At 46.9% G+C, this 288,358-nt stretch overlaps 1 protein-coding gene across 2 annotated transcripts; it reads left to right on the forward strand.

The window, feature by feature from the left end:
• Window positions 1-111,968: 111,968 nt before the first annotated feature.
• On the forward strand, window positions 111,969-232,195 carry LOC138246518 (proline-rich transmembrane protein 1-like). 2 transcript variants are annotated; one of them, XM_069201170.1, is made up of 2 exons: window positions 111,969-112,469; window positions 230,248-232,195. In XM_069201170.1, the coding sequence occupies exons 1-2, from the start codon at window positions 112,119-112,121 to the stop codon at window positions 230,452-230,454; spliced, it is 558 nt and encodes a 185-aa protein (XP_069057271.1). In that variant the 5' UTR covers window positions 111,969-112,118; the 3' UTR covers window positions 230,455-232,195. The 2 variants fall into 2 exon arrangements, with proteins under 2 accessions (XP_069057271.1, XP_069057269.1); XM_069201168.1 differs by lacking the exon at window positions 111,969-112,469 and adding an exon at window positions 133,120-133,486.
• Window positions 232,196-288,358: the final 56,163 nt, after the last annotated feature.

Below are 288,358 nucleotides of genomic sequence, written 5' to 3' on the forward strand. Positions count from 1 at the left end.
TGGTTGGGGTTGAATGTTTCAGTAGTTGGATTGGTCGTTCTGATGCAGGAGAAGTTGCAGGTACGGCAGGAGAAGGGTCCTTTAGTGTGCTTCGGGGATGCCCGGTAGCATTCAGTGGAGGGGCCGGGATTGAAGGCGCGGAGTTCGTTGATCGAGTAGCGGATGCGGGGGGCGCGAGGGCCAGGGGGTGTGGCGCTGGGCACCGTCCAGGCGCGGACGGGCGCAGACGGGCTTGCCTCTGGGCGCGGACGCGCAGCGCCAGCCATTAAGAAGGGAGGGGGGAGGGAGGAGCAGCTGGGAGGCGGGAGGAGGGAGGGAGCGGCAAATGGGGGCGCGAGGGGGGCGGGGCCGCAGGGAGGCAGCGGCAGGAAACGGGGAGCGCACAAGGGGCAAAAAACACTGAAAACGAGCAAAACTACAAGCAGTTACAATGAGAAAAATGCAATCAGAAATACAATAGTGGCACAATACACGATCGGGGAGACAGCAATCAGGGGGGCACAAAGGGGGCAGAAGCGCCGGCGGCGAGGCGCTGAAAAAACAAAAAAGCCAAAAAACACTTACAGGACGGCGGAAGCGGCACACGGGTCAAGTGAGCCCACTAGCCACCAGGGATGAGGCGCAGGAGGATGCCTGCGGGTGGAGGAGGGCCTCGAACACGCAAACGGCAGCGTGCTCGTGGGACAGAGGCAGAAGGCAGCAGGTTGGTGCTGCGGTCGTGGGGGGCGAGCTCAGGACCTGAAACAGGTCAGAGTTCGCTCACTCGCGACGCGCAGCGCCAGCCATTAAGAAGGGAGGGGGGAGGGAGGAGCAGCTGGGAGGCGGGAGGCGGGAGGGAGCGGCAAATGGGGGCGCGAGGGGGGCGGGGCCGCAGGGAGGCAGCGGCAGGGAACGGGGAGCGCACAAGGGGCAAAAAACACTGAAAACGAGCAAAACTACAAGCAGTTACAATGAGAAAAATACAATCAGAAATACAATAGTGGCACAATACACGATCGGGGAGACAGCAATCAGGGGGGCACAAAGGGGGCAGAAGCGCCGGCGGCGAGGCGCTGAAAAAACGAAAAAGCCAAAAAACACTTACAGGACGGCGGAAGCGGCACACGGGTCAAGTGAGCCCACTAGCCACCAGGGATGAGGCGCAGGAGGATGCCTGCGGGTGGAGGAGGGCCTCGAACACGCAAACGGCAGCGTGCTCGTGGGACAGAGGCAGAAGGCAGCAGGTTGGTGCTGCGGTCGTGGGGGGCGAGCTCAGGACCTGAAACAGGTCAGAGTTCGCTCACTCGCGACGCGCAGCGCCAGCCATTAAGAAGGGAGGGGGGAGGGAGGAGCAGCTGGGAGGCGGGAGGCGGGAGGGAGCGGCAAATGGGGGCGCGAGGGGGGCAGGGCCGCAGGGAGGCAGCGGCAGGGAACGGGGAGCGCACAAGGGGCAAAAAACACTGAAAACGAGCAAAACTACAAGCAGTTACAATGAGAAAAATACAATCAGAAATACAATAGTGGCACAATACACGATTGGGGAGACAGCAATCAGGGGGGCACAAAGGGGGCAGAAGCGCTGGCGGCGAGGCGCTGAAAAAACGAAAAAGCCAAAAAACACTTACAGGACGGCGGAAGCGGCACACGGGTCAAGTGAGCCCACTAGCCACCAGGGATGAGGCGCAGGAGGATGCCTGCGGGTGGAGGAGGGCCTCGAACACGCAAACGGAAGCATGCTCGTGGGACAGAGGCAGAAGGCAGCAGGTTGGTGCTGCGGTCGTGGGGGGCGAGCTCAGGACCTGAAACAGGTCAGAGTTCGCTCACTCGCGACGCGCAGCGCCAGCCATTAAGAAGGGAGGGGGAGGGAGGAGCAGCTGGGAGGCGGGAGGGAGCGGCAAATGGGGGCGCGAGGGGGGCGGGGCCGCAGGGAGGCAGCGGCAGGGAACGGGGAGCGCACAAGGGGCAAAAAACACTGAAAACGAGCAAAACTACAAGCAGTTACAATGAGAAAAATACAATCAGAAATACAATAGTGGCACAATACACGATCGGGGAGACAGCAATCAGGGGGGCACAAAGGGGGCAGAAGCGCCGGCGGCGAGGCGCTGAAAAAACGAAAAAGCCAAAAAACACTTACAGGACGGCGGAAGCGGCACACGGGTCAAGTGAGCCCACTAGCCACCAGGGATGAGGCGCAGGAGGATGCCTGCGGGTGGAGGAGGGCCTCGAACACGCAAACGGCAGCGTGCTCGTGGGACAGAGGCAGAAGGCAGCAGGTTGGTGCTGCGGTCGTGGGGGGCGAGCTCAGGACCTGAAACAGGTCAGAGTTCGCTCACTCGCGACGCGCAGCGCCAGCCATTAAGAAGGGAGGGGGGAGGGAGGAGCAGCTGGGAGGCAGGAGGCGGGAGGGAGCGGCAAATTGGGGCGCGAGGGGGGCGGGGCCGCAGGGAGGCAGCGGCAGGGAACGGGGAGCGCACAAGGGGCAAAAAACACTGAAAACGAGCAAAACTACAAGCAGTTACAATGAGAAAAATACAATCAGAAATACAATAGTGGCACAATACACGATCGGGGAGACAGCAATCAGGGGGGCACAAAGGGGGCAGAAGCGCCGGCGGCGAGGCGCTGAAAAAACGAAAAAGCCCAAAAACACTTACAGGACGGCGGAAGCGGCACACGGGTCAAGTGAGCCCACTAGCCACCAGGGATGAGGTGCAGGAGGATGCCTGCGGGTGGAGGAGGGCCTCGAACACGCAAACGGCAGCGTGCTCGTGGGACAGAGGCAGAAGGCAGCAGGTTGGTGCTGCGGTCGTGGGGGGCGAGCTCAGGACCTGAAACAGGTCAGAGTTCGCTCACTCGCGACGCGCAGCGCCAGCCATTAAGAAGGGAGGGGGAGGGAGGAGCAGCTGGGAGGCGGGAGGCGGGAGGGAGCGGCAAATGGGGGCGCGAGGGGGGCGGGGCCGCAGGGAGGCAGCGGCAGGGAACGGGGAGCGCACAAGGGGCAAAAAACACTGAAAACGAGCAAAACTACAAGCAGTTACAATGAGAAAAATACAATCAGAAATACAATAGTGGCACAATACACGATCGGGGAGACAGCAATCAGGGGGGCACAAAGGGGGCAGAAGCGCCGGCGGCGAGGCGCTGAAAAAACAAAAAAGCCAAAAAACACTTACAGGATGGCGGAAGCGGCACACGGGTCAAGTGAGCCCACTAGCCACCAGGGATGAGGCGCAGGAGGTTGCCTGCGGGTGGAGGAGGGCCTCGAACACGCAAACGGCAGCGTGCTCGTGGGACAGAGGCAGAAGGCAGCAGGTTGGTGCTGCGGTCGTGGGGGGCGAGCTCGGGATCTGAAACAGGTCAGAGTTCGCTCACTCGCGACGCGCAGCGCCAGCCATTAAGAAGGGAGGGGGGAGGGAGGAGCAGCTGGGAGTCGGGAGGCGGGAGGGAGCGGCAAATGGGGGCGCGAGGGGGGCGGGGCCGCAGGGAGGCAGCAGCAGGGAAAGGGGAGCGCACAAGGGGCAAAAAACACTGAAAACGAGCAAAACTACATGCAGTTACAATGAGAAAAATACAATCAGAAATACAATAGTGGCACAATACACGATCGGGGAGACAGCAATCAGGGGGGCACAAAGGGGGCAGAAGCGCCGGCGGCGAGGCGCTGAAAAAACGAAAAAGCCCAAAAACACTTACAGGACGGCGGAAGCGGCACACGGGTCAAGTGAGCCCACTAGCCACCAGGGATGAGGTGCAGGAGGATGCCTGCGGGTGGAGGAGGGCCTCGAACACGCAAACGGCAGCGTGCTCGTGGGACAGAGGCAGAAGGCAGCAGGTTGGTGCTGCGGTCGTGGGGGGCGAGCTCAGGACCTGAAACAGGTCAGAGTTCGCTCACTCGCGACGCGCAGCGCCAGCCATTAAGAAGGGAGGGGGAGGGAGGAGCAGCTGGGAGGCGGGAGGCGGGAGGGAGCGGCAAATGGGGGCGCGAGGGGGGCGGGGCCGCAGGGAGGCAGCGGCAGGGAACGGGGAGCGCACAAGGGGCAAAAAACACTGAAAACGAGCAAAACTACAAGCAGTTACAATGAGAAAAATACAATCAGAAATACAATAGTGGCACAATACACGATCGGGGAGACAGCAATCAGGGGGGCACAAAGGGGGCAGAAGCGCCGGCGGCGAGGCGCTGAAAAAACGAAAAAGCCAAAAAACACTTACAGGACGGCGGAAGCGGCACACGGGTCAAGTGAGCCCACTAGCCACCAGGGATGAGGCGCAGGAGGATGCCTGCGGGTGGAGGAGGGCCTCGAACACGCAAACGGCAGCGTGCTCGTGGGACAGAGGCAGAAGGCAGCAGGTTGGTGCTGCGGTCGTGGGGGGCGAGCTCAGGACCTGAAACAGGGATGAAGCCTGTCTGATCAGGGTGAATCAATTTTTCCATATGTGGCATCAACCTAGTTGCAAGGATACTACTCAATATTTTATAATCCATGTTCAGCATGGAGAGCGGGCGGTATGATCGCACGTCAGTGGGTGCGCGATTCGGCTTCGGTAGTGGGATTACTATGGCTTCACTCGTGGTTCTAGGTAGAGTGCCCCTCTCAAGGGCCTCCTTGTACATTTCACTGAGCTTTGGTGCTAGTATGTCGGCATATTCCTTATAAAATTCTGACGGAAGCCCATCTGCCACTGGGACCTTTCCTCTAGCCATTGCCTCCACTGCCACGTCACCTCCTGTGCTGTTATCTCTCCCCCTAGTGTTTGTTGTTCTTCTTCTCCCAGTGTTTTAGTCCAGATATTCTCCAGGCCTATCAATCGGTCTGGCTCCAGGGTGTAGTGGGGGAGGTGTATAGTTCTTTATAGTAGTCGGCAAAGCTGGAGTTAATCTCCTTCTGACCATATAGTCTCTCGCCTTCTTGGTTGGTTCACTATCTCAGTGACTGTTGTCTAGGTGGGGAAGCCAGCCAGGCCAGCAATGCTCCCGCCTTGTCCCCCTCCCTATGTTGCCTGTTGGTGTATTTTTTGTAATCAAACTTCCTGAGTCTTTCAAGGGTATTCGCTATTTCGTTTTTAGTGTTGGTTATGCTAGGAGCCAAGCTAGGGTTATCTGGTCTGTTACGTTCCATTAATCTTAGGGCTTTTTCTTGTTTTTCCAGTTCCCCTTCTATCAATTTCTTAACCCCGTATCTTCCTGCCATGCATTGACCCCTGATTGTAACCTTGAATGCCTCCCATTCTTGTTCCCGGGTGGGGGTCGAGTCTGCATTGTGTGTAAAGTACTCCTTAATTGCTTCTTGGATTGTGTGTTGGTATGCACTATCCCCCAATGCCTCTACATTTAATCGCCAGTCTGGTATGGGAGGGTGGTCTCTTCGCCAGTCTAGTGTAAGTAACAGTGGGTTGTGGTCTGATATTGTGCGGGTCAAGTATTCCGCTCTGCGTACTGTACAATTTATATCTGGGGAAGTCAGGATTGCATCTAGTCGGACATGTAAATCATGCTCTGGTGAATAGAAAGAATAATCCCTTTCCATCGGGTGGAGGTGTCTCCAGGAGTCTATCAGGCCCCAGTTCGACTGCCATCCTGCAAAGCCTCTGGCTGTCCCTGGAATAGGGGAGGTTTCTAGTGGCGGGAGTGATCTGTCTAGTGCTGTGTTTGCTATGCAATTGAAGTCACCTCCTATTAGTATTGTTTGGGTGAGGTAAGTTCCCCATTTTCTGGGACAACCCCTGTAAGAATGTGTTTTGATCCTGGTTTGGGGCATAGACACCCGCCAATGCTATGTCCCTTCCATCAAGACGCCCCCTCACCATCACAAAGCACCCATCTCCATCTATCTGCGCATCTATTTTTTGGAAGGGGGTACCTGGGCGTATCCAAATCAGGACCCCTCTTGCGTATGCTGAGTATTCTGTATCATATATTTGTCCTCTCAATCTTTTTGACAGTGCTATTACCTCCTTCCCTATCAGGTGAGTCTCCTGTAGAATCGCTATTTGTACTCCCCGCCGTTTAATCTGATTGTACACTTTATATCTTTTCCCTGGGCTGTTTAGACCCTTAACGTTCCAGGTAAGTATCTTGCAATTTAGTGATCTATCTGTGGTCATCTTTCATGTAGAGATCTGTGTCGCATTTACGCCTACCTCTCAGCTTCCTGAGTGACTGCGCCCAGGAGTCCTGTCTAATTTGCCTGATGTGTGAGTCTGTTCCCCCTGGTCTTTGCCCCATATTTTAACTTGTTAACTTATCTTTTAAACAAACCCCTAACCCCAGGACCGGTTTCCCAACTGTCCCCATCCAAACTTTCCCCAATTTAACAATCTTCGTGTGTGTGGGGGACTGGTCTAGTACCGTGTGCCAAGCCCGTAGGCCCCGTGCCAACGCATGTCTGTCTTGTTGTGTAGTAGAGCCCCCTGAGCTCCCAAGCCTCGTTTATTTTTATTGCTCTTTACTTGTGGGTTGATCGTTCGGTCATGAAGCCTTGCCGTTGCTTCATTTCCCTTTATTGTCTTTCTGGTCTGGGCTGACTTGTCCATATCACTTGTATCTAGTCTTCTGTTATTGCTTACCCTCTGTTCACTTATCGTCTGTTCTCCATGTGTTTTTTTTATCCAGTTAGCCTTCAGATGATCTTGTCCGATGATCTTGGGGTGACCCTAGGAGGGCCTTCAGTTGTGTCTTGCGAGGAGCAGGATATTTCATCTGGTCCCGAATCTTGTTCGTGCTCTGAGAAGGGTTCAGATCGTTGTAGGGATGCAGCCGCAGTCTCCCCAAGTCCCAGGGCCGCCACGGCTCTCACTGCGTCTTGTTTTTCTTTAAGTGTTTGTGACGGGGTGGGGCTATGTCCGTAGCGTATCTTTCTTTCTTTTGTGTTGGCCCTCGTCTGTGCCTGTTGTTTTCTGTTGTGCTGTGTTTCTCTGTTGGGCTTAAGTCCTCCATCCGTTCCTGCACTTGTTGTGGATTTGTAAAAAAAAGTGTGTTGTTATCTGTGAAAATCTTTAGTTTTGCTGGAAACATCATGGCGAATTTGATGCCTTTTTCTCTCAGGTGGCGTTTGACCTCCTGGAAGGTGGCTCTTAATCTTTGGGTGTCTCTGGTGAAGTCTGGAAAGATCATGTCCCCCTATGCTAATTTCTCCCTTTCGTCGTGCTTGCGATAGAATGAGATCTCGGTCTTTAAAATGCAGGAGTTTTGCTATTATCGGGCGCGGTCTGGCTCCTGGGGGAGGGGGTCTTGCTGGTACTCTGTGGGCTCTCTCAATTGCGAAATATTGCTATAGGCCCTCTGGTGCTATTTCTTTGCGTATCCATTGTTCCAGGTAGGATTCCATGTCTGGTGCATCCTGTTCTGATCTCTCCGGGACGCCCACCAGCCTTAGGTTGCTTCTTCGCTCCCTGTTTTCGGCATCCTCAGCCCGTGTTTCGAGTAGTTGTATCCTGGATGTTAGTAAGGACACTGTTTTAGTAAGAGTTTTGTTTTCAGGTGTAAGTTGTGCTATTGTCTTCTGGTTTACTGTCACTCTGTTGGCTAATTTTCTGTGGTCCTCTCTGAGGAGAGTTAGGTCAGAAGATAATGTGTCAATTTTGTTCTCTAGAGCTTCTCTGGATGCCTGGATCGCTTGTAACAGGGTGTCTAATGTAGTGCTCCCTTCTGTTTCTCTGTGTGTGTCTCCTCTTTTTGGGCCTGCCTCATCACCTGGGTTTTCTCTTTTTTTTGGCTTGCCCATGGTCATGGAGTTGTTTGTGTCTAGATAGTTGTTATCCTTGTTCTCCAGTTTTGTCTCCTCTTGTTGTTTTCCCTTCTTCTCTTTGCTGTTTTTTTATTACCTTCCTCCTTTTTCTCTCCTTCCCCAGAGTTTGGTACCCCCTGTTTTGTTATTTCCTGTTTGTTCTGCCCTTTGCTAGTCTTTTTTGCTTTTGCCGTCCCTTTGTATGTTGATCTTTCCTGTAGCTGTTTCATATTCGGTTTGCCCAAGGGTGCCCCCCTTCGACTCCTATTTGCTGATATTCACCCTTCTATTTCCTGCAGCGTTTCTGAGGGTCCGGTTCGGACGCTTTCCTTTACTCTTTACTCTTTCGGCTTTCGCTTGGCGCCTCGTGTCGTAGGCAACCGACCCCACGTCCTCAGAGGAGGAGCGCGATCAGCCGCCCCCCCGCGGCCGAGAGCGTCTCCTGGCCTCGGTATGTATTTCCTTTCAGGGATTTCAGTTTGTCTCCTCTCTCGGTTCTCGAGCGGATGGCTAGAACTATGTTATCGGATCTCACAGTGCCTCCCCTGTTGCGTTTCTGTCTCGGCACCCTTGCGCCCACGCCGCTTACTTGTTTTTCAGGTCCGGGGGGGTTGGTCCCGGTACTGAGCACCTGCTTCACTCCTCGGGCTTCCTTCCTGGCGGCTGGGCTTGTTTTCTCCTCCTCTCGTCGCTCGCATTCAGGGCACGTTAACTCATCCTCGTGGGGGCCGCCATTTTGTTTCTCTACTCCCGTTCAGCTTTGGGTTCTGGGATTCCTTCAAAAACGGCCGCAGCGCCTCAGACGTTCGCTTGTTCAGAGCTACGGAGGTTCCTCTCCATTTCCCCAATTTGTTTTGGGCGGTTTCGGAGCCCGGGGCATCAGGATTATTGTGCGTTGGTCGGTGGGTGCCGGAAGCTCCGCTTTATGCGTGCTGCTCCATCGGCCTCCAGCCACGCCCCCTCCCAGGTGACTCCGATGACGTGGACACCCTGAGTTGACCTCCCTGCACCCCCTCCGTCGATGCCTGCATAGAGGATCCATAGGCTGCCCCTGACCGCGACTGCCTGGTAACAAAGGAACCCGACGCCTGGACCAAGCACTGCACCAGCAGCCCCTAGGACTGGAGGAACCACCTACCAGTGCAGGAATGACCAGCAGGTGGCCCTCATCCTAGCCCAGTCGGTGGCTGGCCCGAGAAGCCCCCCTGTACCCTGCCAGCATCGCCAGAGTGACCCCCGGGTCCCTCCTTTGCTTTCAATAGCAAACCCGATGCCTACTTTGCACACTGCACCCGGCAGCCCCTATGCCGCTGAGGGTGTGTTTTCTGTGCTTGTGTCCCCCCCCCAGTGCTCTACAAAACCCCCCTGGTCTGTTTCCCGAGGACGCAGGTACTTACCTGCTAGCAGACTGGAACTGGAGCACCCCTGTTCTTCATAGGGGCCTATCTGTTTTGGGCCCTCCTTTGACCTCTCCGCCTGACCAGCCCTGTGTTGATAGTCCTGTGGCTTTGGGGTTGCCTTGAACCCCCAACAGTGGGCTGCCTATGCCCAGGAGACTGACTGTGTAAGTTCTTTACTTACCTGAGAAACTAACCAAAGCTTACCTCCCCCAGGAACTGTTGATTTTTGCACTGTGTCCACTTTTAAAATAGCGTACTGCCATTTATCCAAAACTGTGTGTACTACTGTTTTAAATCAAAGTTCTATACTTACCTGTGTGAAGTACCTTGCATTTTATGTACTTACCTAAAATCTTGAATCTTGTTGTTCTAAAATAAATTGAGAAAATATATTTTTCTATATAAAAAACCTATTGGCCTGGAGTTAAGTCCTTGAGTGTGTGTTACTCATTTATTGCCTGTGTGTGTACAACAAATGCTTAACACTATCATCTGATAAGCCTACTGCTCGACCACACTACCACATTATAGATCATTAGTATTATCTAATTTTGCCACTGTCAACCTCTAAGGGGAATCCTTGGACTCAGTGCACACTCTCACTTTGAAATAGTATATACAGAGCCAACTTCCTACAATGTATGTCTGTGCAAATGTACTGGTCACTTCAATCAAAAATGTGTTGTCTGTAATGGTAGTGTGTTACCACACCATGCATACTCCACTGCACTCTGCTCTGCACCACTCCAAACCACTGCACCCTACTCTGCATCACTCCACTTTACACCACTCCATTCCACTGCACTGTGGGTCACTGCACTCTTCTCCACTCTTCTCCATTCCACTCTATGCTACTTCACCTATGCCTCTCTACTCTACTCTGTACAACTCTACTCTATACCAATGCACTTTATGGCTCTCTGTACCACTGCACTCTGCACGCTATACCCCTCCAGTCTAGGCAACACCAATCTAGTCCGCACAACTCCACTCTATGCCACTCTGAAACACTGTACTGTACGCTACTGCACTCTATGCTAATACACTCTATGCTAGTGCACTTTACTATGTAACACTCAACTCTATGCCCCTGCACTCTACATCAATACACTGTATGTCGCTCCCATCTACTCTGCACCACTGCACTCTATGCCACAGCACTCTACACCACTTTACTCGATGCCATCACACTCTATGTCACTCTACGCAACTCCACTCTACCCTGCACCTCTCACTCTATGCCACTTCACACTACTCCAAAACAATCTACTTTACGCCACTGCACTCTGTGCCACTGCATTCTATGCCACTGCACCTGTACACTCTATGCCACTGCACTCTACTCTGAAACAATCTATTCAACACCACTGCACTCTATGTCACTCTGCCCCACTGCACTCTATTTCAATGCACTCTATGCCAATGCACTCTAAGCAACTTCACTATATGTCACTTCACTCTAACACTCTGCTCTGCAAAACTGCACTCTCCCCCACTGTACTCTAAACCACTCTACTCTGTACTACTGCATTCTATGCCAATACACTCTACACCAATGCACTCTATGCCACTCTACTCTGCATCAGTCCATTCAATGCCACTTCACTCTACAGCACTATACTCTACTCTGCACTGCACCACTCTACACTCCTCCACTCTGCGCCGCTATGCCACTACACTCTATGCCACGCAAGTCTACTTTGCACTCTATGCCACTGCACCACTCTACACTTCTGCACTCTCTGCCACTCTATTGTATACCACTCTACTCCACTGCACTCTATGCCACTCTACTCTGCCCCATGCCACTCTTTGCCACTGCACTCTATGCCAATGCACTCTAAACAACTGCGCTGAAGGCCACTGCCCTATACTCAGCACCACCATACTGTACACCACTGTTCCCTGTGCAGCTCTACACCACTGCACTGACACTCTACTCTGCAACATTATACTCTCCGCCACTGTACTCTACACCACTCTACTCTTTACTAATGCATTGTATGCCACTTTACTCTATGCCACTCTACTCTGAATCACTCCACTCTATGCCATTTTACTCTACAGAACTATACTCTACTCTGCACTGCACCACTCTACACTACTCCACTCTGCACCCCTCTACACCATTGCACTCTATGCCATGCGAGTCTACTTTGCACTCTATGCCACTGCACCACCCTGCACTACTGCACTTTCTGCCACTCTATTGTATGCCACTCTACTCCACTGCACGCTATGCCACTCTACTGTGCCCCATGGCACTCCATGCCACTGCACTCTATGCCAATGCACTATAAACAACTGCACTCTACGCCACTGCCCTCTACTCTGCATCGCTGTACTCTATGCCACTGCTTTCTGTGCCACTCTACTCCACTCTACACCACTGCACTGACACTCTACTCTGCAACATGGCAATCTCTGCCACTGTAGTCTACACCACTCTACTCTGTACTACTGCACTCTACACCACTGCACTCTATGCCACTCGAGAAACAGGGTGTACGATTGCCCAAATGTTCATTGAGCATTGATGGGGTACAAGTAGAAGTTATGGTGCATTCATGTGCATGGTACACCATAATGGGTAAAATATTGTTTGAGCAACTGTGGCTGGGAAGGAAGTTGGAGAACATTAACATAAGACCAGGTAGGTCTTCTGGGCATAAGATTTTGATAGTGGGTGTAATGCAAGCTGAGTTAGAATTTGCTGGTAGGAAGTGTGTTGGTGAAGTGTTCGTAGCTGAGAAAGGTGCTATGATCCTGGGGTGGCCACATATGTTTCAGCTTGGGATAAAAATAGACCCACATGCCAACCTGCCTGTGTATGCTGTAGAAGAGTAAAACACTTATAGTACAAGGGAGATGGTGCTTACTAATTAGAAAAATGAGTAATTTGGGGGATCAGTGCATTAAATGCTTTGAACACAGGATAGTCATGTACAAAAATGATGTGCCTCTAAGGCAGAAGTTGATAAATGTTCCATTGAACTACAGAATGAAACTGAGGAAAATATTGCAAAATGTATGTGAAAAAGACATTATTGAACCCATTGAAAGTCCAGACTACGTATCTCTGGTCATAATTTTGCTGAAATCCATTGGAGACTCAAGATTGTGTGTGGACTTATGATGTCTCAACTAAGCCATTTGGGTGGATGCTTTTCCTTGACCCGAAGAACTGGTGTTGTCTATTGGGGAGGCCAATGTATTCTCTACAATTGACTTGGCCAGCGCGTATCATCAAATAAAGGTAAACATTGTACAGCATTTTAACACCTGAAGGCATGTTCCACTATGAAAGAATGCCATTTGGTTTGCCAAGTTCACCTGCTGTGTTTCAAAGGGAGATGTCTAGCGTACTATTGGGAATAAGATGTGCAAAGATGTTTAAGGATGACATATTTGTATTTGGGAAGGATGAAAATGAGCACAATAGGATCTTGAAGGACGTTTTACATGCTGTATTGGAAAATTGCCTGACAGTGTAGGAACAGAAATGTGATTTTGGAAACGCAGGTGGAGTATTTGGGGCATGTTATATCTAAGGAAGGTATACGTCCCAAAATCATTCATGTTGAAGCCATTGTGAATGGCCCAGAGCCGAAGTGTAAGGAGCATTTGATGTCCTTTATGGGATTAACAGAGTTTTGTTTTCGTTTTGTGAAGAATTATGCCTCAAAGGTGAAGAATTTACAGGCATTATTAAAGAAAAATGCAACATTTTGTTGGAGGTGGGAACACAACGAGGACTTTGTAGCACTCACGAAAGAGATTGTGAATCCATCTTGTTTGAAGTCATTTGTAATGGTAGTAGATGATACCATATATATGGATGCCTGTAGTTACGGAATAGGAGCTTTTTTTTATCACAAAGGAAGAATGTAATTGAGTGGGTGGTTACACATGCGTCTCGTACCCTTACGCAAGTGGAAATAAATTATTCTGTGACAGAGAAAGAATTACTTGCTGCAACTTGGGCTGTAGAACATTTAAGAATGTATGTATGGGGAAGAAGATTTGAAATTTGTACAGACCATAAACCTTCAATAAAGATGTTAAAACCTGCAGGTGGACAAAATCTCACTCCACAGTTAGCACATTTGGCTTCAAAGTTGCACATGTACCATCATGACATAGACCATGGCTTCGGAAATAAAAATTGTGTTGCTGATGGGTTGTCACGGTTACTGATGGAAGCTTGTAACACACATGAAATGGATGAGAGTGAATGTGATGTATCGTATACGTATGAAGATATTGTGCATGGTGAGGGTAGAGATATGAAGAACAGTTTGGAGTTGTCAGAAGTGAAATGGATGGAGAAAATGGAAAAAGATGTGGTTGTAAAAGGATGGCCATCAGAATGGAAACTGCAAGGTGAATAAAGCACATTTTTGAAGGCAAAGGGAGAATTATCCATGCATTATGGTATTGTTCTGAGAGGATATAGGTTTGTACCTCCTAGTGGGATGCATGAAAGTATCATCAAGTTAGGACAGGAAGAAAATGGTGGGATGTCAAATACCAGGAGGAAAATCAAAGAGAGCTTTTGGTGGCCATCTCTGGATGGTATGGTGGATAGTTGGGTGAGGGAGTGTAGTGCATGCAAGGCAAGTGACAAGGTGATCAAACCTGTGGTGGTACCCTTGCAAATGGTAGAATTTCTGGATGGGCCATGGTGGAAGGTGGCGAATGATTTTATGGTACAATGTGCCACATTGCCGTCCAAGGAGGCACATAACATTGTTCTCATGGATTATTACACCAAGTGGCCAGAAGTACGTATGGTTAATGGTGTGACCATGCATGTGGTAATTGATTTTTTGAAGGTTGTTTTTTCCAGGGAATGTGTTCCAGAAACATTGGTGCCCGACAATGGGGTGCAACTTACATCAAGTAAGATGCAGTCATTTTTGGAAAAGTGTGGTGTCAGTCATGTAGGAGCATCATTATATCGTCCCGCAAGTAATGGCAAGTTTGAACGGGTCAATAGCGTAGTCAAAGATAGTAACGGGTAAAATACCTTTTAAATATAAAGGAAGCCTTCTTCAAAACCTGTACTGTGGTGGTTGAGCAATAAGAAGAAATAGAAAGGAAAGCCAGAAGTTGATCTCCAGATGAGGGGGGATGTGGAAAAGTATCAAATTCAAGTGAAGAACAGAGTTAATATGGGTAAAAAATGTGCCTAAAATTTTGGTTGGTCAGTATGTGAGAGTGAGAAAATTAGGTCTAGTAGAAAAAGGAGCACCTCTTTGGTCTGCTCCGTTAAGGATTGTGAAGGAGTTAGAAGGTGCAGTGAGACTTGAAGATGGTAGGGTACGGAATTTGTGCCATGTGAGTTTGTGCAAGGGCGTTACTGTACATAATGATCAAGAGTGCAATATGCAGGATGATGTAAGTGGATATTTGATGGGTGATGATGTGTGTCCAAGAGTTAAAACTAATTCCAGGGTAAGCGAGATGTGTGTGATCTATGTGGAGACAAATAATGGAGTTCAGAGTGATCCAGAAGTGCTGGTATGATGGAGTGTGAGAGAAAGGAAATTGACGGATGATCTTAAAGAGTTTATGATGGAGTAAAAGAAAAAAAATATTTGATGGAAACTTTGAGAAGTTTAGATGCTTCTTCTTGTTAATATTATATATAAGTTAGTCAGTATTTTGTTGTGTTATAAACTGTTTGGAGGGATGGTATGTGGGGCATTAGAATGTTGGGAATGGAAGGTTGGTGGGGACATAATCAAATATTGGAACAGAAACGTTGGAACTGGCAGTTTGCCGGTACCAGTGATTGTGTCCTGCTGACATTGCTCTCAATGTATGAAGAACCTGTAAATAAAGAAAATAAACATGGAACTTACTGGCACTTAGTACACTCCCGAGTGGTAACATTTTGTGGCCAAAATGGGTCTGGCATTTTAGTGCCATTTACCATCTGGAGGAAAAGGAGAATCTGTGGGAACTTCTGGAGGACAGACTACCCCACTCAGCCCTACAACAGCCCTACAACAACCATTTCTTGTATCATTTCCAGGAGTAGAGGTTGATATCCGGCAGTGAGCAAGTGGAAATGCCCCGGGCTTGATGGGTTACCGATGGACTTCAACGACTGCAATATCGAGTTGTGGGGACCTCTGATCACCAATGCCTTTAACCCCTCTTGGAACAATAATATATCTTGCTCCTGGCTCTTATCTACCATCAGACCCATCTTTAAAAAAATGGATTGCATGTTTCACAATGTTATCACCCTATCTGGTTCATCAACAGCTTGTTCAAACTAACTGACAGAGTGGTTTTAAACCGCCTCACAGCCTCGACCGATGAAAATAATATCCTATGGCTCTTCCAATTTGGCTTCCGTTCTGTGCTGGTGGAGCAGTGCTTGAGCTTGAATTTGATGACTGGCAGGTACAATATTAGTAAGCACAGCCCTCTGTATCTGGCCTTTCTAGACCTCTACACAGCCTTCAACTGTGTCAACAGAACCAAGCTATGGCTGATGTTATTGGATCTTGGGGTGGAGGTGGCTTTAATAAACTTTTTACATGTCCTTCATGAAAATCTTGCTGCAAAAGCATGTTTTGGTAAAAGTATGTTTTGGCCTGGCAGGTCAATTGTCAGATGTTTTTACCCTTGCCCGAGGGGGTGGCAAGGGTGCATTTTGGACCAGTTACTTTTCATTATTTACATCAATGGACTCCCGCCTCCCCCATGAATAAGGCCTCACTGATTAATCACTCATACATAGGTGCCAGCATTATTATATGACGATGATGCAGTTCCACTGGCATGAGCCCTGAATGTACTTCGGGTGTAAGTTGAGCGCTTTGTTTCTTTATGAGTAGCTTATATTTGGCAACAAACTATGGGAATTTGCACATTATGGCTTGTGAGCCATGCAAAAACACATAACAAGCTTGTAATAAAAGGTCAATCGCTCAGCAGCGTGAACAACTTCAGCTACCTTGGGTGTATTTTTAACTCTATGTGTACCTTGCAACCACAGCTCACAATTAAAACTCAGTAGTGGGCAGGACGCAGTACTTAACCTACTTTGGGCTAGCGGGAAAGGAACCATTCCTCCCCTTTTAAACATATATAATATTTGGTGCATCTCCGCTGCCCTGTTTGATGCTGGAGCCTGGAAGATTCATAACGTTTCTTCCCTCCACACCGAGGAAAATCAAAGTTGCAAGAGGTTATTTACCTCCCACCCTCTAGCTCAAATTTTAGCATGCAGTTAGAGCCAAACCAACAGTACATTTCAGATAAAGTAAATTTTTCCCCCTTGCAGTTGTGGGTCAGTGTATGGCTTAACTCTGATGCTAGTTTGTGCAGGGATGTCATCACTGATTGGCTTAGTTAGGACAGAGGCCTCTCAATTCTCCTGGTTAGATTACATCTCTAAAACATTATGCGCAATGGGATTGTCTGCCCTGTTCTCTGATGCTTCTAACATTAAAACGAATTATAAATCAAAGGTTAAGCTTTGTTTTTTTGGAGTTCTGCCAAATGCATAGGCTGTGTCATGAATTGAATAAAAGTTCTGTGAGGGAATACTATAGGTTCACAACGGCTGCTGGACCTGTACTGTAACTGACCGTAGGTCTCACACATTGCGAAATGTCTCTCCTCTTTTGTTTTAGGGCAGGAACAGTTTGGTGGCTTTTATGTTTTTGGGAGGACTGCAGTCCTAAGGGGGGGTTGTTCCGCATTGCCCATGTGATAGCTTGGCAGACCAAACCTTGATGCACATCATATATTTTGGTAAAATTTGTAACCCTCTCTTTCGCTGTTTCCTTAAATCCTTATTAATTTTTGTAGTGCTTCGGAAGTGTAGGGAAGCTTTATTTTATCTTCAGCCCTGTCGCCTGTTTTACAGTCAATTTGTTTCTCAAAGCAGCATTGAGGTGTAGAAAATCCTTGGATGGTTTGCTCCCTAGATGTGGGTTGTTCTTTTACATCACTATTAACAAACTGTTCTTTTTATAGTGACTGTAGGCTGCATCACTGCTACATATTGAGTAATAGTATTATTCTTGCAGCATAAAATGTTATTTTATTTCCAGCCATTTTTGGCTGGTTTTCACTGTACTGTTTTTTATTGTTTTGAGGTTGTTTTTGGGTTTTATTTAGATATTTTATTTGTGCTTGCATATCGTTTATTGTCAATTCTGGCCGAATAAAGTTATTACTGACTCACAATAAGATGGAAATCCCTTCAAGGAAAATAAATCCTGAGGCATCTCACATTACTAATTATATCGACTCCCAAAAGTATAATGAAACCCTAACCCCACCCCACAAAACAGTCCCAAGCAATCTCCCAGTTATGTGTAGTATGCATTCGCAGCCACTCTATAATTTAAGTTTTTGAATAGAGCATTTGTTACAATGTGTCATTTTTCTTTTTTCTTTCTTATTATGACTACTCCTGCTGGTCCACAACCACCACAAACCTAGCAGGAGATAGCAGCCGTGCTCTGACAGCAGGGGCTGGAGGCCTCCAGAGCCCAGTACCAATGGCTGGTGGACAAGAGGGCCCAGTACCACCAGTCAACTGCCTGCACCTCCAGGCTACACCAGTGCTGCCACCAGCATGGAGCTGCCTGTCCCCGTACCTCCATTGTGGCCCCCCCTTTCAGACCAGCTTCACTATCATCAAGTGCTTCATGAGCTGGCACACTTGGGCCATAGGATGGCATTCCTTGAGGCCCAGATGCAACACCTGTGGGCCCTCATCGAGAATGCACTATGATAGCCCTTTGATTAATTTTTTGTATTGATGGGAGGGAGTTTTCTTGTGGGTGGAAAGGGAAGGAATTTGGGCAGGGTATTTGTGGTTTTCGGACATTTGGACATTTATATTTATTTTGGACATTGGTAGGGGTGGGGGCGATGTGGGAGAGAGGTGGGCCTATTGTAGGTAGCAAAGGTGGGTTTAGTTTATTATGTATCAAAGGGAAAAATGTTTAAATCTACTTTATGTCTACATTTTTTTTGTATTTACTTTAACTTTGCACTAATGCCTTTTTGTGCAGCCTGTATTTTTAATCTACTTCTCAAAGTGTATGCCAGTTAGGAGGATATGCTGCCATTTCCTATATTGCCTACAGAAACCTAGATAAACGATTACTTATATAACCTGTAGTAGAAGTTAGTGCTTTACTGTTAGAAATAGGGACTTTGGTTGGCAGTCAGGTTACCCCCATCCAAGCAAGGACCCTCACTCTAGTCAGGGTAAAGGAGAATCACCCTTGGTTAACCCCTGCTCACCCCCTTCGTAGCTTGGCATGAGCAGACGGGCAGGCTTAACTTCAGAAGCAATGTGTAAAGTATTTGTACCAACACACACAGTATGAAAACACTACAAAATGACACAACGCAGGTTTAGAAAAATAGAAAATATTTATCTAAACAAATCAAGACCAAAATGACAAAAATTCAACATACACAAGTCAAATTATTAATTTTAAAAGCAAAAAGAGTCTTAAATTCTTTTGTAAACAGGTAGAACACTGTTTGCGTTGAAAAGTACTTGGGTAGTGTTAAAATAACACGCACCGGCGAGTGTACGTCAAAAAAGCTGGTGTGTTGATTTGTCACCCGCAAGCGAGATTGTGCGTTGTTTCTCCTTCTCCAGTCGTGTTGGTGTGTGTCGGTTTTCCTCTCCTCAGAAGAGCGATGCGTCGATCTGGGCAGCAGTCGGGTCCGGGCAGGAATTGGGTCATTTTTCTGCGCCAGCAAGGTTTGCGTTGAAAATCCTGCCACACGGCGTTAGCAAAACTGCGCTGTGTGGGTTGCAATGTTACCAGCCTCCTTAAGCGATGCAGCATGTAGTTTCTCCAGCCGCATGCGTCGATCTTCCAGCCACACTGCAGGTGGTGCATCAATTTCAGCCGATGAGCCAGCGGCGTGTCGTTTCTTCAGCCGCTCTCGGAGGTTGCGTCAGAAATTTCTCCGCACGGCAGTCTGTGCCTGGATTCTCAATCTTGGTCTGCCAGCTTCATCTGTCAAGGGCCCAGGAACTGGATAGGGCACCATTTGGCAGGGCAGGAGTCTCAGCAGAGAGTCCAGGTCCTGGCAGGGGAAGTCTTTGATGGCCCTGAGACTTCAACAACAGGAGGCAAGCTCAGGACAAGCCCTTGGAGATTTCTTCACAAGCAGGAATGCACAACAAAGTCCAGTCATTGTCCCCTTCACCAGGCAGAAGCTGCAACTGCAGGATAGCTCCACAAAGCACAGTCACAGGCAGGGCTGCTCTTCAACTCTTCTCCAGGCAGAGGTTCCTCTTGATGTCAAGAAGTGATCTAAAGTCTGTGGTTTTGGGTGCCCTTCTTAAACACATTTTGGCCTTTGAAGTAGGCTTACTTCAAAGGAAAGTCTCTTTTGTTTGTAAAATCCTGCCTTGCCCAGGCAAGGCCCCAGACACACACCAGGGGGTTGGAGACTGCATTCTGTGAGGGCAGGCACAGCCCTTTCAGGTGTGAGTGACCACTCCTCCCCTCCCTCTTAGCACAGATGATTCATCAGGATATTCAGGCTACACCCCAGCTCCCTTTGTGTCACTGTCTAGAGAAAGGTGCAAACAGCACAACTGTCAAACTGACCCAGACAGGGAATCCACAAACAGGCAGAGTCACAGAAAGGGTTAAGCAAGAAAATGCTCACTTTCTAAAAGTGGCATTATCAAACAAAAAATCTCAAAATCAACTTTACCAAAATATGTATTTTTAAATTGTGAGCTCAGAGCCCCAAACTCCACATGTCTATCCGCTCCCAAAGGGAATCTACACTTTAATCATATTGAAAGGCAGCCCCCATGTTAACCTATGAGAGGGATAGGCCTTGCAACAGTGAAAAACAAATTTGGCAGTATTTCACTGTTAGGACATATAAAACACATTAGTATATGTCCTACCTTAACCATACACAGCACCCCGCCCATGGGGCTATCTAGGGCCTACCTTAGGGGTGTCATATATGAAAGAAAGGGGAAGGTTTAGGCCTGGCAAGTGGGTACACTTGCCAAGTCGAATTGGCACTTTAAAGCTGTACCCACAGACACTGCAGTGGCATTCTGAGACATGCTTACATGGCTACTCATGTGGGTGGCACAACCAGTGCTGCAGACCCACTAGCAGCATTTGATTTACAGGCCCTGGGCACCTCTTGTACACTGTACTAGGGATGTACCAGTACATCAAATATGCCAGTCATGGAGATCCAATTACATATACATTTTGTATAGGAGCACTTGCACTTTAGCACTGGATAGCAGTGGTAAAGTGCCCACAGTAACAAAAACAGCAAAAACAGAGTCCAGCACACATCATCAACCTGGGAAACAGAGGCAAAAGGTTAGGGGAGACCATGCCAAGGATGCCAAGTCTAACAATGATCGATGAGCTTTATGGCCAAAAGTATTGTCTAACCCATACATGTATAGAGGATTTATGACCTGTTTGTGGCGGCTCTATCTAAAAATTAAAATTATGATGTTGAGGACATCCCAATTCTTACCATTCATGAGATACTTGTTTCCAAACGTCAGGACATTTTTTATAAAAAGGTATCTTCCCGACAGTTGGTTGTAACCAACAAAAAGAAATGGTATAACACCGAATATTCAGAGGCAAAACCGGTCCTAAAAACTTCTGTTATGAGCTGTTCACAGGTAGCGATAAGAGAAACTAGAATGAAGTATAAAAACACCCTTGCCCAGGTTAAGAGAACCTGGGAGGATACTATCTGGCAGGATCTGCTGGAGGCAATAAAGTCAAATGATAATGGGTCCTTTGGGAAGATTCTTTCCTGTGGTAATTTTGATAACGCGAGATCTTACCACTGCCATTTTCAACCAGAGAACTGGGTCAGTCATTTCACCAATTTGTATGCTCCACTCAGCGTTAAATTCAGTGCTGACAAGTATTCAACAGTGTTGATCCTAGCCAAACCTTCAGATAACAGTGTTATGGCAGGTATGGATGGTAAAAGGGACCTAATAGTTTTCTCCTTACAAGAAGCTAATATAGCCATAGCATTGTTTTAATCAGCCAAAGCCTCTGGCCCTGATAAAATTCCTGGAGATTTGTATAAATCTGAGCCACTGATTTGGGCCGGTTATATTAATATGATGCTTAATGCTACAGCCGCTGATGGCTCTATTCCTAACTCCTGGAGAGGGGCTAAAATAATTCCTGTTTATAAAAAGGGTGACCCAAGTATCCCCTAGAATTACAGGCTGGTCAAGTTTTTTACTAGGCTCTTCTCTACTGGAAGTATGTATTCCTTTATAGAAAGTTCATGTTATGGTGGCTTATATTTACTCTGGGCGAGTGTTTTAATGGGCCACACATCATTCATTACATGCATTTGTAGTTTATTGTGAAATGTGAGTGGTATGCAAGCTAGCCATGACTGATTTACTATGAGCAGCAATGGCATGATGGTAGCCACCTGTTGCAGCAAGCAAACCCTGAGATAATGGTGCCTTCCTTTGGCAATTGTGGACACCCATGACATGATGGTCTGCACTTGTGCCTCAATACTGACACAGACATTATGAGTAGAATTCTTTATGTACTGGTGATAGTTCTAGACAGACTATGGGTATCCATGGCATGTATATGCCTACCGTGAGCACAATGCTTCTTCTTGCATAATGACAGTATTTTATACATACTATTGACAACCATGGCATTATTGTTCCCACTTCTGTGTTCAGCTTGCAGTGGAATAAAGGTGGAAATATGTTTACATACTATGGGCCCATTGGTATAATGATAAAGAATCCAGAAATAATGATAATTAGTCACAATTTAAAAACATTACCACTTCTTTGAAGCCTCTGATTAGGATCATTGTAACCAGTTAGCATCCACCCATGCACTTATTCACTCATTCATTCATGAACTGCCTTAACCAACAATTCTTCTGTGCACTCACCCATACAACCATCCATCCCTGCACACATTCAAATAATAATTCTGCATGTTTTTGAGTCACTCATTTATTTATCAATGCACCCACTCATCCAGCTAAACCACACAATCACCCACTCATCAACACTCACAAAAACTTGCCAATCAATGAAGAAGCACTCCCATATATAATAAACGTAGACCTGTTCCCTTGTTTTTAAAGCCTGACTAATTCAAGCTTGTGTCACGTTAGTAGCACTGATCGTTGCTGGAAGTTCTTGATTCAGCTGTTTCCTTTCAGGTAAGAAGTCCCCATGAAGGTGTTAGATCTCTCAGCCCTTGCCATGGTTTTCACTGTCTGTTGGCTTCTGACCTCCTGTTTTTGATCCTGTGATGAATTTCGTGGACCCTGGGCACTTCACCACTGCTGACCAGTGCTAAAGTGCAATTGCTCTCTGTCTAAATGATATTGGTGATTGATTTATCCATGATTGGCATATTTGATTTACCAGTAAGTCCTTAGTATAGTGAACCTTGTGTGCCCAGGGCCTGTAAATCAAATGCTACCAGTGGGTCTGCAGCATTGATTGTGCCACTCACATGAGTAGCCCTGTAACCATGTCTCAATCCTTCCACTGCAGTGTGTGCGGTTTTAAACTGCCATGTTAACCTGGCAAGTGCACCCACTTGCCAGGCCCAAACCTTCCCTTTTACAACATTTAAGTCACCACTAAGGCCCAAGGCAGCCCCATGAGCAGGGTGAAGTGTATTTAAAAGGCAGGACACGTACTGGTGTGCTTTACATGTCCTGCTAGTGAAATACTGCTAAATTCATTTTTCACTATTGCAAGTCCTATCTCTCTCATAGGGTATCATGGGGATTGCCTCAAAATATCTTTTAAGTGTAATTTCCCATTGGGAGCATCTAGAGATGTGTAGTTTAGAGTCTCTGAACTCACAATTTAAAAATACTTATTTTAAATTGTAAACTTGAAAATGTTTAACCATTCTGTGCCTCTGCCTGTCTGTGGAATTCACATCTGGGTCAGGATAACAGTTCGCCTGTTTGTGAATTCACTGTTGACTGTCACACGAAGGGAGCTGGGGTGTGCCCTGCATATCCTGATGGGTCTTCCTGAGCTAGTGTGATGGGAGGAGCTGACACCTGCACCTAAACAGGGCTGTGCCTGTCCTTACACAAAGCAGTCCCCAGCCCCCTGGAGTTTGTCTGGGGACAGGGCAGGAAAAGCAGTACAAAGACTTTCCTTTGAAGTTTGCCTACTTCAAAGGCAGAAATGTGTATAAGTACAGGACCTCTGACCCCACAAAGTTAGAATCCTTCTGGACTGAGGACATTCTGCCAGGAGGAAGATCTGGCTGCTGTAGGACGGACTACCACTCTGCCTGTTGCTCTGCTATGCTGACCTGCTGCTTGCTGTGTTTGTCCTGGGAGTGAAAGGACTGGACTTTGCTTTCTACATCCTGCTTCCAAAGGTTCTCTAGGAGATTGGACTGAGCTTGCCTCCTGTTAAGAAGTCTCAGAGACATCAAAGACTTCATCTGCCAGTGTCTGGGCTCTTCTGCTGAAAGATCTGGCTTGCCAAGTGGTGCCTAATCCAGCTCCTGGGCCCTTTGGAGTGAGTTCTGGTGTAACCAAGAAGAAACAAGTACATAGACTCCAGAGCTACTTCGAACCCGGCACCAACCTTGAGCCACTGCCAGCACTGGAGCGGTGGCCTAAGCTGAGTGCAACAACTGACACCGCAGGCTCAATGCCACCACAGCACCTTTAAAGTCCTGCACAGTGTGAGTCCTGAATGTTGTGTCACCGACATCCGTGACACCCGACTCCCACTCTACCATAGCACCATAGCATAGCATAGTGTGATTGCAACACCACAAAGTCAATGCATCACATCTTGATCTGCTTGATTCATAAACCCCGCCTTGTCGTAAGCAACTGACACCTCACCACTGATGCTGTATCACCTCCCCTGCAACCGTAAGGAACCGACACCTCACCTCCCCTGCCTAGCATTAAGGAACCAATGTCTCACCTCCCCGGTAGCAGTAAGGAACCGATGCTACACCAGCTCCAGTGACGCCTCACCTCCCTGACTCCATGCAATGTTTTTGTTTCCCCAATTTCAAAGGTACTGTACCTGGGGGTCCATGTGACTCTGTGACCGGCCTGAAATTCCTCGGGGGTGGCGTCCGACTGTTGGAAATACGAGAGATCAAATGTATTAATAAATGAGTGGCATAGAAGTTAGCATATGGTGATTAATAACCTACATTTAAAGGATTTAAAGGCCTAACAGAGAAAATAACACAAGTTGTAAAATGTGCACGTTTTAATGTTGGAGAACCATGTGGCCACCACTCATATTAAACACTACGTTTTAACATGGGAGTTTTGCATTTATGTGAAATGAAGTGCTAATGTGAATTAACACTGAGGCGGTCATTCTGACCGCGGCGGGCGGCGGTTGCTGCCCGCCATGTGGTCACTGCCAAATGGCCGCTCCGCCAGCCTGTTGGCGGTGCTTCCGTGGTCCCCGGCCCTGGCGGTCATGGACCGCCAGGGTCGGAATGACCCCCTGAGTGTTTTTATTAGGATGTAGATTAAGAATTGAAAGTATGAAATGAATATTAAATTAATCATACATATTGATTACATTCATTTTATTGGTATAAGTTACATGTGTGCAGAAAAATAAATGCATGTTTAAAATTGCTGACATGTCATAAATAATGTTTGCAATTACATATTTTGCTTTGCATATTTGAATTGGTTGGTGAGCAATAGGTTTATTGATGTATTAATGTATATTAAGGCTTCTTAGATTGACTAGGCCTGAATGATTCATTTTGCAGCAGTAATGGAAAATCACTTGTTTATTTGTCCACTCTGACCTCAATTCTTTTCTTAGGCTGCTAATGTGATGTTGAATGTCCTACTGTATTGAAGGCAAGACACATGTTTTAGGATTTACAATGTTGTTTTATTTGGTCTATCTGTCAAATAAGGCAGGAAATTTGTTTTGTTTATTGTGTGTTGTGAGGGAAAATTCTCAAGTAACAAATAACTAGAGAATGTAATGTTTTGTCGGGAATGTGTGAAAACACACAGATGACAATGCATTTTTGCTCTTCGGAATAGTAACAAATTTGGTGGTATCATCTGCAGCCATTAGATGTTGAATATGACGTCTGAAGTGCACCCACCTGAAGGACCAATAAATGGATTGTGCCTATTTTAATCAGTCAGAAGATTTGAACTTAGGGTTAGTCTTCAGTTTGTCTCGTCCCCTGCTTTGATGCTGTTCAGAACTCTATCGGAGTCTGCTTACGTCTACTGTCACCCTACTATTCTTCATATTCCTAGACCAAATTTTCTCATCATAGCATTGTCTTCATTGAATTATTCTGTTATATGATTCAGTATTAACAAGGCCAACTAATTCTGAACTACTGATCTGTCCTATATGCAGCCTGTGTTCTGCAGTGTCCTGATGCTGTTGTCAACTGATGCCGGAAGAAGGTGACCGTTGATGAATCATCACTGTATGCTGTCCCATGAGGAAAGGTATAACTAAATGTGGTTTCTTATTTCCCTTCCAGTTTGGTACCTACACCAGTGCAATTTTTTATAGTGAGTTGCCCTAGTTTAGATATTTTCTGAATTATTTTTTACTTTCCTTTATTTTTGATTTTGCCTGCATGTGTTAGCCCGTTCCCACACATGCAAGTCCAAATTCACATTAGTGATAGGAATGGCCCAGCTTTGAAACCAGAAATCTGAAATTGATTATGGAAAACTGTATTTTGATGATTTACTGATGTCACCATCAACTGCTTTGAATTCTAACAATAGTGTGAATATTGTGTTGTTGCTAATCTATATCATTCTTTTGGAGTGTTTCGTAGGTTTTGTGCTGTTAAGGAGTAGGTTAAATCTTTTCAGATGTTTCGGACAGCCTATAGTTTTCGTGTATGTTTATAACTTAGTCTTCTGTACCATATATGTGACATTGATTTTGGGTTTGTAATAAAGCTTTGAAACTTTATTTGGTTTGGAGTTTGATTTAGTGTTAAAATGTTCATGGTGTCTAGAATTGTTTATATTATAATGTCATTGATTGGTGATTCAATGCTTCTGACTACTACACTCTTCGCCAAGTCCAAAGATTCAGTCGACCTCAATAGGTGAGAATAGTGATGATGTCTCACCTGCGTGCTGGGGGGAAACATTTTCCTAGGCCCATAGTTTTTGGTAGCAGAGTTATGGTTTTGTCTTGTGAGGGGGAGAGTCAGAATTTGCCCACATTGTGAGTTGTTTTTGGTGTAGTATAAGGGTTGGTGAAATTCCAGCGTTGTGTTACAAGTATGCAGTATGTGTTTTGAATAGGGTTTGCACTTGCAATGCTTTAGCAAATCGTGGTGAAGTATGATGTATGAAGTGAGTAGGTAGTTTGCATACTCCAAGGCTAATTAAGTAGAGAGTTTGTGTACTCCAAGTAAGAGAGTGGGGAGTTGGCGTACTCCAAGTGAATGCTGCCCTTTGTGCTCAAAAATTGCCCTTGTGCTTGTTGTTGTTAGCAGGTCATGCGAGGTCTAAGACTCTGGAGTATTGTGCAAGCGTATGGAAAAACATGTATAATGTATCGTCTGCAGCTCAGGTTTTGGTCGATTGAGAACTATCGACAGTACCGGTAGATTTTCTTTGAGTGCGTGTGCTGTTTTTTGGTATTAGGTGAATACTCTGTGCACATGGAGGATCCGTATCAATCGGAGTGAGGTTTGAGGGTCAAAACATACTTGCATTTGGGACAAAGCCATAGCCTGAAGAGTAGCTGTTTGTGCGAAAGGCCACAGTCTAAAGGTCTGTACAGCTTTCAAAGCATTTGAGCCCTACCTCTAGTGAGGAGACAGGCTTGGTTTTTGTGCTTGCAATATTTGCATTTAGGTTTGGTATGAAAGGCGTATGAGACTGCTCTGAAGTGAGTCGCAGTGGCTGAGCGAAGTGAGTGTGACGTAATTTAGCCGCGCTGGGATAGGTCTGTTGGTGAGAAAAGCCACACATGAATTGGTGGACAAGACTGTGCTGTTATAGGTTGAGAATGGCTCGTGAAAAGGATTGTGGGATTACAAGTTATTTCCTGTTTTCGTAGAAGTTTGTGTTTGTGAATTAGATCTGTTTAAAAATTAAGGCCCTCATTACAACTCTGGTGGTAAATCCTGCTTACTGCCGTGCTGAAGCCCGCCAACATACTGTTGTGGTGGTGGAATTCTGCTACAGATATTACGACCCACATTTCGGAATCCGCCACAATACAGACACCCACACAAGTCCGCCACACCAAAGGTCATTGATAAACTGTCGATAGCCAAACCTACACCGTCATGCCAACAAGAATACGCCCACACTATCACGACCCACGAATCAACGTGGCGGTCTTACAACCGCAGTAATCCACTGGCTGTACACACCGCCTCGCTCAAAATACACACAAATTTACAAAACACAACCACATTGGACAATTCAAAATACACACACCTGATACACATACACACACCACACCCACAACACTATAAAACACACACCCACATTACCCACAACTCCCTACAACGACATTTGTTCAAAAAGCAGAGAGAGAGAGAATAGCAAAGACAACACCAGCATCCAGAGGCACACAACACCATCACTCATACAACATCCACGCACCTCAAACCACACACCAACACAACACACACACAGCACACCAAACATCACCTCACACATCACCCACACCACACCATGGCACCTCAAGGACACCCCAGGTTTTATGAGGAGTCGCTCAGGGTCATGGTAGAGGAAATCATCTGGGTAGAGCCAAAGCTATTCGGATCACAGGTGCAGCAGACATCCATTGCTAGGAAGATGGAGCTATGGCGAAGAATCGTCGACAGGGCCAATGCAGTGGGACAGCATCCAAGAACATGGGATGACATTAGGAAGCAGTGGAACGATCTACCGGGGAAGGTGCGTTCCGTGGTATCCAGACACCAGATTGCTGTATAGAGGACTGGCGGTGAACCCCCACCTCCTCCCCCACAACTAACAACATGGGAGGAGCAAGTCTTGGCAATACTGCATCCTCAGGGCCTCGCAGGTGTAGTAGGAGGAATGGACTCGGGTAAGTCAAATCTTTACTATTATATCCCCCCACCCTACCTGCATACCATCACATACCCCCACCCACCCCCTCACCGCCATCACTCCAACACCTCACAGATGCCCCACTATCACAACCCACACATCCCAATACCAAGCCCTGCAAGCAACACCAAAGCATGGACACCCATTGGCAAAGCATGTCCAGTACAGATACCTAAACAGACCCCAAAACCTTAATCACACAAGGGCAAACACAATAATGCAAGCACAGGAGTAGAGGGTAACTCACCCAATGCACCAGATGGCACACACAGATACGAAAACTCTGCATTTACACCCCAACAGGACCCCTACCCAATGTCACCGGACAGGAGGTGCCAGACATATCCATTCCCCCCACAGAAGAGGCCCACACTGATGACAGCAGCTTTGCATGCCTGGATCAAGATGACCAGCCCAGCCCATCAGGGACCGCGTGACAGTCGGTTCCCCTGCCACTGTCACAAGCCACCACAGAACCTCCCCCCTCTGGAAACACCAGTACAGCACCCACCCAGCGGGCCCATCCCTCTGTCCCCAGGACACGTCAATCAGCAGTGTGTCCACCACTACAGGAAACCCAGGCAAATCCACCAACCCAAGAAATTCAGGGACCTGGGATCAGTGACAGTGGGCACACGGTTCAGGGGTCAGAGGCACAGGATAACAGGGAAGCTGGGAGGACTGCTCTGCGACAGGGGGAGGACAGGCCCAGGGAACCCACTCTCCATGAGGCACTCTCCAACATCATGGGAGCATACCACCATTCCCAGTAGACCATGGGCACAGTACTGGCCACGTTTCAGGAGACCCAGTGGCTGCAGGAGGAACACTACCTTGGGATCAGGGAGGACTTGAAGTACATCAACAATACCCTGGTCACCATTGCAGGGGTGCTGGCAGACCTTGTCAACACCATGAGGGACACAGTGTCACACAAACGGGCCCCTGACACTAGCCTGGACGATGAACAGCCCTCCACCTCTGCCGGCGCTAGTGGACAGGAGGCACTACCACAGGACCAACAGGCCACCAGCACCCCACCCCCTGCCGAAGGAGAACCAGCCCACAAACGGTCCCTGAGTTCCAGTAACAAGACAGAGAACATTGCCAAGACCCCCACCAGGAAATAAGACCCGCCTGAATGTCACCCTTCTGTCCCACTTTGTCACCCTGTCCACCTTAAACTGCCATTGCTCACCTTCTTATGGCCCATTGGACAATGCACCTGTGAGACCAAGAGACTGGACTCTACTATGGACATTCCTCCACCATCACCCCAGCCCATTGCACACCCCCCTCCACTTATTCGCACAGAAATAAACACCCTTAAATCACCAAAGAATCTGGAGTCAGTCTGTGCTTTCACAAATATGTAATTGCAACATCTCTCAAATGTAGCAATGTCAATGTACTTGTTCACATACCAATGTTACACAGTTGTGGGCCAGCAGTAAACATAGCAGAGGGCACAAAGTGGGACCCAGATCTGTGAAATGGAAAGCCAAAGTGACAAGTCAGGGTCCATACACTGAGGTAAAAAGGCAGATTCATGCTAGGTCCTAGAATAGTATGAGATGTGTGAAGCAGTTCCACCCTCTTACCTGTGTCTCACTGGAAGTATTGCATGATGATGTTGTTTTGGTTGTCTACACCTTCTTCTTCTGCCTCCTCTTCTTCACTGTCCACAGGCTCCACAGCAGCCACAAGACCACCATCAGGCCCATCCTCCTGCAGAAAAGTGACCTGGCGTCGCAAAGCGAGGTTGTGCAACATACAGCGGGCCACGATGGTCTGGCACACCGTCTTCGGTGAGTAGTATAGGCGACTTGCAAGATGGAGGCACCGGAACATGGCCTTCAGGAGGCCGAAGGTGCGCTCTATTATCCTCCTAGTTCACCCATGTGCCTCATTGTAGCGTTCCTCTGACCTTGTCCTGGGATTCCTCACTGGGTTCAGTAGCCATGACAGGTTGGGGTAACCAGCATCACCTGAAAAGATTGAGGGACAACTGTTAGACATCCTCCAAACATTAGGGAATCTTCCATACCCAGACAGCAAATGAAACTGTGGGGGGACTTTAGTCTCACCTATTAGCCACACGCGGTGCCTTTGGAGTTGCCCCATCACATAAGGGATGCTGCTATTCCTCATAATGTAAGTGTCATGCACTGAGCCAGGATACTTGGCATTCACATGGGAGATGTACTGGTCTGCCATACACACCATGTGTACATTCATAGAATGGTAGCTTTTGCGGTTTCTGTACACCTGTTCATTCCTGCGGGGGTAGGCAAATGCCACATGTGTCCCATCAATGGCACCAATGATGTTGGGGATATGTCCCAGGGCATAGAAGTCACCTTTCACTGTGGGCAGATCCTCCACCTGAGGGAAAACGATGTAGCTGCGCATGTGTTTCATCAGGGCAGATAACACCCTGGACAACATGTTAGAGAACATTGGCTGTGACATCCCTGATGCCATGGCTACTGTTGTTTGAAAAGACCCACTGGCCAAGAAATGGAGTACTGACAGGACCTGCACTAGAGGGGGGATTCCTGTGGGATGGCGGATAACTGACATCAGGTCTGGCTCCAACTGGGCACACAGTTCCTGGATTGTTGCTCGATCAAGTCTGTAAGTTATAATGATGCGCCTTTCTTCCATTGTCAACAGGTCCACCAGGGGTCTGTACACTGGAGGATGCTGCCATCTCATCACCTGCCCCAGCGGACGTGCCCTATGGAGGAGAAGGGTGAGCAGAGGGTCATACAACACTTAGGTTTCACAAGGCTCTTTAGCACTATCGTAAAATTTTCTCTATGTGCCTTTCTCTGTCCGTATTCCTGGCCTAAATAGGTGTGACGCAGTTAGGTGGCCTGCCATGTGGCCCCCTGAAATGGCAGCTGCCTGACCTGTAAGGTGGGACAAGGGGAAATGAGGTAACTGCGCTGGTGTTGTACACCGTCGCGGTAGGCAGTCGAAGACCGCGGCGCAATTCAGCATTGGTTATCATTGGGCCCTATGGGTTCCAGGAGCCAAAGACGATGTACGCCGGCGGTGACGGTACGCACCGCTGCTGACGTGACTGCCATTTTCTATCAGTTCCCTCACTTGATACGTGACCTTCAACAAGAGAGGACCTACACTGCAAGTGCTGCTGTGACCTGCGTCTGGAAGCGACAATCGCTAAAGTGTCTGAGGAAAGGGCCCCTGCCTTCACTGCGGAGGAGTTGGAGAAACTGGTGGATGGGGTCCTCCCCCAGTTCACGCAACTGTACGGTCCTCCAGACAAACAGGTGAGTAAACTGTGTGCATTGGGGGTTGGCACAGGATTGTATGGAGTGTCGTGGATGGAAGAGACTTGGGTGGGGGACAGGCCAGCATGTGAGGATGGTGTGTGTATGTATTTCTGGGCCAGGGTGGGAGGTATGTGGCCAATGTGTGAGCTAACATGTACGGCGGAGTAACATCCATTCTTACTTCACTTTTCGTCTAGGTCAGCGCCCACCAGAACAAGGGTATTTGGCATGCCATCGCCAAGGAAGTGCAGACCCTGGGGGTCTACCATAGACAGAGCACCCACTGCCGGAGAAGATGGGAGGACCTGCGCCGCTGGACCAAGAAGACGGCGGAGGCCCAGCTGGGGCTGGCCTCCCAACGCAGAAGGGTTGCCTGTCGCACTATGACCCCCCCTGATGTACCGGATATTTGGCGGTGGCATATCCTGAGTTGGATGGGCGCTTGAGGGCATCACAGCAGCCACAAGGGGGTGAGTACACTCTCATTCAGCTGACTCTGCGTGCTTGACGAGGTGTCTGGGAGGGGGAGGTGGGGTGTGGGTTCCCCTAGGCCAGTGCAGCGCAAAGGTAGATCCATTGATTTGCAGCCTCGTTCCCAGTCCAACCCCAAAGGTAGTATTTGCCCTCTACACCTAGTCAGGCTCCTATGGCTTCCAGCTGTGCATAAAATGGTTCTCAAAAGAGTCCCCTATGGGCATGTGCTTTTCCCCTGCCCTGTCAGTGCATGGCTTAGTGCATAGGGCTGCTCCCTGTGTGTTGTGTCTGCCAACGGTAGTGGTGTTGCAAGCATTGACCATGTGTCTCCTCTGTCTTTCCCCTCCTTTTTGTTTTGTCACCCTGTCCTTGTGTGCATTTGCATCATCTGGCGAAGGAGCAGTGGCACCGGAGCAGGAGGGAACTGCATCCCACATGGCTCTGGAGGGTGAAGTAACGGAGTCCGAAGGCACTAGTGGGATGGAGGGCGAGGGGAGCTTCACGACGGGGACAGGAGCAGACACCAGCGACAGCGACTCTTCCTCTGATGGGAGCTCCCTTGCAGTGGTGGGCACCTCTGTGCCCACCACATCAACAGGTACAGCCTCCACCCCCCCACCAGCACCGCCCTCCCAGCAGCCCCTCATCAAGCTTCCCATGCCCGCTCACTCAGGAGGGTGGGCATCTCCTTTGCCCCAGGCACCTCAGGCCCTGCCCCAGTCCACCCTGCTGCCCTCAGTGAGGAGGCTATTGACCTCCTGACATCCCTCACTGTTGGGCAATCAACCATTTTGAATGCAATCCAGGGTGTCGAGAGGCATTTGCAGCAAACAAATGCATACCTGGAGGGCATTCATTCTGGCGTGGCGGCCCAACAGAGAGCATTTCAGGCTCAGGCCTCAGCACTGATGGCAGCCATTGTCCCTGTGTCCAGCCTCCCCCCTCCAACTTCCTCCACCCTGACCCAATCCCCTGTACCTCAGCCTATCCCAAGCACACCATCAGACCAGCATGCACACTCATCAACACACAAGAGTGGACATGGCAAATATAAGCACCACACATCCCATAGGCACTCACACAAGCACCATCCCCATGCAGACACACCAACATCCACAGCCTCCACTGTGTCCCCCTCCTCCACGTCCTACTCCTCCGTCCCTGTCTCGTCTCCACTCACACCTGCATGCACTACATCTTCATCCACTACCTCCATCACCAGCACGCCCATCACCACACACCGCTCACGTGCAATCACCACACCCACTACCATTCACACATCCCCTGTGTCCTCTCCCAGTGTGTCTGTGAGCCCTCCTCCCAAAGTACACAAACGCAGGCACACACCCACCCAACAGCCATCCACCTCACAACAGCCTCCGGCCCATGCACCTTCACCCAAATTCAGCAGGCGTACACTTCCTACAACCACTTCCTCTTCCTCCACTCCCAAACCCCCTCCATCTTCCCGTCCCAGTGTGTTTAAGAAACTCTTCCTCGCTAACTTTGAGCTCTTCCCTACACCTCCCCCCGTCCTTCCCCTAGGGCCAGGCTGTCCAGGTCCCAGCCCAGCACCTCAGCCAACAAATCATCCAGCACAGTGGTCTCAGCAAGTCCGGTCACATCGCGGGCGGCACCCATCAGAGCTGCCAGTGTGCCACCTAGCGAGGCCAAGAAGCAGGCCATTCCGCCACCTGCCAAGGTGAAGAAGGTGCCCACATGCCGGAGGGAGAAGCCGCACCTACCACCAAGCAAGGGCTCCTCCAAGTCAAAAAGGGACAGTGGCAAGGCACCAGCAGGGACATCAAAGGTGGGGAAGGGACACAAGCCGAAGAGCAGGTCAGGACATGGCACTGAGGCTCCGGCTGAGGGACCAGAGTCACCCCTTCTGTCAACAAGGACATCAACCTGTACGGCGGTGGACACCGCCACCTGCACGTCTGCTGCCTCAGCAACAGTCCCCAGCATCATCCCCAGTGGGCAGCCGTCCGAGGCAGCAGGAGATGTCCTGCTGTGTCCCTCAACAGGTGCAGACACATGCACCACCGCCAGCACCTCCGCCACATACACCGCCGCAACCACCGCCACCATCCCCATGACGTGCTCAGACAGTGCAACCACAGCTAACATTGCAATCATCCCCAGTAGGCAGCCATCCGAGGCTGCAGGAGACATCCTGGACCCTGCCCAGCGTACATGAGGCATGACTCCCAGCACTGTTTGTAACTGCATGTGGCAGGTAAAGTCGCAGCAGGGTGGAGTGTGTCTCTGCCTCCATGGAGTATCATGCTACCTGTGCCCAGGCAATCTTGTGGCACACAAACCCAGGTGAGGGAATGGGACCTGACACACTGCATGTGAAGCACTCTGGGCACAAAGCCCCCTCCAGAACCAGTGGAGAACAGCATCCACTACCCCAGTCCTTGGAAGGATGAAGTGCTCTAGGCACAAAGCCCCCTCCAGAACCAGTGGAGAACAGCATCCACTACCCCCGTCCTTGGCAGGATGAAGCACTCTGGGTACAAAGCCCCCTCCAGAACCAGTGGAGACTGACATCCACTTGAGAGACTGTGGCTTTGCACTCCACAGGATAAAGCAGTGGACAAACCACCCACTGGAGAGACTTGAGAGACTGTGGCTTTGCACTCCCCAGGATAGAACAGTGGGCAAACCACCCACTGAAGAGACTTGAGAGACTGTGGCTTTGCACTCCCCAGGACCAATCAGTGGGCATGGAGCCCCCTCGTCGAGCAGTGGCTTCGTCCGTTCATCCCCCTGAAGTGCCTGTTTATTTTCCATCTGATGCCTCTGCAGTGTTCTCTCCGTTTGAGTAAGGTATCTTGTGTGGGCTTTGCCCATGCATTTTGGGACACTGATCCATGGACAAGGATTTCATTCATATCCGGACTTGTGTAGTTGGTGTACATATTTGTATATACTGATATTTGAATTTGGCCTATCTAATATTTCTATGATTACACTTGTTACAATCATTTAATTTTGTCCTTGCGTTCTTCCAGGAGGTGTATATGTAATGTTGCTGCATTTATTTGTGTCTATGGTGTTGTGGGTGAGGGTGGGGGTGGGGGTGTTGCGTGTTGCGTGTGTGTGTCACTCTCTTTTCCCTCCCTCCCCTGTGTGCTATGTGCAGTACTCACTGTGGTCGTTGCCGGCGTCTTTGCTGCTCCTGATACAAGAGGAGGTAGACCAGCATCGGCAGGACCTGTAACTCGGGTTCCATGGCGTCATGGTTGTTCGTAAAGTGTCAAAAGGTGAGAGGTTTCCGTTCCAAGTCCTGTTTCCGCCGTGCTTTTGATGGTGTTGGTACCACCCCTGAAAAGCTGCCGGATTGGTGCCTTGTATTAGAGTGGGCGGTACATTGTCTTCCGCCTGTCTGTTGGTGGTTACCGCCCCGGTGTTTGTTTCGACCGCCGTGGCGGTCGGAGTGTTAAAGTGGCTGTCTATGTTGGTTGTTTCCGCCATGGGCGTGATTCCATTTTTTTTTCCACCGGCCTGTTGGCAGTATTACTGCTGCTTTAACACCGATCTCCAGGGATGTAATGAGGACCTAAGTTTTTGAAGTTTTAAAAAGCACTTTGAGAGATATTTTTATTTCGGTTAGGGAGCCTACTCCACCTGAGGTTATACAAGCTTTCGAGGTAATGGAAGAGAGAGGAGTTTCAGTGTGTCTTTGGGTAAATCAATGGTGCAAAATATCTGACAAGGAAGGTACTTTAGCTTTCCCCTGTTATGGATCATTTAATTTGAGAATATTAGAGAATTTGAGGAGGGTTTTATATGAATCAAAGCCCTTTCCTAGACCTGTACAATTTGAAGCAATTGCTACTTGGGAATTAGTTGCAAAGCAAAAAGAGGCTCAGAAATTTGAAAGGAGAATGAGGAAGCAGAAAAGACACTAGCAGAAGATAGGTGGGATGCAGAGCATAGAATGTGGATACCAGATACATTGCATGCAGTGAAGTTATTTCCAGCAATTACACAGGAAGGTGATGGAATCATTAATCCTAAAGCCAAAAAGAAATCTGTGGAAGACACAGAAAAGAAATTGGGTGAAGATAAAAGGATAGCAGTTGTTGTGAGTGATTCAGATGATGAATTTATAACTCAGTTGTTGTAAAATCACCCCCCCCCATGTATAATGCAGTCACATCAGTAAATCAGAATGTAGTCCCGAGGGTTGCCACAGCTCCAGTTTCACAAATCCAGATTTAGGTGATTCCAAATGTGCCTATTGTTGATGTTGCACAGGTACCAGTGGTTTATCTGACAGTTCCAAATGTTAACACTGTTCACAATGTCCCAGTTCCTTTATGCCACAGCCAATTAAGAATGTAGGAATGACTCAGTTTGAGTCCACACCTAATGCAGACCTGCACAAGTCATGAGCCAGATACAGACAATGCCTATGTATTCCCCAGTGATAGCACTAAAGAATGTTCCCCCAAATCAGTCAAATCAAGCTTTTGGTACAGTATTAACTGGTCAAGGTAAAAGATGAATGTTCCCACAAAAGCAGTAAATTTGTCAGGACCAGAAGCATTGACAATTCCTGTAAGCATAGGTCCAGTAGTTCCGTTGTATGCCCAGGGTTATAATGAGAGTGGTCCCCAGATTTCAAACCCAGTATCGGCATTGAATTCACCTTTTGGAACTAATGCAGAAATGGAAAGACTGAGCACTACCAGCCATGACCTCTACTAATTCTTTGTTTCGAACCAGACATATGATAGAGTAGGACCACTGATTGATCTGACATGTCCCCCATGCTCCTTGGAATCATCTGTGATGGCTTAAGAGCAGGCTATGACAGCTGCATGCAATGTACCACAGTTTGTGCCCCCAAAAATTGTAATAACATTAGTTTACAAGGGTTGACAGCCAAACAATTGACTGAATGGCTAGGTAATTTGAGTGGAGCATCAGTCCCAGGAGACACGCCAGACGGAGAAAGGACATTGAGCATGACCAGATTAAAATTGGAATTAGATTAAATGATTGAGAGAACACTTGAACTGGACAGATTAGATTCTTACGATGAAAATGAATTGTGCTTCATGTGCAAAGATGTTACTCTTCAAGTAGGTCAGGTTTATGAGAAATTGGTTAACTTGGCTGAGAAGTATGAAATCAAAATGAATAAATCCAAACAGTTGAAGAAGAGTTACAGATTAGAATTTGATGCAAGAGACATTGCGAACATGAGATCACCTGGAATGAAAATCCGCATTAAGGAGTTGATTCAAAGTATCCAAACATGGGGAGCATTAGATCAATGGGAAGGCAAATGGGGAAAGAAAAGAGATCAAAAGAAAAAGCTGATCACCCTCAAATGATGTACTACAGGCTGAGGGAGCTGTAAAAAATATGCCAATGAGAGAAATTCCTGGAGGGATTTTCGTTCATGTCCTTTAGAGCAGACATGTCATGCTGTCATTTACAAATGGTTACCCAAAGTTGAGGCAGAAACCACTGGAATGGTACCAGCAAACGGAGAGGTTTGTCAAGCTTGTGAAGTGTTTGTGGGAAGATTTGAACACTTTGAGATTGTGGTGTCAGCAGATTTGTGGGCAGAGCATTGATTGGCCAATGTGTGAGCCGCCAAGGGATGCAATAACAGGTGTGCCATCTGAAAAGGTGATGAGAAACTAATACAAGGTGATTGAGTTTTTGAAAACTAGAGTTTCCCCTAAAATATATTGATTTGAAAAGAATTGACAGGACATCTAAGGAAACAAAGGTGTGTGTTCATGCTTATTCTGAGATACTGCTGAAAGCATTTATACAATACAGTGGCACAGAGATTATTGAATTGAGAGACATTATTAATTTTGTGTTTAGATTTGTTTAAGGATTGAAGCCTTAAATTAATAATATGATTAGGAATCATTTGATTTGTTTGTCAAGGAAAGCCGATTGATGAAGTGTTGCAGTATGCAAAATACTGTAGTGATGAAATTGATTTGAAGCAGAAAAGGTTGAGGGAAAAGGCCACGGTGATGCAGATCAAGTCTGCACAAGCAGCAGGTGTGCAGGGACAGAAGGAGTGGTGAACACAGGAGGAATGCAGGGAACACAGCAGCAACACAATATGGTGCCTCAGTTCAGAGGTGGAGGTCGTGGAATTCAATAGATCTGAATGCGAATGTGGTTGATGTTCAGAACAAGAACAAAATGTTTCCTTGACACGCATGCAGCAATGTCAGACATTGGAAACAGGAGTTTCCATTTAGTAATCTAGATAATTTGGTGCACGGTGGTGGTGTTGAGCAGATGGTTGACAATAGTCAATTTCAAAATGAGAGTTGAAAGGCCCCGAATTCAAAGCATATATGTTTCTACCGGAGCAGTCTAAATGCAACAAACACAATTTCCCCAGCAGCAAATTCACGCCCAACAGCAAATACCAATACCACAAGCTCTGTTGGCACTGCAACAGGAGGAGGTTCCTCAGTAGAACGTGAACCAAAGACCAAATGCAAATGTAAATCATTTAATCACACAATACCCATTGATTCATTTCAGTGATGATGAGCTGAGTGAAGAATATGTGAGCGTGAGTTCAGAAGAAGAATGTGTGTTAGCTGCCTCATTGGAGGTAGATCAGCATGCTTCTTATGTGAGTGCGAGCATTATGGGTCACAATGTTTCAGTCCTGGTGGATACTGGGGCAACTTTTTTTTTTATTTTTTTTATTTTTTTTTACATACATAGCTTTATTCGGTTACTTTCAACCATAAAAGCAAAGCAACCACCGGTAAAAAGATAACAGATAAGTAAAAATTAAGTTAAAAAGGAAATAAGAGGAATAAAAAAGAACATCCTTTACGGCCTTAAAACACATAAAAACCAAACACCTAATCTCCTACTGACTGTCATTTAAATTAATCATGGGGTTTTGTTCCAGTCTAGGTGTGTGGTTAAGATTTGATGACTAAAACATTCCATTGTCAATTTTTCATGTTGTCCTTATTTTTTAAGTAAGTTCCGCATCAGCAACTTTCCCCAAGCGATTAATACGTACATGCCAGGCAGCTGTAATGTACTTACTAACCGCACAGGGTAAGGGGGGGGGGGACTTTCCCTCATCAGAATTCTTAAGGCAACAATACAATGTCTTACCCCCATATTTCTACACACTGGCCGTAACCACTTTCGACGCGCAATCAAATAGGCAGGACATAAAAACATAAAATGTACAATGGATTCTGGATTATGGGTACAGCTCGGACAAAAATCAAATCTTGTAGTTGCACTCCACTTACTGCCATATGATTTGAGAGGCAGACAACCATATCTGAACTGGATATATAAACTCTTACTTAATGGGTCAAGAATTATATCCATAAAAGATTCAAAAGACGGATACCATTTAAAATAAAAAAATTGTGAGGTCAATCTGCCGTGAGTAGGGCACAGCAGATAGTTTTCCCTGACATAAGTCCAGTATACAGTTTTCAAATGATTCTTCTGCTCCTTCCTTATACTTTCTGGATGACTCCATAGCTCACTAAGACCCAATTTGTGAAACCATTTAGAGATGTGATTAAACCAGGGAATGGTGAGTACATTTGGTCTATCCAAGATGTCTTGGATAGACTCCTTGTATGTAGATAACTCAGGGGTGGACCAAACACGGACCCAAAAAAGCAGAGGTCGTAGGGCAACTACATCTGTGATGCGTGAAAGGCCAAGGTCCCAGAACAATGGCAGCAGTGGGGTACTGCGAGGGCAGGCCAAAGTAGACCTCACGAAATTGTTTTCCCCCACTGCAAGCCTGCCAGTGTTTGAGGACCCCCAAATTTCTGCCCCATAGACCGCAGCACTTTGTGCCTTTGCTCTATAAATTTTAATAATTGGAGTAATCACTCTCTCAGAAGTAGACTTATGAAAACGAAGAATGGCTCCAGATGACTGTACCAGGCGAGCCAAACTTTTGTCAATTTGGGCCCCCCAATGCAGATTGTTGCTAATTCTCACCCCCAAGTAATCTATAGAGCTTACCAAACCTAGGGGCGTTCCATTGTAAAATATTGAATATCTCTTAGTGGGGCCACAACCCAAAGTCATAAGTTTAGTTTTGCTATGGTTAAGTTCCAGACCATAGTCACCGCAAAACGAACTGAACTTGTCCATGAGTACCTGGAGGCCCATAGGGGTTCTGGAAATCAAGAGAGAATCATCGGCAAATAACAAAATTGGAATTTTATGGTGATTCAAAGATGGGGCATCATTTTGACACGACTTGCACCACCTCATTGATGAACAGTGTAAATAGCGTTGGGGCAAGAACGCAACCCTGGCGCACTCCTCTCTTGATGTCTATTTTGTCTGTGAGTTCCCCCTGATTGCCCCATCTTACTTGTGCAAATGTTTTTTCATGTAATCTTTGGATTAAATGCACTAAGTTCCCTGGGATACCAATTTTGTACAATACTTCCCACAGTTTCTCTCTTGGGACAAGATCAAATGCAGATCTTAAGTCTACGAAAGCCACATAGAGTTTTTGCTTAGATAAGGTGACATACTTCCAGAACAGTAATGACAGCCTGAAAACTTGGTCCATAGTATTAGTTTTGGGCCGAAACCCAGCCTGTAAGGGAAATAAAATTTGCTGGTCTTGAATCCAATCAGTAAGCCTCTCTAAGACTTGTTTGGCAAACGTCTTCTGAAGGATATCAATAAGGCTAATTGGTCGATAATTTACAGGCAACCCTGTATCACCCTTTTTATAGATCGGTATTATTTCAGCACCATGCCAAAACTCTGGAATAGGGCTGCCAGCTGCTATGGCATTAGACAACAAATTGATATACCATGCCCATGTCTTAGGTTCTGATTTGAACAAATCCCCTGGAATCTTATCCGGGCCAGGGGCTTTTGCTGGCCTCAGAGAATCAATAGCAGCTGTGGTTTCAGCTAAGGTAAAAACAATTCTCTCAGATGAGATCTTATTAGCAGCCCAACACTCGACATGTGCAGGGTCCTCCAGAGCTTGCTGTACAGGCAAAGCATAGATTTCAGAAAAGTAGGACACCCATCTTTCGGGCTGTATATGCAACCCAATATCATCCTTACCCCTTTTCGAACTGGAGGTCAACAACCGCCAAAAAGAGCTATCATCTTTACTATGGACTGCTGCAAGCAGTTTCTGCCATGTCTCATTCTCCCAGTCTCTTTTGGCTCGCTTCAGGGCATTAGCATACCTACAACGAGCCTCTTTAATAGCCGCATGCGTAGAATTTTTAACAGCCTCTTTTAAGGTGGATCTTGCTTGCGCACAATCCTGATTATACCAGTCCCTGCGAAGGGTGTCAGCGGGTCTCGATTTAAAGGAAGTTTCCTTATAGAAGATACCCTGAAGGGAATCGACCATCTTAGTGTGGATCGCCATAATAGGAATATCCGAGGATTCTTGATCTTCGTAATCTACAAAGAGTTTTAAAAAAGATTAATACATTTCTCCAATCAAGCACGGGTTACATTCAACCTTTGGCCAGCAGACCCTAGAGCGTCTATGGTTCAAATGAGGGAATGGAACATTAGTAATCCTTAAGTGCTGGACTCTTAAAAATGCATGATTAGTCAATACAAGACACAAAGGATTATGATCACTATCCAAGCGAGGTAAAATTTCCATATCAAGTGAACTTGACCATAGCCTAATGTCCAAAAGAATGTAATCAATAGTACTAAAGGAAAGCCCTCGCTTGAAAGTAATGGCTCGCTATGAGTCAGATTTAGTGCGGCCATTGCATTCTCTCAGGCCATAGTTCAGGCAAAGGGAAGACATCTGGAATGCAACACAGGAAACAGGCGAAAGTACCATTTCTTTAGATTGGGGAATACCCCAATGTTCGTCCTCCTCAGTAGTCAGATTGCTAATGGAGTTGTCCAACACAAAAGAGCAATTAAAATCACCTGCTATAATCAGAAAAACTGAAGGGTCCAAAACGTCTATGTAGTCCGTCAACTGGGAAAGAACAATTGATTCAGACCCACGAGGAACAGATCTAGCATAAATATTCAGAACTATCATTTTAAAGCCAGGACGGAATGTAAGTTGCACACCCAGCAGATCAAAGGAGTTAAACTTTATCACAGAGTGATCACATTCTAACTTATTGTTCAGTAAAATCATTAACCCTCCTATCTGTCTTCCAAATCCACCAGAGGCAGGTTGGGCAGCAGAGAAATAGGTTGTAAAGCCTTGTAAGGATAACTGTTCTTTAGTCCATGTCTCCTGGAAGAGACAGATATCTTGTTTGTTTACAAGGCTTACCCATTCCGGGTCATCCAGCTTTTGCTTGATTCCAGCTACATTCCAGGACATGATGTTAATTTTAGGAGGTGGAGATATTGACTTTGTTCACATAGGTAGGGCAGGAGTCGAAATCCCTATAAATTGACACACATCATTTACTGTTTTTGGAAGCACTGTACAGGGGGCAGACAGTCAGTCCAATTCAGAGAGTGAGGGGGAAGGGTTCTCATATTTAGAAGTAACAGAATTAACTGGGGAGGGAATAGCCCCAGCTGCTATAATTCCGGATATACAACATTCTCTGGATAGCGGGGCCCCAGACGGCTGACTGCTAAGTCTAAGATTCGATACCCTACCAATACATAGGCCCTCATTCTGACCCTGGCGGTCGGTGATAATGCGGCGGCCAAGCCGCCAACAGGCCGGCGGTCCAAAATATGCAATTCTGACCCTGGCGGGAACCGCCAACACAGCCCGCCGCATTAACACTCCGCCCGCCACGGCGGAACAAACAAACAGCGCGGCGGTCCCCGCCAACAGTCAGGCGGCAGACAATGTACCGCCCACCCTATCACGACCCACCAATCCGCCACCTTTTCCGGGGCGGGAGCACCTCCGATAAAAACACGGCGGAAACAGACTACGAACGGGAAAACGCTCACCTCTTCGCACTCCACGCGAGATTCCGGCAGTATGGAACCCGAGTTGCAGGTCATCCCCGCACTCCTATACCTGCTCCTGTACCAGGAGCACGCCCGGCGGCGCGGAAGACATCGGTGAGTACTGCACCTACGACACAGGGGAGGGAAAAGAGTACCGGCACACACCCACCCACACCCACTACAACACACACATCAATGCATTCCCACAGATCACTGTCACAACCCACAACCCCCCCCCTCCGAAATAATGCAAAGACCAAAAGAAGAGATCATAAACGGGCAGATATATTGAAATATGGACACCAGTAATCCCAATAAATAAATAAACTATGTACAAAATATATACAGCTACTAAATGTAGTCCAACCACTGTCCGTGGACCACAGGGGTCCTGTGCAAAGGGGCAAGGCCCAGTCCCACGACAAGAACTCCACGGAGAGAACACTGCAGGGGCATCAGAAAGAAAATAGGACAGGCACCTCAGGGGGAAGGGAAGGGGGGGCACCTCAGCCACTTGAGTACACGACGCCAGATCCACGAGGGGACTCCATGACCACTGGCCCATCCTGGGGAGAGCAAAGCCACAGTCCATACAGTCCATACAGTGGGTGGCCTGCCCACTGGGCCATCCTGGGGAGAGCAAAGCCACAGTCCATACAGTCCATACAGTGGGTGGCCTGCCCACTGGGCCATCCTGGGGAGAGCAAAGCCACAGTCCATACAGTCCATACAGTGGGTGGCCTGCCCACTGGGCCATCCTGGGGAGTGCAAAGCCACAGTCCATACAGTCCATACAGTGGGTGGCCTGCCCACTGGGCCATCCTGGGGAGAGCAAAGCCACAGTCCATACAGTCCATACAGTGGGTGGCCTGCCCACTGGGCCATCCTGGGGAGAGCAAAGCCACAGTCCAAACAGTCCATAACAGACTCCACTGCCACTGGAGGAGGAATGTTGGCCAGAGGACATCCTGCAGCCCTGCCCGAGACAGATCCTGCCCTGCCACGTCTGCCAAAGGGCCAGCGGTTCTTGCCTTGAAGGGCCCAGTTCAGCGCTTCTTGCCTTGAAGGGCCCAGTTCAGCGGTTCTTGAGACGGCGGTCCCCAGCGGAGCTGTGCTGGAGACGGCGGGGCCCAGTTCAGCGGTGCTTGAGACGGCAGTCCCCAGCGGAGCTGTGCTGGAGACGGCGGGGCCCAGTTCAGCGGTGCTTGAGACGGTGGGGCCCAGTTCAGCGTTTCTTCAGACGGCGGGGCCCAGTTCAGCGGTGCTTGAGACGGCGGGGCCCAGTTCAGCGTTTCTTGAGACGGCGGGGCCCAGTTCAGCGGTGCTTGAGACGGCGGTCCCCAGCGGAGCGGTGCTGGAGACGGCGGGGCCCAGTTCAGCGGTGCTTGAGACGGCGGGGCCCAGTTCAGCGTTTCTTGAGACGGCGGGGCCCAGTTCAGCGGTGCTTGAGACGGCGGGGCCCAGTTCAGCGTTTCTTGAGACGGCGGGGCCCAGTTCAGCGGTGCTTGAGACGGCGGTCCCCAGCGGAGCGGTGCTGGAGACGGCGGGCCCAGTTCAGCGTTTCTTGAGACGGCGGGGCCCAGTTCAGCGGTGCTTGAGACGGCGGTCCCCAGCGGAGCTGTGCTTGAGACGGCGGGGCCCAGTTCAGCGTTTCTTGAGACGGCGGGCCCAGTTCAGCGGTGCTGGAGACGGCGGGGCCCAGTTCAGCGGTTCTTGAGACGGCGGGGCCCAGTTCAGCGGTGCTTGAGACGGCGGTCCCCAGCGGAGCGGTGCTGGAGACGGCGGGGCCCAGTTCAGCGGTTCTTGAGACGGCGGTCCCCAGCGGAGCTGTGCTGGAGACGGCGGTTCCCAGCGGAGCGGTGCTTGAGACGGCGGGGCCCAGTTCAGCGTTTCTTGAGACGGCGGGGCCCAGTTCAGCGGTGCTTGAGACGGCGGGGCCCAGTTCAGCGTTTCTTGAGACGGCGGGGCCCAGTTCAGCGGTGCTTGAGACGGCGGTCCCCAGCGGAGCGGTGCTGGAGACGGCGGGGCCCAGTTCAGCGGTTCTTGAGACGGCGGGGCCCAGTTCAGCGGTGCTTGAGACGGCGGTCCCCAGCGGAGCGGTGCTGGAGACGGCGGGGCCCAGTTCAGCGGTTCTTGAGACGGCGGTCCCCAGCGGAGCTGTGCTGGAGACGGCGGGGCCCAGTTCAGCGGTGCTTGAGACGGCGGGGCCCAGTTCAGCGTTTCTTGAGACGGCGGGGCCCAGTTCAGCGGTGCTTGAGACGGCGGGGCCCAGTTCAGCGTTCCTTGAGACGGCGGGGCCCAGTTCAGCGGTGCTTGAGACGGCGGTCCCCAGCGGAGCGGTGCTGGAGACGGCGGGGCCCAGTTCAGCGGTGCTTGAGACGGCGGGGCCCAGTTCAGCGTTACTTGAGACGGCGGGGCCCAGTTCAGCGGTGCTTGAGACGGCGGGCCCAGTTCAGCGGTTCTTGAGACGGCGGGGCACAGTTCAGCGGTTCTTGAGACGGCGGGGCCCAGTTCAGCGGTGCTTGAGACGGCGGCCGGTCTATGGCCAACTGCTCATTGCCTGGTGGTGCCCTCCTGGGCAGCGGGGATGGTGCTCCTTCAATGCCCACCTGGGCTGTGGGTGGTGGGGCCCTCCTGGCCAGCTGGGCTGGGTCCTCCCTGGCCAGCGGCTATGGGGGTGGTGGGCTCCTCCTGGGCAGCAGGCCTGCAGCCTGACCTCTCCGACTTGCTGCCCTTGCCCTCCTTAGTCGGGAGTCTGTGGCCCTTTCCTCCCTTTGGAGCTGTGGCTGGTGACTGTGTCTGGGTGGTGTCCGGGGGGGATGTAGAAGCCGGGCTCCTGCGGCGCCCCTTCCGCCTTCTGCTCCTCTTCCCAGGGGGTGGGCTGGCTGTCCCCTTGCTGCTGGGCGAAGATCCAGACATGCGGGCTGGTGGGCTCCAATACCCCTGCACCCTTGTCAAGGGGGCTGCAGGGCTGGTGGTGGCTGAGGTGCTCTTCTTACCCCGACGAGAAGGAGGGGGGGGCTCAGGGTCAGGAAAGAAGTTAGCAGTGGCGAGGAAGAGTTTCTTGGGACAATGGAGAGTGGTAGGTACAGTGGGAATGGGAGTGGAGGGAGAGGATGTGGTTGTAGGTGAGTCACGTTTGCTGTCTTTGGGTGCAGGTGCAGGAGGCATAGGCTGTCGTGAGGTGGATGGCTGTTGGGTGGGTGGGTGGCTGCGTTTGTGTGGTGTGGAAGAGGGGGTGACAGACACAGTGGGAGAGGACACAGGGGACGTGTAAATGGCAGTGGGGGTGGTGACTGCACGTGTGCGGACTGGACTGGAGGGTGTGCTGGTGATGGAAACACTGGCTGATGGTGAGGTGAATGGAGGTGTGAGTGTAGACGTCACAGGGAGGGAGGAGGGAGACGAGGAGGTTAGGGTCACAGAGGTGGTAGTGACTGTTGGCATGTCTGCATCGGAATGTTGCGTGTGTGAATGTCTGCGTGATCTGTGGTGCTTATGTTTGGATGAGCTTCTCTTGGGTGTTGAGGTGTGTGCAGGCTGGTCTGATGGTGTGGGTGGGACAGGCAGAGGAACAGGAGACTGGGAGGAGGGAGTTAGTAGAGGGAGGCAGGAGACAGGGACAATGGCTGCCGTCAGTGCTGAGGCCAGAGCCTGGAACGATCGCTGATGGGCAGCCTGACCCGAATGAATGCCCTCCAGGTACGCATTGCTGCGATGAACCTCCCTCTCCACCCCCTGGATGGCATTCAAAAGGGTAGTCTGCCCAACAATGAGCGTTCGGAGGAGGTCAATGACCTCCTCACTGAGGGCAGCGGGGGTAACAGGGGCAGGGCCTGAGGTGCCTGGGGCGAAGGAGATGCCCGGCTTCCTGGCAGAGCGGGCACGAGGCGAACGCTGAGGGGCTGCTGGGAGGGCGGAGATGGTGCGCTGGGTGGCGGCTGTACCTGTAATGGCGGGGGGCACGGATGGTGCCACCCCCGCAAGGGAGCTCCCTTCCGAGGACGTGTCCGTGTCGCTGCAGGGTCCAGTCGTCCCCGTTGTGGAGCTCCCCTCGCCCTCCGTCTCACTGGTCCAGTCAGACTCTGTGGCATGGCCCTCCTGGGCCATGTGAGATGCAGCTCCCTCCTGCCCCGATGCCACTTCTCCTCCGCCTGATGATGCTGATGCACACAAGCACAGAAAGACAAACAAAAAGGGGGGGGGAGAGAGAAATAAAGGGATATTGAGTACATGGATCTCCGGTACAGTTAGCGGACATGACAGACACAGATGCCCCCTGCACTAAGTTGCGCACTTGGGGTCCGCTACGCATTCCGTGGAACATGCCCTACACGCCTAGAGTTGACAACTGCACCCATGGATGACACGGCCCAGGGATGGCTGTACTGACACACTACTGAGGGTGGTGGCTGGGGACACAGGGGCTTACGGGGGTGCCCAGCCTACAGATATCGCCCTGGCCTAGGGGGACCCACAGCCCTCCTCCCCCACCCAGACACCTCCACTGCGCGACAACAGAGTAGATAATGCTTGGACTCACCCCCTTGTGTCTGCTGTGCTGCCCTCACGCGCCCATCCAAATCAGGGTAGGCCACCGCCAGGATCCGGAACATCAGGGGGGTCAGTTGACGGCAGGCACCCCGCCTACGTTGGGAGGCCATCCCCAGCAGAGACTCAGCGGTCTTCTTGGTCCCGCGGCGGATGTCCTCCCACCTCTTGCGGCAGTGGGTGCCCCGTCGATGGTGGACCCCCAGGGTCCGGACTTCCTTGGCGATGGCACGCCAAATCCCGATCTTCTCATGGGCGCGGACCTATGTGACACGTACAGGGAGGGAGAAATACCACGTTCAAGTTTGTCTGCATTTTCGTTGCCAGTGGCCCAACGCCCCCCATCCCCGCCAGGCCCCCCGCCATGCCCCCCGCCAGGCCCAACATGCCCCCCATCCCCGCCAGGCCCCCCGCCATGCCCCCGCCAGGCCCAACATGCCCCCCATCCCCGCCAGGCCCCCCGCCATGCCCCCCGCCAGGCCCAACATGCCCCCCATCCCCGCCAGGCCCCCCGCCATGCCCCCCGCCAGGCCCAACATGCCCCCCATCCCCGCCAGGCCCCCCGCCATGCCCCCGCCAGGCCCAACATGCCCCCCATCCCCGCCAGGCCCCCCGCCAGCCCCAACATGCCCCCCATCCCCGCCAGGCCCCCCGCCATGCCCCCCGCCAGGCCCAACATGCCCCCCATCCCCGCCAGGCCCCCCGCCATGCCCCCCGCCAGCCCCAACATGCCCCCCCATCCCCGCCAGGCCCCCCGCCAGGCCCAACATGCCCCCCATCCCCGCCAGGCCCCCCGCCATGCCCCCGCCAGGCCCAACATGCCCCCCATCCCCGCCAGGCCCACCGCCATGCCCCCCGCCAGGCCCAACATGCCCCCCATCCCCGCCAGGCCCCCCGCCATGCCCCCCGCCAGCCCCAACATGCCCCCCCATCCCCGCCAGGTCCCCCGCCAGGCCCAACATGCCCCCCATCCCCGCCAGGCCCCCCGCCAGGACCAACATGCCCCCCATCCCCGCCAGGCCCCCCGCCAGGCCCCCAAGCCAGCCAGTGGCCCCAAATCCATATTGAATTAAACTCACTTGTTGGTCTGGAGGACCGTAGAGTAGCGCATACTGGGGGAGGACCCCATCCACAAGTTTCTCCAACTCCTCTCCAGTGAAGGCAGGGGCCCTTTCCCCAGTCGCAGCAGCCATTGTCCCTTCCAGACCGAGGTCACAGCAACACTTGCAGTATAGGTCCTCTCCTGTGAAAGTTCAAGTCGCAAGTGGATAAGTAGATAGAAAATGGCGGTCACGTCCGCGGCGGTGCGTACCGCCACCGCCGGCACCCTTCGCCATTGGCTCCTGAAACCCATAGGCTTCAATGTTAACCAATGCGGCTTCGCGCCGCGGTCTTCGACCGCTGACCGCCGCGGTGTGCCACGCCAGCGCATTGACCTCACATCCCATTGTCACACTTCACAGGTCAGGCAGCCGCCATTTCGAGGGTCCACATGGATCAATTTCAACTGCGTCACACAGGCCTAGGCCTTGCATAGCCACTCAGACACGCCATTCACTGCATAGAGAATCGTTTACTGTGCTAGCTGTGAGTACGTACCTGTGGGTTGCTTGACTGTGTGCTCCACGTTGTCCTTCCTAGGCACCGTCCGCTGGGTTTGGCGAGGAGACGGATGAATCCTCCCGTGTACCGACCGCTGGTGGACCTGTCGACAATGGAAGAACGCCACATTATCCTGACCTACCGTCTTAACCGTGCCACTATACATGAACTGTGTGCCCAGCTGGAGCCCGACCTGATGTCCCCCATCCGCCAACCCACAGGGATTCCCCCTCTGGTGCAGGTCCTGTCAGTACTCCATTTCTTGGCAAGTGGGTCATTTCAGACAACAGTGGGAATTGCTTCTGGGATGTCTCAGCCCATGTTTTCGAAGGTGTTATCCAGAGTGTTGTCTGCCCTGATGAAATACGTGAGGAGCTACATCATTTTCCCTGAGGTGGGCGAATTGGCTGCAGTGAAGGGTGATTTCTATGCCCTTGGACATATTCCCAATGTCATTGGTGCCATTGATGGGACCCATGTGGCTTTGGTTCCCCCAAGAGACAGGGAGCAGGTGTACAGGAACAGAAAAAGTTACCATTCCATGAACATCCAGGTGGTGTGTTTGGCTGACCAGTACATCTTGCATGTAAATGCCAAATTCCCAGGGTCAGTGCATGACGCCTACATCCTGAGGAATAGCAGCATCCCTTACGTGATGGAACAGCTAGAGAGACACCGTGTATGGCTATTGGGGGACTCTGGGTACCCCAACCTGTCGTGGCTACTGACCCCAGTAAGGAATCCCCGGACCAGGGCAGAGGAACGGTACAATGAGGCCCATGGGCGTACTAGGAGGGTGATCGAACGCACCTTTGGCCTCCTAAAGGCCAGGTTTAGGTGCCTGCATATGACAGGTGGATCCCTAATGTACTCACCTAAGAAGGTGTGTCACATCATCGTGGCCTGCTGCATGCTTCACAACCTGGCTTTGCGCCGCCAGGTGCCTTTCCTGCAGGAGGATGGTCGAGACGGTGGTGTTGTGGCAGCGGTGGAACCTGTGGAGAGTGACGAGGAGGAAGACGACGGGGCTGAAACAGACAACAGGGACAGAATCATTGAACAGTACTTCCAATAGGACACAGGTAACAATTCAAAGATAATTTAGTAAATCTGAACTACTCTCCTGCATCTCTGATGCCTGTCTATTTGCCCCAGTGTATGATGACTGAGTTGTGGCTTTTCCTTCCCTATTTCAGATCTGGGGTCCCCACTACGAGTCCTGTGCTTCGTTTCCCCATGGACTACAGCTTTGTGGCAGCTGTTTGTTGACTTCACTATGTACAAGGACATATTTGCACTGTCATGTCAATTACAATATTTTGAAATCACAGCCAGACTCCAGATAGTTTTGTGCAAAATAGGTGTTTATTTCAGTGCTCAAAATGGGATGGGTGGTTTCAAGTGGGTGGGGGCTATGGTGAAGGAATGTCCATGGCAGAGTCCAGAGTAACAGTCACACAGGTGCATTGTCCAGAGGCCTGTGGAGAGATGGAGCATGGGCAGTTCAAGGATGGACAGGGTGACAATGTGGGACAGTGGGATGACATCAGGTGGTATCCTTTGCTGGCGGGGGTCTTGACATCCTACTCTGTCTTTTTGCGAGATCTTAGGGCCCTCTTGCGGGGTGGTTCTTCTCCTGCAGGAGGTGGGGGTCTGGTGGGCTGCTGTTGTGCGGGGGCCTCCTGTCCACTAGCGCCGGCGGAGGTGGTTGGCTGTTCTTGGTCCAGGCTAGTGGCAGGGGCCCTTTGTTGTTGTTGAGTGTCCGTCCTGGTGTTGATGAGGTCCTGCAGCAGCCCGACCATGGTAACCAGGGTGGAGGTGAGGGCTCTGATGTCCTCCCTGTACCCCCGATAGTGTTCCTCCTGCAGTACCTGGATCTCCTGGAACCGGGCCAGTACCGTCGCCATCGTCTCCTGGGAGCGGTTGTATGCTCCCATGATGGTGGTGAGGGCCTCGTGGAGAGTGGGTTCCCTGGGCCCGTCCCCCCCCTGTCGCACAGCTGCCCTCCGAGTTGCCCTGTTTCCCTGGGCCTCTGGCCCCTGGCCGGTGTGCCCACTACCACTGCCCCCAGGTCCCTGTTGTTGTTGGGGTGGTGGGTTATCCTGGGTGCCCTGTAGTGGTAGACACACCGCAGATTGACGCGCCCTGGAGACAGAGGCATGGGCCCGCTGGGTGGGAGCTGTGCTGGTGTTCCCAGAGGGGTTTGGGTCTGTAGTGGCCTGTGCCTGTGTGAGGGGAACCGACTGTCCAGAGGTCCCCGATGGTCCGGGCTGGTCATCGGTGTCCAGGTCGACAGAGCTGCTGTCATCGCTGACGGCCTCTTGGGTGGGGGGTGTGGAGAATTCTGGGCCCTCCGCGGCGGTGTGTTGACGGTCGGGTCCTGCAGGGGTATAGAGGTATGGTTATAGTTTCAATGTGTGGCATATGGGTGTATCTGTGGGTTCCCGTGTCCCCAAGTGCTGGCATTCGTGTGTGGGGGCTTTGGTGAGGGTGGCTTGTGGGGGGGATGTGTATATGCATCGGGCATGCTTTGGTGATGGGTGTCCATGCTTAGTGGACGCATGCAGGCCTAGGTTTTGGGATGTGTGGGTTGTGATGGTGAGACATTGGCAGGGAATAGGTGTGCTGGGGGTGGGGGTGAGGATGGTGGTGGGGATGAGGATGGTGGTGGGGGTGAGGGTGAGGATGGGGGTGGGGGTGAGGGTGGGGTTCGAGGATGGGGGTGAGGGTTGGGGTATGATTTGGCATGCAGGTGGGGGGGAAGCAGTAGTGAAGCTTCAACTTACCAGTATCCATTCCTCCGCCGACTCCTGCGAGGCCGTCAGGATGCAGGATGTTCAAGACTTCCTCCTCCCATGTTGTAAATTGTGGGGGTTGAGGTGGGGGTCCTCCGCCAGTCTTCTGCACGGCGATGTTGTGCCTGGATACCATGGAACGCACCTTCCCCCGTAGGTCGTTCCATCGCTTCCTGATGTCTTCCCGATTTCTGGGGTGCTGTCCCACAGCGTTGACCCTGTCGACAATCCTCTGCCATAGCTCCGTCCTCCGGGCAATGCTGGTGTATTGGATCTGTGTGCCGAACAGCTGGGGCTCTACCCGAACGATTTCCTCCACCATGACCCTGAGTTCTTCGTCTGAGAAGCGGGGGTGTCTTTGGGGTGCCATGGGGTGGTGTGTATGATGTGTGGGGTGGAGTATGTGTAGTTAAGTGTGTTGAGTGTGGTGGTGTGTGTTGTTTTGTGTGTGGATATTGTGTGGGTGATGGTGTTGAGTGGCTGTGGCTGCTAGTTTGTGGATGGTGGTGTCTCGCTCTGGCCTTCTTTCGTAATTTTTGGTTGTAGGGGTTTGTGGGTGATGTGGGTGTGTGTTTTATATTGTATTGTGTGTGTGGGAGTGGTGTGTGTATGTGTATCAGGTGTGTGGAATTCAAATCGGCCAATGTGGCTGAGTTTTGTTCGTTTGTGTGTATTCTGACCGCGGCGGTGTGTCCCGCCAATGGAAAACCGCGTTGGAAAGACCGCCGCGTGGATTCGTGGGTCGTAATGGCATGGGCGTATTTCTGTTGGCGTGACAGTGGAGGTTTTGTCACCTCCACTTTTCCGCCGACCGCTGGTCTGGCGGTCTGTTGTGGCTGTCGGATTTTCGGAGGTTTGGCTGCTGCGGGTCAGAATGACCGTGGCGGGTTTCCGCGACCGCGGCGGGATTATGGAGGATTTCTGACCGGCGGTAGGCGCCTTTTACCGCCGAGGTCAGAATGACCACCATAGTGTGCGTGTCCGTGCATCAAAGGCCAGGAGATCTTTAGCTAGACTATAATCATTGAAGAGAATCGAGATGTAATCAAATTCTGACCCTAACTGGTTATGTCTGTGGGCCTCACATATATCAGACCGGATAACAGAGAGGCAATTCCTCTGTGAACTAATCCAGTGAATCACTTTGTTAATTAGTGAATCACTCGACTCTCTGTTACCCTGAGGTAGCGTTGGTACGCTAGTTAAATAGATAGTCGCGACTTCCCTCCTCCTTCTGGACCTTTGATTAGGGACGCACGTCTGCAATAGTGTCATATGATCAGGATTAGTGGCTGGACGGGGACTAACACAGCAGCTTACTACCGAGGATATTCCTCCTGGATTTAACTGAGAAGTTTTTGGACGTGAAATATCTATATCTCCCCGTCCAAAAATTGATCCACCCTTATTTACACCTGATTGTGACATTCGCTCATATGCGGAAGACATGGATTGAGAAACAAACCTACCATTCCTGCCACATGTTGGGGAATTATCATTAATACACCTAACGGTGTTGTGTGTAGAGGAAGATGTCATTTTGTCACCTATACTGAGGGGACTGGGTTTTGTGGAATCCATCAGAAGATCAGACGAGGGGACAGACTTATAGGGCACACTACAGTTACAACCAGACTTTTGACCCTGAAGTCCAGCAATTTTGTTCATCAAAGTTACCAATAGACTTTTAACATCATCTAATTTCAGAGAAATAATACCCAACTGGGAAACTTCGTTATTGCCCATCTTTGCATCCAGAGAGTTTTTAACAGAACCTTCTTCGCATAAGGTCTGTAGGTATCCAGGACTTACAGGATTTGAGGCCAAAACCGAAAACCTATTTGAACAAGGAATGGTAATAGGGGGAGGGGACGCGCACCTCACATGGGGTGCATCTTCTTCAGCTAGATGACCATTTATCCCCACCAAGGGTGGTGAGGTTTCCGGAGGTAAAGGGGTTACACCCTGGGATTGAGGAAAAGGGTGTAAATCAGCTTTAACCTCTATTCTGTGTGACTGGGTTTTTTTCTTGAAGAGATCTGGAATCTTTTTGGAAAGAGTGGTATCCGGTCTAGAAGGACCAACAACGGAAGGACTCCTCAATATAGCCTCAACCTCTTCAAACAGTGAATCAATTGCTTTGAATTGCTGTAAATTAGTGGTTGAAGATCCCTCCGTTTTCCCGGCAGAGCGTTTCTTGGGTTTTTTAACCCTAGATTGGGATACTGCTACCTCATCGGCCTTCCTCTTCCCCATGTCGTCTGTCCGGTGGCCTAGTAAAGTAATTTCAACCACAATTGTAGGAAGAAAATAGCCCAGCCCCAAAGCCTACTATCAAGTACAAATGATGTTGTGAGGAAAAGAAGCCCCTATAAAATAAGAGGTAATAGAAAATTACACCACTAGCGCCAGAGGCCTCTATACCAGAACTAAATATAAAAAGACCATAATTTTAGGGGGGTGGCCCAGCCCAGTCTCCTCCTGGCGATGACGGGCGCAAGACGGGCCCGCCCTTGGCCCGGGCTTCGCCCGGGCGCCGCGCGCGCGCGTCCCGCACAGCGGGAGCGCGAAGAAATGTTTAAAGGGCTCCTGCCCTATCAGCTGTCTCCCCTGGTAGATGGCGTTCCCCGCGCAGCGGGAGCGCGAAGAAATGTTTAAAGGGCTCCTGCCCTATCAGCTGTCTCCCCTGGTAGATGGCGTTCCCCATCTGGGGCAACTTGTTCCACTGTTAGATCTGCAGAAGTCCCAAATGTGCCTCTTTCAGGAAGGATAGTTGAGGTTGTAAGAGTAGCATACTAGCATTTCGTGATTTCATGTGAAGCAGAATGATTTTCAGTTATTGATTTGTCACAGGCATTTTTCTCAGTGCCCTTGCACTGATAGTCAGTTCCTCTTTTCATTCCGATTTGGCAACCGTGTGCATTCATGGTGTCATACTCCAAAGGGGTTTTCAGAATCTCCGTACATTTGTAATAAGATCCTGAAAAAGAATTTAGAGTCTTTCAACATGCCATTTCAGTCAGCTTTAGTGCAGTAAATTGATGACCTGATGGTTGTGTCCAGTACATGAGAAGCGTGCAGACAAGATACCATAGCGTTGTTGAACCGTTTGGGTGAAAATAGACACAAGGTTTCCCCGTTAAGTTACAGTATGAAAGAAAAAAGTGACATATTTGAGTCCCTGAATTGAGAAAGGTGCGAGGAAATTGTTCAGAGAGGGAGTTGCAGTAAATATGCAAATTAATCCCCCAGTTACACAGAGAGATGTTAGAATGTTTTTGGCCATGATGAGATATTGTCGCCAATGGATCTAGAATTTTTTAGTAATTTCTAAACCGTTGTATGTTTTGCCATGAACGTGATGGTGGTGCTCTTTCTGTTTTGACGCAGTTTCAAGGAAGAACAAGTCAGTGGCATATTTTTCCAACACATTGGATCATGTCACTGCTGCTTTGCCCAGCTGTTTGAATGCCGTGGCCACCGCTGGTGTAAACATAGGCCAATGCAAAGGAATTGTAATTGGACACCGCATAACTGTCTATGTCCTACACTCAGTTGAGGTTCTTTTAACCAGGTCTAAGGCCCAATATTTGACCAATGCCCATCTTACCCATTATGAGCTATTGATTCTTGGATCCTCAAATGTTTTGGTCAAGAGATGTCTATAGTGTGCTTTCTTAAACTCCTCCACATTAATGCCTGTAATTGTCGATGATTCAAATGGTGTTAATGAAATGGATCATGACTTCCTCAATGTCACTGACCTGTGCACCAAACCCAGATCTGATATTCAGGATACTCCTTTAGAGGAGAAGGACCAAGTTGTCTTTGTTGACGGCTCCTGTTTAAAAGACAGTGACGGCACGATTAGAGCAGGTTATACAGTCTGCACCCTCTCAGGAATAGTCGAAGCCTCATGGCTTCAAGGATTCTTCTCTGCCCAAGTAGCCAAATTGGTTGCTCTTACAAGAGCATGCTGCGTATCAGAGCATCTCAAATTGACAATATTCACAGATAGACTATACAGATTTGGTGTTGTCCATGATTTTGGGCAGTTGTGGCACCAGAGAGATTTCATGACCTCTTCGGGGTAACCCATTTGAAATGGAGAAAGGATTCATGATTTTTAAATGCTTTACAGTTACCTGAGAAGATTGCAGTGGTAAAGTGTATAGTTCACCAAAGATTGAATGACTATGTAGTGTTGGACAATGCCTATGCTGACCAAATTGAGAGATATTGTGCATTCCATTGAGTCACCTTCTATGAAGAGTGGAGTAATGAAAGTGACACCAGTGAGACAAATCTAAATTTCTTGATGACAGTGTTTGATACCTGGGATGAAATTAAGAGGTTGCAAGAAGAAGCAACAGAGGAAGAACACAGAGGTTGGATAAAAACAGGTTGTGTTCAAAGGGAAGAAGATGATGTCTAGATCTCAAATAAAGGGAAAGGTGTTTTGCCAGATTGCTCGTTGAACTCGATGGCAAGGTATTATCACAGTCAGGTTCATCTCAGGAGAGAGGCAATGATTCGCACTTTCAAACAGACATGGTGCAACCCCAGATTTAGATTGGAGGCAGAAGGGGTTTGTCACAGATGTGTTAAATGCCATCAAATGAATGTAGGAAAACACATAGTGGTTAGTTTGAGCCACATGGGTGGATCATGAGGTTCATTTAACAGAATGCAACTTGATTTCAGTGAGATGCCTGCCTGTAATGGATTGAAGTATGACTTGGTTATTTTGTGTGTGTTCTCCCATTGGGTTGAGGCATAACCAACACTTAGGAATTATAGTTTTACTGTAGCTTAGCTGCTGCTCCGGGAACTAATACCTAGGTATGGATCCCCTTCTTCTTTGGAATCAGATTGAGGAACTCAATTTAACAGTCTGATCATAAAGTTGTTGTGTGCAGCACTGAACAGTGAGCAAGAATTGCACTGCAGTTACAGAACAGAGGCATCTGGATTGATGGAGCAAATGGATGGAACTGAAAGCATGACTGGTAAAGGTTTGTGCCTAATGCATTGCCACTTGTCCTGGTGAGCATGCATAGCACCCCTGACAGAAGACAAGACTGTCTTCCCACAAGATTCTGATGGGTCGTGCAATGAGGCTGCCAGCAGTACCTGCAAATGACTTGGTTCACTCTTTGTCTCATCAGGTTGAAGCAGCAACAGTTCAACCAGCCCCTGAGGGCTAGTGACTGGGTTGCAGTAAAGAAGCACTTGAGGAAGACTTGTTTAGAGCCAAGGTGGAAAGGACCGTTTCAAGTTATCTTGGTGATGACAACAGCTTTGAAGTGTCCTGGTCTTCTGAATTGGGTCCATGCAAACCGCACACGCAAAGTTCCAGGTCCTCTTGAAAGCACAGAATTTGATCCTGCAAAAGTGAATGCTGATGAAGAAGGGGTTTGACTTGAGCAAGCTGAGGACTGAACCAGTGGCTAAAGCAGAAATCGTGCAAAGTGGTGAAAGTACAAGCAGTCTGCGTGCTGATAAAGGTACAGACAAAAATGCAGGAGAGCAAAGTCAAAGTCAACTGATTCCTGCCAGTACAGCAAATGTAGCAAAAACAGTTGTACCTGAAAAAAGAACTGTGAAAGGAGATAAATGGCCTGCAGCTGCACATGAACTGGTTGCAGATAAACTCCCATCAATAACAGAAGCAGTCAAAGAGTCAAATCAGAGTGAAGATGGTACTGTAAGAAGAACACAAAGGAAAAGAGTTCAAAATTGCAGATACTCTTCATCTGTATGGATCTATCTTGTCACAAATGAATGAATGGGAGAGCGAGTTTATAGCCTTTTCTTTTGACCGCGAGAATTCAGTTGAACATTCTAGAACTTATGCTTGGTGAGTTTGGCACATGTGTGATGCACAATGCTACACATAAGTACAACCACAACCTTGGGTCAGTAACATGTCACTGAGCCTCCAGTGGCAAATACATGATGTCCCATGTCAACAGCCAATACAATTGAATATTGATTATATACTATCTCATTGTAGAGGATGATGGCTTATCTCCTGCCGACCTGCCTGTTCTGGAGTTGGCATATGACATGGATGACCAGCTACCAACCATCAATGAACAGACTCTCCAGGATGTCCTAGGATTACTCCAGTCACCTCCTCCAGTTGCAGGGAGGACAGATAGCATTGCGGGTTCTCCGCATGAACCACCCAGCTATCAACACACGCCACCAGCCAGTACACACACAGTCCTCGATTCCGAGGACCCAGAGATCAGCTTTCAGAGGACAGTGGTAGGAGTCCAGTGGGAGCTGGCCAAGCAGGTACGGGTGTGGATGGAGACCATGGCAGGCAGCCAAGAGAGAGTGCAGACATGCCTCAATCCAAATAAGGACAACTCAGCTGCCATCAGAGGCACCCACTTCCTGCTACGTGGACTCCAGCAGTCTCTGGCCGACATAGCTGCTGTCATGAAGCAAAGGCTACAACAAATGCCTCCCATATTGGCAGCAGCATGACAGACAACAGGCTGGGGGCTATGCAGAATACCCTGGAGTCCATACAGCAGGAAGTGGCCTCCTTCAAGGAAAACCTGGCAGCCTACCACCGTGATGTTGCTGCAGTGTTGAAAAATCATCAGTTCCTCCTTGCTGCAGTGATGCCTTGTATGTTGCCACAAATAGCATCTGCCGGGACCTTTGACTCCACATCTCTATCCCCTGATGAGTGTGTGGCCCCCTGTACCTCTACAACAGCATCAGCCATGGCACAGAAGGCACCACACACATCAGAGGATGAAGATGGGGAACGAATAACATTCACAAGGAAAAGCACCCGGTAGCATCAGTCTGTGCCACGTAGACAGTTTCTCCTTAGTTCTGGGCTTAAGATCATGGCAGTGTTGTGACAGTAGGAAATGTGCCCTCTTCTCTTCACCTAACCACTGTTAATTTGTCTGCTATGTGCTGTCATTGTCTCTTTAATAGCAATTGGCATTTTTTTATCTCCTCACTAATGCACACTGCTCCTAACCATGTCTCAAGAAATGTCCTTCAACCCTGGACTCCGGTTGTGCTACATAAGCCTAACATTCACTCATGAAGTCTGTGAAATGAACATTGTATGGAAGGCACAAATACAATTGCACCTGTAAATAAAGCACCTTGTACACATGTAGCATTTCTAAGTTTACTGTGATTCATCTACTCAGCTAAAAGATAGCGTTGTGTCAATCCATGTCAATGTGTACCGAATAACAGTACATGAATGCATGACTGTCGGACACAAAGCCACACACTAGGATCCTAACATGAGAAAGGTGAATGACAGTGTTGTCGGCTACAACCAATTTACTGAGTATTCTATATATATTTTGAACTTATATCCTATATCCTTTGAAGTAGACATACAGCATGTAAGGCTTGGGAACCAATTCAGTGGTAATTTACCCAGATGAGAGTGCCAGTACAACTTATTTGTGTGCTACAGGAGAAGCTCGCCTTATCATTGATGGTCACCTGTCAGTGTTGCAGGATACAGTTCCGAATTTGCCTGCTGTCAGATGTGGCACACTTGCCAACAATGAAATTGCAGGACCCCACCAATGACAGGTGAAGTACCATATTTAAATGTCCAAGGTAAAGTATACATACACATTGTGAATGTCTCGAACACTGGATGGCAAATGTATGCACTAGTAGACAATATGTAGCAGCCATTCTGACAGCTCTTTGGTCACAGGAGATGCACATGGTAAACCTGGGAAATCAAGACAGTAAGCATACCCTAGGCCATTCCCCCAACTTGGCCAGTGCACTCATGAGAAACCCCCAGTCACTCAATCAACGTACTTTTTAAAATAAATGATTAGGCTAAGAAAAACAGGATTTAATTTAAAAACCGTATACCTACAACTAACCTAAAACCCACCCTATGCTAAACTAAACTATACTAACTAAGCTTAACTAAGAACTACACCGATCTAACCTATTCCAAAATTATCTTACACATGTAACACCATACTCTAAACATTGGTACCCCAGCGCTCTTAAGAGACAAGGTACAAGTAGGACTACATAAACTATAACTACACATGTACTAACCTAACATATGGCCTAAACAAATATATATTTGTTTGCTATTTGTTATTTTTTTCTATATATATATATTGGTTTTATTTTTATACACAAATACCCCAACATGAACCCCCCAACCCCAACAATAAAAAAATGTAGAAAAACCCACCCTCCGCTAAACTTAACCTACCCTATACCAACACTACACTAACCTAATACTACCCATCTAAAACGCAATCTAAAACTATGTAAAACAGTAAAAGGGAGGGGAAGGAACTGGGAAGTTGGAGAACACTATAAGTTCATTTCTTTGTTTTCTTCAGTTTCTTTTTGATGTGTTGCAACACCCTCTGTTTATCAGCCCTCTCCTCCAATTTTTCAAGTCTGGCTAAAATCGTAGCCATGTCCCATCTCATATCAAATTCAAATTGGCTAGCAACAACTGCAGCAGGTGGCTGAACTGGTGGCTATCTCCTGACTGGTGCAGCTGACATGGAGGGCTTTGGACCGGCTGTGGCCTCCTGCACCCCTGATGTTTTTGCTACAGTGTCTTTGTGTGGCTGCTGTGGAGGTCCACCATGTGCAAACGTGCGCCATTCCCCAGATGCCTTCTCAGTGCGGAACCTCTTTTTGTGCTGCTCAATAAAAAGTTTCCCTATGCATGCATTACAACACTTTGTAATGGCTGCGCAGGGACAATGGTACATCTGCTCTGCCTCTGCTTCATTATTGTACATTTGAATTGCAGGCCTAAGGTGGCACTGGGGCTCTTCATACAGGTAGAAAACGAGATGTCCAGATCCATAACCATTACAAGCAGCACTCAACCATATCTGCAACTGTCATGCACATGCAAAAAATGGACTTTGCATGGAAATGGGATACTTACCAACTGCTCCACCAATCTCAATGCCCAGATGATCCAGCAGATCTTGCTCCCTTGTAATGAGGTATGCCCAGCGGTTCTTCAGTTGTTTGTTGTTCCATCCTGTCGCAAAGACTCTTGTCTTGCCCCACTGCAGCTTCCTTGCCTCTGTGGGGTAGCTTTGAATGACACAGCCACCAGTACCAGCATCATGGTGAGGTAGTGCTGTGCCAGCCATATAAAACCCCCAGCTCATTGGCCGCCATCATCGCCATCCTCCCTTTCCCAGACATACTGGACTGCAAATGCAGCTCACCCAAAAAAATGAAATTCCAAACAACTAATACAACTACCCCAATTACCCCAACAACTACACTACCCCAGGCAAACACCCCACAATACACATACAGAAACAGGACACTTACAATAAAAAAGACAGGTTTAAAGACAAATAAAACACAACAACTACAGGACACAGCTTCTAAACACTCAATACACTCCAAACACTCCAAATCCCTACCGCACCAGCTCCACACACCCTCACACAGGCACATACAATAAGACTGTGAAGTGAAAGTGAAAGTGGACTCACTGTACCATGTTTGCAGGCAGAATGTCTTGTTTCATCACTTCCTGGGCCTGTGTGTCATGTTTCCAGTCATGCGTAGTTTTTTTTAACACATTACAGTCATGTGTCATCTTTTTCCCATATAGCATGAAATTGTGTGTGGACGTGCGACAGACGTTCAGAGGTAGGCGTCTTTTGGCTTAGGAGAATTGTTTGGTACATTCGTATGCATGAACATTTTTGATGCATGACGGTCATGCGTTGATTTTTCATCGTGGTGCGTTAAAAGGCATGGGAACGTGTGATTGACGCTCAGGGCCCAGGTGTCATTTTACTGACGTTGCAGAGTGTGGATTTGATGCGTCATTTATTTTTATGCATGATGAAATTGTGTGGAATTTTGCATTGTAGGCCTTGAGTGCACCCTGATTCACTTACCATGTCCCATGGGCTGTGTTACAATGTTGTATGTGTGCTTAGGCTACATGTGCGTAACTATCCAGTCATGTCATAACGGTGACATTGGTATGTTGAATCCATAGGTTTGTCTATGAGTCTGCCTCATGTGATTACTCATACCTTGTGTATATGTGCATTTGTAGCTGCACTGTGTCCACATACATGTTGACACATGTGTGCCTTGTGTGTACATATGTGCTTGAATAATAGTTTGTGGGAGGACTACATTGTTATGTCTGACATGCAAATGTACACATACCACAACACAATATACATGATGGCCTATGTCCAACACATGGTAAGCCATGTAACAACCATGACAAAATGAACTCAGAGTATGCAGTGGACTAGGACTGGGTTTACATCACTCTACCCCTGTCAATTTGCATGTGCATGTGTGTCCACTCTGTGGTATGTTGTTGGATTATACTTCATGATGCTCTGCTACACATGTGAAATATGGTTCCCCATGCATTTTAGTTGTAGGAGATGCTATGTACACATGTGTTACTGAAGGTTGGTATATGCTGTGTGTGTAAAGACATGTGTAGTGTCATTTCTGTAACATATGACCACAGTGGTGTGTTCAGGGGATTTGAAACCTCACATTACTATCTTCCTGCATGGACACATGTTGACATTTGACAAAAGTTTGTGTAGTGGCATCCGTGCCACCTATGGTTCTGTGTGTCAGAACACATGTGAAGGGCATTTCTTACAGTCACTGATCTTGTGATACATATCCCTTATTTTTGTGCTAGGTTCCCTTTTGTTCAGAATCCATCCACATTACCATACCTGAGCCATTATAGTGGTACATGTGTGCTGAGATATTTGGTATATGTGTGCATGCCTCCAAATAGGCACTCACATCTGTCCACATCATGTTTGTTGTGACTGTCACATACAATGGCATACCACTGTGTAGCATTGTTGTAGTCTGGCAGAGATGCCAGCCTACTCATCATCACAACTGTGTGAGTTTGTATGGCAACACAAACCCATGGTTGAATGTGAAGGGGCACATGCATCAGGCCCCATACAATGTCATATGTTTATGTAGCCAGGGCATTGGTGTGTGGGTTATTGAGCAGGGATCTAGACTCTTCATGATTGCTACTCAGCAGAACTATGCTCACTCCCTAGCAGACAGACACATGCACAATTGTGATCAAACGGACCAGGATATAAACTTTTCCTCTGAGGTACTTGATGTTAGCCTTCCCCTCTCATGTACAGAGAAATGGGTGCTTCTCGGAGGTCTTCAAGAAAAGGAGTGGGACAGCAGACATACCTAGACAACTGGAGCTGGGGTATCCCAACCATTTACATATTAGCGTAGATGAGGTTTTATCAGCTATCTCAGTTAGTGCCGGGATAAGGCCCCAGGCCCAGATGGGGCACCAGTAGATATTTTTAAATATCACAGTGTTTTTTGGGTACCTATTCTGACTAGGCTGTTTAATATAACCATGACTGGCGAAATCCTGATGTCCTGGACTACGTCCATTATTATACCTATATACAAGAAAGGTGACAAAGCTGATTCCAAAAACTATAGCCCAATATCATTGCTGGATTCATCCATGAAAAGTTTTAGCAGGATAATTTTGGCAAGACCTAATGACTGGGCATTGGATAATAATATTCTTTCACCCGTCCAGTTTGGATTTAGGACAGGACTGGGCACTGTAGAGCAATGTCTTCACTTAGATCTGATCATAGGGAAGTATCCAAACGCCAAAAAAGGGGATCTCTACCTCTGCTTTGCAGATCTTAGTAGTGCCTTCGATCTAGTTGAGCAAGCCCTTCTTTGGACCACTCTATTGGTTATGGGTGCCCCAAGGTACATCATTGACTTCATTGCCCACCTTTATGCAGATTTAGCATTCAAATTCCGCTTTGGCCAATTAGGAGAGTGCACTACCCCTTTTAATATTGGAAGAGGTATTCGCCAAGGCTGTGTACTGGCCCCATTACTGTTTTCTCTATATATTAATGAGGTGGCTAAGTTCCTGCAGGAAATTCAGGTGAACTCCCCCCCCTGTGGCAGGGTGTCCCGTATCCCGCATTACTCTATGTTGAGGGTGTTGTCCTTATTTCCAGGACCCCATTGTGGCTTCAAAAACTATTGGATGGTCTAGAACAGTTCATGACCTCAAAGGGTATGGTGATCAACAAATCTAAAACTTTTATTATGACCTGTGGCCAAAGGGTAAAGAAATGCAGGAGTTTTTATATCCATAATACGGAGATTACTACTGCAAATTATTTTAATTACTTGTGTGTATTGTTCTCGAGCAATGGGCAATGGGAACAACATATTCATTCGGGAGAGGATAAGTTAAGAAGGAATGCCAGTGCCATTTTTAGAGTTGCATGCAAATTAGGGAGTCGTCCCATTTCTACTATGATAAACATCTACAGGGCTAGAGCATTATCCACGGTAGTGTATGGAGCCAGCATATGGGTGTATACGATACAATTAGAGGAAAACCGTTTTTTAAAACGTCTGCTATGTTTACCTACTTCAGCATCTAAATGGATAGTACATCAAGAGGTGGGCCTCCAATGTTTGGCGGACGTGCTGTGGGTGAGCCCTTTGCTCCTATGGCGTAGTATTTGGTCCAAGGAGGAAACTGTTTTCACTAAGCAAATTATTCTAGATTGTGTAAACCTGCATAATGCTATGATTATTCCATGGCTTGCCTTTATTGATTCCTCTTTCAAATCTATACTTAATATAAATATAAAACCAGACCCAGAGGAAGTGCTGATATTATCAAAGAAATGTATAAAGGACACTTTTTTGCAATACAAGGTTGATGGTAGGAAAACAAATGAATCCATAAAATCCACTGCTGGCATAAATATGCCCCTTTCATTGGAGACAAATAGAGAAGGATACCAACTTGGTGTTACTAATATGCAGCGCCGGTTCGTTCTGACAAGATTAAGTCTAGGTATAGTCCATCATTTAGTAGCATTTCCTAGTATGGACATTCAGTTGCCCCTGTGATAGGATAAATAAACAAAACACTTTGCACTTTGTCATTTTGCAAGTTTTATGAACATCTTAGAATTTTTTATCTTAAACCTGTTTTTAAAACAAAATAGCATAAGAACCTATCTGGTGGCACTGGAATTTTTGTTAAAACTTAACAATACACATGTATATTACAGGGTGGCATTATATATTTTAAATGACATACAAGTTAGGAAAAGTCTTGTTTTTATCTCCGGAGAAACTGGATAAGTGCAATAAACTAGCTTTTTATTATTCCTTTTATGATAATTGTTACTGTGAATTTGGGGGGTCAGCGTTAATGTTATTGTATATTAGATATCTATGTTTTTTTAATTATGGTTAGCTAGTGTCTGTATTATGAATTAGGATATGAGTATGTGGATAATGTATTTACATTTATGTGCTTTTAATGCTATTTTGTATTAGCTGAATAAAGTTGATGATGATGATAATGATGACTGGGTGCTTGCACGTATAGGACATGTCTCATTATTTGATGTCCTTAGTTGTTGCCATGGGCAGCTTGTTTAGGGGGTTGTATATCTGATGTGGCTTCAATTTTGGGAACCATGTGCCATGGTACAGATGGTATTGTCTGTCACTGCCTGCTGTCATAGTGGCATGCAAAAGGCTAATACCAGGGTATGCTAGTGGCCAACATGATTGGTTTATGTACTGACCTGGCCACCCTCTCTGTACGTATGTTAAATGTTGACATGTAGACATTGATGTGTTGCACACTCAGCATTGGTCTATGTGTGTTTCTTCTCCATGTTTTCCTGCATTACTGGTAAGGTATGTATTGCCTCCTACATTACTCTCATTCTTTAGGCTGCTTGCACTTTGTACACATCTTCTATAGCAACATTGTCTGGTCATACATGGACAGGATGCAACATGTGACTTGTGTGATTTGTAGATGACATCTTCTACTACTGGCTACTTGATAGTTACTGTTCCATTGGCGGTATTTGTGAGATGTAATGAGTGCTGTTCCATTGGCAGTATTTGTGAGATATAATGAGTGCCACACACACATGACATTACACCTGCCACTGCACCTGTGTTGTCTCCAAGTGACGTCCCATGTTGTATTTGCAAGTATCTGGGGGTATCTTTAAGCTGTCCATGCACATCTTCTGTTGAACATGGGTATGTATTTCTTCCATCATGCCACAACCTATGTAATTCTTACCATGACTAAATGATGTTGAGGTGTGAAATCATCTCAGTGCTGTGCTTTTCATTAGCGAAATGCAACATATATGGCTAGGTCTACTACCACTCGGTTTGATGTTGGGTCTCTGACATTATTGAACAATGCTGAACATAGTAGCACATTCCACACCTGATTGTGATGTTGGAGCCCAAAACATGTATAGAATAATTTGTTACTATTGCTACCATGCACTTGTCCTGTCATGTGAGTGGCAATGAGTGGTGTGTATTGCTATGTGATGTGTGATGTTGTTATACAGAGCATACTAGGTAAACATGCTGACACATGTCAAGCATTGTTGATACTGGCAAACCTGTTGCTACCTAGGACATACACCGTACATCAGTCTTCACATATTTATCTGGATTTGCTGTAGGCATGTGTCAATACAGCAGATTTGTGTGACAACTGTGCATTTTATGCACATAGGGAGTGCAACACACTCTGGCTACATTTCACCTAGACTATTATTTGATGTTGCATTGTCCTATTAAATTCTTAGATCCTGACAATGGGTCATGCCTTTGGATAGTGATTCTGCACCCATAGCTGCTTAATTTGTCTGGCAACCTATTGCGCACTCCACAGCCATCGTGTAGGGGCCATTTGTGAGGTGCAGTCCGCCGTGTGTTAGGGTTGTCCCCAATGGCAGTGCCAGGACACAATCCCATGTATACACTGTGCAGGCTCAGCATCTGACATTGGTTATAATCCCTGGACAATAACTGAAGGACCACAGTTACCTATGATGTCCCCCCCTTGTCACACATGTACCGTGCAGGCAAAGCAGCAATCACCCTGAGTTGTGACAGTGTTCAGTTCCAACATTACTTAAAATCCATTTGTTGACAGCCCCTACCTTATGTGTGCCCCCCTTGCATTCATCATATTAGGCATGGTGTTATTGTGGGGAATGGACTAGGAATTTTGCACCTTGTCCACTTGACGGCACAATATATGTAGTGCTACATAGATCTAGGCCTTCAGGAGTCACATCCCCGTGAATTGCATGTCACTGATATGTGAGATGGAGGCAGTAGACTCTCTTACATCACAAACAATGTTGCTACCTTTCTTGTAACTATTCTGTTTATTACCTGCTCCCTGAGGTTTGAGTCACATTCCAGTGTATATATAGTGGAGAATGACTAGACCAAGGAGAATCAGGTGCAAAGTATTTTATTTGTGCTATTTACAATGTGATGTTTTAGTCCAGTCACTATGTATGTGGAGTCTCCTGCGAACTCCTGCAGCAGTGTTCTGTTGTTCCCCCTAAATTATCTGCTCCATCATCATCCTATTCCTCGTTGGGGACATCAACCTGGTAATCCCTGGGGACATTTGTACTGATTGCTGCAACACTGGATTCAAGCTAGTCTGGCTGATGAAGGGTGATACCCTGAAACCAGTCCCAGGATCTTTGAATCCTGTCCAGGGAGGACCTGGCTTGGAAGTTCGGGCTGGACTGCACCCATTGGGAGCAGGGCCAAGACTGATTTGCCTATAGCTGGGTCCAAACTGGGGTGACGTGGCAAGCAAAATAACGATGGATTAAACCCAGATCTGTGACTGGCGGTGAGTGTTTGAAAAGTTTCAACACTCTGTCCATCATTTTATTTTGTGATTTTGCTTTGTGCGCCCTAAGTGGCTAGGGTATGCCCAGACATGGGTCCCTTGCTTGCTGCGCCACTGGATTCAAGCTAGACTGGCTGATGAAGGGTGATACCCTGAAACCGGTCCCAGGATGCTTGAATCCTGTCCAGGGAGGACCTGGCTTGGCAGTTCGGGCAGGACTGCTCCCATTGGGAGTAGGGTCAAGACTGATTTGCATATAGCTGGGTCCAAACTGGAGTGACGTGGCAAGCAAAATAACAATGAATTAAACCCAGATTTGTGACGGGGGTGAATGTTTGAAAAATTTCAACACTCCATCCATCATTTTATTTTGTGATTTTGATGTTTGTTCTGACCCAGATGTTGTGGAGGTTTGCACATGCCAGTAAGATTTTGCATATGAGTGATAGAGCATACAAGAGTCTTCCTGCTGTCAGGGCCAGGCACCTGAACCTTGATCTCAGGAGCCCAAATGTCCTCTCCACCACATTGCGTGTTCTTCTGTGCCCTTCGTAGTAGGCACACTCTTCCACTATTGTGAGATTGACAAATGGAGCCATAGTCCATGGCTGTATGCAGTACCTAGATCAGCTGCAAAGGAAAGAGAGAAGATGTGTTGGTAATGCTTGATAGTGGTTTGGAACATATCATGGCAGTTGTTAATTGTAGTTGGAGTGGTGTCTCAGACTTGCTTGTGGTTTAGTGTAGGTTCCTGTTCTTGTGAAATGGTTTAATTGGACTGTGTTGATGGACATGACAATCTTTGGTAGTGGCTCAAGGACCTGAGAATATTCATACTGATTCCAAAATGATGATTATAATTTAGCAAAAATGTGTTGTGTAGTCCATATTTGAAGCGCTGTTCTATAGTTAGATGAAACCTACCACCTGATTGCACCACAATGGAGTCAGATGTTGAGACACCATAGTAGCCCTACAAAGCAAGACTGTGCCCTCCATGTTATCACGTGGCACTATGCATTCAGTGCGACACTTAGTGACCCTTTGTGGCAGATGATGGTTGTGCCAGCTGTCAAGTACAGTAGTATCTCCTAACTTCCAAAACATGATTTCGCACAGACACTTTCTACACATGCACAGTGCAGGCTTTGGGAGGGGGCACAGCTATTTTTCACATGGGTCCCTTAGTACGGTGCATGTAAGGTCAGGTATGTCCTCTATACTCCTACCAAGTCCTACTATGCCAACCATAATTTTTACACTTTTTTCACAAACTCTGCACCAAGTGGTACTGTTTCTGGTATTCGCAACAGACATGGTGGTGTTAGGGGGACACTAGGGGTGCATGTCAGGTGACACTGTAGTCGGTGCTACTCCTTTTCTCATTATTCATCCGTATGGTCTTTATTGGCAGGTTATTTTGTATTCGTATGTGTGTGACACAATGCAGCAGACAGGTGTATGTGCACACAACAGGTATGTGTAGATGATATGCAGTTGGTAATGGTAAATTAAATGGGTGGCATTTAATTTAGGTTATGGCAGAGGCTTGCACACCATGATTTACGTGGGACTGTGCCTATGTGTGACTTTCTTTAAATGGCCATGGCCTTTGCCATTAACATGGCTGGGCTATTCTTTGTTTGGTGCATTGTGTGTGTGATCTGTATTTAGTTGTCAACCTGTGGACACTTGTAGTGGTTTGTGAGCAGCTTCTGTATGCAAAGAGGACTTGGCTCCACCTGTCCACATGTGGTGTGCCAGTAAGGGTGTGGCTATGGTATGTACATGTGGGTGTATGTGTTTGTGAAGTGCAATGAATGCTGTGGCATGTTGCATATGTGTTGTTGCCTTTACATCTATGTAGCCCTGCCCATGTGTATTGAGTGTGGTGTTTATCTTATTTGTCCTAGATGGTTAGTCTTTGTGAGTGTAATGATTGGTATGGAGGTTTACCTATGAGTAGACCATTGCCATATTTCCCATCCTGGAACCGCTCATTGATAGTGCAATGGCGGAATATGTCTGCATCATGGACGCTGCTGGGATATTTTGCTGTGATGTAGGTGAAGAGCCCGCCGTGGTCCACAATGGCCTACACATTGACTGAATGTGTGTGCTTGTGGTTGTTCCGTTGCAGGTGACACCAGTTGCACATGGGTGCAGTCCATTGCACCCAGCACATGTGGGAACTTAGCAATTTGGTAGTAACCTTGCTTAGTCTCCTGCTGCAGATGCTGTGTGTTTGGGAAGCAGATGTGGTGGGGTGTGAGGCTTATGATAGCATCCAGGATCTTAGGTAGGAGGACTGAGAAGGATGGCTGGGACATATCAGCCACTTGTGCACATGTTATCTGAAAAGATCCAGACACCAGCATATGGAGGACAGCAAAGAGTTTGATCATGGGTGGAATCGTAGTAGGAGTTTGCACCCTTGCTGTGATGTGTGGTGCAATGTGGTGCAGCAGGCGTAAAATGGACTTCCGGTTCAGTCGGTACATCATGATCACATCTTTTTCCCTGAGGCCAAGGATGCTTGTGCGCTGTCTGAAGATCCCCTCCCGCCTTCTGTGCTGCCTGTGTGGCTGCTGTGGTGGTGTTTGGGGTTGCTGCGGTGGAGATACCTGCTGTCTTCGTTGATATCTGCAGCGTGTGCCATACTGGAGCAGTACCACTTCCATATTCTCCGGGAGGTTTCAAATGTTCCTTCTGTGTCTTTTCCTTGAATGGTGGTGTGTGGGCCTCTTTTTAACGCCTGGTCTGACCAGGCGTCACATTTTGATGCTAATCAGAGGTCTGCCTCCTTGGTATGTGTCGTTTTTGCATCAGTATATAAATATTGGGATAAAGGGCTAGCGTCCTTTAAAGGAAGGGAACTCCTACCTTGCATCTCATTGTTGCAATTAGATGCAAGGTGGATTGGCGCGCCCTAAAAATTATGCTAACTCCTAACTTTTAACGCTAGATGGGTCTAGCGTCAAAATATAAATATGGAGTTAGGTTTGCGCCGCTTTAGCATAAAAAAAAGACACTAAGACAGTGCAAACATTTCAGAAATATGGGCCTTGGTCTAAGTTTACCTTTGTGAATCGGGCCCCAATTGTATTGAAGGCAAGAAACATGTTTTAGGATTTACAATGTTGCTTTATTTGTTCTAGTTGTCGAACAAGGCAGGAAATGTATAGTTCTCATGTGAAAAGTATTAGTTTCGTTTATTGTGCCATGAGAGAAATCTCTCAAGTAACAAATAACTAAAAAATGTAATATTTTGTCAGAAAGGTATGAAAACATACAGATGGCAATCCATTTTTTCTGAGAATATCTGGAATAGTAAATTAGGTGGTATCATCAGCAGCCATTGGATGCTCAATTTCACGTCCAAAATGCACCCACCTGAAGGACCAAAGAATGGATTGTGCCTATCTTAATTAGTGAGAAACTTTGAACTTGGGGTCAGTCTTCAGTTTGTCTACTCCCCTGATTCGATGCTGCTCAGAACTCTCAGAGTCTGCTTAAGACTACTATCACCCTCCTATTCTTTAAGTTCCCAGGTGAGTTTTCTCATCATAGTCTTAATTGCCTTACTCTGCTATGTGGTTCACTACTAATGAGGCAAACTAATTCTGAAGAACTACTAATTCGTCCTATGTGCAGCCTGTGTTCTGCACTGTCCTGATGCTGTTCTCAACTGAAGCCAGAAAAAGGTGATGTAGGAAAGTACCATCTTGCCTGGCATGTTACCCCCATATTTCACTGTATATATGTTGTTTTAGTTGTATGTGTCACTGGGACCCTGCCAGCCAGGGCCCCAGTGCTCATAAGTGTGCCCTGTATGTGTTCCCTGTGTGATGACTAACTGTCTCACTGAGGCTCTGCTAACCAGAACCTCAGTGGTTATGCTCTCTCTTTGCTTTCCAAATTGTCACTAACAGGCTAGTGACCAATTTCACCAATTCACATTGGCATACTGGAACACCCTTATAATTCCCTAGTATATGGTACTGAGGTACCCAGGGTATTGGGGTTCCAGGAGATCCCTATGGGCTGCAGCATTTATTTTGCCACCCATAGGGAGCTCTGACAATTCTTACACAGGCCTGCCACTGCAGCCTGAGTGAAATAACGTTCACGTTATTTCACAGACATTTACCACTGCACTTAAGTAACTTATAAGTCACCTATATGTCTAACCTTTACCTGGTAAAGGTTGGGTGCTAAGTTACTTAGTGTGTGGGCACCCAGGCACTAGCCAATGTGCCCCCACATCGTTCAGGGCAAATTCCCTGGACTTTGTGAGTGCGGGGACACCATTACACGCGTGCACTATACATAGGTCACTACCTATGTATAGCGTCACAATGGTAACTCCGAACATGGCCATGTAACATGTCTAAGATCATGGAATTGTCATGATCCCCCGAGTCTCTAGCACAGACCCGGGTACTGCCAAACTACTTTTCCCGGGGTTTCACTGCAGCTGCTGCTGCTGCCAACCCCTCAGACAGGTTTCTGCCCTCCTGGGGTCTAGCCAGGCTTGGCCCAGGAAGGCAGAACAAAGGACTTCCTCAGAGAGAGGGTGTTACACCCTCTCCCTTTGGAAAAAGGTGTCAGGGCTGGGGAGGAGTAGCCTCCCCAGCCTCTGGAAATGCTTTGATGGGCACAGATGGTGCCCATCTCTGCATAAGCCAGTCTACACTGGTTCAGGGAACCCCCAGCTCTGCTCTGGCGCGAAACTGGACAAAGGAAAGGGGAGTGACCACTCCCCTGACCTGCACCTCCCAGGGGAGGTGCCCAGAGCTCCTCCAATGTGCTCCAGACCTCTGCCATCTTGGAAACAGAGGTGCTGCTGGCACACTGGACTGCTCTGAGTCGCCAGTGCAAGCAGGTGACATCAGAGACCCCTTCTGATAGGCTCTTACCTGTGTTGCTAGCCTATCCTCCTTCCTAAGTAGCCAAACCTCCTTTTCTGGCTATTTAGGGTCTCTGCTTTGGGGAATTCTTTAGATAACGAATGCAAGAGCTCATCAGAGTTCCTCTGCATCTCTCTCTTCACCTTCTGCAAAGGACTTGACCGCTGACTGCTCAGGAAGCCTGCAAAACCTCAACAAAGTAGCAAAGACGACTACTGCAACCTTGTATCGCTGATCCTGCCACCTTCTCGACTGTTTTCCTGGTGGTGCATGCTGTGGGGGTAGTCTACCTCCTCTCTGCACTAGAAGCTCCGAAGAAATCTCCCGTGGGACGATGGAATCCTCCCCCTGCAACCGCAGGCACCAAAAGAACTGCATCACTGGTCCTCTGGGTCCCCTCTCAGCACGACGAGCGTGGTCCCTGGAACTCAGCAACTCTGTCCAAGTGACTCCCACAGTCCAGTGACTCTTCAGTCCAAGTTTGGTGGAGGTAAGTCCTTGCCTCCCCAAGCTAGACTGCATTGCTGGGTACCGCGTGATTTGCAGCTGCTCCGGCTCCTGTGCACTCTTCCAGGATTTCCTTTGTGCAAGGCCAAGCCTGGGCCCCCGACACTCTAACCTGCAGTGCACAACCTCCTGAGTTGTCCTCCGCCGTCGTGGGATCTTCTTTTGTGACTTTAGGTCAGCTCCGGTTCACTCTTCTTCGTAGTGCCTGTTCCGGCACTTCTGCGGGTGCTGCCTGCTTCTGTGAGGTCTCCCTATCTTTCTGGTCGCCCCCTCTGTCTCCTCACGCAAGTGGCAACATCCTAATCCCTACTGGGCCACAGCAGCATCCAAAAACCCTAACCGCAACCCTTGCAGCTAGCAAGGCTTGTTTTCGGTCTTTCTGCATGGAATCACCTCTGCAAGCTTCTTCATGACGTGGGACATCCATCCTCCAAAGGGGAAGTTCCTAGTCCTCTTCGTTCTTGCAGAATCCACAGCTTCTACCATCCAGTGACAGCTTCTTTGCATCCTCAGCTGGCATTTCCTGGGCATCTGCCCAATTTCCACTTTGTCGCGACACTTGGACTTGGTCCCCTTGTTCCACAGGTACTCTCGTCTGGAAATCCACCTTTGTTGCATTGCTGGTGTTGGTCTTCCATGCAGAATTCCCCTATCACGACTTCTGTGCTCTCTGGGGAATATAGGTGCACTTTACACCTACTTTTCAGGGTCTTGGGGTGGGCTATTTTTCTAACCCTCCCTGTTTTCTTACAGTCCCAGCGACCCTCTACAAGCTCACATAGGTTTGGGGTCCATTCGTGGTTCGCATTCCACTTTTGGAGTATATGGTTTGTGTTGCCCCTATACCTATGTACTCTCATTGCAATCTATTGTGACTGTACACTGCTTGCATTACTTCCTTTTGCTATTACTGCATATTTTTGGTATTGTGTACATATATCTTGTGTATATTTGCTATCCTCATACTGAGGGTACTCACTGAGATACTTTTGGCATATTGTCATAAAAATAAAGTACCTTTATTTTTAGTATATCTGTGTATTGTGTTTTCTTATGATATTGTGCATATGACACCAGTGGTATAGTAGGAGCTTTGCATGTCTCCTAGTTCAGCCTAAGCTGCTCTCCATAGCTACCTTCTATCAGCCTAAGCTGCTAGAAACACCTCTTCTCCACTAATAAGGGATAACTGGTCCTGGTACAGAGTGTAAGTACCCCTTGGTACCCACTACAAGCCAGGCCAGCCGCCTACAGGTGACCATCCAACTTAATGAATCATGAAGACTTCACTGGCCTGCCTGAGCCTCATCCCTGGTGGCTTAGTGGTTGCCTCTGTCTCTCTCTATCTGCTGCGTTCTGCGTTTTCTGTGACCTTTTTCTGCCTTTTTGCTCTTTTGCCTTTCTTTCTGTCTTTTTATTATTTGTTGCCCTTTTGCCTCATTTTTTCCTCCTTTCCTCTGATCTCCATGCCTCCTCTGTCACTGCTGCCACTGCAGCCCTGCCACCTTCCACAGTGCTGTGTTTTCCTGCCTCCTGCCTCACAGCTGTGCGACCCCTCCCATTTCCCTCCTCTTTTTTATATCAGCTACTGCACGGTGAAGGGGTGACTTCACTGACCTCTAGTCAGCATGAGCATCGCTCCCTCCCGGAGCTCCACCTGTTGCTGCTGCTGCCCTTCACCCTCTGAGCCTGCCTGGCTCGGTGTGTTCAAGGCCCTCCTTCACCTGCAGGCTCTCGCCTACACTTCATCGCTGGTGCCTTTTGGTTGCCTTCTGCCTTTTCTATGCACTTTTTCTGCCTTTTTGCTCTTTTGCCTTTCTGTCTTTTTACTCTTTTTTGCCTTTTTGCATCATTTTTTCCACCCTTTTCTCTGATCCCTGTGCCTCCCCTGCTGCTGCTACCCCGGTGGCCCCACCACCACCTCCCAGCGCTCTGTTTTCCTGCCCTCTCACCTCCTAGCTGAGTGACTCCTCCCATCTCTCTTCCCTTCTTAATGGCGGTTACACGCAGCGGGTATGTTGCTGCCACACTGAAGGTGCGCCAAAGGCAAGCCCATCCTCACCCATCCATTCCTGGACTGCACCCAGTGCCACGAACCCTGGTTCCCACACTATCTACCAATACAGCGCCAATAGCCTGCATGCCCTCAACACCAGAGGCTCCACGGCCTGCCACTGCACCTCACCCAAGGACACCCAAAGCCCGTTCTCCTGCTGGAACTGAACTTTCATGTGTCCTCACACAATAAGCTCACCCTCGGCTGAACCTCCCAGACACCTCAAATATATACTACTCAACACCTGCTCCCTCATCAAGCATGCATAGAAATTTGGCACCTCCTCGACTCCATCGCCCCTGACGTAACCTTTTTCATGGAGACCAGGATATCCACCTCCTTAGCACCGGAAACTGCCACTGCCATACCAGACGGCTACAAAATCATACACCAAGGCCGCGTCAACCGACTAGGAGGAGGTGTCATCATCATTCACAAATACTCACTCCGCCTCACGGCCAGCATCGATGTCCAGACTCACGTCGCCAAACACCTTCTCTTTCAGATCCAGACTAATCCAAACACCACCCTCAGTAGCATCCTCACCAACAGGATCCCGTCCATCCTTCAGCAAAGCACTGGCCAACTTCATCGGTCCTCATGCACTGACCTCAACGGACTACATACTCCTAGGCGACCTCAACTTTCACCTCGAAAACCACAGTGATCTGAACACCTCTACCCTCAAGGTGAAACTCGCCACCCTCAGACACAAGCAACTGGTCAACCTCCCCACGCACTCAGCATGACATACCCTCGACCCTGTCTTCTCCCTCGAAACCACATCTCCTTCTCACACACCTCCGAACTCCACTGGACGGATCCCCACCTCGTCCATTTCTCCTTCACCAAGACGGTTGAACAGCACCATACCCACTGCCCCCTTACAGGAACTGGGCCAAGTTCACCAAAGCCCACCTCACTGCCGCGCTCCACCACTCCCCACCACCTGACACCTCATATGCCAAAGCCTCAGCCCACAACCTCCGCCAATGGATCACTGGCTGCGCCAACACCCTAGCCCCCTCTAATGAAACCCCCTAGCAACCAACAACACAGGAGGCCCAGCTGGTTCTCCCCCAACATCCAAGAATCCAAGAGCGCATGCAGATGCCTCAAGAGAAAGTGGAGATGTAGTAAACGCTCGTCAGACAACAAAGCCTTCAAAGATGTCATCACACCACTGGCTCATCAGATCGACTAGAAAATCTGCCATTCAGGAGGGAATCAACATCAAAGCGCACAACAGCAAGGAACTTTTCACCATAGTCAAGGAATTCACAAACCACAGCACGGATACCACAGACATCCCAATCTCCCAAGACTTTGCGACAGCCTCGCCGACTTCTTCCACTGGAATATTCAGGACATCTATCAAGGATTCACAGGCAAATAAACGCAACCACGCCCACCAGCACAACCACGGACACCAAACACCAACCGATCATGAAGCTCTGGACCTTCCTCACCCCAGAAGTCACCCTGAAGCTCATGAATACCACCCACTCTGAGGCACCCTCGGACCCATGCCCCCACCTCATCTTTAATCAAGTCAGTGCCATCCTCACACCTGAACTATGCCATACCATCAACCCCTCCATCGAGACCGCCACCTTGGAAACACATGGAGGTAAACCCCCTGCTGAAGAAACCCTCCGCAGACAAAACGGAGCTGAAAAACTACAGACTAATCTCACTGCTCCCTTTTCCAGCCAAGGTAATAAAAAAGCGATCAATGCACAGCTAACTGACTTCATCGAAGCCAACCACATCTTCGCCCCCTCCCAATCCGTATTCAGGAGCAACCACATCACCGAAACTGCACTCCTAGCAGCCATGGATGACATCTGCACCCTACTGGACCACGGCAAGACAGCTGCCCTCATCCTTCTCAACCTCTCCACCACATTTGATACCGTCTCCCCCACCACCTTGTTCACCAGACTACATGATGCCAGCACCCATGCACAGCCCTGGTGGGGATCCGCTCCTTCCTCACTACCCCAACCCAGAGAGTCAGGTTCCCAACTTTCACCTCGAAGCTGACGGAAAACAGATGCAAAGTTCCCAACAGCTCCTCCGTGAGCTCTACCCTCTTCAATGTCTTCATGACCCCGCTCGCCGAGATCATCAGACACCATGGACTCAACATTGTCTCATACGTCAACGACACACACCTCATTCTCTGCCTCATAGACAAACCATCAACAGCCAAAAAGAACTTTCACAATGGAATGAAGACAGTCGCTGACTGGATGAGGAACATCTACCTCAAGCTCAACTCAGACAAGACGGAGATCCTCATTCTGTGCCCCACCACTAGTGCCTGGATGACTCCTGGTGGCCCTTTGCCCTAAGAATTGTCCCAACTTTGACTGACCACACACATAACCTCAGCATCATTCTTGACTCATCACTGTCAATGGCCCACCAAGTCAACGATGTTTCCTCCTCATGCTTCCAGACTCTTCCCCTGCTCCAAAAGACCTTCAAGTTGATCCCCATTGACGCAAGGAGAACAGTCACCCAGGCACTTGTCAGCAGTGAACCCGACTACAGCAATGCACTCTATGCCAGAATCAACAAGAAACTCCAATCAAGACTCCAGAGAATACAGAACGCCACAGCCATACTGATCCTGGACATCCCCCGCCACAGCCACATCTCCGTCCACCTGAGAGACCAACACAGGCTCCCGTCAACAAAGCATCACCTTCTAACTCCTGACACATGCATAGGACCTGCCTACCTCAACCACCGCCTCTCCTTCTTCACTCCCTCCAGGCAACTCCACCCAGCTCAACTGCCCCTCGCTACCATCCCCGGATCTGGAAGAACACGGCTGGAGGAAGATCCTTCTCCTACATCACTGCACAGACCTGCAACATGATGCAGCTCCACCTCAGGCAGTCCCCATCGTTGGCTCAGTTCAGGTAGCGCTCTCAAGACCTGGCTCTTCGAATGGCACACGTCCCCAAGTTAGTGCCTTTAGAGCCCCTGCATGATTAACTGTGCTATAGAAATGTTGATTGATTGATTGATCGATCTCTGTGTGCTGCACCATGTGGAGAGGTATAACTAAATGTGGTTTCTTATTTCCTTTCTAGCTAGGTACTTACACCAGTGTAATTTTTTTATAGTGAGTTGCCCTGGTTTAGCTGTTATCTAAATTATTTTTGTCTTTCTTTTATTGTTAATTTTGCCTGCATGTGTTAGCCTGTTCCCACACATGCAAGTCCAAATTTGTGTTAGTGATAGGAATGGCCCAGGTTTGAAACCTGAAATCTGAAATTGATTATGGAAAACTATATTTTGATGATTTACTGATGCCACCATGATCTGCTTTGAAATCTAACAATAATATGCATATTATGTTCCTGCTAATCTATATCATTCTTTGCTTAACAGTGTTGATGTTCAGTCAATCAATCAATCAATCAGGGGATTTGTATAGCGCAGCTAATCACCCGTTAGGGTCTCAAGGCGCTGGGGGAAGGAAGGGTGGGGGGAGGAAGGATCAGTCGAAGTGCCAGGTCTTGAGGTCCTTCCTGAACTGAGACAGGGTGGGGGATTGCCAGAGGTGGGTGGAGAGGCTGTGCCAGGTCTTGGCGGCGATGTGGAAGAAAATCTTCCTCCGGCTGCGGTTTTCCGGATGCGGGGGACCTTGGCGAGGGCCTGGTGGGCGGAGCGGAGTTGTCTGGCAAGAGTGTAGAAGGCGAGTCTGTGGTTCCGGTATGCTGGTTCGGCGTTGTGTAGGGGCTTGTATGCGTGGGTCAGGAGCTTAAAGGTGACTCTCTATAGAGTTTAGTAGGTTAAAAAAATTTGGAAGTTTCGGATAACCTATGGTCTCATGTATGCTTATAACTTAGTCTTGCATACAATATATGTGACATTGATTTTGGGATTGTAATAAAGCTTGGAAACTTTATTTGGTTTGGAATTTGATTTAGTGTTAAATTGTTCATGGTGTCTAGAATCGTTTATGGTATAATGCCATTGATTTGTGATTGAAGGCTCCTGACTACTACACTCTTCGCCAAGTCCAAAGATTCAGTCCACCTCAATAGGTGAGAATAGTGATGGTGTCTCACCTGCGCGCTGGTGGTTGTTGAACCGGAACCAGGGCCCCGCGCGACCACAGGAATGACTCAATCAGTTGGAGCTACTGTGTTTCTAAGAGCTATACTAAGATTTAATTTTTTTAAATGTGTATCTTTGCTTGTGTATGTTGGATTTTTGTTGTTTTGGTCTTGTTTTACTCCGATAAACAATGGCTATGTTTCTAAATTGGTGTTGAGAATTTTTGTGGTGTTTTCACTGTGTTACTGTATGTGTGTGTGTGTGTGTGTGTCTGTGTGTGTGTGTGTACAAATACATACACATTGCTTCTGAGATAAGCCTGGCTGCTCGAGCTAAGCTACCAAGAGGGTAAGCAGGGGTTATCTTGGCTGTGTGACTTCCTCACTCTGACTAGAGTGAGGGTCCCTACTTGGACAGGGTGCAAACCACTGCCAAATAGAGATCCCATTTCTAACAGACGTTTACACGTGTTCTACCAGTCAACCAACACTCTAGTTAACATAACAATATAATAAATGGTCACCTATTTCCTAAAATGATAATGTAGCCAATTTTCTATCTCAATATGCTTGTGCATATCTACCCACTTCAAATAATCTTTTACCAGGACCCTGCCCTGAGGAATAGGTACATTATTATGTACATATAGAGGTCCATTACAAAACTATATTTTAGAGAAAGTATATTAGGACTACAGTACTAATACTCACATATGACAAATCCTATTCAGGACAAATGCTATTCATAATCCTATGTGGAAAGACCTCCGCTTCTCCAGTCTTTTGTGTGTTGATGTTTCTGCCATGGTGTCAGAGATCTCCACACAGATAGGTATATGTTTCAGTAGCAAATGTGGGAGGGACAAGGGGAGTGGCTAAGAAATTGAGAATATTTATTCAAAATGGGAGGGTTTTAAAGACATTCAAGAAGGGTTTCATGAAGGACGTGCTCATATAAAGATACACTCGCAAAAATGTAGTACCATTGCTATTCTCAAATTATGTTTCTAAAGTTCCTACAACCTTAAATGTAAGAAAACAAATGTACATATACTCCAGTGTTGCAGTAAGTCAGACAGCATGCATGGCCAATGACGGGTACTACAGTACATTCCAGTAAAAAACAATGCTGGCAAGGGAATAAAATAACACTCTAAACAGAAATGTGTTAGTATTATTTAGAAAAAGACGGATGCACAGTTCCATAGATAGCGTTGTTCCTGTCTTCCAGTTCATGGAGGAATCAGTGTGTCCCTGTGAGTGATTAAAATTAGGAACAAGTGCCATCTCTCACCTTTCGGTGGCATGCTTCATCATTGGGCTTTGCTCCTCGTCAGGCCGGCACTGCAATACCTGACGGGCCCCTCAAAGGGGCTCTTTGCCGGAGATCTTTTAGAAATCTTTGGTGGTAGTGAATGCAATTATGTGGGATTGGTGAAACTAAACTGTTAAAAATTGACTTAGGGGAAACCAAAGTATAGATCTTTATTGAAATATGTGCACCCCTGTCAAGGTTAAAACCAAACCAGGTGAGGGGAAAGTATTGTGCTTTGTGTCAAAATACCCTATTCTCTAGGAATTGGCTCACAGAGGACAGTGTTGGTAATCCCTACACTGCCTATCATGAAAACGTCAACATGTTTCTCGTTGTGCTAATCATAGGGATCTAAGTGCCATTCATCAGGACCTAGAAAAAAAGACATAGCTAGTCCTCACTGTCATGTTAGCTTATGTGATGTTTGGATGATAAATGTTATAGAACAGGAACCTAGAAATAGAAATTTATAAAAACGAATTAATCACACAATAGTATGACATCACACGGTGCAGTTCGTTAAGTGCCAGTGGAAATCAGACAAAATAGTGGAACCACCCAGTAGTCCTCTCAAGATATTATTTAGACATGTATTACTGTATCAGAAAAGATGTGTACATATTAAATTATTGTTTTATTATTTTGAAAGTTAATATTACATTTAATTTTAAACAAAATTATAGTTTATCAAAAAATCCCAAAATTTTAAATAATTAATTAATAACATGAGTACTAACAAACTTTACTGTCTATCAAATGAAAATGTCAGTGAAAGATTTTTCTTAATTATTGTTTAAAAAATATTTATGAATTAAAATAACATATTGAAATAATGAATTACTTAATACACAAATGGTTTGTTCAATTAATGTGCTGTAACATTTTCTCATATTAGATCTAGGTTAAAAATAAAAGTGAAAAATTAATTAACATTTATATATTACATTTAAACACATTTACATGTTTTAAATAATAATAAACTTTATTCATCTAACCTATAAATTCACATGGAGAAATCACTGCTGTAGTTTTAATGATCCCCATATATCGATCTGTGCAACCTTATTCGTAATAGATTTACACTCATAAATCCTCTAGTACAGTGGTTCCCAACCTGTGGTCCAGGGACCCCTGGGGTCCGTGACTGCTTAGAAAATTAAATAATATTAACAGATTAGGTCCCCAGCTTTCAGTAATGACTCAGTGGGGGAGTCAACGGAATCCAATAAAGATTCAATGGGGGTCCCCGGGCTCCAGTAATGTTAAAGTGGGGGTCCACAGAAGTCAAAAGGATGGGAACTACTGCTCTATGCACCTCCTGAGCTAAGGGGAAGAGACGTGTAAGTCGACATCTAGGGGTAAAGTTGGACTTGGCAATTGTGAAATGCAAAATAGTATACAGTTACACCTACGTGTATTAGCAAATGTACACCTGAGTAAATATACACGTCTATATGTACCTTTGTGAATAGTTCCCATAAGCTTTAAGTGCAAATATATTCAGGGCTGAGTGCCGAGTATAAGGACCTCCCTGAGGTGCCTTGTACATGTTAGGGGTTAAATCCCAGTGCTGCAGTAAGAGTCCCATCAACCCTCCTGCAAGACCCTCTTGCAATAAAAGAAAATTAATCCGTGTGCCCCCCACCGTCACAGTGGGGTAGTAAAAGAAAGCCACGTTCGGGCGTACATGTGCTCCTTATGCCTATAGATCTTGGTGGCACTGCACCTGCTGCACTAATAATAGCTGCGCCCATGATAAGTGCACTTTCACCTACAGCGCAGGGACAACCTCACGGTTTCAATGAGCGACAGAGTGAGCCCACTCTCTGCCTCTCACATCCTGCAATTAAAAATTCATAACTTGACTTGTGTATGTCGGATATTTGTCGTTTTGGTCTTGTTTTGTTTAGAGAAATATTTCCTATTTTTCTAAACCGGTGTTGTGTCATTTTGTAGTGTTTTCATTAATTTACTGTGTGTGTTGGTACAAATACTTTACACCTAGCACTCTGAAGTTAAGCCTACTGCTCTGCCAAGCTACCAAGGGGGTAAGCAGGGATTAGCTGAGGGTGATTCTCTTTTACCCTGACTAGAGTGAGGGTCCTGGCTTGAACAGGGGGTAACCTGACTGTCATCCAAAGACCCCATTTCTAACAGAAACTATTACACTGTGATTTATTTTTTTTAAACTAGAGTTTCCTAAAAGATATTGATTTGAAAAGAATTAACAGGACATCTCAGGAAACAAAGGTGTTTGTTCATGCTTATTCTGAGATACTGCTGAAAGCATTTATACAATACAGTGGCACAGAGATTATTGAACTGAGAGACATAATTCATTTTGTGTTTAGATTTGTTTAAGGATTGAAGCCTTAAATTAATAATATGATTTGGAATAATTTGATTTGTTTGGCAATGAAAGCCGATTGATGAAGTGTTGCAGTACGCAAAATACTGTAGTGATGAAATTGATTTGAAGCAGAAAAGGTTGAAGGAAAAGGCCATGGTGATGCAGATCAAGTCTGCACAAGCAGCAGGTGTGCAGGGACAGAAGGAGTGGTGAACACAGGAGGATTGCAGGGAACACAGCAGCAAGGCAATATGGTGCCTCAGTTCAGAGGTGGAGGTCGTGGAATTCAATAGATCTGAATGCGAATGTGGTTGATGTTCAGAACAAGAACAAAATGCTTCCTTGTGACGCATGAAGCAATGTCAGACATTGGAAACAGGAGTTTCCATTTAGTAATGTAGATAATTTGGTGCACGGTGGTGGTGTTGTGCAGATGGTTGACAATAGTCAATTTCAAAATCAGAGAGTTGAAAGGCCCCGAATTCAAAGCGTATATGTTTCTACCGCAGCAGTCTAAATGCAACAAACACAATTTCCCCAGCAGCAAATTCATGTCCAACAGCAAATACCGATACCACAAGCTCCGTTGGCACTGCAACAGGAGGAGGTTCCTCAGTAGAACGTGAACCAAAGACCAAATGCAAATGTAAATCATTTAATCACACAATACCCATTGATTGATTTCAGTGATGATGAGATGAGTGAAGAATATGTGAGCGAGAGTTCAGAAGAAGAAGAAAGTGTGTTAGCTGCCTCATTGGAGGTAGATCAGCATGCTTCTTATGTGAGTGCGAGCATTATGGGTCACAATGTTTCAGTCCTGGTGGATACTGGGGCAACTCGTTCCACTGTTAAATCTGCAGAAGTCCCAAATCTGCCTCTTTCAGGAAGGATAGTTGAGGTTGTAGGAGTAGCATACTAGCATTTGGTGAACCCCATTATAGAGCCCATTCCAGTTAAGATAGGAACCTTTGAGGGTCTGCATCGATTTGTGGTTGTGATTCAAGTCCTTTGAGTCTGTTAGGAAGAGACGACTTACTACACAAATTGAAATGTTTCATCACTTGTACACACGAAGGGATAGAAATTCAAAGAAATAGTGATGATGAGTCCTCCAGTTAGATTGATGAGATGTATCCTCTCATTACATTGTTTACTGTCATGACAGTTGAAGACTTGCATGATGGATTACAAGATACAGTAACATTGAGAGTTTGGGATCTCTCTGGAAAAGATGTTGGACTTATTCAAGGTGTTGAACCAGTCAAAGTGACTGTAAATACAATTTCAGTCTTCCGTAGAACACCACAGTATAACATGACTCTAGAAGTGATTGAAGGTATTATCCCAGTAATTGCAGACTTTGTTAAGCAGGGAGTGTTAAAAGAAGTAATGGGCTGCACATGTATTTCACCAATTATGGGACTGTGAAAGCCAAGTGGGAAACATCCCATAGTACAGGATTTGAAAAAGGTAAATGAAATTGTGATATCCTGTAGTCCGATAGTGCCAAATCCAGTAGTGATTTCATGTGAAGCAGAATGGTTTTCAGTTATTGATTTGTCACAGGCATTTTTCTCAGTGCCCTTGTACTGATAGTCAGTTCCTCTTTTCATTCCGATTTGGCAACCGTGTGCATTCATGGTGTCATACTCCAAAGGGGTTTTCAGAACCTCCGTACATTTTTTATCAGATCCTGAAAAAGAATTTAGGGGGTTATTCCAACTTTGGAGGAGGTGTTAATCCGTCCCAAAAGTGACGGAGAAGTGACGGATTTACCACCAGCCGTATTACGAGTCCATTATATCCTATGGAACTCGTAATACGGCTGGTGGTATATCCGTCACTTTACCGTCACTTTTGGGACGGTTTAACACCTCCTCCAAAGTTGGAATAACCCCCTTAGTGTCTTTCAACATGCCATTTCAGTCAGCTTTAGTGCAGTAAATTGATGACCTGATGGTTGTGTCCAGTACATGAGAAGCGTGCAGACAAGATACCATAGCATTGTTGAATCGTTCGGGTGAAAATAGACACAAGGTTTCCCCCGTTAAGTTACAGTATGAAAGAAAAAAGTGACATATTTGAGTCCCCGAATTGAGAAAGGTGCGAGGAAACTGTTCAGAGAGGGAGTTGCAGCAAATATGCAAATGAATCCCCCAGTTACACAGAGAGATGTTAGAATGTTTTTGGCCATGATGAGATATTGTCGCCAATGGATCTGGAATTTTTTAGTAATTTCTAAACCGTTGCATGTTTTGCCATGAACGTGATGGTTGTGCTCTTTCCGTTTTGACACAGTTGCAAGGAAGAACAAACAGGTCAGTGGCATATTTTTCCACCACATTGGATCATGTCACTGCTGCTTTGCCCAGCTGTTTGAATGCACTGGCCACCGCTGGTGTAAACATAGGCCAATGCAAAGGAATTGTAATTGGACACCCTTTAACTGTCTATGTCCCACACTCAGTTGAGGTTCTTTTAACCAGGTCTAAGGCCAAATATTTGACCAATGCCTGTCTTACCCATTATGAGATATTGATTCTTGGATCATCAAATGTTGTGGTCAAGAGATGTGTTATAGTGTGCTGTCTTAAACTCCACCACATTAATGCCTGTAATTGTTGATGATTCAAATGGTGTTAATGAAATGGATCGTGACATCCTCAAAGTCACTGACCTGCGCACCAAACCCAGACCTGATATTCAGGATACTCCTTTAGAGGAGAAGGACCAAGTTGTCTTTGTTGATGGCTCCTGTTTAAAAGACAGTGATGGTACGATTAGAGCAGCTTACAAAGTCTGCACCCTCTCAGGAATAGTCGAAGCCTCATGGCTTCAAGGATTCTTCTCTGCCCAAGTAGCCAAATTGGTTGCTCTTACAAGAGCATGATGCGTATCAGAGCAGCTCAAATTGACAATATTCAAAGATAGACTATACGGATTTGGTGTTGTCCATGATTTTGGGCAGTTGTGGCACCAGAGAGATTTCATGACCTCTTCGGGATAACCCATTTGAAATGGAGAAAGAATGAATGATTTTTAAATGCTTTACAGTTACCTGAGAAGATTGCAGTGGTAAAGTGTAGAGTTCACCAAAGATTGAATGACTATGTAGTGTTGGGCAATGCCTATGCTGACCAAATTGAGAAATATTGTGCATTCCATTGAATCACCTTCTATGAAGAGTGGAGTAATGTAAGTGACACCAGTGAGACAAATCTAGATTTCTTGATGGCAGTGTTTGATACCTGGGATGAAATTAAGAGTTTGCAAGAAGAAGCAATAGAGGAAGAACAAAGAGGTTGGATAAAAGCAGGTTGTGTTCAAAGGGAAGAAGATGATGTCTGGATCTCAAAAAAAGGGAAAGGTGTTTTGCCAGATTGTTGGTTGAACTCGATGGCAAGGTATTATCACAGTCAGGTACATCTCAGGAGAGATGCAATGATTCACACTTTCAAACAGACATGGTGCAACCCCAGATTTAGATCGGATGCAGAAGGGGTTTGTCACAGATGTGTTACATGCCATCAAATGAATGTAGGAAAACACACAGTCGTTAGTTTGAGCCACATGGGCGGATCAGGAGGTTCATTTAACAGAATGCAACTTGATTTCAGTGAGATGCCTGCCTGTAATGGATTGAAGTATGTACTGGTTATTTTGTGTGTGTTCTCCCATTGGGTTGAGGCATAACCAACACTTAGGAATTATAGTTTTACTGTAGCTTAGCTGCTGCTCCGGGAACTAATACTTAGGTATGGATTCCCGACTTCTTTAGAATCAGATTGAGGAACTCAATTTAATAGTCTGATCATAAAGGTGTTGTGTGCAGCACTGAACATTGAGCAAGAATTGCACTGCAGTTACAGAACAGAGGCATCTGGATTGATGGAGCAAATGGATGGAACTGAAAGCATGATTGGTAAAGGTTTGTGCCTAATGCATTGCCACTTGGTCTGGTGAGCATGCATAGCACCCCTGACAGAAGACAGGACTGTCTTCCCACAAGATTCTGATGGGTCGTGCAATGAGGCTACCAGCAGTACCTGCAAATGACTTGGTTCACTCTTTGTCTCATCAGGTTGAAGCAACAACAGTTCAACCAGCCCCTGAGGGCTAGTGATTGGGTTGCAGTAAAGAAGCACTTGAGAAAGACTTGCTTAGAGCCAAGGTGGAAAGGACCGTTTCAAGTTATCTTGGTGATGACAACAGCTTTGAAGTGTGCTGGTCTTCTGAATTGGGTCCATGCAAATCACACACGCAAAGTTCCAGGTCCTCTTGAAAGCACAGAGTTTGATCCTGCAAAAGTGAATGCTGATGAAGAACGGGTTTGACTTGACCAAGCTATGAGTACGGAACCAGTGGCTAAAGCAGAAATCGTGCAAAGTGGTGAACGTACAAGCAGTCTGCATGCTGATAAAGGTACAGACAAAAATGCAGGAGAGCAAAGTCAAAGTCAACTGATTCCTGCCAGTACAGCAAATGTTGCAAAAGCAGCTGCACCTGAAAAGAGAACTGTGAAAGGAGATAAATGGCCTGCAGCTGCACATGAACTGGTTGCAGATAAACTCCCATCAATAACAGAAGCAGTCAAAGAGTCAAATCAGAGTGAAGATGAAGATGGTACTGTAAGAAGAACACAAAGGAAAAGAGTTCCAAATTGCAGATACTCTTCATCTATATGGATCTATCTTGTCACAAATGAATGAACGGGAGAGCGAGTTTATAGCCTTTTCCTTTGACCGCGAGAATTCAGTTGAACATTCTAGAACTTATGCTTGGTGAGCTTGGCACATGTGTGATGCACAATGCTACACATAAGTACAACCACAACCTTGGGTCAGTAACATGTCACTGAGGCTCCAGTGGCAAATACATGATGTCCCATGTCAACAGCCAATACAATCGAATATTGATTATATACTATCTCATTGTAGAGGATGATGGCTTATCTCCTGCCGACCTACCTGTTCTGGATTTTGCATATGACATGGATGACCAGCTACCAACCATCAATGAACAGACTCTCCAGGATGTCCTAGGATCACTCCAGTCACCTCCTCCAGTTGCAGGGAGGACACATAGCATTGCAGGTTCTCCGCATGAACCACCCAGCTATCAACACACGCCACCAGCCAGTACACACACAGTCCTCGATTCTGAGGACCCAGAGATCAGCTTTCAGAGGACAGTGGTAGGAGTCCAGTGGGAGCTGGCCAAGCAGGTACGGGATTGGATGGAGACCATGGCAGGCAGCCTAGAGAGAGTGCAGACATGCCTCAATCCAAATAAGGACAACTCAGCTGCCATCAGAGGCACCCACTTCCTGCTACGTGGACTCCAGCAGTCTCTGGCCAACATAGCTGCTGTCATGAAGCAAAGGCTACAACAAATGCCCCCCATATTGGCAGGAGCATGACAGACAACAGGCTGGGGGCTATGCAGAATACCCTGGAGTCCATACAGCAGGAAGTGGCCTCCTTCAAGGAAAACATGGCTGCCTACCACCGTGATGTTGCTGCGGTGTTGAAAAATCATCAGTTCCTCCTTGCTGCAGTGATGCCTTGTATGTTGCCACAAATAGCATCTGCCGGGACCTTTGACTCCACATCTCTATCCCCTGATGAGTGTGTGGACCCCTGTACCTCTACAACAGCATCGGCCATGGCACAGAAGGCACCACACACATCAGAGGATGAAGATGGGGAATGAATAACATTCACAAGGAAAAGCACCCGGTAGCATCAGTCTGTGCCACGTAGACAGTTTCTCCTTAGTTCTGGGCTTAAGATCATGGCAGTGTTGTGACAGTAGGAAATGTGCCCTCTTCTCTTCACCTAACCACTGTTAATTTGTCTGCTATGTGCTGTCATTGTCTCTTTAATAGCAATTGGCAATTTTTTAACTCCTCACTAATGCACACTGCTCCTAACCATGTCTCAAGAAATGTCCTTCAACCCTGGACTCCGTTTGTGCTACATATCGCTAACATTCACTCATGAAATGAACATTGCATGGAAGGCACAAATACAATTGCACCTGTAAATAAAGCACCGTGTACACATGTAGCATTTCTGGGTTTACTGTGATTCATCTACTCAGCTAAAAGATAGCATTGTGTCAATCCATGTCAATGTGTACCGAATATCAGTACATGAATGCATGACTGTCGGACACAAAGCCACACACTAGGATCCTAACATGAGAAAGGTGAATGATAGTGTTGTGGGCTACAACCAATTTACTGAGTATTCTATATATATTTTGAACTTATATCCTATATCCTTTGAAGTAGACATACAGCAAGTAAGGCTTGGGAACCAATTCAGTGGTAATTTACCCAGATGAGAGTGCCAGTACATCTTATTTGTGTGCTACAGGAGAAGCTCTCCTTATCAGTGATGGCCACCTGTCAGTGTTGCAGGACACAGTTCCGAATTTGCCTGCTGTCAGATGTGCCACACTTGCCAACAATGAAATTGCAGGACCCCATCAATGACAGGTGAAGTACCATATTTATCTGTCCAAGGCAAAGTATACATACACATTGTGAATGTCTCGAACACTGGATGGCAAATGTATGCACTAGTAGACAATATGTAGCAGCCATTCTGACAGCTCTTTGATCACAGGGGATGCACATGGTAAACCTGGGAAATCAAGACAGTAAGCATACCCTAGGCCATTCCCCCAACTTGGCCAGTGCACGCATGAGAAACCCCCAGTCACTCAATCAGCGTACTTTTTAAACAAAATGATTAGGCTAAGAAAAACAGGATTTATTTTGAAACAGTATACCTACAACTAACCTAAAACCCACCCTATGCTAAACTAAACTATTCTAACTGAGCTTAACTAAGAACTGCACCTATCTAACCTATTCTAAACTTATCTTACACATGTAACACCATACTCTAAACATTGGTACCCCACCGCTCTTAAGAGACAAGGTACAAGTAGGACTACATAAACTATAACTACACATGTACTAACCTAACATATGGCCTAAACAAATATATATTTGTTTGCTATTTGTTATTTTTTTCTATTCTATATATATATATATTGGTTTTATTTTTATACACAAATACCCCAACATGAACCCCCCCCCCAACCCCAACAATACACATTTTTAGAAAAACCCACCCTCCACTAAACTTAACCTACCCTATACCAACACTACACTAACCTAATACTACCCATCAAAACGCAATCTAAAACTAGGTAAAACAGTAAAAGGGAGGGGAAGGAAGTGGGAAGTTGGAGAACACTATAAGTTCATTTCTTTGTTTTCTTCAGTTTTTTTTTGATGTGTTGCAACACCCTCTGTTTATCAGCCCTCTCCTCCAATTTTTCAAGTCTGGCTAAAATCTTAGCCATGTCCCATCTCTTGTCAAATTCAAATTGGCTAGCAACAACTGCAGCAGGTGGCTGAACTGGTGGCTATCTCCTGACTGATGCAGCTGACATGGAGTGCTTTGGACCGGCTGTGGCCTCCTGCACCCCTGATGTTTTTGCTACAGAGTCTTTGTGTGGCTGCTGTGGAGGTCCACCATGTGAAAACGCGCGCCATTCCCCAGATGCCTTCTCACTGCGGAACCTCATTTTGTGCTGCTCAATAAAAAGTTTCCCTATGCATGCATTACAACACTTTGTAATGGCTGCGTAGGGAAAATGGTACATCTGCTCTGCCTCTGCTTCATTATTGTACATTTGAATTGCAGGCCTAAGGTGGCGCTGGGGCTCTTCATACAGGTAGCAAACGAGATGTCCAGATCCATAACCATTACAAGCAGCACTCAACCATATCTGCAACTGTCATGCACATGCAAAAAATAGACTTTGCATGGAAATGGGATACTTACCAACTGCTCCACCAATCTCAATGCCCAGATGATCCAGCAGATCTTGCTCCCTTGTAATGAGGTATGCCCAGCGGTGCTTCAGTTGTTTGTTGTTCCATCCTGTCGCAAAGACTCTTGTCTTGCCCCACTGCAGCTTCCTTGCCTCTGTGGGGTAGCTTTGAATGACACAGCCACCCAGTACCAGCATCATGTTGAGGTAGTGCTGTACCAGCCATATAAAACCCCCAGCTCATCGGCCGCCATCATCGCCATCCTCCCTTTCCCAGACATACTGGACTGCAAATGCAGTTCACCCAAATGAAATTCCAAACAACTAATCCAACTGCCCCAATTACCCCAACAACTACACTACCCCAGACAAACACCCCACAATACACATACAGAAACAGTACACTTACAATAAAAAAAGGACAGGTTTAAAGACAAATAAAAAACAACTACAGGATACTTCTAAACACTCAATACACTCCAAACACTCCAAATCTCTACCGGACCAGCTCCACACACCCTCACACGGGCACAGACAATAAGACTGTGAAGTGAAATGAAAGTGGACTCACTGTACCATGTTTGCAGGCAGAATGTCTTGTTTCATCACTTCCTGGGCCTGTGTGTCATGTTTCCAGTCATGAGTAGTTTTTTTAACACATTACAGTCATGTGTCAAAATTTTCCCATATAGCATGAAATTGTGTGTGGACGTGTGACAGATGTTCAGGGGTAGGCGCCTTTTGGCTTGGGAGAAATGTATGGTACATGCGTATGCATGAATATTTTTGATGCATGATGGTCATGCGTCGATTTTTCATCGTAGTGCGTTAAAAGGCATGGGAACGTGTGATTGACGCTCAAGGCCCAGGTGTAATTTTACTGACGTTGCAGAGTGTGGATTTGATGCGTCATTTATTTTTATGCATGATGAAAATGTGTGGAATTTTGCATTGTAGGCCTTGAGTGCACCCTGATTCACTTACCATGTCCCATGAGCTGTGCTACAATGTTGTGTGTGTGCTTAGGCTACATGTGCGTAACTATCCAGTCATGTCATAACGGTGACATTGGTATGTTGAATCCATAGGTTTGTCTATGAGTCTGCCTCATGTGATTACTCATACCTTGTGCATATGTGCATTTGTAGCTGCACTGTGTCCACATATATGTTGACACATGTGTGCCTTGTGTGTACATATGTGCTTGAATAATAGTTTGTGGGAGGACTACATTGTTATGTCTGACATACCAATGTACACATACCACAGCACAATGTACATGATGGCCTATGTCCAACACATGGTAAGTCATGTAACAACCATGACAATTTGAACTCAGAGTATGCAGTGGACTGGGACTGGGTTTACATCACTCTACCCCTGGCAATTTGCGTGTGCATGTGTGTCCACTCTGTGGTATGTTGTTGGATTATACTTCATGATGCTCTGCTACACGGGTGAAATATGGTTCCCCATGCATTTTAGTTGTAGGAGATGCTATGTACACATGTGTTACTGAAGGTTGGTATATGCTGTGTGTGTAAAGACATGTGTAGTGTCATTTCTGTAACATATGACCACAGTGGTGTGTTCAGGGGATTTGAAACCTCACATTACTATCTTCCTGCATGGACACATGTTGGCATTTGACAAATGTTTGTGTAGTGGCATCCTTGCCACCTATGTTTCCGTGTGTCAGAACACATGTGAAGGGCATTTCTTACAGTCACTGATCTTGTGATACATATCCCTTATTTTTGTGCTAGGTTCCCTTTTGTTCAGAATCCATCCACATTACCATACCTGAGCCATTACAGTGGTACATGTGTGCTGGGATATTTGGTATATGTGTGCATGCCTCCAAATAGGCACTCACATCTGTCCACATCATGTTTGTTGTGACTGTCACATACAATGGTATACCACTGTGTAGCAGTGTTGTAGTCTGGCAGAGATGCCAGCCTACTCATCATCACAACTGTGTGAGTTTGTATGGCAACACAAACCCATGGTTGAATGTGAAGGGACAGGTTAATGGAGCTCCAGTTTACTCAGCCCACTGTGCACATGCATCAGGCCCCATACAATGTCATATGTTTATGTAGCCAGGGCAGTGGTGTGTGGGTTATTGAGCAGGGATCTAGACTCTTCATGATTGCTACTCAGCAGAACTATGCTCACTCCCTAGCAGACAGACACATGCACAATTGTGATCAAACAGACCAGGATATAAACTTTTCCTCTGAGGTACTTGATGTTAGCCTTCCCCTCTCATGTACAGAGAAATGGGTGCTTCTCAGAGGTCTGCAAGAAAATGAGTGGGACAGCAGACATACCTAGACATCTGGAGCTGGGGTGTCCCAACCATTTACATATTACTGTAGATGAGGTTTTATCAGCTATCTCAGTTAGTGCCGGAGGTAAGGCCCCAGGCCCAGATGGGGCACCGGTGGATATTTTTAAATATCACCGTGTTTTTTGGGTACCTATTCTGACTAGGCTGTTTAATATAACCATGACTGGCGAAATCCCGATGTCCTGGACTACGTCCATTATGATGCCTATATACAAGAAAGGTGACAAAGCTGATTCCAAAAACTATAGCCCAATATCATTGCTGGATTCATCCATGAAAAGTTTTAGTAGGGTAATTGTGGCAAGACCTAATGACTGGGCATTGGATATTAATATTCTTTCACCCGTCCAGTTTGGATTTAGAACAGGACTGGGCACTGTAGAGCAACGTCTTCACTTGGATCTGATCATAGGGAAGTATACAAACGCCAAAAAAGGGGATCTCTATCTCTGCTTTGCAGATCTTAGTAGTGCCTTTGATCTAGTTGAGCAAGCCCTTCTTTGGACCACTCTACTGGTTATGGGTGCCCTCAAGGTACATCATTGACTTCATTGTCCACCTTTATGCAGATTTATCATACAAAGTCTGCTTTGGCCAATTAGGAGAGTGCACTACCCCTTTTAAGATTGGAAGAGGTATTCGCCAAGGCTGTGTACTGGCCCCATTACTGTTTTCTCTATATATTAATGGGGTGGCTAAGTTCCTGCAGGAAATTCAGGTGGACCCCTCCGTGGCAGGGTGTCCCGTACCCGCATTACCCTATGTTGAGGGTGTTGTCCTTATTTCCACGACCCCATTGTGGCTTCAAAAACTATTGGATGGTCTAGAACAGTTCATGACCTCAAAGGGTATGGTGATCAACAAATCTAAAACTTTTATTATGACCTGTGGCAAAAGGGTAAAGAAATGCAGGAGTTTTTATATCCATAATACGGAGATTACTACTGCAAATTATTTTAATTACTTGTGTGTATTGTTCTCGAGCAATGGGCAATGGGAACAACATATTCATTCAGGAGAGGATAAGTTAAGAAGGAATCCCAGTGCCATTTTTAGATTTGCACGCAATTTAGGGAGTCGTCCCATTTCTACTATGATAAACATCTATAGGGCTAGAGCATTATCCACGGTAGTGTATGGAGCCGGCGTATGGGTGTATACAAAAAGCACCCCTTCACAATTAGAGGAAAACCATTTTTAAAAATGTCTGCTATGTGTACCTACTTCAGCATCTAAATGGATAGTACATCAAGAGGTGGGCCTCCAATGTTTGGAGGATGTGCTGTGGGTGAGCCCTTTGCTCCTATGGCGTAGTATTTGGCCCCAAGGAGGAAACTGTTTTCACTAAGCAAATTATTCTAGATTGTTTAAACCTGGATAATGCTATGAGTATTGCATGGCTTGCCTTTATTGATTCCTCTTCCAAAACTATATTTAATATAAATATAAAACCAGACCCAGAGGAAGTGCTGATATTATCAAAGAAAGGTATAAAGGACACTTTTTTTGCAATACAAGGTTGATGGTAGGAAAACAAATGAATCCATAAAATCCACTGCTGGCATATATATGCCCCTTTCATTGGAGACAAGTAGAGAAGGATACCAACTTGGTGTTATTAATATGCAGCACCGGTTTGTTCTGACAAGATTAAGTCTAGGTATAGCCCATCATTTAGTAGCATTTCCTAGTATGAGGTCCTGTCCTCAAGAGACATTCAGTTGCCCCTGTGATGGGATAAATAAACAAACAAAGCACTTTGCACTTTATGTCATTTTGCAAGTTTTATGAACAACTTAATTTTTTTTATCTGAAACCCGTTTAAAAAACAAAAATAGCATAAGAACAATGGTACAGATGGTGTTGTCTGTCACTGCCTGCTGTCATAGTGGCATGCAATGGGCTAATACCAGGGTATGCTACTGGACAACATGATTGGGGTATGTACTGACCTGGCCACCCTCTCTGTACGTATGTTAAATGTTGACATGTAGACATTGATGTGTTGCACACTCAGCATTGGTCTGTGTGTGTTTCTTCTCCATGTTTTCCCGCATTATTGGTGAGGTATGTATTGCCTCCTACATTGCTCCCATTCTTTAGGCTGCTTGCACTTTGTACACATCTTCTACAGCAACATTGTCTGGTCTTACAGGGACAGGATGCAACATGTGACTTGTGTGATTTGTAGATGACATCTTCTACTACTGGCTACTTGATAGTTACCGTTCCATTGGTAGCATTTGTGAGATGTAATGAGTGCCGTTCCATTGGCGGTATTTGTGAGATGTAATGAGTGCCACACACATATGACATTACACCTGCCACTGCACTTGTGTTGTCTCCAAGTGACGTCCCATGTTGTATTTGCAAGTATCTGGGGGTATCTTTAAGCTGTCTATGCACATCTTCTGTTGAACATGGGTATGTATTTCTTCCATCATGCCCAACCTATGTAATTCTTACCATGACTAAATGATGTTGAGGTGTGAAATCATCTCAGTGCTGTGCTTTTCATTAGCGAAATGCAACATATATGGCTAGGTCTACTACCACTCGGTTTGATGTTGGGTCTCTGACATTATTGAACAATGCTGAACATAGTAGCACATTCCACACCTGATTGCGATGTTGGAGCCCAAAACATGTATAGAATAATTTGTTACTATTGCTACCATGCACTTGTCCTGTCATGTGAGTGGCAATGAGTGGTGTGTATTGCTATGTGATGTGTGATGTTGTTATACAGAGCATACTAGGTAAACATGCTGACACATGTCAAGCATTGTTGATACTGGCAAACCTGTTGCTACCTAGGACATACACCGTACATCAGTCTTCACATATTTATCTGGATTTGCTGTAGGCATGTGTCAATACAGCAGATTTGTGTGACAACTGTGCATCTTATGCACATAGGGAGTGTAACACACTCTGGCCACATTTCACCCAGACTATTATTTGGCGTTGCATTGTCCTATTAAATTCTTAGATCCTGACAATGGGTCATGCGTTTGGATAGTGATTCTGCACCCATAGCTGCTTAATTTGTCTGGAAACCTATTGCGCACTCCACAGCCAACGTGTATGTGCCATTCGTGAGGTACAGTCCGCCGTGTGTCAGGGTTGTCCCCAATGGCAGTGCCAGGACACAATCCCATGTCTACTCTGTGCAGGCTCAGCATCTGACATTGGTTATAATCCCTGGACAATAACTGAAGGACTATACTTACCTATGATGTCCCCCCCTTGTCACACATGTACCGTGCAGGCAAAGCAGCAATCACCCTGAGTTGTGACAGTGTTCAGTTCCAACATTACTTAAAATCCATTTGTTGACAGCCCTACCTTATGTGTGCCCCCCTTGCATTCATCATATTAGGCATGGTGTTATTGTTGGGAATGGGCTAGGAATTTTGCACCTTGTCCACTTGACGGCACAATATATGTAGTGCTACATAGATCTAGGCCTTCAGGAGTCACATCCCCGTGAATTGCATGTCACTGATATGTGAGATGGAGGCAGTAGACTCTCTTACATCACAAACAATGTTGCTACCATTCTTGTAACTATTGTGTTTATTACCTGCTCCCTGAGGTTTGAGTCACATTCCCAGTATATATAGTGGAGAATGACTAGACCAAGGAGAATCAGGTGCAAAGTATTTTATTTGTGCTATTTACAATGTGATGTTTTAGTCCAGTCACTATGTATGTGGAGTCTCCTGCGAACTCCTGCAGCAGTGTTCTGTTGTTCCCCCTAAATTATCTGCTCCATCATCATCCTATTCCTCGTTGGGGACATCAACCTGGTAATCCCTGGGGACATTTGTTCTGATTGCTGCAACACTGGATTCAAGCTAGTCTGGCTGATGAAGGGTGATACCCTGAAACGGTCCCAGGATCTTTGAATCCTGTCCAGGGAGGACCTGGCTTGGAAGTTCGGGCTGGACTGCACCCATTGGGAGCAGGGCCAAGACTGATTTGCATATAGCTGGGTCCAAACTGGGGTGACGTGGCAAGCAAAATAACGATGGATTAAACCCAGATCTGTGACTGGCGGTGAGTGTTTGAAAAGTTTCAACACTCTGTCCATCATTTTATTTTGTGATTTTGCTTTGTGCGCCCTAAGTGGCTAGGGTATGCCCAGACATGGGTCCCTTGCTTGCTGCGCCACTGGATTCAAGCTAGACTGGCTGATGAAGGGTGATACCCTGAAATCGGTCCCAGGATGCTTGAATCCTGTCCAGGGAGGACCTGGCTTGGCAGTTCGGGCAGGACTGCTCCCATTGGGAGCAGGGTCAAGACTGATTTGCATATAGCTGGGTCCAAACTGGAGTGACGTGGCAAGCAAAATAACAATGAGTTAAACCCAGATCTGTGACTGGGGGTGAATGTTTGAAAAGTTTCAACACTCCATCCATCATTTTATTTTGTGATTTTGATGTTTGTTCTGACCCAGATGTTGTGGAGGTTTGCACATGCCAGTAAGATTTTTCATATGAGTGATAGAGCATACAAGAGTCTTCCTGCTGTCAGGGCCAGGCACCTGAACCTTGATCTCAGGAGCCCAAATGTCCTCTCCACCACATTGCGTGTTCTTCTGTGCCCTTCGTAGTAGGCACACTCTTCCACTATTGTGAGATTGACAAATGGAGCCATAGTCCATGGCTGTATGCAGTACCTAGATCAGCTGCAAAGGAAAGAGAGAAGATGTGTTGGTAATGCTTGATAGTGGTTTGGAACATATCATGGCAGTTGTTAATTGTAGTTGGAGTGGTGTCTCAGACTTGCTTGTGGTTTAGTGTAGGTTCCTGTTCTTGTGAAATGGTTTAATTGGACTGTGTTGATGGACATGACAATCTTTGGTAGTGGCTCAAGGACCTGAGAATATTCATACTGATTCCAAAATGATGATTATAATTTAGCAAAAATGTGTTGTGTAGTCCATATTTGAAGCGCTGTTCTATAGTTAGATGAAACCTACCACCTCATTGCACCACAATGGAGTCAGATGTTGAGACACCATAGTAGCCCTACAAAGCAAGACTGTGCCCTCCATGTTATCATGTGGCACTATGCATTCAGTGCGACACTTAGTGACCCTTTGTGGCAGATGATGGTTGTGCCAGCTGTCAAGTACAGTAGTATCTCCTAACTTCCAAAACATGATTTCGCACAGACACTTTCTACACATGCACAGTGCAGGCTTTGGGAGGGGGCACAGCTATTTTTCACATGGGTCCCCTAGTACGGTGCATGTAAGGTCAGGTATGTCCTCTATACTCCTACCAAGTCCTACTATGCCAACCATAATGTTTACACTTTTTTCACAAACTCTGCACCAAGTGGTACTGTTTCTGGTATTCGCAACAGACATGGTGGTGTTAGGGGGACACTAGGGGTGCATGTCAGGTGACACTGTAGTCGGTGCTACTCCTTTTTTACATTATTCATCCGTATGGTCTTTATTGGCAGGTTATTTTGTATTCGTATGTGTGTGACACAATGCAGCAGACAGGTGTATGTGCACACAACAGGTATGTGTAGATGATATGCAGTTGGTAATGGTAAATTAAATGGGTGGCATTTAATTTAGGTTATGGCAGAGGCTTGCACACCATGATTTACGTGGGACTGTGCCTATGTGTGACTTTCTTTAAATGGCCATGGCCTTTGCCATTAACATGGCTGGGCTATTCTTTGTTTGGTGTATTGTGTGTGTGATCTGTATTTAGTTGTCAACCTGTGGACACTTGTAGTGGTTTGTGAGCAGCTTCTGTATGCAAAGAGGACTTGGCTCCACCTGTCCACATGTGGTGTGCCAGTAAGGGTGTGGCTATGGTATGTACATGTGGGTGTATGTGTTTGTGAAGTGCAGTGAATGCTGTGGCATGTTGCATATGTGTTGTTGCCTTTACATCTATGTAGCCCTGCCCATGTGTATTTAGTGTGGTGTTTATCTTGTTTGTCCTAGATGGTTAGTCTTTGTGAGTGTAATGATTGGTATGGAGGTTTACCTATGAGTAGACCATTGCCATATTTCCCATCCTGGAACCGCTCATTGATAGTGCAATGGCGGAATATGTCTGCATCATGGACGCTGCTGGGATATTTTGCTGTGATGTAGGTGAAGAGCCCGCCGTGGTCCACAATGGCCTACACATTGACTGAATGTGTGTGCTTGTGGTTGTTCCGTTGCAGGTGACACTAGTTGCACATGGGTGCAGTCCATTGCACCCAGCACATGTGGGAATTTAGCAATTTGGTAGAAACCTTGCTTAGTCTCCTGCTGCAGATGCTGTGTGTGTGGGAAGCAGATGTGGTGGGGTGTGAGGCTTATGATAGCATCCAGGATCTTAGGTAGGAGGACTGAGAAGGATGGCTGGGACATATCAGCCACTTGTGCACATGTTATCTGAAAAGATCCAGACAACAGCATATGGAGGACAGCAAAGAGTTTGATCATGGGTGGAATCGTAGTAGGAGTTTGCACCCTTGCTGTGATGTGTGGTGCAATGTGGTGCAGCAGGCGTAAAATGGACTTCCGGTTCAGTCGGTACATCATGATCACATCTTTTTCCCTGAGGCCAAGGATTCTTGTGCGCTGTCTGAAGATCCCCTCCCACCTTCTGTGCTGCCTGTGTGGCTGCTGTGGTGGTGTTTGGGGTTGCTGCGGTGGAGATACCTGCTGTCTTCGTTGATATCTGCAGCGTGTGCCATACTGGAGCAGTACCACTTCCATATTCTCCGGGAGGTTTCAAATGTTCCTTCTGTGTCTTTTCCTTGAATCGTGGTGTGTGGGCCTCTTTTTAACGCCTGGTCTGACCAGGCGTCACATTTTGATGCTAATCAGAGGTCTGCCTCTTTGGTATGCGTCGTTTTTGCATCAGTATATAAATATTAGGCTAAAGGGCTAGCGTCCTTTAAAGGAAGGGAACTCCTACCTTGCATCTCATTGTTGCAATGAGATGCAAGGTGGATTGGCGCGCCCTAAAAATTATGCTAACTCCTAACTTTTAACGCTAGATGGGTCTAGCGTCAAAATATAAATATGGAGTTAGGTTTGCGCCGCTTTAGCATAAAAAAAAGACTCTAAGACAGTGCAAACATTTCATAAATATGGGCCTTGGTCTAAGTTTACCTTTGTGAATCGGGCCCCAATTGTATTGAAGGCAAGAAACATGTTTTAGGATTTACAATGTTGCTTTATTTGTTCTGGTTGTCGAACAAGGCAGGAAATGTATAGTTCTCATGTGAAAAGTATTAGTTTCGTTTATTGTGCCATGAGAGAAATCTCTCAAGTAACAAATAACTAAAAAATGTAATATTTTGTCAGAAAGGTATGAAAACATACAGATGGCAATCCATTTTTTCTGAGAATATCTGGAATAGTAAATTAGGTGGTATCATCAGCAGCCATTGGATGCTCAATTTCACGTCCAAAATGCACCCACCTGAAGGAAAAAAGAATGGATTGTGCCTATCTTAATTAGTGAGAAACTTTGAACTTGGGGTCAGTCTTCAGTTTGTCTACTCCCCTGATTCGATGCTGCTCAGAACTCTCAGAGTCTGCTTAAGACTACTATCACCCTCCTATTCTTTAAGTTCCCAGGTGAGTTTTCTCATCATAGTCTTAATTGCCTTACTCTGCTATGTGGTTCACTACTAATGAGGCAAACTAATTCTGAAGAACTACTAATTCGTCCTATGTGCAGCCTGTGTTCTGCACTGTCCTGATGCTGCTCTCAACTGAAGCCAGAAAAAGGTGATGTAGGAAAGTACCATCTTGCCTGGCATGTTACCCCCATATTTCACTGTATATATGTTGTTTTAGTTGTATGTGTCACTGGGACCCTGCCAGCCAGGGCCCCAGTGCTCATAAGTGTGCCCTGTATGTGTTCCCTGTGTGATGACTAACTGTCTCACTGAGGCTCTGCTAACCAGAACCTCAGTGGTTATGCTCTCTCTTTGCTTTCCAAATTGTCACTAACAGGCTAGTGACCAATTTCACCAATTCACATTGGCATACTGGAACACCCTTATAATTCCCTAGTATATGGTACTGAGGTACCCAGGGTATTGGGGTTCCAGGAGATCCCTATGGGCTGCAGCATTTATTTTGCCACCCATAGGGAGCTCTGACAATTCTTACACAGGCCTGCCACTGCAGCCTGAGTGAAATAACGTCCACGTTATTTCACAGACATTTACCACTGCACTTAAGTAACTTATAAGTCACCTATATGTCTAACCTTTACCTGGTAAAGGTTGGGTGCTAAGTTACTTAGTGTGTGGGCACCCAGGCACTAGCCAAGGTGCCCCCACATCGTTCAGGGCAAATTCCCTGGACTTTGTGAGTGCGGGGACACCATTACACACGTGCACTATACACTACCTATGTATAGCGTCACAATGGTAACTCCGAACATGGCCATGTAACATGTCTAAGATCATGGAATTGTCATGATCCCCTGAGTCTCTAGCACAGACCCGGGTACTGCCAAACTACTTTTCCCGGGATTTCAATGCAGCTGCTGCTGCTGCCAACCCCTCAGACAGGTTTCTGCCCTCCTGGGGTCCAGCCAGGCATGGCCCAGGAAGGCAGAACAAAGGACTTCCTCAGAGAGAGGGTGTTACACCCTCTCCCTTTGGAAAAAGGTGTCAGGGCTGGGGAGGAGTAGCCTCCCCCAGCCTCTGGAAATGCTTTGATGGGCACAGATGGTGCCCATCTCTGCATAAGCCAGTCTACACTGGTTCAGGGATCCCCCAGCTCTGCTCTGGCGCGAAACTGGACAAAGGAAAGGGGAGTGACCACTCCCCTGACCTGCACCTCCCAGGGGAGGTGCCCACCATCTTGGAAACAGAGGTGCTGCTGGCACACTGGACTGCTCTGAGTCGCCAGTGCAAGCAGGTGACGTCAGAGACCCCTTCTGATAGGCTCTTACCTGTATTGCTAGCCTATCCTCCTTCCTAAGTAGCCAAACCTCCTTTTCTGGCTATTTAGGGTCTCTGCTTTGGGGAATTCTTTAGATAACGAATGCAAGAGCTCATCAGAGTTCCTCTGCATCTCTCTCTTCACCTTCTGCAAAGGACTTGACCGCTGACTGCTCAGGAAGCCTGCAAAACCTCAACAAAGTAGCAAAGACGGCTACTGCAACCTTGTATCGCTGATCCTGCCACCTTCTCGACTGTTTTCCTGGTGGTGCATGCTGTGGGGGTAGTCTACCTCCTCTCTGCACTAGAAGCTCCGAAGAAATCTCCCGTGGGACGATGGAATCCTCCCTCTGCAACCGCAGGCACCAAAAGAACTGCATCACTGGTCCTCTGGGTCCCCTCTCAGCACGACGAGCGTGGTCCCTAGAACTCAGCAACTCTGTCCAAGTGACTCCCACAGTCCAGTGACTCTTCAGTCCAAGTTTGGTGGAGGTAAGTCCTTGCCTCCCCAAGCTAGACTGCATTGCTGGGTACCGCGTGATTTGCAGCTGCTCCGGCTCCTGTGCACTCTTCCAGGATTTCCTTTGTGCAAGGCCAAGCCTGGGCCCCCGACACTCTAACCTGCAGTGCACAACCTTCTGAGTTGTCCTCCGGCGTCGTGGGATCTTCTTTTGTGACTTTGGGTGAGCTCCGGTTCACTCTTCTTCGTAGTGCCTGTTCCGGAACTTCTGAGGGTGCTGCCTGCTTCTGTGAGGTCTCCCTATCTTTTTGGGTGCCCCCTCTGTCTCCTCAAGCAAGTGGCAACATCCTAATCCCTACTGGGCCACAGCAGCATCCAAAAACCCTAACCGCAACCCTTGCAGCTAACAAGGCTTGTTTACGGTTTTTCTGCGTGCAATCACTTCTGCAAGCTTCTTAATAGCGTGGGACATCCATCCTCCAAAGGGGAAGTTCCTAGTCCTCTTCGTTCTTGCAGAATCCCCAGCTTCTACCATCCGGTGACAGCTTCTTTGCATCCTCAGCTGGCATTTCCTGGGCATCTGCCCAATTTCCACTTTGTCGCGACACTTGGACTTGGTCCCCTTGTTCCACAGGTACTCTCGTCTGGAAATCCACCTTTGTTGCATTGCTGGTGTTGGTCTTCCATGCAGAATTCCCCTATCACGACTTCTGTGCTCTCTGGGGAATATAGGTGCACTTTACACCTACTTTTCAGGGTCTTGGGGTGGGCTATTTTTCTAACCCTCCCTGTTTTCTTACAGTCCCAGCGACCCCCTACAAGCTCACATAGGTTTGGGGTCCATTCGTGGTTCGCATTCCACTTTTGGAGTATATGGTTTGTGTTGCCCCTATACCTATGTGCTCTCATTGCAATCTATTGTGACTGTACACTGCTTGCATTACTTCCTTTTGCTATTACTGCATATTTTTGGTATTGTGTACATATATCTTGTGTATATTTGCTATCCTCATACTGAGGGTACTCACTGAGATACTTTTGGCATATTGTCATAAAAATAAAGTACCTTTATTTTTAGTATATCTGTGTATTGTGTTTTCTTATGATATTGTGCATATGACACCAGTGGTATAGTAGGAGCTCTGCATGTCTCCTAGTTCATCCTAAACTGCTCTCCATAGCTACCTTCTATCAGCCTAAGCTGCTAGAAACACCTCTTCTCCACTAATAAGGGATAACTGGTCCTGGTACAGAGTGTAAGTACCCCTTGGTACCCACTACAAGCCAGGCCAGCCTCCTACAGGTGACCATCCAACTTAATGAATCATGAAGACTTCACTGGCCTGCCTGTGCCTCATCCCTGGTGGCTTAGTGGTTGCCTCTGTCTCTCTCTATCTGCTGCGTTCTGCGTTTTCTGTGACCTTTTTCTGCCTTTTTGCTCTTTTGCCTTTCTTTCTGTCTTTTTATTATTTGTTGCCCTTTTGCCTCATTTTTTCCTCCTTTCCTCTGATCTCCATGCCTCCTCTGTCACTGCTGCCACTGCAGCCCTGCCACCTTCCACAGTGCTGTGTTTTCCTGCCTCCTGCCTCACAGCTGAGCGACCCCTCCCATTTCCCTCCTCTTTTTTATATCAGCTACTGCACGGTGAAGGGGTGACTTCACTGACCTCTAGTCAGCATGAGCATCGCTCCCTCCCGGAGCTCCACCTGTTGCTGCTGCTGCCCTTCACCCTCTGAGCCTGCTTGGCTCGGTGTGTTCAAGGCCCTCCTTCACCTGCAGGCTCTCGCCTACACTTCATCGCTGGTGCCTTTTGGTTGCCTTCTGCCTTTTCTATGCACTTTTTCTGCCTTTTTGCTCTTTTGCCTTTCTTTCTGTCTTTTTACTCTTTTTTGCCTTTTTGCATCATTTTTTCCACCCTTTTCTCTGATCCCTGTGCCTCCCCTGCTGCTGCTACCCCGGTGGCCCCACCACCACCTCCCAGCGCTCTGTTTTCCTGCCCTCTCACCTCCTAGCTGAGTGACTCCTCCCATCTCTCTTCCCTTCTTAATGGCGGTTACACGCAGCGGGTATGTTGCTGCCACACTGAAGGTGCGCCAAAGGCAAGCCCATTCTCACCCATCCATTCCTGGACTGCACCCAGTGCCACGAACCCTGGTTCCCACACCATCTACCAATACAGCGCCAATAGCCTGCATGCCCTCAACACCAGAGGCTCCACGGCCTGCCACTGCACCTCACCCAAGGACACCCAAAGCCCGTTCTCCTGCTGGAACTGAACTTTCACATGTCCTCACACACTAAGCTCACCCTCGGCTGAACCTCCCAGACACCTCAAATATATACTACTCAACACCTGCTCCCTCATCAAGCATGCATAGAAATTTGGCACCTCCTCGACTCCATCGCCCCTGACGTAACCTTTTTCATGGAGACCAGGATATCCACCTCCTTAGCACCAGAAACTGCCACTGCCGTACCAGACGGCTACAAAATCATACACCAAGGCCGCGTCAACCGACTAGGAGGAGGTGTCATCATCATTCACAAATACTCACTCCGCCTCACGGCCAGCATCGATGTCCAGACTCACGTCGCCAAACACCTTCTCTTTCAGATCCAGACTAATCCAAACACCACCCTCAGTAGTATCATCACCAACAGGATCCCGTCCATCCTTCAGCAAAGCACTGGCCAACTTCATCGGTCCTCATGCACTGACCTCAACGTACTACATACTCCTTGGCGACCTCAACTTTCACCTCGAAAACCACAGTGATCTGAACACCTCTACCCTCATGGTGAAACTCGCCACCCTCAGACTCAAGCAACTGGTCAACCTCCCCACGCACTCAGCATGACATACCCTCGACCCTGTCTTCTCCCTCGAATCCACATCTCCTTCTCACACACCTCCGAACTCCACTGGACGGATCACCACCTCGTCCATTTCTCCTTCACCAAGACGGTTGAACAGCACCACACCCACTGCCCCCTTACAGGAACTGGGCCAAGTTCACCAAAGCCCACCTCACTGCCGCGCTCCACCACTCCCCACCACCTGACACCTCATATGCCAAAGCCTCAGCCCACAACCTCCGCCAATGGATCACTGGCTGCGCCAACACCCTAGCCCCCTCTAATGAAACCCCCTAGCAACCAACAACACAGGAGGCCCAGCTGGTTCACCCCCAACATCCAAGAATCCAAGAGCGCATGCAGATGCCTCAAGAGAAAGTGGAGACGTAGTAAACGCTCGTCAGACAACAAAGCCTTCAAAGATGTCATCACACCACCGGCTCATCAGATCGACTAGAAAATCTGCCATTCAGGAGGGAATCAACATCAAAGCGCACAACAGCAAGGAACTTTTCACCATAGTCAAGGAATTCACAAACCACAGCACGGATACCACAGACATCACCATCTCCCAAGACCTCTGCGACAGCCTCGCCGACTTCTTCCACTGGAATATTCAGGACATCTATCAAGGATTCACAGGCAAATAAACGCAACCACGCCCACCAGCACCACCACGGACACCAAACACCAACCGATCATGAAGCTCTGGACCTTCCTCACCCCAGAAGTCACTCTGAAGCTCATGAATACCACCCACTCTGAGGCACCCTCGGACCCATGCCCCCACCGCATCTTTAATCAAGTCAGTGCCATCCTCACACCTGAACTATGCCATACCATCAACCCCTCCATCGAGACCGCCACCTTGGAAACACATGGAGGTAAACCCCCTGCTGAAGAAGCCCTCAGCAGACCAAACGGAGCTGAAAAACTACAGACTAATCTCACTGCTCCCTTTTCCAGCCAAGGTAATAAAAAAGCGATCAATGCACAGCTAACTGACTTCATCGAAGCCAACCACATCTTCGCCCCCTCCCAATCCGTATTCAGGAGCAACCACATCACCGAAACTGCACTCCTAGCAGCCATGGATGACATCTGCACCCTACTGGACCACGGCAAGACAGCTGCCCTCATCCTTCTCAACCTCTCCACCACATTTGATACCGTCTCCCCCACCACCTTGTTCACCAGACTACATGATGCCAGCACCCATGCACAGCCCTGGTGGGGATCCGCTCCTTCCTCACTACCCCAACCCAGAGAGTCAGGTTCCCAACTTTCACCTCGAAGCTGACGGAAAACAGATGCAAAGTTCCCAACAGCTCCTCCCTGAGCTCTACCCTCTTCAATGTCTTCATGACCCCGCTCGCCGAGATCATCAGACACCATGGACTCAACATTGTCTCATACGTCAATGACACACACCTCATTCTCTGCCTCATAGACAAACCATCAACAGCCAAAAAGAACTTTCACAATGGAATGAAGACAGTCGCTGACTGAATGAGGAACATCTACCTCAAGCTCAACTCAGACAAGACGGAGATCCTCATTCTGTGCCCCACCACTAGTGCCTGGATGACTCCTGGTGGCCCTTTGCCCTAAGAATTGTCCCAACTTTGACTGACCACACACATAACCTCAGCATCATTCTTGACTCATCACTGTCAATGGCCCACCAAGTCAACGATGTTTCCTCCTCATGCTTCCAGACTCTTCCCCTGCTCCAAAAGACCTTCAAGTTGATCCCCATTGACACAAGGAGAACAGTCACCCAGGCACTTGTCAGCAGTGAACCCGACTACAGCAATGCACTCTATGCCAGAATCAACAAGAAACTCCAATCAAGACTCCAGAGAATACAGAACGCCACAGCCATACTGATCCTGGACATCCCCCGCCACAGCCACATCTCCGTCCACCTGAGAGACCAACACAGGCTCCCGTCAACAAACGCATCACCTTCTAACTCCTGACACATGCATAGGACCTGCCTACCTCAACCACCGCCTCTCCTTCTTCACTCCCTCCAGGCAACTCCACCCAGCTCAACTGCCCCTCGCTACCATCCCCGGATCTGGAAGAACACGGCTGGAGGAAGATCCTTCTCCTACATCACCGCACAGACCTGCAACATGATGCAGCTCCACCTCAGGCAGTCCCCATCGTTGGCTCAGTTCAGGTAGCGCTCTCAAGACCTGGCTCTTCGAATGGCACACGTCCCCAAGTTAGTGCCTTTAGAGCCCCTGCATGATTAACTGTGCTATAGAAATGTTGATTGATTGATTGATCGATCTCTGTGTGCTGCACCATGTGGAGAGGTATAACTAAATGTGGTTTCTTATTTCCTTTCCAGCTAGGTACTTACACCAGTGTAATTTTTTTATAGTGAGTTGCCCTGGTTTAGCTGTTATCTAAATTATTTTTGTCTTTCTTTTATTGTTAATTTTGCCTGCATGTGTTAGCCTGTTCCCACACATGCAAGTCCAAATTTGTGTTAGTGATAGGAATGGCCCAGGTTTGAAACCTGAAATCTGAAATTGATTATGGAAAACTATATTTTGATGATTTACTGATGCCACCATCATCTGCTTTGAAATCTAACAATAATATGCATATTGTGTTCCTGCTAATCTATATCATTCTTTGCTTAACAGTGTTGATGTTCAGTCAATCAATCAATCAATCAGGGGATTTGTATAGCGCAGCTAATCACCCGTTAGGGTCTCAAGGCGCTGGGGGAAGGAAGGGTGGGGGGAGGAAGGATCAGTCGAAGTGCCAGGTCTTGAGGTCCTTCCTGAACTGAGACAGGGTTGGGGATTGCCAGAGGTGGGTGGAGAGGCTGTGCCAGGTCTTGGCGGCGATGTGGAAGAAAATCTTCCTCTGGCTGCGGTTTTCTGGATGCGGGGGACCTTGGCGAGGGCCTGGTGGGCGGAGCGGAGTTGTCTGGCAAGAGTGTAGAAGGCGAGTCTGTGGTTCAGGTATGCTGGTCCGGCGTTGTGTAGGGGCTTGTATGCGTGGGTCAGGAGCTTAAAGGTGACTCTCTATAGAGTTTAGTAGGTTAAAAAAATTTGGACGTTTCGGATAACCTATGGTCTCATGTATGCTTATAACTTAGTCTTGCATACCATATATGTGACATTGATTTTGGGATTGTAATAAAGCTTGGAAACTTTATTTGGCTTGGAATTTGATTTAGTGTTAAATTGTTCATGTTGTCTAGAATCGTTTATGGTAAAATGCCATTGATTTGTGATTGAAGGCTCCTGACAACTACACTCTTCGCCAAGTCCAAAGATTCAGTCCACCTCAATAGGTGAGAATAGTGATGGTGTCTCACCTGCGCGCTGGTGGTTGTTGAACCGGAAACAGGGCCCTGCGCGACCACAGGAATGACTCAATCAGTTGGAGCTACTGTGTTTCTAAGAGCTATACTAAGATTTAATTTTTTTAAATGTGTATCTTTGCTTGTGTATGTTGGATTTTTGTTGTTTTGGTCTCGTTTTACTCCGATAAACACTGGCTATGTTTCTAAATTGGTGTTGAGAATTTTTGTGGTGTTTTCACTGTGTTACTGTGTGTGTGTGTGTGTGTGTGTGTGTGTACAAATACTTTACACATTGCTTCTGAGATAAGCCTGGCTGCTCGAGCTAAGCTACCAAGAGGGTAAGCAGGGGTTATCTTGGCTGTGTGACTTCCTCACTCTGACTAGAGTGAGGGTCCCTACTTGGACAGGGTGCAAACCACTGCCAAATAGAGATCCCATTTCTAACAGACGTTTACACGTGTTCTACCAGTCAACCAACACTCTAGTTAACATAACAATATAATAAATGGTCACCTATTTCCTAAAATGATAATGTAGCCAATTTTCTATCTCAATATGCTTGTGCATATATCTACCCACTTCAAATAATCTTTTACCAGGACCCTGCCCTGAGGAATAGGTACATTATTATGTACATATAGAGGTCCATTACAAAACTATATTTTAGAGAAAGTATATTAGGACTACAGTACTAATACTCACATATGACAAATCCTATTCAGGACAAATGCTATTCATAATCCTATGTGGAAAGACCTCCGCTTCTCCAGTCTTTTGTGTGTTGATGTTTCTGCCATGGTGTCAGAGATCTCCACACAGATAGGTATATGTTTCAGTAGCAAATGTGGGAGGGACAAGGGGAGTGGCTAAGAAATTGAGAATATTTATTCAAAATGGGAGGGTTTTAAAGACATTCAAGAAGGGTTTCATGAAGGCTGTGCTCATATAAAGATACACTCGCAAAAATGTAGTACCATTGCTATTCTCAAATTATGTTTCTAAAGTTCCTACAACCTTAAATGTAAGAAAACAAATGTACATATACTCCAGTGTTGCAGTAAGTCAGACAGCATGCATGGCCAATGACGGGTACTACAGTACATTCCAGTAAAAAACAATGCTGGCAAGGGAATAAAATAACACCCTAAACAGAAATGTGTTAGTATTATTTAGAAAAAGACGGATGTACAGTTCCATAGATAGCGTTGTTCCTGTCTTCCAGTTCATGGAGGAATCAGTGTGTCCCTGTGAGTGATCCAAATTAGGAACAAGAGCCATCTCTCACCTTTCGGTGGCATGCTTCATCATTGGGCTTTGCTCCTCGTCATGCCGGCACTGCAATGCCTGACGGGCCCCTCAAGGGGGCTCTTTGCCGGAGATCTTTTAGAAATCTTTGGTGGTAGTGAATGCAATAATGTGGGATTGGTGAAACTAAACTGTTAAAAATTGACTAGGGGAAACCAAAGGATAGATCTTTATTGAAAAATGTGCACCCCTGTCAAGGTTAAAACCAAACCAGGTGAGGGGAAAGTATTGTGTTGTGTGACAAAATACCCTATTCTCTAGGAATAGGCTCACAGAGGACAGTGTTGGTAATCCCTACACTGCCTATCATGAAAAGGTCAACATGTTTCTCGTTGTGCTAATCATAGGGATCTAAGTGCCATTCATCAGGACCTAGAAAAAAAGACATAGCTAGTCCTCACTGTCATGTTAGCTTATGTGATGTTTGGATGATAAATGTTATAGAACAGGAACCTAGAAATAGAAATTTATAAAAACGAATTAATCACACAATAGTATGACATCACACGGTGCAGTTTGTTAAGTGCCAGTGGAAATCAGGCAAAATAGTGGAACCACCTAGTAGTCCTCTCAAGATATTATTTAGACTACTGTATCAGAAAAGATGTGTACTTATTAAATTATTGTTTTATTATTTTGAAAGTTAATATTACATTTAATTTAAAAAAAATAACTTATAGTTTATCAAAAAATCCAAACATTTTAAATAATTAATTAATAACATGAGTATTAACAAACTTTACTGCCTATCAAATGAAAATGTCAGTGAAAGATTTTTCTTAATTATTGTTTAAAAAATATTTATGAATTAAAATAACATATTGAAATAATGAATTAGTTAATACACAAATGGTTTGTTCAATTAATGTGCTGTGACATTTTCTCATATTAGATCTAGGTTAAAAATAAAAGTGAAAAATTAATTAACATTTATATGTAACATTTAAACACATCCACATGTTTTAAATAATAATAAACTTTATTCATCTAACCTATAAATGCACATGGAGAAATCACTGCTGTAGTTTTAATGATCCCCATATATCGATCTGTGCAACCTTATTCGTAATAGATTTACACTCATAAATCCTCTAGTACAGTGGTTCCCAACCTGTGGTCCAGGGACCCCTGGGGGTCCGTGACTGCTTAGAAAATTAAATAATATTAACAGATTAGGTCCCCAGCTTTCAGTAATGACTCAGTGGGGGAGTCACCGGAATCCAATAAAGATTCAATGGGGGTCCCCGGGCTCCAGTAATGTTAAAATGGGGGTCTACAGAAGTCAAAAGGATGGGAACCACTGCTCTAGTAGAAAGCTGCACCTCCTGAGCTAAGGGGAAGAGACGTGTAAGTCGACATCTAGGGTTAAAGTTGGACTTGGCAATTGTGAAATGCAAAATAGCATACAGTTACACCTACGTGTATTAGCAAATGTACACCTGAGTAAATATACACGTCTTTATGTACCTTTGTGAATAGTTCTCATAAGCTTTCAGTGAAAATATATTCAGGGCTGAGTGCCGAGTATAATGACCTCCCTGGGGTGCCTTGTACATGTTAGGGGTTAAATCCCAGTGCTGCAGTAAGAGTCCTACGAACCCTCCTGCAAGACCCTCTTGCAATAAAAGAAAATTAATCCGTGTGCCCCCCACCGTCCCAGTGGGGTAGTAAAAGAAAGCCACGTTCCGGCGTACATGTGCTCCTTATGCCTATAGATCTTGGTGGCACTGCACCTGCTGCACTAATAATGGCAGTAATAATGCGCCCATGATAAGTGCACTTTCACCCACAGTGCAGGGACAATCTCACGGTTTCAATGAGCGACAGAGTGAGCCCACTCTCTGCCTCTCACATCCTGCAGGTGCAGACACCGTCCACCGCCCCCCCACCCCCCCACCCCGCACAGTACCCAGGTGCTGCGTCTTCAAAACAGATTGATTATCTCATGCCCGCTGGCTGGGGGTGTTGCCACCCGGTATGTGTTCCACGCCACTCCGTGCCAGTGAAGTGCCCAGGGTTCCCAGGTGATCATCTCTTCAGCGGGCACCTGTGCACTGCAGCGCCTTTCAGAGATAGAGTTTACCAGACTCTAAGACTGTCTGCAGCAGAAACACAGATGGACACCTGTGAGCCCGTCAAGGGCACCCCCGAGGGCCCTGGAGACAGCTGCCCTCCTCCCGCGCACGTGGCTGGGGGTAGCACCGCGGCCACCGCCCCACCACCCCCACCCTACCTTAGCAGTGGCAACACCCTGTATTACATCCCTGCCAGCCCTCAGGGCACCGTCTACTACTCCGGATGCAACGCAGGGTACCCACCCGGCCAGAATGTGGTGGTGACCACCCAACCAGGGGTGATTGTCGCCCCTGTGCCATCCTACCAGCGAGACTACCTGGGCTACTCGATATTCACCATGCTCTGCTGCTGCCTGCCCATCGGGATCGCTGCCCTCATCTTCTCTATAAAGGTAGGTGCCAACACCACACGCCCAATAGAGTACCCCTTGTGTCCTGGGCCCCTAGTGCAAGGCAGGAAATGCCCACCGAACCTGCCCGGCTGCTGCTTGAATGCTAATATATAGCAGTAATCACGGTTCAATGGGCCTCCTTGGGACTCTGGACCCCGGTGCCAATGTACACGTAGCACAAATATGAGATGCGCCCCTACACACACCCTCCCCTGGGCTCCAAGTGGAGTACCACAGGCCACGGCAGAGGATCCCTGCCAGGACTGCCAGTGTCTCACTGCTGGAAGACCAAGTAGCATTGCCAGGGGCGTGGCTTGGTCAGTGTGATTGGGGGTGGGGGGTGGGGCTAGCCTCAGAGTTCCCAACAATCACACTGGGACATCTCATCAAAACACTTTTTTAAGAGAAGTGGGACACTGGGGTGGCTTTAGCGGAAAGGAGAGGAGAATGGGTTGTTAGGAGTTAACTTAAAGTGCAATCTTTTTCAAAGTAATCAACATTTTTAAGGCCGTCAAAATCAAAACAAACAGGAGAGAGGTTGTATGTCTCAGTGTGGGCAAAATCCCAGTTGAAATCCGACAGACATGTCACATTACCCGACTGAAAGCACTTGTACCCAACTATTTGCTACAGACAACATTTTTAGAGGGGTGTAACACCCCAAGCCAGCCTCCCTCCCCGCATGGGCATCAATCACCGGAATGCCACAGGTAGCGGAAGTGACATCACATGCCCTTTGACCTCCACTTTCACTCACACACATACTGACACATACACACGAATTCCCACTTACATACACTCTCTCTCACATAAACACTCACCAGCAAGCACGCACACACCATACATTTAAAAGCGTCTTTTAATTACCTCAGCTGACATAGGAGCGCGTATGCCTGCTAATTGTACTCCATTTTTATTACAATAATAGTGATTAATATGTTATCATTCACCATTAGTGCGATTAAAAAAATGACAGAAAACAAAGCGAGTGGAGCCCCAACTGACGTCCATAAAGACGACCTGCAACTGGGTTACTTGCATTAAATTTGCCACCTCTGAAGGGGTAACCCCTAAATAACGTCCATGTTTCCCCCCCCCCCCACCCCACCCCAACCTCCGCACCTGAGTATTACAGATGCTACTATTCGTATTATTTAATGTGTAGGTTTTTTATATCCTGCCAACCTAGCTCAGGCGAGCAGCGGGGCACTTTACATGCGGTTTAAACAGAGCAGCGCGGCGGGTGCCTGGGTCCCTCCGCTTGGAAATTGAAACCAGATGACGGGGCCAAACGGCAGGCAGCGGAGGAGGAGGGGTGCTGAGCACGTGCACACCCCTCTGAGGAGGATGTGTTTACATTCACCCAGGTTTTAGCTGCCCGGGCTATGCTCCGTGTTTGTTTATTCCGACCTTTCGAAGAAGCCTCCAGTGTGTTCTCTCCGCTATTGTTGACTCACATCTTTAGTTCCTAGAATAAATGAGCGGACTCTTTCTCCATCATTATTTGGTTTGTGGTTACTTGTGTGCACAGCTACTGGGACTTCAAGCCTACATCAATCACGCAGGACGAGATTTAATACATCGTATTGTAGTGCAGCATTCATGTAGCGCTTACTACCCCTATGTGGGGTGCTGGAGCGCTTGTCTACATTGCTGGCATGCTTCACCAGTAGCACAGCAAGGATGCACTCCCCGAGGTTGTGTTTACATTCAGATACACCTACCTACACCTGTCTGAGCTGCCCTGTGTACCCAGGTTTTAGAGGGTATGACGGAATGCCAGGGCGGCCCTCCGGTCTCAGGCTGACGGCAGGTGTCGCCCAGGTAGCGCTTGAGACCTGGCGGCCGCGGTCCCACGGTGGTGGTGGGTGAGGGGGGGGGGGGGTATGGGAGGAAGCGTGGGGTAATGAGACGGTGCAGACCTCAGCTGCCCCGGACAATCCTCCGTGCTTGTTTATTCCAGCCTTTCGAAGAAGCCGACAGTGTGTTCTTCTCTCCGCTATTGTTGATTCACTGCCAAGGTTCCTAGAATAAATGGGCCGACTCTCTCTCCGTCATTATTTGGTTTGTGGTTACTTGTGTGCACAGCTACACGGGCTTAAGTCTACATCAATCACGCAGGAGGAGATTTAGGGGGTCATTCCGAGTTTGGCGGGCGGCAATTGGCCGCTCTGCGGTCAGAAGACCGCGGGGGCCATTCTGACTTTCCCGCTGGGCCGGCGGGCGCCCGCCAAGGGAGTGCCCGCCGGCCCAGCGGGAAAGGGCCTCCAACACTGAAGCCGGCTCCGAATGGAGCAGGCTGTGTTGCAGGTGTGCGACGGGTGCAGTTGCACCTGTCGCGCTTTTCACTGTCTGCTAAGCAGACAGTGAAAAGCATACTGGGGCCCTGTTAGGGGGCCCCAGGACACCCGTTCCCGCCATCCTGTTTCTGGCGGTGAAAACCGCCAGAAACAGGCTGGCGGGAAGGGGGTCGGAATCCCCATGGCGGCGCTGCTTACAGCGGCGCCATGGAGGACTCGCCCAGCCGGGGCTAATCTGGCGGGAAACCGCCGGACCCGGTTTTCCGACAGCGGCTTTACAGCCGCGGTCGGAATGGGCAATGAAGCACCGCCAGCCTGTTGGCAGTGCTTCAGTCGTTCGTGGCCCTGGCGGTCAGAATGACCCCCTTAATGTATTCTATTGAAGTGCAGGATTTATATAGCCCTTACTACCCCTCTGTGGGGTGCTGAAGCGCTTGCCTACATTGGTGGCATGCTTCACCAGTAGCATAGCAAGGTAGCCATGGGTCTCCGTGCAAGCAAGGAAAGTGACCTGTTTTATCTCCTGCTGGGGTGTATACAGTAATTATGAGGGTTCCTTTGGTCGTTAGGCCCAGTGCCACTGCACTTGCTGAACCAATGGTATTCACACACCTGCGCTGGACCGTGCAGGGTGTGTGGTTATTATGCAGCCTGCAATGTACTGCCTGACTACAGATTGTTACAGTATTAGTGTTAGTCAGGAGGGTTGTGTAGAGTGTTGTATTCTAAGAGTGGTACTTTCCAGGGTAGATCACTGTCCGGCCAAGAACTAAACTATTTTCTTTTTTCTTTACCACTGCAGAAATAGACCTGGAATATAGACTTAAACTAGAACAGATTCCAGCATATCACACGTGTAAAGGAAGAAAGAGCCAGATGTATCAAAGAATCATGTCTCTGTGGGAAAATGCCACTGGCAGCTTCTACGCAATGGCGGAGGAGCATCGCCCCACTAGCTCAGAACCAGCAACTGAAAAATAAAACTCTATTTTGTTATTGTTTTATTTTTCAGATGCTGGCTGAGCCAGTGTGTGCAGGGAGGGGTGGGCGGGCCATGAGAAGGCGGAGGAAGAGTGGAGTCCAGTCACTGGAGTGCACTTAAAAGTGCGCATGTCAGCTTGGCCGGCAATCTTAGGCACTTATGTTTCTCCAATCCAGGTGTGTTGCACAGGCGGGTTGGGGAAATAGCACAGACTCCCATGCACTGTCTAAGCGGCAGACAAAGCCGCTTATACCAATCCCAATCCTGGTGCTGCTCTCATGTTAGGTGTAGCATGAGAGCAGCACCAGGATTGCATGGGGAGCCTGTGCTGGTGGGACACCTTCAGGAGCAGGAGAAAAGAAGAGCGAGGCAGACCACAGCGACAGCAGCAGTACAGGTACATTGTTTTTAAAAAAAAATATTTCCCTAATCCTCTGCCTCCTCCTGTATCCCCAGTTGAGATTTGCGAAAGCCGTCACTGGAAAATGTGCTTGTAAGTATGGCCCAAAGTATGTCTTCAGCGGTATTATTAGAAATCTGAGATGAGGGGAAGAAATGCGTGAACAAGATCTGGGGAAATCACTGAGTTGCAAATGTGCCACAAAAAGCAACTGTAATACTCTAGCTACTTACCAGTAATCCCATCACCCCGATTTCGTCTTTCCCCTCTTGCACACCTAAACCAAAAAAAAATATCCTGGGTCTTCCCCAGAAGTGGCTTCACCCTTCCACTTTCACCAGACTATAATGCTTGATATCGCCCACACAAACTCCTGAAAGTGTAACCAATTCCCTTAGGAAAAGAAACCACAGGGCCACCATGGAAGGGAGGTTTGGTTGTAAGTACTGGGGCAAAGAAGAAGGAATTGGGATTACCCCTAAGTAATCAAAGCATTACCTCCTCTTCCTCTTCCTTGTCCCACTTCTTTCGAAACCAAAAGCACCCAAACAGACATGTGCTGGTGGAAAAATAAAAAGACACCAGAAAAGCAAGGCCAGTACACACAAGATGGTTTTAATCAGTGAACACAAAAGTCCTTCTTGAACATCACCTGGCAGTCAGGAAGCTTGTGCATTACAACCAAGAAACAGCCACTTAGATGTCCTGCAAGGAACCCTCCATTGCCTCTGCCCAAGAGGCAGTTCTATCATTAGGACAGGGAGCCAGCACCCGAGTTGGACACAGAAAATCAGAAAGTCATAGTACATGGAAATAACTGCACTCATTAGCAACTGAGAGAAGTGGAAGGTTTTAACTCTGTATCCAGCAGACCTAGAATGAAGAAACAAACCTAGGTGCAGCTGTGCAGCCTAAATAGGTGACTCCCACATGGGGGGTGTCTAAGCAGGAGTAGAAGGATTGGGCACAAATCAGGAAGAACAATCTCCTGAGTGCAATGGAAGACAGAACGGACCTTGGGAACAAAACCTGGACCATAATAAAGAACTAATTCATCTGGAAAGATCCTGAGACAAGGACACTGTAGATGAGAAAGAAGCTCTCCCAATCTCTAGGTAGAGACAGCAGCCACAAGGAATACAACATTAAAGGACAGCCACGTAAGAAGACAACATATACCACAGGGGCAGAGGCCTAAAATGGGCACAATCATAGGAAAACCCTGTTAAAAGACAAGTCACTAAAAGATCATTCTCCCCTGAGCCATCACATGGATCCCAAAAAGCATCAATGGCTGCTCATTGAACTCACAGTGTAGAAGGAGTTAGACCGAACTGAAATGCATCCTGCAGAAGCTGAAGAATAAATTAGGGTTTCCTGGCCAACTGATGAACTCCTTAACAGACATAGCACATAGAAAAGGACCAGTGGTTCTCATACGAACTTAGGGGGCATATTTATACTCCATGAGCGCCACCTTGCGCCACAATAATGTAATTTATTTTTACGTTAATGTGGCCCAACGAGGCCAAAATCCCCGTGCCATATTTAAAGGGTGGCGCAATGCATACTCCCTTTGTGCCACATTATGCCTGAGCCAGGTATAATGTGTGTAAAGGGGACATTCCCCCATTAGGGAAATCTATGGGATTTCCTTGCACCATATATTACAGCACTTTTAATGCCTGCTCAAAAGCAGGCTTTAAAAGGGGGTTCCATTCTTTAGAATGGGGCCCTATGTGCTCTGCAGGAGTCGCGCCAATACTTTAGTGCAACTCCTGCAGAGTACATCAATAGCATCATGAGAAATGACACTATTGCCCCCTACCCTGCGCCATGGTACTCCGGATTTTAAATACGGCGCACTCATGGTGGCAGGGGGCGCTAAGGGGCGCCGGGAAAGTGGCGCTGCACTCGGTGCAGTGCCACTTTTCATAAATCTGCCCCTTAATGCTGCTGGACACTGAGAAGGCTAAATAGCGTCAACAAGATCTCGAAATAGACCTAATCTTTGGAGCCCCAATCTCTCAACCCTCCAAACCAAAAGTTGTTGTTTCCCGGATGCCTTCGTGAGAAGGGTAAAGCAATCCGAGGAGATGCAGGAGAGGAAACCATCACATTCTCCTTGTGCCAACACTCGGGTAATGAGAGGGAAGGTAGGGGTTAGGAGGAAGAGAGAGAAGTCCCAAGAGCCAATGGCACAGAATAGGATCCACTCCTCCTGCCTCACACCATGCCCCTAAAACTGACTGCAAGACAGAGAGAGTATGGCACTGGCACATGAGGAAAAAAGGTCTAGAGAGGGAGTTCCAAAAGTGCAAGATCATTTGTGAAGTCTCAGCGAGATGATTTGAGGCTGAAGGGAAGCACTTAGGCCCATATTTATACTTTTTGGCGCAAACCTGCGTTAACGCAGGTTGCACCAAAAAGTATAGCGCCGGCTAGCTCCATTCCTAGATGCTGCCCAGGCGCCATATTTATGGAATGGTGTTAGCCGGGGCAAAGGCCCTGTTAGCATCCTTGGAAAGGACGCAAACAGGGCCGGGGACGCGTAGGAGGAACCGGGGCTTGTAGCACTACACTGTTTAGAGGCAAAAAAATTGCCTGTAGGCAGTGTAGCACCATTTTATGGCGCACAAACCCCATGGACATGGCCCCTGTATTAGTAAAGATAGGAACCATGCCCACCACCCCAATTGCCATACCGAGGGGACAAATGTACCTTGGCATGGGCATTGGGGCCAGCGCCGTGCAAAGGGCCCCAAGTCGGGGCCCCAGAGTGGCAATGGACAAAAAAAAAAGATACTCACCCGGACTTACCTTCGGATGTATCCCCCATCCGTAGGTGAGCTCCTGGTGTGGGTAGGAGTTGGTGGGGGTGTCCCTGGGGATAGGGAAGGGCACTTGTGGGCAACTTCCATGGTCTCTGACCATGGAAATCTGCCTCCAGGTCCCCTTAGGCCTGCCCAGACCAGGCATTAAATAATGGCGCTAAGCAGGCTTAGCGCCATTATTTAAGGCCATCCTCCTCACGTGTGTGATTTTTGCATGGGAGGATAAATAAGGCGCTAGGGCCTTTAAGCATTTTATGCCAGGAACGCCTACCTTGCATCTCATTGATGGAAGGTAGTTTTCAGCAGGCAAAAAATGACATTAACTCCAATATTTTGGCGCTAGACTTGTCTAGCGCCAAAATATTAATATGGAGTTTAGTTTGCGCCGGATTTGTATAAAAAAATGAAGCAAATCCGGCGCGAACAGAGTATAAATATGCCCCTTTGGATTGAAAATAAAATCTTCTTTTGAAAAAGGATGAAACTGAAAGTGGCTGGAGTGAATGCACACGTGAAGTTGGGCATCTTACAGATCCAGTAATGTCATGTTTGCCCATGGAAGCACAAGTGGATGGTGGAAATATACTAATTGAAAATCAGTTTGTTGTTGATGATTCGAAAGTCTCAAGCATTTTTCACCAGTTGAAAGACACCCAGCCCCCTAGGCAGGGGGGAAGTACAAATTGCTCTTTTAAATAAGAGTTTTCTCTGACTCCTAGTGAGTGCCAACGTTTTGAATCTGTTTGGTGGCGAGAACCAGTGGCAGCGTATAGCTTAGTTGAGAATTCAAACCCATTATTCTAAAACACTCTGCCTATGATCCTAAGAAGGTTTCAGCGTTGGCATTCCCAGCCCAGTCAGATCCGCCGGGGGGGCAACACTGGGAAGGAGTGCAGCTTTTGCCTTCATTTTCCCTGGAAACCAGTGCGTTGTGTAGAAGCTGGGGTTGCCTTACCAGTCACAATAAAAGGGTGGAACATCACAACAATAGGCAGAAGGTCCTTTGGATGAGGATTTCACTGGCTGGGCAGCTGTCTTTAGAAAGGAAAGGGAAAGAATGCGCATTAAAAGCTCAGTGAAGCAACTCGTCCAGGGAACGACCAAACAACCTGGGTCCTAGGAAAGGAAGCTTCAAGATGACAGCCGTCTGCACTCCCTTTACCTTAAAGATACGGGTGCAAACGTGCCAACAAACCAAGATCAGAGCTGTTATATGTGGGCAGCGGGGTGCCTGTCTGCAGGGTGGGCACACCTCATTTCAAAAGGACTGGGACAAGGATGCGTGAGAGGATGTAATGTTCACAGAGACAGATAACAGAAACACATATTGACAAAGACAATATGTAAAGAAATGGCTTCCTGTTGCAGTTACCCCCCACTTTTTGCCTGATACTGATGCTGACTTGACTGAGAAGTGTGCTGGGACCCTGCTAACCAGGCCCCAGCACCAGTGTTCCTTCACCTAAAATGTACCATTGTATCCACAATTGGCACACCCTGGCATTCAGATAAGTCCCTTGTAACTGGTACTTCTAGTACCAAGGGCCCTGATGCCAAGAAAGGTCTCTAAGGGCTGCAGCATGTCTTATGCCACCCTAGAGACCCCTCACTCAGCACAGACACACTGCTTACAAGCCTGTGTGTGCTGGTGAGAACAAAATGAGTAAGTCGACATGGCACTCCCCTCAGGGTGCCATGCCAGCCTCTCACTGCCTATGCAGTATAGGTAAGACACCCCTCTAGCAGGCCTTACAGCCCTAAGGCAGGGTGCACTATACCATAGGTGAGGGTACCAGTGCATGAGCACTGTGCCCCTACAGTGTCTAAGCAAAACCTTAGACATTGTAAGTGCAGGGTAGCCATAAGAGTATATGGTCTGGGAGTCTGTTTTACACGAACTCCACAGCACCATAATGGCTACACTGAAAACTGGGAAGTTTGGTATCAAACTTCTCAGCACAATAAATGCACACTGATGCCAGTGTACATCTTATTGTAAAATACACCCCAGAGGGCACCTTAGAGGTGCCCCCTGAAACTTAACCGACTATCTGTGTAGGCTGACTAGTTTTAGCAGCCTGCCACAAACCGAGACATGTTGCTGGCCCCATGGGGAGAGTGCCTTTGTCACTCTGAGGCCAGTAACAAAGCCTGCACTGGGTGGAGATGCTAACACCTCTCCCAGGCAGGAATTGTCACACCTGGCGGTGAGCCTCAAAGGCTCACCTCCTTTGTGCCAACCCAGCAGGACACTCCAGCTAGTGGAGTTGCCCGCCCCCTCCGGCCAGGCCCCACTTTTGGCGGCAAGGCCGGAGAAAATAATGAGAAAAACAAGGAGGAGTCACTGGCCAGTCAGGACAGCCCCTAAGGTGTCCTGAGCTGAAGTGACTCTAACTTTTAGAAATCCTCCATCTTGCAGATGGGGGATTCCCCCAATAGGGTTAGGATTGTGTCCCCCTCCCCTTGGGAGGAGGCACAAAGAGGGTGTACCCACCCTCAGGGCTAGTAGCCATTGGCTACTAACCCCCCAGACCTAAACACGCCCTTAAATTTAGTATTTAAGGGCTACCCTGAACCCTAGAAAATTAGATTCCTGCAACTACAAGAAGAAGGACTGCCTAGCTGAAAGCCCCTGCAGCGGAAGACCAGAAGACGACAACTGCCTTGGCTCCAGAAACTCACCGGCCTGTCTCCTGCCTTCCAAAGATCCTGCTCCAGCGACGCCTTCCAAAGGGACCAGAGACCTCGACATCCTCTGAGGACTGCCCCTGCTTCGAAAAGACAAGAAACTCCCGAGGACAGCGGACCTGCTCCAAGAAAAGCTGCAACTTTGTTTCCAGCAGCTTTAAAGAACCCTGCAAGCTCCCCGCAAGAAGCGTGAGACTTGCAACACTGCACCCGGCGACCCCGACTCGGCTGGTGGCGATCCAACACCTCAGGAGGGACCCCAGGACTACTCTAAGACTGTGAGTACAAAAACCTGTCCCCCCTGAGCCCCCACAGCGCCGCCTGCAGAGGGAATCCCGAGGCTTCCCCTGACCGCGACTCTTTGAATCCTAAGTCCCGACACCTGGGAGAGACCCTGCACCCGCAGCCCCCAGGACCTGAAGGACCGGACTTTCACTGGAGGAGTAACCCCCAGGAGTCCCTCTCCCTTGACCAAGTGGAGGTTTCCCCGAGGAACCCCCCCCTTGCCTGCCTGCAGCGCTGAAGAGATCCCTAGATCTCCCATTGACTTCCATTACAAACCCGACGCTTGTTTCTACACTGCACCCGGCCGCCCCCGCGCTGCTGAGGGTGAAATTTCTGTGTGGGCTTGTGTCCCCCCCGGTGCCCTACAAAACCCCCCTGGTCTGCCCTCCGAAGACGCGGGTACTTACCTGCAAGCAGACCGGAACCGGGGCACCCCCTTCTCTCCATTCTAGCCTATGTGTTTTGGGCACCACTTTGAACTCTGCACCTGACCGGCCCTGAGCTGCTGGTGTGGTGACTTTGGGGTTGCTCTGAACCCCCAACGGTGGGCTACCTTGGACCAAGAACTAAGCCCTGTAAGTGTCTTACTTACCTGGTTAACCTAACAAATACTTACCTCCCCTAGGAACTGTGAAAATTGCACTAAGTATCCACTTTTAAAACAGCTATTTGTGAATAACTTGAAAAGTATACATGCAATTTTTATGATTTGAAGTTCCTAAAGTACTTACCTGCAATACCTTTCGAACAAGATATTACATGTTAAATTTGAACCTGTGGTTCTTAAAATAAACTAAGAAAAGATATTTTTCTATACACAAACCTATTGGCTGGATTTGTCTCTGAGTGTGTGTACCTCATTTATTGTCTATGTGTATGTACAACAAATGCTTAACACTACTCCTTGGATAAGCCTACTGCTCGACCACACTACCACAAAATAGAGCATTAGTATTATCTATTTTTACCACTATTTTACCTCTAAGGGGAACCCTCGGACTCTGTGCATGCTATTCCTTACTTTGAAATAGCACATACAGAGCCAACTTCCTACATTGGTGGATCAGCGGTGGGGTACAAGACTTTGCATTTGCTGGACTACTCAGCCAATACCTGATCACACGACAAATTCCAAAATTGTCATTAGAAATTCATTTTTGCAATTTGAAAAGTTTTCTAAATTCTTAAAAGACCTGCTAGGGCCTTGTGTTAGATCCTGTTTAGCATTTCTTTTAGAGTTTAAAAGTTTGTAAAAGTTTGAATTAGATTCTAGAACCAGTTGTAGATTCTTAAAAAGTATTCCAACTTTTAGAAGCAAAATGTCTAGCACAGATGTGACTGTGGTGGAACTCGACACCACACCTTACCTCCATCTTAAGATGAGGGAGCTAAGGTCACTCTGTAAAATAAAGAAAATAACAATGGGCCCCAAACCTACCAAAATACAGCTCCAGGAGCTTTTGGCAGAGTTTGAAAAGGCCAACCCCTCTGAGGGTGGCAACTCAGAGGAAGAGGATAGTGACTTGGAGGAAAATTCCCCCCTACCAGTCCTATCTAGGGAGAACAGGGTCCCTCAAACCCTGACTCCAAAAATAATAGTCAGAGATGCTGGTTCCCTCACAGGAGAGACCAACACCTCTGAAATCACTGAGGATAACTCCAGTGAAGATGACCCCCTGTTAGCCAGGATGGTCAAAAGATTGGCTTTGGAAAAGCAGCTCCTAGCCATAGAAAGGGAAAGAAAAGAGATGGGCCTAGGTCCCATCGATGGTGGCAGCAACTTAAATAGGGTCAGAGATTCTCCTGACATCCTAAAAATCCCCAAAGGGATTGTAACAAAATATGAAGATGGTGATGACATCACCAAATGGTTCACAGCTTTTGAGAGGGCTTGTGTAACCAGAAAAGTAAACAGATCTCACTGGGGTGCTCTCCTTTGGGAAATGTTCACTGGAAAGTGTAGGGATAGACTCCTCACACTCTCTGGAAAAGATGCAGAATCTTATGACCTCATGAAGGGTACCCTGATTGAGGGCTTTGGATTCTCCACTGAGGAGTATAGAATTAGATTCAGGGGGGCTCAAAAATCCTCGAGCCAGACCTGGGTTGATTTTGTAGACTACTCAGTAAAAACACTAGATGGTTGGTTAACTGGAAATGAAGTGTGTGACTATGTTGGGCTTTATAATTTGTTTATGAAAGAACACATTTTAAGTAACTGCTTCAATGAAAAGTTGCATCAGTATCTGGTAGACCTAGGTCCAATTTCTCCCCAAGAATTGGGAAAGAAGGCAGACCACTGGGTCAAGACTAGGGTAACCAAAACTTCCACTGGGGGTGACCAAAAGAAAGGGGTTACAAAAACTCCCCAGGAGAAAGTGGGTGACACTAGAAACAAAGAAAAAGAGTCCTCTGTAGGCCCCCAAAAACCAGAACAGGTGGGTGGGCCCCAAGACACAACCCAAAACAAAGGTGGGTACCAGGGTAAGAACTGGGATGCCACTAAGGCATGGTGCCACAACTGTAAACAGTCTGGGCACCACACCAAGGACACTTCTTGTCCCAAAAACAAACCCCAGAACAAAATTCCAGGGGTAACCAGTGTAGCCATGGGAGATGACTCCTCAGATGAGGAGGTCTTCATAGCCTTCAACTGGAAACAGGGCCCAACAGGTGAGTTGGAGATTCCAGAGGGAAGTAGACACTTCCACCACCTACTGGTGAATGGAATCCCAACCACTGCCCTGAGAGACACTTGTGCCAGTCACACTATTGTGCATGACAGGCTGGTGCTCTCGAACCAGTACATCCCAGGTGAGACTGCCAGGGTAAGAGTTAGCCTAGACAGGGTCACTAAGAGGCCTGTGGCTTTAGTGCCCATAGAAGTGGGTGGCACTCTTAGCTGGAGAAGGGTAGTAGTCAGTACAGACCTCCCCCTTGATTGTCTCCTTGGAAATGACTACCCAGAGGTTAGTCAGAGCCCAAGAGAGGAACTGGTCCAGTGCCAGTCCTCTCCCAAGGATTCTGGAAATCCTGCCTCTGCAGTAAATGCAAGCAGGCCCCAGAAGAAGAAGAAAAGAAAACAGAGTAGGAGGGGTGGACAACCTTTAGCCAAGGTTACAGCAAGCCAGGGAGATTCTGCTCCAGTAGGGGAGAACTCCAAAAATGGCCCTGATAAAGTCCAACCTGACCCACAAGAAGTCCTGGCTAGTCAGGCAACTGTTAAACCTGAGTGGGTGGCTCCTCAGCCAACAGAAGAAAGAGTGGAAGAAGGGTGTTTACTACAAGATGTGGTAACCCCCCACTCCAATACAGCAGACAGGCAACCTGAACCCAAAGAAGCCTGTAACTTAGCCCCTTCCCTTTTAGGTGAAGAGCTAAAGGTGTGGTTCTGGGCACTGACAGCTGTCAGTGGCCTCTGCTGGGTGTTAGCCTTTATGGCTGCACTATCCTTAGCATGGTGGTCTGACCCCATGCCAAATAGCAAGTTAGGCCCCCTGACCCTATTGGTCATGGTGGGGTTACTCCAGCTCTGGGTAACCTCTCTGGGTAAGCTAGGGGTGACCCTGGCCAAGATAAGGTTAGCAGAGGTGGACACCTCTAAGACCAAAATAGAAAGAATGGGTGGAGACATTGAAGAGGCAGACAAGAGGCAATTCAGACTAGGTCCTATCACTGTGGAAGTGGGTCAGTTCCCCAAAGGGAATGACCTGAACAGAAGGATGTAAGGCAGAGTAGGCCCTGCAACTAACCAGCCTATTTCTCCTACTCTTCCTCGCCTGACAGACTAGGAAGACTCTCCCAGCTTGGGCTGAGTCTCCTGGCCTGTAGGCTGGGGGGGGCTTGTGTAAAGAAATGGCTCCCTGTTGCAGTTACCCCCCACTTTTTGCCTGATACTGATGCTGACTTGACTGAGAAGTGTGCTGGGACCCTGCTAACCAGGCCCCAGCACCAGTGTTCCTTCACCTAAAATGTACCATTGTATCCACAATTGGCACACCCTGGCATTCAGATAAGTCCCTTGTAACTGGTACTTCTAGTACCAAGGGCCCTGATGCCAAGAAAGGTCTCTAAGGGCTGCAGCATGTCTTATGCCACCCTAGAGACCCCTCACTCAGCACAGACACACTGCTTACAAGCCTGTGTGTGCTGGTGAGAACAAAATGAGTAAGTCGACATGGCACTCCCCTCAGGGTGCCATGCCAGCCTCTCACTGCCTATGCAGTATAGGTAAGACACCCCTCTAGCAGGCCTTACAGCCCTAAGGCAGGGTGCACTATACCATAGGTGAGGGTACCAGTGCATGAGCACTGTGCCCCTACAGTGTCTAAGCAAAACCTTAGACATTGTAAGTGCAGGGTAGCCATAAGAGTATATGGTCTGGGAGTCTGTTTTACACGAACTCCACAGCACCATAATGGCTACACTGAAAACTGGGAAGTTTGGTATCAAACTTCTCAGCACAATAAATGCACACTGATGCCAGTGTACATCTTATTGTAAAATACACCCCAGAGGGCACCTTAGAGGTGCCCCCTGAAACTTAACCGACTATCTGTGTAGGCTGACTAGTTTTAGCAGCCTGCCACAAACCGAGACATGTTGCTGGCCCCATGGGGAGAGTGCCTTTGTCACTCTGAGGCCAGTAACAAAGCCTGCACTGGGTGGAGATGCTAACACCTCTCCCAGGCAGGAATTGTCACACCTGGCGGTGAGCCTCAAAGGCTCACCTCCTTTGTGCCAACCCAGCAGGACACTCCAGCTAGTGGAGTTGCCCGCCCCCTCCGGCCAGGCCCCACTTTTGGCGGCAAGGCCGGAGAAAATAATGAGAAAAACAAGGAGGAGTCACTGGCCAGTCAGGACAGCCCCTAAGGTGTCCTGAGCTGAAGTGACTCTAACTTTTAGAAATCCTCCATCTTGCAGATGGGGGATTCCCCCAATAGGGTTAGGATTGTGTCCCCCTCCCCTTGGGAGGAGGCACAAAGAGGGTGTACCCACCCTCAGGGCTAGTAGCCATTGGCTACTAACCCCCCAGACCTAAACACGCCCTTAAATTTAGTATTTAAGGGCTACCCTGAACCCTAGAAAATTAGATTCCTGCAACTACAAGAAGAAGGACTGCCTAGCTGAAAGCCCCTGCAGCGGAAGACCAGAAGACGACAACTGCCTTGGCTCCAGAAACTCACCGGCCTGTCTCCTGCCTTCCAAAGATCCTGCTCCAGCGACGCCTTCCAAAGGGACCAGAGACCTCGACATCCTCTGAGGACTGCCCCTGCTTCGAAAAGACAAGAAACTCCCGAGGACAGCGGACCTGCTCCAAGAAAAGCTGCAACTTTGTTTCCAGCAGCTTTAAAGAACCCTGCAAGCTCCCCGCAAGAAGCGTGAGACTTGCAACACTGCACCCGGCGACCCCGACTCGGCTGGTGGCGATCCAACACCTCAGGAGGGACCCCAGGACTACTCTAAGACTGTGAGTACAAAAACCTGTCCCCCCTGAGCCCCCACAGCGCCGCCTGCAGAGGGAATCCCGAGGCTTCCCCTGACCGCGACTCTTTGAATCCTAAGTCCCGACACCTGGGAGAGACCCTGCACCCGCAGCCCCCAGGACCTGAAGGACCGGACTTTCACTGGAGGAGTAACCCCCAGGAGTCCCTCTCCCTTGACCAAGTGGAGGTTTCCCCGAGGAACCCCCCCCTTGCCTGCCTGCAGCGCTGAAGAGATCCCTAGATCTCCCATTGACTTCAATTACAAACCCGACGCTTGTTTCTACACTGCACCCGGCCGCCCCCGCGCTGCTGAGGGTGAAATTTCTGTGTGGGCTTGTGTCCCCCCCGGTGCCCTACAAAACCCCCCTGGTCTGCCCTCCGAAGACGCGGGTACTTACCTGCAAGCAGACCGGAACCGGGGCACCCCCTTCTCTCCATTCTAGCCTATGTGTTTTGGGCACCACTTTGAACTCTGCACCTGACCGGCCCTGAGCTGCTGGTGTGGTGACTTTGGGGTTGCTCTGAACCCCCAACGGTGGGCTACCTTGGACCAAGAACTAAGCCCTGTAAGTGTCTTACTTACCTGGTTAACCTAACAAATACTTACCTCCCCTAGGAACTGTGAAAATTGCACTAAGTATCCACTTTTAAAACAGCTATTTGTGAATAACTTGAAAAGTATACATGCAATTTTTATGATTTGAAGTTCCTAAAGTACTTACCTGCAATACCTTTCGAACAAGATATTACATGTTAAATTTGAACCTGTGGTTCTTAAAATAAACTAAGAAAAGATATTTTTCTATACACAAACCTATTGGCTGGATTTGTCTCTGAGTGTGTGTACCTCATTTATTGTCTATGTGTATGTACAACAAATGCTTAACACTACTCCTTGGATAAGCCTACTGCTCGACCACACTACCACAAAATAGAGCATTAGTATTATCTATTTTTACCACTATTTTACCTCTAAGGGGAACCCTCGGACTCTGTGCATGCTATTCCTTACTTTGAAATAGCACATACAGAGCCAACTTCCTACACAATAGCTCTGACTTCGTTGCTGATTGTTGAGTGTGTGCGTGTGTGTGTGCTTGTGTGTGTTTGTGTGTGCAAGGATGAGTGGGGGAATGCAAGAATGTGTCCATATTTGGAAGACCCAAGATTTCAACAATGGCTCAAACAGCCTGTGACTGAGTGCATGGAAAGAATGAGTAAGTGCGTGAATGATCGAATGAATTGGCCGCGGAGTGCACGGAGCGATAGATAGGTGACAGAATGATAGGATGAGTGCTGAAGGATGAATGCTTGGAGGAACAGTTGAGTGATCTGATGAATAGACAAGGGAGTGATGAATATGTGAGTATGACTTTATGATGGATGAATGGCTGAGTAAGCTGATTTGTGAGTGCATGGATAGATAGATGAATGGGCTGCCCATCTACAACTATCTATGCGTTCGTCTATCCACCTATACATAGTCATCTCTCCATAGTCATGCCATAATCTATCTTTTCATCAATTACCTCAACCAGCATCTGTCTATCTGTATCCATTCATCTTGTCATCCATGTATCCACGCACATATGAATCTATTAAAAAGAACACCCACACAGTCGTGTATCACCCATCCACATATGTGTTTACATTCTCTTTTCTTGTATGTGTACCGGCGTGTGTATTTTCTTTGTATTTATCCTTCTGTGGCCTAGGCTAAAAGTTGTGAGAAATTCATGCAGAGACTCGGATTGGCCAGAATTACAAGTACCAGTCGGAATCTGCATAGATGGCCTGTAATTATTAGATACACCAAGAATGGCGAAACAGTGGGTGGATGTGGATTCACTGGGTGGGATTCCACATGATATTTTAGAATCTGAACGTTTACATACAGACATTTCTCACCTGCTCTGAAATTTGGTAAATGTCTGTGGGGATTACTCTGTGGGATAGGAGATGGGTCGAAAAGTTAATGGGAAGGTTGGAGTGTAGGAGATAATGTTGCATGGCAGATGGGAGCATTACATGTTTCCCCCGTGCTTGGCTGAGGGTCGAGTCCAGGCTGAGCTGCAGTCCTTTCCCAGTGCAGTTTTACTGGCCAGATAGAACTGTAGGCTCTGGTCTGGTGTTTTCTGTGTGCTCTTGTGTGCACACTAATATGTTCCTCTGCGTATTGGTGCCTACATTTAGGTTTGTATGTGCCTAAATCGAGAAATATGTCCCTGCATTTGAGAAAGAAGATATGCTTTGTGTGTTTCCATGTATGTTTGGATGGCTGCCTCTATGTGTATATATGAGTATTTGAAAATGTGCTTTTTTTGTCAATTGATTCCCTACTTTGCGAAAGTGTAGTTAATGTTCTATGAGAAAAGTAGACTTCAGTGGCATTTCCTACTTTGCATCCTATTTAGTTGGCTTGTTTTGTGTATTTAGAATTAATTAATTTGTTTTGTTGTTAAAAATTTGCAAGATACAGGTTTGTGAACTCAGTGGTGTAAGCTCCACATGTTGAGTCCTTAACAACAATGGATCTCGAATATTTTATTTTTCTTTCCATATTTTGGAAACCAAATAATTCCCATTATAGATTCATGTCCCCAGTTGTCACATAACACCATTTCCTGAGTGACACACCATGCCATCCTTAGCTTTTTAGTTAAAACCACTATGCATTCTGGATTTTATAGTTTCACATTTAATGTGGCAAGTATGTTTATGGATCTGCTTTGCAGTGTGTCTCTCTATCATATTTCTCTGCTGGACGCACATTTGTGCACATCGGGTCAAAAATATTTCTTGCCATAATAAGATTTTCCTTTACTTACAATGAGAACAACAGACATATGGTGTCAAAAATACTGTGAGAATATTAAAAAAGAAAGGGGGGCGCATAGGCCCCCCTCCTAGGCCTTACATTAGTACAGGGGAGCACCACCTCCCTGGGGCGATTATGCAAAAATATGCGGGGGCTGTGCAGCCCCCTCTTGCCTGGGGCACCAACACCTCATTGCGGAGAAATCTTTGTTTGTAATGGGGAGGCACATACATCCTCCGTCACAGCCCTGGGGACAGCCACCTCCCCAGGGCTAAATATAGATTTTATGTGGGGAAGCCTGTGTCCCCTCCCCTGCAGCCCCAGGGACAGTAACCTCCCGGGGACAATTTGATCCATTGAAGGGGGGGGGGGGTGTATGGCCCACCACGGCCCCGGGGACAGCTATCTCCCAAGGGCTGAATAAAATAATGAAAGGGGTTTCTGGCTGATCCCTGGCAAAGGGGACCAGAACCTCCCCGGGGCTAACTTAAACATTGCAGGGGGGCTGCACGCCCCCCCCTCATAGAGCCAGTAATGGCCACTGGGGACCTCATTTCCCCTGGGCCGGCTCCTGCTATGTCCCAGGGTGACCACCCCCTGGGAAATAGCTGTTTGCTCTGATTTGTCAGGAGCTTTAACAACAAGTCAAAGCAAACACAATTCTGCTCCTAGGAAGCCAGAGCTGTCAAACAGCTTTTGCTTGCTGGGAGCAGAGTTTTTGGCTGTTTCCCTGCCTGCAGAGATGCTGGCAGGGAAACAGATGAAAAGATTGTTGTCACAGATAGGGAGCTGCATATTAAGCAGCTCCGTGTGTGAGAGCAATGCCGGCTCGCCCAGGAGGTGGGCAGTCGGCTGGGTCCACACGGGAATTTAGGCTCCCACCACATTCCCCAACACTGCTGACCGGATGCCCTGGTGGGCACCCAGTTGACATAGCCGAGCCCCAGGGGATGGGGTCCCTGAGTCCAAAATTGGCCCAGGGAGGGGGGGAACACATGGCCCTCCTCCCCAAAAAAACAGAATGTATGTTAAGGCTGGGTCCCAAGGGAAGGGGTCCCCTGGGCTGAAATCAGCCCAGGGAAGGGGTGCACATGTCCTCCTTCCCTGATTAGATTGTAGTGGGCCCTGAGGGATGGGGAACCCGGGGTCAAAATAGGCCAGGGGAGGGGGGCCACTCGGCCCGCTCCCCCATTTCTATCAATAATAAAAGGGATTTCCCCTCTTATCAGGATGATGGACAGCTTACCAAAGGGCCCCCACAGTGCAGCTGCCACCGCTTTTGGTGGCGCATTCTTGATGCCAAGGAATATGAGGACTTTACCACAAAACAAGGAAGCACTTTTGTCAAACAGATAATAGGAAAAAAGACCCTGATTTGGTGGACATTTACGTCTTTGTAGTCTACTTGGGCTCTCTATAGGAGGATTCATTTTATCACAGAATTCTAGAGGCAGAGGCAGCAGGAAAAAGTAGAACTATTGCTATTCTCAAATTATGTTTCTAAAGTTCCTACAATCCTAAAGGTAAGGAAACAAGTGAACATGTTCTCTAGTGTTGTGATAAGTCAGACAGAATGCCTGGCCAATCACAGTTACCGCAGCACATTCCAGTAAAAAACAATCGGGGCAAAGGAATAAAATACCCCATAGAGAAATGTTTTAATATTATTTAGACATGTATTACTGTATCAGAAAAGATGTGTAATTATTAAATGATTGTTTTATTATTTTGTAAGTTAGTACTACATTTAATTTGAACATTAAATTAAAATCATCAGAAAATTTAAATATTTTAAATAATTGATTAATAACATGAGTATTAACGAAATTTACTGCATATGAAATGAAAATAATGAGATTTTTTTTATTTGTTTTTTTTTTAATATTTATGAATTAAAATGATATTGCAATAATTAAATATTTAATATACAAATCGTTTGTTGGATTAATGTGCTGTAACATTTTCTTATATTTGATGTAGGTTAAAAATAAAAATTAATTAACATTTATACTTTACATTTAAATACATTTATATTTTTAAAATAATAATACATTTTATCCATTTTACCTATAAATTCATATAGATCAGTTCGATAGCGGTGACGATCCCTATAAATCTGCCTGCGCAACCTTATTTACACTGTATGATTTAAACTCATAAATGCTGTAGTAGAAGGATGCACCCCCTGGAAATCTGCACTTGGAAATGGTGAATAGGAAAAAGTATAGAGTTACAAGTATGTGTATTAGTAAATGTACACATGAGTAAATGCACCCGTTTATATTTACCTTTGTAATTAATCCCCATGAACTTTATCAAGTCAAAAAATATTCAGGGCTGAGTGGCGAGTATGCGGCCTCCCTGGGGTGCCTTGTACATGTTAGGGGTTAAATCCCAGTGACAAAGCAAGAGTCCCATGAACCCTCCTGCAAGAAAAGAAAATCAATCCCCGCCTGCCACCCTCACAGCAGGGTAGTAGAGAGCCATAATCGGGTTGACGTGCTCCTTATGCCTGTAGATCTTGGTGGCACTGCACCTGCTGCACTAATAATAGATATGCTAATGCTAAGTGCGCGTTCACCTACACCGCAGGGACAATCTCACGGTTTGAGTCCAGTCTCTCTGCCTCTCACATCCTACAGGTGCAAACCCCCCCCCCCCCCCCCCCCCCCCCGCACAGTACCCAGGTGCTGCGTCTTCACAACAGATTGATTGTCTCATGCCCGCTGGCTGGGGGTGTTGCCACCCGGTATGTGTTCCACGCCACTCCGTGCCAGTGAAGTGCCCAGGGTTCCCAGGTGATCATCTCTTCAGTAGCGCCTTTCAGAGATAGAGTTTACCAGACTCTAAGACTGTCTGCAGCAGAAACACAGATGGACACCTGTGAGCCCACCAAGGGCACCCCCGAGGGCCCTGGACACAGCTGCCCTCCTCCCGCGCACGTGGCTGGGGGTAGCACCGCGGCCACTGCCCCACCACCTCCACCCTACCTTAGCAGTGGCAACACCCTGTATCACATCCCTGCCAGCCCTCAGGGCCCCGTCTACTACTCCGGGTACATCGCAGGGTACCCACCCGGCCAGAATGTGGTGGTGACCACCCAGCCAGGCGTGATTGTCGCCCCTGTGCCATCCTACCAACCAGACTACCTGGGCTACTCGATATTCACCATGCTCTGCTGCTGCATGCCCATCGGGATCGCTGCCCTCATCTTCTCTATAAAGGTAGGTGCCAACCGGTGCTTTTAATGGAAACACCGAAGTGAAGGTTCTCAATATTTAGAATACATGTTTGCTTATGAGAAGTGCCGCATTGCACTAGGTGTGAGAAGTGCAGGCACTTTCACTTTCACATTAAAAAAGTGCAGGTACACAGAAGCAGAAAGTACCTGCCTATTTAAAGCACTAGTGCCAACACTGGACGCCCAGTAGAACAGCAGATGTGTCATGGACCCTGGTGCAAGGAAGAAACTGATCCACACGCACCCGCCCCAGTGCTGTTCGAATGCTAAAATACAGCAATAATTACGGGTCAGTGGCCCCCCTCAGGACTCCGGACCCCGGGGCCATTGTACATTCTGCACACAGGGGAGCTCCGCCCCTTCACACGCACTCCCCTGGGATGCAAGTAGAGTGCCACAGGCCACGGCGGAGGAGCCCTGGCGGGACTACCAGGATCCCACCCCGGGAAGGCCAAGTGGAATTGCAGATGCCAATATTAGTATCAATTTATTTTTAGGTGTTTGATATCGTGCGAACATAGCTCAGGCGAGCAGCGGGGCACTTTACATGCGGTCTGTTGACAGTAACGGGACAGTCTCTCGCGTAGCAGGTGCCGGGGTTTCGAGCGCGCTGTAAATAGAGCAGCGTTGTAAATAGAGCAGTGATGCGAGCCGTGGGTCCCTCCGCTTGGAAATTGAAACCAGATGACAGGGCCCAGCGGGAGGCAGCGGAGGAGGAGGGGTGCTGAGCACGTGCACACCCCTCCAACGAGGATGTGTTTACATTCACCCAGGTTTTAGCTGCCCAGGCTATGCTCCGTGTTTGTTTATTCCGGCCTTTCGAAGAAGCCTACAAAGTGTTCTTCTATTGTTGACTCACATCTTTAGTTCCTAGAATAAATGGGCGGACTCTCTCTCCATCATTATTTGGTTTGTGGTTATTTGTGTGCACAGCTACTGGGCCTTTAAGCCTACATCGATCACGCAGGAGGAGATTTAATATATCTATTGTAGTGCAGCATTCATGTAGCTCTTACTACTCCTATGTGGGTTGCTGAAGCGCTTGTTGGTGGCATGCTTCACCAGTAGCACAGCAAGGATGCAATGCACCCTGGCGCAAGCAGGGAAAATGACCCATTTACTGCTGCTGGGGTAGTTATATACAGCAATTATGTGGGTCCCTCAGGTTATTACTTCCCGTGCCACTTAGGGTGACCACCTGGCATCAAGGGAAATTCTGGACAGGATTGTATAAAATTCAGGACAAAGAGTCAACATTCAGGACAAAAATTCAGGGCGAAGGGTCAAAATTCAGGACAATAATTGAGGACGAAGGGTCAAAATTCAGGACAACAATTCAAGAATAAACATCAGTTTTACAGACACACCCAAGATAGGCCATACCCCATTATGATATCAGTGCATTTATTTATTATTTTTTAACAGCACTATTTATTCACTGTGGTCTTTTTGTGATTGCCTCCTGGTATGCTACATTCAGGTGTCACATTATGTCCTTAATCAGTAGTAAATTAATGCCCCTCAGCACTGTATCAAGGCCTTCACCATTACCCAATTTCTGGGAGAGAAAGCAACAGCAACATTTTGATTATATTTCTAAACATTTTAAAACCCATGGCAACAGTTTGGCAAACATTAAGTTAAGTAACCTTATGCTAGTTTAAACAGGTTAAACGAAAACATCTGGTTCACCTCAATGGACTTTCAACCTAAAAAAAAATAATGAGACAGTGCAGATGGTGTGGGCAACAGTTTCACACCTAGTGTCAGGATATGACGTACTCACAACTTGTCTGTAGTTTCACAGCACTAGAGTGTATGTCCGGGACTCTACATTTATCTCAGAACTAGGAGCTTGGCTACCAATCAAAGATAATAAAAGAGGAGGATGAAATCAAGATCAAATGGGAGATCCATGGCAACTGATTCAAAGGCTGTTGCTAAGAACTGGATAAATAAGGAAGAGAACAAGGTGGGACAGTTCCTAAAATCAGACAAGATGGGTTCACCAAGAGTATCAGAAGGTATTGTGTACCTGGGGAGTTGTCTCTGCAGACAGAAGAGAAACAGAAGAGGAACTGTCAATTAGCTGATCAAGCAGCACAAACCCACCTTGGCAAACTCTTCCGGTGCAATGGTCAGCAGGGTCTGCAGGGTGAAGAGTAAGCAGGGGCCAGACACCCTGCACGGTTGTGCAAGGCAAGTGCCTGCTCTGTCCATGTCTTAAAATAGTCTTTCAATTGAGCAAAAGCCAAACCAGTGATCTGGGTTATCCCTAAGTGTCAAGTACACACAGAATCTTCAAAATATTTGAAATGTAAATTGCACAAGCAAATTGGAAGAACGTGAGAAAGATTTTAAAATGTAATTGGTGTTTCTTTAGCATATGGCACTGTTTTCCTCTTTATATAAAATGAGACCTCAGATAGAACTGGGAACAAGTTACCTTTCAATAACTAGTGAATAATATCTACCATCTCCCACTGATTTGCAGGATGGAAATCTCGGCAGAGAGTCATAGTCCCTCCGAGCCCAGTTTGCTTTGTGGTCTTCTCTTCTGCTTTCTGTAGTGGGCCAAGTGGCACTAGTGAAGATGGTGTGCTACCCTGATGATAGTATTATTTTGCAAATGTTCCCTGCTCGTCCTTCATTCCTTCTTCAGACACGCCACACATCTGATTTTGTTGCTGGGGTGCCGTTGGGTAGTTCTTTCCACTCTAAAGCTACCCGTGACTGTGGGTGGATTAGGCCTTCTCGACTATTATTTAGCTGCACAGGTCCAATGGGTGGCTCGCTGGCTGTCTGCCCACCCCCTGCATGAGATGGGGTTTATCTGTAAAGACTTTTAAGGAGGGCTTACTGCACTGCTCGTTGCCTACTAACCATTCTATGGAACACCGTCAGGGGTTATCATGCACACCTTTCTTGCCTTGCTAGAACCTATAAACTCACTGACACAAAGAAACCCTGTGCTCCTGCACTACCTTTGCTAGGCCTTCTCACTGGCACAGTACGTCTGAGCTCAGAATAACTCTATCAGTAGCATGCTGCAGGTGTCCTAAAATGTGGGGATTTGTTTCTGAACGGCAAGCTACTAAATTTCCAAACCCTTGTGGCAGACTACCATCTTCACCCCGGTCAACTCCTTACTTAAAACCCACGTAAACAATCATTAAATGCCCTATTCAATTTCTGCCCCCTTAGCATTAACCCTAAGGGTCATGTGTGCCAGAAGCTCTACACCGTAGGGACTGATGGCAAACTGATACAATGGGTGTACAGATCTTTCCTAAAACATAAAGACCACTCTAGGTCTTCTCTACATATAATCTGGGTGATTGATGTGGCCAACCTTCTGCAAGATATGAACTGGACTAAAATAGTGGACTTTCCCCACAATGTATCCCACGGCTGTCACTTTAAGTACATTAATAGAGCTTTGTTGGGAATGCATTCTGGCCGTTGCTTGCAATTGACTTTGTGGTTTGTAACTCACACTTCATTCCTTTCAATTTGCTGGCTTTATTTGTTTTAGGCTATCCAGCTTGAGTTCCACCTTCCCAAGCCCAAACTTTATTTACAGTATCTTTCTGAGTGATCCTTTTCTGTAAACAGGACTGTAAATCTTGTTCTTATGTCATCACATCTGCTGTGCATTCAAAGAACAAGGTCAAATGTCAGGCTCTGTGTTTGGTGGGAACTTAGGCCCTCATTACAACCCTGGCGGTCGGTGTTAAAGCAGCGGTAATACCTCCAACTCTCCGGTGGTAAAAAAATCAGGATTTGGACCATGGCGGTTACCGCTATCCAAAACCGCCACTTTAACACACCGACCGCCAGGGTGGTAACGGCCGCTGGGCTGGAGACTTCAGTCTCCAGCCTGGCAGCCATCCCATTTCCACCCTTGGGATTACGACCCGGCCTACCTCCATGGTTTCTGTGCCAATCTCACCACCACAAAAACCATGGCGGTAGGCACTATCAGTGCCAGGGAACCCTTTCCCTGGCACTGTTAGGGGAATCCTCTGCCACCCTCCCCCTCCCCGAGTCCTCCCCAACCCTCCCCTGCCTCTCCTGCCCCCACATATATATACACCCACACACGCACCCATATAAACACATGCACACACGCATACCCACCTCCACCCACGCATGCACACATACATACCAACACACCACAACACACACCAACCTACCTTTGCACACACATGCATTCACAACACACAACACTCACAATCACTCATTCATGCATGGATCCAGCACTACTCACACCGCATGCACTCATACCAAAACATACAACCCCCCCACATACACACAACAACCCCTGCCCCCCTCTCTGGTCAGACAACCTGACTTACCTGCTTGCAGGGGGTTCTCCGGCTGGAGACGGTCCGCGGCGCTGCTGGCAGTAGCAGCGTCCGCCAGCAGTACACTGCCAGGCCATATCATTGCTCATGATACGGTCGGCGGTGTTTTGCTGGCATGGCGGTGCTGCTGTCAGCAGCGCTGCCTCACAGCCGACCGCCGCCATGACCGTCGGCGGTGTTCCGCCTGATTTCTGGCGGTATACCGCCAGCGGTCATAATACGCATTGCCGGCTGGTAGCCACGCAGCGGTATATTGGCGGCCGTTAGCGTGGCGGTAGGCGGTCATTACCGCCAATCTTGTAATGAGGGCCTTAGTGTTTACTTTTCTTTCTCTGACTTCAAAGTGAGACGATTTATGCAATGATATTGCTAAATACTGGGGGTAGGAAGAGTTTTTTTCTATTACATGACAACATTTAAATAAACTGTGCAATGATTTCAGAATATATCAGAATTAGGAGTACAAATCAAGCACATTTTTGTTAATTCTGAACTGTGCTGGAAACAAATACCTTTATAGGATTAAAACAAATCATTACATTAGGTTATGCAATTTCCACACATCATTGTCTGTACACTGTATAGTTTTACTTGAAAAACTGTATGTCTGTGCAAATGTAATGGTCATTTCAATCAAAAACGTGTTGTTACCACAGCATGCATGCTCCACTCAACTCTACTTTGCACCACCCCATACCACTACACCCTACTCTGCACCGCTCCACTTTACACCACTCCATGCCACTGCACTGCGGGACACAGCACTCTTCTCCAGTCTGAACCACTCCACTCAATGCTACTTCACACTACACGTCTGTACTCTACTCTATGCTAATTCACTTTCCAACTCTCTACTCTACACCACTGTGCTCTGAGCCTCTGCATGCTATAGCAGTCTAGGCAATACCAATACACCAGGCTACTCCACACAAGTCCACTCTACGCCACTCTGAAACACAGCACTCTGTGCCACTGCACTCTATGCCAATACACTCTATGCTAGTGCACTTTACTCCAACACTCAACTCCATGCCCCTGCACTCTACATCAATACAACATTTGCCACTATCATCTACTCAGCACTTCTGCACTCTATGCCACAGCACTCTACACCACTTTACTCTATGCCATCACACTATATGCGACTCTACGCAACTCCACTCTACCCTGCACCTCTCCACTCTAAGCCACCTCACTCTACTGTGAAACAATCAGCTTTATTCCATTGCACTCTGTGCCACTGCATTCTATGCCACTGCACTCTACCCTGCACCTCTCCACTCTATGCCACTGCACTCTACTCTGAAACAATCTACTCTGTGCCACTACATTCTACTCCACTCAACTCTACGTCACTCTGCCCCACTGCACTCTAAACCACTGCACTCTACTTCAATGCACTCTACACCAGTCCACTCTAAACAACTGCACTATACGCCACTGCACTCTACTTTGCACCAATGTACTCTATGCCACTGCTCTGTATACCACTCTATTCTCCTATACACCACTGCACTCAATGATACACTACTCTGCAACACTGCACTCACCGCCTGTAGGAGGCTGGCCTGGTTTTTAGTGTGTACCTAAGGTACTTACACCTTATACCAGGCCCAGTTATCCCTTATTAGTGAAATGCAGACATTGTCCAGAAGCCAGGCTCTCCAGGGGTAGTGTGGATGAGCAGCCAAGGCCTAACTAAGAGACATGCCAAGCTCATGCAATACCACTGTAGTCACACAGTACTCACACACAAGAAAGAAAATACTCAGTGTTACAAAAATAAAGGTACTTTATTTTGGTGACACAAATGCCAAAAATACCATAGAGACTATACTCCCTTAGGATGTAAGTAATCCACAAATTATATACACTAGTATGCAGAAAAAGCTGTCAAAACTGTTAGAAAACAGTGCAATTAGTGAAAATCACTATAGTCAGAAATGGGCTTGGGGGAACAAAAACCATATATTAGGAAAGTGGATTGAAAAAGTAGGTTTCCCACCTAGGCAAGTGTAGTGTGTAGAGGGACGCTGGGAGTCTTAGAAAACACCAAAGCTAAGTAATATAACCCACCCCAGAGCCCAAGAAAGCAGGAGTAAATCACAGTAACATTCCAAGAACACACAAGAACACGAGAAAGAAGATATTGAAAGAACCAGAAGAGACTGAAAGACACCAACAATGAATTCCTGGACCCAAAGACCTGTGGAAGAAGGGGACCAAGTCCAAGAAGCACTGAAGAGTCCAGAGAGAGCATGAGCCCCTGCTAACCCGGATGAATGTGCAAAAGAAGAACCACTGGTGAAGAACAACAGTCAGTACTGCACCCAAGAAGACAGATGCGGATTCCTGGTTGATGCGGATGATGTCCCACACTGGATGGATGATTGCAGTCTGGTTTGTGTTGCTGGATTCTGCCAACGAGCCCTTGGCACACGGAAGCTTGCAGTTAGCGGAAAATGGCACTGCCCGGGACCAGGAGGGACCTGGTGGACTCTAAAAAGGAGGGGGAGCTAGAGATGGCTTTCAGCAACTCAGAGAGCCCTTAGAAGACCAGGCAGTGCACACAGGAGTCCCACAGCAAAGGGATCCCATGCCGCAGGAGAACCACACAGCAAGCTGGGGGCCGGAGCTGCACAGTGCATGAAGAAGTTTGTTGAAAGATGTCAACAAGCCTTGGCAACTGCAAAACACGTGGTGCATGGGGGTACTTTCTTGCGTGGGAAGGCAAGCTCTTACCTCCACCAAAGTTGGGCAGTTGGACGTCAGGACCATCGGGACCACTTCAGTCTACCACCTGTGATGCTGGGTCCATGCACTTCGTCAGGAGAGTGGACCCAAGCCACCAGTCCTCGCTGCAGAGGGGTGCCTGCTGAAGCAGGGAAGTGACTCCTTCACTTCAAGGGAGATTTCTTTGTTCTTCTGGTACAGGCTGAAGACTGGCTGTCCTCTAAGGATGCACAACCGGGAAACAGTTGCAGTTGCTGGTAGGAGCTGAAGATACCATGTTGCAGAAGTCGTCTTTGCCTCTTTGTTGCAGTTGTAGAGTTCCTGGAGGGTCCAGATGCAGTTTCGTCAGTAAGAAGGTGAAGTAAAGGATGCAGAGGATTCCTGCTGGAGTCTTGCAATCAGAATCTGAAGCACCACCCAAGAGAGAGACCCAAAATAGCCCTGAAAGGGGGATTGGCCATCTACACAGGTAAGCACCTATCAGAGGAGGGCTCTGACATCACCTGCTGGCACTGACCACTCAGATGTCAGACCTAGAGCTAATTGCCTTATCATAATGGGGCCTGCCTTTACTGTATTTTTCTTTCAGGTAGGCCCAGTGTGCATTTTAACATATTTGCTCACTTTATAGCTTATGTAGCTACCCCCATTCTTAGGAGGGATCCTTGGCCCTGACAAATGCCCCAGACCATTTTGGCTAGATGAGAGGGCAGAAACATGTTGGGCATAAAATTTTAGATGACACATTGAACCATTATATTCAGGAGTGTCTCAATGGTTTTTAATCTCACCAACAAACACAGCCATTAAAGTAATGGGATACACCGGTGATTTGTTAGGTCATTTTAGCTTTATCTTCCCATTCAACTGGATCCCCGCTCTGTCCAGCAAGATTGAATTTCAGCACTCCCTCAGAGTTCTTTTAACAACGAGGTTGAGTCCGACCAGGTGGTACCATCCTACCTTGGTGGGGATAGGTGGTCAAAAGATGAAGCATGACACTAAAATGTGTGTGAGACCACCTATTCCATAAGGGGAACACCCCTATCCCCTATTGATCACACAGCCACTATTACTGTATCCCATGTTGATAACTAGATCACCACGTCCGTGATCTGATGATGAACTGAACGGGCCAGATTGGCCTGTTCACAGTATTCCCCATACACGTTGTGTTATGTGTGACCATTTCACAACCACATTCTGATTTTTCTTTTTTACTTTTTGGACTTTATCTTCTTTGTCTTCTGGGAACGTTTGCAACTTTGAGTTTTATCTACAACCATGTCTCAGTCTGGAGAGCCATCAGCAGTTGTTGCAGAGTCAGTGTTTGGGCAGGAGAGGCTGGGAACCTATTAGAAATGGGGTATCTAGCTGGCAGTCGGTTTGCACCCAGTCCAAGTAGGGACCCTCACTCCTTTCAGGATAAGGGAGATACCCACTCAAATAACCCCTGCTCCCCCTATGTTAGCTTGGCACGAGTAGTCAGGCTTATTTCAGAAGCAAAGTATAAAGCATTTGCACATAACAAACAGTAATACAGTGAAAACACTACAAAATGACACCACACCAGTTTTAGAAAAATAGCCAATATTTAACTATATAAAAGGAGACCAAAAACAATAAAGATCCAACATACAATAAATAAGACACACATTTTTCAAGAATGACTTAAAAAGATAGTTCTTTGAATTCAGTAGCTCAGTCTGAGGCTATCACGACGTTGTAAACAAGAAATCCAACAGTTCAGGCCAGCCATGGCATTGCGGGCCAGCTACAGTGTCGGAAAGACCCGCAAACAGTAACTCAGAAATGCAAAGCATTGTGATCCTTGTGATGAGGTCCACAGAGCAGCGTCGCTGGTGTTACAGTGTGGGTTCTGGAGGTCGGTGCGGGGATCTTCAGGACCTTGAAGTCACATGCGTTGCAGAGTGAACTCTAGGCTAATGAAGTCAGGAGTGCTGGCGTGGATGGCGTCGGAGCTGCGGTGCGAAGCGGGACGATGCAATGTGCGGTGCCCACAGGTCACAGTGCAGGCAGCGGCTCAGTGACGGCATCCAGCAGCGTCGGTGAGACCAGGGCTGCGGTGTGAAGCGGGGCGGTGCGACGTTCAGTGTCACCAGGTCACGGTGCAGTCAGCATCATCATTGTTGCTGAAGCAATTTCGGCGGTAGGCCCAAGTCGGCAGTGTGGCACCGGACGAGCTCCGTGCAGCGTCCACGGGTCACGGTTTAGACAAGGAAGCCAGGTGACATCACTGGAGTCGATGGTGCTGGCGTTGGTGGACCGGAGCAGCGGTGGGGGACGGGACGGTGCTTTGTGTACCTCACGAGCGATGACCACAGACCACAGTGCAGGCAGCGGCGCCGGTGTCAGCAGGAGCATTGTCATCAGGGATGCCAAGGCTGCGGTGTGAGCAAGGTGATGCCGGAGTGCGGGGCCCACAGGTCACGGTGCAAGCAGCGGCTCGGTGGTGGCATCAGATGGCAGCGTCGGTGAGACCAGGGTTGCGGTGTGAAGGTGTGCGGTGCGGCTCCATACAGCGTCGGCAGGTTACGGTGCAGGCCAGCGGCATTGTTCGTGGCGGCGCAGTGGTTTTTCTTCTTGAACAGCACAAAACACACAGTTCCCAGTGCTGCAGGCCGATAAAACTGAAGTCTTTCGATTCCTTGAGACTTCCAACAAGAGGCAAGTGGGAGGTTTGTAGGTACCTGAATGATGGCTGTGTTTTCTGTGTGCCCTTGTGTGCACATAAATATGTTCCTCTGCATATTGGTGCCAATATGTATATTTGTATGTTTAAGTGCCTCAATAAAAGATGCCCCTGCATGTGAGAAAGGACAAATGCTCTATGTGTTTGCATGTAGGTTTGGATGATTGTCTGTATGCATATATATGAGTACTTGAAAATGTGCTTTTTTGTCCGTTGATTCCATACTTCCCGACTGTGTAGCTCATGTCCTCTGAGAAAAGTAGACAAGCCAGTGGCCTTCAGTGGCCTTTCTTGACTTGCATCCTGTTTTTTTAGCTTGCTTTGTGTATTTAGCATTAATTTATTAATTTTGTGTTAAAAATTTGCAAGATACAGGTTTGTGAGCTCAGTGGGGTAAACTTCATATGCCGAGACCTTACTAACAATGGATCTGGAATACTTTCTTTTTGTTTTCCACATTTTGGAAACCAAATAATTCCCATTATAGATTCATATATCCTGTTGTCATATAACCCCATATCATGTGTGACAGAGAATGCCATCCTTAACTTTTTAGTCAAAACCACTATGCATTCTGGATTTTGCAGTCTCACATTTAGTGTGAAAAGTATGTTTATGGGCCTATTTTGCAGAGTGTTTCCCTATCATATTCCAAAAATATAGGTACTTTATTTTAGTGACACAAGACCAAAATTATCTTTGAGGCAATATTCCTCCTGGAGGTAAGTATTATACACAATAAATACACTAGACACCAAAATCAGGTAAGTAATTAGTCATAGGATAGTGCAAACAATAGAAAATACCATAGAATGCAATAGGAAGAAATAGGCCTTTGGGCAACACAAACCATATACTAAGAAAGTGGAATGCGAATCACAAATTCCCCCTTAGGCAAGTGTAGTGTGTAGAGGGGCACTGGGAGTGTAAGAAAACCACAAAGGTTGGTAAAATACCCCACCCCAGAGCCCAGGAAAGTAGGAGTAAAGTACTGCAAGTTTCCTTAGGACACTCTAAAAGTTGTGAATAGGGTTATTGCAAGAACCAAGCAAGACTGCAAGCAACAAATGGTGGATTCCTGGACCTGAAGACCTGTAAAGAGAGGAGACCAAGTCCAGAAGTCGCAGAAGATTCCAGGAAGCACAGGAGCCCCTGCCAACCTAGAAGATGGTGCAAAAGAGGATTCTATGATTGGAAGAAGTCTGAAGAAGAGCACCAAAGAAGATGGCTGTGGGTTCCTGTATGATGCAAAGGATGTCCCACATGGAGATGTTGGATGCAGGCGAGTTGTAGCGCTGGATTAGTCCAACAAGCCTTGGTTCAAGCAATGTCGCAGATTGTGTCAAAATGGCGCTGCCTGAACCCAGGAGGGACCTGGGGGCCTCAACTCAGACTGAGGAGGCAGAGTGGGCTCCCAAAACTGGAGGGAACCCACAAATGACCAGGCAGCACCCACAGAGGTCCCAGGACATGAGGACAAAGGAGGTGCAAATTCTGGTTGCTGCAGCACTACAAAAGAAGGTCCCACACCGCCGGAGAACAACTGGATGAGTTGAACGTCACAGGATAGACTGCCGGGGACCTGGGCCAGGCTATGCATGAAGGATTCTTGCAAATAGTGCACAGAGGCCTCAGCAGGTGAAGATGACGTGGTGCACAGGGGTACTGTCGCAAATGGGGAAGGCAAGCTCTTACCTCCTCCAAACTTGGACAGCTGGACCTTAGGACAGTCTGCGTCAAAGGGGTCCACCACCTATGTAGAGGCATCCCAGAGAACCTGTCGTCGTCTTAGAAGGTGCCTGCTGGAGCAGGGAAGTGACTCTGTCACTTCACTGGAGATTTCTTTGGTCCTTCTGGTGCAGGGTGAAGACAGGGAGTCCCCAGAGTGTGCACACCATGGAAACTGTTGCAGTTGCTGGCTGGAGCTGAAGTTGTAGAGTCGCAGTAGCCTTTCCGGATACTTTGCTGCAGTTACAGCGGTTCCTGGAGCAGTCAGCGGTTGATCCGAGGTCAGAGGATGAAGCAGGAGTTGCAGAGGATTCCTGGTGGAAACTTGCAAGCCAAATCTGAAGAGGAACCCACAGGAGAGACCCTAAGTAGCCCTGAGAAGGGGATTGGCTACCTACCTAGGTATGTACCTATCAGGAGGGGTCTCTGACGTCACCTGTTGGCACTGGCCACTCAGAGATCTCCAGAGTGTCCCCACACCTTGGAAAACAAGATGGCTAACGCAAGGGACACAATGCAGGAGCTCTGGGCACCACCCCTGGAGTGGTGATTGACAAGGGAGTGGTCATTCCCCTTCCCATTGTCCAGTTTCGCGCCAGAGCAGGGACAGGGGTCCCTGAACTGGTGTAGACTAGCTTATGCAAGAAGGGCACCATCTGTGCCCTGTAAAGCATTTGCAGAGGCTCTGGAAGGCTACCCCTCCCAAGCCTGTAACACCTATTTCCAAAGGAAGAGGGCGTAACACCCTCCTCCCAAAGGAAATGCTCTGTTCTGCCTTCCTGGGACTGGGCTTCTCAGACCACAGGAGGGCAGAACCCTGTCTGTGAGGTGGCAGCAGGTGTAGCTGCAGTGCAAGCCTCAGAGAGCTTGGTTGGCAGTACTGGGGGTCCATGGTGGAGCCCACAGGATGCATGGGATTGCCCCCCAATACCAGATTTGGAATGGGGGGACAATTCCATGATCCTAGACACCTTACATGGCCACATTCGGAGTTACCATTGTGAAGCTACATATAGGTATTGACCTATATGTAGTGCACATGCGTAATGGTGGCCCCGCACTCACTAAGTCTGGGGATTTGGCCCTGGACTGTGTGGGGGCACCTTTGCTAGTGCAAGGGTGCCCTCACACTTAGTAACTTTGCACCTAGCCTTTAGTAAATGAAGGTTAGACATATAGGTGACTTATAAGTTACTTAAGTGCAGTGAAAATGGCTGTGAAATAGTATGTGCACTATTTCATTCAGGCTGCAGTGGCAGTCCTGTGAAATGATTTACCTGAGCTACTTATGGGTGGCAAAAGAAATGCTGCTGCCCATAAGGATGTCTTGGAACCCCAATGCCCTGGGGACCTAGGTACCATAAACTAGGGACTTATAAGGGGGGGGGAGTACAGTGTGCCAATTGGAATTGGCATATGAAGTGACTAAACTATAGTGACTAATTTGGAAGCAGAGAGAGCATAAGCACTGAACTAAGGTTCTTATTAGCAGAGCCTCAGTGACACAGTCAAGCACTATACAGACACACACATTAGGCCATAAACTATGAGCACTGGGGTCCTGACCAGCAGGATCCCAGTGAGACAGGCAAAAACATACTGACATACAGGTAAAAATGGGGGTAACATGCCAAGGAAGATGGTACTTTCCTACAGCAGTATTTCATTATCAGGACATGAAAAATACTGCAGTACATGTCCTACCTTTTAAATACATTGCACCCTGCCCATGGGGCTGCTTTGGGCCTACCTTAGGGGTACCTTACATGTAGTAAAAGGGAAGGTTTGGCCTGGCAAGTGGGTGCACTTGACAGCCAGACACTGCAGTAGCAGGTTTGAAACATGTTCACAGGGCTACTCATGTGGGTGGCACAATCAGTGCTGCAGGCCCAATAGTAGCATTTGATTTACAGGTCCTGGGCACACATGTTGCACTATACTAGGGACTTACAGGTAAAACAACTATGCCAAACATGGATAAACCAATCATCAGGTCAATTTAGACAGACAGCACTTGCGCTTTAGCACTGGTCAGCAGTGGTAAAGTGCTCAGAGTCCAAAAGCCGGCAAAAACTAAATTTAGCACATAGTCGAAAACATATATTTATTTTAGTTAATTAATTTGTGCTCATATCATATCCTTTCAGAATATGTAATATTAATGTCAATATGTATTGTTAATTTTAAAGCAAATCAACATTGATTCAAGGCAAGCCATATTTAAACAGTGAGCATTTTAATTTACACATGGCTTGTGTTCATTTCGATATGTGCTTTATTCATTTCAAAGCATGCTATATTTATCTCATATAATTTCATATCCATTTCAATAAGTGTCATGTTAATTTTAATGAATGTCATATTAATTTTGATTTGGGTCATATCAACTTCATCAGATATATTCATTTGAAAATGGTTCACATAAATCTTAGCATATGTCATATTGCTTTAAATGAATGGCATATTCGTGTCAGTGGATGTCATATTCATCTTAACACCTGACATTATGGGGGTCATTCTGACCTCGGCGGTAAAAGCCGCTTACCGCCGGTCAGAAGCCCGCCACAATACCGCCGCGGCCGCGGTTAGCCGCCACGGACATTCTGACCCACAACTGCCAAACCTCCAAAAATCCGACCTCCACTGCAGTCCGCCACATCAGCGGCCAGTGGTAAACTGGAGTTGACCAAACCTCCACCGCCACGCCAACAGAAATACGCCCATGCCATTACGACCCACAAATCCACGCGGCGGCCTTTCAAACGCGGTAGTCCATTGGCGGTACACACCGCCGCGGTAAAAATACACACACCTTTACAAAACACTACCCCATTGGACAATGTGAAAGACACACACCTGAAACACATACACACACCCCTCCCACACACCCATTACAATATAAAACACCCACCCACATCACACACAAACCCCTACAACCAAAGATCAGAGACGAAGGAGAGAGAGACACATCAGAGAATATAGAGCTATACACACAGAGGCACACTACACCATCACACACACCACATAGAAGCACAAAGCACCACACATCAACACACTCGTCACCACATACACCACCCCACACCTCATCCACACCACCCCATGGCACCCCAAAGGCACCCACGGTTTTCGGACCAAGAACTCCGGGTCATGGTGGAGGAAATTATAAGAGTTGAACCCCAGCTCTTCGGCTCACAGGTGCAGCACACCACTATAGCAAGGAAGGCGGAGCTATGGCAAAGGATCGTGGACAGGGTCAACGCGGTGGGACAGCATCCCAGAAATAGGGACGACATCCGCAAACGCTGGAACGACCTACGGGGGAAGGTGCGCTCGATGGTGTCAAGACACAACATCGCGGTGCAGAAGACTGGCGGCGGACCCCCACCCACCCCACCCGAATTCACAGCATGGGAGCAAGAGGTACTAAACATCCTGCATCCTGACGGCCTCGCTGGAGTACCCGGAGGAATGGACTCTGGTAAGTCGAATCTCAAATACTTCATCCACCCCACCCCACCAGCATGCCAACCCACACACCCACCCTCACCCCCAACCCCCCAGCACACATCCTCCCTGAGAATGTCTCCCCAGCACAACCCACCCAACCCAACACCAACCCCTGCATGCCACCACAAACAATGGACACCCATCACCTAAGCATGACCACTGCACATATCCATCCCCCCCCCACAAACCACCCTCACAACACCTCCCCCAAGGGAATGCCTGCACTGGGGGATAAGGGCACCCATAAATCGCACGCAATTGCACACACAGAAACAATAACCATACTCTCTCACCCCATGCAGGACCCGAACGCCAACACACCGTTCAGGAGGGTCCAGAAATGTCCATCCCACCCCCGGAACAGGCCCCCAGTGATGACAGCAGCTCAGTCGACCTGGAACCTGATGACCAGCCCGGACCATCGGGGACCTCTGGGCAGTGGGTACCCCACACACAAACACAGGCCACAGCAGACCCAACCCCCTCTGGGAACAACAGCACAGCTCCCACCCAGCGGGCCCATGCCTCTGTCTCTAGGACAGGTCAATCAGCGGTGTGTCTGCCACTACAGGGCACCCAGGCTAACCCACCACCCCAACAACAACAGGGACCTGGGGGCAGTGGTAGTGGGCACACCGTCCAGGGGACAGAGGCCGGGGGAAACAGGGCAACTCGGAGGGCTGCCGTGCGACAGGGGGGGGAGGAGAGGCCCAGGGAACCCACTCTCCAAGAGGCCCTCACCACCATCATGGGAGCATACCACCACTCCCAAGAGACGATGGTGACGGTACTGGCCAGGTTCACGGAGATCCAGGCACAGCAGGAGGAACGCTACATGGGGTTCAGAGACGAGCTTAGGAACATCGGGACCGCAATGGGGACCATCGTCCTGGCCCTCAACAGGATAGAAGACACGTTGCGGGACCATGTGGCACCACACAGGGCCCCTGTCACTAGCCAGGACCAGGAACAGCCTACCACCTCCGCCGGCGCTAGTGGACAGGAGGCCCCCACACAACGACAGGCCACCAGAACCCCACCTCCTGCTGAAGAACAACCACCCCGCAAGAGGAGCCTGAGATCAAAAAAAAAGACAGAGTAGGATGCCAAGACCCCCGCCAGCATGAGATACCCCCTGAAGTCATCCCACTGTCCCACATTGCCACCCTGTCCAACCTTAAACAGCCCCTGCTCCATCCTTCCACAGGCATATGGACAATGCACCTGTCAGACTGAGAACTGCACTCTGCCATGGACATTACTCCACCCCCACCCATCACCGTTTTACTATCATGTACCAATATCTATGCACAAAAAATAAAACACTTATTGCACAGAAAACAGTTTGGAGTCATGCTGTATTCTCAACAAATGTATTACACATAACTGTTCAATATATGTGATGTCAATTAGTGATGACAACATACCAATGTCAATACGCTGTAGTTCATGGGCAAACCAAGCAGAAGTCAGGCTCTGAGTCATAAAGCACTGAGAAGGGAAGGGAAAATAAAAAAGTTAGTTGAAAAGAGCTGGGGGGAAATACAGAAAGTAGAGATGCAGGAGGCTCTAAGTAAATGTGAAATGGCGTGGGTGAATCTTACCTGTGTGCTACTGAAAATACTGTTGTATAACCGTTTCCCTGTTGTCTGTGTTCTCCCCGTCGTCTTCCTCCTCTTCACTCTCCACAGGCTCCACGGCTTCTACAACACCACCATCTGGACCATCCTCCTGCAGGAAAGGCACCTGGCGTCGCAAAGCCAGGTTGTGAAGCATACAGCAGGCCACGATGATATGGCACACCTTCTTTGGTGAGTACATTAGGGATCCACCTGTCATATGCAGGCATCTAAACCTGGCCTTCAGGAGGCCGAAGGTCCTTTCTATGACCCTCCTAGTTCACCCATGGGCCTCATTGTACCGTTCCTCTGCCCTGGTCCTGGGATTCCTCACTGGGGTCAGTAGCCACGGCAGGTTGGGGTAACCAGAGTCACCTATTAGCCACACACGCTGTCTCTGTAGCTGTTCCATCACATATGGGACGCTGCTATTACGCATGATATACGCGTCATGCACTGACCCAGGGAACATGGCATTAACATGGGAGATGTACTGGTCTGCCAAACAGACCACCTGGACATTCATAGAATGGTAATTTTTCCTGTTTCTGTACACCTGCTCATCGTCATTTGGGGGTACTAAAGCCACATGGGTCCCATCAATGGCACCAATGATGTTGGGGATATGTCCAATGGCATAGAAATCACCCTTCACTGTAGGCAAATCATCCTCCTCTGGGAAAATGATGTAGCTCCTCATGAGTTTCATCAGGGCAGACAACACTCTGGCCAAAATCTTTGAAAACATAGGCTGAGACATTCCTGATGACATGGCCACTGTTGTCTGGAATGAGCCACTAGCAAAAAAATGGAGGACTGACAGAACCTGCACTAGAGGGGGAATTCCTGTGGGTTGGCAGATGGGGGACATCAGGGCTGGCTCCAGCTGGGCACACAGTTCATGGATAGTGGCACAGTCAAGTCGGTATCGGAGTATAATATGGCGTTCTTCCATTGTCGACAGGTCCACCAGCGGCTGGTACACGCGAGGATTCCTCCTTCTCATCGCAAGTCCCAGCGGACGGTGCCTAGGAAGGAGAATATGGAGCACAGAGTCAATCAACTCACAGGTACGTTCACCACAGCTTGCACAGTACACGAAAAGGTATGGATTGCTATGCTTGTATGTGTGGTAATGCAAGGCCTAGGCCTGTGTGACGCAGTTGAAATTAAGCCATGTGGGCCCTTGAAATGGCGGCTGCCTGACCTGTGAAGTGGGACAATGGGATGTGAGGTCAATGCGCTGGCGTGGCACACCGTGGCGGTAGGCGGCCGAAGACCGCTGTGCGAAGCCGCATTGGTTAACAATGATCCCTATGGGTTTCATGAGCCAATGGCGATGTGCGCCGGCGGTCGCGGTACGCACCGGCCCGGGGGCGTGACCGCCATTTTCTATCTGCTTAATCACTCGAGACCTGATCATCCATAGGAGAGGACCTATACTGCAAGTGCTGCTGTGAACTCGGTCTGGAAGTGACAATGGCTGCTGCGACTGGGGAAAGGGCCCCTGCCTTCACGTCTGAAGAGTTGGAGAAACTTGTGGATGGGGTCCTCCCCCAGTATGCGCTACTCTACGGTCCTCCAGACCAACAGGTAAGTACACTGAGTGCACATTGAATGGGTTATGCCTGTGTGGAGTGGGGTGGATGTAAGTTGGTGGGGTGGGGAGAAAATGAGGAGTGCAACGCACGACAGATGAGAGAATGGGCCACATGGCAAGGTTGGGGAGGGGGGGGGCATTTACTTCAAACATGCAGAAAAATCACGTTTTCTCTTTCCCACCCTGTACATGTCAAACAGGTGCGCGCCCATCAGAAAATCAACATTTGGCGTGCCATCGCCAAGGAAGTCCGGGCCCTGGGGGTCTACACCAGACGGGGCACCCACTGCCGCAAGAGGTGGGAGGACATCTGCCGTGGAACCAGAAAGACCGCCGAGTCACTGTTGGGGATGGCCTCCCGACCTAGGAGGGGTGCCAGTCGTACCCTGACCCCCCTGATGTCCCGGATCCTGGCGGTGGCCTACCCTGATTTGGATGGGCGCTTGAGGACATCACAGCAGACACAAGGGGGTGAGTATCTGCACATTCTGCTATCTTTACGCGCAGTTGAGGCGTCTGGGTGGGGGAGGAGGGCTGTGGGTGACAGTAGGCCAGGGCGCTTTCTGTAGTGTAGTCCCCTCCCTTAGACATGTCCCTGTGCCCCCGTCCCCCACCTCTGTAGAGTGCCAAGTACAGCTATCCATGGTCCTGCATCACCCATGTGCGCGTCTGTTGTCCCTAGACCTGTTGGCCTAGTCAGGAGTACTGAGTAGTGTACCCCAATTGCGCGGCTTAGTGCATGAGGCACCTGTGTCTGTCCTCTCCGCCAACGGTGTTGACAAGGCATGCACTCAACTTGTTTTTATTTCTCCCCCCACCCTTATTCTTTGTCTCCTTGTGCATTAGCATCATCAGGCGTCGGAGCACGAGGGAGCTGCAAGTCACAAGGCCCCGGTGGGCACTGGAACAGACACCGAGGGCACCAGTGATCCGGAGGGCGAGGGGAGCACCACAACGGGGACCGGTGAAGACACCAGCGACACGGACACGTCCTCGGTTGGGAGCTCCCTAGCGGTGGCGGCAACTTCCGGGCCCCCCGCCTCTACAGGTACAGCCGCCACCCAGCGCACCAGCACCGCCCTCCCTGCAGCCCCTCAGCCTTCGCTCCGTGCCCGCTCGCCCAGGAAGGCGGGCCTCTCCTTCGCCCCAGGCACCTCAGCCCCTGCCCCAGTTACCCCTGCTGCCCTCAGTGAGGAGGTCATTGACCTCCTTCAGACCATCATTGTTGGGCAGACTACCCTTTTGAATGCCATCCAGGGGGTGGAAAGGGAGGTGCATCGGAGCAATGCCTACCTGGAGGGCATTCATTCGGGTCAGGCTGCCCATCAACGATCGTTCACTGCTCTGGCCTCAGCACTGACGGCAGCCATTGTCCCTGTCTCCAGTCTCCCTCTTCTAACTGCCTCCACCCTTTCTCTGTCTCCTGTTCCTCAGCCTATCCCATCCACACCATCAGACCCGCCTGCACACACCTCAACACCCAAGGCCAGCTCATCCAGACACAAGCACCACAGAACCCACAAACACTCACCCAAGCAACACCCAGATGCAGACATACCAACAGTCACTACCACCTCTGTGTCCCCCTCCTCCTCGTCTCCCTCCTCCCTCCCTGTGACGTCTACACTCACACCTGCATGCACACCACCATCAGCCAGTGCTTCCATCACCAGCACACCCTCCAGTACAGTCCGCACACGTGCAGTCACCACCCCCACTGCCATCTACACGTCCCCTGTGTCCTCTCCCACTGTGTCTGTCACCCCCTCTTCCAAGACACATAAACGCAGGCAGACACCCAAACAACAGCCAACCACCTCACGACAGCCTACGTCTCAGTCACCTGAACCCAAAGACAGCACACCTGACTCTCCTACAACCACATCCTCTTCCTCCACTTCCATCACCACTACACCTACCCTTTACCTTGGTCCTAAGAAATATTACCTCTCTCATCTTAACCTCTTTCCCTCCCCTGACCCACCCCCTCCATCTGCTAAGAGTCCCAAGAGCACCGCAGCCACCACCAGCCCAGCTTCGAGTGTCCAAGTGGTGCATGGCTTCTGGAGTCCACCCTTTGGCGGCAGTGACACTTCACTGAGCAGCAAGGGGACAGCCAGCCCACCCCCAGGCAAGAGGACACGTAAACTGAAGAGCCGCCGTGAGAGGACTGAGACGGCTGCCCCCAAGGAGCTAACAACGGCCACTTCACCTGCCACAACAGCCAGGGGAGGCAAGGGCCCGAGAGCCCCATCTAAGGAGCGAAAGGGCAGCAGGGCGGAGAGGTCAGCCAGCAGGAGCGCGGAGCAGGAGGGCCCCACAAGCCCCATCCCGCCTGCAAGGGACGAGAACAAAGGGCCCAGGACTCCGTCCTCGAAGGGGCCTGCCACTGCACGGTCGGAGGGCGAGTGAGCAGGGTGTCCAGCCCAGGTCTGGCTCCCTAGACTTACTGGAAGAGCACCGCTGAACAGAGCCCCGCCGTGCAGAAGAGCACCGCTGAAGAGGGCCCCGCCATGAAGACAGGCACCGCTGAACAGGGCCCCGCCATGAAGACAGGCACCGCTGAACAGGGCCCCGCCGTGAAGACAGGCACCGCTGAACAGGGCCCCGCCATGAAGACAGGCACCGCTGAACAGGGCCCCGCCATGAAGACAGGCACCGCTGAACAGGGCCCCGTCATGAAGACAGGCACCGCTGAACAGGGCCCCGCCGTGCAGAAGAGCACCGCTGAACAGGGCCCCGCCGTGAAGACAGGCACCGCTGGACAGGGCCCCGCCGTGAAGACAGGCACCGCTGAACAGGGCCCCGCCGTGTCAAGCACCGCTCCGCTGGGCCCTTCCTGTCAAGCACTGCTCCGCTGGGCCCCGCCGTCTCAAGCACCGCTCCGCTGGGCCCTTCAACTCAAGCACCGCTCCGCTGGGCCCCGCCGTCTCAAGCACCGCTCCGCTGGGCCCTTCAACTCAAGCACCGCTCCGCTGGGCCCTTCCTGTCAAGCACCGCTCCGCTGGGCCCCACCGTCTCAAGCACTGCTCCGCTGGGCCCTTCCTGTCAAGCACCGCTCCGCTGGGCCCCGCCGTCTCAAGCACCGCTCCGCTGGGCCCTTCAACTCAAGCACCGCTCCGCTGGGCCCCGCCGTCTCAAGCACCGCTCCGCTGGGCCCTTCAACTCAAGCACCGCTCCGCTGGGCCCCGCCGTCTCAAGCACCGCTCCGCTGGGCCCTTCAACTCAAGCACCGCTCCGCTGGGCCCTTCCTGCAAACACAGTTCACGGTTCACTGTGGCCATCATGCATCCTCCTTGACCAGTGGAGCAATTTCTCCACCTGATGGACTGTGGCTTTGCACTCCCCAGGATATTGCAGTGGGCAAGCCACCCACTGTAGAGACATTGAGAGACTGTGGCTTTGCACTCCCCAGGATATTGCAGTGGGCAAGCCACCCACTGTAGAGACATTGAGAGACTGTGGCTTTGCACTCCCCAGGATATTGCAGTGGGCAAGCCACCCACTGTAGAGACATTGAGAGACTGTGGCTTTGCACTCTCCAGGATGGTACAGTGGGCATGGTGGGCCCTTCGTGGATCTGGCGTCTTGGACTCATGTGGCTGTGGTGCCCCCCCCTTCCCTTCCCCCTGAGGTGCCTGTAGTTTTGTCATCAGACGCCCCTGCAGTGTTCTCTCCAAAGGACTCAGGTCTCGTGTGGGGGCTTTGCCCTTGTGTTGATACACTTTGGCCCACGGACAAATCGATAATTCGTAAAATGTGCAGGACTAATTTCTTCAGTTGTCCACTGCTGTGTATATAGACTTTTTAAATGTAAATATTTTTTCTAGTTGACCAATACTGATCGGAGGCTATTTTGGACATAAATATTTGTTCCCAATTTGAAAATGTCATTGCATTTTTTAGGGGGGTTTGGGTGGTGTCACTGTGACTTGTTGCTCTGCATTCGTGTGTACATATTGGGGGGGGGGGGGTCGCATATGTGTGTGCCCGTAACCTTTCGTCCTCCCCCCTCCCGTGTGTCGTAGGTGCAGTACTCACCGTTGACGTCTGCGCCGGAGTTCGTACTCGTGGTAGATGAGCAGGTAGACGAGAGCAGGTATGATGTTCAATTCGGGTTCCATGCTGTCCTCCGTGCTCGTGGAGTGAATAGAGGTGAGCGTTTTCCCATTCGTAGTCTGTTTCCGCCGTGTTTTTATCGGCGGTGCTCCCGCCCCGGAAAAGGTGGCGGATTGGTGGGTCGTGATAGTGTGGGCGGTGCATTGTCTGCCGCCTGCCTGTTGGCGGTGACCGCTGCGCTGTTTGTTTGGCCCGCCGTGGCGGTCGGAGTGTTAAAGTGGCGGGCTGTGTTGGCGGTTCCCGCCAGGGTCAGAATTCCATTTTTTGGACCGCCAGCCTGTTGGCGGGTTGGCCGCCGCTTTATCACCGACCGCCAGGGTTAGAATCACCCCCTATAATTTTAATATGGGTCATATCCATTTCAACATAGGTCAAATTCATTTCAATATATGCAATATTCATATCATTGTGTATCATAATGATTTCAAAGCATAACACTCATTTTGACAAGTTTCATTTTAACGTCAGCATGGGTCATATTCAGTTTAAGGCATGTTGAATTAATTTCAAAAGGGCTCATATTAATTTCATGTCATCTTCATCTTAGCATGTGTCATATTCCTTTCAATAGATGTCTCATTCATATTAACGCACGATATTGATTTTAACATGACTCATACCAATTGCAACACATATTATAATCATGTCAATGTGTATCATATTACTTTCAATGCAAACTATATTCATTTTTTATAAATGTAATGTTCATTGCACATTATATTCCTTTGAGAATAATGCATTTTAATTTCAGTACATTATATTCATTTAAAGCTGTCATATTCATTCCAATGTGTGTCATATTCCTCTTGGCATATGTCAGTCATTTCAAGAAATGTCTCATTCTTTTTGACAAATATTGTATGTGTTTCAGTGGTTGCTTTATTATTTACAGTGAGGGACATATTTATTTCAGTATGATTTATATTTATTTCAGTATATCTCTTATTCAATTCTGAGTGTGAGTTATTCATAATAATCACTAAGTAGCATATTCACTTTGCCTGGTTTCATATTTGTTTCAGTTCAAGCCAGTTTCACTCTGCCAGGTATCATATTTATTTTGACACATAGTACATTCATTCTGGTGTATGTCATATTCATTTTGCAACACGCTATGCATTCCAGGAGCTGTCCTATATAGGGAGCTGTAATTTTGACATGACGGCTTCCCATAAATTTCTGCAAGTAGGGAAATGCCTGTGACAGCCTCTCAAGAGACGGTGAGCATATGTCCTGAGTTAATGTTCTCTCATTCTGATGCGACCCTTGGAATGGTGGGAGTCTGGGTGCTGCGTGAGTTACATTTGGCTTGGAATACTTCTGATTGCCTTAATAGAGAGACTGGACATTTTGGCAATATTTTATTGTGAATGGAACTGGTGCCAGTTAAAGGACTCAGGTGGAATGCATAGATTGCTTTTTGTGATTTTGCAATAGACGTGGGGAGAGGTGCGGGAATACAAAAGTGAAAGCACTGTGACCGGAAGTTCAATGCATGTACTCTTCTGAACAATAATTATAAAAAAACTTAGCAAAGTATTCGGATGACAGAAAATGTACGAACAACAAATCAGGCATCTTTATGTGTAATATGATACCGACTACCAGGTCCCGAATGCTCATCAGGACATAAAAGACGCAATATCACATATCGACGGACTCCGCCGTCGTGATTAAAATCGTTGTGGTTGAAACGCATTGGTGTAATGCTGAGGTCAATCAAAGTAATTTGGAAAGCAGAGCCTCAGGGAGTGCAGTGTCATTTTTTAAAATATGTTTAATTTTACATATTTACAGCAAAATAAACAAATATGTAACCCTATTTGAATATTAAAATATATTTCTTTTGATTTGATATTTATCCTAAATGCAGAAATAATGTGCACTACATATATTTTTAAACAACAAAGTTAAAAATATAATATAATAAATGAAACATAATCATACATCCACTCTAACCAACACTCGGCAAACTTGTAGTTTGGAAGGGGTTGGTTTACTATGCCCACCTCAGTCTCAGCATCAGTAGGGAAATCGTTGGACTTCAAAGAGGTAAGATTTACTATTCTCACTCCAGTCTCAGCAGCAGTAGGAAAAGTGTTAGGCTTCAGAGGGATTGTGTTGGACTGCGGAGGAATTAAGGCCCTGATTTATACTTTTTGGGGCAAAACTGCAAAAAGGTAGTTTTACACCAAAAAGTTTAGCACTGGCTTGCACCATTTCTGTGCACTAGACGGGTACCATATTTATAGAATGGTGCAAGGTGCTCTGGCCTCAGCACTGACGGCAGCCATTGTCCCTGTCTCCAGTCTCCCTCTTCTAACTGCCTCCACCCTTTCTCTGTCTCCTGTTCCTCAGCCTATCCCATCCACACCATCAGACCCGCCTGCACACACCTCAACACCCAAGGCCAGCTCATCCAGACACAAGCACCACAGAACCCACAAACACTCACCCAAGCAACACCCAGATGCAGACATACCAACAGTCACTACCACCTCTGTGTCCCCCTCCTCCTCGTCTCCCTCCTCCCTCCCTGTGACGTCTACACTCACACCTGCATGCACACCACCATCAGCCAGTGCTTCCATCACCAGCACACCCTCCAGTACAGTCCGCACACGTGCAGTCACCACCCCCACTGCCATCTACACGTCCCCTGTGTCCTCTCCCACTGTGTCTGTCACCCCCTCTTCCAAGACACATAAACGCAGGCAGACACCCAAACAACAGCCAACCACCTCACGACAGCCTACGTCTCAGTCACCTGCACCCAAAGACAGCACACCTGACTCTCCTACAACCACATCCTCTTCCTCCACTTCCATCACCACTACTCCTACCCTTTACCTTGGTCCTAAGAAATATTACCTCTCTCATCTTAACCTCTTTCCCTCCCCTGACCCACCCCCTCCATCTGCTAAGAGTCCCAAGAGCACCGCAGCCACCACCAGCCCAGCTTCGAGTGTCCAAGTGGTGCATGGCTTCTGGAGTCCACCCTTTGGCGGCAGTGACACTTCACTGAGCAGCAAGGGGACAGCCAGCCCACCCCCAGGCAAGAGGACACGTAAACTGAAGAGCCGCCGTGAGAGGACTGAGACGGCTGCCCCCAAGGAGCTAACAACGGCCACTTCACCTGCCACAACAGCCAGGGGAGGCAAGGGCCCGAGAGCCCCATCTAAGGAGCGAAAGGGCAGCAGGGCGGAGAGGTCAGCCAGCAGGAGCGCGGAGCAGGAGGGCCCCACAAGCCCCCTCCCGCCTGCAAGGGACGAGAACAAAGGGCCCAGGACTCCGTCCCCGAAAGGGCCTGCCACTGCACGGTCGGAGGGCGAGTGAGCAGGGTGTCCAGCCCAGGTCTGGCTCCCTAGACTTACTGGAAAAGCACCGCTGAACAGAGCCCCGCCGTGCAGAAGAGCACCGCTGAACAGGGCCCCGCCATGAAGACAGGCACCGCTGAACAGGGCCCCGCCATGAAGACAGGCACCGCTGAACAGGGCCCCGCCGTGAAGACAGGCACCGCTGAACAGGGCCCCGCCGTGCAGAAGAGCACCGCTGAACAGGGCCCCGCCATGAAGACAGGCACCGCTGAACAGGGCCCCGCCATGAAGACAGGCACCGCTGAACAGGGCCCCGCCGTGCAGAAGAGCACCGCTGAACAGGGCCCCGCCGTGCAGAAGAGCACCGCTGAACAGGGCCCGCCGTGAAGACAGGCACCGCTGGACAGGGCCCCGCCGTGAAGACAGGCACCGCTGAACAGGGCCCCGCCGTGTCAAGCACCGCTCCGCTGGGCCCTTCCTGTCAAGCACCGCTCCGCTGGGCCCCGCCGTCTCAAGCACCGCTCCGCTGGGCCCTTCCTGTCAAGCACCGCTCCGCTGGGCCCCGCCGTCTCAAGCACCGCTCCGCTGGGCCCTTCCTGTCAAGCACCGCTCCGCTGGGCCCCGGCGTCTCAAGCACCGCTCCGCTGGGCCCTTCAACTCAAGCACCGCTCCGCTGGGCCCCGCCGTGTCAAGCACCGCTCCGCTGGGCCCTTCAACTCAAGCACCGCTCCGCTGGGCCCCGCCGTCTCAAGCACCGCTCCGCTGGGCCCTTCAACTCAAGCACCGTTCCGCTGGGCCCTTCCTGCAAACACAGTTCACGGTTCACTGTGGCCATCATGCATCCTCCTTGACCAGTGGAGCAATTTCTCCACCTGATGGACTGTGGCTTTGCACTCCCCAGGATATTGCAGTGGGCAAGCCACCCACTGTAGAGACATTGAGAGACTGTGGCTTTGCACTCCCCAGGATATTGCAGTGGGCAAGCCACCCACTGTAGAGACATTGAGAGACTGTGGCTTTGCACTCCCCAGGATATTGCAGTGGGCAAGCCACCCACTGTAGAGACACTGAGAGACTGTGGCTTTGCACTCTCCAGGATGGTACAGTGGGCATGGTGGGCCCTTCGTGGATCTGGCGTCGTGGACTCATGTGGCTGTGGTGCCCCCCCCTTCCCTTCCCCCTGAGGTGCCTGTAGTTTTGTCATCAGACGCCCCTGCAGTGTTCTCTCCAAAGGACTCAGGTCTCGTGTGTGGGCTTTGCCCTTGTGTTGATACACTTTGGCCCACGGACAAATCGATAATTCGTAAAATGTGCAGGACTAATTTCTTCAGTTGTCGACTGCTGTGTATATAGACTTTTTAAATGTAAATATTTTTTCTAGTTGACCAATACTGATCGGAGGCTATTTTGGACATAAATATTTGTTCCCAATTTGAAAATGTCATTGCATTTTTTAGGGGGGTTTGGGTGGTGTCACTGTGACTTGTTACTCTGCATTCGTGTGTACATATTGGGGGGGGGGGGTCGCATATGTGTGTGCCCGTAACCTTTCGTCCTCCCCCTCCCGTGTGTCGTAGGTGCAGTACTCACCGTTGACGTCTGCGCCGGAGTTCGTACTCGTGGTAGATGAGCAGGTAGACGAGAGCAGGTATGATTTTCAATTCGGGTTCCATGCTGTCCTCCGTGCTCGTGGAGTGCGTAGAGGTGAGCGTTTTCCCATTCGTAGTCTGTTTCCGCCGTGTTTTTATCGGCGGTGCTCCCGCCCCGGAAAAGGTGGCGGATTGGTGGGTCGTGATAGTGTGGGCGGTGCATTGTCTGCCGCCTGCCTGTTGGCGGTGACCGCTGCGCTGTTTGTTTGTCCTGCCGTGGCGGTCAGAGTGTTAAAGTGGCGGGCTGTGTTGGCGGTTCCCGCCAGGGTCAGAATTCCATTTTTTGGACCGCCAGCCTGTTGGCGGGTTGGCCGCCGCTTTATCACCGACCGCCAGGGTTAGAATCACCCCCTATAATTTTAATATGGGTCATATCCATTTCAACATAGGTCAAATTCATTTCAATATATGCAATATTCATATCATTGTGTATCATAATGATTTCAAAGCATAACACTCATTTTGACAAGTTTCATTTTAACGTCAGCATGGGTCATATTCAGTTTAAGGCATGTTGAATTAATTTCAAAAGGGCTCATATTAATTTCATGTCATCTTCATCTTAGCATGTGTCATATTCCTTTCAATAGATGTCTCATTCATATTAACGCACGATATTGATTTTAACATGACTCATACCAATTGCAACACATATTATAATCATGTCAATGTGTATCATATTACTTTCAATGCAAACTATATTCATTTTTTATAAATGTAATGTTCATTGCACATTATATTCCTTTGAGAATAATGCATTTTAATTTCAGTACATTATATTCATTTAAAGCTGTCATATTCATTCCAATGTGTGTCATATTCCTCTTGGCATATGTCAGTCATTTCAAGAAATGTCTCATTCTTTTTGACAAATATTGTATGTGTTTCAGTGGTTGCTTTATTATTTACAGTGAGGGACATATTTATTTCAGTATGATTTATATTTATTTCAGTATATCTCTTATTCAATTCTGAGTGTGAGTTATTCATAATAATCACTAAGTAGCATATTCACTTTGCCTGGTTTCATATTTGTTTTAGTTCAAGCCAGTTTCACTCTGCCAGGTATCATATTTATTTTGACACATAGTACATTCATTCTGGTGTATGTCATATTCATTTTGCAACACGCTATGCATTCCAGGAGCTGTCCTATATAGGGAGCTGTAATTTTGACATGACGGCTTCCCATACATTTCTGCAAGTAGGGAAATGCCTGGGACAGCCTCTCAAGAGACGGTGAGCATATGTCCTGAGTTAATGTTCTCTCATTCTGATGCGACCCTTGGAATGGTGGGAGTCTGGGTGCTGCGTGAGTTACATTTGGCTTGGAATACTTCTGATTGCCTTAATAGAGAGACTGGACATTTTGGCAATATTTTATTGTGAATGGAACTGGTGCTAGTTAAAGGACTCAGGTGGAATGCATAGATTGCTTTTTGTGATTTTGCAATAGACGTGGGGAGAGGTGCAGGAATACAAAAGTGAAAGCACTGTGACCGGAAGTTCAATGCATGTACTCTTCTGAACAATAATTATAAAAAAACTTAGCAAAGTATTCGGATGACAGAAAATGTACGAACAACAAATCAGGCATCTTTATGTGTAATATGATACCGACTACCAGGTCCCGAATGCTCATCAGGACATAAAAGACGCAATATCACATATCGACGGACTCCGCCGTCGTGATTAAAATCGTTGTGGTTGAAACGCATTGGTGTAATGCTGAGGTCAATCAAAGTAATTTGGAAAGCAGAGCCTCAGGGAGTGCAGTGTCATTTTTTAAAATATGTTTAATTTTACATATTTACAGCAAAATAAACAAATATGTAACCCTATTTGAATATTAAAATATATTTCTTTTGATTTGATATTTATCCTAAATGCAGAAATAATGTGCACTACATATATTTTTAAACAACAAAGTTAAAAATATAATATAATAAATGAAACATAATCATACATCCACTCTAACCAACACTCGGCAAACTTGTAGTTTGGAAGGGGTTGGTTTACTATGCCCACCTCAGTCTCAGCATCAGTAGGGAAATCGTTGGACTTCAAAGAGGTAAGATTTACTATTCTCACTCCAGTCTCAGCAGCAGTAGGAAAAGTGTTAGGCTTCAGAGGGATTGTGTTGGACTGCGGAGGAATTAAGGCCCTGATTTATACTTTTTGGGGCAAAACTGCAAAAAGGTAGTTTTACACCAAAAAGTTTAGCACTGGCTTGCACCATTTCTGTGCATTAGACGGGTACCATATTTATAGAATGGTGCAAGCCAGTGCAAAGGGTAGGCTAGTGTAAAAACAAATGACGTTAGTCGGGTGGGGCTGGCGGTATGGAAGAAGGGGGTTTTGCACCAAAAATTACATTAGGCAGGTTAGAGTAAAAAAAATGACTCTAACCTGCCTAGGGTCATTTTCTGACGCAAAACCATCCATACCACATAACTCCTGTCTTAGAAAATACAGGAGTCATGCCCACCACCCCAACGGCCAGCACAGGGAACCAGGGTCTCCTGGGCATGGCCATTGCACCCTGTGCCATGTCCGGGGGCCCATTTCAGGGCCCCCTATGGCACTTAAAAAGTATAAAAATTTAAATTAGCAATATAATGTAAAACTTAAACTGACAACTAAATTATTAAACATCTGAAAAATTATTAATCAGTTAAATATGTCATTCACCATCAAAATATAAATGAAGCTATAAAATGAATTAATATAATTTAATTACCTTCCAATCCTGTTTGTTCCCCCACAAACCCAACAACCCACTACTAAAATATAAATTACTAACATATTTTTAAAAAATCAATATACAAATTAAATTTAACAAATTACAAATAAATAAATAAATATAATAGAGTAAATAATCAAAAAAATTTAGATAATTCATAATAAACTAAACATTTAATCAATAATAAAACTATTAATATTAGAGTTAAATTATTTATAATTTATTTGATTTCCCACCCAATTCCACACCAAACTCAACTGCACAGTACTACATTATCAACGACCAATTAAAAGAAAAAATACACATTTAACATCAAAAACTATGTTTTAAAAATCTAAAAAATTATACTACCAACTTTGTCAACTAAAATTAATATTATAACTAATACATGTTAAATAATAAAACAATTATTGCACCTATATTAAAGTAAACTCTAATAAATACAATGATATATTTAAAAACGATATTATACACTAAAACAAATATTCTTACCTTAGATATTCTGTTCTACAATATTTTTGTAGTCATAATACTTTTTACAGGCTATTTATGTCACAAAATATTTTTAATCCAATATTTGTGTCATTCACTGTACGCTAATGCGGAAGAAGAGAAAAATAGCAACTTAGCTTTGAAGATATGGCTCAGTTTCTGTCTTTCCGATTGATGCAACGTAACAAAGCAAATATGTGCAAAAAATGAGTAAATCTGCTCCACAATGTCCAGCCAAGCTAGTTACTCAGTTAAAAGACTAAGGGGCTGATTACAAGTTCACCGGACGGGAAGACCCATCCGCTGAACTTCCGACAGGAAGGTTGCTGTCTTACTGGCGACCTCCCCACCGGGCCCATTATGACTTTCCCGCTGGGCTGACGGGCGGAAACCAAGGTTTCCACCCGTAAGCGTAGCGGAAAAGTGGCAGCATCATTGTTGCCAGCTCGTAATCGAGCACTAGCACCCTCATAATGCTGCAGACAGTGTGCAGAACGAGCGTGCTGGGCAGGGGGACCCCGGCACAGCCCATGGTCTGGGGATCAGCAGTGCAGGGGCCCCCTGTGGCCCCCTGCACCTGTTCTCCGCCAGCCTTTTAATGGTGGTGAAACCACCGCCATGAAAAGGCTTGTGGAGAACCAGGTTGTAATCAGCAGGGCGGTGCTGAGTTCAGCTCTGCCCCGGCTGATTCCAACTTGCCATCAGCCCATCAGGAATATTGTTCCCGGTGGATACAGCGGTTGTTTGGCAGTCATGACTGACACTGTGTGTCTGGCGGTCTGTTGACCACCAGACTCCTAATGAAGCCCTAAACTTTTAATAACATATTAAAAATATATATATGCACACAGCCCAAAGTAAATGAAATGCTTCAGGTTTCACTGCCACAGCCAGCAAGCATGTGTATGAAAGTCAAGCATTACAGTAAATCTACTGCATACCAGAAGTTTGCTACTGTTTATGAATTACCTATGACCACAGGCCCAGCACACACAGGTGTGTTATCTGTGAGTACCTGTCCATATCTACTCCTGTGAGTCCACTTCAGTGCTTATTAGAGATCATGGTGACAATCAACCTATGGAAGTGGGGGATCCTTAGAAAGGAACTTAGGGTTCATGTGTTGATATTTTTATGTCCGCCTCTATCTCCCCCTTTTCTCTTTTCATTTAAACAGAATCCAGAACTCTGTGCTGGACTCTGGCAGCACTAATCTCCTCCGAGTAGTGCTGTTAGTGCTGTAGTATTCCAGCACTGCTATCACTTTCCAGCAGTGTCAAATTTCTACATCAGTGCCCTGTCAGTGCTGTAGGAATCTTGTGTTGTTTTCACTCTCTAGCAGTGCCCTGTTAATATTATACTAACAATTTCCTTCAGTTCCCTGTCAGTGCTGTATAGGTCCTTTGTTGTTTTCACTGTAGCAGTGCCCTATCACATCTGTAGCACTCTAGCATTGCCAGTATTTCCAGCAGTGCCTTGTCACTGTAGAGTTTGACAGTAGTGTCATATAAGTGCTGTAGCACTAAAACATAATTGTTAGAAATTAGTTCTCCAGTTGGCAGTACTTTGCACCATGTCTAAGTAGGGACCCTCACTCTAGTCAGGGTAAGGGAAATACACAGCTAAGATAACCCCTGCTCATCCCCTTGGTAGCTTGGCACACGCAGTCAGGCTTCTCTCGGAGGCAATGTGTAAAGTATTTGTACACACATATACAGCAACACAGTGCAAACACCACAAAAGGACTCCAGACCAGTTTAGAAAAATAGCCAATATTTATCTAAATTGAACTAGACCGAAACAACAAAAATCCAACACACACAAGAGAAGATATACATTTTTAAAGTTAAAAGAGTCTTAATTCATAGGAATCAATGGATGCATTCTTTTAGCACAAAGTACCTGGTATGCATCACAAATAAAGCCACAAAAGAGGTGATGCACCAGAAAAGCAAGCAATGTGTTGATTCCTTACTCACAAGTGAGGCCGTGCATTCATTCTTTCCCTGCCGGGTAGGTGATGCATCAATTCTTTCCCCCGCAGGAAAACAATGCCTCAATTTCCAGAGAGACAGCCTTGGGTCCTTGCTGCGATGTTGAGGATTGACACCCAGGGTCAATGCATGAAAAGTTCTGATGCACTGTGTGCAGGGTCTACGTTGAGAACAGGCTCTGCATCAATTCTCCAGGTGCTCCGTTGAGTTTTCAGCCGTGGGACAGGCGCTGCGTCAATTTTTCTGTTGCGCATACAGTGGTGCGTGGATTTTTCAGCGCAGGTTATAAGCTTCCACTTTCAAGGGTTCAGGGACTGGATGTGGCACCACTGAGCAAGTCAGGACTCTCAGCAGAAGCCCGGTACTGGCAGATCATGTCTTTGATGTCCCTGAGACTTCACAACAGGAGGCAAACTCAGCTCAAGCCCTTGGAGAACCTTGGAAAGCAGAATGAAGAAAGAAAAGTCCACTCCTTTCACTCCCAGCACAGAAGTAGCAGCAGCAGGCCAGCACAGCAAAGCAACAGGCAGAGTGGCAGGTCCTCCTCAAGCATCTAGCTCTTCTCCCTGCAAAACTGTCCTCAGTGCAGAAGTGTTCTGAAGTTGTGGTCTTAAAAGCCCAATATTTATATTCATTTATGCCTTTCTTGTCCTTGCCCCAGACACACTCCAGGGGGTTGGAGACTGCTTTGTGTAAGGACAGGCAGGTAAGACCCATCAGGATATGCCGGGCATACCTCAGCTACCTTTGTGTGACTGTCTAGAGTAAATTCACAAAGAGCCCAACTATCATCCTGACTCAGACGTGGATTCCACAGCCAGGCAGAGGCACAGAATAGTTAAGCAAGGAAAATGCACACTTTTTGAAAATGGCATTTTCAAACTTACTATTTAGAAATCAACGTCACCAAAATATGTATTTTAAAATTGTGAGTTTAGAGACACCAAACTCCACATCTCTATCTGTTCCCAATGGGAAATTATACTTGAAGGATATTTCAAGGCAATGCCCATATTTTAACCTATGTGAGAGATAGGCCTTGCAATTGCAAAAAAAATATTTAGCAGTATTTCACTATCTGGACATGTAAAACACACCAGTACATGTCCCACCTTCTAAATACACTGCATCCCGTCCAGGGGGCTGCTTTGGGCCTACCTTAGGGGTGACTTACATGTAGTAAAAGGGAAGGTTACTGCACATGCAGACACTGCAGTGGCAGGTCCGAGACAGGTTTACAAGGCTGCTCATGTGGGTGGCACAATCAGTGCTGTAGGTCCACTTGTAGCATTTGATTTACAGGCCTGAGGCACCTATGGTGCACTTTATTCGGGACTTACTAGTAAATCAAATATGCCAATTATGGATGAACCAATTACCAATCCAGTTTAGACAGAAAGCACTTGTAGTTTAGCACTGGTGAGCAGTGTTAAAGTGCCCAGAGTCCTAAAGCCAGCAAAAGGAATTTAGCACAGGACAAAAGTAGAAGGTCAGAAGTGAAAAAGACAGGGGAAACCCTATAAAAGGGCAATTTCCAACAATAGTTATCAATTTCCATCAGTGGCCCGTTGGTGATGTAGAGGTTCTCTGCTGTTTTCACTCTCCAGCAGTGCAAGCAGTGCCATGTCAGGTCTTCAGAACTCTAGTATTGTAATTAGTTTCAGAAGTTCCTTCTAATTTCTCTAAAGTTCCTCTTCAGTGCCCTAAGAATGCTGTAGTACTAGAACCTTGGTATCAATTTCCATTAGTGCCCTGTCAGTGCTGTAGAGGTCCTGTGTCGTTACACAGTGCCCTATCTATGCTGTGGCATTCCATGATTGCCGGTATTTTCAGCAGTGACTTGTCACTTCAGTAGAGTTTGACAGTAGTGCCCTATCAGTGCTGTAGCATTTCAACATAGTTATCAATTTCAGTAGCAGCTTGCGGTGTTAAAGGGGGCGGGCGTGCGGGGTGGCAGGTACGGGGGAGGGGGAAAAGCAAGGGGGATGGCAGGTGGATAAAATATTAATACAAATAATAATTAAATAAAAATAAACTTTCCTGATGCCACGTCGCGCCACACCCCACTCCTCAACTGGATGGAGGAAGGCACAGGCTCCCAGCCTGTCCTGCGGCCAATCCTGAGCGTCGGGATTGGCTGGGAGCGCCCAGCCAGGGTGCTCCCAGGCAGACTGGGAGCCTGTGCAGGCTCTTTCCAGACAGCCGGCCAAACACACATGCGCTTTGAGGGGGAGTGCTGAGCACTCCCCTCCCTACTTGTCACACCCATGGCACGCACTTTTACAAGGAAAAGATAATAAAAACTGTTTACGATCTTTTCCTTGTAAAGGTTTGTGCAGCTGCTGCTTCTGGCGGGGGGAGGTGACGCTCCTCCGCCCTCATGGAGGAGCCACCTCTGATCAATTTTCAGCAGTGCCCTGTCAGTGGTGTAGAGGTCAAGATTGTTAGGTCTGCAGCACTGCACTATTCTCATTATTTCCATCAGTGCCTACCCAGTGCTGTGAAACTCCACAGCAGTGCCCTGTCAATGTTGTAGCTCCACAGCCTAGTTACCAGTTTCCAGCAGTGCCCAGTCAGTGCTGTAGCGGTACTGTGCTGTTTGTACTCTCTAGCAGTGCCCTATCAGGTTTGTGGCATTCCCGGATTTACATTATTTCCAGCAGTGCCTTCTCGGTTTGTGCAGTTGCAGCAGAGTGAGAGCTCCACATCAGTGCCCTATCAGTGCTCTACCCCCACAGAATAGTTCTCAATTTCCCACAGTGTCTTCTCCGGGATGTAGAGCTACAGTCAATGCTTCTTTCTCCAGCAGTGGTCTGGCACTCTGATACAGGTCTAGCTGAGTTCCATTAGTGTTTGTTTTTAGCAGTAGTCCCTGCAGTGCTGTAAACCTCAGGCATTATTAGCTTTAAACAGGAAGGCCCTGTCAGTCCTGTATATCTCATGATTTGTTATCATTTTCCAACAGTGCCCTCTCAGTGCTGTAGCAATTCAGCAGTGTTACTCATGGCCATCCCCAGAACTGCATCGGCCAAACCAGCCTTGGCTTCCTATCCAGCAAAGGATTAATTTTAAAGCTTTGTGTATGGTACATCGAGCTCTTCATGATAGAGGACCTTCATTTATCAGGCGCATGATCACACCCTACACCCCCCAGAGATCTCTTAGATCCTCATCTGCTGCTCTAATTAACACCTGCCATGTTAAAAAAACAAGATGGGGAGGTAGGTCCTTCACATTCAAAGCAGCAATCTATGGAATTCCCTCCCCCTGTCACTTTGAATGGACAATTCCGAACTCTCTTTTCGAGGTAAATTGAAGACTCTACTCTTTCCAGCATAAATTCTCACTGTGATGCCTTCGTCCTCAGCGCTGGGAGGCCTTCAGGTAGCCATGCGCTTTATAAATCTATTAAACTAAAGTAAACTAAACTTAACCTTCTATGGCCCTGCCTATGCAGTGCTGTAGAACTCCAGTGCTGTAGTCATTTTCAAGCGGGCTCGCTCGGTGCTATAGAGCTTTACAAAGCGTACCTTTGTCCAGCAGAGCCATACTAAGGTTATCTGTCTGCAGCAGGGCCCTACCAGTGCTGTGGAGTTCCTCTGTATCTATCATCCCCTATCAATGACCTTTCAATCCAGTAGATCTCCATCATTGTTTTATGAATTCAGCAGTGCCATACGGAGTGCTCCTTTTCTCTCTCCTGCAGTGCCTTGCAGAGCCTTACAATTGTTATCTCCCTGCTGCTGTGCCCTTCCAGTGCTGCAGAGCTCCTGCATTGCTATCTTCCTTCAGCAATGACCTTTCAGCTCGGTAGGCCTCTATTACTGTTTTCTGAAAGCAGCAGTGCTGCAGCGCCACTCTCTATCTCCTGCAGTGCCCTGTCGCACAGTTGGTGCTGTAGAGTACCCGTTTATATTTCTCCAGTGCTGCTGAGGCTGTGCACTATATTTCTGCAGCAGTGGTCACTTGGTGTCGTGAAGCGCCTGTGTCATATTTCTCCAGCCCAGTGCATGAAGGCTGCAGTATTGTGGCCTTCCTGATGATGACTTGCAGAGTGGCACATGGCCCCAGGAGGGCAGCCATCCCCTCCACTGTGCCCTGTCAGTACTGCAGGGCTGAAGCAGTGTAGGATTCCTTCTCGGTGCCCTCCTGGAGCTATAGGGCTTTCTCTCTCTCTCTGATCTCTTGTGCACTCCATGCTTTCCTGAATTCATTGTCCTTCTTTCATTCCCCATCCACCACCCCCCTGTATAACACCAAGTGGATACAGTTGAGCTAGCATTTTAAAAACAAGCATTTGCAATGCAACAGGTCTCGCGTTAGCTTGAGCTACAGCAATTAGCATTGTAAACTCCTAACTGGACTTCTCTTGCCATGTAAATTGAAAACGAAAATAAAACAGTTTTACATAACTAACTTGACTTTTCTTGACAATATAAACTGAAAAGTATAAGTTTCGCATAAGCGAGCTGATGGTCGCCATCAGTGTAAAGCAGACACACAAAGGGAAATAAAAGTTCACTCGTAGTGAAATCTATGGCAAAAGTGCAATTATCCATGTAACCGGCAAAAGTGCAATTAACTATGTAACAGGGTCGATGTCATGCAAAACGCTCAACTTCTGCCCAGTGAGATCGTGCTGCGAAAAAAAGAGAAAAAGTAGCCCAGAAACCGGACGGAAAACGTGGAGCCTCGTATGTTTTCAGTACTTGGTCGCTGCGCTCGAGGAGGGCTAAACACTGGAAAAGGCATGACTTATGTATGCCTTCCACTAATGAAAGCAAGCAGATTTTAAAAGGCCAGCTCACAAGCCAATGAAAGAAATTGACGTGACATGGGCGTGGTTTGAAGCCCAAAGGGAGATTACAACACGAGACAGTGCGCTTTGCGCTCGCCCCTAATAGTCGAAGGACTTTAATTTCCGCGCTAACTTGCATTGGAGTGGAGGTAATTTTAAGAGGTAGAAAGGTAAAAATAAGGCTATTTTTGACAATCAGAGAGTCTCCTGCCCTAATTGGTAGTGCTGCTGTGTATGCTCTGTCCATCCCTAAACACAGACCAGGCTGAATCTGAATGAGAAGCGGGGGTAGGAACACGAGAATGAGGTAATGGCAAGCTTAAACACTACCCTTGTCAGAATCATTTCACACCTGACTGTATTAAGGCGTGGACGTCGATGAGGGTAGCCGGATGATCCTACCCCCTCACAGGCCCTCCCTATCCTTGGTGTAGGATCATGAAAGCAGAGGTAGCAGCAGGAAACAAATAAAGCTCGAAAGGGTATATGGCCATCTCTAGGTCCCCCTCCTGCCTTCAGCAGCAAGCAAGAGGCTATTGAGGAAGCTATGGTGGGACGAAGAGTTAACTCTGTGATATTACTAGGGCCTAAAAGGGTCCATGACATCTGCCACCACCTGCAATGCAGACATCTACACCCATGCATTAGTATGTATTGATTAACAAAAGGGAAAAATGACTTTGCCTTTTTTGCTTCTCTCCCTTGCACACTCTGTGACTTTCTTTCCTTTTCGATCTACCTTTTTCCTTCTCCCACCAAGTCCTGTCCTCCTGGATTCAAGGGATGGAGCGACACATAAGTAATGTTTCTCATTCACAATCGCGTCTTTCAGTATCCCATGCTGTGCCCAGGCTGTCCATTTTCTGTGAGTCACTACTCTGGGAAAATGTTTCAGCTAGACTTCTCACATTTTATCTGCACTATTTATTTTTCTGCGAGTCATATTTACATAAGGTCATATGTCAGTTATATTTATAGATTAAACCCTTTGTCGCTCACGACTACTGTAAGTGACTTATCAACCATTATCGATTAACATTAACCATTAACAGAACAATCAGCTCAAACTACACTATTCTTCCCAGTATACTTCCTTATAACCCGGTTCCCCTCTCACCTGGGAAGTCAGACGAGGACACATCGCTCTGTAAACAGTTGGACGCAACCTTCAAGTTGGTATATGAGCATCTCAGCTGCCTTCACCTGCCCTGTGTCCAAAGTACAATATCTTCGCACAAACCTGCTGCATCTGTTTCTCCGCAATAGCTTAAATGCCCCGAAGAGCTGTTTAAATCCCCTTGCATTCACTAGCATTTAAATCCTCGGAGCTAAGTGTGCCTGCGTCACATGTGTCCAACAAAAACAGGCATTAGCAATGCCTATAGCCCTAGGTTAGCGAATAGGCTTTTGGCTTTGCCAATGCTTGTTTTGTTTTGTCGTGGCTGTTGACGATATCAAACACACTGGGTAAAAGCAAAAATTCAATTTTGGTCTCAAAAGCACACATTTCCATAGAAGTTGTTGGCACTGAAGAAATATACTTTGTGTGCAGATGTGCCGCTCGTCACAGTGACGTTAGCCAATGGCTGAAGGGAGCTGACCCATTGCCCTGTGAAGTATGCTGTAGCTGGCAGAAGAAAAGTGTCTTGTTGCCACAACATCAGTTCATGGAGGAAAAGAACTGGAAGTAGTTAAGTTTAGTTTTATTTAGAGTATTTGTAGAGCGCATGGCTACCCAAAGGCATCCCAGTGCTAATAAAGAACCAGACAGACCAACAAAGGGGTTATGCTCTAAACAACCAAGTTTTAAGCGCCTTGCGGAAGGGGAGTTCTTGACTGGTCAGCCGAGCTCGGGGGAGAGAGTTCCAAAGCTTAGCTTTTAAGTAGGACATGGATCTACCACCCTACCTGGCTCCCTTAACCGTAGGAAGCCTGACCAGGGCGGCCATTCAAGATCTGAGAGACCTGAGAGGCGTATAAAAGGAAGCAACAGATCTTAGTAAGGCTAGACCTCTATTGTGTAGGACTCTATGTATGAAGCAAAGGGATTTAAACTGTATCCGTTGTTCTACCGGAAGCCAGTGGAGGAAGGAAATGGAAGATTTGGCGGATTGATGTCTGGGGATACTCAAGAGGAGCAGAGCGGCGGCAATCTGGACCACCTGCAGTCATTCAACTACATACTTGGGAGAGCCCAGATAAAGAGCATTGCCATAGTCCAGACGTGAGATAATCAGAGCCTGGACTAATAGCTTTTTGGCTAAAAATGGGAGAATTTAAAAAACTTTCCTTAAAAGTCTTAGAAGACTAAAACAAGTAGCGGCTGTCATTTTGGATTGATGGTCCATGATGAGCTACGAGTCAAACCAGACTCCCAGGCTCTTTATCTCATCTTTAGGATGAGGCAGGGCTTTCAGAGACTCCGGGATAGATGACTGGAGCCCCTGAAGGAGCTGGTTCCCCAACAACATTACCTCCATTTTGTCTTCGTTTAGTCTTAGTTTGCAGTCAGACATCCATCTGGTTACTGCTTGAAGACAAGGGGTCAATGAGGAGTGATCAGTATTAGATTTAGTGGAAAAAAAAACGAATTGAGTATCGTCAGCGTAGGACACCGACGTCAAACCAAATGGTTTTATGACCTCTGCTAACGGAAACATGTAGGGATTGAACAATGGGGGTTCAGGGAGGGGCCCTGAGGGACGCCGCAGTTGAGCGAAACACAATTAGAAAAATAAGAATGATCAAAAACTTGAAAAGTCCTATCCTCCAGAAAGGAGCAGAGACATTTTAACACACGGCGATGTGGGGAGATGCTGGATCAAGAGGAGAACCCGACTTTAGAGACTGAAGAAGATTGGTAACCGAATCTTCTGCGAGAGCAGGGAAGACCGAGATAGAGGGAAGTTGCGATGTAAAAAGAGTGAGGGAGTCTGTTGCCAGGTGGGGATTGTCTAGGAAAGCAAAATAAATGTCTAGGATTTTCTTGTGAAAAAAATTAGCAAGATTGTTGGTATGTTCTTGAGAAGCATCTGGAAGGTCATTTTGTGTGACGGGGTGGACGATCTCTTTAAGAATTTGAAAAACTTCCTTAGGGGCATTTGAGGACTGTTCAATTTTGGAAGCGTAATAGGATGCCTGAGCTGATCTGATTTCTGAATGAAAGTGTCTGATTGCTTTCCAATACTCATCTTTTAAAAATATGTCATAGGTCTTTCCCCAGCTCTTCTCAAGGCGATTACATTGCTTTCTTAGAAAATGAAGGCGAGGAGAAAACCAAGGGGCGCTTGTTTTACGTCAACCTCCTGTTTTAGTGACTAACGGTAATACTGTTTCAAGAACATCAGTGTTCTAGAAACAGGAGGAGTGGGAAGCTTCAGTGTAATTAAGGAGTGATCAGACCAGACCAGGGGATGAGGGGGCAGGGAAGGCAAGTCAGTAACGTTACTGAAGAGAAGGTCAATAGTGTGATCCATAGAGTGAGTAGGGACGCTAATTAACTGAACCAGTCTAAAGCTGCAAGATCTAAAAGAAGACTTTTGGCGGCTAAATTGCTTGTATCATCTACATGAATTTTAAAAACCCCAAGGAGGGAAAAGTTTGGTTTGCGGCAAACTAAGTCTGAGACCAGGTCAGGAAGGGATTGAATAAAAACGTCTGAGGGGCTAGGAGGGCGATATATCAATGTGCCAGAAAATGTTTATGAGGAGTTAAGTGTAAGGCAGAAAGACATGCTTTCGCAGTCAGGGAGAGTCAAAGGATGGAAGGTGCATTTTAATGTCTCCTTATAAATAATGGCAATTCTGCCACCTCTGGCATTAACTCTGTCCAACCTGTTTATCAGGTAGCCATGGGGAAGCACCAGAGCCACATCCAGAGAGGACTCCTCATGGAGCCATGTTTCAGTTAAGAACAAGGCTTCTGGAAATAGCTCATCCAGGAGAAGATGAATGTCTAATTTGTGCGCAAGAGACCGACAATTAGCTAGGAGGAACAGACTGGAGGCCCTGATCTGGACACATGAGTCTGTCACTGGTTCAGACTGCAACGACCAGTGACATTTGGTACATGACCATACTTGGGGGCCGGGGAGAAAAATATCCAGACAGGGTTCCATTATAGGGGGTCTGAGTGACTGCAGAAACTGAGAAGAGTAGACAATAGTCTCTGGGTTGGACAGGACAGAGCTGTAGTGGGGATGGTTGAATCAGAGTCTGAGCCACGGTGAGTACTATTCTTCTTTTATTAGGAACGCCAGTACAGCGAAAAGGGAACAGGTCTGTACAGCTGTGTGTCCTGGCTCAACTGACTCGAGAAGAGTTCCAACGTCATAGACATTGGAACTCCCTTGTGTCACCAGCCATACATTCCATCAAGGAATGTGCTTACACACACAACACATCCCCTTCCCTTATCTTAACATAAATAACTAAATGAGAACACTAAATAAACAACAAGAACAAACAATACGAAGATAGAATATAAAGATGGAGGAGTTCACCGATAGAATATAAAGATGGAGGATTATCCCTCAAGTATACACGGTGTCTGTCTCAGTAACAGCTATATGTCCCAACACATAATCCTTCAGCCAACCCGGACATGTCACATTCCTCTTCTCCACACGCATTGCACCTTCCACATCAAATTCAGAATCACTACCTTCACACACTACACTACTTCCGCCTTCGTCATCGTTGGAACCATGTTGGGTCGCGGGCAAAGAGCAATCACCCTCTCCCGAAGTCCTCACATCCTGTAACTCATCTTCTAACCAATCAGATCTTTCTTCCTCATTCTTCAGACCAGCAGCTTCCCACATAATATACTTCTTATTGTTAAATAAGGAAATGCGTTGAGATTCCAAACCCTTCCATCACTCAATCTAACAGCATTATGCAACACTTCCATCACCTGTTCTGGTTCAAAATATTGGCTCTCATTCTTCTTAACTTTATAAGGTTTCTTAACCCGTACCCAATCACCCACAGCAATCTTGACAGGTTTCACATGATGAGATTGGTCATAATACGTCTTGTTTGTTTCTTGCGATTTGCCCAAGTTATCCCTCATCGATTCCAAAGACCAATGCTCCACACCCACATCACACAACCACGCAGGATTATGCTTACCCCTGGGGTTCCTACCTCTCATAATGACAAAAGGACTCAATCCTGTTGTTAGATTTTCAGTAATTCTGTAAGCCCATACCGCTTTGAACACAGCCGTGTGCCAATCACATTTACCCGTAGAGCTATGAATAACATTTTTGATGACTCTATTGAATCTCTCCACAGTAGCATTGCCACTGGGATTGTACAAAGACATAGTTTTGTGTTTGATTCCCACTGTTTCAAAATACGTTCTAGCAGCATCTGAAACAAATTGCACACCGTTATCACTCAACAACTTTGCAGGAATACCTTCAGACAAAAATACCTTGTCCATAAACTCTAGCACAGTAGCAGTGTACGCTCTCTCTATTATGCCAATTTCTGGCCATTTAGAAAATAGGTCAATAAGAACAATCACATACTCTTGTTCATCCCCTACAGGACAAAACAAGTCTACAGCGACACACTCCCAGGGTTGCTTTGGCAAGAACATTTGTTCCATAGGTGGTCTCAAGGTACACAAGCTTTTGTCCGCCGATGAACACACTTTACAGGATCTTACAAACCTTTCCACCGCTTTGACCACTCCTGGCCACCAAAATAGATCCTTAACCACTGATTTAGTTCGAACAATGCCAAAATGGCCTTCATGGCACAGATCCAAAACAACATCCCTCATACCACACGGAGGGATAATTTTATTCCCCCTTAGGATGATGCTTCCTTCTACGGAAAGTTCATGCCTAACCTCCCAGAAGTGCTTACTCTGCTCTGTAAGTTGGTCCATCCTAGGCCAACCTCCCAAAATGAACTTCCACACCATTTTCAAATCTGGATCCTTATCCATCTCTTTACCCCAAGAGTCCTTATCCAGAGTGGAACTGCCAGCATCATGTATTAGAGCAACGCTATAATCCTCCCAAGGATTATACACACAACCTTCCAACGGACTTGGCAACCTTGATAAACAATCTGCCATCAAATTGTTTCTTCCAGGAACGTACACAATGCAGTATATGAAATCTTTCATATGCATGGACAACCTCAAAATTCTCGCAGAAGCCAATACACTACCTTCTGATGTGAGTAACTTAATCAAAGGTTTGTGATCACATTGAATAGTGATGTTCTTACCCCAAATAAATGTACAAAAGTGTTCCAAAAGGCCAAGCACATGCTAGAGCCTCCTTTTCGATAACCGAATACTTCTCCTCGGAAGGCGATAATGATCTGAAAGCAAACAATATTATCCTCTCCCTTCCATCTCTATCTTTCTGAGATAAAACAGCACCTAACCCCTTATTGCTAGCATCTGTAGTTATCACAGTATCCAATTCAGGGTTAAAACTTTCTTAATTCGCAACTTTGCTCAAATCTTCCTTAATGCTTTCAAATTCCTGTTCACATACATCACTCCAAATAAAATGAGCATTCTTTTTAACCACTTCGCTGCCAGGCCTTTTCCCCCTCCTGTGCCAGGCCTTTTTTTGCCTATTTGGGGCAGTTCGCGCTTAGGCCCTCATAACTTTTTGTCCACATAAGCTAACCAAGCCAAATTTGCGTCCTTTTTTTCCAACATCCTAGCGATTCTAAAGGTACCCAGACTTTGTGGGTTCCCCTGAAGGAGGCCAAGAAATTGGCCAAAATACAGTGAAAATTTCGTTTTTTTCAAAAAAATTGGAAAAAGGGGCTGCAGAAGAAGGCTTGTGGTTTTTCCCCTGAAAATGGCATCAACAAAGGGTTTGCGGTGCTAAACTCAGCAGCTTCCCAGCTTTCAGGAACAGGCAGACTTGAATCCGAAAACCCAATTTTTCAACACAATTTTGGCATTGTACTGGGGCATACCCCATTTGTGCAATTTTTTGTGCTTTCAGCCTCCTTCCAGTCAGTGACCGGAATGGTCATGAAACCAATGCTGGATCCCAGAAACCTAAACATTTCTGAAAAGTAGACAAAATTCTGAATTCATCAAGGGGTCATTTGTGTAGATCCTACAAGGGTTTCCTACAGAAAATAACAGCTGAAAAAGAAAAATATTGAAATTGAGGTGAAAAAAACATCAATTTTTCTCTACTTTTTACTCTGTAACTTTTCCCTGCAATGTCAGATTATCGAAAGCAATATACCGTTACGTCTGCTGGACTCCTCTGGTTGCGGGGATATATAGGGTTTGTAGGTTCATCAAGAACCCGAGGAACCCAGAGCCAATAAATGAGCTGCACCCTGCAGTGCGTTTTCATTCTATACCGGGTATACAGCAATTCATTTGCTGAAATATAAGGAGTAAAAAATTGCTATCAAGAAAACCTTTGCATTTCCAAAAAGGGCACAAGATAAGGTGTTGAGGAGCAGTGGTTATTTGCACATCTCTGAATTCCGGGGTGACCATAGTAGCACGTGAATTACAGGGAATTTCTCAAATAGATGTCTTTTTTACACACACTCCTATATTTGGAAGGAAAAAATGTAGAGAAAGACAAGGGGCAATAGAACTTGTTTTGCTAATCTATGTTCCCCCAAGTCTCCCGATAAAAATGGTACCTCACTTGTGTGGGTAGGCCTAGCACCCGCGACAGGATATGCCCCAAAACACAACGTGGACACATCACAGAAAACAGAGCTGTTTTTAGCAAAGTGACTACCTGTAGATTTTGGCCTCTAGCTCAGCCGCCACCTAGGGAAACCTACCAAACCTGTGCATTTCTGAAAACTAGAGACCTAGGGGAATCCAAGGAGGGGTGACTTGTGTGGCTCGGACCAGGTTCGGTTACCCAGAATCCTTTGCAAACCTCAAAATTTGGCTAAAAAAACACATGTTCCTCACATTTCTGTGGCAGAAAGTTCTGGAATCTGAGAGGAGCCACAAATTTCCTTCCACCTAGCGTTCCCCCACGTATCCCGATAAAAATGATACCTCACTTGTGTGGGTAGGCCTAGCGCCCGCGACAGGATATGCCCCAAAACACAACGTGGACAAATCACAGAAAACAGAGCTGTTTTTAGCAAAGTGACTACCTGTAGATTTTGGCCTCTAGCTCAGCCGCCACCTAGGGAAACCTACCAAACCTGTGCATTTCTGAAAACTAGAGACCTAGGGGGATCCAAGGAGGGGTGACTTGCGGGGCTCGGACCAGGTTCTGTTACCCAGAATCCTTTGCAAACCTCAAAATTTGGCTAAAAAAACACATGTTCCTCACATTTCTGTGGCAGAAAGTTCTGGAATCTGAGAGGAGCCACAAATTTCCTTCCACCCAGCGTTCCCCCATGTCTCCCGATAAAAATGATACCTCACTTGTGTGGGTAGGCCTAGCGCCCGCGACAGGATATGCCCCAAAACACAACGTGGACATATCACAGAAAACAGAGCTGTTTTTAGCAAAGAGACTACCTGTAGATTTGGGCCTCTAGCTCAGCCGCCACCTAGGGAAACCTACCAAACCTATGCATTTCTGAAAACTAGAGACCTAGGGGAATCCAAGGAGGGGTGACTTGTGTGGCTCGGACGAGGTTCTGTTACCCAGAATCCTTTGCAAACCTCAAAATTTGGCTAAAAAAACACATGTTCCTCACATTTCTGTGGCAGAAAGTTCTGGAATCTGAGAGGAGCTACAAATTTCCTTCCACCCAGTGTTCCCCCAAGTCTCCCGATAAAAATGATACCTCACATGCGTGGGTAAGCCTAGCGCCGGCGACAGGAAACACCCCAAAGCGCAACGTGGACACATCCTAAATTTTGGAAAAAAACAGAGGTGTTTTTTGCGAAGTGCCTACCTGTAGATTTTGGCCTCTAGCTCAGCCGGCACCTAGGGAAACCTACCGAACCTGTGCATTTCTGAAAACTAGAGACCTAGGGGAATCCAAGGAGGGGTGACTTGCGGGGCTCGGACCAGGTTCTGTTACCCAGAATCCTTTGCAAACCTCAAAATTTGGCTAAAAAAACACATGTTCCTCACATTTCTGTGGCAGAAAGTTCTGGAATCTGAGAGGAGCTACAAATTTCCTTCCACCCAGCGTTCCCCCACGTCTCCCGATAAAAATGATACCTCACTTGTGTGGGTAGGCCTAGCGCCCGCGACAGGATATGCCCCAAAACACAACGTGGACATATCACAGAAAACAGAGCTGTTTTTAGCAAAATGACTACCTGTAGATTTTGGCCTCTAGCTCAGCCGCCACCTAGGGAAACCTACCAAACCTGTGCATTTCTGAAAACTAGAGACCTAGGGGGATCCAAGGAGGGGTGACTTGCGGGGCTCGGACCAGGTTCTGTTACCCAGAATCCTTTGCAAACCTCAAAATTTGGCTAAAAAAACACATGTTCCTCACATTTCTGTGGCAGAAAGTTCTGGAATCTGAGAGGAGCTACAAATTTCCTTCCACCCAGCGTTCCCCCACGTCTCCCGATAAAAATGATACCTCACTTGTGTGGGTAGGCCTAGCGCCCGCGACAGGATGTGCCCCAAAACACAACGTGGACATATCACAGAAAACAGAGCTGTTTTTAGCAAAGTGACTACCTGTAGATTTTGGCCTCTAGCTCAGCCGCCACCTAGGGAAACCTACCAAACCTGTGCATTTCTGAAAACTAGAGACCTAGGGGGATCCAAGGAGGGGTGACTTGCGGGGCTCGGACCAGGTTCTGTTACCCAGAATCCTTTGCAAACCTCAAAATTTGGCTAAAAAAACACATGTTCCTCACATTTCTGTGGCAGAAAGTTCTGGAATCTGAGAGGAGCCACAAATTTCCTTCCACCCAGCGTTCCCCCACGTCTCCCGATAAAAATGATACCTGACTTGTGTGGGTAGGCCTAGCGCCCGCGACAGGATATGCCCCAAAACACAACGTGGACATATCACAGAAAACAGAGCTGTTTTTAGCAAAGTGACTACCTGTAGATTTTGGCCTCTAGCTCAGCCGCCACCTAGGGAAACCTACCAAACCTGTGCATTTCTGAAAACTAGAGACCTAGGGGGATCCAAGGAGGGGTGACTTGCGGGGCTCGGACCAGGTTCTGTTACCCAGAATCCTTTGCAAACCTCAAAATTTGGCTAAAAAAACACATGTCCCTCACATTTCTGTGGCAGAAAGTTCTGGAATCTGAGAGGAGCTACAAATTTCCTTCCACCCAGCGTTCCCCCAAGTCTCCCGATAAAAATGATACCTCACTTGCGTGGGTAGGCCTAGCGCCGGCGACAGGAAACACCCCAAAGCGCAACGTGGACACATCCTAAATTTTGGAAAAAAACAGAGGTGTTTTTTGCGAAGTGCCTACCTGTAGATTTTGGCCTCTAGCTCAGCCGCCACCTAGGGAAACCTACCAAACCTGTGCATTTCTGAAAACTAGAGACCTAGGGGAATCCAAGGAGGGGTGACTTGCGGGGCTCGGACCAGGTTCTGTTACCCAGAATCCTTTGCAAACCTCAAAATTTGGCTAAAATAACACATGTTCCTCACATTTCTGTGGCAGAAAGTTCTGGAATCTGAGAGGAGCTACAAATTTCCTTCCACCCAGCGTTCCCCCACGTCTCCCGATAAAAATGATACCTCACTTGTGTGGGTAGGCCTAGCGCCCGCGACAGGATATGCCCCAAAACACAACGTGGACATATCACAGAAAACAGAGCTGTTTTTAGCAAAGTGACTACCTGTAGATTTTGGCCTCTAGCTCAGCCGCCACCTAGGGAAACCTACCAAACCTGTGCATTTCTGAAAACTAGAGACCTAGGGGGATCCAAGGAGGGGTGACTTGCGGGGCTCGGACCAGGTTCTGTTACCCAGAATCCTTTGCAAACCTCAAAATTTGGCTAAAAAAACACATGTTCCTCACATTTCTGTGGCAGAAAGTTCTGGAATCTGAGAGGAGCCACAAATTTCCTTCCACCCAGCGTTCCCCCACGTCTCCCGATAAAAATGATACCTCACTTGTGTGGGTAGGCCTAGCGCCCGCGACAGGATATGCCCCAAAACACAACGTGGACATATCACAGAAAACAGAGCTGTTTTTAGCAAAGTGACTACCTGTAGATTTTGGCCTCTAGCTCAGCCGCCACCTAGGGAAACCTACCAAACCTGTGCATTTCTGAAAACTAGAGACCTAGGGGGATCCAAGGAGGGGTGACTTGCGGGGCTCGGACCAGGTTCTGTTACCCAGAATCCTTTGCAAACCTCAAAATTTGGCTAAAAAAACACATGTTCCTCACATTTCTGTGGCAGAAAGTTCTGGAATCTGAGAGGAGCCACAAATTTCTTTCCACCCAGCGTTCCCCCACGTCTCCCGATAAAAATGATACCTCACTTGTGTGGGTAGGCCTAGCGCCCGCGACAGGATATGCCCCAAAACACAACGTGGACATATCACAGAAAACAGAGCTGTTTTTAGCAAAGTGACTACCTGTAGATTTTGGCCTCTAGCTCAGCCGTCACCTAGGGAAACCTACCAAACCTGTGCATTTCTGAAAACTAGAGACCTAGGGGGATCCAAGGAGGGGTGACTTGCGGGGCTCGGACCAGGTTCTGTTACCCAGAATCCTTTGCAAACCTCAAAATTTGGCTAAAAAAACACATGTCCCTCACATTTCTGTGGCAGAAAGTTCTGGAATCTGAGAGGAGCTACAAATTTCCTTCCACCCAGCGTTCCCCCAAGTCTCCCGATAAAAATGATACCTCACTTGCGTGGGTAGGCCTAGCGCCGGCGACAGGAAACACCCCAAAGCGCAACGTGGACACATCCTAAATTTTGGAAAAAAACAGAGGTGTTTTTTGCGAAGTGCCTACCTGTAGATTTTGGCCTCTAGCTCAGCCGCCACCTAGGGAAACCTACCAAACCTGTGCATTTCTGAAAACTAGAGACCTAGGGGAATCCAAGGAGGGGTGACTTGCGGGGCTCGGACCAGGTTCTGTTACCCAGAATCCTTTGCAAACCTCAAAATTTGGCTAAAATAACACATGTTCCTCACATTTCTGTGGCAGAAAGTTCTGGAATCTGAGAGGAGCTACAAATTTCCTTCCACCCAGCGTTCCCCCACGTCTCCCGATAAAAATGATACCTCACTTGTGTGGGTAGGCCTAGCGCCCGCGACAGGATATGCCCCAAAACACAACGTGGACATATCACAGAAAACAGAGCTGTTTTTAGCAAAGTGACTACCTGTAGATTTTGGCCTCTAGCTCAGCCGCCACCTAGGGAAACCTACCAAACCTGTGCATTTCTGAAAACTAGAGACCTAGGGGGATCCAAGGAGGGGTGACTTGCGGGGCTCGGACCAGGTTCTGTTACCCAGAATCCTTTGCAAACCTCAAAATTTGGCTAAAAAAACACATGTTCCTCACATTTCTGTGGCAGAAAGTTCTGGAATCTGAGAGGAGCTACAAATTTCCTTCCACCCAGCGTTCCCCCAAGTCTCCCGATAAAAATGATACCTCACTTGCGTGGGTAGGCCTAGCGCCGGCGACAGGAAACACCCCAAAGCGCAACGTGGACACATCCTAAATTTTGGAAAAAAACAGAGGTGTTTTTTGCGAAGTGCCTACCTGTAGATTTTGGCCTCTAGCTCAGCCGCCACCTAGGGAAACCTACCAAACCTGTGCATTTCTGAAAACTAGAGACCTAGGGGAATCCAAGGAGGGGTGACTTGCGGGGCTCGGACCAGGTTCTGTTACCCAGAATCCTTTGCAAACCTCAAAATTTGGCTAAAATAACACATGTTCCTCACATTTCTGTGGCAGAAAGTTCTGGAATCTGAGAGGAGCTACAAATTTCCTTCCACCCAGCGTTCCCCCACGTCTCCGGATAAAAATGATACCTCACTTGTGTGGGTAGGCCTAGCGCCCGCGACAGGATATGCCCCAAAACACAACGTGGACATATCACAGAAAACAGAGCTGTTTTTAGCAAAGTGACTACCTGTAGATTTTGGCCTCTAGCTCAGCCGCCACCTAGGGAAACCTACCAAACCTGTGCATTTCTGAAAACTAGAGACCTAGGGGGATCCAAGGAGGGGTGACTTGCGGGGCTCGGACCAGGTTCTGTTACCCAGAATCCTTTGCAAACCTCAAAATTTGGCTAAAAAAACACATGTTCCTCACATTTCTGTGGCAGAAAGTTCTGGAATCTGAGAGGAGCTACAAATTTCCTTCCACCCAGCGTTCCCCCAAGTCTCCCGATAAAAATGATACCTCACTTGCGTGGGTAGGCCTAGCGCCTGCGACAGGAAACACCCCAAAGCGCAACGTGGACACATCCACAATTTTGGGAGAAAACAGTGCCTACCTGCAGATTTTGGCCTGTAGCTCACCCGGCGCCTAGGGAAACCTACCAAACCAGTGCATTTCTGAAAACTAGAGACCTAGGGGAATCCAAGGAGGGGTGACTTGCGGGGCTCGGACCAGGTTCTGTTACCCAGAATCCTTTGCAAACCTCAAAATTTGGCTAAAAAAACACATGTTCCTCACATTTCTGTGGCAGAAAGTTCTGGAATCTGATAGGAGCCACAAATTTCCTTCCACCCAACGTTCCCCCAAGTCTCCCGATAAAAATGATACCTCAGTTGTGTGGGTGGCCCAGGTGCCTGCAACATAATAAGGCCCAAAACCTGAAGGGATAGAAGGGATAGCACAGCAAGTTTATAAGGGCATATTCTTTTATACATCTTTAGACGGACTCTGCTTTGGGGACCCACATAAGTGAGGTGTCATTTTACTTGGGAGACTGAGGGGAAAACTGGGGAGTAGGAATTTTGTGCTGGAGCGGTGATCCTACTAAGAAAAATCAGGAAAATATGCTTTTTTATGCAAATTGTGAGGTTTACAGAGGAGTCTGGGTAAGAAAATGTTGGGGGAGCCACACAAGCCACACCTCCCTAGACTCCTTGGGGTGCCTAGTTTTAAAAAGTTTCTGGGTTTTGTAGGTTTCCCTACATGACGGCCGCACCCAGGACCAAAAACATAGGTGGGCCCTCCCCCCCAAACACAGGTATTTTTGGAATATATCACTTTGATGTGTGCACATACGTCCGTGATGTGCCAAACACTAAAATTGTGAAAAGAAACACACTTAGGTTATGTGAAGAAGATCCCTCACCCACCAACCAAGTTGGTGGCATGCTTCATCATCGGGGTCCCACCTGAGGCACCTAGCGTGTCTCAAGTGTGCTGCGACGCCTGATTACAGCGGAGCAGGTTTTGTCATTTGTACCACACATACTGGTTGGATTTGGCATGAGGGTGAGTGATGGTTCAGTAGATAAAATTTTATTAACAAGAGATTTCACAAAAGTGAAATGCACTGGTAATAACTGAAAGGCCAAAAAACTGAACCAATGACTCACAGCTCGTGAGCTGTAAAGCCACGACAAGGCACCAACCGCTTTACAGTCCATTCACACACCTTTCATACATGACATGCACTAGACCATTCACGCCGCCAGCCACGGGCCCAGCACATTACAAGACTCGCATCCACAGACAGCGCCAGTCAAGGGCCCATCACTTTCATACGCCCACATGCCTGATACAGCAATCACACCAGCTGATGAGTGTGTGGACTGGCGTTTGGCCGGCACTGCCAGCCAAGCGCCACCCCACCCACACCACCAGCCAAGCGCCACCCCACACACACCGCCAGCCCAGCACCACCCCACACACACCGCCAGCCCAGCGCCACCCCACACACACCGCCAGCCAAGCGCCACCCCACACACACCGCCAGCCAAGCGCCACCCCACACACACCGCCAGCCAAGCGCCACCACACCCACGCCGCCAGCCAAGCGCCACTCTACACATGCCATCCCCTTTTTTTTGTTTTTAAACAACAAAGAAACCACTAATCATAAATTAGTACAAAACTACAAACACAAAAGCTCTAACTGAATACATGACTAATGCCAACCGTGAAACCGAACATATAAAAATATAAAACACCAGTTTACGCTCACGGAATTTCCCAATAATTCTTCTGTGTGTGGTAGCTCCTGAAACAGCCACCCACACACAGCCCAGGCTTTGAAGGACAATCAGGGCAGTACATCCTAGTCTCCTTCCTGATACCTCTTCGAGCACAGACTCTACATCTCTTAGCAGGAAAGTTTTTTTTGGCCGTGGGAGGAATGTGCTCAGCAAAGTGACGATCTTTCAATCTAGCCACATCCTCCACCACTGCTTCTCTAGGAACTCTTGCCTGTTCCAGCACAACAAGGCTAGCTATGATAGACTCCTGAAATTTCACAAATGTCATCCTTGACTCTGGAGAACTATCCTTAAACACAACAAAAGCATTAAAAGTTGCCAAGTGGAACAAGTGAAGCGCTAATTTCTTATACCACACATAAGACTTACGAGCAGCAGTGTAAGGTTCTAACCTCTGATCTACTCTATCAACACCACCCATGTGCTTATTATAGTCTAAGATGCACACAGGTTTGCGCACTTCGGCAACCTGACCCCAAACAGCCACAGGTGAAGTACTCTCATCATGGATGGTGCTTAGCATGTATACATCCCTCTTGTCTACAAATTTCAGAGCTAGCAGCTCATCATTCCGCAAGGCACTGCACTGTCCCTTCTCAAGTTTTTTACAGACAAGCTCTTTTGGATAGCCTTTCCGATTAGAGCGGATTGTGCCACAAGCAACAGTGTCCACTCTGAACAACTCCTTGAACAACCGAACTCCAGTGTAGAAGTTATCTACATATAAATGGTGACCTTTGTTAAACAGTCGTCTACCAAGTTCCCACACAATTTTCTCACTAACTCCAAAAGTGGGAGGACAACCAGGGGGGTCAATATTGGAATCCCTACCAGTGTAGACCCGGAAATTATAAACATATCCTGTACTACTTTCTGACAGCATATACAATTTAATTCCATACCGTGCCCTCTTGCTAGGAATGTACTGCCTAAAAACCAAACGACCCTTGAACAGGACCAAAGACTCATCTACAGATATTTCTTTCCCTGGAACATAGATCTCTGAAAACCGATCTACCAAATGATCAAGGACAGGTCTAATCTTAAAAAGACGGTCAGAATCAGGATGATCTCGTGGCAAGGCTAAAGCATTATCTACAAAATGCAACATCCGAAGAAGAAGCTCATACCGGTTACGACTCATGATGGCAGGAAATATAGCAGTTGCCATCAAGGGACTAGTAGACCAATATGAAGACAGCGACGGCTTCCTTATCAGCCCCATCAAAAAAGTTAAACCCAAGAACTTTTTCAACTCTTCCAGATTTGTGGGAATCCACCGGCTAGCTCTAGAGTGTGGCCTAAGTCTGGCAGCGTTGTCCCTCAAAAACTGCTCTGCATACAAATTAGTCTGCTCAACAATCTCTTCCAAAAATATATCGTCCATAAACAACTCAAAAAAGTTGACGGGTAAAAAGTTTTCCGTATTAACTCGACACCCTGGAAAACCAGTAAACGCAGGCAACTGTGGCTGCTCCATGTTTGGTGCAACCCATGCGTCAGGTCTTCCAATGGGAAGCCTTTCAGCCGCTGGCTCCTGCACCATTGGCACATCACTGTCCTCCTCTAAAACAGGCCCTTCATCAGCACTGAGAGTGGCTTCATCATCAGATGATTCATCTCTGACAGAAAATTCACTTCCAGAATCCTGCACTTCCTCCTCTGCCTCAGATGCAGAGTCAGTCTCATATTCATGGTCAGAAGATGACTCAAAAAGCACACTAACAACCTGCTGAGCGGTCATCCTACGGCTGGCCATGATCCTTCCTACTAAAATTAACTGGACAAATACACCACCAACAACCAGCACTGTGTAAGATAAGTAACAAAGTATAGGTTTATCACTAAGAATTATAAACTCAAAAACTATACTGCTCACTTGCCTGAAAAAGCTTGACTCACCAGCAACTACTCTGCACAGCCACAGCAATCACCAACGATATCCCACTAAAAAGAGAAAAAAAAAAGCAAATTAGACATAAGACAACACAATAATCATTGTGCATAACTCTAAGGACAATTTCACACACAATCCTGCATTCAGTACACCACCTACAAACATGTCATTCATGCATTGCAACAATACTCACTTGGAGTAAATTTATTTACTTACCTAAAACATGCAACTACGCAAACCGCAGGACAACTACTGCCAAAACTGCAACAAGCCACAGCAAAGTCAGCAAAAGCTTTGAACTAAAACAAAAAGGAGAAAAACTGTTATTATCATAAAAGTAAATACTTCGCCAGTTGACAAACACTCCGCCACTAACCATTTTTTCATTTTCCCGTGTCTAGTCTTCTCTGCTTGGGGGAAGATGGGCCTAAAAAAAAAATAGGCCAATCTACCCCCAAGGGGAGGGGGCAGAAATCACCCAGATTACATTGCACCATTTGGGGGGGGGCGACCCTTGCCCAAGGTGCCACACCCCCACACAAAGCACACACACACATACATAGTATCCCTGGCGCTATGGGGATTCTGCCCCCCTTGGGGACAGAAAGGCCTAAAAAATAGGCATATCTGCCCCCTAGGGGGGCAGAACTGCCCAAAAATACATGTGGGCCCCTGGGGGCGACCCTTGCCCAAGGGGCCACCCCCCAACACAAAAAATAAAAATCAACAATAAAATCCCTGGTGTCTAGTGGCTTTCTGCCCCCCTTGGGGGCAGATCGGCCTAAAAATAGGGCCAATCTGCCCCCAAGGGGGGCAGAAACGACAATAAATACATTGCGCCCCTGGGGGGAGCGACCCTTGCCCAAGGGGCCACCCCCCAACACAAAGCACACATACATACATACTATTTCTGGCGCTATTGGGATTCTGCCCCCCTTGGGGGCAGAAAGGCCTACAAAAAATAGGCCTCTCTGCCCCCAAGGGGGGCAGAACTGCCCAAAAATACATGAGGGCACCTGGGGGCGACCCTTGCCCAAGGGGCCGCCCCCCAACACAAAAAATACACATCAACAATAAAATCCCTGGTGTCTAGTGGCTTTCTGCCCCCCTTGGGGGCAGATCGGCCTAAAAATAGGGCCAATCTGCCCCCAAGGGGGGCAGAAACGACAATAAATACATTGCGCCCCTGGGGGGAGCGACCCTTGCCCAAGGGGCCACCCCCCAACACAAAGCACACATACATACATACTATTTCTGGCGCTATTGGGATTCTGCCCCCCTTGGGGGCAGAAAGGCCTAAAAAAAATAGGCCTCTCTGCCCCCAAGGGGGGCAGAACTGCCCAAAAATACATGAGGGCCCCTGGGGGCGACCCTTGCCCAAGGGGCCGCCCCCCAACACAAAAAATACACATCAACAATAAAATCCCTGGTGTCTAGTGGCTTTCTGCCCCCCTTGGGGGCAGATCGGCCTAAAAATAGGGCCAATCTGCCCCCAAGGGGGGCAGAAACGACAATAAATACATTGCGCCCCTGGGGGGAGCGACCCTTGCCCAAGGGGCCACCCCCCAACACAAAGCACACATACATACATACTATTTCTGGCGCTATTGGGATTCTGCCCCCCTTGGGGGCAGAAAGGCCTAAAAAAATAGGCCTCTCTGCCCCCAAGGGGGGCAGAACTGCCCAAAAATACATGAGGGCCCCTGGGGACGACCCTTGCCCAAGGGGCCGCCCCCCAACACAAAAAATACACATCAACAATAAAATCCCTGGTGTCTAGTGGCTTTCTGCCCCCCTTGGGGGCAGATCGGCCTAAAAATAGGGCCAATCTGCCCCCAGGGGGGGCAGAAACGACGTAAAATACATTTGCCCCCAAAGGGGAGCGACCCTTGCCCAAGGGGCCGCCCCCCAACACAAAAAATTCAAATCAACAATAAAATCCCTGGTGTCTAGTGGCTTTCTGCCCCCCTTGGGGGCAGATCGGCCTAAAAATAGGGCCAATCTGCCCCCAGGGGGGGCAGAAACGACGTAAAATACATGTGCCCCCAAAGGGGAGCGACCCTTGCCCAAGGGGCCGCCCCCCAACACAAAAAATACACAGCAACAATAAAATCCCTGGTGTCTAGTGGCTTTCTGCCCCCCTTGGGGGCAGATCGGCCTAAAAATAGGGCCAATCTGCCCCCAGGGGGGGCAGAAACGACGTAAAAAGCATGTGCCCCCAAAGGGAAGCGACCCTTGCCCAAGGGTTCGCTCCCCTACACTAATATTCACTCACACACACACATACAGAAATCCCTGGTGTCTAGTGGGCATTCCTGCTGCCCGATCGCATCGCGATCGGGCAGCAGGAATGCTCAAAGAGACATCGAGGGAAAGGAAAACCCTTTCCTTTCCCTCGATGCCTCTCTGAGAGCACCCCCACCCCGCACGAAGGTGAAATACTCACCTTCTCCCTTGACGCACTGGAAGCAAATGGCTTCCAGCGCGTCATTCCCCGTTTCCATGAAATCAGCGCGCGATCGCGCGCTGACGTCATGGGGGGGGGGCGGGGGGGGGGTGGGCGTGAAAGGGGAAGGGATTCCCCTTTCAGCCCTGGCCTGGGGGTGTTGGGGGGCGGCCCTCGGGGGAAGCGCTAGCGCTTCCCCCGACTGCCAGTCCCTGGACGTAATGGTTACGTCCATGGCGCCACACGGGCGCTGCCATGGACGTAACCATTACGTCCGTGGCGGGGAAGGGGTTAAGAAGAAGTCTCAAATTAGAAACCTTTTCTGCAAAATTTGGGACAAATTTCGCACGAAAGTTTGCCATACCCAAAAAATGATCTTACTTCTTCCTTTGTAGTGGGGGTCGCTGCACTAACAATGGCACTAACCAATGACGCCTTCGGTTTCACTCCATCACCACTGATTCCATGCCCCAAATACTCCACACTTCTCCTGGCAAACTTACACTTGCTCAATTCCACGGTCAAACCCTTACTTTCCAACACCCCCAAAACAGGTCTCAATCTCTCATCATGCACCTTCCGATCACATCCAAATACGAAAATATCATCTTGGAAACACATCACTCCTAAAGAGTTTCCGAATAACTTATACATTAATCTTTGAAAAACTGCAGCTGCAGACGCTAGTCCAAAAGCCATCTTTTTGTACTGGGAACATCTGAAAGGTGTGATGAAAGCTGTCAGTTTTCTTGATTCAGTTCTCAAAGGAATCTGATGATAAGCAGCAGATAAGTAAATTGTAGAAAACCAACTAGCACCTTTGAGATTGGAAACCATTTTGGTGATTTTCGGTAAAGGAAAGCGGTCGATCACAATATTTTCATTCAAATATCTCAAATCGACGCATAAGCGGATCCTCCCATTGCTGCGTCGAGCGAAAACCACTGGTGAAATCCATTCTGCACTTTCTATAGGTTCAAAAACGTCCATCCGTACCAGTTTTTCCAATTCTTTCGAAACTTCATCCCTTATCATCAAGGGTACCGATCTCACTTTATGAATTTTTGGTATGGCATTCTTCTTTAATACTATTTCATGTTCACAACCTACCAATTTTCCTAATAGTTTATCAAAGACTTTAGGGAATCTTCTTTCCATTTCCATGGCTAAAGAAAACCCATCACCAACTATTAACACTTTTTCTCTGCTGTTGGGATCCAGGATCATTTGAAGTTTTCCTTGATCTTTCCATCCAAGGACTGATGGCCCCCTTTTTGACACATACAATTTTCCTCTGGCACACCTATTTTTAAAAGAGAATAAGAGCCATCTGAAACCTTGCAGGTCAATTTTGTCTCCTGTATAGCTCTCAGGCCTGACATCTGGTTGCAACAATTGTTTGCCTAATTTATTCACGAATGTTGTATTCCATACCTCTTCATTCACGATAGTGAAGGGTGAGCCAGAATCGGCGTACATAGTAATAGGAATTCCACCAATCTCCATATCACACATTGGTTTCCCTTTGGTCTCTGCATTAGTTATTTTGAAGATAAAGTTCCCATCCTCAGCAACGTCTCTAGATTCAGAGGAATATTCTTTGTTCTCGGTTCCCATGTGAGCATCACCTTCCAATATACACTTAACAATTTTCTTTTCATTCCTGCAGACCTTCAGAAAATGGCCCACAATACCACATTTGATACATTTCAGTTTCAAGGCTGGGCACGTCTTAGCGTATGCCAGGTGCTCCTTGATGTCACACCTATAACACCTTCTCTCACCATCACTACTTTGTGATGTTTTCTGTTCCTTCAGTGTTCTACGATTAGTTATTTTGTAAATGTTGTCAACACTCCTCTCTGTCGATTTTAATTCTGAAACACACCTTTCTGAAATTTCTGCCTTCCTTACAATGGCCAATATCCCCCCCAGCGGGGAATCACCATTAATCCATAACCTTTCCTGAATGGATTGATTGTTGCCATGCATAACTACTTGATCCCGTATCAGATCATCATGTATAGGATCAAACTTACAATCAAGGGGCAATTTTTTTAAGTCTGCCACATAGTCATATACAGACTCTCCTTTCTCTTGTTTTATTTGGAAAAACTTGTAACAAGTAATTCCGACACAAACTTTCGGTGCAAAATATTTGTCAAGATCTTCCATTGCAACATTAAAAACACAAGTGTCTCCACTTAAAGAGTTTTTCTGCATCTTGTTGTACGTTTTCAAACCAATGGGCCCCAACGAATGTAGCAAGAGTCTTTTCTTCTGTTCTGCAGGCATTTTATTCTCAAGATCAATGGCCCCTATATAGTTCAAGAAATAGTCTTTCCATTCTGTCCATTTAACTGGTGGGGCATTCCCTTCAGCCCAAAATGCTTGTGGTGGAATAATAGTAAAATTAGGCTGCGCCACGTCACCCAGACCTGGATGCACAGTTCAGTAATTGGCACAAAACAAATTATTAAATACTGGTTTGCAACAGTAACTTCTAAGACCTGTTCCACTTTAGAAAAAAAATGTGTTGATTCTTGTTTTTTTTCTTAATGATTGTTTATTACTTTTTATTTTCCTTCTGTGTTCTCTCTTTTTTTTTTTTAATTAAAGGAAATACCGACGATTGTGCTTGTTGCCCAGGAGACGCTCAACCACAGACTGTAATGCGGCACGCTGCTGAAACGACGTGCAGAGCGTCTCTGGTTCCCTAGGAGACGCACCGCTTGTAGTGCCGCAGCGCATGTGTTGTTTCCGTTCCTATGGAAACGTGCTAATTCTTTATAGGACACGAGTGGAATGCGACTCCATTCCCTAGGTAATGACGCGCGACCAAGCAATGCGCATTGAGCGGCTCATGGACCCAATTGGTTTCCACTCGCGCATCTCGACGCGTATGAGTCGGGGAACTAAATCCCCCCCAAAAACAATGTCCAACCTCAATTAAAATGAAAAAGAAAAACCTGTTCGATGACGGTGTTGACGCAGGCCGAAGTAATGAAGAGAAGATCGGCGCGTATCCAGAAATCTTGCTCCGACGCTGGTGTAAATCATGAAGAGTCGGTAGATTGCGCTTTCACCACCCTCGTCGCCAGATTGTAGTGGGGATGGTTGAATCAGAGTCAGAGCCAAGATGAGTACTATTTGTAGACGGCTTCCCGAGAACTCGTCTCCTCCCTCCGTAACCCAGAACCTCTTGGATAACCCCGCAACGTCTTTTCCGCGTTCCCCTGTTACCATGGTAACGCTACAGAACGCGTCTGGGACGGCCTTCCGGGGGCGGGACGATAAGACGAGGACGGACTCACCGGCAGAGGGGGAAGACGCCGCGGACCAGCGAGCAGGAGACGGAGAGAGAGACCCGGACGAAGAAGACGGAGACCGACCCTTTGAAGGGGGCGAGAGGACTGGCGACAGTGCCACTGTGGGAAAAAGTAGCCGAGGAGCCCGCCACGACCCAGGAGGGTCGTGGCTTGCTAAGGTACGGTCCCTCCTGGGGACGAGGGAGATTACGACTAAAGGGGCACCGGGGAAGGGACCAGGGGAGGTGGGTGAGGGAAACAGGGGGGGCAGCGCACTCTAAATAGGAGAAGCATTTTTTTTCCCTTCTTTTCCCTTTCTTTATATTTTTGGGAGCACTAAGATCTACGATATGCACGAATAGAAACTTATGTTTTTTCCTCACATTTACCCTGGCGTACCATCACTCTCCGTTCCTCTTGGAGCCCTTCCCCTCCCATTCCATAAAAAATAAACCCCAGAAGCAACCTCCACTTACCGTCGCATTTTTTCTGTTTCCTTTCTCTGTAAACCGTGCTGGAGCCTCCAGAACCAAACAACCACCGACCTAGATGAGAAAGAAGGAAATAAGAAATTGCAACAATTAATGGAGAATTGAACAAAACCCCAAGAAACCATAGAAAGGATACCGGACTGTATTTTCTTCCCCAAAGTAAAAGAAAATAATAACAATAAATAACTTATTGGTTTACTTACCTAATTACTCAGTCTCAGACTGGTTTGTACCGCCAAAGCCTGCCACACTATTCTTCTTTTATTAGGAACGCCAATACAGCGAAAAGGGAACAGGTCTGTACAGTGGTGCGTCCTGGCTCAACTGACTCGAGAAGAGTTCCAACGTCATAGACATTGGAGCTCCCTCGTGTCACCAGCCATACATTCCATCAAGGAATGTGCTTACACACCCAACAAGAGCCCCTGGCCCCTTGACCCATCTGGGCATGGACAGGCTTGTCTTAGACATACCTTTGTTGCACCAGCGGGCGTCCCCTGCATCTCAACCCTTATATGGGGTCAGGGAAGCAGTAGGCGGCAACTAGACCGCAACCCAAGATGGCAGATTCCTGATGGAACCAGAAGAAAAGTAAAGATAGCAGCCGTGACTGGTGCTGTATTCCAAGAGGAGAGGGAGGGTTTATGTCCCATGAGAGACAAATGCGGAGACACAGAGGTAAGAAGAGGGCGAGAGAGAGGACCTTAGTGAAATCCCCTAAAGACCCCAGAGAAAATTGCTGCAAAGCAGCTTATGCCATACCTGAGGCCACTGAACACGGGCCTGACGGGAGGCAGATAAAAATACAGATAAAAAAGAGAAAATGATTGGTAAAAAACACTATCTGTGAACGTTGAATTAAAAATAATGAAGATGCTTAAAACAAATGCTAGTTAAGAACAGGAGTCACCTGCCATCGTAGGTCTGAGGGTCCGCTTTGCGTCTGCTGCGTGTCCACTGCATTGCGACCCTTATATGGATGGGGTCAGGGAAGCAGTGGGCGGCAACTAGACAGTAACCCAAGATGGCGGCTTCCAGATAGAACCAGAAGAAGAGTAAAGATGGTGGCCGGGACGGGTGCTGTATTCGAAGAGGAGAGGGAGGGTGGATGTCCCAGGAGAGACATGTGAGGTGGCACAGAGGTAAGAAGAGGGTGAGAGAGAGGCCCTTATTGAAATCCCCTAAAGACCCCAGAGAAAATCGCTGCGAAGCAGCTTAGACCACACCTGAGGCCACTGAACACGGGCCTGAAGGGAGGAAGATAAAAATGCAGATAAAAAGAGAAAATGATTGGTAAAAAACATTATCTGTAAACGTTGAATTAAAAATAATTAGGATGCTTAAAATAAATGCTAGTTAAAAACAGTAGTCACCTGCCATCATAGGTCTGAGATATAATTTCAGTGAAAATCAAAAGATCTTGGCTAATGTTTGACCTAATAATAATACGCCCATCACCACCCTCTCAATGATATTGCATTAATTTTCTGCACTGCAATGTGGAAATGAGAAGGGTATAACCTAGGCATGCCCAGATGTAGGCCCATACACCCCTCATCTGATGTGATCTAACATGGGAACCATCTGTTCACATGCGTCGATGTAGACCATGAAACAGTATGATCTGATCTGTATTATAATTGGCCTATCTGCCTTTGTCTAAATAGGCCTTGTGTTCTTCTTGATAGAAGAACACCTAAGTGAGTGCACGAGAACATGACTGTCCTAGGAGCACCATATGCAAGCCCGACCACTTACCAAGCAGGTGACCCCCTCACCAGTGGCAGTTCCTCTGCTATGGCAGAGGGTGCGTCACCCTCCACAAGCAGCAGCCTCTGCTAACTTTTAATGATAAAACAATAATAAACTGTGTTTATTATCGTTTTATTGCTAAAGCGGAGGGGCCATGGGGGATCACAGGGACAAAGTGGGTGTGCACATCACCCCCCCTCATTGTGCATATATGTTTGGCCGGTTGTCTCAGGCCGGTCAAACACACATGCACACTGTGCTCTTTCCAATCTGGCACTGTGTTGCCGGGCTGGAGAGAGTAGGCGCAGGCTCCCAGTTTGTCTGGGAGCACCGAGCCAGGGCACTCCAGCCAATCCTAAAGGTACTTTCATGCAGTGGTAGGAATATCCGCAGGGAAGGTTGGGAGCCTGTGCCTCCAGTGACCAGGAAAGAGGGGCGGCGCAGCGGCGTGGCAGGTAAGTTTTTTTATTTTTTATTGACTATTTATTTTGTTCCCCCACTGATGTGCACTGCCCTGCCCCTTCACAGTGCAGTTAGCCCTGACTGCGCCTCACCCACAAAGGCATCCAACCATGAAGTTCAGAAAATGTTTCAATAAATGCTGAAACACCTCAATAATTGTAGAAGCGTACTCGACAAATTCCTATAACGTTATCTGCATAGTTAACTTTATTATAATTTTTTGTTGCCGACTCTCGCACCCCTTCCTTTATCATACATCTTTTGTTTTCTTTTAATTTTGCTAATGTGTCCTGATTTATACTGTTTTTGATATTTTCTCACCCTTTCAAAAATTACCTTGTGATTAACGACACACCTTTGCTTTCTGACCATCCATGCTGGTACCGCTACTGTACATGGTACTCTTCCCTTCAATAGCAAAAACTGTGTTTCCCCAGTCACACTATGTGGGGTGGTTCTATAATTCAACAACATGTCACTAACCTGATTCCTCCAAGAAGAATTGTTGAACATAGCTTATTGAATACTTTCCCCTAACACTCGACTAAAGCGTGCAATTATTCCATTGCCCCTTGGATGATACACTGATGTCTTACAATGTTTAATTCCCAACTTCTTGAGGACATTTTCAAATTCAACAGACGTAAACTGTGGACTGCAAACGTAACTACATATTTATACTTTCAATCACCAAAATCCATGGAGTTTGCGTCATTTGTTAGCGTGGACACTTACCTTGCGCTAATGATATGCAAGGTAGACGTTCCCGTCCAAAAAATTACTCTAAGGCATTTGCGCCTTATTTATACTTTCACGTCAAAATGACGCACAGGAAGAGACGGGCCTTAAAAAAAATTTAATGCCTGGGTCAGGGCAGGTGTTAAGGGACCTGTGGGAGACCATGGAAGCAGTCCACAGGTGCCCTTCCCTGCATCCTGGAACACCCCCTGCCATCCTCGTGCACCCCTGGAGGATACCCAGGGATGGGGGGCCCATCCTAGGTAAGTCCAGGTACGTATTTCGTTTTTATTTTTTAAGTGGCATAGGGGGGGCCTAACTTGGTCCCCCCTACATGTCACTGTGCCCAGTGACCATGGCCAGGGGACCGAAGTCCCCTGGGCATGGCCATTGGGCAGGGGGGGCATGACTCCTGTCTATTTTTAAGACAGGAGTCATTTCCATGGGGGTTTTGCGTCATAAATTGACGCTAGTCAGGTTAGCGTCAATATTTTTTACGCTAATCTGACTTGCACCATTCCTTGACGCACAATCCCCATTCTTCCCTGTGCCTCCGCTGCCGGGTTTGCGTAATTTATTTTGACGCTAACCAGGCCGCAGCGCCGGCTAGTGTCATTCCATAAATATGACGCCCGGCTGGTGCGTAGGAATGGCGGTAGCCCGCGGTATTCTTTTTTATGCAAATCTGTGCTCGCCCAGGCTCACGTCAAAAAGTATAAAGATGGCCAATATTTCCCCAGGTCATCCTTCCCTTCTAAATATCTCTTCATAGAATGCTACCACATTACATGTTTTCAATTCCTTCATAAATGCTACTTCTGGACATTTTGAATAATAATCCATCATGACAATGGGGAAATTGTCTGACCGACCCAAACACTCAAATGGACCACATATATCAATAGCTACCCTCTCCCATTCCATCCTCGCTAACTCCAATGATTTAATGGCTGATTCTTGCAATACATGCGATTTATCACTACACGTGCAGGCAGCATATTTCTTTACATATCTTTCAATATGTTTGTCCATTCCTGGCCACCAAAAATAAGCACAAGTCTCCTTTTCATGGCAGACATGCCGTCATGACCTTCATGTATTAAATTTAACACTCTTTCTCCTAAACAGGCAGGTACTACCAGTTTTTCACCTCTTCTCACCACTCCATCCAGAACTGACAATTTCTCCCATACATTTTTGAACATATATAATTCTACACCTAAATTCAATTTTTTTACTACTGGTAATTCTTTCATTAATTTTTCTAATACAGTATCTGATTGTACCGCAGCTTTCCACTCATCCTTGCATATGGCTCCACACATATCCTATATCTCTGCCACCATCCACTCATCCTCTTCAAACTTCCCCCCTTTGTCTATTGGCAATCTCAACATACAATCTGCTTTTATGTTCTTTATCCCTGGACCATATTTCGTTTTGAATGTATACTCCTGAAGTCTATATATCAATTTTGCAATTCTGGGTCTAGCCTTACTTGCCCACCAAAGGTAACAATAGTGTTATAGCTACCAATTGCTTAAAATATACAAAGAGTAGGTTTTGGCTGCTCTCAGAATATTTCTCGCTTATCTCATGCTGTTCACTCTGTATCCTTCCGCCTGTTACAGAGTGCTTGCGCTACAATGGATGTGGGCCTATTTCACATCACTAAAGTACAACAAATCGTAAACTATTGCATCCTTTAACTCATAGACATATTGAAAAAAAATGAGAGCAGAAAGAGAGGTCTACAAGTCACATGCATGGCATGTGGAATTTAGATTTTGCATTACATTGCCCTCGGTTTTCTTCATGGGCATCACCTAAGCTTCCCTGCTGTACATAACAAAGTGCTCCCCCGCTTCAGACCTTCCCGTGCACCCTGCTGCCCCTCGCCCTGTCATCTCTGATCCCTTTGCCCCACTGTGAAAAATTATGTGTGACTGTTGTTCTGACGATTAGCCACTTGAAAATCGGGTTTTAAATTTTGACCTGGAAAAATATTGACCACAAGCAGAATAGCATGAAGGTAAATATAAGTTTACTACTTTCTCCAAAGTATACGTTTGTACTATCTTGAGGTAGTCACCACTGTGTACATATAGTTAGGACAGAACTTACCTAGAAAGAATGTGTTTTTTTCTTTGTAATTGTAACATTATTTGATCAGTCTCTAGAAAACTTACCGGAAACAAAGTTAATTTACCTTGGCTCCTTCATGGAAAGCTTCACACCAGTCTGTCAAGGCAAAGTTGAGAGAAGGGAGCACAAAGTGCAGTTTTCCATGTCAATTCTCATAGGAACGTTTTGCTTTCTGATATAGAACAAAATGGCTAAACGTTATTATACCAAATTTGGTAAAAGTTATAACCTTCCTCAGAAAGTGTGCTTCGTGTTATTTGGTGTAAATCTGTTAACCAACTGTTGAGAATGAGCATTTAAAGAGTATCTATGGAGAGTTTAGCCCCCAGAAAAAAGTGAGGTATACTGGGCTGTTGGCCTCATGGGAGTTCCCCGGTACAATTTTTTTTTTAAATGTTAGCTTGTGATTGGTTGAGGGATCTGTTTCTGCTGTTGGCCATTTTGGTCACATGGGACTGGTCCTCATCCAGTGGGACCCAAACAATCTGATTGACTTTCCACATTACTGAACAAAATGTTGAGGCGCCCATTGTAGGACTCCGGGACTTGGTTCCTGAGTCCTGAATTTGGAAAAAAAGGCCACATAAGGGAGAAGAATGAGCATACCCTGATCCCAGGCTCATGTGGGAAGGGTGCAAAGGGATCCCCTCCCAGTAAATAAAATGAAAAAGAAAATAGCTAATTCTGCGGTCGGTATTGAGGTACTATCACACTCAGCACACAGCCCACTATGGTACTCCTGTGGTACTGGGATATTGAAGGTACCCCACTAGTCGAAAGAAATGAAACAAATACCATGAGCAGAGGAGAGTTGACATCCTGTGGTGGGTAGGGTACAGGCCAGGGGTTGGCCACGGGTTGCCCAAAGGGGTTGGGTGTATGATTAACTTATAATATAATCAACAAGCCACAGAAATTCACTGAAAAAAACAAAGGCTAAAGTAACGTTATAGTTAGGCTTGAAAATGAGAAAAGAACTAAGATTTCAAAATGGAAAATCCCCTAAATTCACCAATTATGTTTTAGTGAACTAACTACAAATTTTTCCCCATCATGCACTGCATATGACTTCATATATTACATCACTGATGATGTATGACATAATTGCTGACATCACTGATAACATCATCCTGTCATTATGACATCACCCTATATGCGTTGTGGACTTGAAGTAATTCATCATGCTGGGCACATAGCATATATGTCAAGTCATTCACATGTGGTGGATGTTACCCTCTTTTTACTGATATTCCTCCATTTAACAAACAAAATGCCTCCAAGCAGTTTAAAGGGGCACCCACTTTTTAAACTTGAACACCCTTTAAAAAACGAGTTTGTTCTCTATTTACCTTAATGGGATACCCCTTTTAAAGATTTAGTGTGACCTGAAAGTATGCATTTGACACTGTTGAGACACATTCTGCCCGCATATATAGACAGTGTGCCATACTTTGGTAAAATACACTACTTACATTCCTGAGATGAGCACAATGGCATACAGCCTTAGAGTCATGCTTACAACCCAAGTTTAACTTAAACCACTCCTAAGGGAGTCACCCCTATTCCCTCAATTATTCAACTATCTGTAACGCCTCAAAATCTGCATCGAAGTTCTACAGGCAAGCATTAACACCTCATAGATATCCTTATTACATAAAATGTACAGCACTGTATTACAACATTCACAGACCCCCTCCCCACCAGGATATTGCGGCATTGATTAGCAAATTTTGTGGCACAAATATGCAAATTGTGTGGCACATATATGCAAATTCTGCTGCATTTTTGTGGCAATTATTTTGCTAAAAAAATACATGCCCCTAGGACCTGCTGTCTGCCCCATGGACCTGGGCCTATGGTAGGCTCTAATCATTAAAACAAATAATGCCCCGTGGGCCGAAAACATGGTAAAAATGAATGACCCCAAACTCCCCGCGAATGGCGGGCTCAGAGGGCATTCATTATTATAAAGTTGTGGGCCGACCTCCCACAGGTCACACGGCGGGCCCAGGGAGCATTTATTTTTTTAAATGACTAGGGACTGTGGCATGACCCATGGGTTGCGGTCCCCCCTCTCCCCTCCACCAAAAAAAGGAAATGACACCCTGGGCAGACGTTTTAAGGCATGGGCAAAGTGGGCTGTGGCCCAGGGCCCCAGTCTGTAAGGGGCGGTTCCGGATAGAGCCGGCTCTGTTCTGAAGAGTCTTTCCTTGATGACCTTGAATAGTTCTTAAACAAATTGTTTCAAATATCATCTCCTTTAAGTCTTTTACAGACATTTTCAGAGAAATGTTGTGTTGATGTTTCATACAACATCCATAAAAAAAGTTTCTTTTAGATCGAAACAGAACCTCACACATGAGAAAAAGGTGGGTGTCACAGAGTTTTTTTGCAGTAACATTAGTGAGCTGCTGTTGTGTTACAATATTGAAAACACATGTCGCTATCTTTGAATATTAGATGTTAACTCAATTTGGACCAGTGTGCTGTGCATTGTCAGTGACTTGGCCGAAGGGGACATGAAAGAACTGAAACTGGTTTGCAATTTCAAAGAAATTCGGAACATGGGTCACCAAAATACGTTTGGCCTAGGGCCCCCAAAATCCTTAAGATGTCTCTGACCTAGTGCTGGCGGTATTGGTGGCTCCCTATTATGACATTTCCTCTGGGCCAGCGGACGGAAACAGCGTTTCCATCCCCTGGCCCAGCGGAAAAGTCACATCAACATTGACGCCGGCTCATAATAGAGCCGGCGGCAATGTTGATGTGCAGGGGGTGCAGCAGCACCCGTCGCATATTTCACTGCCCAAGATTTATGCAGTGAAATGCGCGATGGGGCTGTGCCTGGGGGCCCCTGCACTGCCCATCCCAAGTGCATGGGCAGTGCAGGGGCCCCCAGGGGCACCTCGAGTCCCCCTTACCGCCCGCCTTTCCATGGCAGTGTTTACCGCCATGGATAGGCTGGCTGTTGGGGACTCATAATCCCCAGGGCAGCGCTGCCCTGTGGATTATGACCGGAAGCCTGGAGGTCAAGTGGAGTGGCCGGTTACCGCCAGTGTACCGCCGGCCGCCAGGGTCGTAATGACCCCCTATATATTTTACATGTCCTTGTAGTGAGACAATCTTAAATTAGTTTTTTACTACTTCAAGGTTTACCGCTCCCATATGATAACATTGGGTTACCTTAATAAGTGATATATTTCAATTGGAAGCAGGTAGACAGGTCGAGCTTGGTGTTAACAGGATTGCAATTAAAAGCTCTCTTTAATGGTAAAGTCGAATTGTTAATTACAATTCTGAAAATGCCACTTGTAGATTTTGGCATTTTCCTCTCCCAACCATTTGGTGTCTACTGCCTGCATCCTTGGTCACATGACTAGGCACAGTTGGTAGTTGGTCTTTGTGTATTTTTTCTAGACAGTGAGACAAAGGGAAGCTAGGTGCTGGCAGGATGGGCCACTCTGAGTTAATGAGGGGCAGGAGCTGTTACCTACCCCAATATGCATCATAAAGGCCCTGCCTGAGCACTCTCACAAGGGGGTTTAACACTAGTTTATTGTGACCCCAGACAATCTGGGACCAGGCCAGGAAGCCAGGAAATTCCAAGCACGTCTGGGAGCGGAAACCTCAGGAGGTTTCTCCTACTTCAAAGTGAGACTTCAACTCTTCAGATCCCTTCTGGACCTCTGGACTTTGCCATTAAGAAGGACTGCCCAGCTGTGAAGTCTGACCTGCTTTGCTGCCCAAGGACTGATGTTGCTGTACCAGGACTCTTCTGCTTTGATCTTCCCTGTTGAAACCAGCCTGTTGGTTTCCAAAATCTCCAAGAGTCTGTCAGCTGACCTTCTATTCTTAAGCCACAGGGACAAAGTAGGCTTCTCTGTACCCAGCATCTTTGAAGCAGGATAGTTCATTGCCTCAACAGCTCTTCAAACGTGATCCAGTGTAACACAGCTCTATGCCCACAACAGGCCCAGTGCTCCACACCTACTGGCAGCTCCAATGCAGGACGGCACATTGCCTTGGCAAGTCCATCAGTCTAATGCAGAACAACGTAGCTCAATGCGGTCATCCGGGCTAGCATGATGCTGCGCAGTGCATCTAGACACATGTCCTTGCAAGCCCCGGTGGATTCACCAGCACCACCTAGCACAATATACCTCAACCTTAGCATCAACACATTGCTACACAAGTCTTCGGAAGCACCAGTGGCTTCCTCCATGACAACGCAGACCTCGCACTGCAAGCTCCCTTTGACAGTCACTGACTTTTGCTGTGAACTGCATCTGGCACAAGACTTCGCAAGCTGCACATTGACAGTTTCGCTACGCCAGCCAGTGCAAGTCAATGCAAGGACTTTGCATCACTCCCCAACCAGAATTTAGGATACTCTTGTTGAGCATGCTTAACTGGGTCCCTGTAGCTGGCCCACGCTCCATCCTGGTCGGCCTGAACTTGTGACTTTGTCCCTGTTTGGTGTGACCAGTTAATAACTGGTGCTTCATGCTTTTTGGCTCTATGTTCACTAAATTAGTTAAAACTGCATATCTCAGGTTCTACTGATTAGATTATTTTTTTTATGATTATTGTATTAATTATTACATTGTACTTTATTATCCTAAGCTGGTGTGGGATGTGTGCTGTTTTTTCTTTTTCGCTTTGTTAGGGTTTAAAGTCCTGCATAAGTACTTCACACATTGCCTGTAGGTTAAGTCTGACTGCTTGTGTGTCCAGCTACCATAGGGTTAAGCACAAGTTAATCTGAGGTTTGCTTTGATTTCACCTCAACAGATATTGTGGTTGCTGCTTGAGTATGGTTTCACTCACCTCAACTATTAACCCAATTTCTAACAGTGGCCAACCAAATGGCTGCTTTAGATTTTTTTTTTCCTTCCCAGAGGATACTATGATTCTCCAGCAGGACCCTTAGGACCGATGAGAGGGTCCCACAGGAATCCTGTGTGGGTTTAGTTCCTGCTTGGGCTTCTGCTGGATATACTGTGGAACCCAAAACTTCTTTCTTTAAAAAGTTGTGTTCACTATGAAGGAGTAGTTTTATTCAAAGTTTGAACCCAGAGATTTCCACCCAGGCTCAAATTAGGAATTATGTGTTTTTCTGGTGTCGCGGTACCAATAACAGACACAGAAACGCCATCTCATTGGATAATGTAGACACAAGAAGTTCCAACCCTCTTACTATTATTAGGGAGCTGTAGTTCAAACAGTTCACACCCTGTCCATTGTGTGCTTCCTTCTATTTCTTCTTAGCAAAATTATTTTGGAATCATACAAAAAACAGAAATTGGCTTTGGGGGAAAAGGTCCATAACACTACTCAAAGTAATGCGGTACCATATAGGAAGTACCACAATTTCTATTAAAAATTTTAAAAAACAAAGGATTTATAACAAACAATAAAACAATAAGAAACAATAAGTAAAATATATTATTATTTTTTGTCATAAATCCTCTTTTTGGTAATTTAAATAGGTACAGCAGTGCCTCCAGTGCTAGTACAAAAATTTACAATAAAAAAAAAAAAATCTCTAACTAGTCACACTGTATTAAAGTGCTGCATTTCTTACTATAGGTTAAAAAAACGAGTAATAAGGTATATCTGACGTACAAAACAAGAACTCTGCTGGTACGTCTGTCTAAAATGAAAAAGACACTCCACAACACATCACACCACTCCGCTGTATGACATGTCACTCCTGTCTATAACACGTCACTTCACTCTACGACACTCCACTCCAGTCTGTGATACGTTCTTTCACTCTACAATATTCAAAGCCACTCCACTGTAGGACACACCACTGCACTGTACGACACACCACTCCATTGTACAAGATGCCACTTCACTGTACAACATGTTACTCCATTGTACGTCACTTCACTCTACGTACCTTCACTGTAAGAGACTCTATGACATGCTGCTCTGTACTAGGACATGATACTCTATTGTACGACACGCCACTCTACTTTCCAATACCTATTGAAATCAAACCCCAAAAAGTGTATGTGACAAAAGACTTTCTGCAACATGCCACTCTGCTCAACTCTATCACACCCCACTTCACTCTATGACATGCCACTGCACTATATGGCACTCCACTCTACTCTATGCCACTACTGTACTCCATTCTAGGCCCCTTTACTCTATGCCACTCTATGACACTGTACTCTACTCTAAGACACTCAATACAACTCCCTCTATGCTACATTACTCTATGACACACTACTTCACTCTACTAATCCACTCTTCTCCACTCTGCTCCACTAGTCCACTCTACACCACTCCTAAAGTCTACACCACTCAACCTCTGACCTGCTCCACAACATTGTACGACATGCCACTCCACTCCACTTTACAACATGGCATTCCACTGTATAGCACGCCACTCCACTCTACGACACTCTGTCGTGATCACCCTTTCCTCGGAATCTGCGGGTTGCTGAACAAGATTGCCCACTTCCCGGCAGCACCAAACTCAGAATGCTTTAATAGCACTGAGCCTAGGAGATGCCAGGCGAGGGGAAGGGAAATTAGGAAGGGAACAGCAGGAGAGAGTTCTGAAAGACAAAAAGTTAGTGCAAACACAAACGCAATGACTCAATTGCTATCCTTCAACACAAACAATGATTATCGTCATCAAATCGTGCAATTGAGAAAATGTTCGAGAATTCAAAAACAACCACAGTCCAATTCTTTCCAATTTCACTGCAATTAAATTATATATACATATATATATATATATATATATATATGTTACTTTCCTAATAAAGATGTTTATAAACAACCTAAGTCCTAAAACACTCTACAAATGTCGAAAGACCTAATTTCCATAATACAAGATCAACTAGGACGGAAAGGCCTTCAGTAGAAATAATAAAGAAAAACTGTAGCCGAAAGCAGGCGCCGAAAAGTAATGGCCTCTTGACAATAATTACGAAGCAAAGGTTAAGAATCGTTCGTGCGCTTAGACTGAATAAAACGAAAATACAATGTTTCACTTTTGCCTTTTGAGAAATCAATAAATTACATTGTCAGCTGATACTGTGTAAATGGAAAAGCTTACGAAGAGACAAAACGCTCATCCTCGATTCCGGAAACCCGAACAGAAGAGAGTCACGTGCCGCCTGAAGATTCCAAAAGATCGAGGATACAAAGTATCCTAAATGAAGGGCGAGCGAAAAACACTTCCAAAAAAAGGCTTACCTGAATGAGTACGACCTACTCGTTAAATCTTTGCTAAGAACAGCAAAGAACACGCAGCGCAGAACTCGCTCCAGCTCCAAAGGCACACTGCAGAATAGTGAGCAAGCCTAGAAGGGTGTGGCTGCTATCTATAGAGCGGCCACACCCAAAGATGGCCACCGCCCGGTGAAACTGAGAAGAATAGTGTTTGTAAAAGTTCAAGTATCATTCTTCATATGATGCATGATGGTGTTACAGTGTAACCACCATCAATCTGTCCCCGCAGCCCAATGTGCTCTACCAAATGGGGAGCGCAGCCAACGCGACTTTGCACAAGAAGGGGTTATAACTGGTGACATCATATGGGCATCGTGGGTAGTTGTTATGGAAACACTAGTGGGGACGGGTCCTAGACCGTGGGATGCTCTACCTTGACACACTCTAATCCACTCTATGACACTCCCCCCACTCCACTCTATGACATGGCACTACACTGTATGCCACTCCACTCTACACCCGTCCACTCTAAGAACCTGTATGACACATCCCTCTATGAAACACCACTCCACTCTACACCCCTCCATTTTAAGACACTGTATGACATGCCACTCTATGACACACAACTCTACGACATGCCATGACATGCCACTCCACTCTATGCCACTCTACCCAACTTCACTCTATGCCCTACTTCTGTATGACAATCTACTCCACTCTATTCCACTCTATGACACTGTATGCACTGCACTGAATGCAGCCCACAGCGTGACCGAACTAGTAGGTACCTTGGCACCTAGGCTGCCATTTGCCTCTCACTTCCAGTTCCTGCTTGTTCCAGCCTGACCCAGTTGCCACTTTTTTATCAAGTGACACTGTCGTTGTCCGGATATTCTTGTCTGGGTTAACCGCCTTACTGTTCTTCCCACCAACAGAAGCCCCACCCACCCCTGGATCTACTTAATGCAGGCCGCAGTATGGCTGAGGTGCGCCAAAGGCAAGCCCATCTGTGCTCATCTGCCCCCATCATTGCCTGAACCGCACCCAGCGTCAGGAGCCCTGACCCCACAACCATCCAATGCAACACCACAACCACAGCTGAATGAATGGAGCCCCCACTCCTCCACCATCCTCCGCAACCTCAACACCACACACCGGCAAACATGCTGCTGCCACACATCCCTTAGCACCATGGTGGACTTTTTCCCCATTGGGATTTCACCTGCACCACCTCAGATGCCAACCAATCAACACACCCCACCACCACTCCGCACCAGCTGTCGGCTATGCTCTTCAACATCCAATCCCGCAATGAAGCACTCCACCGAAATCTGGGACCTCCTCAATACTAACACACCTGACCTTCTTTCCTGGCTGAAACATGTCTCAACCCACTCTCCAACTCAGACACCACCACAGCCATCCTGCCCACCTACAGAATCATACACCTGAACCAAACCCACAAACCTGGCAGAGGACATGCAATCATCTACAAAAATACAGCTGGCTGCACCACCTGCACGGACTCAGACACCACCCTTATGGTACACCTCCACTTCAAAATACGAACAGACTACAATACCATCCTGAAGAGAACCCTTGCCTGCCCCCAAGTGGAATTCTGCAACCACATCGCAGACTTCATCACTCCTCTATCCATCAGATCAACCAACTACGTCCTCCTCGGGGACCTCAGTTTCCACCTGGAAAACACCACAGAGCCCAACTCCAGGGCCCTCCTCAGCAGACTTGACAGCTTCAGCAACCTAAGACACATCCAGCTCATCCAAGCACCAACCCACACAGCAAGCCACGCCCTTGTACCGATTTCCTCCTCCAACAGGACCACCACCACCCACATGACCCCACTCACATGATCCGACTACTACATCATGCATTTCAAGATACCCGCTCACCAAACCACCCCTCCAGAAAAACCCAAAGCACCATCAAGATACTGGGGCAAAATAATCAAAGAAAACTGGACCAAAACCCCACAAGAAAGCCCATCCAACCACACCGGGAAACTCATGTCAACAACATTCTCGTCAATAAATGGCTCATCAATTGTGCCAACCACACGCCTCCAACCAGAAATAAGACCTCCAAAAACAACAGCTGACCCAGCTGGTCCACGAACACCTCAAGGAGTCCAAACGTCACTGCAACCAACTTGAGAAAAAATGGAAGCTTGACAAAAATACCACTGCAAGATCCACATACAAAGCTGCCCTCAGCCTCTAGCACCAACAACTACAAGATGCAAAGAAATGGGCTCTAAGTCGCAGACTCAAAGCCAGCCCCAACAACAGCACTCTTCACCATCATCAAGGAGTTCTCCAACCCTACAAATGCCAATAAAGACATCATCCCATCCCAAGCACTCTGCAACAACTTCTCAAATGTCTTTGAACAGAAGATTGTCCAAATTTACAAAAACATTTGATCCACAGCATACCGATATGAAAGCCCAGGAGGACACCTCCCTCATTGACAAACAGGAGCTAAGTAACTGGAAGCCCCTCTTAAATGAAAACACCGCCGCTCTGATGATTACCATTCACTCAGGAGCGTTGCAGACACATGCCCCCACTTGATATAGAAACTCGAAAGAACCATTATCTCCCCCGCTCTCACTGCTATCATCAAAAAATTCATAACCGCTGCCACCCTCCTGTCTTGCTGGAAAAATGCAGAAGTTCGTGATAATGAGGGTGTGGTTAGTGAAGGTGGGGTTAAAGGTGTGGCAAAAAAAGCAAAACATTCTGTAACTTTTTTCGGTCTTTCACCTTCATATAACTACATCTAAAATAATGCACGGTTTAGATTAAAAATAAATGCAAGGTAAATTAATCTGCTGGAAATGCCCTATCGTACATTATGAAACCTCTATTCAGACCCCCAATGATACTGCCAATGCTGGACTGGCTGTACTGACATTGACCATTTCCATAGGAGCATGGAAGATGGGGGGGCTGCTTTTGTTAGGAGGGGTTGTAGTAGTTCAGCAGTTTCAAAAACACTGCAGAGTTCCTTTTATATCCAACAGTTTTAAGGAAACAATAAAAATGCCAAAATAACTGGTGATTAATGTTCCTGCTGGAGAGATATCATAGTTTTGTCTAGTGGTAATTTTGACTCATCTAAGGTAGCTCAGAGGGTTAATATGCCTGCTGCAAACAAAGTGTAGTGTGTGGATTACAGAGTAGTTTTTTATGAGCATTGCTCAGAGGCATACTGCTTTTGTCACACAGTCACTGTGAGGTCCATAAGTTACAATCACAACCTAGCACAATGAGCTGTTAACTGCTTTGGGTTCCTAGGCTATTGATTGTGGCATAAAAATAGAAATTATAGCAGCATTTTTGGAGACCATTTAATGTATAGTTTTTCATCAAATACCCTTATACATGCTATTTTGCCACTCTACCTTTCCTGATAGGAATAAAGGTGGTGCTGCATTGTCTTGGAAAACAAGTGGTCTCTTTGCAACAATAAAATCTAAAGTGGGCCACAATTTTGGTCTTCAATCACGTGATATAATTCCCTGTGAAACTCTTGGTACATGAAATGTCATTTCCTCCACCTGTGATGTTGGTGAAATTGCCCCACTAAAGTTAAGTGTTAGCAAACATGTTTCATGCTCTTTTTCAAGCTATGAGGAGCTTAGCTTTTGAAGTTCTTATTTTCTTTGCTTTCTCTGTGTTTCATTTCTGTGCTTTCACTGCTCACTTTTAGGGAACACCTTTTTTTTGTTTAAGCAATCCCTGCACTTTCCAGCTGAACCTCTTGTATGCTTTTCTCCCCTCCATGTTGCTCTATTTCACTCATATGCTTCTCCTGCTATAGGTCCACATTGTTCTTTCGTCTCTGTTCTCTTTCTCATGTTGCCTCTCATCAGCTTGCTGTTTTGCTTCACCTCCCTGGTCCTCCATATTACTTCACAAATCCAACCCACTGTGTTGCTTCACCTCACACTCGCCTCGTTGCTTCAGCCTACATCACCTCCTAAACTCACATACACATATGTTATATATTTTTTTTAACGTGCTTTCACGCTAGGTTTTAAGAGAGCGGTTTCCACTACTTTTTAGGGTCGAGCGCGCAAGCGCTCTGACCCATGTTGTAATCTCTCTGTGGGCTTTTAACCACACCCATGTCACTCCTATCACTTTCATTTGTTTGTGAGCTTGTCTTTTATGATTCACTTGATTTCATTTGTGAAAAGCATGCATATGTCATGCCTTTTTCGGTGTTTAGCCCTCCTCGAGAGCACTCGTAAACTACTGAAAGCATACGAGGCTCTGAGTCGTCCTCATGATTTCTAGACCACTTTTTATTTTTATTTCCTACACAGCATGATCTCGCTGGCAGTAGTCAAGAGCTTGTGCGACATTGACCCCGTTACATGGATATTTACACATTTGTCTATATGTTTTGCCTATATGTTTTGCTGCAAGCAAACTTCTGTTTCCTTTTGTGTGTCTCATTCATACTCATAGCGGCCGTTGGCTCACTTATGTAAAACTGTTTTACTTTTCATTTTCAGTTTATGTGGCAAGAAAACTCTGGTTAGGCATTTACAATGCCAATAGCTTGAACTCAAGCAAATGCGAGACCCATTGCATTTTTAAATGCTTGTTTAAATTACCAATCCTTCTTGGATAGGTGAAAAAAAAACATCCATAGTTCTTTTGTAGTAGGGCGCATGTGTGTTGAACACATGCATGAGCCTACAAAGTGATGTGACTGTGGAGTCATTTTTTTTTTTTTGTTAGCCATGCTGCATAGCACCTGTAATGCTCTACAGCATGAATAAAAAAAGTTGGCAAAGCCAGTAGGTCTGATTGATACAACATATTGGCTTGTTATTATTTGTAGAGCACCTGCAATCATATGACTTGCCACCAGCTGTACCTCTAAGACAAAAAATACCTTTTATATACTGAAGCTGGCATTTTTGAAGCTGGGATGAAATCCCACTACACAGGGTGGCATGTTATTCATATTTTCTGCAGTACAGAAAGGGTAGGGTAGGGTAGGTTTTAGTTTCTCAGCACAGATCAGTGTCATCAAATTTACAACACCGACAGAGCATGTGTCTGTTGAAAATATTTAAAGATGTGTGCAGAAATAAATACAGAAGTTGTCGGCAAAACTTAATTTACAGTTCCAAGGCATTTGTGAAACAAATAGGGCCAAACTGCATTTGCCTTGTCAGTAACAATAATAGTTACAAGTTGTCACTGAGGCTGTGTTCTGTTTATGTCATCAGAGTTTCCAGTTCTGCATTCATTTAGAAGCAAGCTCCATAAAATGTAAGCACCCATTGGGAATAATGCGCATTATGGGCCCGTTTCACAAAGGTAAACTTAGAGGTTTGGTCTAAACTTTTTTTTAAACTTTATTTATTGATTTTTTAAATACGTCAAGTACAAATATTGCAGTGCAAGATATCTGAATCCACGGAGACAGTTCTTTCTGTAGGGAGTTAGGTGCAAACATCCACGGGGGAGTAACACAATGCACATGTCCAGGGCAGCTATTACATGAATTAATCACTCCATACATGTATAGGTTTCAAACAAACACTCCAGTCCAATTACCCAATCAGTGTAAATGGAGGCAATTATAGACAGTTGGTACATGCAACATACAGAGCAGCCTGGCAGATTAACCATCCACATCAGTGCTAGCATCAGAGGTTGAATCATCATCATCTTAATTAAATCGATCGAGAAGTTGACCCCATGCCAGTATTTCTGCAGCTTCCCTATTGTCAGTGCGTGCAATAGGCATATGTAGCTCCTCTGCTGCTCCCCACTCCCAGAGATCTCTGGGCCAGTGGTCGACCAGCGGCCTCCTGGATCCCCACCAACCCATGTCTAATCTACATTTGGCCAACAAGCGAGCAAGCTGCACAAGTTTATAAGGGATCTTCTATGCCCTCGCCCTGACCACCTCTCCTAGCAAACAGGACAGTGGTATCATAGCTATTTCCAAAGCAGTGACTTCCTCAATTCTGGGGACCACTCCCTCCAATATTGTTGTACTCCATCACATGACCACGCCAGATGTAAGTAGGTGGCATCATCTTCCCCGCAGTGCTTACATTTGGCATCCCTAGTGGGATCTATCTTATTCAATTTATACGGGGTCACATAGATGCGGTGTAAAAAGTTGAAATGTAATTGTTGGACTTTTTTTCTTATGCAGGGTCATCCCCAATCTTTTTGCCTCCTGCCTCCTATTTTATTCCGACCTGTTGCTGTTGGCTTTTGAACTCTGAGCACTTTATTTCTGCTAACCAGTGCTAAAGTGCATATGCTCTCTGGGTAAATTGTATGGTCAGTTGGTTTGTCCATGATTGGCATATTTGATTTACTAGTAAGTCCCTAGTAAAGTGCACTAGAGGTGCCAAGGGCCTGTAAACCAAAAGCTACTAGTGGGCCTGCAGCACTGGTTGTGCCACCCACCTTGGTAGCCCTGAAATGTCTCAGACCTGTCACTGCAGTGTCTGTGTGTGCAGTTTTTAACTGTAAATTCGACTTGGCAAGTGTGCCCACTTGCCAGGCCTAAACCTGCCCTTTTCTTACATGTAAGACACCCCTAAGGTAGGTCTTTGGTAGCCCCATGGGCAGGGTGCAGTGTATGTTTAAGGTAGGACATATAGTAATGTGTTTTATATGTCCTGACAGTGAAATACTGCTAAATTCGTTTTTCACTGTTGCAAGGCCTGTCCCTCTCATAGGTTAACATGGGGGCTACCTTTAAATATGATTAAAGTGCAGATTCCCTTTGGGAGTGGATAGACATGTGGAGTTTGGGGTCTCTGAGCCCACAATTTAAAAATACATCTTTTAGCAAAGTTGATTTTAAGATTGTGTGTTTGAAAATGCCACTTTAAGAAAGTGAGCATTTTCTTGCTTAAGCCATTTCTGTGACTCTGCCTGGATTCCCTGTCTGGGTCAGTTTGACAGTTGGGCTGGTTGCACCTCTCACTAGACAGTGACGCAAGATCCCACAGTCACAATGCCTTGTTAAACGGGGCCCAACAAAGCTTGCACCACCTGTTCCCATATTGCCACAGTGTTTCTAACCAGATATGGGACCAGGCGCTTCAAACGCCCCCACCCATCAAAAGCTGGGCCAGGGTATTGGCACTGAGAATACCCCGAAACACCCGCCTCTCCCACGTATCAGTCTCAGTTAACCACCTTGCGACGTGCTGCAGGTGCACCACAATATAGTACAATAATTTGATATCTGGTACAGCCAACCGCCTGTCCTTCAGATACATATGAAGTGTGGTTAGAGCCACTCTACTACGGCACCCCACCCAAATCGTGGACACAAACAAAATGTTCTGCCTAGCGAACAGCCATGAAATCAATGGAACCAATGAATTCTGAACCAGGTATAGGCAATGCGGGACAAACACCATTTTAGAAATCGCAGCCCTACGCATCACCGAAAGAGGCAGCCTATTCCAAAACTGGACTGATCGTTTAAGGCCAGACACCACCTGTCTACATTTAGGCACCTATGTGCTTCCTCTGTGTGGGAGTGACATGGATACCTTAGTATTGGAACCCATCCTGTTCTCAAAGGAGGTCCACCTCTGGCAACCTTTCCAACAGCCTACCCATGAAAAATAAGTGACTTGTGAGTATTCACCCTGAGGCCAGAGACATTCCTGAATTCCATCAACAGGCGCAACAGCAGTGGGACTGATTCGTCTGGTGATCAGAAGTACATCAAAGCATCATCAGCATACAAGGAAACAACTTGTGTGGAATGTCCCACCCGAATTCCCCAACTGTCCATTTCTCAGTGGAACAATAGAGCCAAGGGTTCAATAGCTAATGCAAAAAGAAGTGATGACTCCCTTGCCTGGCCCCTCTGCCAACCACCCATGTCTCTGACAACTCCCTGCCCACCCTGCAGCACCCACGTACAAAACATGGGGCCAAACCCCATACCCTGCATCACAGCATCAAATATCCCCATTCAACCATATCCAAAGCCTGTTCCAGGTCCAAAGACACCAGAGTCACCTCTTGTGCCAATTCAATTCTCTTGTGTAAGACATGCACTAAGCATCTTAAGTGGAAGGTTGTGCTACGTTTTGGCATACAGCTGCATTGATCCTCATGGACCAGGGAATGAACGACCACATGCAGCCTGGTGGCCAGGATTTTAAATAAGATTTTAACATCAGAATTTAGAATTGTGAGCAGCCTGTATGAGGATGGATCCTTCGGGTCACCCCCAGGCTTGTGCATAAAGCAAATTACACTCTGAGGCATTGTTTCCGGCAGTATGCCCCTGTCTCTTACCTCCTTGAAAACCTCCAATAACTTTCCTTGGAGAATAGCAGAAAATGTTTGACAAAACTCAGTGGGGTACCCATCTCCACCTGAGGCCTTGGATTTGTTCAGGGTCTTTATAGCCTTGCCTACCATTTCCAGTGATAAATCCTCTTCCTATTCCTCCATATATTCCTGTCCCATTTAAGGAAGCTCCACGCTTTGGAGAAAAACATCAGGACCTACCGAGTCAGCCCAATAGATGGTGTGCTAAAGGTCAATCAACTCAGCCAGGACATCCTGTTGACATTAGACAAATACTCCTGTGGCATTCCTGAAATACAATATAGGAGGAGACTCAACCTCATGTTTAAGTATCCATGTTAGTAACCTTTGACAATGGGTCTTAAGTGTCAATTTCTCTAGGGTCTCCCAGCTCCTTTCCACTGTTCTGTGTATCCGGAGGTGTTCCCTGCATGATTCAGCATTAAATGTCTCTTGTTTTTGTACATCTGCCAGGTGCCCTTCCAGTGTCTTAAATTCTGTCTCCAGCCATCGGCGGACCCCACACACAGTCCTGATACAAGTCCCTTGAACCACAGCCTTCATTGCTTCCCTTTAGACTGCTCTTGTGCTCATAGTTCCCCAGTTCCTCTCCAGGTAGTCAGTCAGAGAGGCCGCTACTGTGTCCCTACAAACCGCATCTGTCAAGAGGTCAGAGGGCATGCACCAGCCAAGCCCCACCTCCTGCTATCCCCCAATTCAGTCTAAGGAGCACCCTGGCATGATTGAACAGGAACCACCCTAAATGTGTCACTGCTGCCACCGACTGTGATCTAAATCTCCCCAACAGGAAGTAAACAAGGACACTAAGACCCAGATTTAAGAGGGCCTAGCGCCTATTTGCCACACGTTAGCGTAATTTTTTATTATGCTAATGTGGCCCGACAAGACTAAATTTGCCGCACCATATTTACAAAGTGGCGCATTGCGCCACTTTGCAACCCCTTGCGCCAGATTATGCCTATACCAGGCATTATGTATGCAAGGGCGGGTGTTCTCCCGTTAGGGGGACCGCAAAAATGCACAGTGGAATAAAAGAGATTCCACATTGCCATTTTTACTTGCAATGTTTAACACCTGCCCAGAGCAGGTGTTAAAAGGGGGGCATACCATTGTTTTCAGTGGGCCCCTAGGTACCCTTCAGGATTAGCGCCAAAATGTTGGCACTAATTGTGCACAGTACATCAATAGCGTCAAAGATTTTGCTGGAATTGCCTCTATCCTGCAGCATGGTGCGCCGTATATTAAATACACTGCACATGGTGGCGGTATGGGGGGCGTTAAGGGGTGTAAGAAAAGTGATGCTGCATTGGATGCAGCGCCGATTTTCTTAAATCCGAAGTGACTGGTTTGAACGACGTGTACCCCTTGCCATCTGGGTGTTGGGTATAGCCCCCTCCAACCATCCCAGAGCCCCAGATTTTGCATAACCATTGCGAGTAAGCACACCATCATTGGTTTAGTACCCTGTCTCCCCATCCAAAACACAGTTGAAATCTCCCAACCATATAATGGGCGATCCCACCCCAGTCTCCAACACGTCCAACATATTATCATAAAGGTGCCGCTCATCTGTACCCTGGAGAAGAAGGCAGCGCTCCTCCACATCTGCTTCGCTGTACATGTGTATAAAAGGGACACCTGGTGCCACCCATAAGGATACGTCCCTCATCATAGGATGAATATGCTGCAGCAAAAAGTTTACTACACCGTTTCGTTTATGAGACTCCCCATCCATCAAATGTATTTCCTGTAGACAGGCTATCTGAATCCTGTTTCTCCGTAGTAAAGAATGTTCCCTGTACAGTGTGGAATAGTTTTTAAGCCCCTGATGTTCTATGTTACCACGTTTATATGTTCCTATGTCCACCCCCTTTGCCCTTGTGCCCCGACTCTTATCCACCCATTTACAGGTTGAGAACCCTCAAGTATTCCACCAGGATCCCTCACATTCCTTTGTATTGGAATAAGAACAAAAGTGTCGCCCACTTGGAAAGGCAATCGCCATGAAGCTCTCCCAACTCTCCCTTCCCCTGGTGAGGGAGAAAGGCAACAAGCACATTTCCCATTCTGTAACAACAAAGAGGAAAAACATTGGAGAACCTCCACCCCTATTCTCCTCATCCCAGATAAACAGCATAACAACTGCAGCAATACGTACTGCATATTCATTGGTATCCTCGCTGCTAGGACTTGCAGCCTAATCCCCAACCCCAATATACTGTGACTACCCTAGTGTGGAGGTAGCAACCTCTGCCCTGCCGGTGAGAGGTGCAGTGTCTGTGAGTACCAACATTCATACAACATATTATTATATAGAACCGCCCCTACGAGCTCAGCGCAAGCAAAAAGAGAGAGCAGAATCTCTTATGTGGCTTCTCGCCATCTTACACAGTCCATGTTGCAAAGGCCATGTAAGCATATTTGACATCCACAACCCCTCAATGGAATTGAGTAGAGAAATCAGTGGAAAGAACAAAGAAAGAAACAGTGCACACAGCAATATATCAGAACAAAATTGAGTCAGCAAATTCATGCTATCAGTTAGCAGCATTCTCAGTCTCCATCCTTGGCTCTAGTTCCCTCTCAGTTTCTCCAGCAATAGACACTGAGCTCAAGGACACCACAGCCATGGTGCCATTGCCTTGAATCTCAACCCTGGAGTTGTCCCCACTGTCCGGCCGTGGGAAGTCACCTGTCCCCAGAGACCCACACAGCTTCCAGCTGGAACTGCGGGACCTCCTTGTCTGCTCAGATCCCAATCTGTTGCGACCCGGTTTGTCATGCGGCACCTTGTCCCATATCTCTAGCAAGCACCAAACATCTTCTGGAGTGTCGAAGAAGTGGGACTTGCCCTCAGATATGACCCGAAGTTGCACTGGGTACAACAGCATATAATGCACTCCCATGGATTGCAGTTTGGCTTTTGCCTCCGAAAGGTCTTCATGGAGCTCTGAACTTTGTTTGTGTAGTCTGGATAAATGGATATTCTGTGATTGTCAAATACCGCATTGCTAGTCTCCCGTGCAGCTCGGAGGATGCAGTCTGGATCCCTATAGTTCAAGATCAGAACTATAATGGTGCGTGGGGCGCCCCGAGTTTTGGAGGAGCCACCTGCTCGCGATACGCTCTTTAATTCATGAACATGGGTGACAACCCTGCCAGCTGGAGCACATCTCTGATCCAACGTTCCACAAAGGACTGCATTGCCCTCATCCAGCTCGAGGAACCCAACGAGTTGAATGTTATTGAGGTGAGATCTACCTTCAGCATCCTCGACTCTGGATCTGAAGTTGACTAGTGCCACCTGCTTCCTTAGTGTGGCGACCTCCGATTGAAGTTCAGCAATGGAGCCCTCTGCCACAGAAGATTAACCTCCAGTGCCACTGACTCAATCTTCCCCTCAAGAGACACTTTGGAGCCCTGTATAGCCACCAACAGTTCCGCACTAAAACGCTCCTCTGCCGAGGGGACCAGGTCATGTTCTTCCCTCTGCCCCATCTGTCGCATTTGGTGCTGCAGGAGAGGAATCATAGTAGTATATTGTTCCAAGGTGTTCCCTTGAGAGGGAGCAGTCTGTTTATTTCTTCCTATATTTGTGGTGTCTAGGGATCACCCCAGCAATCTTTCTCAAAAGTTGGGTCCGGCCCCACTGGATTGACTGCATGCACTCCACACTCTCCAGGGGCAGCAGGATCTGCACACATGTTGTCGCTGTTCTCTCCCTAGACTCCAGAGCCCAGGCAACAAAGCAGATCCATCCACCTCAATAGAGGAGCACTCCAGGGATCAGACTCCTCCAGGGTCACACTGTCCCAACCCCTGTATTTGGGCCCCATGCACAATCAGGGGAGATGATGAGGGCCCAACATCTGGTCTGTCTTCCAAATGCTGCACCAGTGCACAGCGTTCACAGGAGGAAAAAACAGCACAAAAAGGGGAAGGATCCCTGCCGCAGGACCAGTTCCAAGGCGTGGTTACCCTTGGGCACAATGGGCACCCAGGGCCTGCAAATGATCAGCTGCCAGCTTTGTACTACCTCTTCTGTGTGCGACAGCAAGTCCCCATCACATAAGCCCCAGCTCAGTCTTGGAGTCCCCAGCACAATCATGGGGTCCTCTGGTTGCCAACCTCCAACAAGATGTACTATTAAGGGCAGTCTAGGGGTGCCTCCTAGGTCCCAGATCCACAACAAGGACCCCTGTGCATCCCCAGGGGTAGCCAAGGGCCCAAGTGCAGTTTCTACTCTGGGCGTCGCCTACATGCACTGCCTACATAAGGGAGAGAGCGGCATGGGCAGAGGAGGAAGCCTCACTGTTTCCATCCACTCAGGAAGCACCCAACAGCAGAGCTGTATTGGGCCTGTCCACACACCATCCACCGCTTCCCAGAACAAGGCGTCCCCACGCACTTGTCCAGTGTGGCCTTGGGGTCCTCCAGCTGGCTGCACAGCAGTGCTGGCTGTCCCCGACACCACTCCTCCAGGTGACTGGCCCCCAACTCTGTCGGGGCTTCTTCCTGGCAGCCGGGCCACCAACGTGGCACCCCGGGGCTCAGGGGTGTCAGTCACAGCAACCAGGCAGCTACAGGTTGCGGTCGACAGCAGCACCCATGCGGCCCTCTCCAGCCGACTCAGACGATCCGGACTTTTCCATCCCATGGGGCTTGAGGTCAATGCTCTTAGGCCACAGGTGTATGGAGCAGCTCTCCACACATCAGTCCCCATGGGTGCATCGGGTGGGACAGACACTGCAGGATAAGATCAAGGGGCATATTTATACTCCGTTTGTGCCGAATTTGCGTCGTTTTTTTCGACGCAAATTCGACGCAAAACGAACTCCATATTTATACTTTGGCGTTAGACGCATCTAGCGCCAAAGTTCATGGAGTTAGCGTCATTTTTTGGCATGAACACCTTCCTTGGTTAATGATATGCAAGGTAGGCGTTCCCGTCTTAAAAAATGACTCCGATGCATATGCGTCGTATTTATACTCCCGGGCAAAAATGACGCCCGGGAGTGGGTGGGGCAAAAAAAACGCAATTGCGCCTCTTTTTAACGCCTGGGTCAGGGCAGGCGTTAAGGGACCTGTGGGCTCAGAATGAGCCAAGAGGTGCCCTCCCCTGCCCCCAGGGACACCCCCTGCCACCCTTGCCCACCCCAGGAGGACACCCAAGGATGGAGGGACCCATCCCAGGGACATTAAGGTAAGTTCAGGTAAGTATTTTTTTTTTAAAAAAATTGTGGCATAGGGGGGCCTGATTTGTGCCCCCCTACATGCCACTATGCCCAATGACCATGCCCAGGGGACATATGTCCCCTGGGCATGGCCATTGGGCAAGGGGGCATGACTCCTGTCTTTGCTAAGACAGGAGTCATGTCAATGGGGGTTGGGCGTCGTAACAAAATGGCGCAAATCGGGTTGAGGCGATTTTTTTGCCTCAGCCTGACTTGCACCATTTCTGGACGCCCATACTCCATTTTCCCCCTACGCCGGCGCTGCCTGGTGTACGTCGTTTTTTTTTACGCACACCAGGCAGCGCCGGTGGCTAACGCCGGCTAAGGTCATTGAATAAATATGGCGCCCGCATGGCGCTTCAGAATGGCGTTAGCCGGCGCTAATTTTTTTGACGCAAAACTGCGTTAGTGCAGTTTTGCGTCAAAAAGTATAAATATGGCCCCAAATGTCTAAGTTTACGACTTTGGGAATTCACAAAGGGCATTTACGACTCGTATCTTTAAGTCCACTCTTGGCACAGATCTCCATCCTGAGTGCAGACCTAAAGATACTATTTGTATCTTTAGGTCCACATTATTACTCAGTATCTTTAGGTCTGCACTCAGGGAAGATTTTGTACCTTAGGTCTGCACGTCTACTCAGTATTTTTAGGTCCACACTCTGGCGATCCAGGTAGTATCCAGACCTAAGAATACTACTCGTAAATGCCTTTTGTGAATTCCCAACGTTGTAAACTTAGAAGTTTGGTCTAAATTTAGACCAAACATCTAAGTTTACCTTAGTGAATCCGCCCCTATGTCTACAATGAGAATTGTGCAATTATTAAAAAGAAACACGCCAAAGGGTGTTTGAGTGGTCACCAGGATAAGCTGCATGAATGAGGAAAAGAGAGACAAACTGGTCCTCCTTGTTCTCTTCACAGTCAGCTGGTGGAGGTGTGGGCTGGTGAAGGCCTGTCAGCCTAGCGAAACCCAGCACAGCGAACAAGACTCTCTTTAGAAAACTGGCAGCAAAGTGCACTGAAGTTGCCATGGAAAAAGAGACAGATGTTTTCCAAAACGTGGCTATGTTATCAGCACGCACAGCATGCTGTGAAGTTCTGTGTACAGAGCCAGGCAGGGCTGGGAAAAAAGAGAAAGCTAAAGGAAAAATGCAACAGAGAAATGTTCTTTTTTGCAGTGCTTACTTTGAAATGTGCAGGCTTCGCATATTTTAACTAAGGCAGCGGAAAAATAGCGATTTGTGAAATCGTGAAAACCTGAAGGGGTCTGTCTATTAGCTAATGCACTGCAGAAGTCTGCCTGTGTGTAACCAGAGCCACAGAATTGAATCTTTTTAAAACTGTCTTTCACAGGCCAGCTTTTAACTCCCTTGCAATACAACTCAAAAATAATAAATGTGTATTATCGGGAAGCTACAAGTGATTCCATCAATTTGAGCCAACACCCTCTTTTAAGCACCCTTTACATGTGCAGTACATTTACATTTCTTTCAGGCAAGCAGGCACTGTGGAAGGAAGGCTTGTTTAGCTGTCAGCCCCTTCCACAGGTTCCCGGCTGTTCCCAGCACAGGAGACTCCCTGCTTTACTCTTCAGCCAGAGCATTTTAACTCTTGGAATTAACCTTCCCAGGACAGTTATGTTTTCACTAATAGCAGGGAAACTGTTATTCCTAAATTTAAAAAGTATGGGCATGTGTGCCACCCAGATCTCTCTCACTTCGACCACTCTTTCTAGGTCATTAATCAATAATGTAGTAGATAATGTTAAGATGATGTTAAAATAGAAATGTTCTTGATGAGAAAGAAACCAAGCTACATATAGATCATCAATCCATATGTGTGACTGGGGCTCTGGGTTTTTGCATGTGACAGTGGATTGATGATTTCATGCTGCATTCTGCATCACACATAGAAAGAGTAAATCGCCATTTTAGGTTGTTTTTGTAAAGGAACGTCTCCCTTCCTGCACAAAACCAATGTCCCTCACAGCGCAGCCATTCTTGCACCTTAGGTTCACAAATCCTCATAAATCTGGGACAGTGTCAAAATGCAATGGGTGGTGCAGTGGAATGCCCACAGCAACAACCATTGCCCACCCCTTTCACGCAAAGGGATATGTATAAAGGGGCCATATTTACGAGGCGGTGCTAAGGCACAAAAAGTGGCTTAACGCTGCTTTGTAAATATTGGGCAGCCACCGGAGCATTGGTAAAAGTGACATTCCGGTGGTGCAATGCCCTTGTAAATGAGGTCCTTAGCATGACTCGATATTCTGTATTTGATATTCAGGATCCACACCCTGCATGGACAGAATGAACAGCACACTTCCCAAGAGAAGAGATGAGGGTGTACTATTGCCATACACTCCTCCTGATACACAGTTGTGAAACGAGGCCACAACTCGAACTAGCTCTTCCGGCAGTGCAACTGGTTGCCTGAAACTTCACCCACAGTGCAGCAAGCACAAAGGCTTTGTCAGAAAAGTCAGACCCCGCAGAGACCACCAATCCACTATGCAGTCCAATCCAGTGTACACCTGTATTCCCCTTGAATCTACTTTTCCCAAGAACAGTGACGAGTAACCATTGGAGGTAGAATTCTTGATTTCTGGTTGCCAGAGGTTCCAAAGATGAGTGTCATGGGGCCAGGAGCATACAGTATCAGACTCCAATAGATCACTTAGGGCCTAATTACGAGTATGGTGGTCACTAGATCGCCAGACTCATGATGGCAGCCCGGACCTCCGCAGCTTTGACAGTCCGACCATCAAATTGAGTTTGGTGGTCGGACGACCAAAAGACCGCCATCTCCACCAGGATCAGTGATTCCGATGGCATGACAGCAGTCGTGCTTGTAATCAGCCACAGTGATGCTGAAGACAGTGCCGCCATGCTGATTACAACCTTGTTTTCCGCCAGCCTTTTCATGGCCGTCTGACCTCCATAAAAAGGCTGATGGAGAAAAAGTGCAGGGGGCCACGGGGGAACCCTGTACTGGCATGGGCAGCGCAGGGGTCCCCCTGCCCAGCACCCTTGAAATGCACACTGTCTGCTGTTCACAGTGTGCATTTGATGGGTGCTGGTGCACCCTGCGTGTGGCAGCATTTCTGCCGGCTCAATTAACAGCTGGGAACAATGCTGCTGCATCTTTCCCACTAGACTGTTTCCACCGGTCAGCCCAGTGGGAAAGTTGTAATAGTGCCAGTGTGGAGACCGCAGGAACTGTGCCCTCACATCAAGCATAAAGGTGTCCAAAAACAGCTAAGGTTGGTATGGACCTCTGCTGAGTGACTGGCAGGGACTGTTACCTGTCTTCATGAACAAGGGAATAAAGGATGATGCTTTTACCACACAGTAGGGAGTACCTGAAAACTATGAAGGGCAAGGATAGGACTAGAGCAGAAGACTGAAGCAGAGTGATATCTAAAGACCAATCAGGATCTGGGCAATAATTGTAGAAGACAAAATAGGAAAGAAAACCTACATGCAGTACAATACACAAATAGAATTCAATCACAAACTATAAAGCAATCGACAAACCATAAATGATAGTTATTACTCTCTATGGAAAATGATCTTGTCTGTACGAGGAAAGATCGACTAGAAAGGCAAGGTGCAGCTAATCTACAGGGCCTTGGATGACTGCAGGGAGACAAGCACTGGGTGAATCTCTGTGCAAGAGACATCAAGCTTCATGACTCACTAGCACCGTCTAGTAATGTAAACTAAGATTTGTACATAAATGTAAGAGAGGCAATGCAACAAAAGGAGCAGTGTACAGAAACAAGGCTCAGGAGAAGGAAGAATAGGGTCTAGGAGCATGGAATGGTGTGAGATGAACAATACAGACACATCCGTATAAAAATCAGGACTGTATTGTAAGATACATGAACGGGACTGGGAGTATGCAGATCAAGAAACACTAAAATGCAAGAAAAGGAATCTGAACACGAACAAGGATAGGACTGGCAGAACTAGTAGCACTGGAATACAACAAAGACAGAGGAGCTGTAACAATAAGGAGGAAACAGACAAGCTAAAGTAGTATTACAGGTAATGGGAAATAACAAGGAAATAAAGAATGCCTAAAGCACACAGACGGTATGAGGAAGCCTCAGCACAAAGCAACATGAAGTAAAGATGGTTGTGAGATCGCTGCATAATGAGGTCACAAGGCATAAATAGCTAGAAGATCAAGGGAGGAGCACAGATGTAGGGAGGTAGCCAAATACCCAGGTGATAGGAATCGGGGAGCCACTACTGGGGAGAATTTAGAGTGTTGCTGGTGTTGCAGGGTGCTCCTTACTGGAGCTGCTCTCCACCTAAACTTGGGAACTACCCAGAGTTCTCTCTTCCTTTGTGCATAATGTATACGTCTGTGACCTTCACACTGAGCTGAGCTATGGGTTTGTTTGTTTTTTCTAGCCCTTTATGGGCTTTCATATAATTTATTTCAAATAAAAAAAAAAATCCCTTCATGGGCTATCTGGCTCCGTGGGAGAAGCCCTAAGGGCTCCCCCACGGTCCCTATATATATTGTTTAATATATATATATATATATATATATATATATATATATATATATTTATTTGTTTTGTTAAATAAAACACCCTTTACGGGCTACCTGGCACTGTGGGGAAAGCCTTAAGGCTTCCCTTGCAGTGCCATTGCTTCAGCAAGCACAGAGCTGGTTTGACAGCAGCTCCATGCTTGCTGAAGCATTTAATCTCTGTCCCATAGGGACCCCTGGAAATCCTTTCTTTTTTTATCACTTTCCCCCACAGGTGGTGATCCCTGGGCTGCAGGGGGGGGCATGGCCCCGCATATTTTTAATTGGATGCCCCACGGAGGTGGTGAAAGATTACTTGAAAGTCAAAAAGGGTCCACAGCACCAGCCAAGGGTTCAGAAGCTCTGGTTTGTCTCTTGGGGGTCTGGGACTCCAACTCCCAAAATGCGCCTGGTTAGTTCAAGAAAATCCAGGTGAAGCATCCAACTCCCAAAATGCACCTGTTTAGTTCAAGAAAATTCAGGTGGAGCTAGTTAGCTGAAATTGTCCTCTTAGTGGATGTTGCAGGTGGCTTCTTCCAGCTCTTTTCTAGCTGTTGCTGCTCAGGGAGTCCACTCCTTATCCTTGAAGACAGGCAAAGTCCTTTTTGTGTGAAGGCTTTAAAGTGTAGCAGGTGCAGTTCTCTGTTGTGCAGTCCAGGGTCCAGCAGCACAGTCCTTTCTCTTCCGATGTTTCAGGCAGGGATATGCAGATCTTCCATATTTATTCCATTTTCTGGGCTGGCAACCAATAGGGTTGAAATTGCCACCCTCTTTGATGACCACTTTATGGTAAGTGTGGAAAATTTGTGCCCCAGAATGCACAGTTCCTAAAATAAATTCTCTCCTTGGAGTGCAGGTCTGGTTAACCCAACTCACAGATGTGGCTACCTTTCTCTACTCTCTCTTTCCAGCGCCTCTCCTAATATAATTGAGGAGGGGCTCCCATCTGGCTGTGGATCAAGGAAGTGGTGGCTGGCCTAAGTCCTGTAACATCTGCGCTTTTCTACTTTTGAAGTCCAGTTTAACTCCGCAGGCTCCTTCCTGTCCTCGCTCCAGGGCATCTAGCTCCTCCCACCAAATGGCTGTACTGTTTCAGCCCTAGGCCTCTTCAGATCTACTCATGGAGCAACTTGACTCAGGCTGTAAAAAGGCTGACCAATCAGAAGAGGCTGCAACAGGGCTGTTTTAGGTAACTTCAGCACTATAGTACGTTCCTGGATAGTGAATGGTTTATCCAGGGCACAAGGATTTGCAGTAGAATGCACAGAAAGAAGACCTCTTGCAATTCACTGTTACATGCTTCTAGTTTTCATCCAAAACCACAAATAAACGCCATCCCTTATGGTGAAACGCTAAGGGCCCACAGGAACTTTAGTGTAAATGATAAATATGATAGAGCCCTGTTGGATATTGAGCAACGTTTCATTAATAGAGTCTGAGACTGTGGTAAAGAAAGCCAAAACAAGGGCCTGTTATGTGACACGAATGTCTACACTTAGATCTAATCATAAGAGTATAAGAGATTTGTTGGAGAAAATAACTTTCACCCAGACTCAGGCAAGCTCTACAATATACTTAGGAAACACTGGAACCTCCTTATCTCTGATAAGGCCTTGCAACCACATTTATCATTAATGTCTAGTGTTAGTTTTAGGAGAGGCATGACATTAGTCAATATGATCAGTCATACCTACCCGAATACATCCTTACAAAAGAATTGGCTTATTGATCACAATAGAGGTTTTCACAAATATGGCTGGTGTAATGCATGTAGATTGGCACTTGATAAAATGGTGTCTTTTAATTACAATGATACTGGGAAGATTTTCATTGTTATGCATATTGACCGCAGTAGAAAATATGTGGATTATGTAATTACATGCCAATGCAAAAAAAAATATATAGATAGTACAGTTAGGCGTCTCCGGGAATGGATGGCCGAACACTTTCGGGCACTGAAACAAAATTATATTAAGTATTCTATTGTTTTACATACTTTTGATTGTGAAACCCGAGGCTTGCAGCATAACTTTAGATTTCATGGGATTGACCACATTTAAATCGTCATGAGGGGGGTAACCGAGAACTCAAACACAGGCGTTGTGAGGCCACTTGGACAATGAGATTAAGATCAGTGGAGCGTGGTTTTAACATTGATGATGAACTGCAATTTTCTTGGGTGATTAGATGTAAACTGATTGTTAAGTTTAACTATATATTTGTATTGTTACTGGGGTTTGTGAATCTCGGATTACTGCTGGGGACTGATTTGTCTTGCCTACGGGGGATGATATATATTCTGTGAATATTTGGAATATTGTTAACAGATTATTTGTGAAATATCTGGATCTGCTGACATAATATTATGTCTGTGCTTGTCAATGTTGTATTGATGATTTTGTCACACTTTCTGTTGTAACAGAACATGATATGTTATTTGGGGAATCTAGTTGGATATGTTTGCTCTAATAAACATTATGTATTTGACTCTCTCGTCTCATCTTTGGTGCCTCTTTGGGATGCTATTTTTGGGTTAAATTTAGAGTCTGTCTGTCTGTCTGCTTCTCTTTCATACCACCACATGTGTTGATAAGTAAGAGGTAGAGTGAGGTTGGAAGAAAAAAGATTATGTTGTCAAATATTGGAACAGACTTAGATTTTTATGGCTTCAGATTAGAAAAATAATCTAATCTACTACTTATGATATTTACTTTCTTCCCCCCCTTTTTTCTACCTTTTCAATTCTCCTGCTAAATTATTTTCTTACTTACAATGGGAGGTGGCAACAGCTATTTGTATGCGGTCGGGTCTATACTTGAGGGGTACTGTATCCTAGAATTTGGACCTCTATTTAAGGCTTACTGGATGGTTTCTGTCTCCCACTTACCTACAATACGTTAGTGTCACAACTTTGTATCTGCCTTTCAAAGATTGGTTATAATTTCAAAATGTTTGCTAGTAGAGCTCACTTAGTTGTATCATATTTTTGGACATCATAATGTGGGTGATGGTTATGATGATGAGCATACCTAGTGATTATATTTGTTTCAGTTTATTCTATTGATTACAGCCCTGTGGAAGTTGAGGGCACATTAGCCCTGTGGAAGTTGAGGGCACATTTGCCATACGACGAAACACGTTTGCTGGTCTTGCAAGCATATCAATATTGTACAAACCGTATGGTGCATCTGTAACAAGAATTTATGATGTCTGAACTACATGGTGGATCTGGAATAAAGCTACTGAAAACCTCATGACTCCAGGATTGGAACATTGACTCCTATCTGAACTTTGAGTGCTCAGGACTTTCTTTGTTATAGTATAATAACTCTGACCCTGGCAAGTTGTTGGAAGTATTTTAGCTGTTAGTTTGATACTTTGAATCTTGTTGCTAGCTAACTCCAATCACAAGTTAGACTTTATTAAAGTTTAATAAAGCCTTCCCATGTTAGCCTATAGGGCTAGCATCACTACAATGGGGAAAATGACGTTGTCTGTTTTCCCCACCAGGGCACATAAAACATATTTTATATTGTCCCTGCTTTTTTATAACAAGGCACCCTCCACCTGGGGCACCTAGGGCAGACCTTAGGGGTGACCTGTATGTAATAAAAAAGATAGCTTTGGACTTTGGAAGTACTTGTAATTTCAAAGGAGAGTTTGGATATAGTATTATTTTAAAACCAGCCTGCAAGGCAGGTCTGATTTAAAAATGACACTAGACACCACAGCAGTGCACACTTAAGTGCATTACGTCTCTAAAACTACATGCCATACCATATACTAGGGACTTACAGGTATTTTGTCTTGGCCAATTAGAAGTATATCAATTACCATATACCTTTTAAGGACAGAGCACTGGCCGTGGATCTGGTTAGAAGAGCCCAGGGCACTTTCAGAGTCAGTAAACACCAGCTTCAGTCAAAACATGGGGGTTATCAGGGCCAAAAGGATGTCTTTCCTACAGTAATGTATGCCTTTCTGTGTGTGTGTGTGTGTATATATATATATATATATATATATATATATATATGTGTGCACTTAGAAAGTGCAATCCCTAACCAGGAAGCAAACAAATGCCAGTCATTGTGATTGTCATTCGAAGCAGGGAATGATTTAATACTGTATACATCAGGTACAATGGGAATTTGGATAGATAGCATACTCAATGGTGATCCCATGAGCTTGAGATGCCTTATCTCTTGCTCTTTTCATTCTTATGCTTCATTGCAAGGCTCACAAAGGCATGACTTTTGTGTTTTGCTGACTTTCTGAATGGGTAGATTTTCAGCTGCGTTTCCTGATGCACTGCCTTGAATGATTAGAATGCAGACCTGGGTGACTAGCCAGTGCCGGTGTATACAAGTACTCATGATTTGGTCAAATTCTTTTAAATGAGTCCAGTAATAATGACACGCAAGATACTCATCATGTGCTCTTACGTGGAGCCAGTATGCCATTGGGGGTGCTCGCATGTGACATAGCGACACCATCCAGGTGGAAGATCACACATGGCTGGACAATAGTTCCTACATACTAATTGGAAAGGAAGGGTTTTATTCTGCATGAAAGTAAGTCAGTTAGGTTTTGTTTGCATGAGGGTGGTCGCTGTCAACAATAGGTTTTTGTATCAGAATCCGTTTAGCTCCATGGCAGATAGCTGGGCTTCTTTGGTACTGTTGGTGATAAGTATGAATTCAGATTTCATTGGGTTGAGTTTAATGTAGGAATTTGTCATCACAGCTTGGAAGAGACTGGTGTCAATATTTGAATTAAGGGTCATCACTGCTGATGGAGATACTTTCAGATAAATGTCATATGCCATAGGCATAGTGGTAAAAGTTGATACTTGATACTACTGGTAGCCACATGGATTTTGAAGGGCTCTTTTAAGAGGTTGAAGAGGAAGATCATGGTGGAGAGGACAGATCACCACCTTAATGGCAACTGCTGAGATCTGAAGGTCCCCATCTAGACATGCTGGTGCCAGTCAAAAATATAGGCTGACATCCATCAAAGTAGGTTGTCAAAGAATTCCGTAGAGGCTAAAAGGATGTTAATAATAGATTAATCAACAGTGGTGAGAAGTGCAAAGCGATTAAGATGGTTGCCTTTGGCTTGAAAGAGAATCTCTGAAGGGAAAGAAGCTGTGAAGGTCTGCCATGGATTAGGAGTGGTTCTTCTGAAAGTAATATAGGACAGCTTGCATTAAGCCAGCAGTATGGCCAGTGTGTTAGGTCTTCCTTGAAGAATCCAAATTATGAGCCCTCTATGTACAGATGAGTAGTGAAATGCCATTTTAGCTATGCAAGCATATGTCCTTGTACCATATCACTCCTTCAGAACCGCATGTGCAGCAGTACAGGGAAGTCAAACAAACTACCGACCAAAGTACTCCATCAAATCGGTGACACAACATTTTTGTCCTGTTGCACTTTGTCTGTCATTTGCAAGGACGTCAGGCCAAGCCATGATGAAAAATTTCGTTTCAGTGTGCCTAACAACCTGGTGTGCCAGGTGTTTTCTTAGCTAAGGATTGGTCAGACCTTCTTAGTATCTTAGTATGTGCTGGCAGTGCTCCATGTGTAATCATGCTAGAACATCAGCTTCCCTGTCCATCCCAGGGCTGTAAATGTACCACAGTGTGCATCACATATAAATAGAATATGACCCTCTCCCCTTCTCTTTTGCAGACACGAGAGGCCAACAGCCGTGGGGAGGCAGGCCTGGCTCGCAGTAACTCAAGTACTGCCCGGATCCTGAACCATGTGGCCCTGGGCGTCGGCCTCTTGGTCACCATCTCTTGGATGGGTTATTCCATTTTTGTCATTGTCACTTTAAGTGGCTACTACGGCACGATTGTGAACAGTAGCTTTGACAGCAACCACTACTATGGCTGACTGCTGCACAACAGACCCAGACGGATCCCCTTGGAAACCACATCCCACCATTAACTGAGCCAAAGCTATTGTTGTGTGTGATTGGAATATCGTGTTATGTCAAGTATCGCGGGGGGGGGGATACCTATGTTCAGTTAATTTCACATGTAAAAGTAAAGAAACCACGCAATAAAATGTCTTCAGAGCGCGCTGAAAGTAATACTCTCCAAGGGCAGGGTACCATAGTAGTGAACTCTACCGAAATAGAACATACATTGGCAAAGCCAAAAAGTCTGTTTTGCTTTTTTAACTAGTGAAAGTGCATTGAGTGCCTTTATATGCACACACACACACACACACACACACACAGACGCGAGCGACCATCAATTTCCAGGAATTGTCACTAATAAAAATCCAGACCTCTAGGTTTGCCAGTCTTAGCTACATATGGCTTCCTCATATCCCGTAAAATTTCGTAAAGTTTTGAAAAGTTTTTTGTTTACTTCTGTTTAGGCACCTTTGATTGGTAGGCAGTACGCATCCTTGGCTTCGCACCAGGACACCCGTCCGGTAATCGTGTGCCTAATAAACAGTAAATAAATTGATCACATGGGAAGCTTTCTTTGCCTAAAGGCAGTGCTTAATTTGTGCTTGTTGTTTCCGGTGCTGAGCACCGGCACGTATTTTTGAGCACCGGCGCTTAGTCTTCTGCCTCAAGCATTTGCTGCGAGCAAAAGACACGTTTGGGAAAGACGGAGTAAGAGAAAACCGAAAAAGCGTCACAATTGGAGAAAGCAGAAAGCTGCAAGAGTGAGCTGAAGGGGCAGGGAGTAGCTGTAAATGGATTGAAGAGGCCCGAGATGGCTTCAGGACTACGCTGCCTCAGTATTCCATGTTCCCACATTTAACTGCAGCAGCCGCTTGTTTAAAAGGAGGGCTTTGGGAACCCGCACCTTTTTTTTTACAAATTGAGCACTGCATAAAGGGAATGAGAGTGGCCTACTTGAGACGACTGATGCTTATTTTTAAAGTGTCACTAGTCAATATATTAAACTCGAGAATCAAGTGGGGTGTCATCTTTACTCTGCTATTAGCAGAATGAAAGTCTGTTTCACGTTTTAATTGACCTTATTCATTCGGAAACAATATTGAATGTATAGTACATGGGAGCCTGTAGTGAGTGTGTAAAATTGTGTCTCTGATTTCCTTACTGCATTTGACTTATGATGTTCTAGTCGCCTCTGCTCAACTATTATGAGTTATTACAGTTCACCTCTGACATCGAAATGTGTGCTGCAAGGCCATGGAGCATAACTACAGGTGAAGCTTAAACAAGGAAAGGGGGAACAGTTTTTTCTAATTTTCATATGTTTTTCTACAAAGAAGTGGTCAGTAGTATGGGTCTATATCTGGTAACTTTTTTTTTCCACGTTATAGGTCATTAACAGAAAGATAGAATGTATGCATATTTTTGCACAACCTGAGCATTTTTTTAAAATCTGATTTAGATTGATTTAATTCTAATATCTTTTCGCAAAAAATACTAACTGCCTTTTGGTGTATTTTATTTTGCAGTAAGGATTCTATTTTTATACTTCATGTCTCCAATGAACATGAAAGAGCAAGACACCAAGGATTTAAGTAGTTGGAAAGAGTGTTGTGTGACAATGTTTTTTAAGGAATAAAACACCCTCTGCCTATAAAATAAAGAGTAATGGAGCCATCTTGGCATACAGTCATCTTATAAAGGAACCTTTGGCCTCCTTCCTCTATGTGGTCATGAACACCTCAATGACCTTATAATATATGATGTGGCGTATTTCATCTCATATATAGCTTTAACAAGAGTATTTTATGACAGTATTGACCTCTGCTCTTCTTTGTGCTTTAGGTGGACAGCCACCTGTTGTAGTGTGTTTACAAACCTCCAGAGAGCCTTTTGACATTGACTAAAGTTGGCACTGTGCTACTCTGGCTGTTGCCATTGACAAAAACAAGCATCACCCAAGTCACAAAGTTACAAACATCACGCATACCTTATTCTAAACATATTGCTTCAGAAAAATACTGAAGGTAATACATTTGAACTTAAAAATCAAAGGGCCAGATGTAACAAAAAAGCCTTTTGCGATTCGGAAATAGCGATTTTTAAGAAATCACTATTTCTGATTCGCAAAATGCAATGTATCATATTTGCGAATCGGTAATAGCGATTTCTTACAAATCGCAAATGCTATTACCGAATCGCAAATTGCAATACAGCCCATATTTGCGAATATTTAGCATGTCCCAAATTCCGAATTCCTAACTGGAATTCGCAATTTTGGGAAATGCAAAGTCCAGGGTGCTGGGGGCCTAAGGCCCCCTCTGCTGCACCCCAAAACATTTTTTAACAACATGTAAGGTGCACACATGCCAAAAGGGCATGTGTGCTTTACATGCAAATTTTAAAAATGCATTTTTATAATTTGCACATGTTTACCACCAAGTTCAACTTGGTGGTAATAGAGATTCCTTAATGCCCAATTCTCATTAAGGAATTGCTTCATACATGTGCTTTGTAAATCGCAAATACGGATTCATTATTTGCGATCTCCTATTTAGAGAGTCGCAATTTGCGACTCTCTAAACTGGGTCACAATTTTAAGGAATCGCTATTTTAGCGATTCCTTAAAATTGTATTCAGAATGCCTTTGATACATTCTGAAATGGATTTTTGCATTCGCAAATGGGCATTCGCACCGTTTGCGAATGCAAAAAGCTTTGATACATCTGGCCCCTACTTCCTTGCAGAGTGATTGACGAAATGTATTCCTTACAGATAGAAAGTGAGGGCAATACTTTAGAGATTATTCCCTGCAAAATATAAGTATTTGTGAAATGGGGTGGTCGGGTACAACAATATGATGACACCCCCTCAAGCCAAAGGCTGAAGGCGGCACTCCCAAACAAGTAAATGGTTGAAGAACTACTTTCTTTACATTGTTTGTTTAGTATTGCTCACTCCAGGTTTGGCACTAGAGCTGGTAGAGAAACAGTAGAAAGTATACAAATACATAAGTCACAAATGAAAAAATTAAGGGCCGTATTATGACTTTGTTGGTACGATCGACAGGCCACCAAAGCTATGGGGGTGAGGTTGCCATCAGCTGCCATCATACCTGTGGCCCCACCCCCATCCTATTATGATGTTTCCACCGGGCTCACTGGTGGAAACACTGTATTACAATGTTTCTGTTGGTCAGCCCGGGGGAAACAGTGCAAAGGCATTGGCCTCGGCTCCCCTAAGGGAGTCGAGGCCAATGCCATCGCAAACCAGCACCCTTAGAATGCTGGCAGAGGGTGATGGCAGGGGGACTCCTGCACTGCTGACTGCACTGCCCATGCCACTGGACTGCATGGGCAGTGCAGGGCCCCCCTGTGGCCCCCAGCACTGGCTTTCCACCAGCCTTCATGTGCAGCTTTCCACCAGTCATTGACCACGACTACGACCGCCGCCACCCCCTCGAGATCAATTATCCTGGCAGTGGCAGTGGTCTCTTGGCAGATGTTGCACAGAGTCAGGGAGGCGAGGCGTCACTGGAATCGATGCAGCTTAGGTTCCTTACTGCTACCAGGGAGGTGAGGCATCGGTTCCTTACTGCCAGGCAGGGGATATGAACCACTGGTCCTTACGGTTGCAGTGGAGGTGATGCGGCGTTGGTGGCAAGGCGTCGTTCCCTATGATCCGATGGGGTCAATGAATCCAACAGGTCAAGACGTGAGGTTTCGACTTCACGGTGTCGCGATCACACCGCTGGGCTACAGGTGCTGCAGCAGGGCTGGAGTTGGGTGTCGTGGGCATTGGGGACATGGCACTCAGGGCTCATGCTGTGGCATGGCTTCAGGTGCTCTGCAGCAGCATAGGGCCTGGTTTCTTCTTGATTTCACCAGAACTCACTTCCAAGGGCCCAGGAACTGGATTTGGCACCATTTGGCAAGTCAGAACTCTCAGCAAGAAAGTCCAGGAGCTGACAAATGAAGTCTTTGATGTCCCTAAGACCTCTAAGAGGAGGCAAGCTCAGTTCAAGCCCTTAGGAAACTTTGGAAAGCAGGATATAGAAAGCAAAGTCCAGTTTTACTCCCAGGTCAGGGGCAGCAAGCAGCAGGCCAGCACAGCAAAGCAACAGGCAGAGTGACAGTTCTTCCTAGCGGTTCCTAATCTGTGCGGCGCAGCACCATGGTGCACACTCAAACCAAGCCAGTGGCGCCGCAAACAGACTGCACCAAGTACACGCCCGGGTTTTAAAAGTTTGAGTTTTTATTGCATTATCTACAATAGATCTCATTTGGTGGTGAGGTAGATGCCATATAAATCTGTTACCATTTCCCCGGAAAGCTGTAACCTTATTGCAGTTGAAGGAAGAGTTTGTAGTTGCTGGCCACCTGGTTTTCTGGCTTTCTTGAAAAACCAACAAATCTGGACCACATACAATGATGTTTAAAATAACTCAGTTTATTCATCAGTAAAATGCAGTGTTGCACTGAAAAATTGTAAAAACGCAGTCATTTTTCAGACTGTATATGGGCGAGTAGAAAACTCGTATGCTTTTTAAATTATCAGGAAGGCATTTGTACAACTTTTTTGCATATACTTCATAGCGCAGGCTGATATTTTTTATTCATACTATGTTTAAAAATAAATGCTGTACCAATAATTGCTTATGCTGCCATCTAGTGAGCAACTTAATTCACGAATAATTTTGTCTACACCCTTGTTTTATGTTGAAAGAACAGTATTGACTGAAAAACTGTTTGGTCACAATGCAAACTATAAAATGCAACTGGTGTCTGAAAAATGGCCAAATGGCTTCACGCAGTGACACCACAAATCATTATTTCACCATCTATCAGACAATCATCTGACATCTTTATTATTCTGTCTTTTGTGCCATGGACAAATAATATATTGGTGGTCTGGGACACTAGTGTGATGTTGCCATGTTCCTTACCAGAAAGATGAACTAGTTCCGCCTGGCCTAGCATACACCATACCAAACACTAAGCACAGACTGCACTGAGGAGGAGAACTGTAAACATAAGGCAAGGGCCTGAATTTAAAGCGACTGTCCTACGTCTGTGCTAAACTAAAGTATGAGAAAGCATGAAAAGATTTTAAGTATACTTCTCAAACTGTGAATTTATGAGCACTAAGCATTACCATCTCTTATGCCTTTTATAAGCCTACTACTACCTCAAAAATGGTATTAGTCCTCAACAACGTTTTAACAAACACAGCACACTAGAGCATTCACCTTTTTGTACAGGCAGCAATTATACAGGTGCGAGATAAAAGGATGCACCGAAACACATTCATCATCACCAAGAAGTGTAGGCATGCCTGACACAGAACTCTCAAGGACCAGTACTACTAACACACATCTCTTGAGGCACTGCATTTATGAGGTATCCGGCGCAAGGCCTTCAGACACTAAGGCCCTGATATATACTTTTTGGTGCAAAACTGCACGAACGCAGTTTTGCACCAAAATGTTTAGCACCAACTTGCACCATTTCTGAGCACCAGCCAGGCACCATATTTATGGAATTGTACAAGCCAGTGCAAAGGGTAGGCTGGCGTAAAAAAATGAAGTTAGCTGGGTGGGGCTGGCGGTATGGAAGAAAGGGGTTTTGCACCAAAAAATGACATTAGGCAGGTTAGAGTAAAAAAAATGACTCAAAGCAGCCTAGCGTCATTTTCGGACTCCATACCACATGACTCCTGTCTTAGAAAGGAAAGGAGTCAGGCCAACCACCCCAATGGTCAGCACAGGGGACCAACGTCAAGCAAGCTTTTCACCATTATTCGAACCCTACCCCCATGCGTGATTTTAGCACGGGGGATAAATATGACTCTAAGGCCATAGTGTCATTTTTTGCACGGGAACACCTACTTTGTATCTCATTGATGCAGAGCAGGTTTCCACGTCCAAAAAATGACTTTAACTCCATAACTTTATGAATGTGGAGTTATTTTTGGACTGAATTTGCGTAAAAAAAATGATGCAAATTTGGCGCAAAACAAGTATAAATATGCCTCTGTATGTGTGAACCACAGACGTAACAGAAGCTTTTGGCAGCAGAGCAAACAATACATTTGCTACAGCACAGCCAACGCGGTACGTAGCCAGCAGAAAGGAAACAGAAAATAGTCAAAAGCATCCACAAGGTAAATATGACGCAGTCCTGTGAGGAAGCTTTAGGCTGTGATCCAAAAATCACAAATCTGTAATGAATATACAACACGTGCAAATATGTTTCTAACATAAAAGTGTGAGCTTCCAGTTTCGGTTGTTTCTTAATTGAGTAAATACTTCTGATGCCCCATATCAAGCACATCAGTCACATCACATAAAAGTTTATCTTCACACTCAAACTCGAGTAAAAACTGCTAAAAGTGCTTCTCAAGAAACCGTGTCTGAGTAACTCTGCTGTGTTTTAATTTTGTTACATCTATGATTATAATAATACCTTTATCAGTTTCATTACAAATATTTTCAGGGAGAAAATAGGAAGTACTCCCAAGGCCGGGTTTACATTCCCCTCAGCCACCAAAAACAAGTAACACAATGGGGAGCCGTGGCCAACGTCCAATAAGTTAAGGGACAAACTTCAAAGGAAAGTCTTTGTAGTTCACAAGACCCTGCCTTTCTTGCCCTGGCTCCAGAAAACATTCAAGGGGGATGGAGACTGTTTTGTGTGAATGCAGGCACAGCCCTATTCATGTGCAAGTGTCAGCTCCTCCTACTGCTCTAGCCCTGGAAGACCCATCAGAATATGCAGGACGCACCTCATCTCCCTTTGTGTGAATGTCTAGAGTGAATTCACAAGCAGCCCAACTGTCATCCTTCCCCAGACGTGTATTCCACAGACAGGCAGCGGCACAGCATAGTTAAGCAAGAAAATGAAACTGTCTAATTCCATGACTAGGTGTTACAAAATGGGGTTTTGGTTGGCAGTTAGGTTACCCTCTGTCCAAGCAAGAACCCTCACTCTAGTCAGGGTAAGTCACACACAATCCAAAATCAGCCTGTGCCCACCCTTTGGTAGCTTGGCACGAGCAGTCAGGCTTAACTTAGAAGGCAATGTGTAAAGCATTTGTGCAATAAATCATACAATACCATAATATAACACCACAAAAATACACCACAGAGTGTTTAGAAAAATATATAATATTTATCTGGGTATTTGCAGGTCAAAACGATCAAAGTTGCAATATGAATTTGTAAAGATATCACTAAAAAGTGATATAAAGTGACTTAAGTCTTTAAAAAGTAAACAAAGTCTCTTTCAAGCACAAAGTACCTGGTTTGGAGTGGAAAATCTCCGCAGAGGGCCGCAGAAGAGGAGGTGCGTGGAAAAATGGTGTGTGCGTCGGTTACGCCCCTTCACACGCAGGCTTGCATTTTTATTTTTCACGCGGGGAGACGTGCGTCGTTCTACGGGAGGAATAATGATGTGTGCGTTGGTTGCGCCCCTTCACACACGGACTTGCATCGTTATTTTTCACTCGGGGAAGACGTGCGTCGTTTTCCAGCACGCGGACCGTCTCATTCTATGGGTCGCGAGGATTACCAGATGTCCCTTGTTTTCCGGCTGCGCGTCGTTCCGTGGGGCTGTGCGTCGAAGTTTCGATCTCACGGCAGGCGTCACGTCGATTTCTCCTCTGGAAGTTGGGCGGCGTTGTCCTTGCGAGGCCGTGCGTTGAAGTTCCGGTCGTCCCGAAGGCGTTGCGTCGATCAGCGTCGGTGTGCAGCATTTTTCTCGCCGCGGAACAAGCTGTGCGTCGAAAATTTCGGCGCACGAAGACTCCAAGTGAAAGAGAGAAGTCTTTTTGGTCCTGAGACTTCAGGGAACAGGAGGCAAGCTCTATCCAAGCCCTTGGAGAGCACTTTTACAGCCAGACAAGAGTTCAGCAAGGCAGCAGGCCAACAGCAAGGCAGCAGTCCTTTGTAGAAAAGCAGACAGGGGAGTCCTTTGAGCAGCCAGGCAGTTCTTCTTGGCAGGATGTAGTTTCTGGTTCAGGTTTCTTCTCCAGCAAGTGTCTGATGAGGTAGGGCAGAGGCCCTGTTTTATACTGAGTTGTGCCTTTGAAGTGGGGGTGACTTCAAAGAGTGTCTAAGAAATGCACCAAGCCCCCTTTCAGTTCAATCCTGTCTCCCAGAGTCTCAGTAGGGGGTGTGGCAGTCCTTTGTGTGAGGGCAGGCCCTCCACCCTCCCAGCCCAGGAAGACCCATTCAAAATGCAGATGTATGCAAGTGAGGCTGAGTACCCTGTGTTTGGGGTGTGTCTGAGTGAATGCACAAGGAGCTGTCAACTAAACCTAGCCAGACGTGGATTGAAGGGCACAGAAAGATTTAAGTGCAAAGAAATGCTCACTTTCTGAAAGTGGCATTTCTAGAATAGTAATATTAAATCCGACTTCCCCAGTCAGCAGGATTTTGTATTACCATTCTGGCCATACTAAATATGACCTTCCTGCTCCTTTCAGATCAGCGGCTGCCACTTCAACAATGTATGAGGGCAGCCCCAATGTTAGCCTATGAAGGGAGCAGGCCTCACAGTAGTGTAAAAACGAATTTAGGAGTTTTACACTACCAGGACATATAACTACACAGGTACATGTCCTGCCTTTTACCCACAGAGCACCCTGCTCTAGGGGCTACATAGGGCACACATTAGGGGTGACTTATATGTAGAAAAAGGGGAGTTCTAGGCTTGGCAAGTACTTTTAAATGCCAAGTCGACGTGGCAGTGAAACTGCACACACAGGCCTTGCAATGGCAGGCCTGAGACAAGGTTAAGGGGCTACTGAAGTGGGTGGCACAACCAGTGCTGCAGGCCCACTAATAGCATTGAATCTACAGGCCCTAGGCACAGATAGTGCACTCTACTAGGAAATTATAAGTAAATTAAATAGCCAATCATGGATAAACCAATCAATAGTACAATTTACACAGAAAGCATATGCACTTTAGCACTGGTTAGCAGTGGTAAAGTGCCCAGAGGTCAAAAGCCAACAACAACAGGTCAGAAAAAATAGGAGGAAGGAGGCAAAATGTTTGGGGATGACCCTATCAAAAAGCCAGGTCCAACACTAGGGATGAATAAGTGGATGAAATGAGAGACTGTGAGTGATTATCTCTCCTCTCATGAGTCTTGAAATAATTTTTCAAGCACTATATATAGTGGGGATTGCACCTCTTTTGTATATGTGATAGATCAAGAGGCTGGTGCGTTTCTCCAGTAATAGCCGCCCCCTTTATTTCTCTCTCTCTGGTAGTTTAGCTATTGGCACAGAAGGCCCATATTTATACTTTTTTAGCGCAGCGCAAACTTGCAAAATACAATTGTATTTTGTAAGTTTGCGCTGTTTTTGCATCAAAATGTGATGCAAACACAGTGCTAAAAAAGTATAAATTTGGGCCCAAGTGCGCTGTGAGAGAACCCTTTGTTATATAATAAGACAGGAGAATAAATACCTGTAAGCCTCCTTTGATCTTTTATATTGAGACAACTGTGGAATGTTTAGCATTTGATGATGATGATGTACTGTTAATCTTGGAAGCCCTATTTCTGATGTGAGAGACAACCATGGCACAAACAAACAAATTATTGAATCAAACTCACTGATGGAGCTTAAACAAACACAGATAAAAACGTTGCAACATGGAGCGATAATGACTAGTACCTGAGGGGAAATGCTGCCCCTAAGGGTGTGTTAGTCACTAACAAATCCAGAATCTTCCTCGAGGATAACGAACTTAGAAAGGACTGGTCCATGATTGCATGGAAATGTACACAGGACTGGTTAGTCCTAATAATTAAAACAGCAAAACAATTATCTGATATTCTAGTGATTAAGATCAAGATACATGCGAATGCCTTAAAAACCCAACTGAGTATCACAGTCTATAAGAAAAAACTTGAAGAGGTCAACAAGACCATTACTGAGTACAAAGACTATTTAACACAATCTAAGATTAACAAGTTTCCAAAATATTTAAACAATTTCTCACATGAGAAGGTATACCCTTATTCTAAGGATGATTATGTTAGAAGACAAATCAACTCTTCAGTGAACTCAGAAACAGCTCATTGGGTTGATACAGACAAGGGAAAATGAAGAAGAGAGTCCGGGGACGTAGGGGTTGTAGATAAAATGCTCCAAATAGTGAATTTTTAAATCCAGGCCCTTTCTGTGTTCCCCAGTGGGGTTGGTCACCATATGGACCTCCACAATGTCCACCTCAACAAAGCTTACCATGTAAATACCACCTTCTTTTTTAGGATGAGGCAAAGGGAAGGGGAAAAGAAAAAAAGAGAGACCAACAAGTATCCTGGAAAGATCTAGAGATTGAACAAGTGACAGATCCCCTACCAGGGCTCAGGAGGACATAAGTGACAATATAATAAATCTGAGTGGTGTTACTCTTACAGATACTCAGAGGAAAGTGTTAAACTTGGGCTTAGGCTTTGTCCCAACCCCCTAAGATGATTTTTTCAGACTAAAAATTGAAATAGCGGAATTCCCTTGGACAATAAGACTACAGGTCTACCCATTAAGCCTCTCCTTGAAATCTACAGGCGAAAATGTCTCCCTGTCCTGTTGTATGGTGCAGCACTCTGGGGGTATATGGACACCTGAGTTCCCATTATTGAAGAAAATAGTTTCCGTAGAAGACTATTGGGTGTTGGCCAAAATACCTCTGGTTTTTGCTTGCATCTAGAACTAGATCTTGAGTGTGTGCAAGATACTATTCAGTTGGCTCCCCTTTTGTTATGGATTTCGATTTGGAGTAATGAATTTGCCATTTTTAATAGAGAGATCTTAAGGGACTGTTTGGCCTGTGATAATGTAAAATACATTCCCTGGCTGATGTATATAAGAAAGGTAGCACAGGACTTGGGGCGGCCGGACTTGTTTGACTCTCCTGAGGGTCTGACTAGCCAGGATAAAAATTGGGTGAAGGAGAATTTCTTAAGAATTCGGAGGGCTGAAAGAGAGGGAAAGGAATTAGGGAAACAATCGGTCAGGGATTTTGTTATGTTAAAGATGGGGGTGGGTCCTGAGCCCTATCTCCTAGCAATAAATGACTTGAGGGAGAGGATTCTTATCACTCGATTCCGTTTGGGGATCATTAGAAATAATCTCTGCTTTCCTCTAGGTCAGTATGGTGAAAAATCTATCAGACCTTGTCCCTGTGATGGGGTGCCCCTGCAGACCTTGTCCCATTTTACATTATTCTGTGTTTTTTATGCACCTTTTAGAAGTCGTTTTTTATTACCCCTGCTGAGGCCAAAGGGTTCTGTGCAATTTCGTCCTGCTTTCATGTGGCTGCAAATGGCCTCAGATGCATTGGTATGGAGGGGTTTGGGATTGTTTTTGAGGGGAGCCATTACTTGGCGTTGTAACGTAGAGTTTTTTAAAGGGATTTTTTAGACTATTATCCTTGGTAACTAGGTTTTATCTGTTTTTTAAAATTATGATTATTGTTATTTTACTGTTTTATTGATATTATGGTCTATTTATTGTTGTTTATGTAATTTAAGGGTTGAATTATTTCATACCGAATAAAGTCTTTCTTTCTGACTACAGGTCTACTTTAACTCAATGGGATATTGATGAGGTGAGGAGAAGGACAAGAACACCGGCGTACAAAAAAAGTCAACCTTAACCCCAGGCTACAACACTTACCCCTAAAAGTGTCTTTGAACAAGCCATTAATATTAGACTAGATGAGTTAGGAAAAGAGAAGCAGAGGATATCAGAATTTTAGGAAACTTGAGAGAGAGGCTGTGAACACCTTGATGGCTGACACATCCCTAGTTTTTAAAACAACAAACGCAGGCTGGGGGGGTTGTGTTACTCCCCAAGGAAATGTAGCATGCAGAATATCTGAGGCTCCTAAGGAACGAGCTTCATTATAAAAGACGGAGAAAAGATCCTACACAAGAAATACAGGAAGATATTTCTTTTATGATCAAAAGAGCTTTTGAGAACAGTGTGTAACGGAGAAAGAGGCTGACTTCTTGATCCAAAAAGAACCAAGGATACCCTACTTTTATATCCGTGGAAGGTGCATAAAAAGAAATACCTACTCCATGGACGTCCCATAGTATCAGAAATTGGTTCAGCACTCAAACCACTCTTGCAATTCTGCAACTATTTCTTAAACCCCTAGAGGCTAGGATGCCATCATACTTAAAAGATACAAAAGACATTGGCCCTCATTACAACATTGGCGGTAAAAGCCGCTTACCGCCGTGCAGAAGACCACCAACACACCGCCGCGCCCGTGGAAATCCGCCACAGCCATTATGACCCACATCTCGGAATCCGCCACAATACAGACACCCACACAAGTCCCCCACACCAAAGGTCAGTGATAAACTGGCAATACCAAAACCTACACCGTCACGCCAACAAGAATATGCCCACACTATCATGACCCACAAATCAACGTGGCAGTTTTTCAACGGCGATAATCCATTGGCAGTACACACCGCTGCGCTCAAAATACACACACACATACAAAACACAGCCACATTGGACAATTCAGAATACACACACCTGATACACATACACACACCACTCCCACACACCCCATACAATATATAACACACACCCACATCACCCACAAAACCCTACAACCACAATTGAGAAAGAAGCACACAGAGAGACACCACCATCAACATTACTAGCATCCACAGGCACACAACACCATCACCCACATAACTTCCACGCACCTCACACAACACCCCACTACATAACACCCCATTTATCCCCACACACACCACCCCACACATCACCCACACCACCCCATGGCATGGCAAAGACACCCCAGGTTCTTGGAGGATGAGCTCAAGGTCATGGTGGAGGAAATCGTCCGGGTAGAGCCACAGCTATTCGGATCACAGGTGCAGCAGATCTCCAGGGCAAGGAAGATGGAGCTATGGCGAAGAATAGTGGACAGGGTCAACGCAGTGGGACAGCACCCAAGAAATCGGGATGACATCAGGAAGAGGTGGAACGACCTACGGGGGAAGGTGTGATCCGTGGTCTCAAGACACCACCTTGCGGTTCAGGGGACTGGCGGCGGACCCCCACCTCCTCCCCCACAATTAACAACATGGGAGGATCAGGTCTTGGTGATTCTGCATCCTGAGGGCCTCACAGGACTAGATGGAGGAATGGACTCTGGTAAGTCAAATCTTAACTATTACATCCCCCACCCTACCTGCATGCCATCACATACTCCCACCCTCACCCTCACCCCCATCACTCCAACTCCTCACAAATGTCAGAACATCACAAACCACACATCCCAACACCAAGCCCTGCATGCAACACCAAAGCGTGGACACCCATCACCAAAAGCATGCCCACTGCACAAACCCATACACCCCCCTAAACCATCATCACACAAGGTCCCACACAGGAATGCAAGCACTGGGGTACACTGTCAACCACCCATTGCACACCATGGCACACACAGATGTAATAAACATCCTTTTATACCCCTGCAGGACCCGTACCCAACGTCACCGGACAGGAGGGTCCAGAGATGTCCACACCACCAACAGAAGAGGCCCACAGTGATGACAGCAGCTCTGTCCAACTGGATCTAGATGACCAGCATGGCCCATCGGGGACCTCGGGACAGTCGATTCCCCTCACACAGTCACAGGCCACCACAGAGCTTCCCCCCTCTGGAAACACCAGCACAGCACCCACCCAGCGGGCCAATACCGCTGTTCCCAGGACACGTCAATCAGCAGTGTGTCCACCACTACAGGGAACCCAGGCTAACCCACCACTTAAACAACAACAGTGACCTGTGGGCAGTGGCAGTGGGCACACGGTCCAGGGGACGGAGGCCCAGGAACACAGGGGAACTGGAAGGGCTGCCGTGCAACAGGGGGAGGACAGGCCAAGGGAACCCACTGTCCACGAGGCCCTCTCCAACATCATGGGAGCCTACCACCACTCCCAGGAGACGATGGCAACGGTACTGGCCAAGTTTCAGGAGACCCAGCGCCTGCAGGAGGAACAGTATTTGGGCTTCAGGGAGGAACTCAGAGCCATCAATTCCACCCTGGGCACCATCGTAGGGGTGCTGAAAGAAGTACTCAACACCAGGAGGGACACTGTGGCACAACAAGGAGCCCCTGACACTAGCCTGGACGATGAACTGCCCACCACCTCCGCCGGCGCTAGTGGACAGGAGGCACCGCCACAGGACCACCACACCAGCACCCCACCCCCTGCAGAGGGAGAACCACCCCGCAAATGGTCCCTGAGATCCAGGACAAAGACAGAGAACGATGCCAAGACCCCCGCCAAGAAATGAGACCACCCTGAATGTCATCCTTCTGTCCCACTTTGTCGCCCTGTCCATCCTTAAACTGCCCGAGCTCCACTTCCTAGGCCCATTTGGGCAATGCACCTGTGAGACTAATAGACTGGACTCTGCCATGGACATTCCTCCACCATCACCCCTTACCATTTTGCAACCCCCTCCAATATTGAGCACTTAAATAAACACCCTTGAAGCACAAAACAATCTGGAGTCAGTGTGTGATTTCGGAATAGTGTATTAGCAATTACTGTGGCAAAAAGCTCTTTCAATTGTAATGTGAACATACCTATGTCACACAGCTCTAGTCCATGAGGAATCAAAGCAGATGTCACACAGTGGGAACCACATCTGTGAAATCGTAAGGGAAAGTGACAACTCAGTGACCATACACTGGGTAAAAATGACAGACAGTAGAGAGGTGGTAGTGTTAAAGAACATGTAGTAGGCAGGTTTGTATCCTTACCTGTGTCTCACTGGAAATATTGCAGGATCACTGAGTCCCTGTTGTCCATGTCTTCTTCTTCTGCTTCCTTGTCTTCACTGTCCACAGGCTCCACAGCTGCAACAACACCGCTATCTGGACCATCCTCCTGCAGAAAAGGCACCTGTCGTCGCAAAGCTAAGTTGTGAAGCATACAGCAGGCCACGATGATCTGGCACACCTTCTTTGGTGAGTAGAATAGGGATCCACCTGTCATATGGAGGCACCTGAACCTGGCCTTCAGGAGGCCGAAGGTCCGCTCGATTATACGCCGTGTTCGCCCATGAGCCTCATTGTAGCGTTCCTCTGCCCTTGTCCTGGGATTCCTCACTGGGGTCAGTAGCCATGACAGGTTGGGGTAACCAGAGTCACCTTCAAATGGTGAGGGGCAACAGTTAGACACACACTAACCTGTAGGGATAACCCCAGACCCAGACAACCATTCCCACTGTCTTGCTTCCAGGTGCTCACCTAATAACCACACATGGTGCCTCTGGAGTTGACCCATCACATAAGGGATGCTGCTATTCCACAGGATATAAGCGTCATGCACTGAGCCAGGGAACTTGGCATTAACGTGGGAGATGTACTGGTCTGCCAAACATACCATCTGTACATTCATTGAATGATAACTCTTCCGGTTTCTGTACACCTGTTCACTCCTGCGGGGGGGGAGACCAAAGCCACATGGGTCCCATCAATGGCACCTATGATGTTGGGGATATGTCCCAGGGCATAGAAATCACCTTTCACTGTAGGCAAATCCTCCACCTAAGGGAAAATGATGTAGCTCTGCATGTGTTTCAGCAGGGCAGACAACACTCTGGACAACACGTTGGAAAACATAGGCTGGGACATCCCTGATGCAATGGCCACTGTTGTTTGAAATGACCCACTTGCAAGGAAATGGAGCACTGACAGCACCTGCACTTGAGGGGGGATTCCTGTGGGATGGCGGATAGCTGACATCAGGTCTGGCTCCAGCTGGGTACGCAGTTCCTGGATTGTCGCACGGTCAAGCCTGTATGTGATGATCACATGTCTTTCCTCCATTGTCGACAGGTCCACCAGCGGTCTGTACACCGGAGGATGCCGCCATCTCCTCACATGTCCCAGCGGACGGTGCCTATGAAGGACAACAGCGAGCACAGAGTCAACCAACTCAGAGGTACATACCCACAGCTTACACAGAACACAAATCATAATCCGAAAAGTGGCCTGTATGTGTGTTGAGTCTAGGCCTAGGTATGTGTGACGCAGTTAAAAATGAAGCCATGTGGACCCCTGAAATGGCAGCTGCCTGACCTCTAAAGTGGGACAATGGGATGTAAGGTAACTGCGCTGGCGTTGTACACCGTCGCGGTAGGCGGTCGAATACCGCGGAGCAATGCTGCATTGGTTAACATTGGACCCTATGGGTCCCATGAGCCAATGACGATGTACGCCGGCGGTGACGGTACGCACCACAGCGGATGTGACCGACATTTTCTATCTGTTCAATCACTCGATACCTGATCTTCGACAGGATAGGACCTACACTGCAAGTGCTGCTGTGGCCTCGGTCTGGAAGAGACAATGGCTCGAGTGTCTGGGGAAAGGGCCCCTGCCTTCACATCAGAGGAGTTGGAGAAACTCGTGGACAGGGTCCTCCCCCAGTACACGCTACTCTACAGTCCTCCAGACAAACAGGTAAGTACACTGGGAGCATGCTGTATGGGCTATGCCTGTGTGGAGTGGGGTGGATGTAAGAAGAGGGGGAGATTGCGGCGTGCATGAAACGACGGTGAGTGCATGTGCCACATGGCAAGGGTAGGGATGGGGGCCAATGACTGTGACGGTGCCGTTGGTAATAAGTTTCTCTTCCCCCTGTACAATTCATGTAGGTCAGCGCCCCCCAGAAAAAAGATATTTGGCGTGCCATCGCCAAGGACGTCCGGACCCTGGGGGTCTACCACAGACGGAGCACCCAATGCCGGCAAAGATGGGAGGACATTCGCCGCTGGAGCAAGAAGACAGCAGAGGCTCAGCTGGGGATGGCCTCCCAACGTGGGAGGGGTGCCCTTCGCACCATGACCCCCCTGATGTTCAGGATCCTGGCGGTGGCGTACCCAGAGTTGGATGGGCGCTTGATGGCATCACAGCAGCCACAAGCGGTGTGAGTACAATCTCATCCTGCTGCTTTTGCGTGCAGTGAAGGGGTCTGGGTGGGGGAGGTGGGCTGTGGGTTTCCCTAGGCCAGGGCGAGTTTAGTAGGCAAGGTCCCTCCGTAAGGCAGGATATGTGGCACCCCACCCCACCTCTGTAGAGTGCCAAGTACACCTAGTCATGCCCCTGTGTCATCCATGTGTGCACATGTCGTGCATAGCCTAGTAGGCCATTTCCCAGGGTTTGAACAGTGGAGCCCAAGAGCGCGGCGTAGTGCAGGGGGCTTCTGTGTCTGCCATGTCCGCCAACAGTAGCGGTAATGCATGCACTCAACATGTCTTTCTTCTGTCGTCGTCCCCCTTTTTGTGGTCTCCCTGTTCTTGTGTGCATTAGCATCATCAGGCGGAGGAGCAGTGGCACCGGAGCAGAAGGGAGCTGCATCCCACATGGCCATGGAGGGCAACACTACGGACTCGGAGTTCACCAGTGGGACGGAGGGCGAGGGGAGCTCCACGGCGGGGACAGGAGCTGACACCAGCGACACAGACTCGTCCCCTGATGGGAGTTCCCTTGTGGTGGCGGCAACATCTGTGCCCCCTGCATCTACAGGTACAGCCGCCACCCCCCCTACCAGCACCGCCCTCCCAGCAGCCCCTCAGCCTTTGCCCTGTGCCCGCTCACCCAGGAGGGTGGGCATCACCTTCGCCCCGGGCACCTCAGCCCCTGCCCCAGTCACCCCTGCTGCCCTCAGTGAGGAGGCCATTGACCTCCTCAGGTGCCTCACTGTTGGGAAGTCTACCATTTTGAAAGCCATCCAGGGTGTAGAAAGGCAGTTGCAACAAACAAATGCATTCCTGGAGGGCATTCATTCTGGTCAGGCGGCCCGTCAGTGAGCTTTTCTGACTCTGGCCTCAGCACTGATGGCAGCCATTGTACCTGTCTCTAGCCTCCCCCCTCCAACTTCCTCCACCCAGACCCAATCCCCTGTACCCCAGCCTATCCCAAGCACACCTTCAGACCAGCATGCACACACCTCAACACACAAGGGAAGCTCTGGAAAACATAAGCACCACACATCCCACAGGCACTCACACAAGCATCACACACATAGACACACCAACATCCACTGCCTCCACTGTGTCCCCCTCCTCCTCTTGTCCCTCCTCACTCCCAGTCTCGTCTACACTCACACCTGCATGCACTACATCTACAGCCACTACTGCCATCACCAGCACACCCACCACCACACCCCGCTCATGTGCAGTCACCACCCCCACTACCATTCACACGTCCCCTGTGTCCTCTCCCAGTGTGTCTGTGACGCCACCTCGCAAGATACACAAACGCAGGCACACACCCACCCAACAGCCATCCACCTCACAACAGCCTCCAGCGCATGCACCTTCACCCAAAGTCACCAAACGAACACCTCCTACAACCACAACCTCTTCCTCCACTCCCAAACCCCCTCCAGCTACCCGTCCCTGTGTCTCCTAAAAACTTTTCCTGTACAACCTTGACCTCTTTCCCACACCTCCCCCACCCCGTCCAGCTCCTAGGTCCTGAACTAGCACCTCAGCCACAACATCTCTGGGACCGGTGGTGCCTGTAGTCACCGGAATCTGGAGTGCACCGGCCACCAGGGCAGCCAGTGTGGCACGGAGCCACAGCACGGACAGTCCCCCACCTGTCAAGCATCAAAAGTTGGCCAGTGCCCAGCGGGAAAGGGGGAATACTCCAGCCACCAAAGCCGCTCCCAGGGGTCCCGGTGGGAGTGTGGAGTCAGCTGCGACACCTTCCAAGGTGGGGAAGGGCCACAAGAAACAAGGAAAGTCTACGAAGAACAGCACAGCGGAGGAGACCGCCATCATCCCTGCTGCCCAGGAGGCCACAGCCATCATCCCCGCTGGCCAGGAGGCCACCGCCATCATCCCACTGGCCAGGAGGCCACCGCCATCATCCCCGCTGCCCAGGAGGCCACAGCCATCATCCCCGCTGGGACAGAGAGGACCGCTAGCACAAGCCCCGCTGGGACAGAGAGGACCGCCAGCACAAGCCCCGCTGGGACAGAGAGGACCGCCAGCAGCTGAGTCACTGCAAAGGAGCCCACCACCTCAACCACCACTGAACAGGGCACCACCGCCTCAAGCACTGCTGAACAGGGCACCGCCGCCTCAAGCACCACTGAACAGGGCACCGCCGCTCCAAGCACCGCTGAACAGGGCACTGCCTCTCCAAGCACTGTTGAACAGGGCACCGCCACTCCAAGCACCGCTGAACAGGGCACCGCCACTCCAAGCACCGCTGGCCCATGAGCGCCAAGGGCACTGATGCTACTGAGTCCGTCACGAGCAGGATGAAGCACTCTGGACACAGAGCCCCCTCCAGAACCAGTGGAGAGATACATCCACTACCTCTGTCCTTAGCAGGATGAAGCACTCTGGGCACCATGCCCCCTCCAGAACCAGTGGAGAAAGGCATCCACTACCTCTGTCCTTAGCAGGATGAAGCACTCTGGGCACAAGGCCCCCTCCAGAACCAGTGGAGAGATACATCCACTACCTCTGTCCTTAGCAGGATGAAGCACTCTGGGCACCATGCCCCCTCCAGAACCAGTGGAGAAAGGCATCCACTACCTCTGTTCTTAGCAGGATGAAGCACTCTGGGCACAAGGCCCCCTCCAAAACCAGTGGAGAGATACATCCACTACCTCTGTCCTTAGCAGGATGAAGCACTCTGGGCACAAGGCCCCCTCCAGAACCAGTGGAGAGATACATCCACTTGAGAGACTGTGGCTTTGCACTCCCCAGGATGGAACAGTGGGCAACCCACCCACTGTAGAGACTTGAAAGACTGTGGCTCAGCACTCCCCAGGAGTGAACAGTGGGCATGTGGCCCTCTCGTGGATTTGGCATTGTGCACTCAACCGGCTGAGGTGCCCCCCCTTTCCCTCCCCCTGAGGTGCCTGTTTTCTTGCTCTCTGATGCCCCTGCAGTGTTCTCTGCATCATGGTCGGGGATCTTGTGTGGGCCTCACCCATACCGTGTGGGCCCAGTGTTCCACGGACTTCATTGGAGCATTACCTGGACTACTAAGCTTGGTGTATATTTTGTTTATGGTGTATATATATATATTTTTGCGTACTTGATTTTAATATATTACAATGGTTACACTCATTTCCTTTTGTCTTTGCATTCTTCCGGGGGGATTAGGGGGTGTAACTATAATGTATAAATATGTATTAGTGTGTGTGTTGTAGTGGGTGAGGGTAGGGGTGGGGGTGTTGCATGTGTGTGTCCCTGTTTTTCCCTCCCCCCTCCCCTGTGTTGTAGGTGCAGTACTCACCGTGGTCTTCACCGCCGGTGTTCGTGCTCCTGGTAGAGGAGCAAGAAGATGAGGGCTGGCAGGATGTGCAGCTCTGGTTCCATGGCGTCCGGATTCCTCGTGGGGTGTGTAGAGGTGAGCGTTTTCCCTTCGAAGCCCTGTTTCTGCTGTGTTTTTATCCGCGGTGAATCCGCCCCGGAAAAAAGGTGGCGGATTGGTAGGTTGTGATACTATGGGCGGTACTTTGTCTTCCGCCTGTCTGTTGGCGGTGACCGCCAAGCTGTTTGTCTGTACCGCCGTGGCAGTCAGAGTCTTAAAATGGCTTTTCTTTGTTGGCGGTTTCCGCCACGTCGTAATTCCAATTTTTTTACCACCAGCCTGTTGGCGGTCTTACAGCCACTTTAACACCGTCCGCCAGGGTTGTAATGACCACCATTAAGAATAAACTCAGAGACATTCCATTCGACCCTGAGGTTGAATTGTATTCAATACGTTAGATATGTAGTCTTGTATACTAACATACAGCAGGAAGTCACATTACAGGTGACTGAACTACTCCTGAAATTGAGGAAGTGTAATGAATGACTCCTGATGATTTCATCTTAGACTGTGCACACATGGTCCTGACTCATAGCCTATTTGAATATGAGGACACTTTTTATTTGCAAATACATGGGACATCAATTTGGCAACACCTGTTCCCCGAGCCTGGCATGCTTTTATATGCACAGCTTTGAAACCAAATTCATCTACAAGATCAGGCAATGGAAGAGGTATATTGATGATATTTTTGTGATATGGAAGGGGACTGAGAAAGAGGTTGCAGACTTTAATCACTGGATTAATTGCTTTTCTCAGATTTACAATTAATGCCAGCAAAATGTAGATGCTGTTCCTGGACCTACATATGTATCTAGATGAGGGAATCCTTAAAACAGAGGTATATTATAAACCAGCAGACAAGAATAGCCTACTGAGGTTTGAGAGCTTCTATCCCAGATTCCTCAGGGAGGGTCTACCCATTGGGAAATTCCTAAGGTTACACCGTTATTGTACAGAGGTGTCCTTTTATAAGGCACACACAAAAAATCGGATTACCAAACTCAGAGAGAATAATTATCCAGAAACAATAATATCAAAAGCAAATAAGAGGGCTAGCAATACAGAAAGAGAAGCCCTTCTTGGCACTTATAAAAGACATTGGACTACAAGATCCATTTGCGTAACCACGTTTAGTTCTGGTTCTAATTAGGTAAAAAACCTCATTAAAAACATTGGAGTATTCTGAATTTAGGAAAACTAAAAATAGATCGTCCCACGTTTTTATTCAGAAGATGTCAGAATCTTCATGATTTATTGGTTCACATATGCCCTCAAAAACACATGAACAACACAGAAAAAAGACTATGGGATACACCAGTGCCTAAAGGCCACCAACCACGTGGGAACTGTGGTGTGTGCCATTTCACAAGGAAATGCAAAAGTTTGCTCTAGGGCATGGGTACTCACAAACTTTTTCTCGGGGGCCAAAATTGCAGTATGGTTTGCGGCCGAGGGCCGCACTGAAGTGACAGCGGGGGGCGGGGCTTAGAGGGGGCGGGGCTTAGAGGAGGAACAACCACCCCACTCCCTTTTTCAAAACAATGCCCCTACCCCAGTAACACACACAGCGCACACACACAGCGCCATCTGCTCTCACGCCTACCCCAGTAACACACACAGCGCGCACACACACAGCGCCATCTGCTCTCACCCCTACCCCAGTAACACACACAGCGCGCACATATACAGCGCCATCTGCTCTCACCCCTACCCCAGTAACACACACAGCGCGCACACATACAGCGCCATCTGCTCTCACCCCTACCCCAGTAACACACACAGCGTGCACACACACAGCGCCATCTGCTCTCACCCCACCCCAGTAACACACACACACAGCGCACACACACAGCGCAATCTGCTCACACGCCTACCCCAGTAACACACACTACATTAAAAACAAATAAATAAATAACCAAAGAGCCTTACCTGACTCAAAGCACTGTAAAGATGCCACAAATCTGGAACAGCAGGCAGGCAGGCGGGCAGCAGACGTGGAGCCGGTGACAGCAAGCAGACGACCAAAGCCCCGTAAAAGTTAGCTGCAAGCGCTGACTTTTATGGGGCTTTGGCTTCCACGATCGTCAGGGCAACGCAATAAACAATGGCCGCCGTATGTAAACATAGAGGAGGGCCCTCCTCTATGTTTACATACGGCGGCCATTGTTTATTGCGTTTGGTGTGCGTCTCGCGGGCCGCCAAGTTAGGTCCGTGGGGCCGCTGGCGGCCCGCGGGCCGTACTTTGAGTACCATTGCTCTAGGGCTTACTGCACCCTGGGTACTGAAACATCTCCCCACATGCACCTCAGAGAATGTTGTCTACATTTTGAAATGCCTGTGCAATCTAATGTATGTCAGTATGATGACAAAAGTATGCACAAGGATCACAGAACACAGAAGCACAATAAGGTGTAAAAAGGAGAACACCAAACTAACAAGACACTTTATTGAGAAGAACCACATGGCTGATGACATAGAGTGGTATATAATCGAGAAATGTGAGAGTAAGAGAGGAGACACAAATAGAGCCTTACTAAAATATGAACAGAGATGGGTGTTTAGATTATGTACAGCTATTGAAGGCCTGAATGACGAAATTCTATGGGGCCTTTTAGAACAGCACGATCTCTCCCCCTCTTGAATATGTATGAAGTTACAAGTCCCTCTTGGTGATATCATGTGAGGTTGTTTGCTCTACTCTTAAGTGGATTCACAGATATGGGTCTTCTAACTATGACAAGTATCTATAGAATATTCTGATATCTCTCTGGGACAAGATTAAGACTGCTTTCGCTATTTTTATAGCATTTGCAGTAATGTCTGTTCAGAACTTGCAGTTCTTCATATATAGAGGACTGTGCTTTCAAAAGGATTGGGCTCTCTTATTTGAAAGATGTGGGATGACTGTGCTTAGTGTTTAATATTTGTAATGTTCTTAGGAAAATAGAATTCAGAACTTGGGTATCTCTCTGGGATACAATTAGGACTGTTTTGTCATCGCTAGAGCACCTGTAGCAACATCCGTACAGCACCTGCGGTTCTTCATACACAGAGGAGTGTACTCAAATACGATTGGGCTACTTTATTTGAAATATATTGGTTGATAGTGCCTGATGTTCACTCTTGTAACGTTCTCTGAAAAAAATAGTACCTATCAGAGGGGTGTGTGTCTGCGGACCACGTTCTGCATTTCAATAAGATGGGAGAGCATTCAATAATCCGTCATCTTTAGGGTGAAACTATGCTGGCTGAATCTGGAGAATGGGCCACGTCTAGGGGCTGGGCTAGTGTACTGCTCTGGCATTAACACACTAGGGGGCATATTTATACTCCGTTTGCGCCGAATGTGCGTACATTTTTTTGACACACATTCGGAACAAACCGTGCACCATATTTAAACTTAGACAACCGAGCCCGCGGACTTCAACATTTCTCCATGTGCGTAATTTTTGGGATGCAGGAAACTGCCTTGCGTTAATGACATTCAAGGTAGGCGTTCCCGTCCAAAAAATGACTTTATAGCCTGTGCGCGTTATTTATACTCCTGCATCATTTTGACACACAGGAGGGGGCAGGCCTTAAAAAACAGAGTACAGCCTGATGTGCGCCGTTTTTTAACGCCTGGGTCAGGGCAGGCATTAAGGGACCTGGGGGCTCACTTCCATGGTCTCTGACCATGGAAGGAGTCCGAAGGTACCTTTCCCTTCCCCCAGGGACACCCCCTGCCACCCTCACCCACCCCTGAAGGACACCCATGGATGGGGGGGACCCATCCCAGGTAAGTACAGGTAAGTTGAGGTAAGTATTTTTGAAAATTTTATAAAAGTGGCATGGGGGGCCTAATTTGGGCCCCCCTATATGCCACTGTGCACAATGACCATACCCAGGGGACATAAGTCCCCTGGGCATGGCCATTGCGCAAGGGTCCATGGCTCCTGTCTTTGCTAAGACAGGAGTCATTTCAATGTGCGTCAAAAAATAGCGCAAGTCCAGTTTGAGGCATGATTTTTGCCTCAAACCTGACTTGCACCATTTTTTTGACGCACAACCCCCATTTTCCGCTAGGTTTGAGTCATTTTTATTTTACTCAGACCAGTCCATAGCGTAGGCTAACGTCATTCCTTAAATAAGGCACCCGCATGGTGCGTAGGAATGGCGTTAGCCGGCGGTAACATTTTTTACGCAAACCAGCGCCAGCGCTGATTTGCGTCAAAAAGTATAAATATGGGCCTAGGAATACTGGATATGACGGCACAAAGTAGGCATATCTGGGCACAGTGAAATCACCATGCACACATGCCCTGAGAAAATCCGATTATTGGCAGTCAGCATGTCCGGGGTTTGCAGTGATAGGCTGATGAATCTTCTGTTACCCCCCTTGAGGAAGAGGGACTTGTTTTCTGATCAGGCACGTCTTTAGCAAGGGTGGGGAGAGACATATGCTGGAGGCGGGGCCAGTCACAAAGATTGAGTTGCGCACCTGCGAGTCATTTAAGAACAGCGAGAAAGGGGAGTTGGCTTCAGTATTTATATCAATCAATCAAATTTATTATGCGCGCTACTCACCCGGTAGGGTCTCAAGGCGCTGGGGGGATTATTGCTCAAAAAGCCAAGTTTTGAGGTCTTGCATAGGTTGGTGTGGAGGGAGTTCCAGGTCTTGGCGGTGAGGTGGGAGGAGGATCTTCCGCCGGAGGTGAGTTGGATGTGGGGGACTGTCACAAGGGCAAGGTCGGCGGAGCAGAGCTGTTGAGTTGGGTTGTGGTAGTTGATTCGTTCGTTGAGGTAGGCTGGTCCGGTGTCGTGGAGAGCTTTGTGAGCGTGTATTAGGATTTTGAAAATTATCCTTTTGTTGATGGGCAGCCAGTGTAGGGATCTGAGGTGGGCGGAGATGTGTTCGTGGGGAGGGAGGTTGAGGATGAGACGTGCGGCTGCGTTCTGGATGCGCTGGAGTTTTCTCTGAAGTTTGGCAGTGGTCCCTGCATCCCTGCATAGAGGGCGTTGCCGTAGTCCAGTCTGCTGCTTATGAGGGCGTGGGTGACCGTTCTTCTTGATTCTAGGGGAATCCATTTGAAAGTCTTGCGTAGCATGCGGAGGGTGTTGAAGCAGGAGGATGATATAGCGTTCATTTGCTGAATCATGGAGAGAGAGGAGTCCAGCATGATGCTGAGGTTGCGTGCGTGGGTGGTGGGTGTTGCGGGGGATCCTAGGATGGTGGGCCACCATGAGTCATTCCATGCTGTCTTGTTGGGACCGAAGATGATGATCTTGTTTTTTTCTAAGGTTAATTTGAGGTGGCTTGCTGTCATCCAGTTGGCGATGGCGAGGAGTCCGGCGTGTAGGTTATTCTTGGCGGTAGATGGGTTCCTCGTGACGGAGATGATGAGCTGAGGGTCGTCAGTGTTTGAAATGATGTTGAGGCCGTGGGGGCGGATGATGCTGGGGAGCGGAGCCATTTAGATATTGAAAAGGGTGGGCCTGAGGGAGGATCCTTGGGGGACCCCACAGATGGTCTTGGTGGCAGTAGAACTGAAAGGAGGGAGGCAAACTCTTTGGGTTCTTTTGGAGAGGAAGGAAGTGAGCCAGTCCAGGGCTTTGTGGTGAGTTCTGGCGTCAAAGAGGTGTGTGCGAAGGGTTTGGTGGCATTCGGTGTCGAAAGCTGTGGAGAGGTCTAGGAGGATGAGGATGACGGTTTCGCCCCTGTCCAATCTGGTCCTGATGTCGTCTGTGCAGGCAATAAGGGTGGTCTTGGTGCTGTGGTTTTTGCAGAATCCAGACTGGGAGACGTTGAGTATGTGGTTTTCCTCCAGGAAGTGGGACAGTTGTTTGTTAACTATCTTCTCTATGACCTTCACAGGGAAGGGGAGTAGAGAAACAGGACGGTAGTTTGTGAGGTCTTCAGGGCGGATTTGGGTTTTTTGAGTAGAGCATTGACTTTGGCGTGTTTCCAAATATCCGGGAAAGTTGAGGTCCCGAAGGAGCTGTTGATGACGGCCCAGAGCTGGGGAGCAATGGTTTCGTTGGCTTTGTGGAGGATGTGGTGGGGGCAGGGGTCTGTAGGGGAGCCTTAGTGGATGGAGCTCATGGTTTTGCTGGTTTCTTCATCGTTGGTGGGGGTTCAGGAGTTAAGTATGTTGGTGTGGCAGGGTGCTGTGGTGTTGGCTGTGTCGATGGTGGTGATCGTGGGAGACACCGATGTGAAGCTTTCGTGTATGTCTACGATCTTGCGGTGGAAGTAGTTGGAGAGGGAGTTGCAGAGGTCTTGAGAGTGTGGAGGGTCGGTGGCACATGATTTGGGTTTGGTGAGTTCTTTAATGATGGCAAATATTTTCCTGCTGTTGTGCGCATTGTCGTCTATGCGTTCTTTGTAGAAGGATCGTTTGGTGGTCAGGATGAGGTGGTGATGTTTGCGCATGGCTGATTTGAGGGCGGAGAAGTTGCTCACGGAAGGTTCTTGGCGCCAGGCTTTCCCAATTTTCCGGCACCCTCGTTTGGAAGATTTAAATTCCGCTGTGAATCAGGGGGCTGTCTTGTTGGTGCAGGTGTTGTTGGGTTTTTTGAGTGGGGCAAGGGAATCTGCGCATGCTTCTAGCCATCGAGTGAGGTTGAGGGCGGCGGTGTTGGGGTCGTTGGTATTGGGAGGTGGAGCTTGTGCGAAGTTGGAGATCAGTTGTTCCTTGGAGATCTTGTTCCACTTACGGTAGAGGATCGGATGTTGTTGGTGGTGGGTGGTGGGCTTCAGGAAGGATAAGTGGACACAGTGGTGGTCAGTCCAGTGGAGTTCAGTGGTGTCAGTGAAGGTGATGTGGTTGCTGGAGGAAAAAATGGCGTCTAGCGTGTGGCCGGCTGAGTGGGTGGGTGAGGTGACTAGTTGGGCCTACCTCGTTCAGTTCGCGTAGGCTATAGGACGGGACTGGTCAGGTTTGTGAGCGCAGCCATCCTTGATGAAGTAAGTGTATCAAAAGAGGGGCTGGGTGTAACGTTAAGAGGGGGATTTCGTATATAGCAATTGGTTAAACTGTGTGAGTGTTGTGTCGGTACCAGTCCTCCCCTGATATAACGAATGGTCCATTTAAATTCTGTATAATGGAAGGGGGAAGATAAAAAAATAAAAATTTTCTTCCAACCCACTCATTTTGATTTACGTGAAAAAAACACTTTTTCTCTCTCTGTCCCCCTCTCCCCTCAGTCTGTGACTACAGGAGGTGCCCACCCCCTACAGACCATGATGACAGGGCCTTAGGTGATTAGGTAAAGAGTGTTAAAAAAGCAGCATGTGTCTGTCTCCACGTGTGCAATGCAACACTTTTTAAAGCATGACGTGTGTATATTATCACATGTGCTACAGGTGTTCCCGCCTGAAGTAAGATATACTCAAATTAATAACTCTGATATAGTAGGATGTTGGGCAAAGATGCTGTAATACTTTTCATCTGCTTTTGGAATAGTGTTTTTCTAATGGATTATATTCTATCCTTGTTATTAGGTTGATTGACCTTTTGGAGGGTATGGCAAGGTAGGTCCTTTCCTTCAAAACATTATAAGTAGTGTTGCATGCAGGATCCACTACAGCCCGGATGAATGACCTAGACCTAGTTAGGCCTTAGGATGGGCAGAAACATGTTGGCATAAGTGAGACACACCAGTGCCATTGTACCCAAGATTGTCCTTCACTTTTAGTTTGTGGATTTTAATCATACCGAGGGTACCATTTAATAAAGAGATATCTTGTAGTTTACCCTGAGGTATTTTTACTAACAGCTATCTGGATCCCGGGGAAATTGTCCAGAACCACTAACATATAAGAATTGCCTCAGGTAAGCATCCCCTTGAAGTTTAGTCCGCCCTGGTAGTACTATTTTACCAGGGTGGGATGAGGTTGTCTATGAGGAAGCATGTCTCATTATGTGAGTGAGCCTTCCTCATCCAATCTTTGGAACTGTCTAAATCCATAACTAGGCATGAATATGTGGACACAATGAGAGAATGTGAGTGAGATCTTGAAATAATTTTTCAACTACTACATATGATGGGATTCTACCTCTTTTGAGTATTTGATAGATTAAGAGGTTGGTGTGATTCTCCAGTATTTGCCTCCCCCTTTATCTTTCTTTCTGAGGTGGTTTGGTAAGCAAGAAAATGCCCACTTTCTAAAAGTGGCATTTTCAAACTTATGATCTAACAAACTTCACCAAAAGATATATTTTTTTAATTGTGAGTTCAGAGACCTCAAACTCCAAATTGCTGTCTGCTCCCAATTGGAAATTACACTTAAAAGATATTTCAAGGCAATCCGCATGTTAACCTATGGGAGAGTTAGGCCTTGCAATAGTGGAAAGCAAATTTAGCAGTATTCCACTATCAGGATATGTAAAACACACCCGTACATGTCCTACCTTTTAAATACACTGCACCTTACCCATGAGGTTGCCTTGGGCCTACCTTAGGGGTGACTTATATGTAGCAGAAGGGAAGGTTTGGGCCTGGCATGTGGGTGCCATTGCCAGGTCGGACTGGCAGTTCAAAACTGCACACACAGACACTGCAGTAGCAGTAGTCGCTAAGGAGGCTGGAATGGGAGGTTGTTGTGCTATTGCAGGTAGTAGAAAGATTAAAATGACTTTTCAAGCTCTGCTTAAAAGTCCACTGTTTGTGTACTGCTGAAGCAATTCTGTCTCACGAGAGGAAAATACTCTATAGTAAGGACTGGGGTAAGGGAGCCTCGGACTAGGAGTAATTGTTACTTGTCACCATTAACTGTCCACAAAAATACACATTTTCATTTTTGCCTTCCTTGAATTTTCAGTAACACAATGCTATGGATTGCAAATTGCACAAAAACACAATGGGACCAATTCCAAAAATAGTAAATCTCTGCTTTCATCAATATTATACCTATACGGGTGGAGATTTTTTCCTTTTCCATTTAAAAAACCCCCTGAAAAATGATAAATGTAATTAAAATGTATAGCTTTTTATAAGTTTCTACGTGCACACTGGTATCCTCAACTAGAATGTTAACATAGATGACGGGGACAGTTTTAGGGCTCAGGGCAGGGTGTAGGAGGTACTGTTTTAGGGTTCAGTGCAGGCAACATATATTGTTTAGAAGGGCTGGGGGGGGGTGTCATGCTGGGATCCAGTCTTAGTGCTTTGGGCAGGGGTCGGGTAGTTTTTAGAAGGGCTGGGTACTGTGTTGAGCCGGGGACCACCATTAGGACTCAGGGCAGAGGTCGGTCATGTTTAGAAGGGATGGGGGCCGGGGGGTTGTCACACTGGGGTCTGGTTTAAGGGCTTAGGGCAGAGGTCGGGCAGTTTTTAGAGTAGCTGGGGATGGAGGTCGCACTGGGGACCACGGTTAGGACTCACAGCAGGGGTCAGGGAAAACCTTCACCATGCATATGCCTTTAACATACAGGCTTTTACAACGTATTTTGTTGTAAAGGCATGCTTGGTAAGGGTTATATGTGGCAATGGCATTCTCATTGTAACACACACGTGGTAATGGCATGCATTGCAACAGCATGCTTTGTTCTGTCATACAACCCATAGAAAGAGGAAAAACCGAGTAGAAATAAATATATTTCTCCCCGTTGCATCACTCGTACGCCACCCCTGGGGTGGCATAGGCTTTTGACGCATTCCCAGGTTTACAAAACCTTGTTAATCTGGGATTGCATCAAAATCGATGGCTGTTGCGTGGACACATCCAGGTAGCACCCATGCTAACATCTCCCGGACGCCAAGTAAGGCAACGCAGTGGCTTGCGCTGCATTGCCTTACTCCATATCTACAAGGCCGTGCAAAAAGTGGCTTTGCATGGACTTGTAGATATGGGTGAGCAGCCTGCACTGCTGGTGCATCACAAAAATTGATGCACCACCAGCGCAGGCCGCTTGTAAATATGGGCCTTCGTGTTATGTGCCATCTACCATTCTTCTGTCAGCATTTATGCCTGGTTTATGTTATTTCCCAAAAGTAGAACAGTGAGAAAAAGATATTCCAAATGGACTCTGTGCATGATTACCTCATTTGCTTGATATTTGCCATGACACTCCACTGTAAACACTATGGCCCAAATTTAAGAGGGCCTAGCACCACTTTAGCTCCACCTCAGCGTCATTTTTTGATCCTAAGAAAGAGCTAAGGTGGCCTTTTCCCTGCACCATATGTACAAAGTGGCGCAATGCATGCATTGTGCCATTTTGTAACCCTTTGCGCTACATTATGCCTGCACCAGGAATAATGTATGCAAACGGGGCGTTCCCCCGTTAGAAGGGCCGGAAAAATTGCACTAAGAATTCGAAGAGATTTATTTGCATCATTTTTTAGGCACTTTATCGCTTGCTCATAGCAGGCATTAAAAGAGGGTACACCATTGTTTGCAATGGGCCCCTGAACAGTACATCAGTAGCGTCAAAAATGTTGATGCTATTGCCCCTACCCTGCGCCATGGTGCACTGTATCTTAGATATGCCGCACACATGGTGGCGATGTTGGGAAGCTAGGGGGTGCAAGGAAAGTGGCGCTGCAATGAGCGCAGCACCACTTTCATTAAATCTGCCCCTATAGGACTCATTACATGTTTGTCAGAATATGTTGGAGTATCTTCCATGTGGTAACTATTGTTACTCCAGATTAGGTATTTAGCAATTGTGGTAAATATCTCCTATTCAGAGATTTTGACATGAAATTGGGGCATAACATGCAGGCTGTTTCTAACACATCAAATTCTGCAAAGATTGTCTTTTTTCTGGGTCTCTGTTAAATCAAGTACGATCTGATGGAATGTGTCAGGGCAAAATTGGAATGCTGTGATAATTGTCACACAGCTTGTAATTTTGGTTTTGTGCACACACCTGTCTGTATAGGGATCGCAATTTAGCCCTTTACTTGTAATGAGTGCCTATGTGTCACTTATGGCTTAAGTTAAATCTGCACTCTTACTTGAACTTCCATCCATATAGGTGACTGCAGTGTGGTGGTGCAGTAGTTCACACAGTGGCCTGTGACCAACTGCTTGGTTCTGCCTGCGGTCATGTGACCATAGGCATAAATAAAAGGGCAGAGCTGCGCTGAGGCAATCCCTGCACCAGATCGGAACGTAAGTGTGTGCATCACAGTATCCCTGTGCAGTGTGTGCAGCCTGTGCAGCATGCTCTGTTGTGGATTTCTTTTAGTTTGCTTTAGTATAGGAGTTTAGTTTAGCTTCAGCTTGCAGGCCTGTGCCCTTTTACCTAGATACATATGCTCTTTTTTATTATTCATTTTTATTCATATTAGCAGTACTTGCAGTTCTTGCTTTTTATAAGAAACATTTTTATTTTATAATCAGTTGCCATTCTGTGAAAGTGTCATTATCACTAATGTACGTATTGGATTGTCATCATGCCCCTTTGCTTCATGTTACATGAGAACAGAATGTGAACATGTTAGACATTTTGTTATGATATTGCTGATACACGTTTACACACGCATGTAGGGCTTAGGTACATACCCACGTCAGGATGTCTGCACAAACAATACCATGGGCCTTATAAAAACTGGTGTTCTTGCAGGGCCTTTGCAACGAGGAGGTCGCCAACTTGGCATGCCATCTGATGGGCACTCCCATCCCTTTGATTCATCCAGTATTTCAGATACTTTCAAATTCAAGTTATTTAGGGCCAGTTGTAGGTAGAAATGGTTTTGCGACTTGCAAATTGCGAGTCGGAGTGGCTCGCAATTTGCAAGTCACAAAACCATATGCAGAATGGTGTCCCTGACACCATCTGCGAATCGCAAAGGGGTTGCAAAGACCCACCTCATTAATATTAATTTGCGACCCCCTTGAGATTTCCTGCACTCACACGGATGGAGGCCTGCTGGAGACAGCAGACCAGCATGTCTGTGACTGCTTTTTTAATAAAGCATTTTTTTTTTTTTTTGTATTGCAGCCCATTTTCCTTAAAGGAAAACGAGTTGCAATACACTCGGGAAAATGAAACCATTTGGTTTCATTTTTTCAGAGCAGGCAGTGGTCCATTGGACCACTGCCTGCTCTGAAAAAATATTTTTGGCGCCATTCACATTTGCGAATGAGTTAGCACCCACTTCACATGGGTGCTAACTGCGAATTGCTTCGCGACCGTGTTCGTGGTCACAAAGCAATTCTGCATTGCGGTGAGAATTGCAAATAGGAAGGGGAACACCTTTGCGCCATGCAAAACGCTTTGTACATCTGGCCCTTGGTTCTGAATGATGAAAGCTGCTGCAGTATGAGTCCTGGAATCTTTTACTGTGATTTGGGTTTCTCAAATGGTAACTTGTTGTGGTAATATTTTATTCCCCCCCCCACATGAGATAAGTGTAGTAGACAAGTGGCCCCACATTGCTACTTCCAATAAAAATTAAACAGCGACATCGCCAAGTGTCCGTCCACCTTCGACCCAAAGTGGATGCCAAGCTGCTGAAGTTAGAAGAAGCTGACACCATAGAAAAAGTGGAACGGCCAACGCCCTGGGTGTCACCCATTGTTGTCACCTGCAAGCCAAAACAGCAGAAGATTTACACATATGCATTGAGATGAGGATCCTGAACACAACCATAAAGAGAGAGCATCACATAACACCTACCTTGGGTGACATAGTTGGGGACCTGTCAGGCTCCTGGTGGTCCTCCAAAATCTATCTACAATCAAGGTACCACCAGATGCTCTTCGTGCCTCAATCCAAGCATATGGCCACCTCCTCCACTTGCCTTTGATTGCAATGATATAAATGCCTCAACTTTGGCATCTCTAGAGTAGCGGAGGTGCTTCCGGACATTGTCAGAGGAGTGCTGGTGGGCCTCACTGTAGTCCGGAAAAAAATGTAATGACATCCTGGTCCACATCCTCTTCCTGGAAGAACATCTCCACAGACTGACGTCAGTGTTCCATCAACTGCAAAAGTGTGGCCTCATGCTGCACAAGGAGAAGTGCTAATTTCTAAAAGAAAAAATTGTTTTGGGTACCTCTTTTCCACAAAGGGAATCACTCCTGACCCTGCCAAGTTCTATGACATCCAGTATATGCCTGCACCTTTCACCGTCACCGGAGTGAAAAGTTTCTTAGGTATGGTCACATCCTGCTGCTGTTTCGTGCAGAACCTGACCCAACTCGCAGGGCCACTACGTGACCTCACCAAGTCATCAACCTGCTGGCAGTGGGGTCCCAAACAAGAAAGGTCTTTTTATCCACTGACACCACACTTGACTTTTTCGACCCCAACAAGGACACTGAGCTGTCAGTGGATGCCAGCCCCATCAGTCTGTGAGCCATCCTGTCCCAAAAACAGCAGTGTGGAGAGTGGGCCCCCATTGCCTCAGTCAACTGGGTTCTGAGCCCTACCAAGCAGCCATATTCTCATATTGAGAAAGGGGCAAATGCAATTCACTGGAACTGAAGACATTTCCAAATCGACTTGTATGGGCATCTGTTTGTTGTCAGTACTAAGTATAAACCCTGGAAGCCTATTTTTAACCATTCAGCATCCAATCCTCTGCTGCAGATTGAAAAGTGGAGACTCCAGCTGTAGGAGTATATTTTCTCAATGGAATACTGGCCCAAAGCCCACAACCCAGCAGATTACCTCTCCTGACACACTCTGGCCACAGCCCCTCAAGAAGAACAAGAGGCCAGGGATGCTGAGGAGTATGTGAGGATTATCGTGGAAAGGTCATGCCCTCTTCCCATCTCGCTGGCCGACAATATGGAAGTCACCCAAGTGGACAACTGTCTCCATCAAGTCATGGCGGCCACGAGATCAGGCAGATGGAATGTTGTCATGTTAATCATGCCCTAAAGACAGTGGAAGCCCAGAGCATACTCCAGTCACTAAGGTATGTGAGCCAGGAGCTCACCATCTCCGCAGATGGATGCCTCCTCATAGGACCTCGGGTTGTGGTGCCAACCAATCTGACTCAAAGGATGTTAGACCTCGCACCTGGATCACACTGTGAAGTTGGTAAATAAAAAAAACGAGTGAGAAACAAGGTGTAGATCTCTAGCCATGATGATAGAGTTGAACAGACAGTCCAACAGTGTGGCCTTTGTCAGGCCACAGGAGCAGGTGAACCCACTCCCCCAATCATCACCGAATAATCATCTGACACCCTCTGGCTCCACTCCAGTATGACTTTTGGTAGCCTGGCTGATGGAAGGCACCTCTTAGTGGTCATTGATGACTTTTCTCTTCATCCAGGTTGAATCATGAAGACCACTTCTGCCAAGGAAGCATTCCCTAAACTGGAGAAGGTTATGGCTACCCGCTGTCTTATCTGGTAACTCCACAATGGAGTATGGCCTACCATTCAACGGACAGGATCTGCTGAACTATCTGATGTCTAGAGAAACCAAGCACTGTTGAATCACCCCCGTTGGCCTCACACCAATGGCAAGGTTGAACACTTCATGAGGACCATCATAAAGACCACCAGTATTGCGTAGGCTGAGCAGCAGTGTGTTGAGAGTGCTATCAACACATTCTTAAAGGACTACCGACTGAGTGGCTGGGGTGGCACCAAACACCCTTTGTTTTGTTTGGAAAGTCGTGGATGTCGTCATGCACCACTCTACTTGCGAACAAGCTACCAAAGCACAGTCAAGCTCACCGGGAAGACCAGGACCACAAGGCGTCTCGACGTAAGTGAGAGAAAGCCCTCGAAGCTCTCCCTAAGGGTCTGGGTACTCATCAAGGACAGCCACCCTTTAAACAGATTCAGGCTTCTGTTTGAGTTAAAGCCCTGAGACATCTCAAGGATCAACTGGACCATGGTAACAGCCTCCAGGGGCTGAGAGACAGTAAAACAAAATGCATCACACTTCAAGCTTTTCAAGGGAAACCCTGGAGGTCTACCGAAGGCTCCAAACCAAGATCTGAAAGGGCTATTGGATGACCAGCATGTGACTGATACACCACCCACTCTCTTGAGGTTCCACCAACCCTCAGCAGAGTTTGCCCTCCCACAGCCTTCCCAGACAGAGCCTGCCACTGTTGGGCTATCTGCCATGGACAAAAAGACTCAGTGCCAAATAAACTCAATATGACCAGAGGTGCAACCACCGGTGGAATCCGATGCCATCCCAACAGTGCCAGGACTATGTAATGGACTTGTTGAAGGGGTATAGCCAGCAGCTGTGATCAAAGGGCTCAACCACCAGTGTCCTTTTGTCAACAACATGCTTATTTGACAGATACAGTGCATCTCCCCTCATGGGGAATGTTTGTGTGACTGTCAATTGGTCATCTGCACAGTTTCTAGTTGATTCTATTATCATGTATATTTTGTTTATAATAGAGGAGAAATTAAATGTGGCAGGCTGAGAAGGAGTGTTGGAGCTCATACCCCGTCTGAGATCAACCACTTGGTTTCACCCATGGTCATGTAACCACATGCATAAATAAATGGATGGGGCTCCACAGAGGCAGTCCAGCACCAGATCTTAACCTGAGTGTGTGCATTGCATTATTCTTGCACAGTGTGCCTCCTACGCTTCGAAACACAACACTGTTTCGCACTGTGATGCATCTATGCTGATCACACACCCTCCATCGTAAAAGTTCCTGTTCCCAGGCAGTGCATGTCCATGCGTGAGTAGTATCCTCTGTATATAAACAGCCTTTCAGCAGAAGAGGAAATTTACTTTTACTTGTTCACGGTCTAGCATCTGAGGGATATGTGATCATGATGGTGTTCCCCTGCACACTATGATGAGGGGTTACCTGCATCTGCACCCCAAACCAGTGCCAGTGTAATGAGTACAAATTAAGCTAGATAAACAGGTAGCAATGTGTACACAGTATTGTCACCTGTCCTGACACTTAAGGCTGCTACATGCCTTCTGCAGTTCTTTGCAAGATCATGGGTGAACACGTAGGGGATATGTCAATAAGACCTGCTTTAGTTGCCCATGAAAGGTAGGTGAGTCTGAATGAGACACCACTTGCAGCTCTCCGCTGACGTGCAATAGCATACCATAAACTAGTGCATTATACTTTCTTAATTATTAGTCGGTTGGTGGGAGCCAAGGTGAAGTTAGTGTAATAATTACCAGACGGGGATTGTATTTTTATTGAGGCATGTACCATTCATTTTTAGGATACGCTTCGAACATTGTTTAGGAAGCATCCTAAATAAGCAAGATAATCTAACAAGTAAGTGGAAAGGAGGTAAGTGAGTGGAGAAGTTCATTTATATAATAAGTAACCAATTTATAGAGATAAGTGAAAGAAAATGTAACAACTATTCTATATGGTTTTATTGACAAACAGATACTAGACTGGTGCAATTTGAATGGGAATTCAACATATAAAAATAAGAAAAATCTGGGGATATACTAAACAGGTACCATGGATTTCACACAGATAGACAAAATTAATACACAATTATAGGATTGGGAATTTCACTTGTGTGTGCATGTTTGAAGCACAAATAAGTTGTGACACAATACTAAGAATATATATATATAATTTTGGAATGTATAAGTAGTATTTAAAATTTTAAGTTAAAGGTTTATGGATTTAAGTTAAACACACATATGAAAGTAGATTGGCTCCCACCAACTGACTAATAATTAAGAAAGTATAATGCGCTAGTTTATGGTTGGCACATATAGATATATTTTGACGAGTAGACTGAACAATATATATAGAATGTATATTATTGACAGCCTTAGGAAGCCCTGAGGAAGTTGAGGGGAGATATAACCCAGATGAAACACGTGTTGGCTTGGCTGGAGTTGAATGGAGAAGAAGCAATAAAGAACAATATCTGGATTTAATTTGGGACTCAATTGGGAATTTGATTATCATATTGAAGACGAGTGCTTGGTGTATTAACAATTAGATGTGTTCTTTGTTCCCCATGTCTCCTTGTTCACAGTTGTTGTTTGACCTTGTCATTGACTGCCATTGTGTGCATCTAGCCTGTGTGTCTTTGCCATAGGCTTCTATTGCTACTTTGTTCTCCTTAGTCCTTGCTGTTGTATGAGCATGTGGCTGGTAGACACTTTGTGCATCCAGCCAGTATCCCTTTGACATAGGCTTGCATGTGTTCTTTGTTTGCCATGCCTCCTTACTCCTTGTTGTTGTTTGACCATGTGGCTGGCAGTCATTTTGTGTATCCAGCCAGTATGTCTTTGACATATGCTTGCTTGTGTTCTTTGTTTCTCATGCATCCTAGCTCTTTATGGTTGTTGTTTGACCATGTGGCCAGCGGCCATTTTGTGTATCCAACCAGTTCCCCTTTGCCATAACCTTGCATGTGTTCTTTGTTTGCCATACCTCCTTGCTCCTTGTTGTTGTTTGACCTTGTGGCTGGCGGCCATTTTGTGCATCCAGTCAGTGTGCCTTTGCCATAGGCTTTCATACTAACATCAGCAATTATTGATCAATTGTTTATTTTAAGTGTATATTTTAATTTTATTTTAATTGTTTATTTTAATTTTTTTATTGTAATTCGTTATTTTAATTATTTTTATTTTTATTTTATTTTTACTTTTTTCATTTTAAATTTTTTCTTTTCGTTTCATTTTTTTACTTTTTTATTTTAATTTTTTTACTTCTTATTTTTGTTATATTCATTTTTAATTCATTTTTTTATTTTTTTTATTTTTTTAATTTTTAATTTCATTTTCTTAAATTTTCATTTTGCCTTGATCCATCCATTCATCCACATCCATTCCATCCATCCATCCACCAAAGGTGCCAAGCCGCGCTACTGCATTTGGTTTCTTTAGGTGTATAATTCCATTTCCTCCTGGACACTCTGGCTGCAGTGCACTGCAGACAAATCAGCAGTCTAATTAATTTTTTTAATGATTATTCCATTTCCCCTGGAGTACCTTGCCACCATACGTTTTTGAAGGATAATTCCATTTACCAATGACTTCTCTCTGAATACCACAGGTGTCTCCTTTAAAACAGATGGAGATAAATCAAAGAGCTATATATACATGTAGTGCTGCCTGATTTGAAATGAAACGTTATGATGTGGTGGTGTGGTTTGACTTTCCAATGTTTTATTAAATTGGTATTTGTACATAAGTAACTAACTGCACTAATACCCCGTTTGTCAGTGCTATTTCAACCTGCAAAAATGCCACGTTTCACTAACTACATGCTTTTCTTTCTTTCTTGCTTTTAGGTGCAAAAGGGAATAGACATCACATCACCCACAATATTGCCAAACAGAAAAGTGGTGTACAGTTAGTCCACTAATCTCTTCCTCTTGTGTAGCTTAGTACTACTGCCAACTGAGAGCTTTAAGATGGCGTCACAGAAAGTTGCTCCCAAGAAAGTGGCCTATGAGAAGAAGCAGCTTTCCATCAGTGGCGTGCCGACTGTTACCTTTTTCAGGAGTAGTATGCCTGCCACACCAACCTCCGGGGAAGAACCTGGGAGCAGCATTCCTGTATCTACAGCACCACCCCAAACTAAGCCCAAGCATTGTCTGTCAGTGAGGCAGACACTGCAATCATTGAGATGCCTATGAACAGTGATGTTGAATTGGGTTTGTCTCTTTCGCAAAGTAGTACCCAAACACTTTAGGAAAGAGAGCTAAGTGGACAGCAGCCACAGCCAGCAATAGGAGATCTTCCCAAAGAAGGAGAACATGAGGTTGAGTTTTCCTGCTGAGCAAGAACCTCCTCTTTTATATTCAATGGCTCCCAGATCTCCAGCAAGAAAAAGAAAGCATAAAACTCCACCCTCTTGTCTAAGCGCCACTTATGATGATGATAGGACTTGGAGTGGACCCCGGCAGAGTCCAGGAGACACCAAGAGAGGGCCGGGAAAAAAAAGTTCCAGAAAGCATTAGAATCATGGAAGGGGATGATGGTAAAGAGGATGATGACAATGAGCCAGTCATTGTGGAAGCTGGCAGAGAGGAGTCTGACATTACTATGCAACCTACTTCAAGGGCAATCAACACACCCACCTACCTCCAGTTCTTCTTCAGTCATTGGCAGGGGCCCAGTAAGAACGTACTTCTTTTTTACTATTAGCAAACAGCAAGGGAACATTGCGATATGCTTCATTTGCTATTCAATTGTTCGTTGATGTAAGCCTGGTTCACATTATAGTACTGGAGGCCAGACCACCCATATGAAAAAACATGATGCAATCCGGTGGCAGGAGGATCTTCAAAAAATTGCTGAATGTGTAGCTGTGGTGAAGGTGAGGAGAGCTGGGAAACATCAGCTACAACTAGTCAAATCAAAGTGGAAGGTAAGAAAGAAGAGTGTGACATCCTCATAAAAAGCAGCCCTGTCCCCAGCAGTGTGCCACAATCACCCACCTCAGCGACCTCACAGTGGCACATGAAGACTCAGATGGAGACGCCACGCCATATGGTGTCCACACCACGATGCACATTAGGTCTACACCACCTACAGCTTGAAGGTTGCCTGTGTGACTGGCCCCACAAAAAAAGAAAATCCAGGCTAGTTTTGTGGGCATGTCTAGGCAGGAGCGGCCCTATGACAGCAACCACCCAATGGCACTTTTGTACAATGGGAAGCTTTTTCTTTTGTGATAGGAGTGGGATTCTTAGAGTTCGTGGCAGCTACCTACCCGAAATGGAAGGTTCCATGCTGTCCTATTGTGCCAGAGCTGCTGTTCCAGCACTGCATCGCAATGTGCTGCAATTGGATGGACAAGCTTTGCAGCAAAGTGTTGTTCATACTATCGACCTGACGACAGACATGTGGACCAATTGTCAGGCTAATGATTACATGTAAAACACTGCACATTGGTTTTCTTTTGCGGGCGTAAAGCAAAAGCTAACTACAGGTCTTGGCCCTGAAGAAATATTTAAGAGTGTTCGGCAGCATGCAACAGTAGCCATGTTTTAAATGGGGAAATTTCATACAGCTGCAAAAATCTGAAGAAATCTAGTAGCAAAGTGTGGAATGGCTGTGACCCAGAGCTCTCTGAATTGGATTTGTTGCCACTGACATTGGCAGTAACATAGTCAAGGCCATGGTAGAGAGTGGCTATTTCAGGGTCCTCTGTTTGGCTCACTGCATCAACGTGGTTGTGCAAGACTTTCTCAGAAAAGAAGACATAATCCACAACGTACAAATCACCTGCAGATAAATCTGCAATCATTTCCCCCATTCTATTAAAACCTGGAAGCAGTTGCAAATTATTCAGTGAAGTAATAGAGTACAAGTTAAAGCCCTGATACAGGAGGTGCCAGCACATTGAAACTCAGCCTATTATATGTTGCAACGTCTGTTTGAGCAGTAAAGATAGAATAAATGACTATGGCCCTCATTACAACTTTGGCGGGCGCAAGCGCCGCCCGTCAAGTTGTATCTGCCGAGAGGCCGCCATTTCAAGATCCCCACTGGGCCGGCGGGCAGAAACCTAGTTTCCGCCCGCCGGCCCAGTGGGGATGTCAGCGCAACACGGAGCGACCTACAAATGGAGCCAGCGGTGTTGCGGCGGTGCGAAGGGTCGTGCAGGGGCCCCAAGGGGCCCATGACTCCCCTTTCCGTAAGCCTTTTCATGGCGGTTCATACCGCCATGAAAAGGCTGGTGGGAGGGGGACTCGTAATCCCCTGGGCAGGGCTGCAAGCAGCGCTGCCCTGGGGGATTACAACCACCGGGACCAAAGTGGTGGGAAACCGCTGGTCCCGCGCCGCGGTCCTAATTCCATGGGAAGCACCGTCAGCTTGTTGGCGGTGCTTCTGACGACAGGACCGCCAGGGTTGTAATGAGGGCCTATGTCACTTTAGTAGGAGAGGATGTAATTAGGAAAGCTATGACTATGGATGCAGACAAATGGGACCTAGTCAAATGCCTGACACAAATGCTGCCCCCTTTTGATGGTTTTAATGCAGGACGTTAGCGAGGAGGACAGTACAATGGGCCAATCCATCCCATTGTTGCATCTGCTACAGGAGCAGATAAAGAAGGTGTCTGAAAGGTTTGTACTCACAGGTGTGCATGAAAACCCAGAAGCTCATGCCTTGGTTGAGAGCCTAAGCTGTTGCTTGATTAGTAACGCAAGGCTGCAAAGTGACATTTTCAAGTCCAAAGAGTACATCTGTGCCACCCTACTTGATCCATACTACAAAAAATTCTTCCCACTTTCATTTCTTTTTCTGAAGGAGATGTTTCAGAATACAAGGGGTAGATTATTGAGCAAGCCGGAGAACTGGAAGAAGAACAACTGGAACTTAGGGGCCAAATGTAGCAAGGGTTTGCGCAAAAAACGCTGTTTGTGAGGCGCAAAAGCCTCTCTGCTATGCAAAAATGCATTTTGCGAGTCGGATCCGACTCGCAAAATGCATTTCCGACTCGCAAATAGGAAGGGGTGTTCCTTTCCTATTTGCGACTCGCAATACTTTGCGGTCGCAAATTAGATCGCAGTTACCATCCACTTGAAGTGGATGGTAATCCAGTCGCAAACAGGAAGGGGTCCCCATGGGACCCTTTCCCCTTTGTGAATGGAAAAAAAACGAAACTAAAGGTTTCGGTTTTTTTTTCCAAGTGCAGCTCGTTTTCCTTTAAGGAAAACGGGCTGCAGATGGAAAAAAAAAACTGCTTTATTAAAAAATAAATGTGACGGACATGGTGGTCTGCTGACTCCAGCAGGCCACCATCCCCGTGAGTGCCCATACTCGCAATGGGGTTGCAAACTGCGACCCACCTCATTAATACTAATGATGTGGGTCTTTGCGACCCCATTGCGAGTTGCAGAAGGTGTCTGAGACACCTTTCTGCATAGCAAATTGCGACTTGCAATTTGCGAGTCGGAAGGACTCGCAAATTGCAAGTCGCAATTTGCTTTTTTGCTACATCTGGCCCTTAGAGTTCCAGAGAAAACAGCTTTGTCTCACAGCAGCCAACACATGCAACAAGAACACCAGCAACAACAGCATCAGAAGATTCAGACCCAACCTCTGCACCGGCTTGGCTTCAAGTGGTAGGTCTTAAGTCCAGTGCAGAGGTGAAGGCGAAAGAAGTTGTGTAAGTGATAGACCTAATGAAACTTCAGAGGCTGTTCCAAGAGTATCTGGATGACCCAAAAGAGGTGTATGTGAAAATACACCACACAGGTTTAGAGGAATAGAGAATATTTAACTGACTGAAATACTGTTAAAACATTGAAAATCCAAGATACACAAGCAAAGTTACGAATTCTTAAAGATTAAGGGCCAGATGTAGCAAAGGTTTTTACCCATTCTGTGTCTATGGGATAAAGTGTTCGTACATATGGCCCTAAATCCCACTAAAGCACATAGAAACACAATAGCTCCAACTGGGGCTATCACGCCATCGTTGACGAAGTCGTTCTCAACAATCCGACACCACTGATGCCGGTCTTGGAGTCACACGGACCCCCAGGTACAGTATCTTTGGAAAACGAAGAAACAAGGATGTCACATGGAAGCGGGGAGATGAGGCGTCACTGGGGCTGGTGCGGCGTCAGTCCCTTACGGCGTCCGGGGAGATGAGGTGTCAGTTCCACACTGCGAGGCAGGTGGAGGTGAGGCCTCAGTTCTGTCCAGTTGTAGGGGGAGTTGGTGAGGCATCGGTGGAGATGCATTGATTCCTAGTGAACCAACTGGGACGCTAGATCTAGTTGGTGCTAGCACGCCTGGTCCTTAGTAAGTAAACTTACAAGGGGACGCATATAGGCCAATGAACCTTTTGGATCGCATGGAGTATCCTTACTATGTAGTAATCGATGACCATCAATAATCAATGTACGAATCAATAATCAATAAGTAAAAACATTAATCATCGGTAATTAACGACAACATTTCATGAATAACCACAACTCAATAATACGTTTATCAATTTTATTTCCCTGTTTGTTACAATGATAAATCATAAGGTTAATTCAAACTTTATTCAATTAATTAAAGATTAATTCATTAGTGATCATCAATAACATATCATAATCAGAACTTGAGAAAACATACATTCTAATGCCTCAACATAAGCCAATAAAGAAGAATATGTTAACATGAATAGCAGAGTTCCGCAAATCAGTCTATCAATCATTTGTCACCGTATACGTCAACGTCTCAGAATAGGAACCCTACCTAACCCAGACTGGCATTGACATGTGGGACTTCAAGTGAAAACAGTTTAGAACATACATTTTGAAAAACATCTAGCTAGGAGAAAACTGTAAAAACAGCGCAGTTGGTACCTACAGAGAAAAGGCACAAAAATCAATCAGTCATATTGTCATAGCTACCTATCCACGTTATGGCTCAGCAACAAAATCAGCCTTCTTCTTCAGGTCATCAATCGATCAGCATCACATCAAGCTCTCAAGAGCATGAGCCCAATGGCAGAATCTCAAATCTCTTTGAACGTCCACGCCTAACCTCAAACATCTATTCTCTCCAACGATTCTGAAGTTTTTCCCCTTTGTCACAACATTATATTAAAGTTACCCAGCGTATCCCCCAAAACCTAATTAGTCAATTAATCACCATATGTGATGCTAGCCAATGTCTTTTATTTTACAAATCTATGACTTTTAATATTTTATCGCTCTCAGATTGTCCATTGGTTCACTGTATGATGTCCTCATCATCCGGCTCATCAGGTATCGAAAAAGTTGCATATTCTTCTCCAGTCAGTGTCTCTATTATTCGAGTCCTGGGAAAGTATATCTCATCTGCTTTCCACCGGGTTTGATACAAATTTGATTCCCTCATCTCCTGTCCGTCGGTTCATTGAAGAATATTCTAGCTAAGCAAATTTTATTAACATAAGTGGTTTATGGTCAGTTCAACGCATCAGCTTTTCTACATTGCGCGATTATTCAGCTGCTGCATGAGTCCTGGCAAAACTAGTCCACAACTTCAGCTAAGTTAACTCTACAACAACAATGCAAAACATACTTTATACATTTCAATATGGCATATTTCTACATTATTTTGACGCATTTTCAATATTTCATGCAGTTAAATCATTTTAGTATAACTCGTGCAATCTGGTGGCCAAATTTTCAAATGTGCACATTAATTTCTCTATGATTCATTATTTCTATCATTTTCTAGTTAATCAAAATGCATAACACTCATTAATATTTCTAATTAACATATCTACTTTAACAGTCCCTCCTCTGATGACTACATATGTCCTCACATCACCTTTACCATCATTATTTTCATAATTCACTTTCCTCAGTGTTTTGTCTCCTTCTCAAATCTTCTCTATAAATTCTTTCCCTGTTTCATTCTTCCCTCCTCTGATTATTTTGAGACCTTTTCAATTTAATCTTTTGACACAATTTACATGAGCCCCATTATCCTAATATGCAAGCAATCACAATTAATATTCCATGTATGACTTTTAATAATATCCCATTCCAAATGTTCTAAGCCAATTTCCCACTGACGCAAATCCTTTTCCCAAACACCTGGTTTCTTCAATTCTTTTAAATCCTTACTTGAGTTAGTCAGGTTAGTAAGTAAGTCTCTTATCTCCTTACTGTTATTTGGAATATAAAAACAACAATGCCTAGAGTTAATCATTTTACAGACTCTGCTGTCCTTTGTTGAAAGGATGTCTAAAGCAAGGCTATTCTGAAGCGTCATAGCTCTATCTGCAGCTAATTCTGTGTCTATCAGGAGTATGGCCCCTGTAAAGTTTGTCAGCATGTTATCTACAATAGTAAACAACTTTTGTATCTTGATCGAATTAAGGATGACTACCAGTGAAGAACCACCACTCCAAATATATCTCCTACAATAGCAGAAGAGGTTTCCCTCCTCTGTTGCTTATGATGTAATTCAGTCAATTTCGGAAACGTCTTTAAGTCATCTATCTGATAAATCTTTGGGAAAACTATCCCCAAATAACATGTTCCATACCATCCTCTTGGAAGACGGTAATAAGCATTAAGTTAACAAATATCATAGATACCAGGAATCGCAGGGTTCTGACCATTCAACATAAAAGCTCACTTACTCTGAAACAGAAACACATGTCTACATTCACTCGTTCCCACAAATAGTGTTAGTGTGTGATTTTGGCCTATATATACAAAGCTTCCGTATGAGTAATGCATCTAATGCTAATTTCCCTTGTTTTTTAATTGCAGTGTAAGCATAATCATTCTTATAAGTTATTTTCTGTAAGCTTTTTTCTAATTTTTCTTTTAATGCTTTTTTCCTATCATCAGTATGCTCTATAAAGCTCTTTTCTAACGGTGTAAGCAAGCATGTGAGATTGTTTCTATGTGCATATGCAGTTCCAAACGTTAATGTAGGCTCAAAGAATCCTCTAACTAATAATATATTGTGATCCTTAGCTACTCTACTCAGATATCTAATAATAGGAACAAATGAAAACACTAAGGGCCAGATGTAGCAAATAATTGTGAGTCGTAAATGGGCCGATTCGCTATTTGCGACAATGCAAAATTGGAAATGGGTTCAAAAACCCCATTTCCGACTTGCAAAAAGAGATGGGAGACGTTTGCGAGTCGCAACAGTTGCGACCCCATTTTGCGACCCGCAAATAGCAAGTCGCAATTTGCGAGTCGCAAAGCTTATGCAATTGCCACTCGCAAATTGCGACTAGTAGCAAAAAGCCCAGTTTGCATGTCCCATTTACCACTAACTCAGAGCAGGTGGTAACCTTAACCAAAGCATAAAAGGAGACCCAGAAAGCATCTGGGTTACTCAAGATGGCGGAGATATACCTGATAGCAGTGAGGAGGAGAGTCCACGCTGCACAGCAGAGGAGGAGGAGGGGCCACAGACAGGAAAAGATATATAGAACAAGGCAGACTCTTTTCCAGCAAACTGAGGAGGAGATATACGATAAATACCGCCTTAGCAGCGCAGCCATACTAGAATTAATTGATTTACTGAAACCACAGCTAGAACACCAGACTCTGCGTGGCTGCGCCATCCCTACGCACGTGCATATGCTATGCTCACTGCACCTCTTGGCCTCAGGGAGCTATCAGGGGGTCATTGCTGTGGCAGGTGGGGTATCCCAAAGTGCAGTGTCAAGGTTCCTCAGTGCCTTCCTAGATGCCTTAGTCACACACATGTCTCACTTCATATACCTACCAAGGAATGAGGCAGAAATTAACAGCACCAAGCTGGACTTTTACCGCATTGCCAACTTTCCCCATGTCATAGGATGTGTAGATGGGACACACATTCAAATATGCCCCCCTGGAAACCTGGAACATATTTTCCGCAACAGAAAGTGTACCCACTCACTGAATATTCAGGTAGTTTGTGACGCCCATTATGTCATCACTGACATTGTAGCTAAGTTTCCAGGCAGTACCCATGACTCATACATTTTTAGGCATAGTGGGATACATCAACGCCTGGAACGTGGGGAGTTTGGAGACGGATACCTCCTAGGTAGAGCTACATACACCTTGCAGACATACACACAGGTCACTATGCACAACAATCAGGACTTCCTAACAGTGTACATTTTGTGCCCAACAGGTGACAGTGCATATGCCCTAAGGCCATGGATTCTGACTCCGTTTTTAACACCCAGCAATAAATGTGAGAGGCGATACAACAATGCTCATAAGAGGACCAGGAACATGATAGAGCGCACCTTCGGACTCCTGAAAGCAAGATTCAGATGCCTCCACCGCAGTGGAGGTGCCCTCCAGTATACCCCCATTACAGCATTCAAAATTTTGGTCGCATGCGCCATCCTCCACAATATAGCCATCCGACGTGGGCTACCTCTCACCCCTGCAGACCCAGATCCTGATGATGAAGAGCAAGAACAACCACATCGCCATCATGGGGATCGGAGTATAGCTAATCAAGGCAGACTGAGACGGGAACACATCGCAAACCAATACTTTGGAAGGTACGTGTCAACTCCAACCATACTCACCTATTGACCAAAAACACCATTCGTTAAGTGGAACAAAAATAACTATTTTATTAGTGCAGAAATTGAACTATATACAAGTAAAGGATGTCCAGGGGCATGAAAAGGCAAACCAGGCATGTGGCACATTGACGTCATGTGCCACTTCTACAGGACCAGGGTAATGTCTATGACCTTCTGCCCCTCCTGCCAGCCTGGCTGGTCCCTGGTGCTTCTGCTGTGCTCTGCCTGGTACTCCTGAGCACCCTACTGTCAGTGGCAGAGACACTGCTCACTGTTGAGCCCTCCTCACTGTCCTGGGGTGTTTCCCCTGTGCCCCTAGACAGATGCCGTGCCTCCATCAAGTCAATGATGTGGGTGAGACGTCCCAGGCCCCTAGCCACATCCCCAGCGAAATGGCCCATTTCCACCTGCAGCCCAACTGTCCTCCTCGACAGGCCTGTGGTGTTCATGGCGAGCCTGCCGATGGATGTGGCCATCCTGTCTAGTCTGTGCAGGAGCTGACGGTCCCTGCGCCGCCCACCTTCGGCCTGGGCCAGTAGTCCTCCCGCCAGTTCCCTCATGGCTAGGGCAAGGTCCCCAGCGTTCGTGCATATCATGTCCATCCTGGAGTTCAGTTGCTGCATGCTGGCCTGGTTATTGCGCACGAAGCGGTGCAGCACACCACTAATCCTCCCTAAAATTCTATTTTGTAGGCGCTGACCATGCAGCAGCTGTGACTCACTGGTGCTGGGAGGTTGTTGGCCGGACTGCAGCCCTGATGTCCTGGACCTACGTCGCCTGCGCAGCGGTGGCTGCCCTGTGAGTTCCACTGTCTCACTCCTGCCTGTTGCTGGCGCAGCCTCTTGGGATACAGTTGCAGCAGGTGTGGATACTGCAGGGATGCTGTTGGCCATGCAGGTGGGAGTGCTGGCGGGTCCTGAGGTGTCCTCATGGGGCTGGCTGATTGGAGTAGTGGTGGTGTCTTGTTGGAGACCTGTGGGACATGGGGAACAGACTGTCAGTGTCTACTATCGGTTGCACACTTCCTAATAAACATTTGACTATGAACTGCCTACTTGACTACATTTTCCATAATGCATCATTCTGGCGTTTGCTACCCTGAAATGGAGCTATCTTGGTTGAGCATGCCCCTGTGTACATGGTGGGTGGGGGTATGGCATTGATAGGGGTACAGGCATGTCACATGGTACTCACCAGTTGATGTGCTGGGCTGTGAGGTGTCCAGGTCCCCAAATACAGAGACTGCCTCCTGCTCCAGGGTTTCCTCCACCCTTTCTTCCAGGGGTGTGGGTGGTGGCACAGACGATGGTCCCCCTCCTGTGCCTCTCATCTCCCGGAGCCTTTCTGCCACGCTCTCCTTGGTCCGGGAGCGGAGGTCATACCACCTTTTTTTTATGTCATCAATGCTCCTGTGGCTCACCCCCAGGGAATTAATTTTGTCCTGGATGTCCTGCCACAGCTGTTTCTTGGTGGCTTCAGGCACATTTAGGGCTGATTTCCCAAACAAATCGTCATAGTGCTGACAGCATTCGTCTGTCAGCACCTCCAGCTCCCTCTCAGAGAACTTCAGCTTTCTCTTCCTTGGAGTTCCTTCCATGGCAGCTGCTGTTTCTCCTGTGTGCAGTTCAGCAGTTATAAAAGGGTTTGGTCCTCCCTCCTCCCAGGTGTATTAGTAAACTTCCTGGCTGTGATGTCGTCATCCAGAGTGTTCTGGAGTGGTTTCTGGAGTGTTCTGCAGCACCTGTAATCAATTAACAAGCTAATCGCAATTTGCGACTAGCACTCGCTAATTGCGAGTTCGTTTTTTGCACAGTCGCAAAAAGCTACCTCGCAATCGGCGGACTCGCACACTGCGTTGCGAGTCCGGGTGCGAGTCGCAATTTCGGCACTGTTTTTTTGCCTGCATCTCGTTTTGCGACTCGCATTTTGCGACTCGCATTTTGCGAGTCGCACGAACTCGCAAAATGCGAGTCGCAATTTTTAAGTTTGCTACATCTGGCCCTAAGGCCCTCATTACAACCCTGGCAGTAAATCCCACTTTCCGCCATGCTGAAGACCGCCAACATACTGTTGCGGCGGCGGAATTCCGCTACAGGTATTACGACCCACATCTCGGAATCCGCCACAATACAGACACCCACACAAGTCTGCCACACCAAAAGTCAGTGATAAACTGGCGATACCAAAACCTACACCGTCACACCAACAAGAATACGCCCACACTATCATGACCCAAAATATCCACACATTTACAAAACACAACTACACTGGACAATTCAAAATACACATACCTGACACACATACACACACCACACCCACACACCCACAACACTATAAAACACACACCGACATTACCCACAAGCCCTTACAACTAATTTTTTGGAAGAAGCACAGAGAGAGAGATTAGCAAACACAACCCCAGCATCCACAGATACACAACACCATCACCCATACAACATCCACGCACCTCAAACAACACACACCAACACATCCCCCCACACATCACAACAGACAGCACCCCACACATCACCCACCCCACAGCATAGCACCTCAAAGACACCCCAGGTTTTCAGAGGAGGAGCTCAGGGTCATGGTGGAGGAAATCATCCAGGTAGAGCCACAGCTTTTCGGATCACCGTTGCAGCACAACTCCATTGCTAGGAAGATGGATCTATGGTGGAGAATCGTCGACAGGGTCAACGCAGTGGGACAGCATCCAAGAACATGGGATGACATCAGGAAGAGGTGCAACGACCTACGGAGAAAGGTGCGTTCAGTGGTATCAAGACACCAGATTGCTGTACAGAGAAATGGTGGACAACCCCTCCTCCTCCCCCACAACTAACAACATGGGAGGAGCAAGTCGTGGCAATACTGCATCCTGTGTGCCTCGCAGGAGTAGTAGGAGGACTGTACTCTGGTGAGTCATATTTTTATAACCATAACCCCCCACAACCCACCTGCATGCCATCACATACCCCCACCCTTACCCTTACTCCCATCAGTCCATCATCTCACATATGTCCCACTATCACAACCCACACATCTCAATACCAGGGCCCTGCATGCAACACCTATGCATGGACCACCGTCACCAAAGCATGTCCAGTACAGATACCCACACAGACCCCAAACCAACTCTCACAAAGGGCAAACACAATGATGCAAGCACAGGATTAGAGGGTACCTCACCCAATGCACAAGATGGCACACACAGATACTAAAACAATTCATTTACACTCCAACAGGACCCATACCCAACGTCACCGGACAGGAGGTGCCAGACATATCCAGTCCCCCCACAGGAGAGGCCCACAGTGATGACAGCAGCTCTGCATGCCTGGATCAAGATGACCAGCCCAGCCCAGCCCAACAGGGACCTCTGGACAGTCGGTTCCCCTGCCACTGCCACTAGCCACCGCAGACCCTCCCCCCTCAGGAAACACCAGCACAGCACCCACCCAGCGGCCCATCCCTCCGTCCCCAGGACACGTCAATCAGCAGTGTGTCCACCACTACAGGGAACCCAGGAAAACCCACCAAACCAAGAAAATCAGGGACCTGGGGTCAGTGGCAGTGGGCACACGGTTCAGGGGACAGAGGCACAGGAAAACAGGGAAGCTGGGAGGACTGCGGTGCGACAGGGGGAGGACAGGCCCAGGAAGCCAACACTCCACAAGGCACTCTCAAACATCATGGGAGCATACCACCATTCCCAGGAGACCATGGGCACGGTACTTGCCAAGTTTCAGGAGACCCAGCGGCTGCAGGAGGAACTTGAAGTCCATTAAAAACACCCTGGTCACCATTGCAGGGGTGCTGGCAGACCTTGTCAACACCACACACAAACGGGCCCCTGACACTAGCCTGGATGATGAACAGCCCTCCACCTCCACCGGCGCTAGTGGACAGGAGGCACCGCCACAGGACCAACAGGCCACCAGCACCCCACCCCCTGCAGAAGGAGAACCACCCCACAAACGGTCCCTGAGATCCAAGAACAAGACAGAGAACGTTGCCAAGACCCCCATCAGGAATTAAGACCCTCCTGAATGTCACCCTTCTGTCCCACTTTGTCACCCTGTCTACCTTTGTACTGCCATTTGTTAAATTGTGTTTTGACCAATGACTTTGTGTTTCACCACTGCGCATATTAGTTGCTCAATGTTCACCAGTAGCACATGGTATGTTTTGTTCAGTTTAGCCGCCTATGGGCTTTGACATTGCATTAGTCATTACATTCTGTATTCTGCCTATTGGCTTTGAAATGGCATTAGCCATTACTTTCTGTATTCAGTTGAGCCGCCTATGGGCTTTGACATTGCATTAGCCATTCCTATTGACTTTGACATGCTATTAGATATTCTGCCTATGGGCTTTGACATGATATTATATATTGCATTTTGTATTCAGATTAACTGCCTATTGGCTTTGACATGATATTATACATTACATTTTGTATTCAGCTCCGCTGCCTATTGGCTTTGACATGATATTATACATTGCATTTTGTATTCAGCTCAGCTGCCTATTGGCTTTGACATGACACTAGACATTGCATTTGATATTTAGGTTAGCTGCCTATTGCCTTTAACATGACATTGCATTTGATACTTAGGTTAGCTGCCTATTGCCTTTAACGTGGAGTTAGATCTTGCAGTTGAGAATCCAAGCTGTATTTTTCCAAGCTGTGTTTTTGCACCAGAGAACCAAGATGTTTTTCTCACAGTAGACTAGACATGATAAGAGAGAGTACATGGGTGTTGTTTTTCTTCGCTTGAGCTTGGGAACAGGAGTAGTCTTGGAGACCTGGCCAGTCTCCAAAAGGCTTGCTCAGTTTCCCAGGTCTGAGAGGAGGGGGCACACCTTTGTAACGAATGTAACAGGCTGCAGAGGGTCAGATTCGGATCTGCCGGACCTCGTGCTGGAGCTGGGCGCCAGCTGCCAGCAATCCCGTGTGGGTAGATGAATCTCTTTCTCGCGGCTGACAGGGGGTCATCAGCTTGCAGACCTTAGAAAGATGAAGCTGTAAATAGTTTCCCACACGGTGAAGTATTTGTTTTGCTTTGCATTCAATATCTTATAAATATAACCTGCTGTGTATATTGCAAACTGATATATTTTGTTTGATTAACGCGGGCTTGAAAGCTACTAATTCGTCATTCATAAAAAGTGTGGTTGGGGAAGAATTAACAACAATAAAAGTCTTCTTTGAACTCAGAAGTGCATTTCTGGTGTGTTATGTTAGTGCTTAGAAACTAGCTAAGAGGAAAGCACTACAATTGGTACCAGAAGTGGGGTCGATCATTAAGAGTTGATTAAGGGGTATTGACGAATTAGTAGATTTCTAAGTGCACACTTTAAAAGTGTAATTGTTTCTGTTGTTTGGAGAATTACAGAAATTGTTTTTTTGTTTGGAGAATCACAGTAGCACGGCAGACCATGTCTGGGAATGCATGTGTTGTTAAACTGCCCGATGGTGCTAAGAAAAACTGTGAGTTGTTTTCTGTTTGGAGAATCACAGAAGCACAGCAGACCATGTCTGAGAAGACCATGTTTGAAAATGCATGTGTAGCTAAAATGCCTGATATTGCTTTGAGAAATAATTTCTGTTGTACATATGTAGAAAAAGTGTCTTTTGGAAGTAATGATGACAGAAAGGTCTGGATACCTTTATCTGCTTACAGAGAAATGCAGGAGAAATGTAGGCAGTTGGAACATGAAAATAGGAATTTACGTGAGCAAATTAGCCAGACTGAAAGTTATAAAACTGCTGTTGTAGAAGAATCTTTCTTTTCCCATTCCAGTAATGAGGGGGTTAAGACAGCTCCGAGCTGCTTTGAGCCGTGTGAGCCAGGGTTTTTGGCAGTGAAAGCGCATTCCTTAACTGATAACACGAAGAGAGACCAGAATGTGATTTACGAGTTACCGTTGCAAAATGCACAAGTAAAACAAAGGATTTTAGAGCAAGACACCCCGAGTTTCATTAGCTTGTTTGATTTTTGGAAAAAGAATAGCCCTCATTTGAGAGAAATCCTAACACTTTTGTATATGGTCACTGTGAAAAATTATATGCAGTTGCGCGCTTGTGATTTGGCAAATGAAATAATGCAGACTTTAGGTTTCTGCGCAGTGCAAGAAGGAAATACTTATGTACATGTAATTCAAGAACAAGGAAAGAAAATAGTGCCCCTAGCTAGAATCATACAATGGATCTGGTACTTGCAAGACAGGGCTAGAGTACCACAGGTAAAAGAGTTATCAATGAAGTTGTGTGCACCATTTGAATTCGTGTCTACTGAAGATAAAAAGCATGTTTGTTTTACTAATGATTCATTGACTGAAATGTTGCTTTCTGGCACAGTAGAAGGAACAGCGTTGTATAATGGGTGTCAGATTTTAAAGCAAGAGCTACGTGAGATGTGTCATTTTTACGCTGATTTTTGGTCCATTGCTAATGTTTTAGCACCTAACTGGTTCAATTACCTTGCAGATGTTAATGAGAAAAATTCAGAGAGAGAAGTGTTCACCCAGAATTCTGCCTTAGTGGGGATGGCTAAGTGGGTGCCCCAGAAATGTGAACAGCTGAGAGAAAAAGCCACTTACAGGTGGGCAGAGATGAGAGAGATGCACATTCCCCTAGATTTGATAAAAACTGTGCAGTACGCCCAAAAGCAATCTGTCATGCAAGCAGTCACAGAGCAGTTGGGGAGAGGAAAGTTACCAGGACAGAAATGGCAAATTGATCAGGTTTTAGGGAGAGTGATTGCTGCAAATTACCAAGGAAAAATCGAAATTATGCTGATACCTAGAAAAGAATCTGATTTATTCATACAAATTGGAGACAGAATGGCCCAAATTGGCAAAAATGCAGTGAATGGAGGTTTGGTAAAGAAGGAGTCTGCCCCAGCCCTTCTGACAGTGCAAGAAAAGGGAAGCTGTGGCGCAGCAGATAAAAACCTCAGTGCTGATGTGTCGGCTGAAGCCCTAAGTGACCCTCCAGAACCTGCAGAGAATATAACAAAGGGCCCCAAAAACGTCCTGCTGATAATAAAACAGGGAAAGAAAGAGAAAGGGTGCAGTTTAAATGAAAAATTTTATTTGCAAGAAAAGTCATACTTGTTTCTTTTGCAGATCCTACCACGTTTCGCCACTGTCCCTGAGTGTGCTGTGTGGTCCCCCTTCCGGTGTGTGCGTGTGGGGTCAGGGAAGGGACCGAATCCCCAACCTGAACCTGGCTGAGTAAAGTGCCAGCACCATGGATCCATTTTGCGCAAACTGCGCCTTCAGTTCAAGTTCAACTTGTTTGATTGCATTTTTTTTTTTTTTTCCCTTCTCGTATGGAACTCTGACTTTTGCTTATCTTCCAGCAAACCTTTCAGGTGGACCGTGCCCCTTTACATGAGTAGAACTCATGCCACATCAAATTGCTAACACTGTTGAATTAGAGACTCATTCAGAGTACAAATTGCCCAGTCTTTTCTATGTAGATGTATCTGATGTGAAAGGTTATGAAATCTATATGTTAATTCACTTCTATTGCTTTACAGGGATCATTCAAATCTGACTTGCTGATAATGTTTTTTTTCTGTGCTGATGTTTTTTTTTTTTGTTTGAAACAAGAGATATGTGAAACAAAAATTCATTGGTCAAAGGGCGGAATGTACTGCCATTTGTTAAATTTTGTTTTGACCAATGACTTTGTGTTTCACCACTGCGCATATTAGTTGCTCAATGTTCACCAGTAGCACATGGTATGTTTTGTTCAGTTTAGCCGCCTATGGGCTTTGACATTGCATTAGTCATTACATTCTGTATTCTGCCTATTGGCTTTGACATGCCATTAGCCATTACTTTCTGTATTCAGTTGAGCCGCCCATGGGCTTTGACATTGCATTAGCCATTCCTATTGACTTTGACATGCTATTAGATATTCTGCCTATGGGCTTTGACATGATATTATATATTGCATTTTGTATTCAGCTTAACTGCCTATTGGCTTTGACATGATATTATACATTACATTTTGTATTCAGCTCCGCTGCCTATTGGCTTTGACATGATATTATACATTGCATTTTGTATTCAGCTCAGCTGCCTATTGGCTTTGACATGACACTAGACATTGCATTTGATATTTAGGTTAGCTGCCTATTGCCTTTAACATGACATTGCATTTGATACTTAGGTTAGCTGCCTATTGCCTTTAACGTGGAGTTAGATCTTGCAGTTGAGAATCCAAGCTGTATTTTTCCAAGCTGTGTTTTTGCACCAGAGAACCAAGATGTTTTTCTCACATTAGACTAGACATGATAAGAGAGAGTACATGGGTGTTGTTTTTCTTCGCTTGAGCTTGGGAACAGGAGTAGTCTTGGAGACCTGGCCAGTCTCCAAAAGGCTTGCTCAGTTTCCCAGGTCTGAGAGGAGGGGGCACACCTTTGTAACGAATGTAACAGGCTGCAGAGGGTCAGATTCGGATCTGCCGGACCTCGTGCTGGAGCTTGGTGCCAGCTGGCAGCAATCCCGTGTGGGTAGATGAATCTCTTTCTCGCGGCTGACAGGGGGTCATCAGCTTGCAGACCTTAGAAAGATGAAGCTGTAAATAGTTTCCCACACGGTGAAGTATTTGTTTTGCTTTGCATTCAATATCTTATAAATATAACCTGCTGTGTATATTGCAAACTGATATATTTTGTTTGATTAACGCGGGCTTGAAAGCTACTAATTCGTCAGTCATAAAAAGTGTGGTTGGGGAAGAATTAACAACAATAAAAGTCTTCTTTGAACTCAGAAGTGCATTTCTGGTGTGTTATGTTAGTGCTTAGAAACTAGCTAAGAGGAAAGCACTACAACCTTAAACTGCCATTGCTCCCGTTCCTATGCCCCATTGGACAATGCACCTGTGAGGCCAAGAAACTGGACTCTGCCATGGACATTCCTCCACCATCACCCCAGCCCATTTCACACCCGCCTCCACTTATTAGCACAGAAATAAACACCCTTGAATCACCAAACAAATGTGTAATTGCAACATCTCTGAAAAATAGCAATGTCAATGTACTTGTTCACAAACCAATGTTACACAGCTGTAGTCCAGGAGTAAACATAGCAGAGGGCACAAATTGGGACCCATATCTGTGAAATGGAAAGCCAAAGTGACAAGTTAGGGTCCATACACAGAATGAAAAAGGCAGACTTATGCTAGGTCCTACAATAGTATGAGATGTGGGAAGTAGTTCCATCCTCTTACCTGTGTCTCACTGGAAGTATTGCATGATGATGTTGTTTTGGTTGTCTACATCTTCTTCTTCTGCCTCCTCTTCTTCACTGTCCACAGGCTCCACAGCTGGCACAAGACCAGCATCAGGCCCATCCTCCTGCAGAAAAGGCACCTGGCGTCGCAAAGCCAGGTTGTGCAACATACAGCAGGCCACGATGATCTGCATACCTTCTTCGGTGAGTAGATAGGGAGCCACCTGTAAGATGGAAGCACCGGAATCTGGCCTTCAGGATGCCGAAGGTGCGGTCTATTATCCTCCTAGTTCGCCCATGTGCCTCATTGTAGCATTTCTCTGCCCTTGTCCTGGGATTCCTCACTGGGGTCAGTAGCCATGACACGTTGGGGTAACCAGAGTCACCTGCTAATATCGAGGGACAACAGTTAGACATCCTCCAAACATTAGGGAATCTCCCATACCCAGACAGCAAATGAAACTGTGTGGGGACTTTAGGCTCACCTATGAGCCACACACGGTGCCTCTGGAGTTGCCCCATCACATAAGGGATGCTGCTATTCCTCAAAATGTAAGCGTCATGCACTGAGCCAGGATGCTTGGCATTCACATGGGAGATGCACTGGTCTGCCAAACACACCATCTGCACATTCATAGAATGGTAGCTTTTCCAGTTTCTGTACACCTGTTCATTCCTGCGGGGGGTGGGGGACAAATACCACATGTGTACCATCAATGGCACCAATGATGTTGGGGATATGTCCCAGGGCATAGAAGTCACCTTTCACTGTGGGCAAATCCTCCACCTTAGGGTAAACGATGTAGCTGCACATGTGTTTTAGCAGGGCAGATAACACTCTGAACACGTTAGAGAACATTGGTTGGGACATCCCTGATGCCATGGCTACTGCTGTTTGAAAAGACCCACTGGCCAGGAAATGGAGTACTGACAGGACCTGCACTAGAGGGGGTATTCCTGTGGGATGGCGGATAGCTGACATCAGGTCAGGCTCCAACTGGGCACACAGTTTCTGGATTGTGGCACAATCAAGTCTGTAAGTGATAATGAGGAGTCTGTCTTCCATTGTTGACAGGTCCACCAGGGGTCTGTACACCAGAGGATGCCGCCATCTCATCACCTGCCCCAGCGGTAGTGCCCTATGGAGGAGAACGGTGAGAAGAGGGTCATACAACACATAGGTTTCACAAGGTTGTTTAGCACTAACGTTAAAATTTCTCTATGTACCTTTGTCTGTCCATATTCCTGGCCTAAATAGGTGTGACACAGTTATTTGGCCTGCCATGTGGCCCCCTGAAATGGCGACTGCCTGACCTGTAAGGTGGGACAAGGGGAAATGA

This window comes from Pleurodeles waltl, chromosome 7 (genome assembly GCF_031143425.1).
Source record: "Pleurodeles waltl isolate 20211129_DDA chromosome 7, aPleWal1.hap1.20221129, whole genome shotgun sequence".
In the NCBI taxonomy this organism is placed as follows: Eukaryota; Metazoa; Chordata; class Amphibia; order Caudata; family Salamandridae; genus Pleurodeles; species Pleurodeles waltl.

What these genes read in the sequence shown, in the direction of transcription:
- LOC138246518 (XM_069201170.1), top strand. Translation starts at nt 112,119, where the DNA reads ATGGACACCTGTGAGCCCGTCAAGGGCACCCCCGAGGGCCCTGGAGAC. An exon ending in CCCTCATCTTCTCTATAAAG is followed by an intron (nt 112,470 to 230,247) that starts GTAGGTGCCAAC and finishes TCTCTTTTGCAG; the next exon opens with ACACGAGAGGCCAACAGCCG.